Source organism: Anabrus simplex, chromosome 3, assembly GCF_040414725.1.
Source record: "Anabrus simplex isolate iqAnaSimp1 chromosome 3, ASM4041472v1, whole genome shotgun sequence".
NCBI lineage: Eukaryota > Metazoa > Arthropoda > Insecta > Orthoptera > Tettigoniidae > Anabrus > Anabrus simplex.
Window position 1 is genome coordinate 103,480,802 of NC_090267.1, and position 284,857 is coordinate 103,765,658.

A 284,857-nucleotide genomic window follows, 5' to 3' on the forward strand; every position below is an offset into this window, starting at 1 on the left:
TACCGTATAAAAGAATCGAGTGGATCTGTGGGGGCGAAATTACTAACATGTTGATTTGTTTTCCTTTTTTATGATTCATGAGTGATGAAAGCGAAGAGACTTGAACCAAAGTCGGTCTGGTAAATATAGGATATTTGTCCAAAAAATAAAGAAACACAGAAGTTCTAAATCGCATATGCTTGCCCAGTTACAATTCGATCTCCTGGGAAGACACGATAACCGGCAGTAATTTGACTGTGCTTACAGACAGTCTGTGGAAAGAGACAACGACCAGGTACGGAAAAATCGTTATGTGCTGTGTAAAGTTCTGTGGCGCGTTTGAGATGGCATTGCGCGGGCATGACGAAACAAGTGAATCATCGAATCCTGGCATATTTCGAGGCCTCGTCAATTTTAGTTCTGAAATTGACGTTGCATTAAGAGACCATCTGTCCAAAGCTACTGTTTTCAAAGGTACCTCGAAAGACATTCAGAATGATTTGCTTTCGTGCATGTATGAAATCTGTCGTGAGGAAAAAAAAAAAGAAAGAAATCACCACAGCGCACTTCATTTCGGTAATCGCAGATGAGACAACCGATATATCAACTACAGCACAATTTGTTATCGTTCTTCCCAACGGTAAGCCAGTTGAAAGATTCTGGGATTTCCTCTACCCTCTAGTCATGATGCTAAGACAATAGCAGAGTGTTTAAATTTTTCTTTGAGCGAAATTGTGGATAATAGAGATAAGTTGATTCCACGCGGTTACGATGGAGCAAATGTAATGAATGGTCACCATTCAGGGTGCAAGTTCTCATCAGGAAAGATTTTAGGCATGCACATTATGTGTACCGTTTATGTCCATTCTCTGAACTTAGTCATGGCACAGGTGACAGGGGTGAGAGAAGATATTGAGGGGGGATTTTTCCTTCTGTTGAACCCCCAGTGACGAAAGTCACGCGCCGCCACTGATGTGAGTGTTATAGCGCGGTGAGACAAAATGAACACCTCGCCCAATGTTATAAGCGCTGGCCACGCCAGTAATCCCTTCGGGCCTCCCCTTTCTCAGACAAAGGGGCCATAAATACGTTAAGTAGTTCTACTCTGTGGGCTACTCTTACTTTCTCCAGCACTCTATGCAGCAATTTCTATTCTTATTATTTTCATCACAGAAAGAGTACATCTATTCCTTGATAATCGGGCTTTTATCAACCTCGATTTCATTATTCACGGTGCAGCATATTACTTCGCACTAACATATCTCCTTATCCACGGTGCGGCATACTACTTCGCATTAACATAATCCTTTGGAGACTCTCATTTCTGTATTCGATCCAGCCTTACGCACATTGACATACGAGATGAGCTCTCACCCTCACACCGGTATCTCAAACACATGCATATTTATTTAGAAGACTCTAAATTTAAATTAATCGTAACACTTGCGTACTAAATCAATCATGGTTCACACCCGTTCTCGTCTCCTCATATCATCTGGTCGCCGGCCTTAAAATTACAAACTGGGAGGTCACCTATATTACATATGAAGAATTAAATAAATAACCTTAAGACCTTTTTGATGACTCATAGCAATCTGTGAATTGGTGATAACTGAAAATAATCTAATGAATACTAACCCCCTTCATTACAATGCTTCACATTTAGTCAAATCTAGGATCTTATAAATACTTCATGCATTAACTTTCCCGGCGTCACAATAAACATGGTTATCCAACCATTGTAGACAAATTCCCTATAAAATATGATACTACTGAGAAAAAGTCCAATCCCTTCGAAACAGCTTATTAACATGCATAAAGTTATTTTATTTACATTTATGGGAGTGCGATATGAAAATCAGGCTTAGAATTTTGGAAATGTACTTATCGCTTCAGCTCTGTGATCAGTTGTCATCGAGTAGGTACATCTATAGTGCTTAAGCTGTCATCACAGCTGCTTCACAGATGGAGAGTCCAGGGTTCAACTGCTTCTCAGTCCCGTTCATGCTGTCTGGAATTTCAACTGCCGTCGGATGATCTGGAAGTTCTCTGGCAAACTGGGAGTGGATACAAGGTAAACAGCTCGTCGACTACTCCTGGATTTGACGATCTCGCTCGTTCATATACGCAAATGAGGAAATTATTCTGTTACTGCTATGTTAATTTTATGCAACATATTATAACTTGCTGCGACTAGGATCACTCATAGGCTCGAGTGTAATAGCCTAGTAACGATATTAGTCCTGTAGCTCGTTACCTATTCCCTCTTATTTGCCTATCACTGTTAATTATAATCAGCTCGGTATTGGAGCATCACACGTTCACCCGAACACTATCTCTGAGTACACATACGCTTCTGATGAGTCTAACACTTTGTGTATTATTGACACTACATTTTCCTGATACACGGCAGTTACTATTCGTAGGACATCTTACTCATTGGGTTTATGGTATTTAGCAGACGCTGCTCGTTCTATCAGTAGCACGCACATAAGCAGCTATTTCTTCTAGCCACTTTTCACTTTACTTTCTTTGTCTGACCCATGTAATAATTAAATAAAATACATATCAATTCGAACATAAGAAAACGTCTCCAAATTACGACATGGTTCAATATAAATGAATAGCACTCGCTTCACTAGACTTTACGTTGTTTCACTTGTGACAGTAAAGTTTCAAATGAATGAATAAATTCGCACCTTCGTCTACTCGGGCAAGTAGTTGCACATGTCAGTAATTGATACCGTGTTTATAGATCACTGGGTAGCAAAGTACATGCGAACCTCACAAGATGATGAATACACTGCATACGTACTCCACTGCATACCCGCACAAGATGTAGAATATATTGAGTAAATTACTTCAAATATCTCTTTCTTATATAGAGGAGCTGACCAGGCACTAGTGGAGGTGGAAACCCACGCCTACTTTCAAAACATCTGTCCGCTAATATTTGCTTCTCAACGTCGATTGAAGTATCAAATGGAAGCTCAAATATTCTTCTTTTCACTGATTAAATTTCACCCCGATCGCATCGAAGGGTCACTCGCAGTCTCTAAAGAGTTACTTGATAATTTTCAGCTTTTAGACGTCATGCCGTGGGGATTCCTGTATTTCTCTCTCACGGCCAAGACCCAAACATCTGTTTGCAATTAACTACACCCGCAAAAAAGTGTGTCATCAGTGATACGTGAATTATGTAAGACATATCTTGATACCATAAATCAGTATAAAATCTCCTGATTCATATGACTCCTTAATCATAAATATCCATCAGGTATCTCTGAATATTCTTTATTATTATGAAAAACAACTGAAGGATGCAGGTTGGCATCACTTTATTTGTAGGGGAAATCACAGAGAGTTACGATTTCATGCGTTGACACGCCGTAATAAGTCCCTCCTCTTGACCTGAATCTACTCTCTCGAGTAGCGTGGGTTCTGGTATCTCACTCGGCGGAGTGAGAGCGCTTTTTCAATTACCTGCATGTACGACATCCTCTTTCTCTCGTTCCGCGCAACTAGACCCCAGCTCTTCCAGCCAGCAGAGAGCCACTCGTGTCCCAGTCTGGGCAAACCATGCTGATTATGGCACTATTTATCATAGAATGCCGCGGAACACTGCATATTGTATTAGCAGGATATTATGACGTGCTCATTACGGTACAATGAACGGTTTCAGTACTGTAAGGCAGAAAACAGGTTTCAAGAAGACATTCCAGGAAGTATTAATGAACAATGAGAGTGTGTATAGGAGAATATTCAAAAGACAGAATTATTTAGTCAGCAGTATGTAAACATTGTTTATTACAAGGATAATGTCCAAATACAGGAGGTGACTAATGCTAAAGAAGTATTAAAATTTTCCTATGACAGCAGTGACATTTACAATAAGATACAAAAGTTGAAAACTAGAAAGGCGGCTAGAATTTATAAGATTTCTGGGGATATAATAAAGACAATGGGTTCGGATAGAGTACCACATGTGAGGTACTTATTTGATTATTGTTTGCATGAAGGAGCTATACCAAATGAATGGAGAGTTGCAATAGTAGCCCCTGTGTATAAAGGAAAGATTGACAGACATAAAGCTGAAAATTAATGGCCAGTCAGTTTGACATGTATTGCATGTAAGCATTGGGAGAGCATTCTTTCTAATTATATTAAACATGTTTGCGAAATTAATAACTGGTTCGATAGAAGGCAGTTCGGGTTTAGGAAAGGTTATTCAACTGAGGCTCAACTTGCAGGATTCCAACAAGATATAGCAGATATCTCGGTTTCAGGAGGTCAAATAGACTGTATCGCGATTGACCCGTTTAAGGCATTTGATAGGGTGGATCATGGGAGACTAGTGACAAAATGAGTGCAATTGGACTAAACAAAATAGTGACAGAATGAGTTGCTATATTTCTAGAAAATAGATCTCAGAGAATTAGAGTAAGTGAAGCTTTATCTGACCCTGTAATAATTAAGAGGGGAATTCCTCAAGGCAGTATTATTGGACCTTTATATTTTCTTATATATATTGTGCCCTACAGGACCCTATGGTTCCGGCCTGGCGAATGCCGGTCACGAACCCAGAGTACAGTAGTGAAAGAACTCTCACAAACGTGAGCTTGTGCACATAGTCTTACCTGAACACATATCCACGCTCGGCCGCACAATCGCGCACTTCTCAGGGATAACATGGGTGAACAAAGGGCAATATTAAGATAAAACACTAGGATATGTGACTAATCAGGTAAGAATCAGCTAAAATAAAATTTAAAAAAATATCTAACAGAAAATATCGCTGCATTCAAAGTTTTACAATCAGGGATTTATTACATATATACTAATTACAAATATAAGAGCTTTCAAATATGATTGGGATAAAGATAATGTTGAGCCGATGACAACTAGTTCACTGCCTTCACGAAACAGGTGTGCTGTAACAAGCATGTTACAATTGTGTAAGTAATGAACTCTAGAAAAATGGATATCTGCTGAAATACATATCTAACAGTAATTTCCATAAAATTTACTATGCCTCGTACCATCGAACCCCGGTGCAAACAAATATAAACACATAATGTACAGTGTCCTGACTCGGTCTCGAACCCTGGTCCCATGAAGAGTAAGGCGTAGAATATTCATATACAAACAATATAAAAAGGAACACAACCACCATGTCCAAGGGGTCAATATCAAACGGGCCAGTGTTGAAATTAAAGTAGAACAAACAGAACAAAAATCTCTCCCTGCGTTCAAAACATCAAGGTCGTCTTCTCCCCCTTACACACTCGACAAGCTGCAGACAGCCATATAACCAAGTTTCAAGACTGTGACGTCAGGCCCAGTAACCCTCACCAATCGTGCACTCGACAAGCGGCAGCCCACACAATTTATGAGCCCAGCTGACTGCGTGCTAAGAAACCTCGCCTTTCAAAGTACCTCACATAATCTGGCTGCTAAAAGCACTCTTTTAAATACACACGGGCTATCCGCCCTCATCTCAATATCACCAGCAATATAACACATCTTATTTCCGCCTCCCATGGGCTCAACCTTGATAATACAAAGGCACAAATCAGTAAGCTATAGTCACATGGCCATAATAAGGCATCTCAAATGCATCCAATACACTCTCAAACTGTGCTGGGGCTCCCTCATATCAATTCATACAGTCAGCTACATGCCTAATGCCCACATCTCTCAAACATTCGGACTTGCTTGCCCTGTCAGTAAAGCTAGGTGAATTACGGGGTAAATCCTGGTCTCAACTATCCAGCCTACGTCTGCAGAGACAAATGCCTAAACGCGACACAATAAATAGTGCCTGCCTGTTAGACTAACCTACCATGACCAAGGGAGTTCGACCTGACCCATGAAGATAACACGTACGCTAATATAATACTATCGAAATGAAATATAAACACACCAACAAGGAATCTACAAACTATCATCTACCCTAATGTACGGGGTTCGAGCTTGAGGCCTAGCTCTTTATTACCAAGAATTTTCCTACCATAAACTAACCTGTTGGCTGACGGCCCCCCTATTCCTATCTAAATTTAAATGACATGCTTGAAACAGAATTGGAAAGCTCTGACCTTATATGATTGATGACATGACGGAGCGGCCCTTCCTGTGGACCACTGAATTTACCACATCATGACAAACTGCGACGCTTGCAGCAGATACTGGTGAACAATTGGAGACATTCTATCTTGCGTGAGTCCTTCGTACAGCTCCTTAGATGGTTGGAAGATGTCCCCTTCGACGTCGCGCTGATCAGGTACGCCCAGCGTTCCTGGATCGATTCCCGATGTCGTGCCGGCTTCAGCTCCCGTTGTGGCTTCCTCGCAATGATGATGTAGAAGCTCGTTCTGGCTTGATGCAGGGGTAACTGAAAACGAATTCATTTATTACAGACTGTCCAGACTCGATGCCTGTTTCCACTACTATTGTGCCTCACACGTTACATTGACCAAGTCTTGTTCTGAATTTTAAACCTGGTACACTATAGTTTCTTCACCACTCTTCGTAACACTGTTATTTCATCCTTTCACTCGGACAACATGTAGTGCTATAAGAACTACCCTGAGCCTACATTTATTCTAGCATTACGTCAGTTACAACTTGACCTCACAGAAATATGAAGCTACTAGTTCATCAGTCTATTATAGGCAGTACCTCATCTCACCATAGCATATCAACACAGGTAATATCAAGAATTTAGCTGAATATGCAAGTTGATTACTTACTTGCTCGCAGATTCAGTAGTACTAGTTGTATGTGCAGCTCGAAGATAAAACGTTGTTCGCGGTGCCGACTTGTAGCATGACGACTTCGTTCAAGCAGCCTTACGGTCAGAGAATGAGGCTGATGTGCCAGGCGGCCTTGCATTTATAATCAGGTTGACGTAGCCACGCCGCTTGATCGCGTGCAGGATACGCGCGCCGGCGACTCGAAGTTTTCCCGCACAAAGCACGTCAAGTACCCTACTTAACGAATGCATTTATGATTGCAGCCCTAATGCATATCAAAATTAAGCAGAAATTATGCAGGTTGCAATTCTTTTATCAGATCCAATGCATCTCTTCCGTAACCAAAGATATTAATTTAATTCTTTCTTCCCTCCGAAGGTAAGTTTTGCCGGGATCCGGGAAGCGTCCCCAATCTTCATTAAGAGGCTTGGCTTGGGACATAACTCCCTTTAATGAGGTTCTGGAGATTTTCATAATGACGCTCTAGTTCTCTTCACACGAGAACGCTTCTTCTGGAATCTTTTATGAAATAGACTATAAGACAATGTCTTCATGGGTGGTCTTATGTAATCCCAATATCCAATACTAAAATCTATACTATTGGTCCATGAACAGAATGGTTCAATATATATATATATAAAATGATATGAGTAAAGAAGTGGAATCGGAGATAAGGCTTCAGCGGATGATGTTATTATGTATAGAGTAATAAATAAGTTACAAGTTAGTGAGCAACTGCAAAATGACCTCGATAATGTTGTGAGATGGAGAGCAGGCAATGGTATGGTGATAAACGGGGTTAAAAGTCAAGTTCTCAGTTTCACGAAGCGGAAAAGTTCTCTCAGTTTTAATGATTGTGTTGATGGGGTTAAAGTTCCTTATAGGGATCATTGTAAGTACCTAGGTGATAATATAAGGAAAGATCTTCATTGGGGTAATCACATAAATGGGATTGTAAATAAAGGGTATACATTTCTGCACATTGTTATGAGGGTGTTTAGAGGTTGTAGTACGGGTGTACAGGAGAGGGCATATAAGTCTAAGACCCCAATAGAGTATGGTTCCAGTGAATGGGATCTTCACCAGAATTACTTGATTCAAGAACTGGAAAAAATCCAAAGAAAAGCAGCTCAATTTGTTCTCGACGAATTCCCACAAAAGAGTAGCGTTACGAAAATGTTGCAAAGTTTGCGCGGGGAAGACTCGGGAGAAAGAAGATGAGTTGCTAAACTTAGTGGTATGTTCCGAGCTGTCAGTGGAGAGATGGCGTGGAATGACTTTAGTAGATGATAAGTCTGCGTGGTATCTTCAAAAGTAGGAAAGATCACAATATGAAGATAAATTTGGAATCCAAGAGGACAAATTGGGGAAAATATTCGTTTATAGGAAGCGGAGTTGGGGATTGGAGTTACTTACCAAGGGAGCTGTTCAATAAATATACAATTTCTTTGAAATCATTTAAGTAACGACTAGGAAAACAACAGATAGGGAATCCGCCACCTGGGCGACTGCCCTAAATGCAGATCAGTATTGATTGATTGATTGATTGATTGATTGATTGATTGATTGATTGATTGATTGATTGATTGATTGATTGATTGATTGATTGATTGATTGATTGATTGATTGATTGATTGATTGATTGATTGATTGATTGATTGATTAAATACTTCACCATTAGAAAAATGAAGTTATTTCTTTCCAGATGATTAGCCGAACGGTCGATCCAGGGAGCAGACCATTAAATCAAAAGTGGAGCAAGTTGACGAAATTGCGTATCCAGAGCCTTTAACAGCATAATACTTTACTATGGCAATACTGGACAGCTTGTGGTTTTCAACGAGAAATGCGATAACGCTGCTCACTATGACGAACTCTGCGATAGCATGTTGCCACTTGCGTGTAGTTTATTATTTATCAGTGTATGACAGTAAATAGTCTTGCATTGCGGTGATATTCCAAGGACAAAGTATGCACTGGGAAAATTACCCATCAAGACATGTCCGCCTCTGTGGTGTAGTGGTTAGTGTGATTAGGTGCCACCCCCGGAGGCCCAGGTTCGATTCCCGGCTCTGCCACGAAATTTGTAAAGTGGTACGAGGGCTGGAAGGGGGACCACTCAGCCTCGGGAGGTCAACTGAGTAGAGGTGGGTTCGATTCCCACCTCAGCCATCCTGGAAGTGGTTTTCCGTGGTTTCCCTCATCTCCTCCAGGCAAATGCCGGGGTGGTACCTAACTTAAGGCCACGGCCGCTTCCTTCCCTCTTCCTTGTCTATCCCTTCCAATCTTTCCATCCCCCACCAAGGCCCCGGTTCAGCATAGCTGGTGAGGCCGCCTGGGCGAGGTACTGGTCATCCTCCCCCGTTGTATCCCACCGACCCAGAGTCTGAAGCTCCAGGACACTGCCCTTGAGGCAGTAGAGGTGGGATCTCTCGCTGAGTCCGAGGGAAAAACCGACTCTGGAGGGTAAACAGATAAAGAAGATAATAACATGGAAACTGAAAAAAGACCGCAAGAATGATGACCTCACATCTATGTTACCTTCTGATTAACAATGCCCCTTATTATTAAGAAGTCGATCAAATACTGAGCTGTTGATGGGACGTAAAACCAAGAGTATTAACAAATACTGAACTCTAAATGCACTCAAACTCTCTGTGGATTGTGGGCCTATAGCATAGCGAGTAGAAGGAAGAAGTGTGATCACTCCCCTAGTTCATCGCTTCCTCCGCTAGGCCGCTCTCCCAGCAGTATTTGAGCTTGAGCTTACAAGTCAGCATACGAATAAAAGACAATTATTACATGCAAAATATTATGCTTTTGCTTACCATTCCACAAGTCAGTTGTCAGATAGTTTAGATAACTTCCGGGTAGACTTTCTGGTCTTAGAAGATTTAAGGTCCTTTCTCATTTGTCTTGTTACAAAATAAAATCGACATTTCATGTAATGTACGCAACATGGTCATCGCAGCATCCTAATTCTTTCGAATTAATAGTGATACTGTGCAAACTGTCCAAACACTCGTAAAATATATCGCCCCATAGACTATGTTCACAGGAGAGTTTTGTTCCACTACACTTTCAACTTGCACGAACACATTATAAACTGCTCTGAAGGATGGTTGAGGAAAGTGCTTTCAGTGCTGTATTTATTGCTATAGTCCCTAATAAATGTGAGGGTTGCGGCAAGTATTTCTTCTGTAGGCTTTCCGTGAAGCAGGCTGACACATTTATGACACTTTGTGGCCTTGGATACATTGCGTACTATATAACCTCTTAGATAATAAATCAAACACTCCTTTGCAAGACTGCGGCTATCACTGTTAATTAGACCTAAATTGTTCTCCCAGTCCGGTAGGAGCTCATCCATGTTCTCAGTGAAGGCTAGTGCTTGTATTATTTTATTTTGTGCGTTTTCTAGTACAGCCTTATTGGTCTCTTCTGTCTTCTTAGCCATTGTTCTCATTTGATTGACGAAAGATTCAATGTCAGTTCAAATTTGGGCTCACAATTACTACCAAGTGACAGGGCAAGTTTAGTTGGGACATAAATAGACTGCAACATGTGTAAATTCAGAAAATCTATTGTTGAAGGGTGGTCGTCACATCTTAATAAGCGTAATGTCCCAAAGTGCCATTCAAGTGGATCTTGATTAAATTTAGCTGTGAGCACATATCGGAATCCGTTATTCCATAAATACTCGGACACCTGTATGGTGCTCTCAATTGTTACTCTTAGGGATTCATGAGTTTTTTCTGAAGCAAAAGTATTAGTCTTCCCACTGAGGTTATCTCTCCATCTTATTAAGGTTTCCTGCCCTATTGAATCTTTATAAAGAGCCCCAGCTGCTGTAGAAGTATTTAATACATCTATTAGGATGTTTAATTCCCTTGTGAACGTTTCTGTCGGTTCGTTGTCTTCAAATCCCTCCGAGTTTATCTGTCTAAAGAACTTTATGCCATTTGCAACTGAATTAATAAATAACTGAAAAACAAGTCTCGCGTTCAGGCACTGAAATGAAGTGGGGTCTATATGTGCAGGCGTTAGCTTGTGGCAAACTTTCAAACCTGCAAATTTATGGTAGTTATCCATTTCAAAATTTTGTCGATAGAATTTAAAGTACACAACTTCATTATTGTAATAGACTTGCCTTTTGTCGTTAAAGTTATTTCTGATGCACTTAATTATATTACAGAATCTGAAAAGGCCGAAAGTCTCCTACTAAAATCAAAAGGATTAGAAATAGAGCACACGACCTCCCCTTCTTTTCCATTTATTCCTAAACATTTCCACACCTTTTATTAGACTGACTTCCATCTGAGGTGAAACCTATAATTCTGGCGCCAATTTACTCCAGTTGTAAGACCATCTGGATTAAAATTCGTGACAAAATATCACCAGGTGTGGAATTTCCGGTTGAACCGGTTGAACCCAATTATGCAATAGGGGCACGAGCATGAACACTAACGCATGATTTGAGAGTTTATTTTTCCCGTGTTCTTGGATGTGTTCTCCTAAATTTACGAATCCGTCAACTTTTAATGAGTTGGTGTTAAACTGAACCTCTTCTCTCAGTTTTACTTCGTCATGTATGAGAATTCCCGTGCGATTGTTTTCACTCTTCTCATCGCAGAAATAGTTCTCAGTAAGACCAATGGCATGGGTGTTTACCCCGTATGGGCACTTAAGACCTTTAATTAATTTTCGCAGGTGAGCCTCCGAAGGAAGGGGAAGCATGTCATGCCTTAAACAGTGTCTATAGCCCTTAGGTGATTTAATTTTAAATAAGAGACTATCTAAAAGGAATTCATTATCATAACTCATCCCTTTCTTACTTTCTAGCTGACGTTTTTTGCATGGTGTCAATAATCACGTTTTGCTTTCTGCTTAATGTCGGCTCACTTGAATAAATTGGCTGTAATTTGGAATCTCTTAGTTGTTTTTTTTTGCAACAAAATCTTAGCATTAGCTATTTTCAATTTATTACGGATTGTCATTACATTACGTCCCTGTCTCTTTAGTTTGTTTTTAAGTGAACTTATTGTCTTTTCAGCTGTGTATGAATCTATTTCATTTCTTTTAGCACTCTCAGAAAAAGCATCGAAATTTAATTGGCGGTAAGGCCCGTGTGATTTGTTTCTTGAACTTTCCTCCGTCTTCGGAGGCTGTCTTTTACGGGGTGATTTTCGTTTGTTTAATTGTTTCGTGAGATATTGTGGCAAATAGGGGAATGTATAAGGGACAACGCCAGTTTTCAGTTTCCATCCATCTCTAGAAATTTCTACCTTTTCGCCTTGTATTACAAATGAATCTGATTTAACAATAAATTCATCAGAAAAATGGGAATCGCACACATAACACTTATCAGAAAGCTTTTTGTCCTTTCTGGGAATCGCCTTTTCCCATTTTGGAAATTCTGCTTCATTTTTAGGTGGTTTGAAAAAGTGTTTACTTTTCGTAGTTTAGTAGCCAGACTTACATTCTGGAACCAAGCAAGTAGGCATTTTTCCTCGTCGGTATTTTTGTAAGTTTTATAAATTCAGCACTATATTTACACTAAATAAAATAATTCATAACCAAATCACACGCTCTTCACTTTCACTTAACAATAATGCACGACAATTAAGTTTTGCCTTTACAGAACAAAACTACCGAACATAACCATATTACAACTACAGATACCAACCATCAGATAGCAACGGTGCTGACCCTAGTGGACGATTCATCACAGTCCCTACACTCGCCAACAGGGAACAACTTAGAGCTCACACTTTCTCTTCTACTCGTTATGCGTATAGTGTAGGTCACCTACAAGTTGAAAGAGATGAGTTCAAATGCAGTCGGCTTCAATTTTTGTACTGTAAGAAAATTATTTTAATATATTATTGGCATAGAACTGAATACCAGTCCAGCAATTTTAATACGTAAGTATGAGAATTCTTCATGTATAAAATTGTTAAATAAACCTTATGAAATCCGTAACACTTCTTCCTTCTCTGGAACATCGTAGTTCACTTCGTGCCAATATCCTCACGCAACTCTTATAATGTATAAGTACACAAATTATTATGTATTTCTGTCTTCAGAGGTAATACGGAAAACTCCAACTACAGCAAAAGCGAGATAACAGAGTGAGGTGAGTTTCCCTGTACATTCTGGGCAGATCGTCCGTACCGAAGGATAAATGAGGAGGAGGAGGAAGAAGAAGAAGAAGAAGACGAAGCAGCAGCAGAAAAAGAAGAATAATAATAAAAAGTGAATGGTGGTGGTGGTAGTTATTAAAGTAAAACTTTGCAACCATCCTTTTTTAACACCAATAGGGGAGAAAATGGAAGGGATCCGACGCTTCGAAAAATGAAAGTATCGGCCGAAGGAAGACAAGCGCCACCAAGAGCGAGAAAATGAAAGACTCCCTCGGACTCCATATATAATACCGTCGGGGACGGAAACGAATAAGATTTGATCAAGGGAGGTCTGATAAGATAGATGTAAGTGAGGAGCCTGGCACAAGGAAGTGGAAGCAATGCCAGAACTCAGCCAACGACCCCGTGGTCGCCACCCCCACATCTCCCAAGTTAAGAGCCCCTGGGGCCCTTCTTAGTCGCCTTTTACGACAGGCAGATGATATTGTGGGTGTTATTCTATCGCCCCTACCCACAAGAAGATAGAAGAAGTGGACAAAATAATGTACCAAAATTCCTATTGCTTAATTACAACTTTTCTTTTCCGAAACCTTAATAAAACAAGTATGTTGTTATTTTTCCCGTCCGGTGCTTTGGTTGAATGGTCAGCGTACTGGCCTTCGGTTGAATGAGCCCCGGGTCATCAAAGTACATATTCTAGGTAACTGCAATAAGGCCAGATAGAAGAGAAGAGTGTCCGGCCGAAGACTAGGTGGATCCTCAAACAAATTCTGCATTTCAATTTTAACAAATAACGAAAGGCACGGCTAGTATAATGTTAGTTTGGAGGTTTATGAAGGAGGTATTGTATATTTTAAAATGTCATTCTTAATTATTTTGACCGGGCGAGTTGGCCGTGCGGTTTAGGGGCGCCCAGCTGTGAGCTTGCATTCGGGAGATAGTGGGTCCGAACACACTGTCGGCAGCCCTGAAGATAGTTTGCCGTGGTTCCCCATTTTCATACCAGGTAATTAAGGCCACGACCGCTTCCTTCCCACTTCTACACCTTTCCTATCCCATCGTCGCCTTAAGACCTATCTGTGTCGGTGCGACGTAAAGCAAATTGTAAATAACAATTAGCCCGCATAGTGGCCATAATCGTTAAGGCGTAAAGTCCATATCGTCTAACATCATGGTTTGCCGAATCGAGTCCCGTTGGTCGAAAAAATTTTCACCATCAGAATGTCGGCCGGCAGGGTGCGAGAGGTGGTGGTATACAAATTCTAATCACAAGATTGCGTGCCAAAAGCCTGGATTCAGTTCCAAACCTCTCTGCAGTGCTCATATGAAGTGAGGCCATATGGCGCTGTTGATTGCGATTCATCCGTCGGATAGGGTCGTAGAGCCTTGACCAACCCCTTGATGCTTTTCGACAGGAGTAGGTTATGTTGTGCCCTATAGACACCGGTCCCTCTCAAGCAAATGTTGAGAACGGACTGGAAGTGCTATAATTCGTAAAATACTCACCTATCTGGTTCATAAACCTTTCCAACATAGCTTACTTTAATTCCTGATTTCCTCTTCTACAGCTCCAGACTACTCAGCCGGCGAGTACAGTGGGTTAAATAAGGGCGTCGACAAATTAAATTGAAGAGGAACAGAATATTTCAAGGTTAACTATTTTAAAATGACTGTCGTGATGTGAGTTGCCAACCAAAATATCATAATCAAATAACAAATTTATTTAACAGAAAAAGAGATGTGAAGTGCAAGTAATATCTTGAATGGTTAATGAGTTCAATAAATTCACATGAAACTTTTACAAATTACACCGCCAAGGCCTGGTATCATTAATTGTCGTCGGATTTCCAGCAGGGAAGTTCTGTTCATTCTTCATTGTCGTGCTTTTCTGAGCGATCTTTCGAACTGCTATTTCACGGTGCAGACAGATTCTACGCATAACGACGTTTTGCTTAAAAACAAACATTGAGGTAGAGTTAGATATTAATAACTTCACTTGATTTAACCTACTAATTTCCCTAGATCGGGAGATATTTACATTACACTACATTTTGCGAAGCTATCCTAACTCTATTTCATGCTTAAATGTTAGAATATGTCTGACCTTAAAAGTTGCTCATCTTAGCTGTCCTCCATGGCGCACTCCAGCTTTTAGCACGTCATGGTACTGCCGTTGACACAGGGCAGCACTCCTAAGTTCGACTCCAACAATGGTCTTCTCTCTTCTTAACTGGAACACCTGGAACTGATGTCTCGTTCAGACCGATATGACTCAACGCCGCACAATGAAAGATCTTCTTCTCTCAGCAGCAACTGATGTCTCGATCGACACGTGATGACCATACGCCGCTCAATAATAGATCTTCTTCTCCCTGCAGCAGCTGATGTCTCCCGTCGCCTTCTTGTACAGCTGGGCACGAGCCGTGATATATTAGCACTTACGGGCGAGCGTTTGTGCAGTCTAATGCAACTGAAAGGAAATAAAGTGTTAACATTTGTATCTGGTCAGATGCAAATTTCCTTATTTGGCATATCAGTTCACTCCTGACGTTTATTTGATTTAAGTTTGAAATGGCACTAATGTGAAACTGCACACGGACTTCTCTTCTAATACCACGTACAATCAAGTTCTGTGCTACTTCATTCTTCCGCGTAACCTACACTAATTACTGTATTTACAATTTATGGCCTTTCTTCTAGCTTATCACCTAATATTTCGGCAGATTAAATTCTGTCCATGTAGAACTGACCAATATAAGACTGTTAGACTATACAGTTCATTTCGAGCCTACACCGACTTAAGAACATGTTAGCGTTCAGACTACACTGGATTTCTGCTTATTCGAAGAGTAATTGTAGTAAATAAGAATTGCTTCTAACTCGTATCATCTTAATCGGCTTTCCGCTCCGTTTATAACACACGTTTACTGTATTTGCTGTTAGCTAAAATACACAGGCAAACGAAAAGTTCTCCAACTTCAAATCACAGTTCTAAAATGCTTTGTCCTATCTTAGCGCGATCGACACGCGACACATACCTCACGGTCAGAGTTGAGTATGGAGAACGATCTCCGAGTCCCCTGAGCTCAGTATTTATTTGAGTGACTATCCAAGCCACGCTAAGTTTTTCCCCGCTTTTTCCACGCTTGGGCCACTTGAGTTCCTTGTTTGGAGCTGGTTTGGTTCCCACGGTACTAGAGATGAAGATCAATTAATTCGAGGAGATGATAATTAGCTTAATGAAGCATATCAAATCACTCATAAAACTATTCTCAATATTCCTATCGTTTTACCTCCTCTAGATTCCGTCTGTGGAAGGAGATACTTCTTAAGTTTTATTTCTGTTAGGGCTGGATTCTCCCGCTTTTTCTCGCTCACATCTTGGCATCAGAAAATCCCCGAGGTGAAGTGGTTGGCTTGCCTTATCTTCTTCCCTATTGTGCAGAGAACCGCACCCCAACTGAAGCTATGATGATCACAAAAACGCGCACTATTGCGTCACATTGCACAATATTACACCACCCATTTGTGGTCTAATCTGCGTATACTAAATGCATTAATATTACTTCCAGTGGGCCATGAACAGAACAGTTCAATGTGCCAGCACCGGGTTTCACCCACTCCCTTCCTACTGTCATATATCACATCATTAATTTCATCTCATTAAATCCTCTGATGTAATTGACGTCAGAAAGGACATTAGGTCTTAAAAACTCGCAACGAAAATTCATCTCATTTCATACCCGACCCCGTAGAAAAACGGGACAATTGTTGGACGTACATAGTGAGCCGTATCGTTCATGGCAAGAGAAATTGATATTCAACGCACCAATAATGTAGCAATAATAATATCATTTGCTTTACGTCCCACTAACTACTCTTTTACGGTTTTCGGAGACGCCGAGGTGCCGGGATTTTGTCCCGCAGGAGTTCTTTTACGTGCCAGTAAAGCTACCGACACGAGGCTGACGTATTTGAGCATCTTCAAATACCACCGGACTGAGCCAGGATCGAACCTGCCAAGTTGGGGTCAGAAGGCCAGCGCCTCAACCGTCTGAGCCACTCAGCCCGGCCAATAATGTAGCGACAGAGGACTGAAGTCACAAAAGGCGCGAACTCGAGCTGAATGTTTTAGGTGGGTGCAGCTCGCAGAGACGGATTCGGCACAGGGAGTGAGCGAGAAAGAATATAGCAGATAAAGGATGGCGATACTCGGATGCTATTTGGTGAACTATATCTACCACCTTGCTAATAATTAAGCGGCAAGAATCAGGCTTGAGGCGTCTGGAAATCAGGTTATATCTACTCTCCTGGAAGGATATAGAGAAATTAAAACTACAGTTATATTCATCATAATTTACTGAATGACATGATGTGTCTTGAGACGTTAATAAGCAGTGTTTTTCGTAATACAACATTCGCGTGAACACCGTGTGAACCCAAACAACTCGCCACATAGCAATCTCGAGTGTGTATTCGGGTGAAGTCTCTGGCGTGCCGTCACGTACTGTTCCTTATTAATAGTGAGAGATGTGTGGGGAGGCACTTCTTTCCACTCTAATATTTTCTTCTGTGCGGTCCGCGACTGTGTCAGTCCGGCTGATGATTGCGCCGTGAACTTGCCATAGAACAAAGACATTGTCCTAGAAGCTGAGTAGGTGAACTGAGTGTAATTCGAGTTAGGAGTGCAGCTAGAGCCTGAACTAGAACGTAAAGGTCAGACTTCTAACAAGAATTCGTGTGCGGTTCAGCACGAGGCATTAACTATGTACATTTCGGCTAGCTAGGCCACAATCTTTACCAAAAAGTAAAAGTCAGATTTATAACATGAGATCGCGTGCGTTTGAGCATTAGGCATTTAATAAGTATATTTGGCCTGATACGCTGCCATTTTCTGCCCTAACGTAAATAAGAAGGAGTAGGAGAGTCCGGAGTGCATCGCAGACGATTGACTGGGTGTTTGATTGCAGTTAGCACCGTGGAAATTACGACAAGGGCTGCCTATAGCACGAGACCTTCCAACACTCATTTTAAAGAAGACGGCATCACGATGAGGCCATTCCAGGAGCTGAGACTAGGACTGTCAACCCAGGATGACGACGGTCTATTGATGTGCTAGATGCAACTTCCGAGTCCTCCAAGGAGGAGCCATGAGATCAACAGCATTAAGATAAGTTGAACAGGTGTTTTGGCATGAATTAGGGACAGCAATTTTCGCAGATAATTTTCTTTCAATTTAATTAAGTCTTTTTAAGCCCTTTGGCAACCTATTTTAATATCAGGACTAATGCATGTATAGCCAGTGTTTTAGCTTTGTTTTATTATTGGTAACGGGGGAGATAGGTCCAATCTAGGTTTGTTGTCATGTAAATATTTTATTTTATTCCTTTGTGTCTGATAATGTAGTTAGTTGTAAAGCCAGGGTCTTTAATACATAAGGAGATGCCGCCTTATGGTGTTGAATGGGAACTCATTATGATGTACTAGGGCTACTTAAAGTCATAATCTGCATGTTTATCTGTGTGCGTGAATTTCACAGGAAGGGGCGAAACAGAGGAGCATGTGACCACAACGTCGAAACAGCGAGGGTTATCATAATTTTGCCGACAGGGTTTTCCCACAACTGTACACTCGATATGAACCGGGGACTCAGGGACAAAGAGATGTAATGTGCGGATGACACTCCGTGGATTTTGATAGAGATACGATATACGGAAGAGTTTCCATTGGATGAAATTGACCTGATATGAGGTCCGGCACGTATGCCTTGATGCGAATCAGAAGGGAATGATCCCCATGTGTATTACAAAGAGGCCCAGAGAGCCGAAAGAATGCCCGCTTTGAGGGAAACGAAATGTTTAAAGGTCCCATTATCTCGAGACAGTTACCTGCTGTGTGTAAACCCTACCGAACTAAGAAGGTGCCAGTTGACGTTTGTTTTGAATGGCTGGAAGTGCAGACGACCTTGCCCAACCCCTCGCCACGAACGCTCATTTCCACAGCCTAGCACGCAGGGTAGAGGGAGAAATCCATCCATTACGAAGACAGCAGCATGAGTGAAGTGTTTTATTTCCTTTGGCTTGTAATTATTTTCAAGTGCTGCAGAGTTTGTTGTTTCATTATGTGTCATTTGTGGTGTTCTTACTTGTTGAGTTGTCATGTGTTTTTGTTAGAATGTGCAGTAGCACGTACGCTACATAGGGGTCGCGGGTTCAAATCCCATCTGTGCTAGTGAGATTCGGGCTTACACTTCTGTGTTATTTTGGGGCAACCAATGGTCCTGCATTTATGTTTATGTGTAGTTACATCCCTTATGTGTGGGAATTGATGTTAGGTTTAATATACAAATCGGCGAAATATTTCTGTTCCTAACATCATAAGTTTCAAACGTTTTGCCAAGGCGATTTCGAGAAAAACCTGTTCAAATTTATTTGAAATTCAATACTAAAACAATTACCACGCAGACGTCGTAAAATTTAATTGTTTCGTTGCCATTTCATGGCCAACGACTTGAGTTTGTAATTATGTACCGTACGTATTTGTGCTATCTGTGGGTCTTCTAATTTTTCGTTTATGCTTTCTTTCATTAAATCTATTTTAATTTATCTCGTTCCTCATTTACTCACACAAGAACGTTTCCTGTCCTGTTAGATCTTTAAGATCCTCTTTAGTTATACTTAATCCAGTCACCGAACCATACACGCGCTCTCCGATTACTTAGCCAGGTGAAGAAAGGACAGGAACGATAAGTACCCGCCCAACTAGATTTATTTTTCCACGTGTCTTTAGGGTACAATACATTCATAATTATTTTGATTGTTCAATTATTTTAACAAATAGGGAGTGGAGAGGCATTTTTCTCAACTGTAGCGAGGACGAGTATGCATTTCCTGGGTTTGCCACATCGTACCGCTACATGCCAATACCGTCGCTGTTCGCACCCCACTCAATGCGCTGGAGCACAGTTGGCCTTGGCCGTGGCTAGACGATACGGCATTTCGCTGTACGGTATTGTCATAGTGAAATATTTGTCAACAGTCAATACGCTGATTTAACTATTCATAGATAAAACATTCAAGCTCTTTAGACCTAATTTTTGTTATTCGTAGATGCATCAAGATTATATGGGTAACATTTGTAGCTCTTTAATGAAATCTACCAACGAAAAAACAAAAGTCCGCGACAGAGAAAATATTTGTCTACAACAAGTAACTCGCAGTAAGCAATATGTTTACTCAGTTTACGGTTCATCAGACAGCAAAATGGATGATCCAGTATCATATAAAAGGAACCTTTTAAGATCTTGTGAAAATGATTATTTTTTATAATTTACTTTACATTGCACCGACACAGATAAGATCTTATGGAGACGATATGAAAATGAACCTCACGATAAGCGAGAGAATAACGATCGAAAAATGTGCTTCAATACGTATTTTCAGTCGCTAGTATCCATAAGAAGTGTTTCATAAATAACATCCTACACGCAATTTGCCACCTACGCTCAGCCCCAGGGGCTCTTAACTTGGGAACGTGTGTTGGTGACCGCGGGGGCCTTAGCTGAGTCCTGACATTGCTTCCACTTACTTCTCTAAGGCTCCTCACTTTCATCTATATTATCCGACCTCCCTTGGTCAACTCTTGTTCTCTTCCGGCCCCGATGTTATTACGTATGGAGATAACATAGCCCTTGTCTTTCTTTGGCTAATACCTTCATTTCTGAAGTGTTGGATCCCTTCCATTTTCCCCCTCTTATTAATGGTAATAGAGAATGGTTGCCCAGTTGTACTTGCTCTTAACAACCACCATCACCAACACCTACGCTCAAACAAGCAAGCTTCACATAACGTTCGCTTGGAGCGCTGATGCGCTGCATTTTCCTGACTGTAAGCTCGGAACGAGCTGCTATTGGTTTAAATACATATCCTCTTGGATCTTTCCGGCCAACGACTGCCCCGTCATCACGCGTCTACACACGCTGCTATGCGCTTCTTTCTTAAGCCTGTACTTTATGACTACCTTTTTAGTTAATAATTTTATTTGAATTCTATTGTAGACCTGCAGCTCATAGCGGCTATCACTCCTAAGCTTCCATTCAATTCTATTTTTTTGTTTCGCCCTGACACAGTCAAGCAAGCCTACAAAGATCTTAAAGAGGTGGTGGTGATTATTGTTTTAAGAGGAAGTACAACTAGGTAACCATCCTCTATTAACACTAATCAGAGGGGAAAAAATGAGAAAATGAAGACATCGGCCAAAGAAAGGCAAGGGCCACGAAGGGCGCGAAAATGAAAGACTCCCTAGCCCTCGTTACCTAATAGCGTCAGGGTCGGAAAAGAACAAGGATTGACCGAGAGAGGTCAGACAGGATAGGTGTAAGTGAGGAGCCTGGCACAAGTAACTGGAAACAATGCCAGGACTCAGCTAAGTGCCCCGTGGTTGCCAACCCACGCTCCAATGTTCAAAGCTCCTGGGGTATCTTAAAGATTACCTACTCGATGGTTACACACAACTGATATAGTGTATTGTGTTGTTTATTTACAGTATTATTATCATTTGTGACGTAGCTACCGATGAAAGAAACATGCCGGAGACCGCACAAGCAAAATATTTCCATAGGCGCAATATGCACACACACACACACACACACACACACGGACAGACACAAAACACAGAATCACTGACATTTCTACTATTTCATAGTACTTGTACTAAACGTATTAAATACATAATTTATACATAATGTACAACAAAACTTGGCAGCGTGAGAAAACACGTCTGCTCATACGAAGAGCCATCTTGAATCCCACAAGATACAGCGGGGGTGCATTGTCAACTGCAATCTTTAAAATGTCAAAGAGTTCTTGTGTGGTTATAAATCAGTGCTGCCAACACATCATATTCCAAACATTATTATTATTGTTTTACAGTTTGCTTTACGTCGCACCGACACAGATAGCTTTATGGCGACAGTAGGGTAGGAAGGGCTGATGTGAAAATGGGAAACCACGGAAAACCATCTTTATTGATATTGTACGTAGGTATTCATACGGTTGTCCTATGCAGACAATATCGTTTTCAATGATTACTTTTAAATAGATCCTTATATATTGTTTGTTATTGTTGTCTAGTGTTGTCTACGTAGTGTTGAAACTCATCACAGTTACATTGTTTCTACGTTGAGTGGGTTGTATGTTTAGTTACCGTATGCCTATTAGTGCCAAGAGGATACGAAGACTTGTTCGGCTCGCTTGGTGCAAGTCTCTGGAAAAAAAAATCACCATCAGAATGTTGGCCGGCAGAGTAGTAGATTTGGTGGTATACTATTTCTCAAATCCTGCGGTCTGGTATTTTGAAGCTTTATAAAAGGTGTAGCGAGTATGATATGAACATTAGCACTTCCAAGACTAAAGTGGTGTCAATAGGGAAACCTAAGAGGAATGAATGTCAGGTAAGGAATACAAAACTGGAACAGGTGGACCATTTAAAGTATTTAGGTTGAAACTGAATCATGTTGCAGCAAAGCTAGTGTAGTGAGCTGGCAGTTTACATTTATCAAAAGTAGGAGGCTATGTGCCGACCCCGGGTTTCATCCTCTCCCTTACTACTGTCGTCCATCACGTCATTCATTTCATCTCCTCTGATGAGGTTGACGTCAGGAAGGTCATCCAGTCGTAAAAAACCGCTAGGAAGATTCGTCTTACTTCATACACGAACCCGTAGAGAAATGGGACAAGCGTTCGACATATACATACTCAAGTTCCAATTTAGTTATAATTTCCACAATTTCCATAAATCTCCCTCAAGAATATATAACAATCCCCAACAAACTCCGTTGGCATCAATATTTAAAAACACGAGTGAAAAAATCAACCTTCATAAGAACTTGCCGCTGCACAAAGGCGACATTCAATTTGCAATTGTAATTCAAAAATGCAATAATATTAATTGCAAAATGTGTGTATATCATAATGGTTGTACAAATCTGTATGAAGTGAACAGTAGTAGTTCGAGTGGTCACTATGGACTGTGTACTTAGGGCTGCCAGATTTCACCTTCGAATAAAGAGGTAATATCTAAGAGGAAATTTTATGTATTTAAATAAAGTGCCGATATATAATACATACAAAATACATAATATCCTAACTCCTGTACGCCATTGTATTTAATCTTAATGTTTTACTTCCGCACTATTAGTGCCTATCCTTACTAATATCTTTCAATAGAACTTATTTCATTTACACATTCGTTTTGGCATATTTATTTATTTATTTATTTATTTATTTATTTATTTATTTATTTATTTATTTATTTATTTATTTATTTATTTATTTATTTATTACCTCCAACAGAGATTTCTCCAATTACAGGTGGCTTAGTCACCACACATTAATTATTAAACATAGCACATGTTAGGAAAATCTTAATATGATGGACAGCAGACAATGGTATGTTGATAAACGGGCCTAAAAGTCAGGTTGTGAGTTTCACAAATAGGAAAAGTCCTCTCAGTTTTAATTACTGCATTGATGGGGTGAAAGTTCCTTTTGGGGATCGTTGTAAGTATCTAGGTGTTAATATAAGGAAAGATCTTCACTGGGGTAATCACATAAATGGGATTGTAAATAAAGGGTACCGATCTCTGCACATGGTTATGAGGGTGTTCAGGGGTTGTAGTAAGGATGTAAAGGAGAGTGCATATAAGTCTCTGGTAAGACCCCAACTAGAGTATGGTTCCAGTGTATGGGACCCTCACCAGGATTACCTGATTCAAGAACTGGAAAAAATCCAAAGAAAAGCAGCTCGATTTGTTCTGAGTGATTTCCGACAAAAGAGTAGCGTTACAAAAATGTTGCAATGTTTGGGTTGGGAAGAATTGAGAGAAAGAAGAAGAGCTGCTCGACTAAGTGGTATGTTCCGAGCTGTCAGCGGAGAGATGGCGTGGAATGACATTAGTAGACGAATAGGTTTGAATGGCGTTTATAAAAGTAGGAAAGATCACAATATGAAGATAAAGTTGGAATTCAAGAGGACAAACTGGGGCAAATATTCATTTATAGGAAGGGGAGTTAGGGATTGGAATAACTTACCAAGGGAGATGTTCAATAAATTTCCAATTTCTTTGAAATCATTTCGGAAAGGGCTAGGAAAGCAACAGATAGGGAATCTGCCACCTGGGCGACTGCCCTAAATGCAGATCAGTATTGATTGACTGATTGATTGAAAGAACAAACCCCCAACACTATTAAGAATTAAAGCAGCAATCGGAATTTACAGTACATTAATACTTTTTCAAATTCGAATGGAATATCGCCTAAAATAGTCGTTTGGTCGCAGCTTCGACTCGCCTTAAATATACCATTGTTCACAGAAATGCAAAGAAGTTACTTTTAACATTACAAAGAGGAAATCTGTTACAAAACACAAACTGGATGTGGGAAGCTAATGAAAGTGGCCGATACACAGAGCATTCCTGTGGGTTGTAGTCATGGAGGTGCTATCGGAAAACAGATAATGTAACTAACCCACACCAGAGTCAGAGCATAGCATGGCTTGGCAAGCGTAATGGAGAAAACAAAGCAACTCCAGATACAGTGAGGTGGCAGTTTCAGGTGATTCGGAACTGAGGACGGGAGTATTCCGTTCTATAGTGATATCCGTCACGCAAGTAACATTTAACCTATAAGCTGTAGAATTCAGCGTGTATGAAAAATGCCGTCCAATAATAACAGGCCGTGGAAGTCTTTCATTTTCATGCCTTTCGTGCCCCTTCCCTTTCTTTTGCCGATACTTTCATTTCTCGTAGGGTCCGATCCATTCCATTCTTCTTCCTCTGGTTAGTATTAATAGAGGATGGTTACCCACTTGTACTTCCTGTTAAAACAATAATCACCACCACCTGGGGTGGTAGCAGTAGAATAACATTCACGGTATCCCCTGGCTGTCGTAAGAGGCGACTAAAAGGCCCCCCAGGGCTTCTTAACTTCGGAGCGTGGGTGGGCGACCATGGGGCACTTAGCTGAGTCCTGGCAATACTTCCACTTACTTGTGCCAAGCTCTTCACTTTCATCTATCCTATCCGACCTCCCTTGGTCAGCTCTTGCTTTTATCCGACCCCGACGGTATTAGAGCATTCGATGCCTACGGCGTCTTTCATTATTAGACTGTACCTCAACGGACTTACTTATCCCTATGAAAACATGGACATTATTTTGGAGGAAACTAAATTTGGCTTGTTCTAAGACATGTTTTATAAATTTCAACCATCGTACCGCCAGAAAGAAGATCCCCTGCTATTTTATCCTGAAGAATTTAAAAATAAAGCACCAGTTGTGTTTTCTGACAGCTTTTATCATGTCTATAAAAGAATCTTCTGTCAATATTCATGTAAAATTTGAAACATTTGAAAATATTCCTGCTAACACTACAACCTGTTGGCTTATTATTCACATGACTGATGTAACTTACCTAGTATCAGTTGCCCACTGATAAGAGAGAAAGCCTTGGATGTTGCTGCAGAAGTCGGGGTTGGCTGGCGTCAACGAATACTGTCACTGATGAGTCGGGTGATGCAAATTATTCGGTTCGCATGGAATGGAAAGATCGCATCTCTTTCTGTTATCGAAGTGTATAACCTCAAGGACTACAGTATGAATGAAAATGGATTGCTTTATCCATCGTTCCCATCAAACTCCATGATGATGAAAGATGAACAATGCACTGGCAGGAAAGTAACGAAATTGGTACTAATGATTTATTTCGGTGTTAATAGTGTAGCTGAAAGAGAACCGCCTCTGATGATTCGCAAATCCCTCCGTCCAAGGTGCTTCAACATTATAAATCTTTCCTGTGCAAGTTGATCTTTCGTGACGTGTGAATAGGAAAGCTTGGATTACGAAACCAGTTTTTAAAGAATGGCTCACACATTTTGACTAGGAAAATGAGAATCCATTTGATTGCACAATCTTCCTGGGGACTCGTCTGCCGAACAGGCCATGTAAAGTGCAGCCTCTGGACGACGTCACAAGTTGCCGGAATCGTGTCTGCTATATGTTTGATCGACCATAGGCATGAATTTTCTCTAGCATTAGATTTAATAAATAAAGTAATTGCCAGTGATAGTGTTTCATAGATAAAGTCATCGTACAGGAGTTCTTCGTTAACGATTACGAATTGTTTCGAGTCCTGCGTTTTCCAGGAATCGTTACCTCCAGAAGACACACATGACGTGAGTATTCTTATTCAGCTGGCTGCGATAAGTGAATTTGTCGTCGCTGATGCACAGGTGAATTACGCTCTGAAATACTATGATGATCCAAGAGAAAACTGGGAAGAGGGCTTTTTTAATAAGCTGCTTTACGTCGCACCGACACAGATAGGTCTTATGGTGATACTAGGATTGGAAAGAGCTAGGAGTGGGAAGGAAGCGTCCGTGGCCTTAATTGAGGTACAGCCCCAGCATTTCCCTGGTTTGAAAATGGGAAACCACGGAAAATTATCTTCAGAGCTGCCGAGAGTGGGGTTCGAACCCACTATCTCCTGAATACTGGATACTGGCCGCACTTAAGCGACTGCAGCTATCGAGCTCGGTACTGGGAAGAGTGAAACGTGCACTAATTCGTGGAAGGTGAGTTCATTTACACAGTATCGCACTACATTATTTCTTTGTTTTACGTATGGAAAACTAAGGTCTAATCCATTTTTTCCTTTCTCCAATCAGTTTGAAAAAGTCTGGATCACCTGATGGAAATAATTATGATGGGGAGGAAGAGGGTGTACCGACGCATACTACCTATCCAGAACACTATGTCACTGGAGGAAGTGTCAATTAGCATAAAAATACAATAAAATCGGTTTCGCTGAAAGATTGTATGGATGCTAAAAGTGGCAACGGACTTGCCCATTCTGGAATAAGAAATTGTCAAAAAATGTTGTTATAAAAGAACCAGAACGCAATCTGTAATTTTTTAAGGCACTCATCACTAAACACTAAGTGCTTGAGCACTAAAAGTATAACATGCGAACCAATGTAAATTAACAACTCCTAAATAAATATATATATAATAAGAGTTTTGTCTGTACATTGCTCAGAATTTGAAAAGAATGGTATTTCTGTATCGATCATGTCCACAGTAACAAGAAAATGCAGTTTTTACTTTTCCGTAATGTCTGTCTGTCTGTCTGTCTGTCTGTCTGTCTGTCTGTCTGTCTGTCTGTCTGTCTGTCTGTCTGTATGTATGTATGTATGTATGTATGTATGTACACGCATCACGAGAAAACGGCTGAAGAGAATTTAATAAAAATCGGTATGTAGATTTGGGGCGTGAACCACTACAATCTAGGCTATAAATTATTTTATTCACGCTGAGTGAAATGGTAGTTTAGGGGAAGGACTAAAATTCAGTTCTCAAATATTTATGTTATTAGTGGTCATATCGATAAATACTACATAACTAAAGTTATATAGAATTAAATTTCTGATCATTTACGTCTTATGCATTTTTACCGTACCGGCTATGATAACACAGATATTCATGAATTTGGATTTTTGTTGCCAAGTCCATATCAACGCCGAGCCCCGACAGAATGGGTAAATTAATTGGTTGGTTGGTTGGTTGGTTGGTTGGTTGGTTGGTTGGTTGGTTGGTTGGTTGGTTGGTTGGTTGGTTGGTTGGTCGGTTGGTCGGTTGGTCGGTTGGTTGGTTGGTTGGTTGGTTGGTTGGTTGGTTGGTTGGTTGGTTGGTTGGTTGGTTGGTTGGTTGGTTGGTTGGTTGGTTGGTTGGTTGGTTGGTTGGTTGGTTGGTTGGTTGGTTGGTTGGTTGGTTGAAATGTATGCATTTATGTAACTTTTCTTATTCTCAACAAAAGAAACATCCGGCCGCAATAGGGATGTACTGAAAGACTACCGATAGATGTCTCACGTGTAGTACCCGGTATGCGCTTGTCGATCGTCATTTGTTTGTATGTGTTTTTAATGGAAGTTACCTCGTTGAATGCTGAAGTTAAAGATTTAATATATTGTTACGACAACAAAGACGACAAGAAAATTGTGATGCCTGACTATTGCTGTGTCCCAATACTCCAAAAATCAAGGTCGACCGTATTCATACCATCAATTTCCTAAGCAAGATGCTTTCCGTAAAAAGTGGTTGCATGCGATTCGTAGGCAGGACCTACGTAATAAAAATATGACTCCTAATATCAAAGTCTGCTCGAAACATTTTACAGTTGAAGATTATGTCATTACTGAAACTGGTAAGTAAGCCAATTAGTACTAATTAAGAAATAATTTTATAATAAGGTAGTACATTCTGAAAAGTTAATACCTATTTCAATAATTTTAGGCGAAAGACGAAGACTTAAAGAGAACGCTGTACCTTCGATATTTGCATGGTGTGGCACAGGTACCTTGGAAATAACTCAGAGAGCAAGATGATATAGAAGTGGGAAAACAGCCATAACACCGTGTGCGGTACGGTACCCTGAATCACACAGTGACCTATAATTTTACACTGGGGCACCATCAATTTCAGACTTCCTGAACAGGAAATAACTCATCACTTCCAAATTTGAAATTTTTATAATGGTATTTGTCTTATGGTCCGAAACAAGATCCTGAAACTCGTGCGCTACACGGAAATGAAGTTCAGTTGTACTGGATGTAGCCCCAGGCACTGCTGTCATACCAATGTCGTACCTTATGTACGCCTATAACCGGCAAAGAAAAGAAAAAATACCATATTAGGAATGTTTTCAAAATGCTATTTGTACTTTAAGAATTCAATCTTAACAAAAACGCTAAAAGAAGGAGTTGCTGCATTTATTCCTTACTGGTACCTTTCAATCAACTCTTGCATTTTTCCGGATATTTTTCGCCCCTTTTCTTCAATTCTGCTTCCAAATCCGCAATCGTCATTGCTCCTATACCATTTCCCGTCTTGTTGAAAACATTAGCAGAATATGGTAACTCCATTTTAATGCATTTAAAGCAAAAGTTTCATTTCTATCATCGCACATGTAGGAATACTCCATATAAGTCTCATGTAAAACAATCGAGCAGCGGAAAGCGCATACCGGGTATTACCACTACGCTGCCTAGCGGACAAGTTTTGCGTGATACATCCCTATTGCGGGTGACCACAGGATCCAAACAACAATACAACATGTTTAATGTATAATATAAATGTAATGAACCATTGTTATCTAATGGCAAGAATATAGATGGTGGTGTAATATTGTCAACAAATCCTTCAAAATATTTAATGAAAGATGTTGTACATTTGTCAACGTAAGACCCATCTTCTTGAGACTGGAACTCGTGTCTTAAACGAAGTTCCCCTAGCACTGAGACTGAAAAGAAGTTCCCTTACTTCCCAGGGTCTTTCACTCAAAGTGGGGCTGGCCAAGGCCGGGCTGGCCGGCCGGCGCAGCGTGGCCGATAGGTGCTAGCTATTTGTTTTACGTCGCACCGACACAGATAGGTCTTATGGCGACGATGGGATAGGGAAGGCTTAGGAATGGGAAGGAAGCGGCCGTGGCCTTAATTAAGGTACAGCCCCAGCATTTGCCTGGTGTGAAAATGGGAAACCACGGAAAACCATCTTCAGGGCTGCCGACAGTGGGGTTCAAACCCACTATCTCCCGAATACTGGATACTGGCCGCACTTCAGCGACTGCAGCTATCGAGCTGGGTTTAAATTACTTAATTCGATTCCTTTGTTTACAGTGCTTCTACAGTTGAGCACTAACATTTTTATGTCATCCCTACTTGATTTCCAGTTCCCTTAACACCTCTCCCTAGGCCACCCCGTTTCCCTGAATGTACCTGCCTATAACCCTTTTAAACAAATTTCCTAACATATGTACCACTGCGGTTTGAGTGAAGGCCATCTGAGCGCAGATCCCTGTCTCCTACCCACCCATTAGAATCTAGAAATCTCACTCCCAGTTTCCCACATACCCACTCCATAGTCTCATCTAAATCCCCAATCACCTTCCAGTCAGTATCCCTCCTATACAAGCCCTGCTGTCTTAACAGCTAATTCGTTCCTTTGTTTTCTTTAATTATTTAACAAACCTGTGTACTATTTCTTGTCGGTAAATTATTTGCCCCCTCCCCACCCCCACTTCTAATTCCAAATCACCACTACTGAGTGGGAGGGGAGGGGGGTGAATGTGAATTACTGCAAAACGGAGTCTTTCTCTGTGGATACAAATGCTGACGGGATGTTACAGATCGCAAATAATGAAATTAAGGTAGTTAGTAAATTCAAATATTTGGGGTCAGTCACCCTCGGATACTCGCGCGGGCTACAGGTGTAGCCCAGTCATTTATTTCGTTGTAGTACGGAGTATATTCGTTGCTAGGAATGTTGATACTCTATATAGCTGCCTGCCAATGCTACAATTAACTGGCGAGTGTGTTTTCAGCTTGACTAGACGCACCCTGTAGGTGCCAGACGGATTAGAAGTGGTCTGGGCTACAATAGTAGCCCGCGCGAGTATTGCTGTTTCAGTGCTGAAAATGACCGGACAAAGGAAACGTCGCTGCGCAGGCTGCCAAGTAGCTGACTTTCAAATCAGTCAGTGGTTAGATGAAAGTAATGATAGTATTGTTAGCGGTGATAGTGACGATAGTGAACAGGGTATACTTACACACGAAATACACCAAACTGAATCTGAAGAAGGTACAAGCAGTGAGGAAAAATACCCCGCTCGAGTGTCCAGTGACAAATGACGATGTAGGTACCGGCAGTAATAATTCCAGTGGGTTCATGGCCAAGGACAATTTCAAGTAGCTAAGGGATCATCCACGCTCCACTGTGCGTACAAGAGCCCATAATATTATCGTGCACTTTCATGACCCTAAGGGAATTACTCATACTGTGAAAACTGAACTTTAATGTTTAGAATTTTTTTATAGATACCAATATAGTAAAAGTGATAACCACAGCGACAAATATTTATATAGGTGAATTAAGAGACGAGTTTGAACGTGATCGTGATGCAAAATTTACCAAAACTACAGAAATACGTGCTTTGATAGAGTGGTAAAATTCCCTAAAATTCTCACAGAAACTCTAAAACAGTTTTTAACCTGATACTGTTTTTATTTATTTACTATGAAAGTATGTTCTAATGTAGGTATTTGGGTACATAAATAAATAAATAAATAAATAAATTTAAAAGCTATAAGTCTTTTATTTCTGTTTCCATGGCAGATTTCCCTTAATGTGAGATGCAATCAATTTTTTCTTCCAAGGGTTTTTATTTCCTCTTCTCAACAAAAAACTACTTATGGTCTTCAAATTTGGCTTAGAATATTTACATATACTACTATTTAAGATATTATTACCAAACAAACCTGAAAATAGCGCGTACGAGTCATTCAGACTGAATTTTAGTTTGGGCTACATACAGTATGTAGCCCGCGCGAGTAACGCTGCGTCTATTCCTAGCGCGTGTCCGAGGGTTCATTGAGGTTGATGGCACAAGTTCGTCTGAAGTTGAGAGAAGAGTGAGAGCAGGAAAAGGTCGGGAACACTAAATTCAGTCTTATCGAGTATAAACATTTTAAACAAAACATCATCATCATCATCATCATCTGTTTACCCTCCAGGTTCGGTTTTTCCCTCGGACTTAGCGAGGGATCCCACCTCTACCGCCTCAAGGGCAGTGTCCTGGAGCTTCAGACTCTTGGTCGGGGGATACAACTGGGGAGTATGACCAGTACTTCGCCCAGGCGGCCTCACCTGCTATGCTGAACAGGGGCCTTGTGGAGGGATGGGAAGATGGGAAGGGATAGGCAAGAAAGAGGGAAGGAAGCGGCCGTGGCCTTAAGTTAGGTACCATCCCGGCATTCGCCTGGAGGAGAAGTGGGAAACCACGGAAAACCACTTCCAGGATGGCTGAGATGGGAATCGAACCCACCTCTACTCAGTTGACCTCCCGAGGCTGAGTGGACCCCGTTCCAGCCCTCGTACCACTTTTCAAATTTCGTGGCAGAGCCGGGAATCGAACCCGGGCCTCCGGGGGTGGCAGCTAATCACGCTAACCACTACACCACAGAGGCGGACTTTAAACAAAACAAAGAAACGTAACTACAATTCCGTAGTGCAGAGTATTTTGCTGTATGGAGCAGAAACATGAATAATTACCAGACAACTTACTGTATTAGCCATAGAGACGGATTTTTGAAGGAGAGCGACTATAAAGTCAAGGTTAGCTAAAGTAGGGAACACTAAAATCAGAGAAATTGTGGAAGTAGATAGAAAAGAATATAATGAGCGTGACTAAAGGAAGAAGATTAAAATGGCTCGAACACGTGAGAAGGGTGACAAACGACAGAATTCCCAAAATGATGCTACCAACTGCAAAGATGAGAATAACAGGAAACGGAGAAATCCTGTCGGATAGTGGATAATGGTGTTCGAAGAAGCGCGGTTGAAAGAGGTTTAAGTGAGCAAGACGAAGAGGACAGAGAATTCTGGAGGTGGTGGTGGTGGTTATTTCAACTGAACAGCCATCCTCTATTAACACTAACTAGAGGGAAATATGAAAGAGGTACGACACTTCGAAAAATGAAGGTAACGGCCAAAGAAAAACAAGGGCCACGAAGGGCGTGAAAATGAAAGATTTCCTTGGTCTCTAATGCTCGAATACCGTCGGTGTCGGAAAAGAACAAGAGTTGACCAAGGGAGGTCGAATAGGATAGATGAAAATGAGAGGCTGGCACAACATTAACAGACTCCAGTCAGACAATCCCAGGGCTATCCCCTGTTTTAACCAAAACAAGCATCCGACTCCATGGCTAAATAGTTAGCGTGCTGGCCTTTGGTCACAGGAGTCCCGGGTTCGATTCCCGGCAGGGTCGAGAATTTTAACCATAATTAGTTAATTTCGCTGGCACGGGAGCTGGGTTTATGTGTCATCTTCATCCTCATCGCGACACGCATTAAGGGCAATTTTATTAGCGATGCTGAAATTTTGTTTAGCGATTTATCAAATAAACATTAATACAGTCTCGGCTTCGGCTTCTGCGAGATGAATCGAGAGGTGCATAACAGATATGGCTGAAAATGTAACGGTAAAACAATACAACCTGTTGTATTTAGTGTTGCTCTTGATGAAAGTGTCGATGTCAATTACGTAGCGCGCGTAGCTACTGTTGCGCAATGTTGTGACAATGTCCACATTTAGGCAGAGCTATTTGAAAACCAGAATATTGACGTGAATAAACTATTGTGTAATATTACTGACGGCGGACCTGCAATGGTCGGAAAGAACAAGAGATTTGTTAAACTTCCTAATGATCATGTATTGAGCTCCCATTGCCTTATAGGCCTATACACCAGAAGAGTTTCTGTGCCAAGATTTTGTCACAGTGTTTGGACTCTAATAAAAACTGTTGTAAAAATAGCTAACTTCATAGTTCCTCACGATTTATTGGACCATGGGGAGTTTAAGTCTCTGTATAGGTACTCTAAGGCAGAAACAGGTTCCATGAAGGATATTCCAGGAATCATTAATGAACAAGGGGAGTGTGTATGCGAGGATCTTCAAAAGACAGAAGTATTCAGTCAGCAGTATGTAAAATTTGTTGGTTACAAGGATAATGTCCAGACAGAGGAGATGACTAATACTAAAGAAGTATCAAAATTTACCTATACAGCAATAATATTTACACTAACATACAACAGTTGAAAACTAGAAAAGCAGCTGGAATTGATAAGGTTTCGGGAGATTTACTAAAGACAGTGGGTTGGGATATAGTACCATATCTGAAGTACTTGTTTGATTATTGTTTGCATGAAGGAACTATACCAGATGAATGGAGAGTTGATATAGTAGCCCCTGTGTATAAAAGAAAGGGTGATAGACATAAAGCTGAAAAATACAGGCCAGTCAGTTTGACATGCATTGCATGTAAGCTTTGGGAAAACATTCTTTCTGATTATATTAGACAGTTTTGCGAAATTAATAACTGGTTTGATAGAAGGCAGTTTTGGTTTAAGAAAGATTATTCCACTGAAGCTCAATTTGTAGGATTTCAGCAAGATATAGCAGATATCTTGGATTCAGGAGGCCAATTGGACTGTATCGCGATTAACCTGTCTAAGGCATTTGACAGGGTAGATCATGGGAGACTACTGGCAAAAATGAGTGCATTTGGACTTAACAAAAGAGTGACTGAATGGGTGGCTCTGTTTCTAGAAAACAGAACTCAGAGAATTAGAGTAGGCGAAGCTTTATCTGTCCCTGTAATAATTAAGAGGGGAATTCCTCAAGGCAGTATTATTGGACCTTTATGTTTTCTTATATATATATCAATGATATGTGTAAAGAAGTGGAATCAGAGATAAGGCCTTTTGCAGATGATGTTATTCTGTACAGAGTAATAAATAAGTTACAAGATTGTGAGCAACTGAAAAATTACCTCGATAACGTTGTGACGTGGACAGTAGGCAATGGCATGATGATAAACGGGGTTAAAGTCAGGTTGTGAGTTTCACAAATAGGAAAAGTCCTCTCAGTTTTAATTATTGCGTTGATGGGGTGAAAGTTCCTTTTGGGGATCATTGTAAATACCTAGGTATTAATATAAGGAAAGATCTTCATTGGGTAATCACATGAATATTATTGTAAATAAAGGGTACAGATCTCTGCACATGGTTATGAGGGTATTTAGGGGTTGTAGTAAGGATGTAAAGGAGAGGGCATATGAGTCCCTGGTAAGACCCCAACTAGAGTATGGTTCCAGTGTATGGGATCCTCACCAGGATTACTTGATTCAAGAACTGGAAAAAATCCAAAGAAAAGCAGCTCGATTTGTTCTGGGCGATTTCCGGAAAAAGAGTAGCGTTACAAAAATATTGCGAAGTTTGGGCTGGGAAGACTTGGAAGAAAGGAGACGGGCTGCTCGACTAAGTGGTACGTTCCGAGCTGTCAGTGGAGAGATGGCGTAGGAGGACATCAGCAGACGAATAAATCTGAGTGGTGTCTTTAAAAGTAGGAAAAATCACAATATGAAGATAAAGTTGGAATTCAAGAGGACAAATTGGGGCAAATACTCGTTTATAGTGTACCATTATATTGAGCGGTGAGAATGGATATTTAACGCAGTGATAATTTTGCAGTAGGGCGCCGTTTGTGAGGGCGTGATGCTATACAGAGCGCGGGAATCGAGAAGGTGATTTCCCGAGGCAAGGCGTGGTCAGGTGTGACGAAGAAAGAATATGTGAGGAAGAGAGAAAGAGAGATGGGATTTTGTCTGGGGGAGAGACCTGCCATCTTAACAGAGATTTTAGCGGGAGCAGACAGGCCCACCACATTACGGAAATTGAGCCGTAATTCCCGTAATTGAAGGTTTTTCAAGAAAATAAAAAGATGGAAATGGTTACTAGAATTTTACGAAGCGGTAGATACCTCTAGGTTTATTAACATATGATTAGGTCAATAAATATGTTCCAAGCAGAACCACCGTGGGAAGCTCTGTAGTGGCCACATTCCAGACTCAAGTTGTTTCTCGGGACTTCCCCTGGCGTCCTTTGGGGTGCTGCCCCATATAAAAGCTAAGTGATATGGGGGGAGATCATCCAGTTGACTATCATATTGCTGCCGGCACGCGTCGCACGTCTGCCTAGATTGCGCCAGAAATCCTTTGTTCAGAACAAAGACAGTGTGTAATTCTTACAGTGCGATAACTTTGATCCAGTGGATAAGAGACTTACGGAGTTACAGGTGGTGGATTTGTAAGTGGCGCGATGTTCAGATACCTATCAATGAGATCCCGTGTGCTTAATGGTATCAGTAACAATAGAAAGCCGTACCTGTAGACTCGGATAAATAGCGGTAGGGGCGAAGCTCCCGAGGTGCCGAAGAAGTGTGGATAATAGGCTAAGGAGGTCTATATTTATCCTCTGATAGACTGTTGAATCCTAGTTAAGCGGGCATAAAAACACAATAACCGAGTGGATAGTTTATAGAGCAGGAAATAGTTTATGGCACAGTGCACAAGCTAGCGAGAATGCAGTTATACAAGAGTGGAGGACGAGGAGTGTGTATTGCAAAGTGTTAGCGATCTGTGCTAGCTCAATCTAAATATATATCCAGAATGTGGCGTTGTGTTTAAAGTGAATATTTCATTGTAGTAAGAAGTCGAGATATAGCCGAGGGGAGTGAAGTGCAAGGACTTCAGAACGTGGCTTCGAAGACGCTACCTTGAACGAGGCATCCCTCAAGAAGAAGGCGGCACCATGAACCAGCGGGGCTGGAAGACTGGACTCCAAGAATCGAACCTGGCTGAGACATCTATCATGATGGGCTAAATCATGCTAGCCTACCCGGAGGGAGAGACGAGGAGACTAATTAAGATAAGTGGACCAATGAATTATTAGACATATGGTAGAGTTAAGGTATCACGCAGAGATAGTAGAATTAAACGTGTAAATATTCATATAGGATTTGATGGTGGCCCATCAGGCTGCATATTAAGAGTGTTTGATATATCTAAGGGTAAGAGTAGTTAGATTTGTTTCTTGTATCTTTATGTAAAGCGGACAATGAGGTAATATTTGTTATCGAGGCAAGAGGTAGTGTGCCTAGTGATACATATTTGTTTGAGTACGATAGACCGGATATTTTTCCTTTGGGTCGGTCGCGAAATGCATTTTACTTGTAGGATTAGGCACTATGTGTAATTCCCATTATACTCCAGGGGAAGGGCAGATATACCTGCGTAATGTAAGGTATGCAGGCTGATGTATTTATTTAGTTAAGGGGCTCTATTTACGTGCCTTAGATGGGCGTAAACTATAGCGGAGGCGCAGGTTTTAACGCTATTCGACTCTGTGCTACTATGCCAAACGTTGGGTTTGAACCTCTGACTCCCAAGGTTACTGTTGTCGCGCCGCATATTGGCGGTGATGGTTTGATATGTTTGAATTGTAGAACGCTTTATGTGATTCAACTGCGACCCGAGTGGGTGGTTAATTGAAGTCAGGAGCGTGATGTGAGATGTGTTTTTCCTCACTTATTTTAGACCATTTGCTGCTATGTGTAGAAGCTTGAAAGTCCCTTGGTGAAAGAATGTAGGGTAAGACGTCTAGCGGTGGTTTGTTTACAAGTGTTTTTTTATGTGGGAGGGGCTCCTGACCCGACTGCAGGTCAATGTTCGCCTGCTCTGTATTGGGGTGAGCTCGGCCATTTTTAAATTGCTCTGGAGGTCGGTCATTCTCCTTTGGCAGGGAGTCTTTTGCAAAACTGTGCGTCATTTATTTTTATCCATTTTACCTCGTATTCCTTTCTTGTTTGATTCGCGTTCTTAGGGTTGTGTATTCTACTAATGTGATCTTGGCACTATGCCACTGGTATGATTGCCCTGTTGGCACAAGTTTCTGCCTGGTGGACGTGGGTTCACGTCCGTGTAAATATGTAATTGGGGGCGCTAGAGTAGGTTATCTTAGTTTATGTTTATTTACCTATTGTGCTGCTAATTTTTGTGTATATAAATATCCCGGTATGGGAGGAAACTTTCATAATAGCGGTAATCTCTGCAGGTATCCTTAATTCTACCATTATATCATTTTATGTCGCAGACATAGGGATGTAGTTTCCATGTGGGAGAACACATCCAGGTTTTATTTTCTTGGTTCACAGATCGACAAATTTCAGCATAACGTCATCATCCAGATTGTATTTGCTTTGTTGTCTTTTTAATTTGTAGATGTGAGCCTTCGGCGCACGTATTTTGGCACTACAGGTGCAATCCTTGTAATTAACTTGTGTTGTGAATACAAACTTATGCTCAAAATTCTGATCACAGCGAAAGTGTTCCTCATTTCGTACTTTAATGTAGTATTGAGTTCCCCATGATCCTCTCGTCATAAGAACCCAAATTATCGACCATTTCTGCCGACTGCAGCTGAGCTGGTGTCCGTATCCAAGAACAGAAGAGCAGGTAGGTATCATCCTGCAGTATTAATGTGCCCTGTAGGGTACATAATAATGGCGCCCGTACTTAGGGGCCAGTCTTGAGGATTATAGGGTATAGATAATAATGTCGCCCAATAGCGCGTGGCGAGAGTGTCCATGGGGAAGGATAATAATATCCACCATAAGGTAGTAATTTGCCTTTAATTGTGTATGACGAGAGTATAGATGCAGACGCTATGAATATCCAAGATAGGATACAAAAACGTGTCTGAATGAAGGTGGATTATTAGTTAAGAGTTTTCTTTGATAAATGAGGAACTGAAACAGAGAAGCCAGTAGTTTGGCATTGAATCTGTTCAAAGTTTAGTGCGTTATTTTAACAGTGAATATCGTACATGTCTTGGTGTCGATATTCTGTCTTATATTTCGTAATCATGGTGAGGATGATGTCTTTCAGGACTGTGATCTGGTAATTAACCATTGCTATGCAACACACTGTTATGTAGATTTAAACTATAGTGTGTTATGTCATTTTTTTCAAAATTTCTGACATTTGTGGTTCATAGATGGTCAGACAGAGCATAAGTGGATAGGTAGAAATTTAATGGAATCTAGGGTGATGACGGTGTGCGGGTAAGACCTCTAAGTCTCTCTTGGCGGGTTGGCGTATTCTCAGTGTAATAAAATGTCGTTGACATTAGAGGAGATAAGCGAGCTATTGAAGGCAGGACTAGAGACACAGATGTCCGAAATCAGGGCGCAGATAGCTGCTGTAAAATCACAGGTTAATGACGTAAGTGAAAAACAGATGAGTAAAATTGAGGAGCAGAAAGTCGAGTTAGAGACTCAGGTAGCTGCGATAAAATCACAGGTTACTGATGTAAGTGAAAAACAGATAAGTAAAACTGAGGAGCAGTTAATAGGACTAGAATCCAGTACGAAAGAACAATTAACGGCTTTAGAAGAGCACACGAATGCTAAATTAGACCGGTTAATGGCGGACAATCAGCAGACGCAGACGCGGCTCGGGGAATTAGATGAGAAAATAGAAAGCGTGCGCATTTGCTGCCTGGAAACCACAGAGGAATTGAGGAGGCAGGTGTCAAACATGGAAAACGTAACAGGGGACTAAATTGCTACATTGAAAGAAGTAGTGGGGACGCTAGAGGATAGGACCCTTAACAATGAAGTTCTGATAGAGAAGAAGTTGAAGGCATACACTGTGGTCATAGATGAAATAAAGAGGGAGATAGATGATACTAGCTCTGGCCTGGTATTGTTGGAAAAGAAGATGGACTCTAGGATAGGAGCAGTAAATGAGAAGGTAGCTGACAGGATGGAACGAATTGAAGAAAAGACGAAAGCAAAAATGATTAGTCTTGAAGCTCAAATAGAACAAACCGAGACGAAAATGACTGCCCGAATGTCGGGTTTAGAACTTCAAGTAGGATAAATGAAGCAGCAACTAGAACAGAAAAATTCTTATGAGTTTCAGGGAGGAAAAGGAGAAGGGGTGCTGATGTCATCAAATGAAATAAAGGTGCCGGTAGAAATTAAGGTAGAGGGCAATCCCTTAAGTGAGCCAGCGGCGGTTAACGAGTCTTTAAACGTAAAGAAGCCAATGATACGGAGCTCAATGCCGGAGAAGAGTAATATCATTCCCGTATATAATATAGTGAGGTCGAATGAGGACAAACCTAAGAAGTTCTTAGCTAATGGTGAATGCACTCCCCGTTCATTTCTCAGGGAGATTGAAGAATACATGGAAGATTGTCGGATACCTATGGAGAAAAGACTCAGAACAGTAGAGAGGTTTTTAGGAGGGACTGTGTCTCAGTGGATGACTGCTTTCAAGAACACCTTCCAGTCTTATGAGGACTTTAAGGAAGCCTTTCTCAGAAGATATTGGAGCCTCTCGGTCCAACAGAATTTAAGGCTGGAGCTATATGCTAGACGATATGCTAGCACGCTGCCCACGCGCTTTAACGATTTTTTCATTTCACAGCTAATTAAAATGCGGGAACTAGACCACCCACCTCCAGAGAAAGAAGTTATTACGACCATCATGAAACAGCTACCGGTCGAGGTGCAAAGAATTTTGATCGCCGCCAACGTCAATACGGCTAGTGAGGTTGAAACGATTTTAAGGCAATTGGACCAAACTTCGGTACAGAATCACCCTCGTATTCGGCATACTGAAGCGATAAACACGCTGGAGGTGATGCCAGAAGAACACCCACAGGGAAGAAATAGCCGGCAAGAAATTCAGGACTCGGGTACCCAGACATCAAGATGGATGAGAGAGGAAGGACAAAACCGGCAACAAAGGGGATCGAATGGAGGACCCTGGTATAGGAATAACCAGCAAAGGTATAGAAATTACAAAGAAAGGAGAGAGGTTTCGCCGGAAGGTCATAACCCTGGACCGCCAGGTAGACAATATCGCCCACGGTACGAGGGGAGGAACGTGGCGAGAAAACCTTACTCCAACTGGAACCAGAATCGAAGGCGGGACTACCAACAGCACAGAAATGATTACAGACCTTGTGAGTCGGAACATGAGAGAGAACATAGGCAGTATGTGAATAAGTTAGAACAAGAACGTAATAATTCAGAGAATTGGAGGAATGCCATCCAGCAGGCGAATCCGATACAGTGCGGTGCACAGAGTCTGGAACTGCAGCAACACATTAACGAAAACCGGGGGTGTAATTTGAACCCTCACGCGCCTGAGTATAGCAGGGGGAGTGCGGGAGCTAAAAAAACTACAAGGTCCACAAATGGAGATAGCCTAAACCCTGAAGGGGAGGGCAGTGAAGAAGGATGGATGACGGTGACAGTAGACAGTTGGGTAATAAGGCCTGAGGACTTATTAGACGACCACATTAAAATTGATGTCAAGACGGTTAAAGAATTACCAATAATATATGCACGTATACATGGTTTAAAGACACGTATACTGGTAGATACAGGCGCGTCCATCAGCGTTATTTCTCAAGCGTTGCTGTCAGAAATAAAGACTAGAGCACGAGTTCCTTCCATTCCTATCGCTAAACTGAAAGTCAGAGGGATCGTACCAGATAAGACAACTGTATGCAAGGAACAAGCCTTAGTGGACATTGAAATAGGCAGGTCAGTCATATCTCACCCGTGCGTAGTGCTCACGAAAATGGAGTATAACCTGATCTTAGGAGCAGATTTTCTTCGTGAACATCAGGCAAATATTGACATGGGTAACAATGTTATTAGATTACACCTAAGTCCGATACCCGAAGAAGTTAAGCTGAATCAGAATGAGGATTACCACCAGGACGAAAGAATCTGGCTAACTGCAGCAGAAGACGGGAACATGAGGGAATATGAGGACAGGCCAGCGTTCGAATTCGAGGATTATAAAGGGATTTTTCAGAAATGTGAGATTATGGTAGCCCACTTAGAGGACGAAGCAGAGAGAGAAAATTTCGAGGCGATAAAGCCACAGAAAATTGCGGAAGCTAAAATTGGGGAGGAAGACAAGAAGAGATTACAAGATATCTTGGAGCGGCATGCGACAGTTTTTGGTTCGAAGCCAGGAAGAATTCCTAACTTTCAATACCGTTTGAACGTAACAAATTGGAAACCATATAAGCAGAAACCATATCCCATACCGGAAAAATTCTTTTCCCAAGTCAAAGGTATAATAGAGGACATGGAGAGAAACGGCATAATATCAAAGGCGGCCGCGCCGTTCCTGAACCCCATCTGTACGGTTCCTAAGGCCAACGGTTCGATCCGTTTGTGTTTGGATGCGCGTGTATTAAATGGCCGCTTAGTGCCCGAATATGAGTGTGCCCCGGCCATAAAGGACTTATTGACAAAATTCGGTGATATGGAGTACTTTAGTACGTTCGATTTGACCTCTTCGTTCTTCCATATCGTCTTAGACCCTGCAACAAGCATGCTGACAGGATTCATGTTCGATAACCAGACGTATCGCTTTAATCGGCTTCCATTCGGGGTGAAAACCTCAAATTCTGCTCTTATCCGTGCTCTGGAAGCGAACCTAAGCCCTGAAGTAAAGGCGTTTACTCTCAAATATGTGGATGATTTAATAATAGGTTCAAAGACCCTGGATGAGCACTTAACGAAGGTAGACATGTTACTGGAAGACCTCAATAAGAGCAACTTTAAGATAAACTTCGAGAAGTCTCATTTCTGTCAGAGGAGCGTTTTATTCTTGGGCCATGTTGTGGATGGAACAGGTGTAAGGCCTAACCCTACGAAGATAGCCGCGATACAGAATTTTCCCACACCTAGTCGTGTGAAGCATATTAGACAGTTCCTGGGTTTATGTCTCTTTTTCGCGAATCATTGTCCAGGTTACACGGAAACGGTCGCTCCACTACAAGACCTATTGAAAGTAAATAATCGTTGGAAGTGGGATAAGATACATGAACAAGCATTTCAGAATACTAAACGACTGCTGGCAAAGTCTGTGAAGTTAGGATATCCCGATTACACTCGCAAGTTCGTAATACAGACAGATGCATCAGAAGTGGGGATAGGTGCTGTACTATACCAAGAAACCCCAGAGAAAGATAACCCAATAACGTATCTCTCCTTCATGAGCCGAAAATTACGGTCTCATGAAATGAAGTACACCACGACAGAGTTGGAGATGTTGTCAATAGTCACTGCTCTGAATTATTGGAGGAAATATGTTTATGGTTTTCCTGTCACAATCCGAACAGACCATAAGGCTCTCACGTTTGTATTAAAGACAAATATAGCGAGTGGGCGCGTTACTAGATGGGCGCTTTATGTCCAGCAATTTGACTTAACATTTGAGCACTGCCCGGGGAAAATGAATGTACTGGCAGATGCGTTGAGCCGTAATCCGAATCCGGAAGAGTCAATAAACTTGACAACACTGGGACAGGAGGATCGGAAGTCTTAGACCAGCTGCGAAACATAGGGCATGAGCAATTAGAAGACCCTGCCACTAGTCTCATGGTGAAGTATTTTAAGAAAGAACTGCAAAAAGGAACCCCAGAATACATTGAGGCAGAGAAGAAGGCTGCGTCCTACCATTTCCTTAATGGCATGTTACACAAATTTGTGGACGAAGAACACACCCGGTTACGGATAGTGGTACCTTCTAATTTACAGACAGGAGTAATTTGGCTTACACATCATGCCACAGGACATGCCGGTATTGATAAGGTTACTGCGACGCTACAAGAAACTTTCGTGTGGCCTAGGTTGAGAACTATGGTTCAGCAGTTACTTAAGACCTGCGATATATGCCAGCGGGTGAAACCAAACCCCTACCTATTAAAGCAAAAACCGAAACCGTTACTCCCTACAGAGCCAAGAAAACTTTTCGCAATAGATTGGTATGGGCCAATTCCCGCAGCGAGTAGAGGCTTGAAATACATATTAGTATGCATGGATGTGTTCAGTAAATATGTAACACTGTGTCCAGTACGGAAGGCGAATACCCGGACGGCGCTAAATCAGTTGAAAAACAAGATCATCCCGTCCATGGGAAAACCTGAGAATTTATTATCGGACCACGGTGCGCAGTTTACGTCTGAGGCCTTTAAAAGGGAACTGGAACGCCTGGGAATCAAACACGTGCTATCCAGCATGCGGCATCCTGAAGCAAACCCGAGTGAAAGAATAATGCGAGAGATCACTAAGTACTGTCGTATCTACTGTCCGCGAGAACATTATAAGTGGTTAAGTGTGATACCTATCATCACCGAGTCCATCAATTCAACACGACACGAATCCACGTCACAAATTCCTTCAGTTTTACATCACAACGTCTACCCCTGTCGCCCGTGGCAAAGTGTTATTCCGTGCCCCACCGACACAAGAATGTAACAAGAGATGTGTGTGAGGAGGGCGGCCGAACAGCTGAGGGCGCAGGCAGAACGTAGAATGAGGCGAACCAGAAAGAGGCGTTTCCACCGCCCATTACGAGTGAATGAATTAGTGCTCATTCGTCGCCCTGCTCCCAGTCAACCGACAGCTAGATTTTATCACAAGTTTGCCGAACTATATGTGGGACCTTATCGTATAGTTCAGTGCTATGATAACAATGCATACAGGGTACGAAGCTTGGACGGTAGGACTGAGAAGGTATTCAATGCAGCCAATCTTAAAATTTATGTTCCCAGAGGACAAATGCCAATCGAGGACAACATCGAGAATGAAGAGATGGAGGGAGAAAAGGACGATGGAGTAGAAGATGAAGAAGAAGAAGAAGACGTGGTAGGCGCAGACGAAGTACCGGAGACGCACGACGATGAAAGTGAAACACTTGACTACAATCCGAATGAAGTATCCCTAAATGTAGGAAAGGTAGAAGAAGTTTCGCCGCAGAGCAGCGCAATAATAGGAAGGGCTGCTGTGGAATGCAATGAATGTTCGGGGAATCATAGAAAATTCTTGGCTTTATTGGATGCCTACTATGGAATGAGGAAGGAGCGTGAGGAACTACTAGAGCAAGTTCCGGAAGAACCACAGGATGGATCGGAATGAAAGAAAAGGCCACGCGAGCGTTAAATACCAGACGCAAAGAAAAATACAAAAAAAATAAGATTTTTTCATATTTTTCTTTGGTGTGTAGGGAGGCAAATGTACCATTATATTGAGCGGTGAGAATGGATATTTAACGCAGTGATAATTTTGCAGTAGGGCGCCGTTTGTGAGGGCGTGATGCTATACAGAGCGCGGGAATCGAGAAGGTGATTTCCCGAGGCAAGGCGTGGTCAGGTGTGACGAAGAAAGAATATGTGAGGAAGAGAGAAAGAGAGATGGGATTTTGTCTGGGGGAGAGACCTGCCATCTTAACAGAGATTTTAGCGGGAGCAGACAGGCCCACCACATTACGGAAATTGAGCCGTAATTCCCGTAATTGAAGGTTTTTCAAGAAAATAAAAAGATGGAAATGGTTACTAGAATTTTACGAAGCGGTAGATACCTCTAGGTTTATTAACATATGATTAGGTCAATAAATATGTTCCAAGCAGAACCACCGTGGGAAGCTCTGTAGTGGCCACATTCCAGACTCAAGTTGTTTCTCGGGACTTCCCCTGGCGTCCTTTGGGGTGCTGCCCCATATAAAAGCTAAGTGATATGGGGGGAGATCATCCAGTTGACTATCTTATTGCTGCCGGCACGCGTCGCACGTCTGCCTAGATTGCGCCAGAAATCCTTTGTTCAGAACAAAGACAGTGTGTAATTCTTACAGTGCGATAACTTTGATCCAGTGGATAAGAGACTTACGGAGTTACAGGTGGTGGATTTGTAAGTGGCGCGATGTTCAGATACCTATCAATGAGATCCCGTGTGCTTAATGGTATCAGTAACAATAGAAAGCCGTACCTGTAGACTCGGATAAATAGCAGTAGGGGCGAAGCTCCCGAGGTGCCGAAGAAGTGTGGACAATAGGCTAAGGAGGTCTATATTTATCCTCTGATAGACTGTTGAATCCAAGTTAAGCGGGCATAAAAACACAATAACCGAGTGGATAGTTTATAGAGCAGGAAATAGTTTATGGCACAGTGCACAAGCTAGCGAGTATGCAGTTATACAAGAGTGGAGGACGAGGAGTGTGTATTGCAAAGTGTTAGCGATCTGTGCTAGCTCAATCTAAATATATATCCAGAATGTGGCGTTGTGTTTAAAGTGAATATTTCATTGTAGTAAGAAGTCGAGATATAGCCGAGGGGAGTGAGGTGCAAGGACTTCAGAACGTGGCTTCGAAGACGCTACCTTGAACGAGGCATCCCTCAAGAAGAAGGCGGCACCATGAACCAGCGGGGCTGGAAGACTGGACTCCAAGAATCGAACCTGGCTGAGACATCTATCATGATGGGCTAAATCATGCTAGCCTACCCGGAGGGAGAGACGAGGAGACTAATTAAGATAAGTGGACCAATGAATTATTAGACATATGGTAGAGTTAAGGTATCACGCAGAGATAGTAGAATTAAACGTGTAAATATTCATATAGGATTTGATGGTGGCCCATCAGGCTGCATATTAAGAGTGTTTGATATATCTAAGGGTAAGAGTAGTTAGATTTGTTTCTTGTATCTTTATGTAAAGCGGACAATGAGGTAATATTTGTTATCGAGGCAAGAGGTAGTGTGCCTAGTGATACATATTTGTTTGAGTACGATAGACCGGATATTTTTCCTTTGGGTCGGTCGCGAAATGCATTTTACTTGTAGGATTAGGCACTATGTGTAATTCCCATTATACTCCAGGGGAAGGGCAGATATACCTGCGTAATGTAAGGTATGCAGGCTGATGTATTTATTTAGTTAAGGGGCTCTATTTACGTGCCTTAGACGGGCGTAAACTATAGCGGAGGCGCAGGTTTTAACGCTATTCGACTCTGTGCTACTATGCCAAACGTTGGGTTTGAACCTCTGACTCCCAAGGTTACTGTTGTCGCGCCGCATATTGGCGGTGATGGTTTGATATGTTTGAATTGTAGAACACTTTATGTGATTCAACTGCGACCCGAGTGGGTGGTTAATTGAAGTCAGGAGCGTGATGTGAGATGTGTTTTTCCTCACTTATTTTAGACCATTTGCTGCTATGTGTAGAAGCTTGAAAGTCCCTTGGTGAAAGAATGTAGGGTAAGACGTCTAGCGGTGGTTTGTTTACAAGTGTTTTTTTATGTGGGAGGGGCTCCTGACCCGACTGCAGGTCAATGTTCGCCTGCTCTGTATTGGGGTGAGCTCGGCCATTTTTAAATTGCTCTGGAGGTCGGTCATTCTCCTTTGGCAGGGAGTCTTTTGCAAAACTGTGCGTCATTTATTTTTATCCATTTTACCTCGTATTCCTTTCTTGTTTGATTCGCGTTCTTAGGGTTGTGTATTCTACTAATGTGATCTTGGCACTATGCTACTGGTATGATTGCCCTGTTGGCACAAGTTTCTGCCTGGTGGACGTGGGTTCACGTCCGTGTAAATATGTAATTGGGGGCGCTAGAGTAGGTTATCTTAGTTTATGTTTATTTACCTATTGTGCTGCTAATTTTTGTGTATATAAATATCCCGGTATGGGAGGAAACTTTCATAATAGCGGTAATCTCTGCAGGTATCCTTAATTCTACCATTATATCATTTTATGTCGCAGACATAGGGATGTAGTTTCCATGTGGGAGAACACATCCAGGTTTTATTTTCTTGGTTCACAGATCGACAAATTTCAGCATAACGTCATCATCCAGATTGTATTTGCTTTGTTGTCTTTTTAATTTGTAGATGTGAGCCTTCGGCGCACGTATTTTGGCACTACAGGTGCAATCCTTGTAATTAACTTGTGTTGTGAATACAAACTTATGCTCAAAATTCTGATCACAGCGAAAGTGTTCCTCATTTCGTACTTTAATGTAGTATTGAGTTCCCCATGATCCTCTCGTCATAAGAACCCAAATTATCGACCATTTCTGCCGACTGCAGCTGAGCTGGTGTCCGTATCCAAGAACAGAAGAGCAGGTAGGTATCATCCTGCAGTATTAATGTGCCCTGTAGGGTACATAATAATGGCGCCCGTACTTAGGGGCCAGTCTTGAGGATTATAGGGTATAATAGGAAGGGGAGTTAAGGATTGGAATAACTTACCAAGGGAGATGTTCAATAAATTTCCAATTTATTTGCAATCATTTAAGAAAAGGCTAGGAAAACAACAGACAGGGAATCTGCCACCTGGGCGACTGCCCTAAATGCAGATCAGTAGTGACTGATTGATTGATTGATTGATTGATTGATTGATTGATTGATTGATTGATACCATTCTTATAGAAGAAATGGACAGCACATATGCAGACCTCTCGTGGTACAGTTATGCTCGTTGGCTTTGTCGAGGTACTGTTTTCAACAGATTTGTATCATGGCTAGAAGCGATCAGAGAATTCCTTAACGAAAAGGAGGGATATTTCTAGATATTGAATGACGTGGAATGTCCGTGCAAGCTTATGTGTCTGGCTGTTATGACTACCCATCTGAGTGAACCAAACGTAGGCCTACGTTTACAAGGGTAGGGCCAAACAGTATTTGAACATTTTGAGCAATGAAAAAGAATTTGTGTCAAAATTATACACACTTTCGGCGTGATATTACCAAAAACACAAGCGAGTACTTTCCAAATGTAAAGGCCCATTCAAATCGATTAGCTGACAACACAGATGAACTTCAGAAATACACTGAAGCGCTCAAAGCAGAGTTTGCGAAACGGGATCAAGACTTCCAAATTCACGGGCCCATATTTTCTTCCCTCTTCAAGCCCGACTAATTTGATCTAGCTATATTCGACCTATCTCTTTTCGAATGGATGGATGTTGACAATTTTGAAATGTGACGCATCGAATTCAGGGCATCCGAGTTATGGACATTAAAATTTGTAGAACTGCGAAAAGTTCTTGAAGGAAACTCTTTAGAAAAGTGAGCGACTATCTTCACCTGCTAAATATCCCTGCCTGAAGTTGCATTTGTTCTGCTTTCGGCTTCGGATCAACTTACATGTGTGAACACATTTTCTCACACATGAAAGATGTAAGTTCTCAGAGAAGTCACCTAACACCTGAACATTCAGAAGCCTGTATGAAGTTGAAAGTGACCAAATATACCCCTGTCACCGAACATTTAGCCAAAAGTGAAGTTGTGATTTATTTCCTTTGTTCCTCAAATTATTACTTTCTGTCTTAAAAATGCATAATTATGACATTCTAAAACACAGTTTCAAAATAATGTGTTTCGAATTTACAATTTGCATATTGGTACTAGTTTCTATTTATATTAAAGTGAAGTATTGAAAGACAATAACGAATATAATAGTTAAACAGGCAATATAAACCTATTTATTTCAATAGCGGTTGTATATGTGCGTGTATATAATCAATGTTGGACTTAACGCTGAGTGAGTTTTCGACATTACATCAGCACAACACTACTAAAACGATGCCGACCCTTGAAGTAGTGTATAAGTAGTCACACGCTCCGATACCCGTACACTGGCGTTAGGAAGGTAGGGAAATGATATCTCGATCAGTCCAATGAAGCAGCAGCGTCAGAACCGACAAATCTATATCTATAGCCTACTTTGTGGATTTGTTTGCATATGGGGGTATTTTCGGGAACCACTTAACCGATTTTGGTCATCAATCAATCAATCAATCAATCAATCAATCAATCAATTAATCAATCAATCAATCAACCAATCAATCAGTCAATACTGATCTGCATTTAGGGCAGTCACCCAGGTGGCAGATTCCCTATCTGTTGTTTTCCTAGCCTTTTCCTAAATGATTTCAAAGAAATTGGAAATTTATTGAACGTCTCCCTTGGTAAGTTATTCCAATCCCTACCTCCCCTTCCTATAAATGAATATTTGCCCCAGTTTGTCCTCTTGAATTTCAACTTTATATTCATATTGTGATCTTTCCTACTTTTATATACGTCACTCAAACTTATTCGTCTAGTAATGTCAATTCACGCCATCTCTCCGCTGACAGCAATTAGAAATCTCTTTCAAATTATCATAGGCTATATACAATTAATTAGTCTAGTTCTTGTGGGGAGCAGGCAGTTTTAAAGAAAGTAGAACAAGTCGGCAAAATTGTGCGTCTGCACTACTTACAAGTGAATACACTACCTGATTACTTAGTTCAGAGTACACCAAGTGTGCTTCAATTTTTACGACAAAGTTCTCATTAATTCTTTTCCTAATTCTACCAATTTTCCGAAAACAAAATGTTTTCTGTATTTTGGCGTTTGCTTTCTTTCTCCTTTATTTTTAGCGTTTTCTGCCGACGACCTCTAGGTTGTAGCCCCTCTTGGCTCCTGCATGTAAGACATTTCCAAGCCATCGAAACGGCTCGCGCGCATTTCCCTCTGAACTGTTGCAATGTCAAACAGTTTCCTGATGCTACCGCTGGAAACGCGATCTCATCTAGTGATGCCCGCAGTCCACCTCAGCATCTTTGTCTCCATTACGCTAAGCCGGCGCGGCGTGTGTCTCAGTCGTGCCGGGCGGAGAAGCTCGGACGGTAAAGCGCTGACCTTCTCAGCCCAACTTGGCAGGTTCGATCCTGGCTCAGTTCGGTGGTATATGAAGGTACTCAGATACGTCAGCCTCGTGTCGGTAGATTTACTGGCACGTTAAAGAACTCCTGCGGGACAATATTCCAGCACCTCGGCGTCTCCGAAAACCGTAAAAGTAGTCAGTAGGACGTAAAGTTATTATTATTATTATTATTATTATTATTATTATTATTATTATCATCATCTCAGTCGTAGTCAGCCGTAGAGTGCGACCGGACGGATGACAGTAGATAATCATTCATCCGGTGGTCGCAAGGGACTCAAGTTGTTGTTCGCCACGTCATCCAGGCTGTATTAATTTTCGTGGTGACCTCGACGAATCGGTCGTCGTCAGTTATCGTGGAACAAAGGGGTAATAACTCATTGGCAGCAGGTCGTCGCCGTCTACTTTGATGGTCCCCATTTCTTGTGCGTCTAACATCATGTACGGGACTTCGTTTTCTTTTTGTTGATGCAGAGGCCATGCTGTGCTAGTCGATCGCTCCATTCTTGAGTTTAGCGATGCATGGCCGGTGCAGGACAGCTGTCATGATGTCCATCACTAAGTTGTTTTGGCGCTTGCTTTATTCAATATAATCCAAAATAGTCGCGTAAACTGTTAATCTTAAAAGCAAATGGAGCATGCATGCATGATTTAGAATTACATTTCCTATAAAATATTCATAAGAATTGTCTTCGTAACGGTAAGTTAACGATTTCCCAGATTATGTGTGAAAGAAACATTTCAAGCGTGCAGCCCAGGGCACTCGCACGTCCTGCGCGGAGTCTGAAAAATAAAATCCATGGTCCAGTATTGTAAAAACCTCAAAGATCTTCAGGAATGGAACTACAGAGTAAGCAATAGAATTTAAGAATGCTCAATAGTTTATGGTACATTACATACAAGTATTTTCATACAGTAATATCGTTTTAGGATACGTTAAAAAAAACTCACATGCTTCTTCTATGCCAGATTCAGTTCGGTTGTGTTCGGATAATGAGGTGAGGAGATTAAGAAGGTTTAAGCCTACCCACATAGTTACGTGGAAAGGAAGACAAAGAGTAAGGTAACCTGCTACAATAACTTCCTCGCATTTCTCTCTGCGGTGTACTTTCACTGACAAGCTTCACATACTGTTCGCATGGAGCGCTGAAGTACTGCCGTTTTCTCACGAGAAACCAGACCCGAGTAACTATTGGTTGAAATTCATATCAGACTGGAAGGCATTCCACATGTGGGAAGTACCGAGCTCGATAGCTGCAGTCGCTTAAGTACGGCCAGTATCCAGTAATCGGGAGATAGTGGGTTCGAGCCCCACTGTCGGCAGCCCTGAAGATGGTTTTCCGTGGTTTCCCATTTTCACACCAGGCAAATGCCGGGGCTGTACCTTAATTAAGGTCACGGCCGCTTCTTTCCACTTCCTAGACCTTCCCTATCCCATCGTCGCCATAAGACATATGTGTGTCGGTGCGACGTAAAGCAAATAGCAAACAAAACAAAAAACATGTGGGAATTCGCAGGTAAATGCTATTTAGGGAAATAAAAATGCGGAAGCACGCAAAATATGGATTTATTCTTAAGAATTCTGTCCTTTTACATCAACTGAATTATTCACCTCTGTAACAAGTCCCGCTGGTTAATTTCATTTCCCTCCCCACAGTGGGCTCCATTAGCTAGGAGCTGTCATCAGATAGTCGGCTGTTAATTAGTACTGGGACACGCAATGAATTCCGACTTCAACAAAAGAAAGTTAATGAGTTTTTCTCATCGCGACCAAAATAGACTTTTATACTCTATGTAATTCTACTGATGAATACAAAATGCACCTAAGTTTGTTTTCCTCTTCTCAGTGATGTCTCCTAAAAGGGTTCCACGACACCCGATAAGAGTACCTCCTCGCTCCTTACTAACTATTCCTGCTTAAAGAGTTGTTCATAAATGAACGATCATCATGAAGAAACGAGTTTAACTTCCTGGTACCCAACATTTATTTTTGTATTTTCTACGGTCTCGGTATGCTGAATGGTCAGCGTAGTGGCCTACGGTTTATAGGGTCCGAGTTCGATTCTACCTCATTACTCTGGACATGGCCGTCAAAATAATACCAGTTCTTAAACATTCTGACTAAGGTACAGAAAAATATTATTTTGTTATATGTATCGATAGATGCTTCATACCATGCACGTATGACAGTGGAATATTCTTCAGTTGTCCGGCTTCATGGCTAAATGGTTAGCGTGCCGACCTTTGGTCACAGGGGTCCCGGGTTCGATTCCCGGCAGCGTCGGGAATTTTAACCATCATTGTTTAATTTCGCTGGCACAGGGGCTGGGTGTATGTGTCGTCCTCATCATCATTTCATCCTCATCACGACGCGCAGGTCGCCTACAGGAGTCAAATCAAAAGACCTGCACCTGGCGAACCGAACATGTCCTCGGACACTCCCGGCACTAAAAGCCATACGCCATTTCATTTCATTTCATTTCATCCTTCAGCTGTGTGCAGTATGTCGTGTAAAAGTCAGAAGATTATAACAACTGCCTCATGGTGAGGACTCGAATATTTATTAAAATACTTGCCTGAAATATGCAATGGTCGTTTCATAAGTCATAGCAAATCAGTTATGAGAGGTTTGTAGATAAAGTAGGGGCAATATTGATAGAACAGAACATTTAATGAACTAACAAGTACAATTGCATCATATTCCTTCAATGTAGTCACCTGCAAAGTCTGTTACCTTTTGTCGGGAAGCCGTAGAGGACCGTTGGCAAGGCGTTCTCTGTTGATGACAGCTGCGGAGCGCCCTACTCCGCGGAGTACAGATGCCACGTCAGGAAATCGGCGACCTCGGAGGGGTTCGTTCAGCTTCGGAAACAGGTCGAAGTCACAAGGACTCATGTCTGGTGAGTACGGAGGGTGTTCCAAGACCTCCCAACACAGCCGTTGCAATAAGAGCTTGACATTGTTTGCGACATGACAACGTGCGTTGCCATACAACACAGAAGGGCGATCGTCTCGCAATAAACGTGGAGATTTGCACTGCACAGCCGGACGAAGATGTCGCTCCAGAAATCGCTGTTTGTCTCTCAGGCACAGCTTGCGTAAGAATAGCACCCTCGTAGTCTAGGCCACAATCCAGTCAGCATAAGCTTCACCCAACTGGGTTCCTGTCGAAATTTCTGTGGACGTGACGAACCTGGGTGACGCCATTCATGCGACTGACACTTTAATTCAAGTTCGTAGGCCCGTATCCACTTCTCATCAACGGCGACAATACGCTGCAGAAATGAGTCTCCTTCGTTGCAGTATCTGTCCAGGTGGATGCCAGCCAGTGCACACCGGTGCCATTTCTATACATTGGTGGACACTAACGGGACGCAGTTTTCCTCATGTTAAGACAAGTCGTCAGTATGTGCCACACCGTTTGATCTGAGACCTACCTCTACGGACAGTCCATCGATATCTACATAAACGAGACAACTCACGACGTCAATCTGATCTTGAGGAATGGACGGTCGACCTGTGCGGTGTAAATACTCAGTCTCATTCCCACCCGCACGAAACGCCTTGACCCATCGTGCAACCGTCCTATACGGTAATACATTCTTGCCACAGGCTTCACGTATCCTCGATAAGATTCTTATGTATTTTTTCCACGGGCAACCTCGATTCTAATCCACAAACGCTGATCACCGTTTGAAAACATGATCTATGCTTTAGAGCGGTGAAATCGACACTCTTCACTTCAACGCCACACAGCAACAACACTCCCAACTGGATGCCCATATAATGCGCACTCTACATCGTCACAGCGCCATCTGACCGCTCCGATGCCCGAACTCCTGCGTGTGTCTGGACTACGTTGCCGCTACTTTATTTATAACCCTCGTGACTTCCTATAAAGCTATACCTTGTAAATCCTCTATATGCGTTTAAAAGCCTGTGGACTGTGATTCTCAATGCTAGCGTCAAATTGGTTTCACGTACAGGAGCTAAAGACAAGAAGCAATAAGTAAATACATGCCGTTGTTTCATAATGGACAAAATGAATACAAATCTCGCGAATCTCCAAGGCCTGTTGTAAAATTCAGAACACTGTCGATATATATACAAAGGGCACTAGGAAAGTTTTGCAATACGCAGAAACGGTTGGCTAGACACCCCTGTTATGGTGAGGGGTGAAAACCGGTCTAGAAGACAGCAGGAGCGATCTTCACACCAGTTGTTACCAAGCAGTGGGATTGAAAGCAAGTTAAGATGTCAGTGTGGTCTAAAGGTGGATATCGCGCAATTATCCGCTACAATTTTGCTCGTGGATTAACTGTTGACCAGTGCCTGGAGGAAATGACTCCTGTACTGGGGAAAGACTGTCCACATCGGACAACAATTTTCCGCTGGTACAAAGAGTTCCAGAGCGGAAATGTTGGGGTTGAAGACGATCCCCGTTCTGGGCGACCGTCTGAATCAGTGACTGAGGAAACCATTGAAGCTGTGAAGAAAATGTTGCAGCAAAAGAGGTGGTTGACGTATCTGCAGGTAGAAGAGACCCTCCATATCCCTGCACCAGCTTTTCATTCAGTTCTACACGACCATCTCCATGTCAGAAAGGTTTGTTCCCTTTAGGTGCCCCATTCACTTTCAGAGGACACACCGAGTGAAATGGTGCCGAAAAATGCTAAAACAGTTTGAAAATGGGACTTTGCGTAACGTCAATAGCATCGTTACAGGTGACGAAACTTGGCTTTATTATTACGATTCCCAACAAAATCCCAGAACAAGATGTAGCTGTTTGAAGATGAGGGTACTCCTGTGACTGTACGAAAGTCAAGGTCAGTGAAGAAAAGGATGATTGCAGTATTCTTCACTAAACGGGGCATCCTGACTCAGGTTGTGCTAGAAACACACAGGACAGTTACTGCGAAGTGGTACAGTGAGACTTGTCTGCCTCAGGTCATCCAGGCTCTCAAGCAGCTCCGTCCAAGGTCACGGCTCATCACTTGGCTCTTGCATCACGACAATGCTCTAGCACATCGTGCTTATGTAACAATGGATTTTCTTGCCAGATCAGGGTTGACTGTGCTTGATCACCCTCCATACAGCCCTGATCTTGCCCCATGCGACTTCGCACTCTTCCCAGAAGTGAAGATGAAGCTGAAAGGGCGGCGGTTTGCATTCGGCGAGGAGCTTCTGGCAGCATGGAATCAAGAGTGTGAAAATGTAACCGAAGAAAAGTGGCAGAGTTAGTTCAGTGACTGGTTTCGACGTATGGAGAAGTGTATTGTGTGTGGTGGAAATTATTTTGAAAAAGTCTAAAGTGTTCAATCACATTGCGAAACTTTCCTAGTGCCCTTTGTGTATGTAGTGTGGATAACTCCTGCACAGTCTTCTGTTAACACTTTTCGATAACGGCGGCTACTACCGCTGTGTGAGGAGACTCTGCGACAGTTCAACAGTTGCTAGGCGTCTACGTTTGAAGGCCTCCAATCACCGACCTATATTATACCAAACTAGCATGTGACCGCGGCTTCGCCTGCATTAGATACTATTAAACCGTAAAAGTTGCTTGCTGATAACGCTGACAGCCTCATTTCTTGAAGCAAAAATCGCTCTTTGACACAGCCATGAGTGATCGGTGAAATGCTATGCCCACGTATGTTAAACATTTCAGATCTCTACGTCCCGTAGATTTGGCTGGGCAGCGCACACATACAAACAATTCCGGATATCGCGGACAGGACGAAAATAGCTGTCTATGGCATGATCTTAAAATGGCACCTTGACTGGTATATGTATTACTATTCCTTTGTTTTTTTTTGTTTTTTTTGTTTTTTTTATTACAAAATCGGCTTTATGTCGCACAAACACATGTTGGTCTTACGGCGACTATGGGATAGGAAAGGGCTAGGAGTTCGAAGGAAGCGGCCGTGGACTTCCCAGCATTTGCCTGGTGTGAAAATGGGAAACCACGTTAAACCATTTTCAGGGCTGCCGACAGTGGGGTTCGAACCTACTATCTCCAGAATACTGGATACTGACCGCACTTAAGCGACTGCAGCTATCGAGCTCGGTACGGTAGAGTTCGAGTCCACTATCTCCCGAATGCAAGCTCACAGATGCGCGCCCCAAACCACCTGGCCAGCTCACTCGGTTTACTATGACTTGTTTATCTGTCTTATGTTTCCTCTGAATCAAATATAAGATTGAGTTAGTTGAAAGAAAATACAGTTCACGTTTTAATTGCACACGTACACACAGACAAACACTTCCGGATATTACGGACTGAATTTGGCTCTTCGTGTCTGGGGACCGAAAATGGCTTCCTACACCATGGATTTAAAATGGCTCCTTAACTTGTGTTCTCTACCTATCTTAGTACGTTGCCCAGCGACAGTGAATCTATGCATATAATCTCAGTGACAGCACGTTGGATTGTATATCCCAACACATGTCTTCCGACGATTTTCCGTTCATAACTCACCAACGAAACAGAAAATGGACATTTCGACTTCGAGGTGCAATCAGACCCCCTTCCATCTACTTATGTCCAAATTTTCAGGTCTCTGCATGCCGTAGATTTGGCTGGGTATCGCGCACACATACACACACAGCCAAACACTTCCTTTTATTATTATATAAGATTATACTACGTAGACCGGCTGGACAAGGCCATACAGCGCTCCTGGCTGAGAAAATTCGCAATATCGCCTACCATGTTTTCTAAAGGATTATATGAGCTGCCAACAAGCAAATACTACAAGATTACCTGCCTCTTGCTCTGCGTTTAATTGCACGAATAGAGAGGAAAAAGCGAGAAGCATATACAGCAGGGCCTCTCAAACGCCCAAAATCGCATGCGTGCAAACAGCAGCGCAAAGTTCCTGTGCACAGTGCATCGGTTCCAATCGGCTCGGACCAACGCTTCATCTCTGGGCTACTCGGCTAAGCTCGGCTCGGATTTGGAGCGCTACGGAGCAAGTGAGGAAGAGGGAGACAGAGGGAGTGAGCGAGACAGGCGTGGGGACAGAGAGAGACAGCGCTATTGCTCCAAATCGAGGAGTGGCGGTCTGCACTCTGGGCAACCAAGCGAAGTCGTCTTTTGCACCGTGCACAGTGCATGCACCCTGAGAGGCCCTGTATAATATACATTATAAGTGAGTATTGTGGAAATGCTCCATATTCAAAAATGAAACCAAGTTAATGGACCATGCAAATCAACAAATGACTAAAGGCGCTTGGGTGATGCAGTCTCATAAGTGACCTGTCACCTGATGTTAAATATAATATTTAGCCACAGAACAGTACCTTGAAAACTAAGAAACTTCTGGAATGGAAACAGTCGCAGTGGTTTGTGAGGGAACAGCCACTAATAGTGCAGGTTTGAAAACATTGGGGATTAAGACTTCCCATAGGAAATCAGTGCTGGTTTTCTCATCCTTGCGGCAATGATAGTGAAGTACTTCGTACGCTTGAGGCTGCCCATATACTGAAACTTGTTCGGAAAATGTTAGGAGAAAAGAAAGTTCTACTAGATGGCACAGCTTCCTTCTTTAGTGAAATGGGAATATCTTAGTAAACGTATTAATTTGCAAGAGATGGAAGACTTCATTCTCCAAACTTAGGAAACAACATCAAGCATTTTAATACAAGAAAATGAAAGTAGTTTTAGCTCCACAGATTCATAATATTTTTGTGGACCTCTAGATTTGGAAGAATTTTCTGGTTGTGATCTATAATTTTCTTAAATAAATCATTAATGCACTTCATCTTCTCAATTCTTGTCATACTATGAGCAAGGGACCTAAATCAGTAATTTCAAAGGATAACTCAGCTATCTACTGTTAACAAATTATTGAAGAATATGCTAACTATTTGAATATCTTAAAGCTTAACGATGGGTACGTATTTATATACCACCTAGAAGAATAGGTGTGTCTAGCTTAATTTTAAATCTGGTAAGTGTGCAGGTATGCATAGCAAGAAAGTCCAATATTGAAATTTTACATTAACGCATATGAGTCAAAGTCTCCTACAACTTTTTTCTAGAATTAGGAGTATGGGCCACACATAAACAACCCTTACGAACAACAGCTTAGAGTAACATACAGGAAAATGCTTAATTGACCAAATACGTATAGAATCTCTTTCACAGTTCAAACCATGGTGACACTGACATTCTTAGACCTGACACCATTCATAGCATTCATTCAGTACATTTCAGGATAAATTTAAGTGATCATAATTAAGTTCTTCAATTCCCGTCATTGACTCTACTGTATTTACTGAGAGTGTACTGCAGTGTTGTACATCAGGTGTTAAGAAAACTTATATGTATCAGCTGTCTTGAAAGTCTGCTTGCCCCTAAAGATTCAGAAAAGACAGGTCTTATTAAAGTGAAAGATTTGAAGGACAGTCTCCTCAATTTATCAACTGATTTGGTTTAAATTATTTAAACTTGTTGAAAAAACATCAAGGCAGATTGAGCAGTTACTGACTACGTCATTCAAATGGGTTGTGTTGAAACTTCAAACAGATGTTCTGCGTATGTTGCCATATAATTTATTTGGGAATAACGACCACTCGTTCACATCAGTTGAAGTAGGTGAGGAACCCCATTATGTTTTCCTAATAAGCATCATTTTAAAACATTTGTTCAACTGGAGAATTCACCATGGTACTGTATGTGTGAGTCAAGATCTCTTGAAATGGGAGAGTAAAATCAGGCTAAAGTTCACCAAATTAATATAATTTAAAGGTCAGTAAACCTATAATTAGTTAGATGCTTTTCCTCTTCATGAATTTGAAGGCAATGATCCATTATACAGTCTGTAGGCCTGCGTCCACCCTAACCTACTTAGTACTAATTTGTCAATGTATATAAATTGTAAATAAGCCTCATACCGTAAATGAACTGTTAAAATAATAATATTTGAAACTGCAGATTCGATATTTCCTCTCCGTATTTGTAATAATAGCGTGCAGGCATTGAGTTGAAGAGTGAATAGAATTTGCTTCTACTACGATCATTCTTTTAAAATACTGTTATTGTTTTTACGTCCCACTAACTATTTTTGACGGTTTTTGGAGACGTCGAGGTCCCGGATTTTGTTCCGCGGAGTTCTTTTACGTCACCCCTAGGAGTGCTAGGGGTGGCTTACCCCCAAAGCGCTTTTCTCCGGACAGTAAGTCATATATATATACCAATTTATGAGTTTAAAATATTTAAACAATCTCTTGCAAATAGCGAAAATACCACTTAGGTGCTATTCACAATCATTTAGTATGGAAATGTGGAGTCAGTACAATAATTATGCTGATAAGAATATGGAAATGTGGTTCCAGAAACAATAAGTATCTCAGCACATTAACGCTAACTATGAGTTTAAAATGTTTAAGCAGAATCACTCGTTGGCCTTGCCCACATTCACGCACTTGCCTACTTCAAACATCAGGTCTGTATTCCCCTGTAGAATCTTTGAGCTGACATTCACGTACGTGTCTACTTCAAACATTAGGTCTGTATTCTCCTGTAGAATCTTTGAACTGACATTCACGCACGTGCCTACTTCAAACATCAGGTCTGTATTCTCCTGTATAATCTTTGATCTGGCATTCACGCACGTGTCTACATCAATCACCATGCCTGTATTCTCCTGCAGAATCTTTGAGCTGACATTCACGCACGTGCCTACTTCAAACATCAGGCCTGTATTCTCCTGCAGAATCTTTGAGCTGACATTCACGCACGTGCCTACTTCAAACATCAGGCCTGCATTCTCCTGCAGAATCTTTCAGCTGACATCCACGCACTTGCCTACTTCAAACATCAGGCCTGTATTCTCCTGTAGAATCTTTGAGGTGACATTCACGCACGTGCCTACTTCAAACACCAGGTCTGTATTCTCCTGCAGAATCTTCGAGCTGATGTTACCATGGTTACGACCGGTCATTTCTGCATCCGGTTCCTGAAATGGAGTATTGCGGTGCCAATATCTCCATAATGGTTGGTTTTATGGCCTTAAAACAGGGTTTACCGGGCGAGATGGCCGTGCGGCAGTGAGGTCGCATCCGGGAGATAGTGGGTTCGAATCCCACTGTCGGCAGCCCTGCAGGCTGTACCTTAATTAAGGCCACGTCCGCTGCCTTCCCATTCCTAGGCCGTTCCTGTCCCATCTTCGCCATAAGACCTACCTGTGTCGGTGCGACGTAAAGCAAAAAAAACCAGGGTTTTCGGCCCCGTCGGAATTTACCGAGTTTTTTCTTCGCGGTATGAGGCTTAAAATGAGCTATCTCTCGTCCTTGTACGTCAAATTCTATATTTCAGCTATATTAGCCTATATTAATGTGCCGAAGTTACATAGTCTGTGATAATTCGAGCACCAATATTGCCAGCCTCTTTCAAAAATTCAGTCACACTGTTGTCAGAAACAGGTGCTTTGTGTGATCGCATTGATGTGATTGCCTTTTTTTCTCTTGAAGTAAGATGTCTGGTTCTCTTTCAAAGTCTCACAATTCAGTCAACATAGGCTATACTGTCTCTTTTTTGTACAACTCTTCACAGTAATGTCTTAGATTTTAAATACGAAGTAGTCTTAAAATAGAACACACCTAAGGGGGTTTGACTAGGGGGTGAGGTCTGATAACAAAAACATTCATTTCTCTGAAACCGTCTTACATACAAGTTGTGAAATTTCACATGAAGGTTGTTACTCTGTGTCTTAGAAATTAAATAAAAAGTGTAATAATAATGTTATTTGCTTTACGACCCACTAACTACTTTTACGGTTTTTGAAGACACCGAGGTGCCGGAATTTTGTCCCGCAGGAGTTCTTTTACGTGCCAGTAAATCTACCGACACGAGGCTGACGTATTTGAGCACCTCCAAATACTACCGTACTAAGCCAGGATCGAACCTGTCAAGTTGGGGTCAGAAGGCCAGCGCCTCAACCGTCTGAGCCACTCAACCCAGCAAATAAAACGTGTTCTTAACCCAATAATGTCTAGGGTTACATATCTGTCACACAAATTATTAGCAGTTACTGGATGCCCTAGTCATGGCCTGTTACTATGAGACCCCGTATTTTTTCTTGGCTTTTTTTTTTTTCGCCAATGGTTTAACGTTGCACTAATGCATCCAAGGATTTTGGCGACAGTAATATGGGAAAGGGCTAGAACTGGTAAAGTACATCCCTAGAATTTGCGTGATGTGAAAATCGAAAACCACAGAAAACCATCTTCAGGGCTGCCGACGGTGAGATTCGAAGTCAACATTTCTCGAATGCAAGCTCACGACTACGCGACCCTACCGCGCAGCCAAGTAGCTCGCTTACTATGAGACAGGTTTGTCACATAATCGTATGGAGTTCCTGGTGGGAAGTTTCCATAATTTCACTCTTAGGTAATTCGCATCAATATCTTTATGGTAACCAATAGTGCTAAAAAGAATGTGACGTATTTCTGCACTATTATTTCAGAACTTTTACACATAGCTTCATATACCCGTAGTTGTTCCACTCCTTAGCTTAATGGTCAGAGTAGTCGCCTTCAGTACAGAGGGCCCCGGGTTCAATTCCCGGCCGGGTCGGAGAATTTAAATTTAAATAGTTAATTCTCCTGGTTCAGGGACTGGGTGCTTGTACTGTCCCCAACATCCCTGCAACTTACACACCACATAACACTATCCTCCAATAAAATAACATGCAGCTCTCACACATGGCAGATGCCGCCGACACTGGTTTACAAGGGCTGAACCACACGAAATTATTTTATACCCGTAGATAGGCCGTGTAATTTATAATTTACGGTGACGCAGGACCAAATCGTGCCCAAGTCTGTGATAGGCCGTACTCTTCACAAATCCATCAGTCTTCATGCACAATACCGGAATAGACTTTGCTTTGCTTGAAGTGATATTTTTCTAGCTGGGAGATTCCACAAAAAACATACGAAATTATGTGCATGTCAGGCACTTTATGTCCCTTGTCGATGGCTCGATTGTACATCGCTGTGTACACGACAAACAGAACAGAGGATATTGATTGAGTGAAGATAAGACAGACTATGAATAATTTAGTAGAAAAGACCGCTGCAGACAGGGACTGCCAACACTGACAATGGAACATCAGCAAATACAGAGTAACACAAAGATCAGGACGCTACACATCTCCGAAACCACTTATATGTCCCAATTAATTGATAATAAAAAGTATCATGTTAATGGTTACAATGAAGTTACGGGATCAGTTTGGTACTACAGTACTTTTTCTCTTCTACAATTCATCAGTATAGGGAGACCAGCTCTAATTTTATGAATGAGGCCTACCATCTCGATATTAAAACATCAGTCATCATCATCATCATCAGCAATGCCGGGCTGAGTGGCTCAAATGGTAAAGTGCTGGCTTTCAGAATCCAAGTTGGTTGGTTTGATCCCGATTCAGGTTCGAACCCCACTGTCAGCAGCCCTAAAAATGGTTTTCCGTGGTTTCCCATTTTCACACCAGGCGAATGCTGGGGCTGTACCTTAATTACGGCCACGGCCGCTTCCTTCCCACTCCTAGCCCATTCCTGCCCCATAGTCGCCATAAGACCTATCTGTGTCGGTGCGACGTAAAGCAACTACAAAAAAATCCCGGTTCAGTACGGTGGTATTCGAAAGTGCTCAAATACGACAGCCTCATGTCGGTAGACTCACCGGCACTAAGTCCAGTTCCTTAGCTGAATGGTCAGAGTAGTCGCCTTCGGATCAGAGGGTCAAGGGTTCGATTCTCGGCCGGTCCAGTGATTTTAATCTTAAATGTTAATTACATTGTTTCGGAGGCTGGGTGTTTTTAATGCTATTTTTTCGGGGCGTCGATCTAGAAAGACCTTTTGCCCCTACTTGCACCATATGGTATGAACCTGCGTGTATTTGAAAATTGCCACTCAACTCCGATAGATGGGATGGGATTACTGTTGCGTACCGAGTGTAACAGCCTGAATGAATATTGGCGGGAAATAGCTGGGGAATTAGAAACTTCCTTCTTTAGCATGCCATTCCCCTGGTTCAGTACATTTTCTGATACTGCTGGTACGTAACACACGGTTCATCATACTATTCCAGCTATTCGATCCCTACTCTGACGCGCTGTTTTGAATGAGCAGTGCGCACACTTAGGCCATGTAATGCAGAGGTTTAAAATTTTACCGGATATTGGTTGGCCGGTAAAATGGGAAATCTAAGATAATAGCCTTCCAAGATGGCTGATCGTAGACGGCTGGAATATCTAATTGCTACAGAACATCACAGCGACGAAAAATATGTTCAAGATTATGCAATTAATAAACGTTGTTAATGCCTTCTGCCACCAAATTCAATAACAATTCACTCTCTTGGAAAGTCATATTAGGCTTCTTTCTTCGTTTCTGCTCAATGGCCAACATAATTTATGAAAATTATTTGCAAACTTCGAACAGAATAAACACTTGTTTACATTTCGATATGGAGGCAGCTCATGGCCATTTGCTTTCCGTGCGTCAGTGTGAAAAATTTGCGGCTCAAACTCAGATTGAAACGAAAACTTAGTTTTGGTAAACCGAGATAATAAATTCTTTGGTGAATACGGAAGTGAGCGTTATGCGATAACGCTCACAACCGCAAATTTTTAAATGTTAAAAAAATATGAACGTTGAAAATAGTTGCAGTTGATCGGAAACAGTATGTTACGTAGTACTTTTCCATAGGACCAATAACATAGGTATATAAAAATTAAATTTGACACCTTCCCCTAAACTACAATTTTATCCACGGTGAATAAAATTGTTTATAGCTTAGGCTGTAGTTTATTATTCCCCGACTCTATATACCGATTGTCATTAAAATCTGCTTACATTTTCTCGAGGCTCGGCGTTGATAGGGCCCATGGACTTAGCAACAAAAACACAAATACATGAATATCTGTGTTATCATAGCCCGTACGTTAAAATTGTATAGGACATAAATGATCGGAAATGTAATTGTATATAACTTTTAGTTATGTAGTATTTATCGATAGGACCACTAATAACATAAATATTTGAGAATCAAATTTTAAGCCTTTCCCTAAACTAGGTACCATTTAACTCAGCGTGAATACAATGATTTATAGCCCAAGATTGTAGTGGCTCATTCCGCGACCTTACACATCGTTTTCCATTAAATCCTTCTCGGCCGTTTTTTCGTGATGCGTGTAGCCTACATACATACAGACAAACAGACAGAAATTACGGAAGAGTAAAACGTGCGTTTTCTTGTTATTGTGGCCATGACCGATACATAAATACCATTCTTTTCAAATTCTAAGCAACGTACAGAAAAACTCTTATTATATATAGGTAAATTCGTCTAAATCATGCACGGTAATAACATTTTATAAAAATCGTGTTGGGCCGATGACCTAGATGTTAGGCCCCTTTAAACAACATCATCAAGCAAAATCGTGTTCGGAACACTTGATTGCACAAAATATATTGTTTATACCTTCTTTTTAGTTAGTGCACATGTTTTGTGTGAGGGGAGGAGATTAGGATAAATGGGATACAACTTTTTTTTTGCTATTGCTTTACGTCGCACCGACACAGATGGGTCTTATGGCGATGATGGGGTAGGAAAGGCCTAGGAATGGGAAGGAAGCGGCCGTGGCCTTAATTAAGGTACAGCCCTAGTATTTGCCTGGTGTGAAAATGGGAAACCACGGAAAGCCATCTACAGGGCTGCCGACAGTGGGCTTCGAACCCACTGTCTCCCGATTACTGGATACTGGCCGCGCTTAAGCGACTGCAGCTATCGAGCTCGATGGGATACAACTAATGTTACTTGTTTTGTAACAAATAGAGTATTTAATAACATTAATTGAAATCGGCATATGTACAGGTAAAACGTCAATATAGGCTATGTGTACAGTATTTAAAAATACAATCCATTGAAATAAATAAATAAATAAATAAATGGCGTGTGGCCTCCGGAGAGGCCTGGTGCAGGTCTTTCGATTTGACGCCTGATAGGCGACCTGCGCGACTGCGAAAATGGAGCCCTACCTGTCATGAATTCTAATGCTCAAGACGGCACACTCCCCAGACCTCGAACAATCGGAGTTAACCAATGAAGGTGAAAATCCCCGACCCGACCGGCAATCGAACCCGGGACCCCTTTAATGCCAGATGAACAGTTTATTGTTTTAAGAGGAAGTACAACTACCTCTAGTATCACTAATCAGAGGGATAAACAAATGGAAGGACCCGGGCTGAGTGGCTCAGACGGTTGAGGCGCTGGCCTTCTGACCCCAACTTGGCAGGTTTGATCCTGCCTCAGTCCGGTGTTATTTGAAGGTGCTCAAATATATCAGCCTCGTGTCGGTAGATTTACTGGTGCGTAAAGAACTCTTGCGGGACTAAATTCCCGCACCTCGGCGTCTCCGAAAACCGTAGTTAGTGGGGAGTAAAGACAATATTATTATTATTATTATTATTATTATTATTATTATTATTATTTAAAACTGGAAGAGATCTGACACCTTGCAAAATTAAGGTATCGGTCAAAGAAAGACATGGGCCACGAAGGGCGTGAACACGAAAGAATCCCCAGGCTTCGAACATAATACAGTCCGGGTTGGAAAAGAACAAGAGTTGACCAATGGAGGTCAGATACGATAGAGACCGAGCTCGGTAGCTGCAGTCGCTTAAGTGCGGCCAGTATCCACTATTCGGGAGATAGTGGGTTCGAACCCCACTGTCGGCAGTTCTGTAAATGGTTTTCCGTGGTTTCTGTGGCTTCCTTCCCACTCCTAACCCTTTCCTATCCCATCGACGCCATAAGACATAGGCCTATTTTTGTCGATGCGACGTAAAGCAACTTGTAAAAAAGTACGATAGATGAAAGTGAGGAGCCTGAGACTAGTGGGTGGAATCAATGCCAGGATTCAGCTAAGGGGCCCGTGGTCGCCAACCCAGGCTCCTAAGTTAAGAGCCACTGGTGCCCCCTTGAGTGGCCTCTTACGACAGGCAGGAGATACCGTGAGTGTTATTCTACCACCCCCACCCACAGGGGGTATTTTCCCGCACTGTGTGATTATTTCAATAAATGTTATTAAACACTGTACATCTAGCTTTCAAGGGGTCCCGGGTTCGATTCCCGGTCGGGTCGGGTTTTTAACCTTCATTGGTTAATTCCGATAGTTTGAGGCCTGGGTGTGTGCCGCCTTGAGCACTAGAATTCATGATGGGTAGGGCTCCATTCTCACAGACACGCAGGTCGCCTATCAGGCGTCAAATCGAAAGACCTGCACCAGGCCTCTCCGGAGGCCACACGCCATTTATTTATTTCAATGGATTGTATTTTTAAATACTGTACCTCTAGCTTACATGGACGTCTTTCTGTAGTCTACGGTGTTCTCATTTTAATGAATGTTATTAAATAATAATAACTAGGGTTTTTATCTACTAGATAGGCCTATAAGCTTTAAATTTCATTCTACATATAATATTTTATTGTTATATTTGTTTTGCTAGTGGCTTTATGTCGCACCGACACAAATAGATATTATGGCGACGATGGGATAGGAAAGGGCTAGGAGTTGGAACGAAGCGGCCGTAGCCTTACTTTGGGTACAGTCCCAGCATTTGCCTGGTGTGAAAATGGGAAACCACGGAAAACCATCTTCAGGGCTGTCAACAGCGGGGTTCGAACCCACTATCTCCCGAATAGTGGATACTGGCCGCAATTAATGCAGCTTTCGAGCTCGGTGAGCATAATCATTTGATTGTTGGTGCTTGAGATAAGTGAAAGTTTCTCTAAAAAGGAGCAAGTCAAACCGATTTTTTTTTTTACATGTTTGTATCGTTCCATTGTTATATAAAGTCCGGCTGTATGGTTAAATGGCTAGCGTGCTGGCCTTTGGCTTCGATTCTCGGTCGAGTCATTTTAACGTGCATTGGTTAATTCCGATGGCTCGGAGATTGTGTGTGTGTGTGTCGTCTTCGGCATTAGAATTCATCACAGGTAAGGACTCGTTCTCACAGGTTGTATATACGGCGTCACCTCAAAAGACCTCCACTAGGTCTCTACGGAGGCAACAAGCCATTATTATTAATATAAGAAAAGATCATTGGGGTAATCATATAAACAGGATTGTAAATAAGGGTTACAGATCTCTTTACTTGGTTATGAGGGTATTTAGGGGTTGTAGTAAGGAAGTAAAGGAGAGGGCGCGTTAGTCACCGGTAAGCACGGGACCCTCACTATGATTACTTGATACGAGAACTGAAAAGGTTCAAAGGAAAGCGGCACAATTTTCCGTTGCCTTTAGTATATCCCAAGAAATCTTGTCAGTTCCATATGCTTTTCTAGTCTTTGTTATCGTTGATAATTTTCAATACTTACCTTTGTTAGTTCAAGCCATTTACTCTACCTGGACGGACATTATCCTTGTTACAAATAATCTTTACATGCTGCTGACTGAATATTTCTGCCTTGTATAAATCCTTGTCCGCCTCTGTGGTGTAGTGCTTAGTGTGATTAGCTGCCACCCCTGAAGGCCCTGGTTCGATTCCCGGCTCTGCCACGAAATTTGGAAAGTGGTATGAGGGCTGGAACGGGGTCCACTCAGCCTCGGGAGGTCAACTGAGTAGAGGTGGGTTCGATTCCCACCTCAGCCATCCTGGAAGTGGTTTTCCGTAGTTTCCCACTTTTCCTCCAGGCAAATGTCGGGATGGTACCTAACTTAAGGCCACGGCCGCTCCCTTCCCTCTTCCTTGTCTATCCCTTCCAATTTTCCCATCCCCCGCAAGGCCCCTGTTTAGCTTAGCAGGTCAGGCCGCCTGGGCGAGGTACTGGTCATTCTCCCCAGTTGTATCCCCGACCCAGAGTCTGAAGCTCCAGGACACTGCCCTTGAGGCGGTAGAGGTGGGATCCCTCGCTGAGTCCGAGGAGAAAACCGACCTTGGAGGGTAAACAGATAAAGAAGTGTAAATCCTCACATATGCACTCTTCGGACGCCACATATTATTATTATTATTATTATTATTATTATAAAAACGTATTGTAAGCATATCTCCATAAAAACTTTTTTTAAATATTTTGTTTCCCAGGATGAAAGTGTTATTTTAGCACCCCAGAGGCAACGATTTATACTAAACTTAACAATGCAAAAGATAATAATTTAAACCTTTCAGCATTTCATAATGGTCGAAGTTAACCTCTGGAGGAGTAATGTCCACGTGAAACACCAATATTTCCAGGAAACTGTCCTTCAGGCCCAAATATCAGTGGTTATTGATATCAGTATCTGATAATATGCATGATAGGATGTAAAATCACAGGATTTACTGTGATCTATCCGTGGAAGGCAGCTACCCAAGGAGAACTTAAAGCTTGTCGATATGTATGTGAACGCGCGTGCTCTCCCGTAAATGGTATCGATCTCCCAGCACGCAACAAGTGGGACGCCCGCCCCGTTCGCGTGCTGAATACGACAAGAAGCTTCCATTTATAATACTTGATGCTCGCGTGTCGTGTGAACTATTCTTGTCCAGAATCGCCTGTACGACTACGTTCCATACAGCAATCACTTGTTGACCCCACAGGTCATGCATAAAACGTGCATATTTCAACCGATAATCATAGGAATTACCCTTGATCAGTCAAAGCTTCCTACATGGCAGGTACACGAGCGTCCCATTAAACACTCACCTGTTGATTCAACAACTCATGTATGATACTTGTATCGCAAAACAAAAACAAACAAAAAATACCATCGCAGTTGGAAGAGAACAAGACTTGACCAAGAGAGGCCGGATAGAAAATGTGAAAGTGAGGAGACTAGCACAAGTAAACAGAATGCTAGACTCAATTAGGGGAGTCCTGGTGTTGCCAAACCACACTTCCAAGCTTAAAGGCCCTCAGAGTTTCTCTTTCAATCACCTCTTACGACAGGCAGGAGATATCGTGGATGTATTCTATCATCCCCACTCACAAAGGGATGTGGTGCTGATTGATTTAAGAGAAAGTACAACTGGACGAAGATCCTCTCTAAACACTAATCAGAGGAGAAAAATCAAACGTTCTGAGGTAGAATACTATCTTTTCGTGTGACAGAAAGTCGAAATAATTTAAATTACAGTAGTAACTACAGTAGTCGGTATCCGTTTGAAATGTTATTGTTGACATTTTATTATTTAGAGCTAATTCTCAACAAACGTGCACATCTTGAACAGAAAGTCGATCAGGCCATGTAAGGTGGTGATTACTGTTTTAAGAGGAAGTACAACTAGGCAACCATCCTCTAACACTAATCAGAGGGGAAAATGGAAGAAGCCGACCCTTCGGAAAATGAAGATATAGGCCAAAGAAATATAAAGACCACGAAGGGCGTGAAAATGTAAGGCCTCCAATGTTCCAATTACGCCCGGGTCAGAAAAGAACAAGAGTTGACTTGACCAAGAGAGGTCGGATAGGATAGACGACTCAGCTAAGGGTCCCGTGGTCGCCAACCCACGCTCCCAGGTTATGAGCCCCTGGGGTCTGTTTTAGTCGCCTCGTACGACAGGCAGGGGTTACCATGGGTGTTCCTCTACCATCGCTACCCACAGGTGGACAGGCTGTGGTGGTCACTGATCGGTATCCACATCCACGATTTCCGAACCGTTTTCCACCATTGAGGCAGTTGATGTAGGGGCTGCCTGGCCGAGACGGTCAAGGCAGGCTCGGTTCGCCCGGAAGGACGTGGGTTCGATTCCCCGTCAGGAAGTCGAAAAATTTAAGAAACGCACTTACGGAGGTGTACATGGCCCTGAGGTTCCCTCGGTCTGCACCAAAACGGAGTACCAGGTAACCACTCTACCCCACCAAGTGCCGAGGTTACGGATAGTGGAAGCCTTTACCTTCCGCCCCTCCAAGGGCTTCATTGCCTTGCTTTGGAAGTAGATGTGCTTGGCTGGGGTTCCAGCAGCGCAGAACTCGCCTCACACGATATTCGGCCACTTTAACTTCGAGACGCTCCTAATAACCTGCCTGAGCTCGATGCTTATTTTGGACTTTCTGGATTTTGCATTTTCGATAATTTGGAAGCTATTTATTGTCCGTGTCACGACATTTCGCAAAACAGAAATTCCCGCGCTTGACGACGTCTCACATGACGAGCTTACATTCCGGAGTCCAGAGCTATGCTGTCAGCTGCGTGGCGCTGCGATGTCTAATTTCTAAGATGGCGGCGCTATTTACCTCACTGACGTCATACCGAGGTCAAAGACTACAGTAGGCCTAAGTAGCCTACAGTTCCGAAACTATCGAAGTATTCTGTTAAAAGAAGAAAGAGTTCCGACCCTTGAAATAATAAGAATATTGTCAAAAGAAAGGGAAGGATCATGAGGGGCGTGAAAATGAAATACTTCGTTTCTTGTTTCTTACAACTTGCTTTACGTCGCACCGACACAGATAGGTCTTATTGTGACGATGTGATAGGAAAGGCCTAGGAGTGGGATGAAAGCGGCCGTGGCCTTAATTCAGGTACAGCCCCAGCATTTGTCTGGTGTGAAAATGGAAAACAATTTTCAGGACTGCCGACAGTGGGGTTCGAACCCACTACCTCCCGGATGCAAGCTCACAGCTGCCCGATCCTAACCGCACGGCCAACTCGCCCGGTCCATAGATAAGTCTTATGGTGCCGATGGGATAAGAAAGGGCTAGGAGCGGGAAGGAAGCGACCATGCCTCGATAGGTACAGTCCCAACCAGTATTTGCCTCGTGTGAAAATAGGAAACCACGGAAAACCATCTTCAAGGCTAATGACAATGGGGTTCGACCCCACTATCTCCCGAATACAAGCTGACAGGTACGTGACATAAACAACGCAGCCACACGCTCAGTGTATGAAATACTCCCTAGGCATTATCAGATATTATTGATTACGCAATCAAGTCGGAGATTTGAATCGTTTAATATGGGCGGTGAAAGCATAGTAAAACAATGGTATCAAACACTATTTTTCATCACTTTCTTACAGCGAAAAGAAACAATTGATTGACAGTGGCTGATCATGCCCAGCCACTTTCAGGGCTACCGACGGTGGTTTGTTAATTTTCTGTACTTTAATTTTCAGTGGCGTGCGGTGAATACATTCGTTACCCAAGCTGCATTTTTGTTAAAACAATCGCAGCTCACCACTCTCTCTAAAACCAACATTAATATTTTATAAACTCACTCTATAACTAAGTGAAAATATAACAAGCAAACAGATCAGGCAATAAATAAATAAATAAATAAATAAAACAATTTATACATTAAAAAACTTACGAAATTATATATATCTTGCTTGAATAAGAATATTTTCAACCACATATTCGCACATATTTCGAAACTGGTATTCACGGCAGTGACGGCACCATCATAACTTAAGCTACAGCAGATTTTAAACAATGCACTTACAGTTTCTTCCGCTGACGCTTCGTAATAGTACAGTCATTGTTTTAACAGAAATATACTGGGACGAACTTTTTGTTTATTTAACTTGAAAAGCCTCATTTAAACAGAATGAACAAAATTTAGCAGGTAATTTACCGCCGCCGGTTTTACAGTTTCACTCGCTTACTGAGCGTAGATACAAGCAACGACAAACTAAGGAAAATATTCCTCATATAAAGAAACGCTCTAAGGAATAATAAGAAATTGTAAATACAACATTATTTGCCCCAGCAGCGATGGGGTAGCTGGGATTCAGTGCACGCCACTGTTAATTTTGCAATACGATATGATACCTACATAAAATGTTACAATGATGAAGCGGCGGAAATGGCCATAGTACGTATTTCACCTTCGAAAGAAAATCCTAATTCTCTGCATACTTTCCCTTTTTTTTTCTCCATGCCTTTCTATTACGGGTACATTAATTTATTTCGTGATCTGAATAATCTGACAAAAGAAATAGGAGCGGGGGTTGAGGCGAAATGCGCGGGTTTATATTCCATCCATTAATTTCATCTATAACAACGTCTGAACTTCTGGCCTAGGAATATGTTCATTACGAAGGTTAAGTACACACCTTACAGCACCCAAAAAAAGACTGACTTTTATAGCAAAGTATCATAAATTGTGCGACATTTTTCATGCCAACTGTGTCAGCAACCACTGACATTAGCTGAAATGTATAGGTAAATAGAATGGCCCCACTCTCAGAATTCAACACAGATATATTAAGTACGATTACCAGTCATGACAAATACTAAGGCCCTTATTGAAATCACGGGGCGCTCACTACCTGTCACTAACAGGCTATTGAACAAAATTCTCACTTGACAAGAATTTTAACCCCACATGCAGTGTCCTAGCCATGAATAACAAGATCCTAACCTATCAAATCTAATTAGTTCAAATTAACGAAATTAAATTCTAAACCATTATCATTAGTGTGTTTAATTATAATATACGTAGCCTTGAAATACTACAAGTAAGAATTATGCTAGAAAGGCGATCATAAGAATAGTTAGTAGTATTTGTTGACCACATCACATTACGTACGATACTAGCCGAACCTCAGTCCCTTAAAACAGGGGAAAGCAACAACAAATGCCATGGGCATTAAAACAGATTATAATTTTAACATCCAATAAATGAACTTTGGAATACAAGTGATATATAAACAACGTGCAAGAATGTCAAACAGAAGGCTAACAGTGAGTTCATAAAAAATTAAACAAGGTCAGTAATTCAAATATCTCCAAAATATCTCCCAACACAGATTCAAGAATATAATAAAAATTTCAATACAAGATTAATTCAAACATTGCTGTTATAATACTGTTTAAAAAAGTCACAATTCGCGGCACAGAGAAAAACAAATTGGCACACCACTTACAATGACATTACAGGCTCAAGTTGCTACTATTTCAGCTGTTCATCTGCAATCACTAAAATAATATTTCACTGCAGGGATAACGAACTTGATAAATTTTCCTGTAACTCGTATCAATGAGGTCTACTTTCTTCGTGATCCTTGTCAAACATATTTGATCGTTGGTCTTGTTCTGAAACAGCGCTTTGTCGAATCAGCTGCTCGAGAACCGCCGCCACTCGAAGGCATTCTTCTTGAGCACTAAACCAAATGCCAATTATCCGACCCAAAGCATTGCGATATAGGAGATACGGAGCTTCTACATGAAGTTCTAGAGTGGCAACGACAGGTTCAATCAAATTATGTTCATTAAGCCGATTAGCAACCAAGATGCAATAATATGGATAAGACGTGCGACTATACACAAATAATGTACCTTCAATATCAGCTAACTCCCATTTTTCAGCTTCTACACTGAATGTATACAACGTAACAAGAGCTGGATTTCCTATAACATCTTTTATGCGAGAGTCGATCGTAGATATTAACGATGTTGTCACAAACTTCTTATAACACGCCATATTTCGGTACGATGCTCCAAGTTATAACATTCAGCTTGCTTATAAACAATGTAGGAATTAGTAAATAAAATAGTCATGCTCAGACCATATACAAGGCTCCGATTGTTGCTTACTAATTCCACTAGAGTCGCAACAATATCAACTGCTCCACTGATAAAAAGTTTTGTTTCACTAGACTGTTCCTTTAAGGCACGTAATTCATATTTTCGCTATCACTGACACTTTGAGGAAGATGTTCAGTGAACACCAAAAACTAGATGGTGTATTCGGATAGGCTGTAAACACGGTAGACTCTCGTAAAAGGTCGGAAGGCTGAGACTTGTCTGTGTGTCCATCAATCATACGCTTGCCACTGTATCAGGCAGGAACGCGAAGTGAATTTTCAGTCTTCCGGTGTTCTTGTTTATTTCACAGCATTGTTCACTTTCTATTGTGCTTTTTTTAATGCTTGGTACGTTTGAACAAAGCCTATAGTAGCGTTTATATTACCCTTACAGGTGAGTTTAAATTGAGGAGTGTGTTCGAAAAGTGCTATTTCAACTTCCAAAATATAAATCAGTATTTCATCCACATGGATTACAGTAGTTAGCCGGCCCCGTGGTGTAGGGGTAGCGTGCCTGCCTCTTACCCGGAGGCCCCGGGTTCGATTCCCGGCCAGGTCAGAAATTCTTACCTGGACCTGAGGGTTGGTTCGAGGTCCACTCAGCCTACGTGATTGCAATTGCGGAACTATCCGACGGTGAGATGGCGGCCCCGGTCTAGAAAGCCAAGAATAACGGCCGAGAGGATTCGTCGTGCTGACCACTTCGTAATCTGCAGGCCTCGGGCTGAGCAGCGGTCACTTGGTAGGCCCCTTCAAGGGCTATAGTGCCATGGGGAGGGGGGGGGGGGGGAATTACAGTAGTCGGATATCTACTGCCATAAGCACTCCTAAAAAGCTGTACCGAACCCAATCATAGGTAGGCCCTACGTTCCATGAACCTTACTCGTATATTTTACGTTTCTTGCGCTTTCCCCATAACTTTCTTAAAGTGGTATAATTTCGTGTGGCTATTTATAGCCAAGTGCAGCCCTTGTAAGGCACGCCCTCCGATGAGGGCGAGCGGCATCTGCCATGTGTAGGTAACTGCGTGTAATTGTGGTGGAGGATAGTGTTATATGTGGTGTGTAAGTTGCAAGGATGTTGGGGACAGCAAAAATACCCAGCCCCCGGGCCATTGGAATTAACCAATGAAGGTTAAAAATCCCCGACCCGGCCGGGAATCGAACTCGGAACCCTCTGAACGGAAGGCCAGTACACTGACCATTCAGCCAACGAGTCGGACTCTTAAAGTGGTAATAACCTTTTGAAAGGACACTCCTCATTTGTGATATGAAATAGAATCACATTCTCTCATCGAGAACACACTGAGGAGTGTGGTTTTTATATGGGTTCGTCACATGTCGTTCATGTTTTAAACCTTGATTTTTCAGGAACAGACAGTTATTGGCTGGAAAGTACAATGTTGTATTTCTTAAAGTTTTAGAGGCAGAAAAGACACTTTGAAGTCTCTCTAAAGGCCGGTCTCCACTCACTAACATTCAGCAACAACATGTTAAACGTTAAAACTGCTAAATGTTAACTGGTGACACCATCAACATGTTAAATGTTAAATACTGTGTTTCAATTAACATTGTGTCCATGCTTAAACGTGTTAAACTTGACTTCGGCGGGTTGAGTGGCTCAGACGGTTGAGGCGCTGGCCTTCTGACCCCGACTTGGCAGGTTCGATCCTGGTCCAGACTGGTGTTATTTGAAGGTGCTCATATAGGCCTACGTCAGCCTCGTGTCGGTAAATTTACTGACACGTAAACGAACTCCTGCGGGACAAAATTCCGGCACCTCACGTCTCCGAAGACCGTAATAGTAGTTAGTGAGACGTAAAGCAAATAACAATATTATAAAACTTGACTTCCTTTGTTTATATACAGGCAGTTCATCATATCAGTTTGTGGTAATATATTCAGGTGGTGTCTTGTATTTTCAAACAAGGACAATAGACTCAGATGAAGAGGATTTGGCCTTTGTTAATGCCACTGTTGCTTCTTACAAGATCTTGAGAAGGAAAGGAGAATGTGGGTACGACAAAATCTCAATATAAGGCACAATGTGGATGCCATTCTGAATGAGCTAAAAGTAGAAGACAGGTTTGGATTTAAAAACTTTCTGAGAATGTCTGAGCATGATTTTAATGTAGTTTTGAAAAGAAAACTTCCTACCACAAGAAACGAGGACACGCAGTTACGAGCAGCTATCCCACCTCACCTTTGTCTTGGGATAACTCTGCGTTTCCGCTCAGTATCAACTTCATCCACTCCCGTCCCCGACTTCAGATTTTTCTGAACTTTTTGCAATTCTCGACTGTACTGGGAGCGGAGGGAGGCTAGTTTATTTTCAATGCACTCACGGGAGCAATCTATATATATAAAATAAGAGTTTTGTCTGTACATTGCTCAGAATTTGAAAATAATGGTATTTCTGTATCGGTCATGTCCATAGTAACAAGAAAATGCACTTTTTACTTTTTACTTTTCCGTAATTTCTGTCTGTCTGTCTGTCTGTCTGTCTGTCTGTCTGTCTGTCTGTCTGTCTGTCTGTCTGTCTGTCTGTCTGTCTGTCTGTCTGTCTGTCTGTCTGTCTGTATGTATGTATGTATGTATGTATGTATGTACACGCATCACGAGAAAACGGTTGAAGAGAATTTAATGAAAATCGGTATGTGAAGTCAGGGGATGAGCCTCTACAATCTAGGCTATAAATCATTTTACTCACGCTGAGTGAAATGGTAGTTTAGGGGAAGGCCTAAAATTGAATTCTCAACTATTTATGTTATTAGTGGTCGTATTTTAAAGAAAATGGGTATACAAAGTTGGGGAATAAATTGCTACAATCTAGGCTATCAATAATTGTATTAACGCTGAGAAAAAAGGTAGTTTAGGGGAAGGCCTAAAATTTAACTTCTCAAATATTGTTGTTATTAGTAGTCTTATCTTGATGATAATCGGTATGCAAAGTCAGGAAATAAGTCGCTATAGTCTAGGCTGTAAATTATTTTATTCACGCTGAGTGAAATGGTAGTTTAAGGGAAGGCCTAAAATGTAATTCTCAAATATTTCTTATTAGAAGTGTAGTCAATGAATGCTAGACAATTAAGGTTAGTATTAAATTTCCTATTATTCATGTCTTATACATTGTTACCGTACTGGCTATGATCACCAAGATATTAATGCATTTGGATTTTTGTTGCTAAGTCCATATCAGCGGCGAGTAACGAGAAAATCGGTAAACAGTATTTAATGAAAATCGGTATGTAAAGTCGGAGAATAAGAAACTACAGTTTACGGTATAAAATATTTTACAAATCACAGAGTCGAAAGAAAACTAAATGTGTAGGCCTACAATATAGAAAGCTCATAACATTGATCAACAATAACATTACATTCACCATTGTTTGTCGTGATGTGCTTTGTCCCTCATCTCCGGTAGATAGGATTACTGCTTCGTACAGAGTATTTTTCATTTGATTTCCGTCGCACCGACATAGATAGGTTTTAGGCGACGATGGGATAGGAAAGGGCTAGGAGTGCCTTAGGCCTTAATTAAGGTACAGGCCCAGCATTTGACTGGTGTGAATGTGGGAAACCACGGAATACCATCTTCAGCGCTGCCGACAATGGGGTTCGAATCTACTATCTCTCGGATGCAAGCTCACAGCTGCGCACCGCTAACCACACGGTCAACTCGCCCAGTCGGACAGAGTGTAACAGCCTGCCTGAATAATGATGGGAAGTAGCTGGGGAGTTAAGATAACTTTCTTCTTTAGCATGCCATTCCCCTGGTTTGTAAATTTTCTGATACTACTGGTACGTAACACACTGGATCAGCATAGCATTGGAGGTATTCAATCCCTACTCTGAGGCATTGATTGGAATGAACAGTGTGCATATTTAACGGAATAATGACAGATGAGTGTTCATGGCAATCTGCGGCCTGGTCATTCCAGCTCTGGAACTTTGGACTATTAGATTGGCACCGCAATCTAACCGCAGCACTGTTCGTTAAAAGTGATAAAACGAGCGGCTTTCCATTTGATCAAGTATTTTATATGATAGCATTGCTTTCAATCGCTATATTCATACTTACGTTTTTGTAATGACCTATGTTGATTTCAGTTGGGAAAACCACACAGTCAGTCTTTCTGAGAATCCCGTAGCGAAGCACGGGTACAGCAGCTAGTTATAGATAATTTCGATTTCCTGGAAACTGTCGGCTTTCCTCGCTTTATCTCGGTATTCCTTCGATGAGACCAGTAGTGGCGATTGGGGGAGGGGGCGAGGGGGAGGGGAAGTCGCCCTGTTGTCTTATCAATTACATTTTTCTTACATTTTTTATCATTAACAAAATGATTAGCGGAAATACAAAAATGTCGTTCGTCCCGTTTGACCTATTTGTATAGCGCCACAGCAAGTAGTGGAGACTTTGCATGTGCTGTGAGGAAGGGCAGCAGGCGTATACTTTTTTGCCAAGGTCATGGACACTGAGTTCTGATTCACACGCTTACCGCGCGATTCGTCAGTCTGGCAGTCTTTGTAGTGTCTGTTAATTTCTTAGTGTGTAGTCAAATACTAAATTATTTTAATTGTATAATCACGCCGTAGTTCTTTTTAAGTGTAATATTGCTCCTTTGTCAGAAAGTTTTATTGTATAGTATTGCGTCAAAATCTTAAAAAAAACTATTAGGGCTTATCACCACAGTTGTCCGACTCGTTGGCTGAATGGTCAGCGTACTGGCCTTCGGTTCAGAGGGTCCCGGGTTCGATTCCCGGCCGGGTCGGAGATTTTAACCTTAATTGGTTAATTCCAATGGCACGGGGGCTGGGTGTATGTGTTGTCTTCATCATCATTTCATCCTCATCATGACGCGCAGGTCGCCTACGGGAGTCAAATAGAAAGACCTGCACCTGGCGAGCCGAACCCGTCCTGGGATATCCCGGCACTAAAAGCCATACGACATTTCATTTCACCACAGTTAAATTGGTAAACTGTCAACTTTTACCTCTTTGGCGAAATTAGCTCAGAGGGCATTAAAAACTTACCATTTTGTAAAATTGTCTTCAGTTTTAAATAATAATAATAATAATAATAATAATAATATTGGCTTTACATCCCGTTAACTACTTTTACCGTTTTCGAAGACGCCGAGGTGCCAGAATTTAGTCCTGCAGGAGTTCTTTTACGTGACAGTAAATCTACCGACACAAGGCTGACGTGTATGAGCACCTTGAAATACCACCTGACTGAGCCAGGATCGAACCTGCTAAATAATTATTGAGGTCAGCCTCAACCGTCTCATCCCGGCTTCAGTTTTGATGTTTATACCCGCATCCCCCTCATAAGCTATATCGCACAACCCACAAAGAAAGCCTTTCTATTATATAATTAAGTCGAGAGTGATCTCCTTGCTCCACTCCATTTCTGCCTATAAATTTTAGTATAGTGCAGACAGAACGACACACGTGCGTGTACTGTACTGTACCGTATTTATAGCTTGTAACTACTATATAACCCTACTTTTTTTTCACGAGAAGCATGTCGTTTAAGCTATCTGTTGGCATGGAAACAGCAAGGAAGTTGCCGAAGCTGTGCCGACATCTCACGAAAAACGAATTGACAAGTTTTCCACCTGGAGCGGAAAACATGCCAACATGTTATAAGTGTTAACCTCAACATTCTGAGTTAACATGGAAAGACAATTGGAAGACACAATGGCAACATACATGTCAATTCTAACATGTTCGATTTAACATGTTGGTGTTAAATGTTAATCAGTGGAGACCGGCCTTTAAGGCATAAAATCTGCCAAGTATGGTGTTCTGAAATGTTCCATTGACACTGATGAAGACTAAAAGAAGTAAATACAGAGGAGACTTAAAATATGTAAATACATAAAGTACAGGTTCTGTACATGTAGCCCCATTTTTAAGCATTCAAAAAACAAATAATGTTTTACTTTCAAGTTGATTCTTTCTGTCTTCTGTATATATCGGGTTAAGCATCAATTCAGATTTCCACAAAGCTAGAATGTTCACTTGTGTTGACAATTTTGTAGAAGAAGCGTCTACTAACGTCACTTACTTTGGCACTGTTCCACTGGTTCACGGTTCCACCGGACCGAGTGTACTTTATTGCTGACACTCCTAGCTGTGTCCTTAGTGCATTGATTTCCAATAATGTTAATGAAGACATGTTTTTAAAGTGTCATGATCAAGAGAGGGAATGAGAGGGTATTCGTAATAATTATTTCGTGTGTCTATTTCTTTTATTTTCTTTTCTTTCTTTTTTTTTTTTTTTTGCAATTGGCTTTACGTCGCACCGACACAGATAGTTCTTATGGCGACGATGGAATAGGAAAAGCCTAGGAGTGGGAAGTAAGCGTCCGTGGCCTTAATTAAGGTACAGCCGCAGTATTTGCCTGGTGTGAAAATGGGAAACCACGGAAAACCATCTTCAGGGCTGCCGACAGTGGGGTTCGAACCCACTATCTCCCGAATGCAAGCTCACAGCTGCGCGCCGCTAACCGCACGGCCAACTCGTTCGGTGTGGCTATTTCTAGCCGCGTGCAGCCCTTGTAAGGCAGACTCTCCGATGAGGGTGGGCGGCATCTGCCATGTGTAGGTAACTGCGTGTCATTGTGAGAGTTGCAGGGGTTTTGGGGACAGCACAAACACCCAGCCCCCAAGCCAAGCGAATTAACTACTTAAGGTCAAAATCTCCGACCCGGCCGGGAATCGAACACGGGACCCTATGAACCAAAGGCCAGCACGCTAACCATTTAGCCACGGAGCCGGACAGTGGATTAGTTGTGTGTAATACAGTACGCTGTTGCTTGGGGATAGAGATTTCCCAAATGATGCGTGCCTGTGTGACGTGAAAATTAGTATATTATGTCAAAAAAAATACTTTCAGTTATTGCTAATGTTTTGCTAAATAATTATTCGAAAGTAAGGTATGATGTGTTGAAATCAGCAAACTTTTTTGTGCTAAGACATTTTAGCAAGGTCACAAGAGAAGTCCTGATTTTTATTAAGGGATACGAGTAACAAGAGAGAACTGTTATACTGGTAGTAAATTTGCAGCCTATGTGTGATGACTGAGGGACTATAGGCCTACACTGTAACGATAATCTGGAAGTGTTCTGCACTTCTGCATCACATAACCCTCTTATGATTGGACCTATTCACATCATATTGATATTGCACCCATAACCCTAATTCAAAAGGGTGCAATATGCTACCCATTTTTATTACTCGACAGTGGCAATATAATTATGAAACAGAAACAACAAAGGTTACTTATTAAGGTATATTAAACTAGTGCGAAATATTAATTCTGTAATATCATTGTTACTTGTTCACTTTACAGTTGTGTGTGTGTATGGTTGGGTGGGCCGGTTTCTTCGTCTTTTTCTACCGCTTTTCCCACCCCTGTGCGGTCGCGGGTGCGATCTGTGTCGCACGTGTGGATTTGGCCCTGTTTTGCGGCCGGATGCCCTTCCTGGCACCAACCCTGTATGGAGGGATGTAATCACTATTGCGTGTTCTTGTGGTGGTTGGTAGTGTAGTGTGTTGTCTGAATGTGAAGAGGTAAGTGTTGGAACAAACACAAATACCCAGTCCCCGGGCCAGAAGAATTAATCAGAGGCGATTAAAATCCCCGACCCGGTCGGGAAACGAACCCGGAACCCTGTGAACCGAAGGCCTCAGCGCTGACCATTCAGCCAATGAGTCGGACAGTTGGGTGGACCGGTTTATTATTTATTTAACCACCAGTCTTCATTACTTGAGAGTAGTAAATTATGGAATGATTTTTTCTTTATTTTGCTAAACATGTTTATGTTGGTGAAATATCCTTTCCATGTTACTCACTCCATGGCTAAATGGTTAGCGTGCTGGCCTTTGGTCACAGGGTTCCCGGGTTCGATTCCCGGCAGGATCGAGACTTTTAACCATCATTGGTTAATTTCGTTGGCAGGGGGCTGGGTGTATGTGTCGTCGTCATCATCATCATCATCATTTCACCCTCATCACGACGCGCAGGTCGCCTCCAGGAGTCAAATCAAAATACCTGCACCTGGCGAGCCGAACATGTCCTCGGACACTCCCGGCACTAAAAGCCATTCACTTTTTTTATTGGATGTATCATTTCAATAACATATTCTTTTCAGTTTTATTATACCGGCAGTGCTATGATATTTCTTCTTCTTCGTTTAGGCCTACGATGGACCACGTGGTTCTTAACTCTGGTGAGCTCTTTTCTTCCTCTTAGCCCAGTATTCCTTCATTCTAGCGCTATGGATGTCTTTTCTTTCTTGAGTCCATTTCACTCTTACTCCTGGACGCAGTGATTTAGTTGTTAGTGACTGGAGAGAGTCAGATGTCTTGACTAATTTTCTGAACTTATCACGGTTGTAAATGTCAATGTGATCAATGTTTAGGTATTGTAGGTCTTTCCGCACTAAATTCGGCCATTTGGCATTTGTTCCTTTACCTCAAGATACAGTTTGAAGATCCTTGAAGTGAGTCTCTGGCTGTCCATCCTGACTACGTGACCATAGAACATTAGTCTTCTCTTCCTCATAGCTTTTGTAATGCTCTCTATTTTACTGCACAGTTCCTTGTTGTGCCTGATTCTGTAACCATCTCCTTCTTTAATGGGACCCATTATCCTTCTGAGGATCTTTCGCTTTTTCAGTTCCAGTTTTCTGAGTTGTCCTTTCCGGGTCATGTTTAGGCATTCTGAGGCGTACAGTACGGATGGTCTTACTTCGGTGTTGTAGTGTCTAAGTTTAAGATTCAAGGAGAGGATTTAGACTTTTATATGTTCTTACAAGGATGATAGGCTCTTTCTAATTTAGTGCATCTACTCTTCATTGCAAGGTCCTCGTTAACGTTTGGGGTTATCCATTCTCCAAGATATTTGAATTAGTTGGCCTTGTGTATTATTTTGTCCCCCAAAGAAATGAAGTTGGGTGCTTCTCTGATATTTACTGTTTCTCCTTTTGTTCAATTTGCTTTACGTCGCACCGACACAGATAGGTCTCATGGCGACGATGGAATAGGAAAGGCCTGGGAGCGGGAAGGAAGCGGTCGTAGCGTTAATTAAGGTACAGTGCCAACATTTTCCTGCGGAAACCGCGGAAAACCATCTTCAGGGCTGCCGACATTGGGGTTCGAACACACTATCTCCCGGATGCAAGCTCACAGCTGCGCGCCCCTAACTGCGCGGCCAACTCGTCCGGTACTATTTATCCTACACGAATACCGTTAGTATGGGACCTTCGGTATTTAGTTTGTATCCTTTCAATTTATAGGCCTAATTATTTTTCTGCTGTATATGCTAATTAGAAAAAGGAGAGGAAGAAAGAATTGAACAAAACTGAATTCCTGAGTTCAAGAGGATACAACTGAATTTCAATCAATCAATCAATCACTACTGATCTGCATTTAGGGCAGTCACCCAGGTGGCAGATTCCCTACCTGTTTTCCTAGCCTTTTCTTAAATGATCGCAAAGAAATTGGAAAATGATTGAACATTTCCCTTGGTAAGTTATTCCAATCCCTAACTCCCCTTCCTATATACGAATATTTGCCCCAATTTGTCCTCTTGAATTCCAAATTTATCTTCATATTGTGATCATTCCTACTTTTAAAGACACCACTCAAACTTATTCGTCTACTGATGTCCTCCCACGCCATCTCTCCTCTGACAGCTCGGAACATACCATTTAATCGAGCAGCTCGTCTCCTTTCTCCCAAATCTTCCCAGCCCAAACTTTGCAACGTTTTTTGTAACGCTACTCTTTTGTCGGAAATCACCCAGAACAAATCAAGCTGCTTTTCTTTGGATTTTTTCCAGTTCTTGAATCAAGTAATCCTGGTGAGGGTCCCATACACTGGAACCATACTCTAGTTGGGGTCTTACCAGAGACCTCTCCTTTACATCCTTACTACAACCCCTAAATACCCTCATAACCATGTGCAGAGATCTGTACCCTATATTAACAATCATATTTATGTGATTCCCTCAATGAAGGTCTTTTCTTATATTAACACCTAGGTACTTACAATGATCCCCAAAAGGAATTTTCACCCCATCAACGCAGTAATTAAAACTCAGAGGACTTTTCCTATTTGTGAAACTCACAACCTGACTTTTAACCCCGCTTATCATCATACCATTGTCCACCGTCCATCTCACAACACTATCGAGGTCACCCTGCAGCCGCTCACAATCTTGTAACTTATTTATTACTCTGTACAGAATAACATCATCTGCAAACAGCCTTATCTCTGATTCCACTTCTTTACGCATATCATTGATATATGTAAGAAAACATAAAGGTCCGATAATACTGCCTTGAGGAATTCCCCTCTTAATTATTACATGGTCAGAGAAAGCTTTGCCTACTCTAATTCTTTGAGTTCTACTTTCTAGAAATATAGCCACCCACTCAGTCACTCTTTTTTCTAGTCCAATTGCACTCATTTTTGCCAGTAGTCTTCCATGATCTACCCTATCAAATGCCTTAGATAGGTCAACCGCAATACAGTCCATTTGGCCTCCTGAATCCAGGTTATCTGCTATATCTTGCTGGAATCCTACAAGTTTAGCTTCAGTGGAATAATCTTTCTTAAACCAAAACTGCCTTCTATCAAACCAGTTATTAATTTCGCAAACATATCTACTATAATCAGAAAGAATGCTTTCCCAAAGCTTACATACAATGCATGTCAAACTGACTGACCTGTATTTTTCAGCTTTATGTCTATCACCCTTTCCTTTATACACAGGGGCTACTATAGCAACTCTCCATTAATCCGGTATAGCTCCTTCAACCAAACAATAATCAAATAAGTATTTCAGATATGGTACTATATCCCAACCCATTGCCTTTAGTATATCCCCAGAAATCTTATCAATTCCAGCTTCTTTTCTAGTTTTCAACTTTTGTATCTTACTGTAAATGTCATTGTTATCATAGGTAAATTTTAATACTTCTTTAGTGTTACTTGTAACCAACAATCTTTACATACTGCTGACTGAATACTTCTGCCCTTTGAAGATCCTCGCATACACACTCACCTTGTCCATTAATGATTCCTAGAATGTCCTTCTTGGAACCTGTTTCTGCCTTAAAGTACCTATACCTACTCTTCCATTTTTCACTAAAATTTGTATGACCACCAATTATGCTTGCCATCATGTTATCCTTAGCTGACTTCTTTGCTAGATTCAATTTCCTAGTAAGTTCCTTCAATTTCTCCTTACTTCCACAACCATTTCTAACTCTATTTCTTTCCAGTCTGCACCTCCTTCTTAGTCTCTTTACTTCTCTGTTATAATATGGTGGATCCTTACAATTCCTTACCACCTTTAAAGGAACAAACCTATTTTCACATTCCTCAACAATTGCTTTAAACCCATCCCACAGTCTGTTTACATTTTTATTTACCATTTTCCAGCGATCATAGTTACTTGTTAAAAACTCCCTCATGCCTGTTTTATCAGCCATATGGTACTGCCTAATAATCCTAATTTTAATACCTTTCTTTCACATTTATTTTAACTATGACAAAAACAGCTTCGTGATCAGTAATACCATCTATTACTTCGGTTTCTCTATAGAGCTCATCTGGTTTTATCAGCACCACATCCAAAATATTCTTCCCTCTAGTTGGTTCCATCACTTTCTGAATCAGCTGCCCTTCCCATATTAACTTATTTGCCATTTATTGGCCATGCTTCCTGTCATTCGCATTACCTTCCCAATTGACATTTGGTAAATTGAGATCACCTGCTACTATCACATTCCTTTCCATATCACTTCCAACATAGCTGATTATCTTATCAAATAATTCTGAATCAGCGTCAGCGCTACCCTTTCCCGGTGTGTACACTCTAAAGACATCAAGTTGCCTATTATCTTTAGAGAAGAGCCTTACACCCAGAATTTCATGTTTTTCATCCTTAACTTTTTCGTATCTTACAAATTCTTCTTTCACCAGAACGGATACTCCCCCTCCTACCATTCCTATCCTATCTCTACAATACGCACTCCAGTTCCGTGAGAATATCTCTGCATCCATTATATCATTTCTCAGCCATGATTCAACTCCTATTACAATATCTGGTAAGTATATATCTATTAAATTACTTAAATCGATTCCTTTGTTTACAATGCTTCTACAGTTGAGCACTAACATTTTTATGTCATCCGTACTTGATTTCCAGTTCCCTGTTCGCTTAACACTGCTCCCTAGGCCACCCCGTTACCCTGAATGTACCTGTCTATAACCCTTCTAAACAAGTTTCCTAACTTATATGTACCACTGCAGTTTAAGTGGAGGCCATCTGGGCGCAGATCCCTGTCTCCTACCCACCCATTAGGTTCTAGAAATCTCACACCCAGTTTCCTACATACCCACTCCATAGTCTCATTTAAATCCCCAATCACCTTCCAGTCAGTATCCCTCCTACAGAGTATTCCACTGATAACAATCTCCGCTTCCTTAAACTTCATCCGTGCTGCATTTACCAGATCCCACACATCCCCCACTATGTTGGTACTTATACATGCTTGCCTTACGTTGTTAGTACCAACGTGAAACACTACCACCTTCTCTTTTCCCTCTTCCTTCTCTTCTACTTTCCTCAACATCTGCCTCAACCTAATTCCTGGATAACACTCTACCCTGGTTCCCTTTCCTCCACACACTTTCCCCACATATCTAACAATGGAATCCCCCATGACCAGAGCCTCAACCCTACCCACCTCATTTGATCCCCTCCCCTCCTGGTCAGCCCTAATCTTATCTTCTCTCACTGCTGCAGAAGCTACTTCCAGATCCAAGGCGGACAATCCAGATGACACAAGTATTAGGTTTGATTAGTTACTACTGGAATAAATGACACTAAGTTGTAACTACAATGAAGAAATTAATGTAATTATTTCAGAAAGGCTGTACAGATGATTTTCTTTGTCATTTTAGTTCAATACAAATATTATAACCAATCGGTAAAATTATTTTATAATAGCCTAATAATTGTATACTCCTACCGATTTTCTATCGTAAGGCCCAATCAGTAGAATACGAGATTTTCAGCATATGTGCGCAATCTGAGATAAACTTTCGATGCTCTACTATTATAATTCTTCTCATTATAAATATTACCATATTTCTCCGAATCCAAGCCGATCCCCACCTTTCCTTCAAAAAATTAATAATAATAATAATAATAATAATAATAATAATAATAATAATAATAATAATAATAATAATAACGTTATTTTTTTACGTCTCACCAACTACTTTTTACGGTTTTCGGAGACGCTGAGGTGTCGGAATTTAGTCCCGCAGGAGTACTTTTCGTGCCAGTAAATCTACCGACACGAGGCTGACGTATTTGAGCACTTTCAAATACCACCAGACTGAGCCAGGATCGAACCTGCCAAGTTGGGGTCAGAAGGCCAGCGCCTCAACCGTCTGAGCCACTCAGCCCGGCCTTCAAAAAATTAAATCAGGCTTCAAAAGTACTTCGTGAAATCAACTTTATTTATAACAAATTTCAAGTTTAATTTGAGAAATAAAATAAACACACACAAGTATCATGTAAATCCTACCTACTTCCTTAATCATTTTCATTAAAAGTATCTGATACTACTGCCTTTGAAAGTTCAGGGAATTCCTATTTGCGAGTCCGCTTTCGTATCGCATCTCGTGGTATGGCCATTCCGTCCTTGCTTTTTTCGAGCACATAACTCTCAATTTCATGTTCGACTTTAAAGCGCCCTTGTTGCGGACCACTGAATACCTTTCTTGTACAGTACTTATTTTTAGACTACCCTTGTCTTCACGCCAACGCCGTACATTGGCTTTAGTTATGCCGTATTTTCTTGCGGCTGGGTTCCGTCTCGTTTAGAAAGCCAAGAATAACGGCCGAGAGGATTCGTCGTGCTGACCACACGGCATCTCGTAATCTGCAGGCCTTCGGGCTGAGCAGCGGTCGCTTGGTAGGTCAAGGCCCTTCAAGAGCTGTAGTGCCATGGGGTTTGGTTTGATTTTGGGTTCCGTCTCACGAGTTCCATTCCCGCGAGTTCCGAAAACAAATTGCTTAGGAAAAACGTCCCGTGAGTTCCTACAGCGTATTCACGCCTGAGTAAATAAACTAATGAGTCCCACTAGTTCCGAATGTCTCTGGAAAACCCAGCTGTCAGTTCTGAGGTTTGACTGGCTAACAATAATACGACGCGACCTTGAAGAGTTAATGGCCTTACCACCTGGTACCTAAGGACTATTTTCAAGTCATTTGTGTTTGTGTCTTTGAGTGGAGCAGGTAATGGTTATCATTTTTTATAAGAAACGAGTTCACAACTAGCATTAAAAAAAACAATTTTGATATTTAATGGTTACCATTTTTATAAGAAGTGAAATGTGGATTTGTGCTGCAAAACCATGTGCCGGAAAAATTATTTTTAAAAATCGGGAATTGATTAAAGAAGTGGACTCTGATTGCATCCCTGATGTGGCCAGCGTTGAAGTGTTCAAAGCAGCTTCCATGGCCAGGAAAAGAGCTCGCGAGGAGAATAACACTTCAGTCTCACAGGTACGGATGATTCATATTTCTTATTGCTTCTCTTTATTTATTTTTAAAAGTTATTTTATTAACCAAATACAGAAAATGAACATAGGGTTGTTGGACTTTTGAGCCACTTTAAATTATTATATTAAATATAAGGCTAAGATTAAAACATGAATGATTAAATAATATAAAATTTATCTTCATGTAATATGCTTAGGAATAATATCATCATGCTTAGGGATCTAATATGATTCATGTGATATGCTTACTTATTTAACAATTATTGTAATTTGGCAATGTTGCAATAATTAATTACATAATTACAGGCGGTAAAGTGAACCATTCTAACGCCATGTATTTTTTTTTCTTCAGATATACGACGAAGAATTCGGACACTTGCATCAGACAGGATACGAGTTAGTGACTCGAATGACTCAGTTTCAAAGATTAAAGAGTTCATTATACTGACAGCGGAGTAAAGCACAAGGAGTGCAGAAAGAACCAATTCATCGAGATGAAGTAAATTTAGCTGAAGAAACTCTATGTAGGCTATGCCCGATGGCACAAACTTCTTATTGGCTGACGTCTGTGAAGGTAACAGATTATTGATATTTGCGAGCCCTAGAAGCAAAGAAATATTGAAACATTAAAAATAAAAAAAAGACACTTCTTAATGGACTGGACATTTAAGAGTGCCAGTAAGCAGTTCTGTCAAGTGTACACCATTCATGTAGACTTCGGAAGCAACAAAGAGGAGATAAATGTAACGCCTGCTGTTTTCGCACTACTTCCAAACAAGAACAAAGCCACTTATGTTCGCCTATTCAAAAAAATCCTTGATGTAATACCTGAATGGTTACCTGAAATAGTAAACATGGATTTTGAAGTTGGAGCTATCAAAGCAATAGAAGAAATATTTCCGAGAGTCCAAGTGCAAGGTTGTTTTTTCCACTTAAGCCAAAGTATTTGGAGAAAAGTGCAAGAAATTGGGCTTTCGGGTATGTATAAAACTACCCAGGAAATCAGAAACACCATCAGGCAGTGTGCTCAAACCAGAAAAAGTAGAAGACGGTTGGCTACACATTCATAGCAATCCCCGGACAATAAAAAGTTAATCAAGTTTTTGATTATTTTGTCGAGCAATGGCTTGAAAACGTGCATATGCCGATTGAAATGTGGAACTGCTATGGGAAGAGGCATAGAACGAATAACTCTAAAATCAAATCAAAATCTCTTTATTTGCAAATGAGGTGTTTACCTCGGTGGCAAATGGTACACTAAAATACATTATTGTCAAGCACTACGTATTAAATTAACAAGGGAATAAAATTTTCCTATAATACAATATTATATAATTTACGCTAACAATTTTTTCTATTAAACACACAGCTCATCCTTAATAAATTTACCTTGTTTACAAAATTCTACTTATATCTCCTGTACTGGTACTACTTACAAATACAGTCATCTGATATACAGTACGTGGAATTACTTCAAATGATACTGTACAACTGGTATAAGATTAAAATTTACATTGCATTTATTTACTTTTTCTTTTCTTTACCCATTCTGGAACCTAAGTAGCATAACGACCTGCTGCGTCTTAACCAGAGCCCCTTTTGCCACCACTTTTCAGAGTTCCTGAAGGGCCTTCACAGCTACCATAGCGGTCCCAGGGCCCTCGAAGTCCCCACTGTACTTCACCCCTACAGGCAGTCCCCTACTTTGGCTGTCCAAACTCCTTAGACCAGGGGATGGAATTAATTTATTCACACACATTTTTTATTTACATTAACCTGCACTGGTCGCATGCCCTCTAACATTTCATTTATTTTCTCTGTTGCTGTTTATTCTCTTCTTGAATATCTGTACAGATTTTGGAAAAAGATCAAACACTACCCCTGGTAAACTGTTCCACTCCTTCACACCCTTCCCAATGAATGAAAATTTACCCCAATCGCTTCTGCTAAAATTCCTTCTAATTTTATATTTGTGGTCAGTCCTGCCGATATAATTATTTTCCAACTGAAGCCTCTCACGGATATCTCCCCATGCTGCTTCTCCTGTATAGGCTCTATATAAACCTATAAGTCTAGTTTTCTCCCTTCTCTTACTTAAAGTTTCCCACCCTAGTTTCTTTAACATTTCTGACACACTACTCTTTCTCCTGAAATCTCCTATTACAAATCTTGCTGCTTTCCTCTGCACACTATCTATTTCTTTTATTAGGTATTCTTGGTGAGGATCCCAAACACTGTTTGCATATTCCAATAATGGACGAACCATACTTAAGTAACTTTTCTCTTTTAATTCTTTGTTGCATCCTTTAAGTAGCCTCATTATGACATGTAACGATCTGTATGCTTTCCCAACAATGTCATCCACATGACCCTTCCAGTGCAAATTACTTTCAAATCTTACACCTAAGTATTTGCACTTGCCATCTTTTGGGATAACTACCCCATCCAAAGTATATTCAAATTCAGTTTTAAAACTCCTGTTTGTAAATGTTGTAACAGTTGATTTGCCTCCATTAACCTTCATATTATTCTCTTCAACCCATTGTTGGATACTCTCAAGGTCCCTTTGTAATTCTGAACAATCCTCAATGTTGTTTATTTCCCTATAAACAATTATGTCATCTGCATACAATCTTATTTTTGATGATATATTGTTCCCTAAATCATTTACGTATATTAAGAAAAGTAACGGACCGATTATACTACCCTGTGCAATTCCTGTTTACTATTCTACATTTTCTTTTTAATTTTCTTATTTCCCTTGTATAATAAACAGGGTCTGAGGTCATTTTACCCTTCTTAACACGTACAAATCTCTTCTCTCCTTCCCAAACAATTCCTTTGAATTTAGCCCAAAGTGTATCCACATTACTCCCTTCACTTATCCAATAACTGAATTGTGATTTAAGGTAAGTCCCAAATTCATCAACTTTAGTTTTTCTGTATAATTTCTTGCCTTGTGTGACCCTCTTATTAAGCCTTTTTGGTACCAGTCCTACATCCATTATGACAGTCTTATGGTCACCTATTCCTTCAATTACCTAAGTTTTATCAACAATTTCCCATGGTTTAACCAAGAATACATCTAGTAAGTTATTGAGACGAGTCGGTTCTTGTACTACTCCTCCCTCCCAAATTAACTTATTTGTCAGTTTCTGTTCATGGGCTTCACTTGCAGCTCCATTCCATTCAACCTCAGGCAAGTTTAGATCTCCCCCAATTATTACCATATCATTATTATTGTTTTTATGAGTATAATCTATTATTTTCTCAAAGATTTCCATGTCTCTTTCCTCTCTTCCAGGCCTGTATGTTCCTATAATTCCCACCTCCTTCATATTATCACAAATTAATTTTATCCCTAATATTTCATCCCTTTTATCGGTAAACCATTCATGTGAACAATATGTTTCCTTCACTAGAATAAACACCCCCCCTCCCTTTTTATCTCCTCGGTCTCTACGATAGACTGTGTACCCTTCTGGAAATACTTCTCTATTACCCACCCCTTCTCTCAACCACGATTCCACTCCTATCACCACATCAGTCTCATAAGATTCCATCAATGTACTGAATTTTAATTGTTTATTTACTACACTCTGACAGTTTACCAAGAGCAATCTCAGACCCCCTTCCTCCCTAAAAATTGACTGTTGCAATTGGGTAACTTGAAATTTCTTAATTTTCTGAGTTTCATTTTCTAGTTGGCTGAGCCAGCTTGAAGTACAGCTGGCTCTTTCTACTAGTTTTCCTGGTCAGTATTATAACTCAAGGGAGTTGCCGTTTTTACAGTACATATCTTATGATTAATAAAATCTAGAACAATATTTACTATCTTTCGTTTACCTGAATTGTTTAGATGAAGGCCATGCTTTGTGTAACAGTGTCTCTCGAAACTGCTGCTATCAATTACCTGTGTATTACGAAAATGTTTACAAATTTTAACCATATCTGTATTAACTTTGTCCACTTCAATGTTCACACATGAGTCTCTAATCAAATCATGCCTGTGGGGCACGTTCACTACAAAGATGTTAGTGTGAGTCAGCTTACCTAGTGTACATTTAAGTTCAGAAATAACATTCTTAGCGTCGTTGTGAGCTACGTCGTTCGTCCCGCCGATGATCACTACTGCATCACGACTTCCGAGATTTCTTGCCGCCTGCTCCGTGTTTTCCAATACCTTCTTCATTGGGGCCCCAGGATAGATGACTGCCGATGCTGCAATATCGTCATTGACCATTTTCTCCGCAATTCCCCTCGCCTGGCTATCACCAAATATAAGAATATTCGACACTTTCTCCGGTGCACTGTGTGGGATTTTAGGCCTAACTTTGCCGCTTCTCGTAACGGATTTTGCGCTATACGCTTGACTGCTTCCTTGCGTATCGCTTACTTCCCTCAGGGCTGAAAATCTATTTTTGGTGTCAATTACAAAGTTGTCCTTATTAAACTGTACACTTTTCCTCCTAGAATCTGAAGCAACTTGACACCACGCGCTAGAATTCTCGGAGCCGCCTGTGTTCTGAGTGTTTACTGGTACCGGTACTTTCGATTCCAGTAAACGTACCTTTTCCTTTAAAATCTCATTCTCCGCTTTTAATGCTTGTAAATCCTGTTGCAATAAAGAGAGAATTACAAGTACATTATCATTACCTCCATCCTGCAAGTAATGAGACGCCAGTGATTCGTTGACCGTTGTAGGCCTAGGTTTGCTACCGCTATTCAAATTGCTCTCGCCACAATTAACACAAGTCCAAGTATCTGCATTTTTAGCAAAACCAGCACTACATATACACTCAAAATGGTACCAAATTAGACACTTTTCACACTGGATACCATTCTTCACTCGCTTCTTGTTTACACCACATTTATTCCCGATTATTTCGCAAGAGAACCGGGAGCTATCTTCACTTATATCCTTCGCTGACGCCATCTTGTATTCCCTCTTAGAGGGTTGGAACCATAATCTGAATTTGAAATGCGGAAAACCACATCCCCGTGTAAGAGACTTGGTGTTGTGTTTGAAGAAGAAGTCTCAAAATTCAGATGAACAGAATATGCGGGCAAAGTTAAATTTGCAAGCCACAACAAGGCAAAAGACAATATGTTGCAATGGATGACAGAATCCAAAGAGCAACTCAACAGTCTGAAGAGACCGGTGATTTAACAGTATTTTTAAGAAATGTTTCTTTTGCTGTACTTATTGATTAGAGTATAAAGAGAAGAATGTTTCAGTTAAAAGATCAATTTGACGAAGCTCGGAACTGACGGGACTCGCTCAGTTAGGGCCTAATTGGCAGATAGCTAATTCGCGAAAGGAGTCGGAACTGTGGGAATCGGAACTCATGGGAGGACACGTTGCGGATGCACAATTCTTTATTTCCGTGTGCTTACAACCATTAAGTTAAAATTGGCCTCATAATATCGAAGAGAACCCATTGAAAATTTGTCTCTACAATACGATGATCCATCATGAAAGTATTCCTGTTGTCTATAAAACTCTTGCTAAGCGTCAGGTACAACCGGCTGCCGTAAGACGCACGTCTCGCTTGCCTGCTTCAGTGGCGTTTATGGCGCACATACCTCAAAATTTTATCTTCGACTTCTCTAAAACGGCCTTGTTGCGGGCCACTGAATGCATTTTTTAAATTGTCTTTGGCTGCATTTTCTTGAGGCTACACAATTACCGTATTCTTTATTTCCGGGTGTTTAATAACCATTTACTTAAAACTGGCATCGTAATATCGACGAGAACCCGTTGAAAATTTTCCGGCAATACCTGTTCCACATGTCTCTACAATACAATACATCGCGAAAATATTTCTGCTATTTATAAAACGATTAGGTACGTACTTTTACTAAGTGACAGGTACAGTAGACGCGTTATTACTCTGTCACTGCATAACCGTGGCCTTTCTAAGAATTCTGAGGGTCGCATCCTTGCTATTCCATTTCAAATGACATTTCCTGCACAGCTGGGGCTCGGAAATACGGTACATTAAGTTCGACCTTGCAATTAGTTAAAGAAAGTAGGCCTAATGTTTTGATTCCATTCTGTGGATTTGAGAAATGTTTTTGTAGAGGCTAGTAGAATGTCATTTTCTTCACGTTACACACCGAGGCACCGTACAATCGACTGCCGCGGCTAGCGATGTATAATGAAGAAAATGACGTCGAATTTTATGCGCGCGCGGGGGATGAAGGGAAAAAGCGTGGTTACCGCGGTAGCTGCCAGTGGTGTTCATTACTGGATTCTTGGATTCGGAGGAAGACTGTACCTGTATACCTTTGCTAGCAAGACCTAGCGTTAGTGCATGATGTCTTCTGGTATGGGCTAGAGCAATTTTGTTACTTTCTTTCATTGATCTATCTGTCTGTCTGTCTTAGTCTTATCCTTGACTTTGACAATATAGAAGTGACTAAGGTATGAGCGATGCTAGTAATGCCACTTCCTGCTATGAATGGTGTGAAAATGTTGCTCATGGGGTCGGTTGGTGCATGCATTTCAGTGGGCTTGGCAGGTGAATATGTAATAGCAACTTCTGGCTGGGGCATCACTCAAGAGGCTTACAAGGGAAATGAGGAGTGATGTAGTTTCCTGTTGCTTTTTTCACTGAGCACCTTCAGGCAAAACATATACATCAATATTATACAAATTTGGAAATACTCGGGTGGCCTCTGGCACCCACTTACAAGGATTCCCAGAATTTTATTGTTATTAATAAATTAAAACAGTAAAATTATAATTGGAGCCAAATTTATGGGGCTAATAACATTAATAGTGAATATAGAAATAATTATACCATTGAGCCAGACTCTATCAAATGCCTAGGTAATATCAAGAAATGTTCCTGCATCTCACATCTATGAATGACAAACTAAGTTAATCTTAGGTGTTGGTAAGTTGTGGAATGGAGGGTTCTGAACCCAGACTAATCAGAAGGGATTGCTGAGGTACCCATTGCATAACTTGAAAAATTCTTATTCTGAAAGCAGATATTGGTAATGCAATACTGAAAACTTTCAAACCTCAAGATTTTTGATCTAATGTGTCTTGCTTGTAAACCCATTCGCAGTTGCTAGAGCAAATCATCTTCACTTGAGATTCCTGTTCTCTTGAAACTCTTTTCAGTTATCTCCAAAGAGATCATGTCACAAGCACACAGTATACACTGGCAAAAATGTTCTACACATAGTTTCCGTATCTTGCCTCCTGGAGTAAGTTCATGCACACTTTCCGCCATCCAGCCCTGATAAAACTTCCATACACAGTCCTTGAAAGGTTTATTTACTAAAACGTCCAAGGGTTGAAGTACAGATGTCAGTCCACCATCGTACATCAAGTAGCCTTGCAGGCTTCCTAACAAAAGAAGAGCTGGAGAGCCGCACGCTGAAGGAGAGATCCAGGTCGTTTCCCAAACCGTTCGTGTCCAATCGCTTATGAGTGACATACATGTCTATCCACCATTTTTCTTTACGTTATCGTTGATCTCCTGTGAAAATTTATATTTTGGATTTTTTTCTTTTCATTTTAAACCACATATGGCAGACATTTTCTAACGTTAGCTGATACTGCAAGCATTACCATGCACATACATTTCTCACATACAGTCGTTTGTACACCTCCCAATGGTATCACCTTGACGAAGGCAAAATACATTTTGGCAGGTGTTTTGGAGGTTTGCGTGTTCAAATGATCCTTAGGGCTATGCCAACAGGGTCATCCAAGCTGGACTGGTCTAAGGTGATGATTCAGACTAAGAGTGATACCCTGGTCCTCCAGGTTGGGGGTTGGGCCTGAGGTTACCTCTTCCCGTAAAAAAAAACTAAGTTATGAAAATCCAAAGAGCAGAAGCCGGACGGATTAACAGACAATGAAATGGCATGTATCCTGGAATGTTCAATCTCTATATAACCAAGGGTCCCTTAAGAAATTATTAGACCAGCATGGGAAGCTCAATAAGAGTACCAACGCCATCCATGAAATTCAATGGATAGGGAGTGGTGTATTGGAAAAGAAAGAGGGTACTATGTTCTATAGTTGTGATGATAGCAAACATGAGTTTGGTACAGGCTTTCTTGTTCATAAAGATCTGAAACACTTTGTGATTAACTTCACGCCTATAAAACCCAAGGCTGTCAGTAATTAGAATTAAAGGAAGATTCTTTAATTACAGTATAATTAATGGACATGCACCAACAGAAGAATCTAGTGAAGACCTAAAAGATGAGTTCTATGATGCCCTTGAAAAAGGTTTAATGACCAAGAAATGATATCAAGATCGTACTTGGTGAGTTTAACGCACAACTTGGAAGAGAAGCCATGTTCCAGCCTATAATTGGAGCCCATAGTAAGCATGAATCTTCTAATGACAATGGAATAAGATTGGTCTGTTTTGCAGCCTCCCAGAATATGGTAGTGGGGTCTACCAGATTTCCTCACGAGATACATAAGTGCACATGGAAGTCACCTGATGGCATAACTATCAATGAAATTGATCATGTACTGATAGACCAGAGGCATAAATCAAACTTGATGGATGTACAAACTATTTGTGGATCTAATGTGGATTCAGACAATTCAGGAGAGAAAGGTACAAGATTGCAGCCTTGAAATCAACAGAAACTTGCAAATTGTACTGCCAGAAAGTCTCTCAGGCCCTAGAACTAGAACAAAAAAAAAAGACAGAACAAAGAGCAGAGATGGTTAACTACAGTATAAAAACAGCTATAGACTAATCAGGGATGTACTAGGAATGGAAAGACAATTTAAAAGACCTACAGGGTCAGAACAATTTCCTGTAACTCGAATGCAGCTTCTTACATCAGACATCATTTTTACCATTCTCAACAGCTTTCCATGTATCCCCATCTCCTGTAGAGCACATTATAGATGGTCTATGCTATCATATGCAGCCTTGAAGTCAATAAAGAGGTGATGGGTTCCAATTCTGTATTCGACAGCCTTCTCCAAGATTTGGTGCAAGTTAAATATTCAATCTATCGTTGACTTTCCTAGTCAGAATCCACTTTGATACGCTCCAATCTCTCTATTCACCTATGGGAGTAACCGATCAAAAATGATGTTAGATAGCACCTTGTACCCCAGATTCAAAAGGGCGATTCCACGGTAGTTTCTGCACTCCATTTGGTCGCCTTTTCGTATGTACGGGGCATATTATTTCTTCATTCCACTTGTCTGGTATCTTCTCCTGTTCCCAAATGAGAGTATTAAGATCAAACAAGGACTGCTCTAATGTTGTTCCTCCACATTTTAGCAATTCTGCTAGGATGCTATCAGTGCCATGAGCCTTCAGCTTCTAAAAGTTTAGGCTACTTCATGTTGATTAACACTGAATGCCTCGAGTTGAGTGCATTAAATTATGTTTGCTAACTGTTGTTATCCATTCATGCGGTAAATTGTTTGGGTTCCAAAGCAAAAATACTCTTCACATATATACCAAGAGTAATGTTCTTAGCTACTCTAAAACCCATGGAGCTAAATAGTACAAAGTGCTGGTGGTGGAGGTAATAGCTTTAAGAGGAAGTACAACTTGGTAACCATCCGCTATTAACGCTAATCAGAAGGAAAATACTGAAGGGATAATGCTAATCAGAAGGAAAATACTGAAGGGATCCGACACTTCGAAAAATGAAGGTATCAGCCAAAGAAAGATAAAGGCCATGAAGTTCATGAATATGAAAGACTCCCTAGGCTCAACCACTCTAAAACTATCGGGGTCAGACGCGAACAAGAATTGACCAAGGGGGGGTCTGGTAGAATAGGAAAAAGTGAGGAGCCTGGCACAAGTAAGTGGAAGCAATGACAGGACTTGGCTAAGGGTGCCGTGGTTGCCAACCCACGCTCCTAAGTGAAGAATCCCTTGGGGCCCCTTTTAGTTGCCTCTTACGACAGGCAGGGAATACAATGGATGTATTCTACTGCCCCCACAAAATGGATTATGCTTTTGCCAACATCATTTGAAAACTGGTTATTATAATTTGTAGCGCTACAGTCTTCAGTTGGCTTTTGACAAGAAAAAATTCAAGGTACTACTCATCATCATCTTAAGAAGACCGAGCAAGTGGCTGTGCGGTTTGGGTCACGTAGCTATCAACTTGCATTCAGGAGATAGTGGGTTCAAACCAGATTGTTGGCAGCCCTGAAGATAGTTTTCCATGCTTTCCCCATTGTTCACACAAGGCAAATGCTGGGGCTGTTCCTTAATTAGGGGGCCACGGTCGTTTCCTTCCTACTCCTATCCCATTGTCACCATAAGACCTATCTGTGTCAGTACAATGTAAAGGAAATTGTAAAAAAAAAGAAGAGGAAGAATACTTAGGCCTTATGTGAATACTGGACTACACTTCTCATTCAAATCACATGTGTCACTTTTATAGGAGTGGTACAACACTTGTGGTAGATAACTACAAATCTGTTTGTATAGGCTTTCACAATCTTTATCCCCTGTGGGTGAGGGTAGTGGAATAACACTCACGCTATCCCATGGCTTTCGTAAGAGGTGACTAAAAGGGGCCCCAGGATCTCTTACCTTGGAAGCGCAGGTTGGCAACTATGAGGCCCTTAGCTGAGTCCTGGCATTTTATTTTATTTTTTTCCTGCTTAGCCTACTTGTGCCAAGCTCCTTACTTCGATTTTTCCTAAGCGACCTGCGTTGCATAGTTAACTTGAAAAAGAAAACATGAATAATATTATTATGCAGTTCCTATTACCTTTATTTTGAAGCTTTCCTAAAACATTTTAAAGATTTGGGTGGATTAGGAACATTTTTAGGATGGAATTCCACTAGTGTTTCTGTCCATCTACCCTCTTCTGTTCAAACTGTGATGAATCAAAATGATATCAGCAGAAAATACTAATGGAACCCACAAATACAAAAACCGTTCATATAAACACGTGATTCTTCAGGAATAATTTCATTGCAATAACTTATTAACATTGAACAAGACTGAATTATAAGTGGGTTGCCATTTATCATGCCTGTAATTCTGTACCGTATCCACTGAGCTTGCCATTGCTTATCACTGGAAAGCGAAACACTCTAATCCCGCCAGTTAACTTACTCCGACAATTTGGTGTAGCGCACTACACTATTTCTCTTAAAAATACAAATATATTTCATATTATCACATCGGGCTCGCCCACATCGAAATGATGCTTAAGACTCAGCATCACCGTCACCGCAAAGGATTGTGGTAGCGTGTCCAGACCTTCCTAGACTGACCTTGGATGGGGGCGGTAAAATAATAACCACTGGTAACCCCTGCCCACGGTAGCTAGAGACAATAGGTGCGACGCGCAGCCGACCAGGAACGCGTGACGTCAGCAGACTCTAGTCTGCCAGGCTCTGCTACTTACTGCAAATCAGTGTGCCGAGCGCCCCGCTTATCTTCTTTATCACAAATACGTTTACGTTGTAATAAAATATTTTCACACGAAAATCACTAAGATATTGCATAAAACTATTCTTTTTATTATTTGTTTGTGTGCTTTCGTAAATATTGCAGACCTAGGGTACTTTGAAAGCCAGAATAGTGATACCTTTTGCTAATATGTTTAAAAATCATTTCTAAATGTTCCAATACTATAAATTTTAGTATTTAAAGTTCCCAATTACTTGAAAGAATTTAAAATAAGTACCCCATACATGTACATATTAAATAAATTAAAGCTTAATAATCAAGAAATAATATTTTTTTGCTAGCGGCTTTACGTCGCACCGACACAGGTAGGTCTTATGGCGACGATGGGATAGGAAAGGCCTAGGAGTTGGAAGGAAGCGGCCGTGGCCTTAATTAAGGTACAGCCCCAGCATTTGCCTGGTGTGAAAATGGGAAACCACGGAAAACCATCTTCAGGGCTGCCGATAGTGGGATTCGAACCTACTATCTCCCGGATGCAAGCTCACAGCCGCGCGCCTCTACGCGCACGGCCAACTCGCCCAGTAGAAATAATATTAACCAATAAAGTCTAAAGTAAAATACACAAGATTAAATACTGCATGTTGTTACTTTTCTTGAAAATAGTAAGTACTGTACTAACATTATTGCTTGTTTTAACTTATTACTAACAACAATATATAATCTATAATAGTAACATTAATAATAATAATAATTCTATATAACAAAGATATCATTGCTAATCATTTAGGCCTACCTTTCAGGACTTAATTTTGTCCAGTTTCTTTCATATTTTCTGTGCAGCATCAGCATGCACATTCGTAGTCCAACTTTCATTCACTGACCTCTTAAGTGCTCTCTTTTTATTCAGTTTATTCTAATAAATGAATGAGTTCTCACAAAACACATAATAGCAAAGTCATCGACTTCACTAGACTTACAAAGGAACTGTCCATACTATCATACTGAAATCGTATCAGATGTAAGGCTTTTCAGGCGTTTGCTCTATTAACCAGCGTTTCGTCTTAGGTCTAACACTAGACTCGTCAGAGTGGAAATTTATCTCCCGTATGCAGTTATCAGACTGTGCCTCATATATAGGCTTCTGATAAGCTCACCTGCATACACCCAGCGTCAGTGGGTAGGGTCTGACACATGTTTTTGACATGCTCTATTGGTGAAAAATATCTAATTCCCTCCATGGGAATTTAGAATTTTCCATATTGAAATCGACAATGAAATTTCGCAGAGACCATGAGGAGACACGCAAAATAGTGATGTACAAAAATTTAGCTGCCATTTTGAACGGGAAGGTTTCAAAATCTTGATACAAAATCCGTGTGACAACGCAGCTTACTGGACAACCCTCGCTTCTTGCTTGCTCGTGTTGCGCGGCGCACAGCGGACTTCAGTTCAGTTCAGTTCAGTTGTGTGTGTGTGAGTGAGAGAGAGAGAGAGAGAGATAGAGAACGAACTGGCAGGCTGCCACGCGCCAAGGTCACTTTATTGTTACGGAAAATATGTGAAACATAAATGAGGTGCGTTAATCGCATGAGAAAAACACAAATACTTTTGGCACCATTCACAACAAATATGTACTTTGAGGCCACACTGTTCTTCACAGTTTTCTTTACTTGTTTGAAGGCAACATTTTGCAGGCACTTCGAAATCGGGAGGTCTCTCCGTTGTATAATTGGTTGCAAACCACGAATATTTAATCATGTCCTTAAACCATGGGGAGGAAGATTGAAAATGAATGAAAGACTGCATTTTCAGTATGCTGTTTCTCTGATAAACATCAAACTGAAAGTCTTCACAAGTCGGCAAAATTACTGTTAAGCGGTGATACAAACCCTTCCACAGCCGGAAGAAAAACTTGTCCAAGGGCTGTATTTGCCCTGTAGTGCTGGGAGGAATCGGAAGAATTTCTATACTGTTACCTGGAGGAATGTCATCAAGACAGCTCTTAACATTACAAGTAGTCCAGGAATCTAGCAGTAGCAATCACTTCTCTTCCACAAATGGGAAGAAGGATTCTTTAAACCAATACTTTAATTCCTTTTTCCCCCATTTTCCCTGATTCTGTGGCTGTTACAATTATATTTCTGGCATGAAACATTTCTTTGGAAACTTTCGGACCAAAAGTTCCAGTTACCTCCTGTAGTACAATGAATGATTTCAGGAAAAAAGAGTATCAGCCAATCTAATTGTAGGCATAATTTTGTACGAATGAATGAGTACACAAACTGATTGAGCAACCGTTTCTGTTCAAAAAATGAGTCCCTTTCGCTTTCATTTCACGCATGAAACCACTCTGATCAGTATTGTATATTGAAGAAGGGATGTAATCTAAAAATCGCTCTGTAGCTGCTTCCACAAATTTCTTTGCGACTTTATATTTTTCGTCTTCTTGCAGATACGTACGGGATACAAATTTTGTAATTTTTTTACTTTTTCTTAAAACGACTCAACGAACTAGCACATGCGTTGAAATTAGTTCACCCCATTGAAATCTCTCTTGAAATTTGCATGGCCCATAGTCGCAGGTCTTCATCACATACATTCTGCTTCAGTCTTCCTACTTCTGTAAAGCGAGAAAATAATTTTGTATGCATCAATTTCTTGTGTTCAATGGGGCTTCCTGATGTAGAGTCTAATTGGTTCTTCCACCTGTACAACTGTTGTAGTGACGTCACCTTACGACAACTTTTGTGAACAGTGGTTAATGAAAGCCGCTTGTTACCCCCTTATTTAACCATAAATTTACAGCTTTTCTCTTGTACACAACATCTACAGTTTGTTTCACTTTCTTCTGTGGACTGGAAGCATAGCTTGAACTAGTAGATTTGTTAGGTGACGGGTGTCTCTTCACTGGATTGACGGGAATCATACCCGGGGCTCGAAATTGGATCCGTGACACATCTTGTTCCTGGCAATGGTGTGCTGCGTCTCTTTCAGATAAAGCGGATGAGGTGTCGCTGCTTCCACTATCTCTTTCACTGTCACTATTTCTCTCCAGACATGACTCCGAGACGATGTTGGGAATGATTTTCAATTAGTTCGAAATCCATCTCCCTTTCCTCCAAAGTTATTTCACGGGAAGAGAAGAAACCTTTTTCACAGAAATAAACTAAAACATACTCTAGAACATTAGCCGGTTTTATGACTGCCCTTTCAAAGGAACGTGTCAACTGGCTAGCGCAGGAAGTTCAACGTAATCCGCTCGCTTCAGCTGGTCACCAGGGCTGTCTACGTCGAGCTATACGCTAACGAGTGCAATTCTATTAGACATTTCCGTATCGACTTCAGGACCTTTCAGATCGAAATGGCAGCTGAATTTTTGTACATTGTTTTCTTATGGACCCCTCATCCTCTCTACCAAATTTCATTGTAGATTTCAGTATGAGAGTATGGACTGTTCTCTTGTTAGCTCCGATGATATCAGTTCCTTCATCACGGTTGGGCACTTCCTTAGACCATTTCCGTGGAACCTCGGAAAATCTTTCTAGTTCGCAAACAATGTGGAACCGCTGGGGAGATGGATCCAATAGGCCTCCTCTAGACAGAGCCACGATCCATTCAAAATTTCTAATACTAACGCATTTTCCAGTTTTTCCTTCATAGACGAAGCTAGGCTTGCTTAAAATGTTCTGAGCTCAGTAAATTCATGAAGCAGGACGCTACCCTACTTGCACATAGTCCAAGTGAAGATCTCTCCTCTTACGGGTTATGGACCACCGGTGAATTGTATAGTCCTAGCCGCCTGAGCACAAGGAGGGCCATGACTCAGAATATGTCCGAGATGCCCACTCCCATTATAGCAACTGGTATTCCGACTCTCAGGACCACTTGCTAGGCCACTCAGCCGTTGCCCATGGTTCACGAACTAGGACGTCACTACAGTAACCCAAACAACGTGGCAAACGAAATGGAATTCGATGGGCAGCTATCAATATTAATGGGGCTTATGGAAGAAAGAAAGTAGAACTGGCTGAGTCAGCAAAGAGGATGCATCTGGATGTGCTACGAGTAAGTGATATTCCGGTAAGGGGAGATAACGAGGAAAAGATAGGAGATTATAAAGTGTACTTGATGGGTGTTAGAAAGGGAAGGGCAGAGTCTGGGGTAGTGCTCTTTATCAGGAATACCATTACACGCAACATAGTTTCTGTTGGGCACGTAAATGAGCGAATGATGTGGGTAGATTTGTCAGTTGGAGGAATTAGGACTAGAATTGTCTCCATGTTTTCACCATGTGAGGGTGCAGATGAGGATGAAGTTGACAAGTTTTATGAAGCAGAGTGACATCATGGTCAGGGTCAACAGCAAGGACAGAATAGTGCTAATGGGCAATTTCAATGCGAGAGTTGGGTATAGAACTGAAGGATACGAAAGGGTGATTGGTAAATGTGGGGAAGATATGGAAGCTAATGGGAATGGGAAGCGTTTGCTGGACTTCTGTGCCAGTATGGGTTTAGCAGTTACAAATACATTTTTCAAGCATAAGGCTATTCACTGCTACACATGGGAGGCTAGGGGTACTCGATCCATAATAGACTATATCTTAACCGACTTCGAATTCAGGAAATCTGTTAGGAATGTACAAGTTTTCTGGAGATTTTTCGATGATACAGACCACTATCTGATCTGTAGTGAACTAAATATCTCTAGGCCTAGGGTAGAGAAAGTGAAATCTGTCTGCAAACGAATAAGGGTAGAAAATCTCCAGGACGAGGAAATTAGAAGTACATGGATATGATTACAGAGAAGTTTTGAACAGTAGACAGTAAGCAGGTTCAGGATATAGAAAGTGAATGGGTGGCATACAGGGATGCTGTAGTAGAAACAGCAAGGAAATGCCTAAGAACAACTGTGTGTAAAGATGGGAAAAGGAGAACATCTTGGTGGAATGATGACGTGAGAGCAGCTTGTAAACGTAAAAAGAAGGCTTATCAGAAATGGTTCCAAACAAGGGCCGAGGCAGACAGAGATTTGTACATAGATGAATGAAACAGAGGGAAACAAATAGTTGACTCCAAAAATAAGTCATGGGAAGATTTTGGTAATAACCTGGAAAGGCTGGGTCTAGCAGCAGGGAAACCTTTCTGGACAGTAATAAAGAATCTTAGGAAGGGAGGGAAAAATAAATGAACAGTGTTTTGAGTAATTCAGGTGAACTCATAATAGATCCCAGGGAATCACTGGAGAGGTGGAGGGAATATTTTGAACACCTTCTCAATGTAAAAGGAAATCATCCTGGTGGTGTTGCGAACAGCCAAGCTCATGGGGAGGAGGAAAAGTATGGTGAAATTACGCTTGAGGAAGTGGAAAGGATGGTAAATAAACTCAATAAATGAAATTAGACCTAAAATGGTGAAGTATAGTGGGAAGGCAGAGATGAAATGACTTCATAGAGTAGTAAGATTAGCATGGAGTGTTGGTAAGGTACCTTCACATTGGACAAAGGCAGTAATTGCACCTATCAATAAGCAAGGGAACAGGAAGGATTGCTACAACTATCGAGGTATCTCATTGATTAGTATACCAGGCAAAGTATTCACTGGCATCTTGGAAGGGAGGGTGCGATCAGTCGTTGAGAGGAAGTTGGATGAAAACCAGTGTGGTTTCAGACCACAGAGAGGCTGTCAGGATCAGATTTTCAGTATGTGCCAGGTAATTGAAAAATGCTACGAGAGGAATAGGCAGTTGTGTTTATGTTTCGTAGATCTAGAGAAAGCATATGACAGGGTACCGAGGGAAAAGATGTTTGCTATACTGGGGGACTATGGAATTAAAGGTAGATTATTAAAATCAATCAAAGGCATTTATGTTGACAATTGGGATTTAGTGAGAATTGATGGTGGAATGAGTTCTTGGTTCAGGGTAGTTACAGGGGTTAGACAAGGCTGCAATCTTTCACCTGTGCTGTTCGTAGTTTACATGGATCATCTGCTGAAAGGTATAAAATGGCAGGGAGGGATTCAGTTAGGTGGAAATGTAGTAAGCAGTCTGGCCTATGCTGACGACCTGGTCTTAATGGCAGATTGTGCCGAAAGCCTGCAGTCTTGGAACTTGAAAATAGGTTCAATGAGTATGGTATAAAAATTAGCTTCTCGAAGACTAAATTGATGTCATGATGTCAGTAGGTAAGAAATTCAACAGAATTGAATGTCAGATTGGTGATACAAAGCTAGAACAGGTCGATAATTTCAAGTATTTAGGTTGTGTGTTCTCCCAGGATGGTAATATAATAAGTGAGATTGAATCAAGGTGTCGTAAAGCTAATGCAGTGAGCTCGCAGTTGCAATCAACAGTGTTCTGTAAGAAGGAAGTCAGCTCCCAGACGAAACTATCTTTACATCAGTCTGTTTTCAGACCAACTTTGTTTTACAGGAGCGGAAGCTGAGTGGACTCAGGATATCTTATTCATAAGTTAGAAGTAAAAGACATGAAAGTAGCAGGAATGATTGCTGGTACAAGCAGGTGGGAATAATGGCAGGAGGGTACTTGGAATGAGGAGATAAAGGCTAATTTAGGAATGAACTTGATGGATAGAGCTGTACGGCTTCGGTGGTGGGGTCATGTGAGGCGAATGGAGGAGGATATGTTACCTAGGAGAATAATGGACTCTGTTATGGAGGGTAAGAGAAGTAGAGGTAGACCAAGATGACGATGGTTAGACTCAGTTTCTAACGATTTAAAGATAAGAGGTATAGAACTAAATGAGGCCACAACACTAGTTGCAAATTGAGAATTGTAGCAACATTTAGTAAATTCACAGAGGCTTGCAGACTGAATGCTGAAAGGCATAACAGTCTATAGTGCTAATGTATGTATGATGAAGCTAGGGGTGATTTTATTTTATTTATTTTTTTTTTTTTCGATTCGGTATGCAATACACCTTGCCAACATTTTCGTAAGTCCTTATCTTCATTATGTAAGCAATCTTTGAGATTGTGCTGCTCAGTAAATTGCTCTATTAATGAGTCAACTATACAATTAAAGTCTTCATACTCTGAATCAAAGTTAGTTTCAACTGATTCTATGGTGCTATAATACTATAATCTATCAGCTTCATGGTCCGTATTGATAGTTTGAGCACACAAGTATGAAGGATGAGAGTTTTCCACCAAATCAATACTTTATTTACAAAGTGTCTAAAATTTTAATTACATTAAAAGACGGCACCAGTTTCCCAGAGATCCAAGAGGGGGACTAGTTTACCTCCCCTGCGAACCATGAGACCTTGCCACGGTGGGGAGGCTTGCGTGTCCCAATGAAGCAGATAGCCGAGCCGGAGGTGCAACCATACCGGATGGGTATCTGTTGAGAGACCAGACTAACGAATGGTTCATCGAAAGGGGGGTAGCAGCCTTTCAGAAGTTGCAAGGGCGGCAGTCTGGATGATTGACTGATATGGCCTTGTAATAATACTCAACGTGGCTTAGCTGTGTTAATACTGCTACACGGCTGAAAGCAACGGGAAACTACAGCCGTAACTAACTCCCGAGGACATGCAGCTCTCTCTGTATGAATGATGTACTGATGATGGTTTCCTCCCGGGTAAAATATTCCAGAGGTAAACTAATCCGTCATTCGGATCTGCGTCATCGTCAGCTGTTGATGAACCTGCTTATTCAATAGCAAAACATTTTATTAGAATATTGGCATTCATGTTTAATCTTAGTAATGTTTTATTCTGTACAGTCGCTATTGAATAAGCAGATTCATCAACAGCTGACGATGACCCATTTAACGGGTCGAAACCGGTACTATCTTTTAATGTAATCAAAATTTTAGACACTTTGCAAATATTGATTAGGTGGAAAACTCTCATCCTTCATACTTGTGATTCTATGGTGTCATTAGTAACAGCACAGTCTACCCTGTCAAGGACATCTACAGTTAATGTTTCACACTTTACCCTTGTTCCGTAAGCACTTTTAAAATTGTTTGTTAGATGATGAGGCATTCTGTTAGTAAGAACCTCAAATCCATCATTAACAGTTTTAAAAAGAACTGTACTACATGTTCATTCCCAGGAAAAATATACAATATAGCATTAGCCACAGTGCCAGAGAGAAGTTAAGTGGCTTTTCTTATGTTTTGTTGTTCACTACCGGTTACTAGCAAATGTTGTTTGGTTATTTTGTGAGTGAATTTTCAGTCCCCAATTTTCTGGTACTGTACCAAGTCTACAAAGATGCCTTTTGTAACAGTTTTTCCAGGTGCAGGCATGTATCCTCGGTCTAAAAGATAGTTTCTTATTCACTTACAGATGTGATGAATGTCACAAAATGCCCAAATCACATGGTCATCAATATATGGATTTTTTACGGAAGACTTCTCTGGACTTATTCCCAGATCTATGCTTAACTTTCGGTTGGAACCACCCATATCATTCACAAAAGCCCTTAGGCAAAATCCTGTTTCCTCAAGTTTTATGGTTTCATAAAATAAATCATTAGTGACGGTCTGGTCAAACTGATAATAAACTGGCTATTTCAATTTACCAGTTAGACTTCTTATTATTTATTTACATATCTTACGCTCACATTGGAGCACTTAAGTTAATTTCTTCTTTTTCTTCTCCCAGATCTTTCTCATCCTCTCCGACCTGGAAACCCTTCGTGTGTCCGATATAGTATATTGTTTCCGTTCAACTGTTTTTAGTTTGAGACTTATGCTTTTGTTCTTCAAAATCCTCTTCTCTTTTCTGTCTTTGATTTGTTGCCGAGTTATACCCAATTCTTCCAAATCATCCTGACCTTCTTTGAACCAATTATTATTGATTTTATTTTTCAAAAAGTAATCAAATAGTTGTTTCAATATCCTGGTGTCTGGTAATCTTGATATGTGACAGAAAAAGGAAATTCTTCTTTTACGCATTGTAGATATTATTGATTCACATTCACGATAGACAATGTTGTTAGGAAACAATCTCCACTGTCCATCAACTTTGTGTTTTTTATTAATAATTGTTCTAAGAATTCTTCTGTCAGTTTTCTGTAATTTGTCTGTTGTAGATTTTACATTTAATTTGAATAAAGTTTCACTAGCATATGTTGCCTCTGGTTTAACTATGGAATGTTTTTTTTAATACGTTGGCCAGGTAAGTCTTTGTGCTTGTTTACATTTAGTTGTTCTGTGTTCTATTGCTTAGACATTTTATTATAATAACCTGCAAATTTACATGGGGCCCTCCGAATCTTCGACAATGTCCTAGTACATATCAGATTTAACTTGCATCTCATCAAAGCTCATCACTACATCTCAATTATCATTCATAATATTTGCTCGACACTTTCGTGGGTTAAAACCGATATCCAAAAACCCAGCTGAGTTGAAAATTGTGACAACCACTGTGTTATTGTTGTTTCACTAGGGAGGGGGTATTTTAGAGTTTCCCTAACATTTAACAAAGCTTTTTTGGAGATACACCAAATTGTAACTGCTTTGACTACATCTTCAGGTGACACTTTCCCTTTAGTAAAAATCGTTTCTGACATTTAAAAAAAATTCCTCATACTTTTTAAAAATTTCCTCTAAATTTATTTTGTTTTGGGCTCTTTTTACATGTTCATTAAGTAATTGGATTCATTATTTTAATTCTTCATTTTCGACCATCACACCAACTAGTTCACACTTCAAGGGCAAATTGTCTTTATTTTGGTTTGACGTAACTGTTCGTTAATTTTTCCTTCCTGATAAAGGTCATCAAGCTCACTTGATTTCTCTATAGATTTGCTTATTAGCGATTCTAGAACTTTTTTACAATCCCATCTTTTGGCGCTTGTATTTCTCTCTGAATTGTCTGTTGATGCAGCAGAAAACGTGGGAATGTTTTGAGAAGAAACTGTTCCTTTTTTCAACAAGCGCTTAAGGAGAAGGCCTAACAATTCAGATTGTAAATCTTTCAAAATCATAGGACAGAAAATGTTCGGAACATATACATGCAATTTTAGATTTAAAAGCGTATTTCCTTTTACAAAAATGTACTCATTGTTTGCGCAGAGTTGGGTCTTTTGGGGATCTACAAAGGACAACTTACGTTTCTTTGTCTTGTTGGGATGGTTTGTACAGCCTGCAACTGCACAGCACAGCATTTTAACAGCACAAACACAATATATACAATGGAATTCACTTAACTTATGAAAGATATGCAAAAGTTCACAACTTTTTAAAACATTCACAAGCCTCAAAGTAATGAAACAATTAAAGAAACAATGTGCAGACCGTAGACAAACAGCAATGCACCAAACTTTAATGCTTAGAATGGAAACACAGACAGTGAAGAGTACAGACTGATATTAACGCACCAAACAATGCGTATTTGATGGGAGCGAGAGTCCTGTGACGTCATGACCATGGCAGTCTACTGCGCATCCGTCTCATGACACCTACCGTCTCTCTCTTTGGCTACTACCGTGCCCGTGCCTGTCATAAAAGGCGACTAAAGGGGACCCCAGGGGCTCCGGGGTCGTGGGTCGCGACCATGGGGCCCTTCACTGAATCCTGGTATTGCTTCCACTTACCTGTGCAGGCTTCTCACTTTCATCTATCACATTCGACCCCCCTTGGTCAACTCTTGTTCTTTTTTGACCCCGACTGTATTAGGTTGAAAGGCCTAGAAAATCTTTCATTTTCACGCCCTTCGTGGCACTTGTCTTCCTTTGGGCAATATCTTTATTTTTTGCAGTGCCGGATCCCTTCCATTTTTTCTCTCTGATCAGTGTTATAGAGAGGATGTTTGCCTAGTTGTACTTCCTCTTAAAACAATCACCACCACCACTCTCATATGCTATAGGAGAAACTGCGCACACACTGTTATGCAACGATATCAAGTATTCCACAACAATATAGTATACCAGTACTCCAGAAACTTGTTCCTTACAATGCACCATTGAGAACCTGGTGCGGGCAACATCAAATGAACGTAACCTCGCACTAAATAGGATCAGGTGAGAGTTATGAAACTTTCTTATCTCTATATGTACATTTTTAAACTATTTGTATGCATTATCCTTTATAAATGTTTATCTGGGCACCTTCTGTTTTTCTTTAACAACATAAACCCTTGTAACCTTGCCTGGTGGCCATGACTATTAAGGCGTGAAGTCTATATGATTGACACCATAGTTAACTGGTTCGAGTCCCGTTAGTTGAAAAAAAAATTCACCATCGGAATGTTGGCTGGCAGGGTAGCAGAGGTGGTAGTATACAATTTCTAATCACCAGATTGTGTGTCAAAAGTCTGGATTCAATTTCAAACCTCTCCGGTGTGCTCATATAGAGTGAGGGCATATGACTCTGCTGATGGCGATTCGCCTGTCGGATGGGGGCGCAAAGCCTCGAGCAGACCCCTTGGTGCTATTCGACAGGAGTAGGCTATGTGCCGGCACCAGGTTTCACCCTTTCCCTTCCTATCATATGTCATTCATTTCATCTCATTAGCTCCTCTGATGAGGTTAATACCAGGAAGAGAAACCAGTCGTAAAAAACTCACTTCATACCTAACCTTGTAGGGAAACGAGACACGGGTTGGACATATATACAACATAATCCCTTGTAAACATTTGTACTAATTACCAAGTTGCTCCTGACATAAACAAAATGAATAAATTTGGCTCTTCTTCTGGACTGAATTTGTGTTGTTGCTTTTTTTTTTTTTACCTAAGAGTAAGGATTCAGTTCAATAAAACAATATAAAAAAATGTAGATATTTCATTTATTTTATATAAACAACTTTAACATGATGACAATAATCTGCCACGACAATTCGCGGCTAGAATAAGAAATCTTCACGTCAAGCCAAAATAAAAGCGTCAAACTGCACAGAACCATTTAGCACACCATAAAGAAAATTAAAAAAAAAAAAGTAATAATAATCACTTACTAAATGATTTCAAGAAACTAAATTTGTTGATATCAAATGCAGGTACTTTTAATGTATCTGTATACTTCTTTTAAAACAAGATTTTAAAACACTATTAATAAATAGGAAAAAAAAAAATCTCCTCTGCCTATGAATTAATAATTTCATTCTTAGATTAAATGGAAAAATTTATACTGTATATTGGAAACTGATTTGACTATCCATGATTTAGAGGCTTCACATCCAGGAAACCAGTCTAAGAGAAAAGTAAAAGGGCTTCAATGATTATTCAAAGAACGAAGATATAAGGGTACAAAAGCAGGAATATGAAAAAACAGTTTAGTGATCATGAAATCTAATACTGTTCTAGAGGATAAATAGAATAAGGGTTGACAAAAGAAAAGATACATGACAAACATAATGTAAACATGGATTCAGCTTGAATTACCATATTCATCTCTGAAACTTTCTGAAGATAATTTGATCTGACAAATGAAACCCTTGGCCTATTATAATGCAGAAGAAAATAATACATTTTAGAACAGAGAAATAAAAAATACAAAGGCAGAAACATGCAAACAAACTGGAAAGAAAGGAGGAATGCACATTGACCGAGAGAAGTCAGACTTTGAACAGATACAGCAAATAGTTGATAATACCAATTTGTCCCTCCCTGATCTATTTTACTATTCCTAGACTTTTCACCATTAACAGGAAAAATTATCCTTGATATATCAGAATATAGAAATATGGTGTAAATATTTTCTGACTTACTAATAAGGATGGATCAGATCAGTTTTCTTTTACAATGTGCAAGGAAAACACAAGACAGAAAAAAATTAATTCGCAGATTTTATACATGTATGCAGCAATGTTAGTAATCACACGGCTTTGAATATAACTTATTTCTGAAAAAATATTCAGTACAAACAGCCATGAGTATAAAAACACTAGAGCATGTAAATACATGGACATTCATAAAAATAACAAAGGATAAGATGGTAAATAGAAGAAATGACTTAAACAAGTTATCTCAAAAAGGAATCCTGATCCCAGAAAATACTGTTTAATGACAAGGTCTTTTTTTAATAATACACTACATATTGAAAAATCAATTTTAATACCAAAGTAGTTTCTCAGTTTGTCAAACAATGTAAAAAATAAAACTGCATATTTACCATGATGTAGGCAGTTTTTCTGATCATGCAAATCAATCCCCAACTTCAAAGGACTTTAAATTCCCTTTATTATTTTCAACTTTTCCAGGTTTTGTGTGAGCATGCCCAAAAAGTCGCCTATCTCTGAAATTCTCTCTTTGGACGTGCAAGAATAAATTCTAATGTCTGTATTTCAAGTCTCTACTGTTTGAATCATGTGACTCAAAGACAGTGTTCATATTACTGACCTACACCTCTGAAGGTGATAAAATGAACAGAAAACCTTGTTTTTCAAATAAACATAATCAGAAAGAACGCTTTCCCGAAGCTTACAGGTAACATATATCAAGCTGATTGGCGTATAATTATCCACTTTCCTTCATGCACTGGGACTACAATTGGACTGTGTTATGCATCACTTGACCAAGCGCCAATTCTCAATTTTCCAGATATCTACACCACCTGGTAGCCGAGGCTTCAAACTACATGAAAAAAAAATATTCGTACTCTCCAACATCGTTTATATCGAAAATAAATCGATTAGGACCATGTGCCAATCTAAATATCGCCTGAAGATATTTTTGCATCACCTGACTAAACGACATTTGGCGGTCGCTTGGTCATGTTATGCATATTTGCTCTTTCCCGCCTTTTTATTCCTGTGACAACAGTGAAGTTTCTAAGTGATTGTCTACCGTCTTCATATCAACATAATTATTTAGTGAGTGCCTATTAACACTATTCACATCTGTTTTGGCATGGATCACTTTAGGTCTTCCTCAAGAGCTCAAATGCATTTTACTTATGGATTGTTTTTCAAATAGATTCACCATTCTATATTCTCTTCTCATTATGCAGGAAGATGAGCCGGATTTTCATCCACAGACACCAGCTATTGCGACACCCGTTCACGAATCCCCAAAAGATGTAATTTTTTCCAGCAGTCTGATAGACCTGAGTCCAATGAAATGCTGTCATGCTAACCAAAGTACTGTTCTGAGGTGTGATACAGCCACGACTAGCAATCTTCAGAATGATTATTCAGATTTAGATCTGAGATGATCTAGTGATTCAAACTTTGTTGAGGGCAGAATGGATGCAACAACATTGTTGAAGGTAAGTACAATTTAGTTAATGGAAAAGAAACACCATCATATCCTATAGCATTGCCAGACAGATACTGTAGATCAGAATCGGGTAAGGTTTTTCTAGAAAGAAATACATTCTTACTCCACAATATAATATTTCTGTTTTACAGGAAAATTCACAGTCTGACGATCAGCAGCAGTCCATTCCTGTATTACTGGACGAACATCACTTCTCTCATTCCCATACAGACGTTTGTTCCGGTGATAGTAATGCTACTAATGAACGTGTTGTTTTAGGCTCCAGCATCTCTAATTATGCAGCTAGCCAGACCCATTGTTCAACTCCTCAGACGATGAATGAAGCATCTCAGATATTGGAAGCTCAAAACAATGATTCTCTGGGAGAAGGGAGACCAAGAAAAGGTCAGAGAAGAAAATATATCCGTTTCAGAATCGAAGAATTAGGAAGATGAAATTTGTTCAAAATGAAACCTACATCACACAGTGGGGAAATCTTAAAGAACCCAAAGAATTTAGATAATATATTTGTTCATGTAAATGTCTGAACAAGATAGGAATTGATGCATTGAAAGAAGAGTTTAAAAACTTCTATAGAACTACATCACACGATGCACAAACAGCTCTTATTTGTGCCATGGTAACAATAAAAGATGTCAAAAGGAAGAGAGTGAAGGACTCCAACAAAAGAACAGCCACAAGAACTTACACCATCCGCGGTGTCAAAGTATGCAAAAGTTTCTTCCTGCAAACATTTAGGATCTCCAGTGGAAAGGTTCATCTGGCAATTAAGAAGATACAATCACCAAGGGGCGTTGTAGATCATCATGGATTGGCTGGTGGAAGGAATAAACTCCCTGAAAATAAACTGAATGAAGTCATAGACCACATAAAGAAGTTTCCACGTTACAAATCTCACTATAGGAGAAGCGAGACACAAGCAGAATTTCTTGCCCCTGAAATAATGGTCAAGTCATGTATGATATGTGCAAGGACGAGGTTTCAAATCCTGTATCAAAAGCAAGTTATAAGAAGATATTCCTCACGAAGTTCAACATCAAAAGGAAACCACTGGAAAAAGACACATGTAAGGTTAGTGACATCTTGGAAGTTCAGATCCAAAACACAACTGGATACGAAGCCGAGAATTTAAAAACCAAAAAGGAAAATAATCTTGAACAAGCCAAAATTGCGCAGGATATGAGATCATCGGACATATCGAAGGCAAAACAAGATGGCACCCTGGAAGTTCTTTGCTTTGCCTTAGAGAAAACCTTGCCATTGCCTAGAATTCCTACAAATGCAGTCTTTTATAAAAGGCAGTTATGGCTTTATAACTTAGGAATATGCAGAGGTAAGGATGAATGAGGACACTGCTATGTTTGGTTAGAGGCTCACCGAGGGTCACAGGAGGTATCCTCATGGCTGATGAAATATTTAATAAAACAGCTACCAGCTGTTGAAGAAATCATCTTGTGGTCAGATTCCTGTGGAGGACAGAACCGAAACATAAAAATGGTTTTGATGTTAAAAGCTATCTTAGAACAGTATCCCACAGTGAAAAAAATCACTCAACGTTTCCTTGTTCCAGGACAAAGCTTTCTTCCCAATGACAGTGATTTCGGGGACATAAAGTGTACACTGAAACATCAGCAAAGGTTGTATACAGCAGAGGACTACATCAATGTGATGAAATTGTGTAGGAAGAGGAATCCCTTAGTTGTTCACAGAATGAAGTCTAAGGTTTTTAAAAGTACAGATTTACTTGAGAAACAAATCGTGAATCGGAAGACAAATAATTTGAGAGAGAAGATAAACTGGCTGAAAGTAAAAGAGATAGAGCTACATAAAGACAAACAATTTAGCATCTTCCCCAAGCAGGAATATAAAGGACAGCCAGTTGAAATAAACATTCAGAAGAATGTGTTAACACCTCTGTGGCCGAATGGAAAACCAATTTCAGAAGCGAAGCTCAGCGGCATACGCTCTTTGATGTCACTTATTCCAAAAGATGCCACCGATTTTTATCATAAATTCTGCAGTCATCCGGGTATTGAAGTCGATATTGATGGATTCGATTGCCAGCAACTTGATTTCATTGTTGAAGATGGAACTTAGATGAAGCTGATGATACTTCCCATTCCTGTGTCAGATTGAACATTCTGAAGTTTATTCCAATTTCTATTAGTGATATCAAGTAGATACACCGGCATAAGTGACCCCCATCTGTAAAATGTCAGTATGGATAATATGTTTCTTTGTATGCATGGTAATGGTATTGTAGAATAATAAACAGAAATTTTGTTCAACATTACTCATAAAACTGTTTATACGTCTGTTTACCTAGATTATTACCCTTTAGTAGTAACAATCCCCAATGTAAAACATAAATAAAAGCATAACATTAAGATGCATCACATGACCAAGAGATAAAATTGTCACTTGGTCAGTTGATGCGAAATAGAAAGAATGAATTACCTCAGAAAGTTAAAATTGACTAAGCGACATTTTATGGATAATCAGACACTTAATTACTTGCTATGCAGTTGGTAATTGGTCTATAAATAGAACTGACCTTAGTCCTTCTTATGGTGAAAGAAATCTGCCAATTCATTCAAAACTCAAATTTATATGTTAACAAACGCGTTCACGTCAATATCTCGAAATGTCAATTTGGCACTTGGTCAAGTAATGCATAACACCGTCCAATTGTAACTCTCCATTCACTTGGTATAGCTCCTTCATGCAAACAGTAATCAAATATTTCAGGTATGGCACCAATGTATATCCCAACCCATTGCCTTTAGCATTTCCCCAGAAATCTTCAATCCCAACTGATATTCTTGGCGAGTCAAAAATGTCTGGCCAATCATACACAAAAAAAACATATGTAAGTAAATACTCTGAGCATATTTTTTTCCAAATTTAGTGAAGAAACACTGGGATATGCAATTTATTTGAAATAAGGCTGGTTCTTCTTCACCTCAAAATATGACCCCCTTATACTATAGGCTGGGTAAGCAACCTGTCTGATCCTATGTGTCATGCAGTTTGCTTACCTTCCTCTGATATTTGTTATCAGCTAGTTTCGCCAAATACAGTAGAGACAATACGCGACACTTACGGATTTAGCCTTGATAAAATGGGAGACAATTCGAAGGTGGCGCTCCTAGTGACTTGACCTGAAAAGTCGCGCTAAACTCAAATATCAATGGAAATGCATATACGAAAATGGATAAATAAATTACGACTAGAAAGAAAGTATTATTGAGATATTAACTTCGAAGTTGCTAAAGCAATTCTGGATAAAAGAATGAAGAATTATTTAAAAGGTTATTATTTAAAGACTGAAATTAGACATATAAACAAGATGTGAAATGGACTGCTGTGAAATGGGTTGATCTTTCATTTATGCATTACTTTTTTTGCTTTAGCATTCCTGCCTGAACTTTTACGGTTAGATTTGTCTTTTTTCTCATTTAAAAACATTGTATCATCCCATTAAGACAGTTGTCAATAAAAATATCGGCACATTCCTTACACACGTGATGCAATGAATTAACATTTAAAAGCTGGACAATTTTCCTCTTAACATGAAGCCTACCAACAGAAATAAAATCTATAAAATCCCAGCTTTAATCTGAGAAGAGCGATAAAAGAAAGAAAAGTATGAAACTGTTGTCGATAGTGATGCTTTGAGGAATATTTACGTACAATTAGAGTAGATAGATAGATAAGAAATGGGTGAGCCCTGTTTTCGCAGAGCTCCACACGTAGGTCTATGAAGACCCTTTGTGCCCCTTGAACGGGTTTGCCTAGTCCAGCCCTAGTGCTCCTATAAAAGATACCAGTGTCCGGATTTTGGCATTCCTGATGTCCTCCAGGCTCACAAAGTGTGAGCCCAGGTATCGATGTCTAGTGCTTGCAAAAGCCTCGCACTGACATAACACATGCGCGGAGGTCTCCTCCTCCTTACCGCATCTTCTACACATCGGATCCTGGGTGATTTTCATTATGTGTAGATGTCTCTGTAAGGTATTGTGGCCTGTTAACAGTCCAACTACCATTCTCATTCTGGTCCTATTCAAATTCATTAGGACCTTTTTATAGCTTTGACTAGGCCCTTTGATAAGTTCACGTGCCTGTCTTGCTATGGTTAACCTCTTCCAAATATCTAGGTGAGACTGGTTTATCCATTGGGATATTGCCAGTCTCACACTTCGGAGTGACACTCCCAGGAAGGGCTCTGGTCCTGTGAAGGAACCCATTGAGCCCTGTTTCGCTAGTTTGTCAGCTTCTTCATTTCCACTGATTCCTGTGTGCCCAGGAACCCATAATAAGGTAACTGAGCTAAGCTCACACAGCTGATCTAACATCCTTTGGCATTCCCATACCAGTTTTGATGTTGTTGTAACTGCACATAGTGCTTTTAGCGCTGCCACAATTAGAGTAAAAATGTAACATACCCTTGGCTGTATAGTCAAGGATTTTTAAAGTCGCTGGCCTGGAAATGATCTGAACAGATCTTATAATTCTTATATAAGTGTAACGTCCCTTCTTTCTCATACACCTTATCCAAATCACTTCTGTGACATTTCAAAACCTACAGATCACACCTACAACAACACATCGGGATCGAAGGTTAACTTCTGCACTATACATTAAAATATGCGTATTATATTTTAAGCCAGTTAAAATATGGGTCGAGAAGGTCAGAAGATTATGAAGTACTATAAAAATCTCGTTGTCACTGGAAGAATATATATACAAACACAATATTACTTACATTTTCTTGTCACGAGGGTAGCGAAAGAAAGACAGCGCATTCTTCTCTACTTCATAGTTACTGCAGCCAAGCACAGCACATACCTTTCCCCTCGTGTTGAGAGGAGATATCAAGGAATGACACACACTACTATTTAATTATGTCAACTCACTGAAAACGTATGAATAACACCAAAAACTTCACACAAAAATACACGTGCTCTTATGAGAGAATCAGTACTGTTCAGGTCTATCCGCTAGAGTGAGCTCCAATAGATGTCCCTCAATATCTCGCTCAGTGTCGCGTATTGTCTCTACTGTATTTGGTTTCGCCTATGTGTTGGGGCCACACAGACCGAGGCCGGACAACGCTATTCACTTGATGGAACTGAGGACGATGCTCTCTATGGGAAGATAGCGATGATAAATATGATTCTTCCAATAATGATGATGATGAAAAGAAGTATAGGAGCATGCACTTACTGTACTGACTTTAATATTTTATTGCACACATTAACATTAAATTGATAAAAATTTTACAAAACTTTTTTTTGCCACTGTAGGTAGAGTTCCAGATGCTTTGCAACAAATGTATATTTAACCTAAAATTTTGAAGTACATGTTTGATTAATTTCTTGTAAATAAGACACAAATTAGGCCAATTTTTTTTTTTTTTTTTTTTGCTTTTAATTTCTCTCTCCTAAAACTAGGGTGTGCAGATTATTTCCATATATACTGTATTAAGTAAAAACAGTGGTTTGCAACATAATCTATAATCTTCATAAGCAGAGGTATTATTTATTTTTGATTAAATCTTGTATTTAAAGAATAACCAGATACAAATCAACATGATCTTCAAATAAAAACCACATGTATTCCAAAAACATACCAAATTAAGAAAACCTGGGACCAGGCTATGACAGCAATACTAAAATTATCAATAAGGCAGACCGATGCAGGGAAACATCAGAAATATTTTACAATTTTTAACACTTTCAGAATTATACACTGTCAGACCACAGAATGGATCAATTACTTTTAACATAGCACAGGTACTGACTTCATTATCCCATTCTTTCAAAATAAAATGATGTTGAATTTGAATTTCACATTAAATATAAACACAAAAAGTTACATCACATGACATTCATTAATCCTCTACCATCACCGTCCAGTAAAACTGGAAAAAGAAAACTGTCAAGCAGACTTCAAATTGTTATCAACTTATCAGCTCATTTTTCTATTGGCTTTTGTTGGTATATGAGGAGATATGTTTGAAAGAGACTTTTGTGATTGTGCTCTGGTTAGTAATACAAAAATCTAGGAGAGCATACTGTTCATAAATAGCAGGTATACCTATGTATTAGTCTCTTTCTAGTAAATAATTAGAAAAAAATCAATGGTTTTATTGCAGTTTTACAGGTATAGTACTGGCAATTGTAATACAATTTATGTGGATGGACTGGTATCAATATTTCGAATTAAAATTAAACAAAAGTTCCTGGGTGACCTGTGCATTATTTAGATCAGTCAAAAGAGAAGTTGGGCAAGGGGGACAGATGTACAAATTTATTTCTAAATAATATATCTGAAACAGAAAGAATTCATTCCTAACTTAAACTAAGAAATCCAACAGATATTTCCACAAATCTAGAATAATACCAAGCACCAGTAGTTAATAACTTTGCACTGAAATTACCATTTTTAGTTAGAATTTCAGAACAATATAATTAAGTTTTACATTAGGTAAAATACAGTATTAAAACCTGTTTATCATTCATGAGTACCAATTTCAGATTGAGTATCAGAAAGAAACAATTCTCGAAATTTTAGAAACCTGTTTATCATTCATGAGTACCGATTTCAGATTATCAGAAAGAAACAATTCTCGAAATTTTAGAAAGAGTCCCATTTACTTAATATAGACATGACAGTTTTCACAAACATTACCAACACAGACCTGATGGTAGAATGGTCAAGAAAGGAGTTATGGAAGAAGATTTTACATAGAAATGCTTACAATTACTGTATGAGACAATCTGAAGTGATGAGTTTCCCCTTCTCTCCTACACATCAACAACTGTCTTTCAATTCAAACTTCGTACTCTCAAAAAGTCAATTCCTCACATTAGGAGGGAGCTCATACCACTGGAATGGGATGCCCTTGAGCAGCAGACACCAAGTGAGCTCCTCATTCACTTGAGCTTATAATACTAAGATCAGTGCCTTTACGTCTGTCTTCAAGATGAGCCTAAAGCACAAAACAAGAATTTTCCTTAAACACTGCAAAATAATATAAATATACAGTTCAAAAAATTAAGGGAACATGTTTTTGAACGTATGCCATATTCCAAAAAACAATACCCCACACCCAGGTATATTACCAACTAAACCTTATTCTTCACCGTTGGAAGTATACAAAAGAACATCGATGGATTCGCGTTCATTTTCAGAAAACAAACGGAAATGTCCAAATAGGAGCAAAAACAAAGTGATAACAGTCCTCCAAGGTGGATTTTTATCACAGAGAGCTTCAGTATGGTGTATGTCCTCCATGGGCATTTATCACAGCTTGGCACCTATATGGCATACTCTGTATAAGTTGACGGAGGTCATGTTGCGGTATCAGGTCCCATTCTTCAATGAGAGCCTGTTCGAGGTCTTTGGAGATTCTGTGGTGGAATAGGACACCCATGAACACTTCTGTCAAGCCTATCCCACACATGCTCGATGGAATTAAGGTTGGGACTCACTGCTGGTCATTCCATCTCTTGAATGTCCAGTTCTCACAAGACAGCTCTGGTGATGCGCGCTACATAAGCCCTGGCATTGTCGTGCATGAGTACAAATTCAGGCCCAACACCGTATTCAGCAACCAACACATGCTGTATCAGTATCTGCTCGATGTACCCCGCAGCGGTAAGATTACAACAGGCGACGACAAGATCCGTAAAGCCATCAATACTGATGCCAACCTACACCATCACAGAATCTTGTCCAAATTGGTCGCCTACCTGGACAACATTTGGCACACACTGCTCACCATGGCATCTCCATACACGTTGACGTCCATCACGCTGTGTCAGGGAAAATCTGGACTCGCCTGTGAATAACATGGGTCTCCATTGGCGAAGTTGCCAGTTGACGTGGGTACGGGCAAACAGAAGGCGAGCTGCGCGATGTTGCTGCATTAAAAGGGGCACTCGAACATGATATCTGGATCGTAAGGACGCTTCTCTTAACCTGTTCTTTATTGTCTGTTCTATTTGTACTAATGTACCAAGTCTAAAGATTAAATTATGTCTTGGCACCGCTGAAGAAGAGAGTAATTGGCTCTCGAAACATGTATGGTAATTAAGTATAATAAAATATGTAAAGTAATGACAAGGTGGAAAAGTGTTCTATAGAGATGTGAATATAAGTCACATGGTGAAAATAATCAACTCCAGTCACCCTCATAAGCGGTGAATAACTGACGGAGAAACAGTGAGATCCACAGCAACATGACGAAAAGTCCATCCTTCCTGGATCAAAGTGACGGCCCTTGAGACTTGAACCTCGTTAAGATGTCTCATTGTATGTGCTGGTTGACATACAACATGCTTAAATAACCGCAGTAGTCTGTGTACCTCACAACGAGACACAGACGCACTGCTATTCACTTTGTTTTGAGGGGTTACCTGACAGTTTAATGCATAGCTATGCCTACAGATGGAGTATAACTTCGATTTGACATACTCTGAGTAGCTAAGGCCTCAAGGTATGCTGTATAACCATTGGAACCCCATCTACCAAATTAATGTTCACGTACCAGACGTTACAAAACATATTCCCCTAATTTTTTTGAACTGTGTATAAAACATTCTTTCCGAAATAATTCTAAAAAATTAATGGTTAAAATTTATTATGGCCTAGAAAACAAAAGATTAATGGTCAACTTATGTTCGCAATTAGAAATAGGAAAGTATTTCCACCTATCAATACTTATTGCACTTATTATGCTACAGGACCGGTTACGACCCTTTACATAAGGTCATCCTCAGCTGAACTATGCATACATACCTATGTGATGAAGCTATGATTAAAATAGTATTGTCAACGGAATGCCACACGATAATAAACATTAGGTCACATCCAAATGGGGCATGCATTAAATAACATAAACCATATCATCATGGAAACATCATAGGGATTAGTTTTGACCTTACGAGGTCCTCCTCAACCATTACATTAACCATAAATTGAATTGCACTGAATAGGTGGACCCTTTCCTATCTAATTATATGTTCATTAATCAGGAGCGAGTCCTTCAGACGACTACATGGAGTTCAATGAGACATGCAATTCAGAATGACAATGTGCTGTGAGAACAAGAATTCGGTGCCCAAGTGCTTTTTGCGATTGAGTAAAGCCCTACCGAGTGTAAAACTGAAAGGCAACTTCACTTGTGTTCTAACCTTAGTTGGTGTGGTTTGTATGGTTTCATTCTTATCTCGTCCCTCCTTGTTTTACTCATGATCCCTCGTATAAAGCGCATCTCTGTCGCTTGTAATCTGAAATTAAATACAGAGTTTCACAAATTCATATGCCATTGCATTCCCGTATTGCTATGAAAACTAGAATAAGCCCTCACTAATCCCCTGCCCCCATTGATTTAATAAAAATAATATGCAGCAAAGTTTATTCCCCCTTTTATCTTGAAACTAAATACCGAGTTTCACAAATTGTTCCCGGTATACTGTGAAAACCAAAATGAGCCCTCTAAAACCCCTGTCCCCTTTAAGCCCATAAAAATATTTTGCAACTCAGTTTCTTCCTGCCTTTATTTTGAAATTAAATACCAAGTTTTAAAATTTTATGTGCCACCATTTTCCTGCATTGCTGCGAAAACCAAAACGAGCCCCCACTAAACGCCCATCCCCTTGATTTAATAAAAATTTGCAGGTTTGTTTCTTCATCCTTTTACAACGAACTTAATACAAAGTTTCAAAAATGTTCGTGCCGCTGTTTTCCCATATTGTTATGAAAAACAAAACAACCCCCCTTCTAAAGCCCCTGTCCCCTTGAGTACCTAAAAACAATTTTCAGCTCAGTTGCTTCCTTCCTTCATCTTGAACTTAAGTACCGAGTTTCACAAATTTATGTTCCACCGTTTTCCCGTATTGCTGTGAAAACCAAAATGAGACCCCTCTTAAACCCCCTTGAGTTACTAAAATAAAACTGAGCTGAGTTTCTTCCCTCTTTTATTAAATACTGAGCTTCATCAATATAAGTGCTGCCTTTTTCCCATGTCATAAGAGCAACACTATAGTAGTTCCCACTGCAATATCATTCTGGATTGCTAGTTCATTGTTAATCAGCTTCCTACTTTTTATACGAGTTTCCTCAAAGCTAGCCTAAACAATACAGCAGCAATATAGTTTTTGCTCGCTGCTGGCCCACGTTGCCCCGACTGCGCTGCGATTACTGTGTCTCACTGATATTATTGCTGGCCACCCCACACTCTGTCTTCATTGTCACATTATTCATTTTTTATTTTTTAAAGAATTGTAGAATTACTTTCATAAGTTTTGACAGCTTCTTTAGGACTGAAAAGCTTTATTCTATCTATATACAAATGGGCTTCTCCAAAAAAAATTTGTAGGACAAACTGTACGAACCATTGCATCTCTGACAGAATGATTACCACATTTGGAGAAGAAAGTGGCCTCTATTTTCTTGTCCAATATTTGGACTCACATAATTATTGTTGGTGGATTTCTACAGCGAAAGAGTCACATTTTCAACTGACATTTAATCTGCCAATCCAGCTGATGACTCCAGGAACACCAGAAATAATGTGAGAAGCATATCTAGTCCGGCCCGGCGGTGTAGGGGGCCTTGGGTTTTTAATTGTAAATGATTAATATCCCTGGCCTGGGGACTGGGTGTTTGTGTCGTCCTTAATGTTCCTTTCCTCACATTCAACACTTTGCACTTCCGCAATTTCCAAATACATGCAGGTTCCTAACATATGGTGTAAGTAGGAGCAAAAGATCTTTCTATTTCGACGCCTCAAACAAATAGCATTTTTATATTAAAAAATTTTAAAAGCATACCTAGAGTTGCCATTGTCAAAACTGGCCAGAATTTCTTTGCACTAGACAGACATCTGCCCCCATCAGACAGTTTGTTAAGTATGTACACTGACTGACAGAGCAAATGCAACACCAAGAAGGAGTGGCTCGAAAGGGATGAAAGTTGGGCAAAAAACAGAGACGGCACGGACAAATAATTGATGTTTATTTCAAACCGATATGCAGGTTACACAATGCGCACGGCATCGACTCAGTAGGATGTAGGACCACCGCGAGCGGCGATGCACGCAGAAACACGTCGAGGTACAGAGTCAATAAGAGTGCGGATGGTGTCCTGAGGGATGGTTCTCCATTCTCTGTCAACCATTTGCCACAGTTGGTCGTCCGTACGAGGCTGGGGCAGAGTTTGCAAACGGCGTCCAATGAGATCCCACACGTGTTCGATTGGTGAGAGATCCGGAGAGTATGCTGGCCACGGAAGTATCTGTACACCTCGTAGAGCCTGTTGGGAGATGCGAGCAGTGTGTGGGCGGGCATTATCCTGCTGAAACAGAGCATTGGGCAGCCCCTGAAGGTACGGGAGTGCCACCGGCCGCAGCACATGCTGCACGTAGCGGTGGGCATTTAACGTGCCTTGAATACGCACTAGAGGTGACGTGGAATCATACGCAATAGCGCCCCAAACCATGATGCCGCGTTGTCTAGCGGTAGGGCGCTCCACAGTTACTGCCGGATTTGACCTTTCTCCACGCCGACGCCACACTCGTCTGCGGTGACTATCACTGACAGAACAGAAGCGTGACTCATCGGAGAACACGACGTTCTGCCATTCCCTCATCCAAGTCGCTCTAGCCCAGCACCATGCCAGGCGTGCACGTCTATGCTGTGGAGTCAATGGTAGTCTTCTGAGCGGACGCCGGGAGTGCAGGCCTCCTTCAACCAATCGACGGGAAATTGTTCTGGTCGATATTGGAACAGCCAGGGTGTCTTGCACATGCTGAAGAATGGCGGTTGACGTGGCGTGCGGGGCTGCCACTGCTTGGCGGCGGATGCGCCGATCCTCGCGTGCTGACGTCATTCGGGCTGCGCCTGGACCCCTCGCACGTGCCACATGTCCCTGCGCCAACCATCTTCGCCACAGGCGCTGCACCGTGGACACATCCCTATGGGTATCGGCTGCGATTTGACGAAGCGACCAACCTGCCCTTCTCAGCCCGATCACCTTACCCCTCGTAAAGTCGTCTGTCTGCTGGAAATGCCTCCGTTGACGGCGGCCTGGCATTCTTAGCTATACACGTGTCCTGTGGCACACGACAACACGTTCTACAATGACTGTCGGCTGAGAAATCACGGTACGAAGTGGGCCATTCGCCAACGCCGTGTCCCATTTATTGTTCGCTACGTGCGCAGCACAGCGGCGCATTTCATATCATGAGCATACCTCAGTGACGTCAGTCTACCCTGCAATTGGCATAAAGTTCTGACCACTCCTTCTTGGTGTTGCATTTGCTCTGTCAGTCAGTGTATTAGGATGAAACCTTCCTGATGTGAAGATCATCATTCAGGTTTTAGGATTCTGCGTTTGACCTAAACTGCAAGGCAACTGCAATATCTTCAGATGTGAAAAGATGCACAAGATTTTTTTTTTTTTTTTTCAAACCAGTGTCTTGCACATGCTGAAGAATGGCCGTTGAGGTAGCGTGCGGGGCTGCCACCGCTTGGCGGCGGATGCGCCGATCCTCGCGTGCTGACGTCACTCGAGCTGCGCCTGGACCCCTCGCACATGCCACATGTCCCTGCGCCAACCATCTTCCCCACAGGCGCTGCACCGTGGACACATCCCAGACACCCACTCTTCAGCTAGTCTTACACTGAAGTTAGATATCTGTCATATTTATTCCAATGTGTGTTCCTATCTCAGTTCTTGTCTGTGTGTGACCCTCATTGTCATTTATGGGTTCCTTTACATCTCTCTTCCTCCTCCTGCATTTGTGCTGTATTCCTAATCTTTTATCACCTGTACTCTCCTTTATCTTTTTTAGTCATATTGTTTTATCTATGTTTACCAACCTTCCTTTTTATCCCACATTTCTCACGTTAATATTAAAGATCTGTCATGATAGCCCACTATGAGCATCAATGCTTGCCTCCAGATGAAGCTGGAAAACGGGAACAAGCTTGTGAGAAGCTGAGAAGAAATGAATATAGAAGAACTGGGATTGATGAGGAGAGAGCCCATCTATAAGATGACGTAAAGAAGTGGAGATAGTCCTTGTCCTTTCGTATTTTCATATTTGTTCTCTCTTCTTTCTGTTGCATCTTCTTCTCGAACTTACCTACAGTAATTTATTCATATCCAAGTTCTTATCTTTTATGACCCTATTAGTCACTTATTTGTTTTTTCATTTACTTATAACCCTCAAATATAAGTTACTTTTAAAAGCAAAAAATTATCATGAACTAAAAATTGTGTTTGTATGCATCCACCATTGCAATATATGACTTTGGGCGGGGCAATTAACCAACGCTTGTGAAGTCATCCGCATGGCCCGCCCGCTTCCTCCTCAGCAGCACCACTTAGGGACCAGCCTAGCGTAAGGCCAACCCCTCACCGCGGCAGCATGAGGCTCTTATGGAAATTACGAGAGCGATGAACCGGGTGCTCTATCTTGCGAGGTTTCCAGATGTTGCATATGTAGCTTCCAGACCATTCTGGAAACAGTGGTCTCCTTATATAAAGGCAGGCGATCCAGTGCGAGGGAGTTCAGAGTGTGAGTTCAGTCAGTCAGGGGTTGAGAGCAAGCAGTGCAGCGAGAATAGCGCAGAGGAGTGAGTGCTTCAGAGCACTGAAAAGCTGCATGGATAATGGCAAGGATAACAGTGTGGAGGAGCGACGAGGAGTGAAACGAGTCTCCCGGGTGTGACTGCGCACGTGAACTGTGTCCGGCTGCTACTTCACCTAATTTATTTGTGAAATACCCTAGGGTACAAGTGACAGTGTACAGTGCGTGTGTATGTGAACTGTGTAATGAAACCGTTTTAGCCAGTATTAGACTGATATACTAGTGTGACTGAAAAGTGAGAACAGAGAGAGAGAGAGAGAGCACTAACTAGTATAATTGTGTGCTGTGTGTAAGTAGTCTGTGATTATTAATAAATCATAAAGTAGAAGATACCAGTTGCGTATTTATTTTTCTACTACCATCATGTTACAGTATTTTAAAAATCTATATGATCTCAGGTTTCGTGAAAACAATTCTAGCACTGTCCATGAAACAAAAATATATCGTAACCCGAAATTGGGTTATGTGGATATAAACATCACCAGGGATAGAACACTTTGTTTTCCATGAAAATAAAATATTTCTTGAAGGGATATGGTATTTTTACAAAAGGAGTTAGCATAAATCACAAGCCTGAAAATGAAAAAAAAATATCAGTATCACACTGATTGAGGGTTGCAACATTTTGCTGTTTCATAGACAAATGGTGCTATATCACAAGATCTCTCTGTAAGACTTGTGGCACAAGCCTAAAGGCACTGGCTACCATTGTGGTCTTGCTTACTAAAGTAACATGAATCTTCTTCTTCCTGGACTTTTCCCCATTATATTAGAATTGGCACTTGATATGGATCTGGCTCAGTTTCACATCTGGATGTCCTTTGTTTGTGGTATTTGATGAGGACTAAAAGAAGAACCTCCATTTCAGAATTTTGTTTTGTGTTCTATAATGTTATTACTGTGTTATTTAATTTTGGAAATGGGAATTCTCGATATGAAACTTGAAGAAATTATGCGTATAAGATGGACATTGGACTTAAAGTTTACTAAATTTACACTGTTTAAAATATTATTTTGGATTTACTCTAGAAAACAAATAATGAACACGAATGGACAATTTTGAATTTTTTTTTAACTGTTAAGGTGAAATTTTGTGTTTGAAGAGATTTTGTATTGTGTAACAGGATGTTTTAATGGGGTAGGTTACTTGTGAAACACACTATTTTGCCACGTGTCATTTGTGGTGAAATCACAATTGCATCATTTTAGAACTTACTGGACTAAAAGCAGAGTGAGTTCTTATTTGCTAAAATGATAAAGTTCCTTACTGGTGAATGAGAGAGCCGGAAGTGTACTACCGTGCCCTAATTGGTTATCTCCTGATTGCCTCATTTCCGGCTTCTGGCGACTAGCCCAGAGCCGAGCGTGTTTCCCACGTCTTTAATTACTGACCAGCGAAGGGAGCAAACGTCTTCTCCGTCTGTCCCGTGACGGGATTACCGGCCCTCAGGGTGAGGACTGCTTTTGGTGATGTTTTTGGATTTTAACTTTAAATGTAAATTTTACCGCAAATTTTAATTTGTGCACCGGAGTTTGCCCGCGGTATTTTGCATTCACCAATTTTTAACTTCAACATGACTTAGCCCTTTCAGGTAGCAATACCTATTATATCTTTGGAGACAATTCCCTTTTCTTATTTTGAATAATCTAATTAAATGAAACGTTGGTTTAAGGTCTTATAAGTAATATGTAAAGTTCTAATTTCCTATGGAGTTGCCTCCAGTAGTTCCGTTTCAATTTAATGAATCAATTAGAATCAATAAATCAATACTGATCTGCATTTAGGGCAGTCGCCCGGGTGGCAGATTCCCTATCTGTTGTTTTCCTAGCCTTTTCCTAAATGATTTCAAAGAAATTGGAAATTTATTGAACATCTCCCTTGGTAAGTTATTCCAATCCCTAACTCCCCTTCCTATAAATGAATATTTGCCCCAGTTTGTCCTCTTGAATTCCAACTTTATCTTCATATTGTGATCTTTCCTACTTTTATAAACGCCACTCAAACTTATCCGTCTACAAATGTCATTCCACGCCATCTCTCCGCTGACAGTTCGGAACATACCACTGATCGTCATTTTCGTCAGAGTCTAATTATAACCGCCAATCGCTCATCTTAATTTCACAGCAATCTTACTACTTGTTCATCACAATCTGTTGCTTTGTCCATTTTACTTGTAATAGCAGCCTTTTAATGTCAATAATTTTATTACTTTTACCTTTGTAATTCTTCACATTGTAAAAAAAATATTTTAAAACCAACATTGTTATTTTTAATGTTAATTTTAGTTTAAGTCTCTTCAAGATTTTTAAAATTAATTTCATCTTATTATATGTTAATCAAGTGCTATTTTTATTCCGAGGTTAAGACAATGGCTGATAATGCCTTCATACTAGGCGAAACATGTACCATTTTTAGTTAATAGATCAATATAAACCATCGAAGACAATGACTTATTATATTGATTAGGTGGTCAATTTAATAAATAACTTACTGTTATTATTCTCATCACATACCACTTAGTCGAGCAGCTCTCCTTCTTTCTCTCAATTCTTCCCAGCCCAAACTTTGCAACATTTTTGTAACGCTACTCTTTTGTTGGAAATCACCCAGAACAAATCGAGCTGCTATTCTTTGGATTTTTTCCAGTTCTTGAATCAGGCAATCCTGGTGAGGGTCCCATACACTGGAACCATACTCTAGTTGGGGGTCTTACCAGAGACTTATATGCCATCTCTTTTACAACCTTATTACAACCCCTACAACACCCTCATAACCATGTGCAGAGATCTGTACCCTTTAATTACAATCCCATTTATGTGATTACCCCAATGAAGATCTTACCTTATATTAACACCTAGATACTTACAATGATCCCCAAAAGGAACTTTCACACCATCAACGCAGTAATTAAACCAGTTGAAGCTATACGCACTTCACTGAAGTGTTTTATGAAAAGCAGCAACTTAATTGGCTTCTGCGTTAAATTTTTTTATTCTTGCAACTATCTGTCTCTTAGTAAATGTTTCAATATGCCCCTTGCTTAATTTCATTTCTATAGGGGATTAGACCTTGGTAAACTGTATAATTTTTGTTAATTTCATTTTCCTTTAATGTAATTTCAAATGGCCATCATCTGTGATTTTGATAACTGACTGTCATGACTTATTATACACAATTGTAATGAGATATGCTTGTATTTAAGTTAAATATTGTTTCAAGAAGAAAGCAAAATAGAAATGTCTTTAGTAATGGATGTGCAGCACATACATTTGTCTTTGATTTAAATGTTATTGATATGAACCTCATGGTTTTTTTTTTTTTTGTTTTTTTTTTTGAACAATTTTTACCTGATTTTGATTTGCTATGTTATTTTGCTAATTAAGTGGTTTTGTACCTTAATCTTCTTTTGTTAATTCAGTAAAACTAAGTGTTCAGAAAGGAATCACCGTTGATATCTTTTTCAAAGCAACGCACAACTTTCTCATGGACCTCTTAGCGTTTCCAGCCTGTTCCTCGTTTCCTTTCTTATAGTTTTCATGTTGGTCACCCTGGTATTTATTTTTCTACGCTATTTCTGGAGTATTAGTCTGGTCTGTGTTTTATTTAATTTAAAGTGTTCAATTCTCGTGAAGTTTAAATTTCTTTATTATTATTATTATTATTATTATTATTATTATTATTATTCATGTTCTGGTGTCGTGTAATCCATAGCGGTTACACCAACCATATGTTGAGGGACGTATTCACTACTGTGTGTGTAACCTTACGAATGTAAGATCCCCAAATATTTAGGTTAGGAAATTTTCATAATATAGTTTGTAATATTGAAGTCATGTAAATCATGTAATTTTGTTTATTTATATGTAAAAACATAATATTATAAGAAGAATTTGTAGTAGGGAATTTTGTATATATGTAACTTTAATTTGTATAAGTGTCTGCACATGGCATGGCAGTGTAGGTTGCTCAAGAATTGTGCAACACGGAAAACAGTAGCTATATTGGGAAAGACGCTTGAAGTCAGTTGAATGTGTTGCAACAAAGTGGCTTGCAAACCCGGGGTACGGCAGGTAGTATAGGCTGAAGATTGGAGTGAATCAATGTGGATATACATGAGTGGACGTTCTATATCACATCTGACACTCGATAGCCAATACGAGGGCTTTGTTTTAAGAGAGGTTGGGTTGACTGAGTGACACGTCAAGAAGTGCCTGTGAGAGTGTTGCTACCAGTAAACTTTTCAGGACACTATAACCACGTGTAGCAAGCCTATATAAGTAGGTACGCGTGTGCGGCAAGTCATTCTGATTCTGATTCTGTGTTTTTCTCATTCGGACCGGTGCGCAGGAGCTACGTATTTTGCACAGTTTCCTATGCGATCTTCAATTGTTCACGAGTATCTTTTATGGAGTGAACATGGTATAATCACAGATGCCAATGAGTTTCTGACTTTGCGGTGGATGTTCTGTAAAAGACGCTACTAAGTGTTTGATACTCAAACTCTGTATAATAATTACGCCTATACTACAATTCTTCTATAAGATAATGTACAGTGGATGTGGTGGTGCATACTGAATCTACATTATAATTGTATGCCCTAGCAGAACATTTTGTAGAGCTTGAACAGTTCTACATTTCTTGATAAAAGAATTCGTCGGCCGAGCATGTTGTTTCAGTTGGAGAAACGTGAGGTGTCACACTAACCTGTGCAGCAATTGGGAAGGACTCAAGACGTCGATGAAGTGTGTAAATAAGGTTAGGGATGCTCTTCGTAAAGAAGGTTGCATCCGTACGTAGAGAAAGTCGTCATACTTTTCTTTACCAGACTAGGATTTTCTTCTGTAACAGTAGAGAGTGCAGTGGTACTCTTACCTGGAGGTATGTTAAGAAATGTATATAGTGAAAATAATGTTGTTGGTGGTTTTTAGTGGTTTGTATATTTGCCATTTTGTAAACGGCAAACATGAGTTGGTCTCGTCAAATGATGTTTTTTTGTTGTTGGTGGGGTTTTTTATATTTGCCCTTTGGTAAACGGCAAACACGAGTTGGTCTCGTCAAGTGATGTTTTTTTAGTTGTTGGTGGTTTTAGTGGTTTGTATAATTGCCCTTTTATAAATGGCAAACATGAGATGGTCTTGTCAACTGATGATTTTTTGCTGGTGGTAGTTGTTTGTAGTTTGCCTTTGTAAACGGCAAACACGAGTAGGTCTCATCAAGTAATGATTTTTTTGTTGGTGGTTTTTTAGTTGTCTGTATATCTGCCCTTTGTAAACGGCGAACAGGAGTTGGTTTCATCAAGTGATGATTATTGTGGTATTTGTCATATATTTTTATATATTTTGGGAGTAAAGTCATGGAATGAAACTTGCAGTAAATCTTTTATCAGTAGAGTAAGGATGAACCTGGCATGCTACCCAAATTTAATTTCAGGGAATAAACAGCAACAGGTAAGGTTGTAAAGTAAGTCTGGAGCTACGTCAGCCTGATGACCGTCGCCTTGGAAGAGGGAGTTGCTCGTTGCTCTACAGAGTTAATTATTCCTGCAATTGCTTTGCGGGTGGTGCCCAAACTTGTTATTTATACTTATTTTTGTCCCTGTTTATTCATTTGATAATTTCAATAGCTTGCAGAAGTTACATGTGTTACTGTGGTGGTTCACAGTGTGATGTGTTGTGTGGAAGGAAAATAAGTGCACTTAGACAAACATTAATATCCAGTCTCCAAACCAGAAGAATTAACCACACAGTTGAAATGCTAAGCCCAGCTGGAAATCGAACCCAGGGCCCTACGAATTAAGGACCAGAAAGCTGACCATTCAGCCAAGGACCTGAATGCAGAAGTATGACAAATATATGGCATAAATGACTGTGGACTGATAATATTCTATATTAATTGACAAGTCCCAATGTGTTTGACCACCACGTTCAAATGTAAGTGGCTCACAGCAGCACACAAATCCACATTGTTTTGTGGACAGACATCTTCAGAATTGTGGGCTATATGTCTTTTCAGGAGACTTTAATCCTGATGTAAACATGGTTATGTCCACGCCTCCGCCAAAGAAAGAGTTGTAATTCGCTGAGCATGTAGTACCGACCTCCACTCCGTCAATGTCTCGTGTTCGGACGTACAGGGCTGCACATCACATGACAACAGTGCGAAGATCTGAACTTCTAAATAAACGACTAAACCTGGATTCTGTTCACGTAGTTTATTGAACACATTCACAATGCACTGCCTATGGTCACTTCTGAGTGGTTTTCCTCTTTGTGCTTCAGTACACGCGATGGCGCTACCTCTTGCTCCATTTCTCTCACAATGAATACTGACACTGACTACTGCTGCAAGATGCAACACCGTATCTCCACGCTGTACAGCTTGGGACTTTCCCCCACTACGAGAAGACTTCCTGTATTACACCACGCCTTGTGCCTTCATTTCTCGTATTTAATAACTATTTTACTGAAACAAAACCATATATATACCGGTATATATGACCACCATATTTTAATTTGATTACGTACTCTTCCAAACTCTCTAAATGTAATAAAGTAAAATAAAATAAAATAAAATAAAACGTACCACTTTTCTTCGAGCTCACAAGCAGTCGAGTGAGTGCAACAGTTGCTTCTCCAATCAACTACGTCCATGTCCACGTGCACAGACAAGGTGCTCCGCCTATTTGTTTACATCAGGATTAAACTCTTGTGAAAAGCGGTATAGTGCTGTGACATGATTCACAGTGTGCACTGATAGTGAACTAGGGAGTATGTTCTGACCATAATATAACTGCAAGCACTTTCCCTTCATGGAGTGATAACAAAAACCATTTTGCAAAACAATGTCTGCTCACATACAGAACAAGTTTCACTTGACTGCTTCAGTAGCTAGGTCTATCTGTACACTTGTTGACTAATGACAATGATGGACAATTATAGAAGTAAATCATCCTGCCTTAATAGAATATTCATAAATTCATAATAAATGACTGAAATATCAATTTGTTAACATCTCTTATATGAGAATAATTATATTATTTGTGAACTGATGATGTATCAGTATCTCCCTCAGACAATTTATAGCACCAATATACTAAAAAATGGTAATGCAGAAAACAGCAGTCAAAAAAGTGTGCTTCAGAAAAACCTCTGCTAATTATGTTAAGTGTTACAGGGTGGCTGGGTAAATGGTATTTTACAATGAACAAATATTAAATAAGATTCTTCCATTTCTGCAGCAATAATGAATTCCTGAAATTCTCAACTTGGTCACGATTAATCTATACAACCCATCTGCTTCATTTCCTTAATACAGCCAGAATGTCTTAAAAATATACAAGTATATAACAACTTATAAATATTATATAACAACTTATAAATATTATATAATAACTAAAGAGAATTATAATAAATACATAATTATTTGCCAAAATATAAGAGTTAACCTTACTTTTAGAATCTGAGCAAATTCATTCCTCTGTAAAAGAGTGTAAGCTGTACACAGCAGCTGCTGGCTCATCCGATGGAAAATTTCTCCTCCAAAAGAGAACAGGTCAATACCCAGCTCCAGGCTTGTCCCAAAGTCACATTCATCATTGGCAATGTTCGCAGCTGTTATAACTTCCTGTAGCTTATCCATCAATTTCCTCCTTTCAGTCTCATCTGTACTGTCAGCACAGTTCTGCAATATTCGTTTCAACTGAGCTACAACAAAGAAGAAAATATTTGTAAGGTCAAAGAAGCTACCAAAAAATATGCACCACTGCCAAGATTTTATTTTCTAGTGGTTTAACATCGCACTAACACATCATAGGTTTTCGGCGACACAATTCAAGGATAGGGTTAGGATTGGGAAGAAAACTGTCATGGCTTACATTAAGGTACAGCTCCAGCATTTGTCTGGTGTGAAAATGGGAAACCATCTTCAGGGCTGCCGACAGTGGGATTCTAACCCACCATCTCCCGAATGCAAACTTACAGCTACGCAACCCAGCAGGGTGCAGAACTTAATTTGTGGGCAGGCCAGATGGCAGATTTTTCAATGAACTCGTCCCCCCTCTCCCAACTAACACACAAATACACCATTATACCCAGCTGACCCCCAGGGGCTCACAAACTGAGAGGCTGGGAAAGCGTCATGAGCCCGTGCAAGTCCTTCTTCCCATCTCAGGGTATGGGCCTCTACACTCCTACCAGTTTTTGACTCTGTTTGTTCTGTTTGTTTTGACCACTCTGTTTTCCCACATTGAAACCATCGGCTTTCAATATGAGGACATAGGGACATTAAGTCATGGTATTTAGACAGGGAACTGGAAATCAAGTAGGGATGACATAAAATTGTTAGTGTTGAACTGTAGAAGTATTGTAAAGAACGGAATAGAATTAATTTAATAGATATATATTTACCAGATATTGTAATAGGAGTTGAATCATGGCTGAGAAATGATATAATGGATGCAGAAATTTTCTCACGGCACTGGAGTGTGTATCGTAGAGATAGGATAGGAAAGGTGGGAGGGGGAGTTTTCATTCTGGTGAAAGAAGAATTTGTAAGCTACGAAAAAGTTAAAGATGAGACACATGAAATTCTAGGTGTAAGGTTCATTTCTAAAGATAATAGGCAGCTTGATATATTTGGAGTGTACAGATCGGGAAAGGGTAGCACTGATGCGGATTCGGAATTATTTGATAGGATAGTCAGCTATGTGGGAAACGACATGGAAAGAAATGTGATTGTAGCGGGAGATCTGAATTTGCCAGATGTCAATTGGGAAGGAAATGCGAACGACAGGAAGCATGACCAACAAATGGCAAATAAGTTAATATGGGAAGGACAGCTGATTCAGAAAGTGATGGAACCAACCAGAGGGAAAAATATTTTGGATGTGGTGCTGATAAAACCAGATGAGCTCTATAGGGAAACTGAAGTAATAGATGGTATTAGTGATCATAAAGCTGTTTTTGTGGTAGTTAAAAATAAATGTGATAGAAAGGAAGGTCTTAAAAGTAGGACTGTTAGGCAGTACCATATGGCTGATAAAGCAGGTATGAGGCAGTTTCTAAAAAGTAACTATGATCGGTGGAAAACGGTAAATAAAAATGTAAACAGACTCTGGGATGGGTTTAAAGAAATTGTTGAGGAATGCGAAAACAGGTTTGTACCTTTAAGGGTGGTAAGGAATGGTAAAGACCCACCTTATTATAATAGAGAAATAAAGAGACTAAGAAGGAGGTGCAGACTGGAAAGAAATAGAGTTAGAAATGGCTGTGGAAGTAAGGAGAAATTGAAGGAACTTACTAGAAAATTGAATCTAGCAAAGAAGGCAGCTAAGGATAACATGATGGCAAGCATAATTGGCAGTCATACAAATTTTAGTGAAAAATGGAAGGGTATGTATAGGTATTTTAAGGCAGAAACAGGTTCCAAGAAGGACATTCCAGGAATAATTAATGAACAAGGGGAGTGTGTATGTGAGGATCTTCAAAAGGCAGAAGTATTCAGTCAGCAGTATGTAAAGATTGTTGGTTACAAGGATAATGTCGAGATAGAGGAAGAGACTAAGGCCAAAGAAGTAATAAAATTTACGTATGATAACAATGACATTTACAATAAGATACAAAAGTTGAAAACTAGAAAAGCAGCTGGAATTGATCAGATTTCTGGGGATATACTAAAGACAATGGGTTGGGATATAGTACCATATCTGAGGTACTTATTTGATTATTGTTTGGCCGAAGGAGCTATACCAGATGAATGGAGAGTTGCTATAGTAGCCCCCGTGTATAAAGGAAAGGGTGATAGACATAAAGCTGAAAATTACAGGCCAGTAAGTTTGACATGCATTGTATGTAAGCTTTGGGAAGGCATTCTTTCTGATTATATTAGACATGTTTGTGAAATTAATAACTGGTTAGATAGAAGGCAATTCGGTTTTAGGAAAGGTTATTCCACTGAAGCTCAACTTGTAGGATTCCAGCAAGATATAGCAGATATCTTGGATTCTGGAGGTCAAATGGACTGTATCGCGATTGACATGTCTAAAGCATTTGATAGGGTGGACCATGGGAGACTACTGGCAAAAATGAGTGCAATTGGACTAGACTAAAGAATGACTGAATGGGTTGCTATATTTCTAGAAAATAGATCTCAGAGAGTTAGAGTAGATGAAGCTTTGTCTGACCCTGTAATAGTTGAGAGGGGAGTTCCTCAGGGCAGTGTTATCGGACCTTTATATTTTCTTATATATATAAATGATATGAGTAAAGGAGTGGAATCGGAGGTAAGGCTTTTTGCGGATGATGTTATTCTCTATAGAGTGATAAATAAGTCACAAGATTGTGAGCAACTGCAACGTGACCTCGAAAATATTGTGAGATGGACAGCAGGCAATGGTATGTTGATAAACGGGGCTAAAAGTCAGGTTGTGAGTTTTACAAATAGGAAAAGTCCTCTCAGTTTTAATTACTGCGTTGATGGGGTTAAAGTTACTTTTGGGGATCATTGTAAGTATCTAGGTGTTAATATAAGGAAAGATCTTCACTGGGGTAATCACATAAATGGGATTGTAAATAAAGGGTACCGATCTCTGCACATGGTTATGAGGGTGTTTAGGGGTTGTAGTAAGGATGTAAAGGAGAGTGCATATAAGTCTCTGGTAAGACCCCAACTAGAGTATGGTTCCAGTGTATGGGACCCTCACCAGGATTACCTGATTCAAGAACTGGAAAAAATCCAAAGAAAAGCAGCTCGATTTGTTCTGGGTGATTTCCGACAAAAGAGTAGCGTTACAAAAATGTTGCAATGTTTGGGTTGGGAAGAATTGAGAGAAAGAAGAAGAGCTGCTCGACTAAGTGGTATGTTATTACATGTAATAAATATCATTTTTGGTCCGTACTGATGATATTTGATTGAAATAATAACAAATCTTTGTAAATCATCCAAGACGATTTTGTATCGATTAGGTGGTCTAATAAATAACTTAAATGTTATTTTTTCAATTAAGTGGTATGTTCCGAGCTGTCAGCGGAGAGATGGCGTGGAATGACATTAGTAGACGAATAGGTTTGAATGGCGTCTATAAAAGTAGGAAAGATCACAATATGAAGATAAAGTTGGAATTCAAGAGTAAAACTGGGGCAAATATTCATTTATAGGAAGGGGAGTTAGGGATTGGAATAACTTACCAAGGGAGATGTTCAATAAATTTCCAATTTCTTTGAAATCATTTCGGAAAAGGCTAGGAAAGCAACAGATAGGGAATCTGCCACCTGGGCGACTGCCCTAAATGCAGATCAGTATTGATTGATTGATTGAAAGTCACTTTCTCTACTCCCCACTTCTTTGATCACCAACCAACCAACCAACCAACCAACCAACCAACCAACCAACCAACCAACCAACCAACCAACCAACCAACCAACCAACACACATGGCTATTTGACAACATGAACAATAACCTGACAAAAAAAAAACTGAGAAAAGTAAACAATACACAGTAACTTTGGATAAACTTAACAATAAGTGAGATGTGACAGTATTGAAATGTCTGGAGATAGATTTGACACAGCCAACCTCAAAATGAAATGCAGGTGTTAATTAGTGATGTGAGACATAATTCTGATTTTATAATTTTCATTCTTGAAAATGTTTGTTCACGAATGTAGGTATTTGCTAATACACACAAGTATTTTCTTGCAAATTTTAAGAAAGCTGGAAGCTTTTGTAAGAGTAAGGTTTCCTTACATGAACTTGTACTCTAATTGGGAACAATACTGAAGTTCAATTGTTTCAGCTAAAGTTGCTCAGGCGCATCACAGAAGTAACTGCAAATGGATTTTCAAACAAAACATCATTTTCTCCCACATTCAAAGAAAAGTCTTTAAATCTCTTCTCAAACTTGTTATTGAATAAGAATATCAACTTTATAAACTGATCATATGGCACTGGTCTCGTGGACTGAGTTCAGTTTTTCGAGCTCAGTACAACATTAAAAATGTAGGAACACACCTTTTTCTAATTGCTGTCAAAATAATTTCAATTTGTTTTCGAAACCAACTCAAAACTATACACTTCACTTAACTCGACCCCCTAAGATGACCAATGGTTTTAGGCGGAGGAGTTCTCTAAGGTGGGGTGATGGTCTCCTCAGTGTAGGTAATGACACTGGAACCCATCAAGCAGCGCCTGTCCCCAGACTGGCAACAGCTCTAAAATGCCTTTGGTAGAGGCGAACCCAATGTAATGAAAGCCTAAAATGAGTGCAAACCTGGTGTGGCCTTAGAAAAGGTATGGGCATCCCCTGCACAACACATAGTTCTTCAAGTAATGGGGGAGCTGTGAAAAGTGGACAACCAGTATCACAATATATCTGAATCGGGACAGTCAACATCCTAACCCTGACAGAAAAGACCAAAGAGCTGATAAGAGTTCATGAAAAAGAAGGACACAAAAACAGTAAACTAAGAAGGAATGATCATTAGAAAGGATATCCTGGAATATGTGGAAGAAGTGAAGAAGATCAATAACAGAATAATCATAGCAAGGATACAGTTTGAGACAGGAACACAAGATCTGTTTCAAGTATATGCTCTACAAACTGGAAATAAAGAAGAGAATACAGAACAATTCCTTGAAGGAAAAGAGAGAGATACTGAAAACAAGGAAAGCATTACATTGGGAGATCTGAGTGCACAAGTTGGAAGAGAGAACAAGTATGAGAGACTGGGAAAAGAGATTCTGGGGTCATACGGATATGAAACTAGAATCCAGAAGGGGATATGTTAATGGACTTTTGCCAGAGAAATCAATTAATAATAGGAAACACATTTTTCAGGAATAAAAATAGCCAGAAGATTACCAGATATGGATGGGGAGAGAACAAAGATTGATTACACATTAGTGGAAAAAGAACATCAGAAAGATCTTATGGATGTTACAGCCATGCCTGAGGAAGCCTTTGAGGACGACCACAGAGCAGTGATGGCGAAGTTGAAAGTAGGCAAGGACACAAAACTGCAAGAAAAAGGAGAAAGAAAGATTAGGGTCTGGAGACTGAAGAAAAAGGAGGATCAGTAAAAGTTTAGGAAAGAATTACAAAAACTGATAGCAAGAACAGATATTAGTTATGTTGAACAGGAATGGAATAATTTGAATAGTATGTTTGTAAGGTGTGCAGAGAAAACATATGGCATAACATCAGCAAAGGTAAGAGAGAATCAGACAACATGGTGGAATGATAAAGAGTGAAAGATAAAATACAGGAAAAGAAGAAAACTTGGAAGGAATGGAAAACACAAAAGACTGAAGAGAGTATGGCGAGATACAAAGAAGTGAAAAGAGTTCGGAAAAAAAATAATAATAAAAAAAAAAAAATTAGTTGTAGCCGAAGAAAAGTTGGGAAACATTCACTCAGGAAGTAAAGGAAGATTTGAACTGTGGGAAGAAAATATTATTTGCAATTATAAGAAAGTAGAAATGAAACAGTAAACACAGGGTGTGTGAAGAATAAAGAAGGAGCAATACTGATAAAACCAGAAGAGATAATAAACAAATGGAAACCATATTTCAATGAACTGCTGAGCGTGAGAAACCAGACATGTGGAAGAGGTATCCAGGCAGCAAGAATAAAGGAAGTAACAGAGAAGGAATCAGACATTGCATTGATAGAGGCAGAATGGGCAGTTAAAAAGATGAAGATGGGAAAAGCTGTGGAAATAAACAAAATAGCCATAGAAATGATCTAAGGCTGCAGGACTCCAGTGGACTCATAGAATATTCAAATACAGTATGTACAGAGAAAAAAATGCCTGAGGTTTGGGAAAATGGGGTTATAATACCAATATTCAAGAAAGGAAAATAGAAGAAGTGCAGTAACTACCGAGGAATCATCATCATCTCCCGTGTTGTCAAGATAAAGGTAAGGATATTGGAAAGAAGAATTACAGAAAAGGTAGAAAGTAGTTACAAGAGCAACAATTTGAATTCAGAAGTGGAAGATCAACAGTGGAACTTTTTATTCTGAGACATATCATGGAAAAGAGTTGGGAACATGACAGCATCCCCAGATCAAAAGTTTGGGAAAGCCTGACACACAGAGGCATTGGCAAGGAACTGATAACAATGATAAAAGCAATATAATTATGATAACTGTTGCAGCTGTGTGAAGAAACAGTGGGTAGATCAGAATAGTTTGGAATTGACAATGGGCCAAAACAAGCGAGTGTGCTGTCACCTTTACTGTTCATAATGGTGACGGATGACATCAAAACGGCAGCAAGAAAAGATAGTAGAGGGGGGGAAATGTTGGATGTTTGCAGATGATGATGTGATCTGGGTAAAAGGTTAGGAGGAGGTACAATAACAGGTGAATGTACTGAATGGAAATACTGAACACGGGGGATTGAAGATCAACATGGAGAAAAACAAGATGATGATGATGAATAGAGGAAGTAAAAAAGGAAAAGGAGGTATCAAAATTGGAGACAAGGAGCTGGAAATAGTAGAACACTTCAAATACTTGTGAACTTGTCAGTGTCGACTACAGTTTTGAATTTGTTGTGACAGTGACAACTATAACCTTGAAGGATACCCCCCCCCCTAATTAACGCCCTTATGGATGGATAGACTTACTTTCATAACACCAGGATATCCTTCATTTATTGTAACAAAAGAAAATTGTTCCTTCAGTGCTACGGCGGACAGCACATTAATAATTAATCAATTTTATTTTCATCAATACCGCGTGATATTTTCTTGTAATGCATATTTTATTATGATTCCATGAGGGACTACTAATAGACAATGACTTCTTACACCATCTTTTTGTCGACACAAGTGCAGTTTTGAAATCATCTTAAGTGTCAATCTTGTGACCAACTACTATTTATTCAAATCCACTTCACCATTTATCAAATGTCCAATGTGTGAATTTTAATGTGTACACTAGTATATTTCGTGTGTTTATATTTGTAGCCTTAACTCAGGACGTTTAACCTCCAACCCCATTCGTTTATGACGTCACTATGTCCTAATTCTACTTTTATGATTAACAGCATAGGCTGACCACTACAACGGTCAAAACTAGTACTGTTTGAGAGTAAACTGAATTGATTAGGTGGATAATAAACCAAAGTTTTTGTAAAAAGTAAGGTAAGGATCTTCATGCTGTTGTCTGAGTCATCAGTCCATAGACTTGTTTGATACAGCTCACCATGCCACCCTATCCTGTGCTAACCTTTTCATTTCTACTTAACTACTACATCTTATATCTGCTCTAATCTGCTTGTCATATTCATACCTTGGTCTACCCCTACTGTTCTTACCACCTACACTTCCCTCAAACACCAACTGTACAAGATCTGGGTGTCTTAAGATGTGCCCTATCTTTCTATCTCTTTTTCTGGTCAAATTTAGCCAAACTGATCTCCTCTCACCAATTTGATTCAGTATCTCTTCATTCGTGATTCGATCTACCCTCTCACCTTCAGTATTCTTCTGTAACAACACATTTCAAAAGCTCCTTTCTCTTTCTTTCTGAGCTAGTTATCGTCCATGTTTCACTTCCATACAATGCCACGCTCTAATTCTCATATCAATGTTCTAGGTGAACAAATTTCTTAAGAAAGGCTTTCCTTGCTTGTGCTAATCTGCATTTTATGTCCTCCTTATTCTGCCATCACTAGTTATTTTACTACCCAAGTAACAATAGTCAACTACTTCCTTTAAGACTTCATTTTGTTATATAATATTTCCTGCATCACCTGACTTTGTTTGACTGCACTCCATTACTTTTGTTTTGGACTTATTTATTTTCATCTTGTATTCCTTCCCCAAGGCTCTGTACATACCATTCAGCAATTTCTCCAGATCTTTTGCAGTCAGATAAAATAAAAGTATCATCAGCAAATCTCAGGGTTTTGATTTCCTCTCCTTGAACTTTGATACCCTTTCCAAATTCCTCTTTGATTTCCTTTATTGCCTGTTCTATGCAAACATTGAAAAGGAGAGGGGACAAACTGCAGACTTGCCCCACTCCTTTCTGAATTGCTGCCATGTTAAGTATTATTACAAGACCTTATTAGTCAATCATCTAGACTGCCGCCCTTGTAACCTCCGAAAGGATGCTACCCCCTTTCGATGAACCATTCGTTAATCTGGTCTCTCGACAGATACCCATCCAACATGACTGCACCTACGGCTCGGCTACCTGCTTCATTGGGACACTCAAGCCTCCCCACCGCGGCAAGGTCACATGGTTCACAGGGGAGTACAAATCACTGGCAGACATAGGTCCAGTGACAAGGCCGTTTTGTTTTTTGGTGACATTAACACACCAAAGGTTTTCAGTTACAGAAGGATGGAAAAGGGCTAGGATCGGGAAGGTAACAGCCATGACCTTAATTATAGTACAGTCCCAGTCTGGTGTGAAAATGGGAAACCAGAGAAAACCATCATCAAGGCTGCCAACGGTGGGATACGAACCCACTACCACCTGAAAGCAAGCTCACAGCTGCACGACCCTAACTGCACAGCCAACTTTCTTGGCACAAGGCCCTTCCTTGAAAAGGGGAGGAATAATAATAATAATAATAATAATAATAATAATAATAATAACAAGATATGGGTAGGTATAAAAATGAAAATAGATAAGAATTTATGTTGTACACAACTGAAGATTAATATCATCAACATTGGTGACATTATGAAGATGACATTGATTTATTATAATGTGACCCAGTAACTGCAGTGAATGAAATGTGAAAATAAATTTTTGGGAGGGTTAGGAGATCATATCAGAAAAAGTAGAGCTGTATGAAAATAGGTAAAGAGGGGAGATAGTGGTTCAGATAGACCAGAGAATGGCCTCAGACAAGGGAGTGTTCTTGCATGAATATTCTTCATTCTAGTAAACTACTACAGTACTCTGTGGTAGGCAAAGAGGATAAAAAGTTTTGGTTCCCCTTGTAGTTTCAGTCCACAATCAGAGATTGTGCCGCAATGACATTGTGTGCAATACCTTACTGTTATTATCAACAGATAGCGCAAAGAGGTGACCCTGCTGTAGTGACGCACATCCGGTTATCCTCACCACCCCTCCCGCCATCCACAATCCTATTTCCCCCTCCCCTTCTATGACAATGACTCTTTCTACTATTTCCAGTCCCAATACATTATAATTCCTATACTGTATTTTTATTTTGAAGTACTTGCTATGTCCTAGTAATGATCTCATACCCCCTAGTTTGTACAGCATACTATGTTATTGACAGCATAACCTCACACCACAAAGTACCTTTACCTTGAAATGAATGACTGACACATTACCACAAAGCTAATATTATGAGGATTTCAGGAGGACTGATGAAGATATATTTCTAATAAACAAGCACAAGGAACAAAGATTTACAGCACAAGCACATGGGCACTTGGAATTCAAACAACACAAATACTGTAGCATCATGGGAACTATCGCTTAAAATCGATATTAGTTGCTTAACGTCGCACCGACACAGATAGGTCTTATGGCAACGATGGGACAGGAAAGGTCTAGCTAGGAGTGGGAAGGAAGCGGCCGTGACCTTAAGGTACAGCCCCAGCATTTGCCTGGTGTGAAAATGGGAAACTATGGAAAACCATCTTCAGGGCTGCCGACAGTGGGGTTCGAACCTACTGTCTCCCGAATACATCTTTAAAAAAAAAATTAGGACTGGAACTACCTCAAGCTAGCTACATACTGGAACCATAAGCCCCATTAGACTTTCACCAGGGTGGTGATAGGAATGATCTGATGCATGACAGAATATACTGTAGTTACACCATGTGGAATTAAGTTCCTTGTAGTTAAGAGTGAAATTACTATCACACCACACAGGAAGAACTGGCCAGATATTGGAGTACCAGGTCCATGGGAAATGTGCACGTCACAATATTCAGAGCGCTCTAACAAACTTCCCTGAGTGACCATGCAGCCTAGTGCTGTGAGTTGCAAATGTAAATAGTGAGCAATGAGCGATCATCAAGGGATATTTTCATTTACAATGGATTTAATACCATGAATTTTATACCAAAAAGGGAATCATAATACCACAAAAGGGCACGCTATTTCAAATGATAGCATAAATATTAAATAACATAAGGTTTGACATTTTTCCCCTACAATTTGCTTTATGTTGCACCGACAAAGATAGGCCTTATGGCAACGATGGGATAGGAAAGATCTACGATCAGGAAGGAAGCAACCATGGCCGTAATTAAGGTACAACCCCGGAATTTGCCTGGTGTGAAAAAAGGGGTGTTAAAATGGGGTTAAGACCCAAAAATAAAAATACTCATTACTCCAAAATCACTTAACTTATGAAAACAAAATTCCAAATGGCAGCATATAATTTTAAATCCCAGATGTGAAATGGGAAATATTTTAAAACATTCTACTCTTAAGGGATTTTATGAGGTTAGCTCAAGAACAAAATTATTCATCCCTCCAAAACCATCTGATGTACGGCATTGTCATTTTTCAAGAAGGTTATTCTTTTAAGTTCTAGGTGTCAAATTTGATGAACCTCAAAATGTTTTAATAATAATGATAATGATATTGGTTTTACATCCCAGTAACTACTTTTATGGTTATCGGATATGCCAAAGTGCCGGAATTTTGTCCTGCAGGAGTTCTTTTACGTGCTGGTAAATCTTGCAACACAGGGCTGATGTATTAAAGCACTTTCAAATACCACTGGATTGAACCAGGATCAAACCTGTCAACTTGGGCTCAGAAAGCCAGCACGTTCACCATCTGAGGTAGAAAACATAACCTGGATTGAAGGTGATATGGAAGAGCTGAGCAAACCTTTCCTGGAACCTAGTTACCAGAGATATGAGGGCATGACCAATTTGGAAATATATGAGCGTTTTGTGGACAATGCTCTTTTTTGTAATGATCCTGATCCCAATGTTTCTATTAAAGAAATTAAATGTGTTATTACCATTCTTATTGTGTCAGGATATAATCAACTACCAGGTAAAGACTTTTACTGGGATTCTCAAAAGGATATGGGGAATTCTAAGATTATGTGTTCCATGAGGAGACAGATTTAGGCAAATTTTGAGGTATCTGCACTGTGCAGACAACACGCAACCTGATCTAACAGATAAAATGTGGAAACTGCATCCAATAATGGACAGGCTCAAATAAAACTTTCTGAAAAACTGGGTCCCTGAACAGGACTTGGATTATGATGAGTCAATGGTGAAGTACTACGGATGTCACTCACGCAAGCAATTTATCAGGGGCAAACCCATTAGGTTCGGAAACAAAATGTAGTGTCTCAATTCAGTTTCAGGTTATTTAGTAAATTTTGATATGTACCAAGGCAAAAACCCTAGGGGAAGACAAGAATATGAACAAGATTTTTGTAAATGTGCAGCTCCTCTGATAAAAATGATAGACAATTTTCCTGATACCATAAAAAATCTGCCTTTCAAATTTTATTTTGGTAAATTATTCACAGGGTTCAATCTCTTATATTACCTAAAACAAAATGGATATGATGGAACTGGAACAATTCCAAAGACCTGTTCTTTGCCGCAGAAAGGAGCAATGTCCAAGACACAGAAGAGAGGAGACATTGTGTCATCCATTGACAAAGAAGATGGTATAATTTTAGTCACGTGGATGGACAATAACGTCGTTTCGGCTGCTTCTACATGCCATGGAGTCAATTCAGTGTCCCAAGTAAAGAGATATTCTCAAGCTGAAAAGAAGATAATTCAAGTATCACAGCCTCGCATTATTTGCAAATACAATCGTTGCATGGGAGGCACCGACATGGTGAACCAACACCAATGTAGGTACGGAATCTCCATACGTAAAAAGAAATGGTGGTGGTCAATTTCACCTAGTTGCTGGATGCTGCCATTGTGAATACGTGGATTGTTAGCAAAATCACCACGGGAAAAGCAGGTGTCAGGCAGTTACAATTTAGGCGGGAATTTGCACAAACCTACCTTACCATGTTCGGCATTGCACCAAAAGTGCTGGACGACCGCCGACAGCAAGGTCAAGCATCACTGACAATAGGGTGTCAGATAACATATGCTATGACAGACTAGACCATCTCTTAGTTCCAACCCAGGAAAAGAAGAGACGCAGGTGTGCTGGAGAAGGTTGTTCGTCAAGTGTCCGCACGTGGTTAAGTGAAATTTTGAATTTATTTTTGGAACAGAGAAAGTAGGAGAAGGTTATATGTCAATTAGACTGTAAATACCAGAGTAAAGGTACTCGTCCACTTTGCAACAAAACTTGCATGTCACTTTTGTGTTGCGCAAGAAAAATGGCACACACTGTTTACACACAGCACACACGTTTGCCTTTTATCTTGTTGCGCAACACGAAAACTTTCGCGCCTTAAGTAATGTTGCACCGAGTGTTTACACCACGCTACTTAAGTGGCGCAAATTTTCTCGTATGCAACTTTCCTAGTCAGCTGTTCTGGCGGATGTGAGTGTTGACAGTAGCAAGCATATCTTCTGGCGAGGTGTTATCGGCGGCTTGCTTATCGCTGATTTTATTATGGCGACAAAGAGAAAGACGAGAAAGAGCGAAACGGAAATGTTGGGTGAGGGAATGGATTTTAGGTCGTGAACATTGTTGAGTTGTTAATAACTTACTACAGGAATTGTACATGGAAGACCAAGTCTTCTACAAGAATTTCCTGCGAATATCAGCGACAGATTTTTAATATCTTTTGAGAAGAGTAGTGCCGTTGATACGAAAGAAAGACATGCTATGAGAAAATCAGTATCACCAACGGAACGCCTAGTGTCAACACTGAGATATTTAGCAACAGGTAAGCCAATTTTTTTTTAAATATGGGTTTTATACAGTAGACATAAGGAATAATTTCTTGCAGCTTATTGTAATTTCGTACATTTTGTTTTGTTACAGATGGCAGCTAAAAATCATTGATACCGACAGGCACTATTTGATGATGATGATGATGCTTGTTGTTTAAAGGGGCCTAACATCGAGGTCATCGGCCCCTAATGGTATGAAATGAAACGACAAAGTAAAAGTTCAAAATTATCCACTGACCAAAATAAAAAATGCCATGAAGAATGAATGAACGAACGAATGAATGAATGAATGAATGAATGAACATGAATTTAAAACAATCAATGGATCCGACTCAAAAAACTATCATAGTTAATAGTATTACTGACCAAGGGACCACTTCCAAGGCAAATCGAGGATGCTTGGTGTCTAAATGGGTCCAAAATACAAGTCAAAGGCCCCTCAGAATGGTACTTATCGCTAGTAACGTAGAACCATGGTATCTGTCCTGTTGCGGTACTAATCAATGGTAGCAGAGACTTGCGGTATTCCACACATTATTGTACTACTCAAAGCTTATGAAATTCGACATTAATACAGACCTATGTTTTTCTCACTCTGCGGTGCCATTCACAGGCAACGCAAACCTATGATGTTCATCACTTAAGAGTACTAACCACAGGGACCTCTCCCTATCCCGTGGTGTTCCTCATATAGTGGGTACTAATCACAGGTAAGGCAGGTCCATGGTAGCTATCATCCCATGGTCCCGCTCATATGGTGGTACTAATCATAGGTACTGCAAAAGCCGACCGCGCGGTGCTCCTGTGTGCTACTAATCACAAACCTATTTCGTACCTAATATAGTGGTACTACGCACAAGTAAAAGCGACCCTTGGTGTTCTCCGCGTGGTGGTACTAATCACATGTAGTTGCATGGTTCGAATACAACCATCCCTTGGTCGCCCCTTTTAGTCGGCTCTCACGACAGGCAGGGGATACCGTGGGTGTATTATTCGTCTGCCTCCCCCACCCACAGGGGGTGTGTGTTTGGTCCGCGAGAGGTATTTTATTTCCCTCAAGTCCGCCGGCAAGCCGGTTAGGACCCCCCTATCCGCCACCTGGGACGCGCCACGTGGGAGTATCACCTCTCCCCCTGCTACGCCTGCGTAGCAGGTTTGTGGACAGGCACTATTTCACGTGTAATACCTGATGTTTGTGATGTTATTTACAGCGTGCCTTTTTTGTTTATTTCTATAGTCCATTGCCTCAACCTTCCATAAACATTCTTGTGTTTCAACTAAATATATCAGCTTTCTCGTCATCTCCCTTGTCCATTTTGTGTTCTGAGATATTGTAACCTGTAAATGAACCTATGTAAATTATGCAATTATTACTAAGATGGGTATCTATTTTGAGGCATGTTATATTTCATTTACAATAAAGAATATACAGGTACATACTTACGTTAATTTATTTCCAAGTGTGAACCTCTCAAACATCAGTATAATGTCACAGCAGACGACCACGTGAGAAAGTTGTGCCACAAAAATGATCTAAACTTTCCACGCAACTTTCAGATGGTGCAACTTTCTCTCTTCCGCTGTGTACACGATGTCACTTTTGACATTGCACGCAACTTGGAAGTTGCGCAGAATTCGAGTGGCATGTGCAAGTTTTCAAATTGCATGACTGTTTACACGAAGCCCCTCAACTTTTCATGTTCAAATCAAAGCTGCATGCCACTGCAGTTGCACTGTGGATGAGTAGTTTAAGTCAGGAAAAGGTTCATCCTCATTTAATTTTTTATTTTGAAACCACTGAAGGCCTAATTTTTAGTTTGTTATCTTTTCAGAGCATAACCTTTTGCCCATGCAGATAAAGAATTAAATCAGTTTTGTTTGTACGGTCAGATCATAATGTCAACACCGTTAAATGTTCATTCTGAAAAGCAGCAAGAATATTTTGTGACTTGTTTTCTTATGAATGCTTATGGAATAAATGTCAAAAGTTGTGTTTTGAATTTGTTCTTTTGTATGGTCGCAAAACCTGACCCCCCCCCCCCCTTGGGATCTCTTGTACACTGGCTGAGCTATGCCGGGGAAAAAGGGGGGCAGTACAAAACTCAAGTTTACTTTGCTCACAATTTTTTGATTGATACAATAATTTTGCACTTGACTCTTGGCACAGGGCAGAGAAAAATGTAGCTTTCACTGTAGTCTCTCTCATTGGTAAAATATGTGTTTATTTGTACCTAAATGTGAAATTTACATTTGGTAAAAACAGAACCAAAACCAAAGAAGTATGGTATTACACTCAACTCTCGATTTACTGTAACACGTTGCGGCTTAACTGCGATATCAAAAACACTAAAAATGCACGTGTTAGGAAAATGAATGAAATGCTATGGCTTTTAGTGCTGGGAGTGTCCAAGGACATGTTCGGCTCGCCAGGTGCAGGTCTTTTAATTTGGCGCCTGTAGGCAGCCTGCACATCGTGATGAGGATGAAATAATGATTCAGACGACACATACACCCAGCCCTCGTGCTAGCGAAATTAACCAATGATAGTTAAAATTCCCGACCCTGCCGGGAATTGAACCCAGGACCCCTGTGACCAAAGGCCAGCATGCTAACCATTTAGCAATGGAGCCGGACACGAGTGTTAGGAGTCACAGTATTACAAGCACAACAAACAGTTATGCATAGGGCTGCCTTAGCAAATGTCAAGTCCTTGCTGGAGTACATAGAGGGCCAGAATGATGCTCCCATCACCACAAAACTCGTTTTGAGAAACTAGAGAAGCAAACTAAGAAAAAGGGTTTCTCGGCACAAAAGCAGAAAACCATGACTGATTATTTTCAGGAACAGTAAAGTTAGGTAGTCTGAATTTTTTTTTTTGACATCAGTTTCAATGAAAAGGGCTGTTTCTTTTTCCATTTATTAATTGTGCTAAGTGCTACTTTTACTGCAATGTATTGGCTAAGTTAATAAAAATCAATACAGTAGTATCATATATCATCATTTTAATTGTACTTTCAGTACGTCTGTTTTATTTTTAAATTTTTGTAGGTTAACTGCGATTTTACTTATCTGGGAAGCCTTAACCCTACATTATCCTGGTGAACCCATTAGTGCATACAGTTATTTTTTGTGTTTTATTTCAATTTATCTACACTTTTTTTACTCTTAATAACTACAGAAACACGTTCCAACTATCAGAATGTTCGTACAATTATTAGTTTTATTTACACAGTCCGTCCGATATATCGGACGCTATGCACTCAGGTCAGTACAAGACTAGTTACTTAGCATTACATTGCACAATGATGTTGCAAGCTATCCAGCTTATCCAGTTTACACTGTAAAGTGGACCAACAATTTCCACTACAGACTTATCACAATACTGTATATGCTATTTGCGTTTATATATCCACAGAAGCATTTAGGGTGAACTCCAAACTGGTCAAGCTGATCCATTCTTCGGATGCCAGTATATGACTTGAATAGTTTTCATTGCAGTACAGATACCTTGCATATATATATATATATATATATATATATTTATTTTTTTTTTTTTTTTTTTCCACTGGACCGTCTCTGTCTGGTTTTCTTGAGATGTCCCTGTTGCACTCATTCCCTCTGAAGCCAGATGTCTTACCAATTACAGGGATGTAGAGTGGTTGTCAAAGAATATTGTACAAGATTGTTACAAGATTGTGAGCAACTGCAATGTGACCTCGAAAATGTTGTGAGATGGACAGCAGGCAATGGTATGTTGATAAACGGGGTTAAAAGTCAGGTTGTGAGTTTCACAAATAGGAAAAGTCCTCTCAGTTTTAATTACTGCGTTGATGGGGTGAAAGTTACTTTTGGGGATCATTGTAAGTATCTAGGTGTTAATATAAGGAAAGATCTTCATTGGGGTAATCACATAAATGGGATTGTAAATAAAGGATACCGATCTCTGCACATGGTTATGAGGGTGTTTAGGGGTTGTAGTAAGGATGTAAAGGAGAGTGCATATAAGTCTCTGGTAAGACCCCAACTAGAGTATGGTTCCAGTGTATGGGACCCTCACCAGGATTACCTGATTCAAGAACTGGAAAAAATCCAAAAAAAAGCAGCTCGATTTGTTCTGAGTGATTTCTGACAAAAGAGTAGCATTACAAAAATGTTGCAATGTTTGGATTGGGAAGAACTGAGAGAAAGAAGAAGAGCTGCTCGACTAAGTGGTATGTAATACCAATGTAAATGGTCCGTTATTGGAAATTATAAATTTTCCAGCTAACTCATTCCTGGTTGCCAGCGTTTCGCCCCCGTGTGCTAGGCTGGACTCTTCAGTTGGTACCTAGCACACCTACCAAGACGCTGGCTAGTGCATACCGTGGAGGCCACTGCGTAGGCTAATTTCAGCCACCGGCAGTACCAATGCACTATGAGAAAATCTGTCCCTTTACCAAAAATTGATGCCTGCTTGGCCATCAGATGATAGGGAATCAGAAATATTTGTTCCGAATGAGTAAATTTATAATACCAATGTAAACGGTCCGTTATTGGAAATTATAATTTTTCCTCGAAAATTTCCATGGAAAATTTATAATTTCCAATAACGGACCATTTACATTGGTATTATAAATTTACTCATTCGGAACAAATATTTCCGATTCCCTATGGCAATCGACATCTATATCATCTGATGGCCAAGCAGGCACCAATTTTTGGTAAAGGGACAGATTTTCTCATAGTGCATTGGTACTGCCGGTGGCTGAAATAAGCCTACGCAGTGGCCTCCACGGTATGCACTAGCCAGCATCTTGGTAGGTGTGCTAGGTACCAACTGAAGAGCACACGGGGGCGAAACGCTGGCAACCAGGAATGAGTTAGCTGGAAAATTTATAATTTCCAATAACGGACCATTTACATTGGTATTATAAATTTACTCATTCGGAACAAATATTTCCGATTCCCTATGGCAATCGACATCTATATCATAAGTGGTATGTTCCGAGCTGTCAGCGGAGAGATGGTGTGGAATGACATTAGTAGACGAATAAGTTTAAATGGCGTTTATAAAAGTAGGAAAGATCACAATATGAAGATAAAGTTGGAATTCAAGAGGACAAACTGGGGCAAATATTCATTTATAGGAAGGGGAGTTAGGGATTGGAATAACTTACCAAGGGAGATGTTCAATAAATTTCCAATTTCTTTGAAATCATTTAGGAAAAAGCTAGGAAAGCAATAGATAGGGAATCTGCCACCTGGGTGACTGCCCTAAATGCAGATCAGTATTGATTGATTGATTGATTGATTGATTGTATGCACCGGTTTGATTCAGTTCCACCTGCATCAATGAGAGGTATAACTACCCTTCCACGAAGTCCAAATTCTTTAAGACTTTCATTTTATATTGCTGTATACACTTAGAAAGGTGGAAAGGTATCCTATAGCCACTGGCAGAAAAAGAAGTCTACCAGAATTTCACAATTTTGCGCATCATCTGTTGTGTGTGTCGGGGGGGAGAGGGGACAGGACTATAGTCAGTCACTAAATGAGATGCAGATTGTGATCTTGTGCATTTTGGGGTTGCGAGTTCCATCTGTAGAACTTTCAGTAATATTTTGACTTCCACAGGACCTAGCCTTCACTTTGTCATATTCTGTTGAAGCAATTTGCCCTTCACATTTTCTCAGAAGTAGGTTCCTACGAGGTAATTTAGATTACCCTCATACTCATCTGTCATCATCAACAACAACCACCACCACCGCTTGATGTGCTGCTCCTCTCAAAATGTCTGTTCTTCCTCCAAAACTTCCAGTATTTCACTCACCATCAAACTTGTAAGGGAGTAAAAATGTTTGAGACAATAGGACTCCCTGAGCATAGAGTCCGATTTTCAGGACAGCAATATTTACAAGCCTCCGTCACGTCAATGATAAGACATAGTCGACATCTTTGTGTGTGGGTAAATTCATAGGAGTGTCAACAATATGAACCGTCCCAAAGTTCACAATTATTGGAAATATTTGTTAATTCATAAATAAAAATCTGGCCTCTTGCTCAAAACTCTGTACTATCTTGCTCCCATGCTTCCAATAAGTGTGATTTAACAATGAATGGTAAGAATAAAGAATGATGTATTCTTGATTCTTGTTAGCCACAGCCTTTCTGAAACACAAGGAAGTATCGTGGGCTTAAAACCATGCATAAATATCAGACATTTTAGTTCTTTATGACGTCCGATTTTTCAGACCCTATGCACTAATGGATTAATCAAGAGTTGAGTGTATGGAAGCTGCTGAGGTATGCACGGAGTTTTGCAATGGCATCTAGGACACAGATACTGGACATGGAAGCTACAAAACGCATTCATTACTCATTCAACATAAATATTAATATGAACTTTTCCTCGGACATTCCCAGCAATAAAAGCCATACGCCATTTCAATAATAATATAAGATTTTTTTTTTCTTTTTTCTTTTTTCGTTTACGGCCATTAGAGACCACGGCAGGTAAAAGTTACATGTTTCTGGAAGCCTCCTTCACAGCCCAAAACTTTAGCATCCTTTCTCTAGCAGCCTGTACTCTTTCTTTCGTCCACCCATGGTTAAGTTTTGGTTCGTCATGGAATTCCTGGAATTTGTCGATCACTGAGCTAAACTTTGTTTGATTTGAGATTTTATGTAATGATAATTTTCATAATATTTCACTAATGTTTGTTTATTCATTGATGTGGTTAATTTGATATAATACTACTGTACTTTAAATTTTGGGCTAAACAAAAGAAAGTGTCATATTGTTTTTATTCTTTGATTGGACTTCACTAATGAAGGGAATGTACTACGTTCCAGAAACATGAATAAATAATTTTCAATTATAGAAAGTGTATCGACAAGGTGGACCAAACGCATACTATTTTAAATAGTTTTTAATAACTCATTACTCATAGAGTCATTGTGCTGCAATAACACTTTCCAACTTGGTGAGGGAAACAATGGCAAAGTACCTTGCTTTTCATTGTGTCTAGTACACCTCATTAATTTTAACAGTTTGCCTATAATCACACAACCTTCAGTGGTTTTACTTAAGGATTCAACAATACAGGAAGAAGCAGCTAGAAGCATGGTTAAACACTACAAGGATTCTGCACCCTGACAATAGTCCTGCACATTTCACACTCTTTTATTTAACAATTTTTGGCAAAGAGACATGTAACTGTAGTAGACCAGCCCACTATTTGCTTAATCTGGGATGTGCAGTTCTCTCTTTGATAAGTAGAAAGCTTGAAAGGGCATCTTCTCCATATGACTTGAGATTTAAAAAAATTTACTACATGAATTGCAAGCCACTCGACAAATTGTGTTCCAGAACATGTTTCAATAACAGAAGAAAATCTAGGAGCTCTGTTACAGCAGTGAAGGACAGTGCCTTGTACGTGATGTCTATGGTTAAAATGTAGCCTATAATGATGAAAGATCATTTAGATGAAGTTTGATTTCTCTTTGGACAGACCTTATGTGATAGAGGAATTTCTACATTAAACATATTATAATAAAATACAATAACCACACTTTTAAAATGCATTCTCACCATCAGTTTCCAGAAGGGGCCGGTATCCAGTATCATTCTGTTTGTTCACAGGTACAACAATACCAGCTGAATGGAAGGTTTTGGCCACAACTTTCCTAGAACGAGTTTTCATTTCTGGTGAGGGTGTCTCGAGGTCTATTTTTTCTTTCTCTGCCCAGGCTATGAGGTGCCTCTTCAAACTAGCTACTTTCATACTTTGGAATGGGCTGCACTTACTGCTATAATTTTTCAAGTATGCCCTGAAACAGAAGTGCACCATGACAGAAAATCCCAGCAGAAAGAAAATTTAAAAAACCACAAGCTAAACTAACCTATTTGAGAACAATCAGAAGAACACTCGTAAGAGAAGAAAATCCCCTAAATATGATGGACAGGAAAACAAAAGGAATAATGACTCATCCCCTCATCAGCCCTCTGATGACACAGGTTTGTTTAAATACCACCCATTCTTCTCTACCCCTCCTTTCTAATTCTTTAGTAATGGAAATGCATAAAAGTGTACACTAATCTTATAAATTTTCATGCAAAAACTTGCTTTAGAATACTTACTCCAGCCACAATTACTTAATTTACAGAAGACATGCATTTTACCACGTAAAAACAGAGTTTGAAGTTCCTTCATGTTCTCTTTAGATGTTTTTGATTCAAGTTCTTAACATTCGCACCATTTACTTCAAGACTCTGTGAATGTACATCAAGAAGACTTTCTTACAAATATTCTCATGAAAAATGAAATATGGTGTTAAGACTTTTAAGATAGTGATAAATTTATTGTCCTTGGCTCATTGTTAATTAAGTCACACACCATTCAAAGTTTTTAAGACTCAGTGAACTCTTGTTAAGAGGATGTTTACACACAACTTTAAGATAATTGGTGCTATATTATTAGAAAAGACGACTTTTAGGTTATAATGTTAGAGCTCATTTTTTTAATCAAGTCATTCATCCTATCATTTATAACACTAGTGTACACTTTTGTGCATTGTTTTTGCAACTTTAAATCGTCATTGTATGTTTTTCTAATTTTGTGGCTGAAGATGAAGCACACCAGCATCGAAACCAGTCCCATAATAATAAAATGTTATAATTCATCTTATAACATTGTATTGAATAGGTGGACCCCATTCTTTTGTTCCCGTTTGACATTGTGTTTCTCCTGTTGTGTGTTTCTATCTTTCTATATATGACTTGATTTCTGATTCTTGGGTAATTTAGGCATGATCTTTGCTAAACATCTGCTAGGGATAACTTGACACATTCACAATGAACTGACTAGTTTTTTTTTGGTCAACTGTTATATAATCAGTATAATCCTAACTGTATTAGACAATCAGTTTTCTGAAACCATGGATTTTGCACTCTCAGGTCATTATACAGAAGTCAATTAGGTGTTCTTCCTCAAAGTTTTGAACCCCAAAGCCACGGTATCTAGCGAACTGTGCCTTTCTCTGTTGACCTGAAAATTCAGGTCATCCCTGAAGTAAGTATCTGCTGATACTTTGAAACTGCAAATCTAAAAGGAACTATACAGCATTTTACTTGTGGTGCATACACAAAAATATATAGAAAGCAACGAACATGTGATAACAGTCATATTTAGAAAGGATTTCAGATAGCAACATACAAAAATATCCTGTTCTCATGTCAGATTACAGAAAAACTAGGATCGATGAGGAGAAAGACCATCTACGTATTGAGCCCTGCACGGATATGCGAAGTATTGTCTCCATCCACAAATGGTTATCTGCGGATATTGTAAATATTTAACTACAGTATTTTACACCCAAGCTATTCAAACGAATATACCTGTTAACATAATACAATGGGCCTGATACCTGGCATCAGAACCCCTAAACTCACAGGCTTATGAGGGATTTTCTCTTGCTACAACTACCGACGTATTGACTTTCGTTTCTTCCATTAATTGCAGGCAGGAGCCAGTTAGGCTTAGGTCAGATTTACGACGGCTTTGTCAATATCCGCATCCATGGAGAGCTCTATCTATGTAAAGATGGTAATGAAGATCTATAGATTGTCCCTACTCATTTTATTTTAATATTATCCTTGTCTCTTCTTTCTGTTGCTTCCTCTTTCCACATTGACTTATCACTGTGTTCATTCTGCGTTCTTATCTTTCCCTATACTTTGTCACCAACTTTTTCCTTACCTTTATTTGCACAGAGTGTATCAATAAGATACAGTCAAACTTCCAGGACACATTCCTCACATGTAGAAGAAAATGTGTTATGTAGACATGGGTCCAGAAACACTATTTCCATGTTAGAACTCATTTTATATAACTTTACACAGTACATTAATCATGGGAAACACACATGAACAGAATGTACCAGCATATCACATGAAACTTTTTCTTATATGAAACGTTCAAAATGCCCTCCAATGACAATGATACATGCATCAACCTGCCGTAGTATTAAATCCCGGATGGTCCCTTCATCCTTTTATTGTTTGTGTGTTCCCAGTCATTTATCAGGTGTCTTTACCTATATTGCTCTGTGCATTCCTTTCTTTCTGTATTCAACTGACTTCCCTGTTTATCCTGCTATTCCTGCATCAAGACTGAAGATCTGTCAAGATGGACCCCTCAATAAGTGTTGAAGCCCACCCTATAGATGAAGCTGGAAAGTACCAATATAAATGGTCCATTAGTGGACAGCTTGAAAGCACAAACAAACTCATCACAAGCTAAGAATAATGGAAAAGACTGATGAGCCAAGAGCCCATCTATGTGAAGACGGCAACATGAAGAGGTAGAGATTATCCTTGTCTTTTGTGTTTTCATGTTTGTCCTTATCTCTTTTTTTGCTCCCCCTTCTTATACTGAACTGTCACTGTGTTGTTTATTATTTTTATTATTGAAAGGAAATATAATGAACCTGATGAAGAGGCAGCTTCATTTTGATGATGCAGTCGGTCACTAAGGTGATATCTATCAGTCTCTCTTGATGCGAGAAAATGTAACTCGATTAATTGCTTCTTTTTACATTCCCACTCCACTACAATAAACAACAATTTCTCAGGCATTTCCTCCCAGAACCTTTCCACTAGGTCTCACCAGGTCTGAATAACCCAACATTGCATCTATCAAGGTCTACAAGTTGTTCTAGTAAGGATTTACAAGGACAGTTTACCATACCCAGTGTTCTGTTTGTTTTTCCATTCAGCACGTGTTTGGATTTTGAAAACACAAATAATCCACCACTGGCCACCTACACCTAATATGGTTTCACCAGCCATTTTCTTTGAGGGTTATTACAGAATCTTCACAGTTACCTAGCAGTCACAAGATACACTAAGTCCCCACTGTACATCACTCCTATAGCCAGTCCCTTATTTCATACCACTTCCTATTCCCCATGAAATGGATGAAGAGTTGAATTTATATGACATACAAATATGCATACAAATCAGTTAGGAATATTACCCCTTCATCATTAAGATATAATCGCTGATGGAACTAAAACTACTGCTACCACATTCACCCCCAATTTGTCTGCTGACCTTGCTGTTTACTTCGTAATGCATGACTCAACAAGGAACATCTTAATTGGAGCTAAGGCAGTGTCGTCACCTCCCATTAGGAAAGCTAGCACACAGTGAGCCATCTGGTAATGAACAAGAGTACACTCACAATAGACTAATGCTTAAGTATTCTTAATTTCAAACCTTCATTATTAAAGGTGTCCTCCATATCAACAAACAAGATTTTCTTCTGAAGACGCAGAGCAAAGTTCCCTGTGAAACGTACGGAATTTCACCTCGTTTTCTTGACACAGCCAAAGCCCAAAAGCTTATTACTTATTATCATGTCTACAATTATGGGCCGTGAAAGTATAAAGCTAAATATAAATGAAACTCTTATTAATCAGTCATCATACTTCTCTATTTATTTAGATCATGTCAGAAGCAGAATTACAAATATTATAAAGATGTACAAAAAATACCTATAAAAAAGAAATAAAAATAAACTGCACCAATGGTTCATATTGTGGTGCACCAGAAATTATCAACGTCGAGTGTATTCCTTGTCGCCTCAAGCAGCTCTTTCTCAGTACATGGGCCAGGAGAAAGATGACATTTTACAGTTGCAGGTGGGCTGTAGTCTGCACTTCACCACAGCCACACAAAACTGAATCCACACTCTTCTCTATGAGAATTACCCCTAATTTTCACCACAGATCCCCCCACCCCTTATTCCTCATGCCAGATAATCTACCAGAATTAACCCCACATCAGTGCTCATGTCCATGTGATACCATCAAATGATCATGAAAACTATGCCACACAGGTAGGGGTAACAGGTGATGCAGAGCACTGGGTCATTGACCTAAACCATGCATACCCACACCTGCACCATACCAGCAACCATTCATACCTTCTCCTATATACAAATCTGAATCAAATGGCAGGTTCAATCCTCACTCAGTCCAGTGGTATTTGAGGTGCTCAAATACGCCAGCCTCGTCTAGCACATTAAAGAACTCCTGCGGGACTAAATCCCAGCACCTCGGCGTCTCCAAAAACCATAAAAGTAGTAACTGAGATGCAAAGCCAATAATAGTATTATTATTATTATTATTAAATCTGAATCACTGTAGGAAACCCTTGTTAAACTCCAGTTCCAGTAACATTTTCTTTTAAAAATGACACAGAATAGTACATTTCTCAAATCTACAACGGTTAACACTGCCACGTATTGCTTTGCCTGAGACTGTGGCATGTAATAGCACACTGAGGGGCAAAATATTCAATATGCATTACCAACTTGTAAGAAGATTATCATGATTTTTACATATGGGAAAGTAAAGCTGTCTATGGTTCAGTTTTGTGTGTTGCTCATTATTCAAGTACATGACTATTAAAATAATTGTTTTGTACTTAACAAGGAAAAAAAATAGTCTGAGACAGAACACAAATCATATAAATCATTTCTGCTGTATCCATGGATAGCTCGCAAGAAAACATGTTGCTTCACCAGTGTCATTCAACCTGTATATTGCTAACATGTCTGACCTGATCTGTTGAAAACTTCAGTACATAAACAATCTTGCAATCTCGTTCTAGAGCACACATCTTCTTGGAAGGGCAGCTGACAGCCAGCATAACTAAATGACAATGCATATTAAGATCTACACTGTTTACCCTGAACAGGAACAGGGCTAGTGACAGTACTGTCACGGAATAACATTAGTAACAGTGAAGAAATCTGTAAGCTTTTAGTGGCAGATTCGAATTACAAATTGTCCTAAACATGGACAGAGAAACTGGTGATGACAGTGATGATGTGCCAAATGATAGTTCAGTAGAAAATACCAGCAATGATCATCAATAAAACGTTAGGACTTCCCACAGCAGCTCAATGTGCCATAAATGGATTGGGTGCTCATTGAAAAATATTTAGACAACGGTAGCTCTATGGGATTGTGCCATAAATCAGTAATGTAGGCATATTTTTCCAAAAAACATTGGCATACTAGGTCAAGCAAAGAAGTTTCAATGAGCCAAGAACCACTGGTTGGATCACAAGGGCAATAAATAGAAGGGTTTTGTTTCATGTTGTTTGCCAAGCTGCCTTCGAAAACCTGGGAAGGAAAGAGAAATGGAGCAAAAAAAGGCTGCAACAATGGAAGGAAGACATCAGGCAAATCATTGATGATAGAGAACAAATATCAGAAATATCTATCCACTAAGAGATTAGAAGACAAAATTGAATACCACTGTAAAAGGGCCACAGCCAAGTGTGAAGTCAGGAAACTACAAACCTCATGGAATTATTTGAATTCATACTTTGCCTGGAAACAGACACTGTATCTACAAGGCCACAATATCAATATAGATTGTCCATTACTGAGAACGCTGGCAACCAGGAATGAGTTAGCTGGAAAATTTATTATGTCCAATAATGGACCAACTATACTGGTATTATAAATTTACTCATTCGGAACAAATATATCAGGTTTCCTATGGGAATCAATATTTTTATCATCTACAGGCCACGGCCGCAAACATACAAAATTCGAATGCACCTGAAAGACACCAAAGAAACTATTCGAATACATCCAATCCCAGAGGACACATAGCTCCACTTTTTCCAAGACCTCTGGACATCACACAAAATAGCCCCACATCAAGCGAGTTGGCCATGCGGTTAGGATTGCAAAGCTGTGAGCTTGCATTCAGGAGATAGTGGGTTCGAGGGTTCGAACCTCACTGTCGGCAGCCCTGAAGATGGTTTCCTGTGGTTTCCCATTTTCACACCAGCAAATATTGAGGCTGTACCTTAATTAAGGCCAAGGCCGCTTCCTTCCCACACCTAGGCCTTTCCTATCCCACTGTCGCTATAAGACCCATCTGTGTCGAAGCGGCATAGAACAACTTGTAAAAATAAAAAAAATAGCCACATCCCAAACATCAGAGAATAAAACTACAGAAGACATTACATCATGTCAGGCTGAGTGGCTCAGATGGTTGAGGTGCTGTTCTTCTGACCCCAACTTGGCAGGTTCGATCCTGGCTCAGACCGGTGGTATTTGAAGATGTTCATTACGTCAGCCTCGTGTCACTAGATTTACTGACATGTAAAAGAACTCATGTAGGACAAAATTCCAGCACCTTGGTCTCTCCGAAAACCATCAGAAAGTACTTAGTGGGATGTAAAAACCATATCATTATCGATTACATTACACCGGAAGAACTAGATGCAATTCTCAAGCAGCTGAAACAAAATAAATCACCAGGAAAAGACAGTCTGAACCTAGAATTATTCCAATATGCAGAGAATAGCTTTAAATGTAATTTTCCTCAGTTTTTAAACAGGATTTGGAAAAGTAGACAACCACTTGCAAGCTGGCATAGAGCATTTGTATTACCCATTCGTTAAAAGGCAATCTGAAAAACATGGAAATTATAGAGGAAGAAGTCTCCTTAACTCAGGCTACAAGATATTCACTAACATCATCAAAAATAAACTGTATAAACAAGAACAAGGAACAACATACTTCAGACTTGCTGGCTATACATGGGGAGACTCTGCTTCCACACTTCATACTTTAGCTATAGGGCTGGTTTATTCAGCAGTGGAATACTGTTATACAGACATGAACAGACATATTCGGAAGATTGATGTTGTCCTGAACTCATCCGTGCAGGTTTTCACTGGCAGCCCTCTCTTCTGGCTGGCTGTACTCAGTCACAGGGAATCTCCTAGACTGAGCAGAATGAACTAATAATAATAGGCCTACTGTTATTGGCTATACATCCCACTAAATATTCCTATGGGTTTTGGAGCCCCTGAGGTGCTGGAAGTTAATCCCACAGTTCTTTCCTGTGCCAGTAAACATACCATCACAAGGCTGACATACTTGAGCACCTTCAACTACCACTGGACTGAGCCAGGATCAAACCTGCCAAGTTGGCGTCAAAAGGCCAGCGCCTCAACCAGCTGAGCCACTCAGCCTGGCAAAAATGAACTACTTGGTCTGAGCATAGTAAAAAATTACAATGATTCAGTCTCTTCCTATCCACGGTGACACAGCTGGTGGAGATTTCAATGTCATAAGTCTAGGTCCACACTGATTCAAACAGCAGCTCAATCACCGAGCTCGATAACTGCAGTTGCTTAAGTGCGGCCAGTAGCCAGTATTCTGGAGATAGTGGGTTCGAATCCCACTGTTGGCGGCCCTGAAGATGGTTTTCCGTTGTTTCCCATTTTCACACCAGGCAAATGCTGGGGCTGTACCTTAATTAAGGCCACGGCCGCTCCCTTCCCACTCCTAGCCCTTTCTGCCCTATCATCACCATAAGACCCATCGGTATCGGTACAACATAAAGCAACTTCTAAAAAAATCGAAATTAAAATAAATTTTTAAAAAACTTAAAAGCTCTTTCCAAACGACTTCAATGCTGCAAATGAATGGCGCAGCGATTGGTGCAGAAAAGCTTCTTATGAGTGGTAGCCTTTATTTAATGTACACCATCCCCATCCTGGTTTTTATCTGCCACAGAAAACTTGGGACGCTCTCAACAGGGTTTGAAAAGGCCATGAACGATGTGCTTCACCGCTTCACAAGTGGGGCCTGCGATCTTTCATTAGATGTTATTGTGGTGAGGTGGAGCACACAATCCATCACATTGTCACTGAGTGTGAAAGAAGAGTATTCTCCAGACATGTGCAACAATTCAAGAAAGCTTCTCTGCAGAGAATGCTGGACAATCAGGGCATTATTTTGTGAAATCCTCTTTTGAATAGTTGATTGTCCGTGTTTCATCATTATTTTATCTGTCTAGGTCTTATGGTTATGTTTGAAGTACTTGTGTAATATGTGTGAAGTACCATATGATGATGATAACAACAATAATAATCAAACCTGATTGGTGAAGAACAGAATGGTTTTCGGAAAGAAAGATCATGTGCAGATGGCTACTTCTAACAAAGTTTTTATAGAGAAGCATACAGAATTGAACATGTCCACACATATAGCATTTGCAGACTGCAAAAAGGTGTTCCAATAGGGTAAACAAAGCAAAACTAATAAATATTCTACATAACAATGAAATACCACAACACTTGATTGAAGCCTTATCAAAATTATACTTCAGTTATTATGAGTTTCGACTTGACGTTTGAGCGCTGCCTTTTGGCGGAGGGTAAGTGAATTAATCAACAGCCAATAGCTCCGATATAGCGCATTAGACTCCAGTTGAGGTTAGCAGTGTTGTCGATTTGTTGTTTACTGTAACCACGTGCTGTCAACTGTGTGTTGTATTGTGCTCAGTTCTTTTCGTGGCCTTTGTGTGTCTTTGTTCTAGGTTGTTGTTCGTTTATATTTCGCAGTTTAAAGTTTATAAATGTATTGTTTAGTATTTTTAATAGTATAGGCGCGTTATATTGTAGTAAATAGTGTGTAACAGGTGATCTATTTTATATACTAGCTTAGTTTAACATTTCGTTCGGTACTTATATAGTAGGTTAATTTTAGGCCCATGTGTGAATTTGATGTTCTGTCATGTCGACGCCTACGTTTAAGGATGAAGCTCCCAAGAGAAGAAAGCCCTTCGGATGCGATACTCCACTAAGGAGCCGGGCCCGGGAAATTGTTTGTAATGTTAGAAAGTCATTCTTGACAAAGCACCAACAATGGCGGCTAGAAAGAATGAGTTGATTAAGTGGTTGAAGGAGCACAATATTTTGGTTCGCGATGGCATAGGGAAGGGGGATCTTATGCATCTCTTGAAACAAAACAAGCCCCAGTACCCAGTTTATGTGGTGGATAGCCAGAAGGAACGGGCATAAAGTAGTTCAGACGATTATGTTGAAAACTTTATTATCTCTTTAGGGTCAAGCGAGAGTGAAACCTCAACAGACGATGACAATGCCGATGGTGACTGAGAAATGAGTGGTATATTCGCTTTGTAGGATTATTTCCTTCGTTACGGGAAACTGAATCTAACAGCAACGCGAGATCTTCTACATGGTGAGTAGAAATTTAATTTTCTTACGGTTTATCTGTTCGAGCATTGACATATTTTTATCTTGTAGCCTTATCCTAAATGTGTTGTGCATTCTTGATCTTACGTGAATCATGTATGTTGCTACAGAGAATAACCGATTATGGACTTATATTCCAGTATTTACATTTCTGTTCGTGTTGTGTATCGTAAATCAGCTGTTTGTATTCATGGCAATTTGGCACCACCGGTTGACTTCCGGCTAACTGTCAAATCAAAACTCATAAAAACAGAACTATATATGCAGACAACTTGATTGCAGTCAAGGTTAATGATACAATTTCATCAAGGAAACCAATCAACGGAGGAGTGCAAAAAGGTTGCGGCCTAAACCCCTGCTTTTTATCACATATACGAATACCTTTACAGAAGACTGGAGACGTCTCCACCACAAAGTATCACAATCGACAGACACCTGAAATTAGACACGCTTCTATTTGCTGATGACCAAGTACTATTTTCTCAATAGCCACCAAATAGGAAATGAAAATATCTACAGAAAAGCACTTGCTTTAAAGGGGTTAAAAATAAATACAAGAATAAGATCTCTCTCAATATCAAACTGTTACAAAGAGTTAATGCCTTTAATTACCTCAGTTACTCCTTATCTTTCGACAATGATTTACATATTACTAATAAGATAGTCTAGTTTAACACAGCCATAAGCACAGTGAACACAAAAATGAAACCATCCTTAGTGCAGAGAGAGACAAGACTATGAGTCTACAAAACACTAGCTAGACAAATTCTCACATATGGAAGTGAAGCATGAACAATTAGGAGACAAGATGAAGCCAGAATTACTGCTGCCAAGATGAAATTTATGAAACAACAGAAGGATATTAATGATGGGACCAAAATTAAGACACGATGAAAGAACTAAAGACAAAATCTGTGTTAATTTACTTAAAAATTTATGGGAAGTACTGGAGACATAACGGCAATAGAATGCCTCATGAACGAGTCTGAAAGGAGATTGTAAAATACAAACCTAGGGGGCAAGAAGTATACGACAACTAGCTAAAACATGGACTGAGATTGTAACAAGCCTAATACTTGACTGGCTGATGATTGCTATGACAGAAAATATACACATAACCAATTTTTATATTTCTTGATTTAATTATGCAGCAAAGGGTTCTTGTGTTTTAAGAAATGCTTCAGTGAAATAGCAATAATGCAGTCGCACTCTCTGAAATCCAGCATGCAGATAAATAGCTCAAAGAAATAAGCGAGAGCTACACTTTGTTTTGGTAAAGGAAACCCTCAGAAAAGCCTCACTTACATGGCGTTGGATTTGACATTAAGAAACATACATACATACATACATACATACATACATACATACATACATACATACATAATCATTATAGACTGTTATGCCTTTCAGCGTTCAGTCTGCAAGCCTCTGAGAATTTACTAAACGTCGCCACAATCCTCCATTTGCAACTAGTGTTGTGGCCTCATTTAGTTCTATACCTCTTATTTTTAAATCATTAGAAACAGAGTCTAACCATCGTCGTCTTGGTCTATCTCTACTTCTCTTACCCTCCATAGCAGAGTCCATTATTCTCCTAGATAACCTATTCTCCTCCATTCGCCTCACATGACCCCCACCACCGAAGCTGGTTTATGCGTACAGCTTCATCCATCGAGTTCATTCCTAAATTAGCCTTTATCTCCTCATTCCGAGTACCCTCCTACTATTGTTTCCACCGGTTTGTACCAGCAATCATTCTTACTACTTTCATGTCTGTTAGTTCTAACTTATGAATAAGATATCCTGAGTCCACCCAGCTATCGCTCCCATAAAGCAAAGTTGGTCTGAAAACAGACCGATGTAAAGATAGTTTCGTCTGGGAGCTGACTTCCTTCTTACAAAATACTGTCGATCACAACTGCGAGCTCACTGCATTAGCTTTACTACACCTTGATTCAATCTCACTTACTATATTTCCATCCTGGGAGAACACACAACCTAAATAGTTGAAATTATTGACCTGTTCTAGTTTTGTATCACCAATCTGACATTCAATTCTGTTGAATTTCTTACCTACTGACATCAATTTAGTCTTCGAAAGGCTAATTTTCATACCATACTCATTGCACCTGTTTTCAAGTTCCAAGATATTAGACTGTGGGCTTTCGACACAATCTGCCATTAAGACCAAGTCGTCAACATAGGCCAGACTGCTTACTACATTTCCACTTAACTGAATCCCTCCCTGCCATTTTATACCTTTCAGCAGATGATCCATGTAAACTACGAACAGCAAAGGTGACAGATTACAGCCTTGTCTAACCCCTATAAGTACCCTGAACCAAGAACTAATTCTACCAACAATTCTCACTGAAGCCCAGTTGTCAACATAAATGCCTTTGATTGATTTTAATAATCTACCTTTAATTCCATAGTCCCCCAGTATAGTGAACATCTTTTCCCTCGATACCCTGTCATATGCTTTCTCTAGATGTACGAAACAAACACAACTGCCTATTCCTCTCGTAGCATTTTTCAAATACCTGGCGCATACTGAAAATCTGATCCTGACAGCCTCTCTGTGGTCTGAAACCACACTGGTTTTCATCCAACTTCTTTATTACTGTCCAGAAAGGTTTCCCTGCTGCTTGACCTAGCCTTTCCAGGTTATTACCAAAATCTTCCCATGACTTCTTTTTGTATTCAACAACTATTTGTTTCGCTCTTTTTCTTTCATCTACGTACAAATCCCTATCTGCCTCGGCCCTTGTTTGGAGCCACTTCTGATAAGCCTTCTTTTTACGTTTACAGGCTGCTCTCACTTCATCATTCCACCAAGATGTTTGCCTTTTCCCATCTTTACACACAGTTGTTCCTAGGCATTCCCTTGCTGTTTCTACTACAGCATCCCTGTATGCCACCCATTCACTTTCTATATCCTGAACCTGCTTACTGTCTACTGTTTGAAACTTCTCACTAATCATATCCATGTACTTCTGTCTAATTTCCTCGTCCTGGAGATTTTATACCCTTATTCGTTTGCAGACAGATTTCACATTCTCTACCCTAGGCCTAGAGATACTTAGTTCACTACAGATCAGATAGTGGTCTGTATCATCGAAAAATCTGCAAAAAACTCATACATTCCTAACAGATTTCCTGAATTCAAAGTCTGTTAAGATATAGTATATTATGGATCTGGTACCCCTAGCCTCCCATGTGTAGCGGTGAATAGCCTTATGCTTGAAGAATGTATTCGTAACAGCTAAACCTATACTAGCACAGAAGTCCACCAAACGCTTCCCATTCCCATTAGCTTCCATATCTTCCCCACATTTACCAATCACCCTTTCGTATCCTTCAGTTCTATTCCCAACTCTCGCATTGAAATCGCCCATTAGCACTATTCTATCCTTGCTGTTGACCCTGACCACGATGTCACTCAATGCTTCATAAAACTTGTCAACTTCATCCTCATCTGCACCCTCACATGGTGAATACACGGACACAATTCTTGTCCTAATTCCTCCAACTGACAAATCTACTCACATCATTCGCTCATTTACGTGCCTAACAGAAACTATGTTGCGTGCAATGGTATTCCTGATAAAGAGCCCTACCCCAGACTCTGCCCTTCCCTTTCTAACACTCGTCAGGTACACTTTATAATCTCCTATCTCTTCCTCATTATCTCCCCTTACCCGAATATCACTAACTCCTAGCACATCCAGATGCATCCTCTTTGCTGACTCAGCCAGTTCTACCTTCTTTCTTCCATAAGCCCCATTAATATTGATAGCTCCCCATCGAATTCCATTTTGTTTGCCAAGTTGTTTCCAAGAAGTCAAATGGGAGTGGGACTCCATTACTCCCATAGGTCCGAGGCTTGCTTAAAATGTTCTGAGCTCGGTAAATTCATGAAGCAGGATGCTACCCTACTTGCAGATAGTCCAAGTAAGGATCTCTCCTCTAATGGGTTATGGACCACCGGTGAATTGTATAGTCCTAGCCGCCTGAGCACAACGAGGGCCAGGACTCAGGATATGTCCGAGATGCCCACTCCCATTCCATAGCAACTGGTATCCCGACTCTCAGGACCACTTACTAGGCCACTCAGCCATTGCCCATGGTTCACGAACTAGGATGCGACTACAGTAACCTACAAACATGAACCATCGAAATTCCTACAGCATTCCCAAGTACATTAAAATAATCTTCCAAGGGGACTTGAATCCCAGAGTGGGTTAAGATTAACAGCTTTGGGAGGGAACAATTAGGAGAAATGGCATTGGTGCACAAAACCCAAACTAAGTGTGTGAAGCATGATTTAGTGATCCCTTGTTGCCTACTACTACTTCTTCACCCATTCCCTTTTCCAGATTCTCTTTGGGTAGGGTAGTGTACCAAAGCCCTCCATTTTATTCAATCTTTCCACCATTCCTCTTCTAGTAATTTACTGCTATCGACTCCTCTATTTGCAATACAGTCCACAACAGAGCACCTCCATCTCATTCTTTTTCTTCTTCTTTTTTTTTTTTTTTGCTAGTTGCTTTACGTCGCACTGACACAGATATGTCTTATGGTGACGACGGGATAGGAAAGGCCTGGGAGTGGGAAGGAAGCGGCCATAGCCTTAATTAAGGTACAGCCCCAGCATTTTCCTGATGTGAAAATGGGAAACCACGGAAAACCATCTTCAGGGCTGCCGACGGTGGAATTCTAACCCAGTATCTACCGGATGCAAGCTCACAGCCTTGCGCCCCTAACTGCATGGCCAACTTGCCTGGTCCATTTCATTCTAGGCCGTTCCCTAGGCCTCTTTCCAGTCTCTGTATCCATGAATGTTCTCTTTGGTATTCTCTCTCCTGGCATTCTCATCATGTGTCCAAACCATTTTAGCTTTGCTATATCAATCTCTTCTTGAAGTTCACACACTCCCACGCTTCTCCTTATTTCCTCATTTCGTATTCTATCTTGTCTTGTCTTTCCCTGTGTGCTCCTCAAGAACCTCATTTGAGCTGCTTGTATCTTATTTTGGTTCCGCTTAGTCTACGTCCAGGTTGCTGAAGTCAATATAGGTTTATAATAGAACGAGTATAAAACCTTCTTGCACTTCATTGGCACATCTTTGTTCCATACAATGTCTCTCACACACTGGTAGAAACTTGCAGACTGCTGTATTCTTAAATCAATTTCTCCATGCAAATTTCCATCTTGTGACATTATGCTGCCCAACTATGTATTCTACTATGTCAGAAAAAATGCTATAAAACATTGTGGAGCATCGTAGATCCAAGCAATGGCATCTGATCAATTATGTAGCCAGGGTGATTACAATGTCGTCAGCATACCTAGGACAATGACTGGGGCTGATGACTGCTGGACAGACCACATACTTACATGATCAGTAATAAATAAATCTACCAGGGTCAAGAGAATACAACAAAAGACAATCAGACAAATATTTGACACTGATAAATTAATTAACCCTGAAACAAAACAGGTACTTGAGTAGGCTTTGGCTGTGAATTTCTCAATCATTTTTTAAACCTGAAACACTCGGAAGAACTGAAGGATGCAACTCATGCCATCTGGGAGCAAATGATTAGATACAAGCTAAAGAAACATCAGGATTGGCTTAATGAAAATTATAAAAGCATCCAGCTTCTTACTGATAATATAAGAAGTTAATTTACAACCTGGAAAAGAGACAAATAATTTTGCGTGGCTATTACAGCTGGATCCAGGATTGTAAGGGACACCCTCTGGACAGAAAAGAGATAAAATCTACACAAAAGAAACGTGTATTTCAGGAACTCAAGGCAGAAGTGCAAAGAAAAACAAGCATGCTTACAAATGACTAGTGGAAGTCCAAGGTGAAAGAAAAACAGCTCTCTGTGGACACGAACATTCACAAATTCTTTTAGGTCCACTAAGATTATGTGAGCCTTACCTCCAACTCTCACAGATGTTCAGAAGGCCATTAAGGAGTCCAAGACACACAAAGCAACTGGTTCAGATGGCATACCTGCAGAAATCTTCAAGGAAGGTGGCAACATATTAACCAGTTCGTTGCATAACTTCATATTCAAGATCTGGAACACGGAGCAGATCCCACCAGATTTACGAAACTCGCAGCTGGTTGTCATCTTCACAAGAGTGACAAAGTAGACGGAGGAAACTAACGTGGAATCTCACGTTATCGACTGCTACAAAGATTAGAGCCCAGATACCAGCCAATCATGTTACCAATGGCGGAAGAAATTTCACATGAAACTCAAGTGTGGATTCAGATCAAGCATAGACATTTAACACATGAGAAGTCACATACCATTTGCTAGCCAAGAAGTCATGAATGGTCAAAAGATCACAGCTACTTAGATCTCCAATAAGTAGGTTATACATGATATTTGTGCCTTCATTAGCAGCAATTTTCATTCCTTCTTGTTAGTTTCCTTTGCTTGCAGTTTTGAAGAAAATCATGAAAAAACCTTAATTTACACATTTTCAAACCAGAACTATTTTACAAAAAGTTTATTTCCTGTTAATTATTTTGAAAAGTTATTCACTTTAAAAAACCTACAGTATACGCAAAATTATTTAACCAACAGTCCAGGTTACTGCAGTGCAGTATGCTATTGTTACATATTAAACTACATCATGAACAAGGATTGAAATAAAAATGAAATGCATGTTCTTATTCAAATGTGTGTGTGGTTTACAATTTCCTCCAAGATGGTGTTGTTGAGGGGAAAAAAAAAAAAAAGCTCCCAAGGTTCCAGAGAAGTAGTGACAATGGGTGGTGTGAATAAAAATTAGCATGCACTCTTTACTCGCAAATTTAGAGCAAGCACTCGCAACGAGGTGAATAAAAACCACCTGTCAGAAGCAGTCGCTCACAGCAGACCTGTGACCTTGAGCACACACTCCAGTCGCTCGAGTAGCAGAGTGGGCGCTACAGATTTCTGGTAAAGATAAACCAGGCACTCTCTCCGGTAAGCGCCTGCTCATGTTTCCTTGAGCTAACTCGGTAGGTGACTCCAAATGATAGTGTCAAGTTCAATAGCATGGCAGAGGTAATGATGGTGGTTAATCAGAAAAGAAAATTATATAAATTTCACAGAGAATCATCTCAACTTGATTACAGAGTGTTATAAAGGTCCAGTAAGGAGCATACTGAAGAGCCTCTGTGGCTCAGATGGCAGCGCGCCGGCCTTTCACCTTGGGGTTCCGTGGTTCAAATCTCGGCCACTCCATGTGGGATTTGTGCTGGACAAAGTGGAGGCGGGACAGGTTTTTCTCTGGGTACTCCAGTTTTTCCTGTCACCTTTCATTCCAGCAGCACTCTCCAATATCATTATATTTCGTCTGTCAGTCATTAATCATTGCCCCAGAGGAGTGCGACAGGCTTTGGCAGCCGGCACGATCCCTATCCTCGCCGCTTCATTCATTCATTCATTCCATTCCTGACCCGGTCAGATGACTAGAAACAGGCTGTGGATTTTCAAGGAGCATGCTGAATGGTTAGTGAAGCATTTCCTTGGGCACTCCAAAGAAACAAGAGGGGGTGCACTAACAAATGAAGAAAAAAATGTAAATCTTCTTGCATTATGTTGGTGACCCTGGGTTTTCAGAGTGTAGTTGGTAAAGACATCTCGGAGAACTGTGTCAAAAACATTTTTGCAGGTTTTGACATGAACAGAAATGAAAGCAGATTATTAGATAAAATTCCAACAAACGTTGCTTGGATGCAGGAAGCACGGGCTAAGTGGCAAGAACATTTGAGCTTCCCTTATGCTGTCGGAACTGTAGACTGTACTCGTGTACAAATTTAGAAGACACATGTTCATGGGAATGACTACATTTAAAGAAAACGCGTCCCTACCATTAATGTACAGGCCACTTGCAATGGAAAGGAAGAATTCAACCCGTGTGGATGTATCACGGCCCGACTCTGTCTATGACTCCCGACTTTGGAGAAACTCCGATGTTCGCAGAGTTATGACGCTTCTGTAGGAAGTCAAAGGGATGACAACTTCTGCAGATCTTACAACTTGCTTACATCACGCCGACACAGATAGGTCTTATGGCGACGATGGGGTAGGAATGGCGTGGGAGTAGGAAGGGAGTGCCGTGGCCTTAAGGTACAACCCCAGCATTTGCCTAGTGTAAAAATGGGAAACCATGGAAAACCATCGAACCAACTATCTCCCGGATGCAAGCTCACAGCTGCGTGCCCTTAACCGCATGGCCAACTCATCCAGTCCTGCAGATCTGGCAACTTAGAATTTCATTCAATTGTCAATATATTATTTTCATCATAATTAATGTTTGTTATTTATGTTAATAGGCCTACCATTTTCCTCAATTTATTAATTTAAAGATAAAAATTTCATTGTTCCGTATTGAAATTAATTAATTTATTAATGTCGTAATATTCAGGCTATGTTTTCCTACCTTTCAGACGGCCGATGGTAGGGTTATTCTCCCCCTGCATCAGATTCATCAGCCGCTTCTCCCATTATTCAAATGATATGCATATGTTTCCTGTACGCTTTAATTCTACTTTATATTTCAGCCTTGTTTTCATGTTTTGTAATTTTTTACCAACAGTTGTTGGACGAAAATTCTTCTTCTCCTTCTACTGCTTTTCCCACCTCTGTGGGGTCCTGGGTGCGAATTGTGTCACACTGTAGATTTGGCCCTGTTTTACGGTCGGGCTCTTCCTGACGCCAACCCTAGCTGGAGGGATGTAATCACTATTGCGTGCTTCTGTGATGGTTGGTAGCGTAGTGTGTTGTTCGAATATGAAGAGGAAAGTGATGGGACAAACACAAACACCCAGTCTCTGGGCCAGAAGCTGCCTCTGTGAATCAGTGGTAGAGTGTCGGCCTCCGGATCCCAAGATAGCGGGTTCAAACCTGGCAGAAGTAGTCGGATTTTTGAAGGGCGGAAAAAAATCCATTCGACACTCCATGTCACACGATGTCGGCATGTAAAAGATCTCTGGTGACACATTTGGTGTTTACCCGACAAAATTCATTAAATCTCAGCCATAGACGCCCAAGAGAGTTTCGGTTTACTCGGTCTGCCATCTAGCGGGCCTAGAGTAAAACGGAATGTCGAAATTGACGAGCAGACAGCCAGATGGCGTCAAATTGAAATGTCTGCACAAGGTAGCTGAGGCCAAACGATTATTATTATTTTGGGCCAGAAGAATTAATCAGAGGCGATTTAAATCCCTGACCCAGCCGGGACCCTCTGAACCGAAGGCCTCAATACTGACCATTCAGCCAATCAGACAGTTGTTGGACAGAAATGCTTAAGTTAAATTTAGCGAGTAGTTCACACTGAACTGCATTAATTACACTTGTTTTCTTGTGCTTCTTATCCGGTAACTGTGACTTTGAAAAGATAATTGTATGTTCCCTTAAAATGGAGATAAAAGCGGACTGGAATTCCACACTGTCGTCTGCCATGTTAAGCATTGAACTACCCGGAAGTCATCAAAGTGTTATCACAGTGTAAAGTGTTATACATGGCACGTGCACGACCTTGATCAGTGACACTGAGTGGCTACTCCAGACACTCGAGTGTACGCTGTGCTTCCGCTCTATATTTTTATTCACTGCAAATGCGGAGTGGAAACTCATCGGCAGGGAGACAATCAGGCACTCAGCGAGCACACGCTCACTCAGACTCATTTTTAATCACACCACCCAATGGTTCCTTGTGAAGCGGTACAATGTCTTTTCTACTTGCCTTTCCTCAGTCGGCAACAGGATGTCATCTTATTTCACTATTTTCACCCTATACATAAGTAGCGATTGATTTTACCTGGGACATACTCTAGAATCTTTATCTTCCAATTGTCATGTTGAATGGCTCACATGGTAGAACATAGGTTATCTAAACTCAGGATTTTATTTTGTTATACTGGAAGCCGGTTTCAATTTAACTTACGTTCTTCAGTCTGTCGAAACAAATTCAGGATAAGATGAAATTTTTAAAATACTTGAAAAAGAAAACCTACATACAATTTAATTAAATAATCTAAATAGGTAATCTGTTGTTAAATGTTTTATTTTTAAGGTTTTTTAACACTAGAACCGCCGGAGCGGTCATTTTGACCGCTGTATTGATTATCATAATAAAATGTGTTAGAACATGTGCTTATTCCTCTGGTTGAGATAAAATTTGTTTATAATTATTCTCCCTGCAATAATGTAAGCACAAGAATGAAACTCTGATAGTCTATGCATGGTCATTGTTCAATTTCCTCTTCATTCATTTATTGAAAGGCGGCTACGAGGGCTAATGGTTCACTCTCCTCTGAGAGTAGCGAACATTCTTCCGCTCTCACAATCCCCTTCAAGGCCTCCCTCACCCCTACTCTTACGGTGAGCCAATCACAACCTTGGGACAACTGTCCACTAATCTCTCTCGGCAGTCTGGAGCCACAGCTTCGTCAGCTTGTCACAGACCATGGCTCGTAGACCACCGACCCTTACCGATGAAGAATTACTCACTCTACTGCATGACATTCCAGATGATATGTCTGAAGTTGAATGTGACCCAGATGTAGAGGACCTACAAGAAGAAGCTGCGGATGAAGATTACTACTAACCAAGTGTCCATTCTGAAAGCAGTGATTCGGATGATGCCGAATACCAAATTGTTGAACCAGGTAAGTTACAGTAATGATATACGTTATCTTGATGTCAACATATCAACTTTGCTACTGAAATTCTACATTTAGACTGCAATTATGCCTGGTATAGGCCGAGAACTGAAAGCTATCAATTGTTCTATTACAGCAGCAGAAAATGTAGTACGAAAAGCTGGAAATAAGAGGGGACGAATCAACACAAGCCTCCCAGGAACAAGTAATACGTTACTAGGTACAGACGGCATCACGGAGTGGACTGTAGGAGAGTTTGGGAAGACTACACCTGGCAGGATGGCTTGTCACAACATCTTGAAAGAAAATCCAGGACCTACTCCATATTCAAAGCGGCATGTTTCTGACGACAGTGTAGCAAGTGCATGGCGTCTTGTTATTGATGAGTCTATATTGAAACACATCAAACACTGTACGGAAACGGAAGCAAATCGTGTTCTAGATAATGAATTGTGGAGTGTAAGTTTAGAAAAACTGGAGGCATTCATTGCCTTAGTGTATGCTCATGGTGTTCTTGGAGCCAGTAACATTGAACTTGATGAACTCTGGTCTAAAAAGTGGGGGCCACCATTCTTCAGTGAAACAATGGGGAGGAATTGTTTTCAAGAAATTCAAAGATTTTTGCGTTTCGACGTCAGAACTACAGGATCAGAACGTTTGAAGACTGATAAATTTGTGTTAGTATCAAAAGTATGGAACAAATTCATTGAAAATTGTCAATTGACTTATATTCCAGGTGAAAATCTGACGGCTGATGAGCAGCTTTTCCCAAGCAAGCAAGGTGTCCATTCTTACAGTACATGCCGAACAAACCAGATAAATTTGGAATTAAGTTTCGGCTTCTTGTGGACGTTGACTCAAAGTTTCTGTGCAATGGGTTTCCTTACCTAGGAAAATACGATCTCAGAGGACGTGACGAGAATCTTCCCGAAAGTGTAGTAATGAAGTTGATGGAACCATTTCAAAAGAAGGGGCGAAACGTGACTACAGACAATTTTTTACAACAGTGAAACTTGATAAGAAGTTGAAAAGTAATGGTACGAGTATTGTTGGAACCATTAGACGATCAAGGAGAGAAAGCTGTGAAGGCTATGAAAGCTAGTCTTTATGACTCAACTCTCCTGAAACATTCCAATGACACACTTACTGTTTATCAAGGTAAACGAAACAAGAACGTCCTTCTATACAGTACTTTGCACTCAGAATTTGAAATTCAAGCTCATCCCAAAAGGATTCCCGAAACAGTAGACTTCCACAACAATACAAAATATGGTGTGGACGTGGTGGATCAAATGGTAAGAAAATATACTGTTCGATCCGCTACCCGAAGATGGCCTGTTCATGTATTTCATAATATTCTTGACTTGGCAGCTATCAATTCCTGGATCATTTTCAAAAAAGTGACCGGGAAGAAGATCAGTCGCCAAAATTACATCCTGAAGCTAGCAGAGGAGCTTCGTATGGGGTACATAGAATCGAAACCTAAGTATGTGGAAAGAGAACCCGAATTTAGGGAGCCTGTGGAAGGAAATGTAGAGAGGAGGCAATGCAAAATGAAGAAATGCAGGAATAAGACAAACTTTACCTGAAGAAAGTGCAAACAGCGAGTGTGTGGTTCTCGTTCAAAGGACATAACTAAGGTCGTGGTATGTAGTTCCTGCTTCTAAAGACGCAGAATTGCATCAGCGTATGCAAATACACTAAAGGAAAAGAAAGATAGTGTTTCAAAAATATGGTGTGGTACGTGGATTTGGCAAACATATTTCAGGTCATAAATTACACCAAAATAAAATGTTACAGTAATTTTCTTTTCTGTTAATGTGTAATAACTATTTTACAGTTTAGACTAAAAGAATTTGAAGTAAAAGCAATGTTTGTTTATTAGATAAGTGTGTTTTAGAGAAACATATCTGTGTTTATAATAAATTAGGAAAATATTACATTTGCAATACAATGAAATAATTTGTTTCTTTTCTGCTTTAGATCCCATAATTAATGTTTTATAAACTTAGTAACACATATTTGAAAGTATGACAATGAGTTACTATACGTATTTAGAATAAAAATTATAATTCCAATACAGCGGTCAAAATGACCGCATCGGCGGTTCTAGGTATACAATATGTTCCGGCGGTTCTAGTGTTAAATGTTTATTTTATTCTGGATCAGTTTTGACAGACTGAAGAACATAACAGTTATAAAAAGAACTCAGGAAAACAATAGACCAATACACTAATCCTAACTACAATCTTAAAATAACTGAAAAACAAATGCTTTATACAATGCAATCATTCCCCTAATTAAAAACTTTCATTCTGATCAAACTGTCAACACGGAAAGCACGTGCTCCGGTCCCTTCAGACCACAACCCCTCCCTCCCCCTCTACCATCCCTTCACACACTTCCAGCAATAGCTCGCTATAACAGAGACAGTATACAGTGCATCACCAACAGGGCTGTGAGAAGCAGGCCCACGAGGACTCGAGGGAGTTAAGTCTCGAAACAAGTATTTTTTTTTCATTCACGTTCACATTTAACAAGGTATCGTCTCAAACTTTTTAGGAGACCGCTAGTGCTTCCCCTTTTCCTCTTTGTGTTTTGGACTTTGGTAGGAGTGCTGGAAGTCTTTCCCCCTGTCCTGGTAGAGGAGGACTTCCGAACCGAACGTGCCTGGGAAGCAGCCTTTCCCAGACGTCGCTGGCAATAACGTACATGGTTTTTCCAGAAGGTACCCATACCTTCTTGGAACTGTCACTAATCTGCATAGCTGATAATTGCTGGTGGCTACTAATCGATGTTACAGTTCTGGAAGTGCTTGCTGCAGGTACAAAACGCTTTGGCGAGATCTGCAACTACACAACCTTTTCATCGACAGAGCAGTAGAACCTTGCACGGATGCGGATATCCGCGAAGTTACTGTCTTGGCGGATACAAATTGTATGGCAGTGCAGATAATTTTGCTGATAATTTCTAAAATAATAGTGGAATAATTTCATCCAACATTCATCTTTTTATCCAATGTACAATTAAATGATATTGAAAATTCACTTTTAGCTAAAGTCCCTAAACATAATTGGCCCAACATTAATGTACTCAATGTTGCCACTACTTTAAATACAGAATCTGAATTAGCCATTAATAAAGCCGCTATTGACATACAAGATGAATTAAAAATAGAAATAAAAAGAAAATGAACCACATTCTTCTACAAGAAAACAAATCTATTTACCCCTTTTCTCATAAAACGTCTAAAGTGTTTTCCGTTGAACATCATCATTTATTTGCTCTTAAAAAGAAAATTAAAGACAATAATCTTATCACCAAAGCTGACAAGGGTAATACTACCATTATAATGGATAACACTGATTACATAAATAAAACAAAATAGTTTCTTTTCTGATACTTCCCTTTCATAGTAAAAAAAAAAAAAACACCCATAAAATTCAGAGATTACTAAAACAAACCTTAACGAACACCCCTTTCCTTTTCATAGACCAAGAGAAAAATAAATTAATAAGCATGAATCCAAGTCTCCCTGGTGCTAAAGCTCTTCCAAAAATACATAAAGCTGAAGTACCCATTCGTCCTATAATTAATTTTAGGCCAAGTCCTTTATATAAAATTTCCCAGAAAGAATTATCACTTTATGTCCAACAAATCCATCAAAAACATCATCATCACCATCACTTCAGATCTAATTAATAAATTAAGTCATTTCAATATTCGACCTCATCACTCACTTCACTCTTTTGATATTATTAATATGTACCCTAATATACAAACATCCAATCTCTACCCCATTATTGAAAATAATTTAAATCAACACAGTCATTTAAGTAAATTAGAAATCAAAGATTTCATTTCACTTTTGAAATTAGTTCTGGATAACAATTTCTTCACCTTTGATAATATCATCTATAAACAAAAAGGTTTGGACATGGGCTCACCCGCTTCAGGCATACTAGCTGATATTTACCTAGATTTCATAGAACACAACAAGATTGAAAATAACCAAAATTTTAACAATATCCTCCTTTTGGGTTAGATATGTTGATGATGTCGTAGTTATTTTAGATGAAAAAATTTCTAGTGCCAAGTCCACTCTTCTAAATCTTAAATAATATTGACCCCCATATTAAATTTACACCTGAATCCAAACTAGAACAAAAAAATTAACTATTTACACCTAACCATCACTAGAAACCCAACCCCTTTAGGTTATAAAATCTTCCGAAGACCTACTCAAACTATTTCCACAATCCATCATGATTCAACTCACCCTATAACCCACAAACGGGCCACTTACAACAATTTAGTTCTTAGAGCTTTCACTATCCCTATGTCCAAACAAGATCTAAAAAGTGAATTAAATACCATTTGTTTCAATGCTAAATCAAACGGATACTACATTTTTTTCATTGATAGAATAATTGATAAGTACAGACATCGCCCTTCAACTACTTTATTAAAAGATAAACCTCAATAATTTCAACCTTTACTTTTAACAAGGACATTTACAAAATCACTAACACCTTTAAAAATACAATATAAATATAGCATTCAAAACTAATAATAAGAATTCAGACATCTTATACGACTCCACATCTATTAATAAATTTAAGTGTTTCTCTAAATCAAGTGTTCATAGATTCAAATGTCATGATTGCAATTTTTCTTATATCGGACAAACAGGGAGAAACTTCATCACTAGATACTCAGAACATAAGAATGCCATTGAATACAATAAATTTTCGGCTGTAGTTCAGCATATGCATGACTATAACTATAATTTTACCGATATTCAACAAGACCCAAAAATTCTTAAAACATTACACAAAGGTCCAACAGAATTTTCTCATACATTTAAATCAATATTTTAACTTTAATTACAACCAAAACGAAATATGTGGAAAAAAAAAACAGCATTCTTTTTTTACCTTTTTATCATTATTCTTAAAAATTTTAATTTAACCGATCTAAATTCAATCTTCCATTCTATTCATTCCACCTCTCCTCAGCATTTACCCCCATTCCCTCATTTTTCAGCCCCACCTTAAGTTTTTTTTACCTCCATTCATTATAACTATAGATTTATTCAACTTTTAAACCTTAGTATTTTTCTTTTTTCATGTCTTTTGCTTCCAAGCACATTAGTTTATTAATATGTCCAACACTTGGTTACGTAAGATGAGCCACATTTTGGCTTATTTCCTTTCTTTCTTTCAATGTTTTACATCCCTTAAATTTCATTAATATTTCCTACTTTTTCTAATTTTATTTATTTTTCCTTTCTTTTATATCAGCATTAGTTGAGAATTCATTCCACCATTTTAATACAAAGAATATAACATTTTTAACTTAATTCATATATTCAAGTGCCTTTTCACTTTGATTTTTGAAGTCATTAATCTCTGTCGATAACTTCAACATTTTTTACATTGTTTTCTTTATACACAACTATATAGAATTTCCTTTCCACTGCAGTAATATATTTGTTCAATTCACATTTTATTAAGGCAATACTTTGCATACATGCTCAATTCTATATCTCATCCCGATTATGAATGATTTCACAGTGTATCTGCACTTCGCAGTGATAAGAATACCATAAGACTCCTCCTCCTCTACTACAACAACACTACGCATTTCCACATCTCATCAAGACTGTGAATTTTGAATTGTATCGACGTTCTTGAATATTACAAAGAATATTTTAAGACTTCTTCTTCTTCGTCTTCTTCTTCTTCTCCTCCTCCTCGTATATTCCTACAGCTAAGTGAACTAATTTCTTACAACAAACATGTTTTCAGGAAATTTTATAAACAATTTTTCATAGTGTCAAACTTATAGGTTTTAAGACCATCTTTAAAACAACTGTGTTTCAAATACTCGGTTCTACACGCAATATGGCTGAAGATGACCTTTAAATAGGTCGAAACTAGTCCCATTAAATGTGTATTTAATAAACACTATTTAATTTGTACTGAAAAGGTGGAATAACTCACTTATTATTTTACTCTAGCTAACTTCCTCCAGGCATCTGGACAGGCTATTTAATCCATTGTTTTGATCTCCTGGATCTTGTTCTCTTTCCTGAAAGTGGGGCAGTCCTTGGATATTTGAGCAAGCATGCCAGTGCAGTTGACACACGCAGGCGGTGGTGTGCACTCGACACTAGCATACTCCAATTTTCCATAACGCCCATAGGTCAACGAACCTTGACAACGCAATGTGGCGTGGCCAAATTTTTGGCAGGTATAACACCTCATTGGTACCGGAATATAAGGTCAGTCTGTCAGACGGTACATAGCAACTTTGATTCCTTCAGGCAATGATTGGGCGTCGAAAGTTAAGATGAAAATGCCTGTATCAAGCAACTAATCACCAACACGCCTTTTTAACCTTCGCACATCGGTAACGCCCCAACGTGCATTTATTATTCATTTCATTTATTTTGACTTTCTCCAACTGGAGATTGCCCCCGAAGACAAAATACTGTATTTACCCCCAAATAATCCCTGCATATTTTTAAAAAAATTGAGGCACGAAATTAGCGTGCAGGTTTTATTTGTGTCAAGGTTGGCAAAGTGCTCCTAGCTCACCTAGTTTTTTGTGTTGGGTGTACAGTTATGCTTTATGTAACTGCAGATGGAATAAAGCTGACCCCCATGTCATATTTAAATGGAAAAGCATTTAAAATTGTAATTCTAAACATTTTTAAAAAATAGTATTTTACAGAGTAATTTAAATTCAAAATTTCTCCGCGTTACGGTAGAACGCGTCTTCCAGAAAGTGCAGGGGTAGTTTTCCACACTTTCACTCACATTGGTGTGTGTCTATAGTGTGTTTCATAGTTGCTAAGTTTGAGTGAAATCTTAATTCTTTTCTATTGTACCTTTTCAATACAATATATTAAGTAAATAATATTACGTCAGTCATGGGACTAGTTTCAGACACTTAGCAGCCACCTTCAGCCAAATAATTTTTTTTTTTTTGCAAGTTGCCTCACGTCGCACCGACACAGATAGGTCTTATGGCGACGATGGGACAGGAAAGGGCTAGAAGTGGGAAGGAAGCAGCCGTGGCCTTATTTAAGTACAGCCCCAGCATTTACCTGGTGTGAGAATGGGAAAAAACGGAAAACATCTTCAGGGCTGCCAACATGCGCTCGAACCCAATATCTCCCGAATACTGAATATTGGCCACACTTAAGCGACTGCAGCTATCGAGCTCGGTGAAAATAAAAAATAAACAAATTATGTGATAACTGAAACATGTACACCACATACCACACAATCTGTTCAATTTTTATTTGGTTGAAGATGGCCACTAAGTGGCTGAAACTAATCCCAAGACTGATGTAATATTATTTACTTGATATATTGTATTGAAAAGGTGGACCCTCTCGTCAATTTATTTCATATAATTGCACTTCAATACAGAACAAAAATGAAATTTATAGCTTATCCGTCTTACTAATAAAATGTTCTTATACAGTTGTTTAACTCTTGTATAGTTATACAGTGAATAAACCCTGTATAAGTGTTTTACATTTTTCTTACTAATAAACGATGTATTATTGTTGTTTGAGTCATCAGTCCATAGACTGGTTTGATGCAGCTCTCCATGCCACCCTATCCTGTGCTAACCTTTTCATTTCTACGTAACTATTGCATCCTACATCTGCTCTAATCTGCTTGTCATATTCATATCTTGGTCTACCCCTACCGTTCTTACCCCTTACACTTCCTTCAAAAACCAACTGAACAAGTCCTGGGTGTCTTAAGATGTGTCCTATTATTCTATCTCTTCTTCTCGTCAAATTTAGCCAAATCGATCTCCTCTCACCAATTCGATTCAGTATCTCTTCATTCGTGATTCGATCTATCCATCTCACCTTCAGCATTCTTCTGTAACACCACATTTCAAAAGCTTCTATTCTCTTTCTTTCTGAGCCAGTTATCGTCCATGTTTCACTTCCATACAATGCCACGCTCCACACGAAAGTCTTCAAAAACATCTTTCTAATTCCGATATCAATGTTTGAAGTGAGCAAATTTCTTTTCTTAAGAAAGCTCTTCCTTGCTTGTGCTAGTCTGCATTTTATGTCCTCCTTACTTCTGCCATCGTTAGTTATTTTACTACCCAAGTAACAATATTCATCTACTTCCTTTAAGACTTCATTTCCTAATCTAATATTTCCTGCATCACCTGCCTTCGTTCGACTGCACTCCATTACTTTTGTTTTGGACTTATTTATTTTCATCTTGTACTCCTTACCCAAGACTTCATCCATACCATTCAGCAACTTCGAGATCTTCTGCAGTCTCAGATAAAATAACAATATCATCGGCAAATCTCAAGGTTTTGATTTCCTCTCCTTGGACTGTGATTCCCTTTCCAAATTTCTCTTTGATTTCCTTTACTGCCTGTTCTATGTAAACATTGAAAAGGAGAGGGGACAAACTGCAGCCTTGCCTCACTCCTTTCTGGATTGCTGCTTCTTTTTCAAAGCCCTCGATTCTTATCACTGCAGACTGATTTTTATACAGATTGTAGATTATTCTTCGTTCTCGGTATCTGATCCCTATCATCTTCAGAATCATAAATAGCTTGGTCCAATCAACATTATCGAATGCCTTTTCTAGATCTACGAATGCCATGTACGTGGGCGTGTCCTTCTTGATTCGATCCTCTAAGATCAGACATAAAGTCAGGATAGCTTCACGTGTTCCTACATTTCTTCTGAAGCCAAATTGATCTTCTCCCAGCTCAGCTTCAACTTGTTTTTCCATTCTTCTGTAAATAATACGTGTTAAAATTTTGCAGGCATGAGATACTAAACTAATGGTGCGATAGTTTTCACACCTGTCAGCACCGGCTTTCTTGGGAATAGGTATAACCACATTCTGCTGAAAATCGGATGGGACTTCTCCTGTCTCATACATCTTGCAGACTAAATGAAATAACCTTGCCATGCTGGTTTCTCCTAAGGCAGTCAGTAATTCAGAGGGAATGTCATCAATTCCAGGTGCCTTGTTCCTATTGAGGTCACTCACAGCTCTGTCAAACTCTGACCTCAAAATTGGGTCTCCCTTTTCATCAACATCAACAGCCTCTTAATGTTCCAGAACCAAATTATCTACATCTTTACCTTGATACAACTGTTGGATATGCTCCTGCCATCTTTCTGCTTTGTCTTCTTTCCCTAAAAGTGGTTTTCCATCTGAGCTCTTAATATTCATACACCTAGATTTCCTTTCTCCAAAGGTTTCCTTGATTTTCCTGTATGCAGCATCTACCTTTCCCAGGACCATACAGCCTTCGACATCCTTGCATTTTTCCTTCAGCCATTCTTCCTTAGCTGCCTTGCACTTTCTATCCACTTCATTCTTTAATCGCCTGTATTCTTTTCTGCCCTCTTCATTTCTAGCATTCTTGTATTTTCGTCGTTCATCAATCAGGTCTAGTATCTCCTGAGTTATCCACTGATTCTTAGTTGATCTTTTCTTCCTTCCTAACATTTCTTCAGCAGCCCTACTGACTTCATTTTTCATGACTCTCCACTCTTCCTCTATAGTGTTTCCTTCAGCCTTTTCATTTAGTCCTTGTGCAACATGTTCCTTGAAACAATCCCTCACAATCTTTTCTTTCAACTTGTCTAGATCCCATCTTTTTGCATTCTTTCCTTTCTTCAATTTCTTCAACTTCAGATGGCATTTCATTACCAACAAGTTGTGGTCAGAGTCCACGTCTGCTCCTGGGAAAGTTTTGCAATCCAACACCTGGTTTCTGAATCTCTGCCTAATCATAATGAAGTCTATTTGATACCTTCCAGTGTCTCCAGGTCTCGTCCACGTATACAACCGTCGTTTGTAGTGTTTGAACCAAGTATTGGCAAGGACTAAATTATGATCAGTGCAGAATTCAACCAGACGACTTCCTCTTTCGTTCCTTCGTCCCAATCCAAATTCTCCTACTGTACTACCTTCTCTTCCTTGGCCTACCACTGCATTCCTGTCTCCCATCACAATTAGATTCTCGTCACCTTTTACATATTGTATTAAATCTTCTATCTCCTCATATATTCTTTCGATTTCTTCATCATCCGCTGAACTAGTAGGCATATAGACCTGCACTATTGTGGTGGGCATTGGTTTGGTGTCTATCTTGACGACAATAATTCTTTCACTATGCTGGTCGTAGTAGCTTACCCGCTGCCCTATTTTCTTATTCATTATTAAACCAACTTTTGCATTTCCTCTGTTTGATTTTGTATTGATAATTCGGTAGTCGCCTGACCAAAAATCTTGTTCTTCCTGCCAACGTACTTCACTTATGCCAACTACATCTAACTTTAGCCTATCCATCTCCCTTTTCAGATTCTCTAACCTACCACAACGATTCAAACTTCTAACATTCCACGCTCCGACTCGCAGAATGTCAGTATCCATCTTCCTGATGATCGCCCCCTCTCGTGTAGTCCCCACCCGGAGATCCGAATGGGGGACTAGTTTACCTCCGGAATATTTTACCCGGGAGGAAGCCATCATCAGTACATCATTCATACAGAGAGAGCTGCATGTCCTCGGGAGTTAGTTACGGCTGTAGTTTCCCGTTGCTTTCAGCCGTGTCGTATCAACACAGCTAAGCCATGTTGAGTATTATTACAAGGCCGTATCAGTCAATCATCCAGACTGCCGCCCTTGCAACTACCAAAAGGCTGCTACCGCCCTTTCGATGAACCATTCGTTAGTCTGGTCTCTCAACAGATACCCATCCGATATGGTTGCACCTGTGGCTCGGCTATCTGCATCATTGGGACACGCAAGCCTCCCCACCGCGGCAAGGTCACATGGTTCGCAGAGGAGGATACGCATTGTATTACCATAGCGCATCGAAGAGGAAGTGCGACATCTTCTCTGTTCGCCCGTAAGAGAGCTCAAGAGGTTGGTGGGACACCTGCTTGGTGGCAGCACAGGCGATTGCGATGTCAACAGAGACCCTTGGCCATTAGCCCGCGTTATATTTGCCTTCAGATCTAGTAATTTTTATTGCTCATTATTATCGCTGTCAGAGATGTTTCGACAGTTTACATTATTAGTGTATTCACGACTGAGTTGTGTGAGAAGTGTTATGTTTTTAAATACCTCGGTCTTTGTCGCTATTGTGCTATAAGGCAACGTATATCAGTGCGGGGGGGAAACTATCACATCATGCCCTCGTGTTTTGTACCCGGCTGCAGATCTGGATATGACCGATCGTCTTTAGGTAGGCATTTCATTAGGCCCCCTAAAGAGAGTGGTGTTTTACTGAAATGGGAGTAGGCTATCCATAGAAAAGACCGAAAATTAACTCATAACTGTTTTGTTTGTGACATTCATTTTTGCGATGACTTTCTAGTGAAAGTAGACTCGTTTACGGTGAATGGTGAAAGAGTAGAGATACCAAGACAGCGCTGGAAATTAAAACCAGAAGCATTTCCTCGCATATTTCCTAATCTACCCAAGTATATTTCTAAGGCAGTTAAGAAACGCAACTCCCCCACAAACAGGCAATCCACAAGAAGAGATTTCTCTAATAAAAGCCCTGAACAGATCATAAATATCAGTGATAGTGATCAACCTGTATGCTCAGTAGTTGAAGATAGCTTTAATGTCGCAGATGCTAGGAAAACAATTGCACTATTAAAGAGGAGATTGAAGAATCAGAAAAGTAATTTCATCAGAACGCAAAATCAACTCAATGTCGCTAAAGCTAAGATACATTTGCTTGAAAAAGACATTTCTGATATAAAATCAAAGAGAAATTTCACTGAGTCAAAACAATTCGGTTCTCTCAGGAAAAAACAGAAAATTATAGTCGATACAATGTTAAAGAAATGTCAAACGAAAAGTAAAAAAGGAATGAGATATAGTGATGAATATCTTCTTGATGCACTTCTTTTAAAAATAAAGTCTCCCAAGGGTTATCGGCACTGTTTAAATCATGACTTGCTGCCTTTGCCTTCTGAATCCCACTTGAGAAATTTAGTGAAGGGCCTAAAATGTTCGTACGGCATAAATGAACATGCTACCGCTGCCATAGCAGATTTTTTTTAATGGAAAGGAGGAACATGAACGCTTAGGGATGTTGATATTTGACGAGGTGAAGTAACGAGAAGAAATTTGCTTTAACTCGGAATCGTTGCAAGTGAATGGTTTTGTTGATTTGGGGAAATTTAGTGAAGATAAAAGCAAGGGTCAGTTGGCAAATCATGCTCTAGTTTTTATGTTTGTTCCTTTTCTATATAACTGGATACAACCCATAGCGATATATGCTAGCCGGAACGCCACCCTTGGTGATATAATTGCAAACATTCTCATTCAAGTCATCATACAATTAGAGCAAGTAGGTGTCCGAATCATTGGTTTCACATCGGATGGTAGCCAGTCGAATAAAAAGTTGTGGAAAAGCTTAGGAATATCTGGTAACATAAAAAATCTGAAGTGTTATATTTCCAATCCAGCTGACTCCAACAGAAAATTATGGGCATTTTCAGACACACCACATAGATTTAAATGTGTAAGAAATCATTTTCATGACAAAGGACAGGTTAATTATAATGGCAATATTGTTGATTATTCAGATTTTGAAGTAGTCCCAATAATGCCTCTGTTATCCTCTCACTCAGACATCACTGTGGATGGCAGTGCCATCTCTGCGGCGGTCCACGGTAACTCGTGAAGACGTCGCACTTCCTCTTCGATACGTTATGGTATTACTACCAGTAAATATGTTGGAAGATGGTCCGCCTAGTCAATACGTATTGACTAGGCGGACCATCTTCCAACATATTTACTGTTACTAAGTCAATACGGATCCAATCCCGACCATCATGGTCAAGATTATTAATGGTATTACTATACAGCACATATACACTCGTTCCAAGGCGTAGGAATCTCTTCCTGCAATTCACTGACGTATTTCGCACGTTCACCGCGTTTACGATCACTTGTAGTGATTATCTACGAGCAAAACTTTCCGGAAAGTCGCACAGTGGCACGGCATATCGGAAAGGTAGTGGCAACACTAAGTGAGACAGCTGGAAATTGGCTTATACTGATATCAACATTTCTTCAGCTTGCTTGTGTAATGAACGCCAAAAAAGAAATGGAAATGCTTAAGAAAAGATCAATAGCTCCTAACAGGGATAGTACAGAAAATGTAAGCAATTGTAATTGAATCGGCGAGTTGAAAAGTGTACACATTCCAAAATCCTTACTTTTCAGGAGAAAGGAAAAACTGTTTAGTAGCTTAAAAGAAAGGTTTGATCAAAAAAGTTTCTATTAGGCATTTATACATCATATTTCTGCGTATTCAACTACAAAGTATGGAAATCATATGTATGGTTTTCAAGTTATGCCATTTTTTTATCTCGAGGAATATTTCCCCTTTTATACGGTAGGTACTCAATTGAGAAAGATATTTGTAGGGGCAGATAGTGTATAATAAACTCGCAATATCAAAGGTCTATTAAGCTGTAATACATTATTACACAAAAATACGCCCAACCATCATTTCTTTTATAGTTATTCATTGTTATTCCATCTCTTTAAAGTGTTTTACTTTATGAAGATGTCTAGCTTCCATAACCTCTGAATGGTGTATGTCTTCTATGTTTAAAATATCGTGAAGATCATCAACATTATCGTCCATTCTTTCAACGTGTGTTCAATGTTAAATGGATAAGTCGAATATTTCACAATGATTATATAACTGTAGACAATAAATACCACGAAAATAAACTGCTCACTCGTTTCTTTTTTCCACTACTCGCTGCTATACAATGCTTATACAAGGGTCCTGGACTGTATAAGCAATTCAGTGAATAACTATAACAGATGTATACACAGGAGGCTTATACACGGATTATTAGTAAGACGGTATAACAATATCATGTAACAGGCAGTGTGCAGAGAAACACAATTCGTGAACAATGGTAATAGTACAATTTACGAACTTCATCGTGTAGATCCGTATTGATACATTTAAAACTAAGAAACAATGTTAGGTTTTAGTCCACCCAATCAATGCACATCACTTTACAAGTGAAAAACTATTTAATTAAAAAACATATTAAATATTAGGGACATGTTTTGTCTCTATTTGAGACTTCATCAGCTATAAAAAAGCACATGGTAGATTACAAAACACGTTGTTCAAAAATCGAAACAATTGCAAGAAACCAATGCCTTTTTAAGGATTATTTGAGAAACACAAAAGATATATAAAATATATATACATTATTTACACGAAGTGACCTCACTTCTTGCAAACACTTTTGCTGTCTTCATGTTAAAATTGAAATATAACTTGAAATGTGACATGCCTGCCATAACATCTCGTACGGAATATAATGTCCATTGTTGCTGTCATAACATGCGCAGTAGCGTGGCAAGAAGCAAGTCGTAAACCAGCTGTAGGGAGTTTTATCCAATTTGATGACCTTGCCTTTTTTTAAAAAGGAATATTCTTAAGGTTTAAGCCACGAATATGGTGGTCATGCAGCTGCCCAGTCAACACACTGAAACTACCAGATTAGGTTGCCTAAAGGCGTCAAATCAAAAGACGAGCCAAACTTGTCCTCGGACACTCCCGACACTAAAAGCCATACGCCATTTCATTTCATAGAGGAACTTCCATTTTAAATACGGTCAGCAACAATGCATATTTTATTCCGTACAAGACGTTATGGCAGGCATGTCACATTTCATGTTATATTTCATATTTAACATGAAGACAACAAACGTGTTTGCAAGAAGTGAGGTCACTTCTTGTAAATAATGTATATATATTTTATATATCTTTTGCGTTTCTCAAATAATCCTTAAAAAGGCATTGGTTTCTTGCAATTATTTCGATTTTTGAACAATGTGTTTTGTAATCTACCATCTGCTTTTATGGCTGATGAAGTCTCAAATAGAGACAAAACATGTTCCTAATATTTAATATGTTTTTTAATGAAATAGTTTTTCATTTGTAAAGTGATGTGTATTGATTGGGTGGACTAAAACCTAACACTGTTTCTTAGTTTTAACACTGGCAATGCCAACAGTCGAGAAAGAGAGTGGTTCATAATTATGACCAATTCGTACACACCGAACAATATTGTCAATGCCGATGAAACTGCATTGTTTTTATTTTACTGCCGAGCACAGACGGACTTATGGTTTTAGAGGAGATGGGTCACTGTACTGTGTCACAATGCAGACGGAAGCGAAAGACTTCCTCCCTTCGTCATAAGGAAGTTTGATAAGCCTTGATGTTTTAAGGGCGTCGGGCACTTTCCGTACAAGTACAGTACAAGGCATCTAAAAATGCAAACAGCACAATAAACCAAAATATAAAGCACTTGCACACAGGAGCCAGCATAAATTGTCCTCGTCTTTGAATCATGGGGTTTTTTTTTCTTTCATTGCGTGAGGTTATATTTCCCAGAGATGTATCCAAGTGCATTATTTGAATAATGTAACTGCACCTTGTTGGATACATTTTGTAAATAGTTCCTTTCCATGGCATTTAAAAGGTTTAAACTGCGAATCAAGGTGATTACATGCATTAATGGGTCTTAGAATACCTAAAATGCATACAGTACAGGAATCCAATGACTAACGCACTTGCACAGGGGAGCCAGCATAGATTTCGCCTCACCTTTGACACATTTTTCTTTTTTCTTTCGTTGCTTGAGGTTATGTTTGCCAGTGAGTTATCCAAGTTCATTATTTGAATACTGTAAATACACCTTGTTGGATACATTTTGGAAATCGTATTTTCCATGACATTTAAAAGGTTTAAACTGCGAACCAACATTAATTGCATGCAGTAGTGGGTATTAGAATATTTTGTGACGCAGCAAGGGTTGGCATTTCTGAATTACGAGCTGGCGGTTAATTTGAAATCACATAATAACGTGGTTTTACTGTATCGCAAAATTAACATCCGAGTTCGGTGTGTCTGTTTCAAGCGTTTACATTGAACAAAAAGAATTATCCACCACCGGTTGTGTTACTGTCTGAGTAAAAAGAGACCGTATGTGAGAAATGTTTTAGACGTGGAGTGTGATTTCGTGATTGAGGGTATGAATAGGACTGGAAGTTAATCTACTATCCTTTATTCCCTTAATAACTGATACAAAAAATACTATATCAACATAAGCCTCCCTAACAAATTTGAAGGTAATTTAGGAGAGGATTCTAGTGATGCAAGAGACAATGAATCTTCCGATCTACAGGGAACCGAGCCTACTGCAAGTTCAGATTAATGAAATGCCTGTCACGCAAGTAGACCTACTTGCTAATTTTCATGGCATTTTATAGCAGTGATAATGTATTTTTATCGTCTCAAGAAAAGCAGCGTTAACCGTAAATTTATATGTTCATATTCGTATAAAGACCACGTGGACCTTGCGGAGTGATATGAAATGTTTGTTAATATCTACGTTACTCTTTCGATGGAAGGAATTTTAGTTAATTTCATTTTTTCGAATGAGCCTTCCTAAAATTAGGGTGCGGGGATTATTCGGCAGCAGGGATTATTCACGTAAATACGGTATTAAAAAAAAAAGGAGATAGATTTTAAAAGTAATTGTGAATTAATTAGATAATGGATTGTAAGCACATTCAACATATGTTGTTGCATTAAAACGTGTGGATGTGGATCGAATATTTCAAAGCAGTCACTGCAACTCCTCTTATAATGCCTGATCCAAGGTTAAAAGATTGGCAGAACAAAAAAAAAGGAGAGGAATGGTTCCTTTAGCGCAAACCATTAATCCGATGACTTTGATATCATCCAACTGGCTTGTTGATAGAATGGGATGATTGGTTCAAATGATGTTTTCTTTTCCGCGTTGTACCTCACTGGGTTGTGTTTTAGGTGTTTCAAACGTGATCGCTGGATCTATTATAAAACCCAATTGGTGGTCTTTGAAGGCTATCATGTTAATTCGACAGGTGCTGCCTATACCAGATAAACCGTGAACCTCCTCGAAGACAGTAAAGTCTGAACCCCTTAATGCTTGAGCAATGGCAGATTGTATTTTATGATGCCTTGTATTTTGTAGAGTTTCTCCATGCAAGCTATAACTAACGACGTGAGCAAGAGTTTGTAACTCGCTGTGGCAGCGCCAACAACGGTTAATGTCCGTGGTCCTGCCTGGAATAACTCGTACGGTCGGTACATTGCCTGTCATTTTCAACCCATCACGCCATTCACTACAAGATAATCCTTGAAGGCAACTAACCCACTGATGGCTGGAGGGTGTTGACGAAAAGGACGACGCCTTTCCCTTTCTCTGGGAGGTCACAACACTTACTAAATTCAACTTCTCTCAACTTGATTCTTATTTTCCGCAGGTCTAAAAAACCACCCTTTTTATTCAACACATCATCTGGTATTGGACAAAGCCTTTGCAAACAGTTGAGGCTTTTTTCCCTTAGTTCCCTTGTACTTAGTATGTAACGATCTCTGAAATTAAAGAGTATTCTAAGGACATAAACGCATCGAAGAATAGTCTCCCAACATGAATGGAACAGTCCTAGTCTCTTGAATTTCCTAGAACTGTACAACGTGGTGTCCAGCATATCAGCGAGAACTTGCAAGATTGTCAATGTGCATCTGATCATTTTATCTGAATCTTCATGGAATTTTACAGGAATATGCTTGGAAGGAATTGTTCAGAACTGATAAACAAGAGATGGACAAATTGAGGTATTTAGAATACAGCACTTGTTATTAGTTTGCAAACGAGGTGAGGATGACAGATTCTAACTTGTTTCCCAGATTAATCATTGAAGCTAGAGAGTTGAATGTGATAATACTCTCAAAATTCACTCCCAAATATTTGATTGATTCTTCCAGAGAGACCTCCTCCATATATTGAAATATCTTCAACAATGAGCTGTCCTTGAAAAATATTTATACATACTGACTTGAATAGATAATATTCAAACCAATCTCACTGAATCCTTAAACTGCCATTCGTGCAAGTTTGAGAGCAGATTATTTATCTATGCCGATGACAGTATCATGCACGGAACCTAAGACTGTTAACAGCATAAGTTTGGGTGTTACGGGAAATCCATATTCTGTTGCAACAGGTTCCTTGTTGAGTTCTTCCAAAGTTTGATCCTTTGCAAAATTGTATAATACTGGAGATAAAGGAGATCCCTGTAGAATGCCACTTCTAAGCAGTTCTGGCTTGGTTTTGAAGTGGTTACATTCAATTTGTGTTTGATTTCTTTCTTGTAATGAGACAACCAGAGAAGATAGCATTGAGGGAGCAGCAGAATTTTCCAGTTTTCTTTTAGGATGTTCGTGGCCTATGTTGTTGGAGGCTTTATAAATTTCAAGAAAAATTTTAGTAGCAATGCTGCAATTCTTCTTCGCACAATGTAATATCAACTGCAATATGATGTATTCAGTATTGTGCCAGGTGAATTTGTGAAACCTCTTTGGTGCTCATTAAACACTAAGAATTCCCTTAACCTCCGGTCGAGGACTCGCTCGATCACTCTTCTGAGGACTGAAACAATTGTGACTGGCAGCCAATTTGAGCTTGACATCTGATCTCCAGATTTAAATCTCAATACAGTTCTTGCTTTGTTGAAGCAAGGTGGTACATGTGATGTCTCTTAACATACGGGTAGCTGTAAGTGCAATTACATTCGCAACCATGTCCTCTCTGACAACTCTCATTAACATGTGGTCAGGTCTGGGTGACATATCTACTGCTATTTTCTGAATTGCTAATATAATTACGCCTTTTGAAATGATGTACTAGTATGTATCATCTAGAATAATTCTAAGGACCAGGTAATTGATATGTATAGAAACTTATGATACAGTCGTTACTGACAGAAAAAACTGGGAAAAATTATTTTCTATATCCTGAATAGAAATTCTGCATTGTGATCCTCTATTACCAAGAACACGGCAAACTGTTTTTCCTCCTCTGATTATAATATCGATATTGTGTTAGCGGGTACTCGTATCTTGCTTCTCTCTTGGTTATATTGTGCTTTGTTTGCCTTTCAGGGTTTGATGATGTGGAAATTTCCTCTGAATATTTAGATCATTTCTGTTTTCCCTCAGTTCATAATACCTGCAAGCAGAGTGCTTAGGTCCAGGAAGAATATCAAGAATTGTGTGAATTCATGTACTCTTTATGAAAACTGATTGTCATCCACATTTTCCTTGAATTTCCTTTTCTATTCAGCAATTTCTGATTTTAATAGATTAACATTTGAGTTAGAATAGGGAGGATGATCTTTAATCGTCAAGGAAGAGGGAGAGGACGTTGATGATTCAGAAGTGTTGGCAGAACTGTTCATTTGACGAGATACCAGTCTCAGTCGCTGAACATCAGAATGAGTTTTGCTTATGTGAATGCTAACCCTCCCCCCAACTTTTTTTTTTTTCCCCCATAGAAATTTCTTCCACAAAACTGACACTGAATTGAGACATTGTGCAACTGCTTATAAGAAAAAATGGTACAGATTCTACTCAAAAGTTATAAAAAATGACTGCATTTCATTTGTCGGCACCTCAGACAGATTCTGTGCAGACTAATGGTTCACTGATGTATAACCTCTGTGCTATAACAGATCTGACAATTGTATTTACTGTGTTAGTTGAGAGCTTTGGATCTAGGAAGGGAAAATGGCAGCCTCCTAATGGAATGGTTCAATGATGTATAACGTCTATGCTAAACTGATCTGGTTAATTATATTAACTGTTTAAGTTAGGCGTTTTTGGATCTACAAAGGGAAAATGGGAGCCTCCTAAATATCCTCTTCAATAATATTGTAAGCAGAGGTTTCCTTACTTTCTGTAGTTGAGTACGATGGACAACACTCCATTAGCTGTTGGGGAACTTTATATCAGCTCTTATTTGTAGCTTTCATGTTTTAACTGGTGGAATCCTTGCCTTCATATTTTAAAAACACGCACCCAGCATTCAACCAACTTAATGTGATTTCAATTGTTTCAAATACCTCCATTGTCACAAGCTTTAACTAAATCCTTGTGAAAAACAACTCCTTGGCAGGAGTTCAGGGATTTGTGCTTCTCGATCTTGACTGCCACACTCCCGAACATCGTAGCTGCAAGCAATAGTCTACTCTGCTCTGCGGTTGATGTTTTGATTAGCACAGATCTGTCTCGCAACTTCAGCATTTCTTCAACTTCCCCACCAACGATATCTTCAATAGAATTACTTACTATGAACAGACTTTCGTTTAAAACGCTCTGACCATCGACCCAGGAAACTACCATGACTTGAGGGAGCCGATCATCTTCACTAACAAGAGCTACAACTCCTCTTCTTACCTTTAAAAGATGCCATTTGAGGGCTGGCAGCCTTTAGTGAGTTAACACCAAAGAGACCAGATTCCATGCATGGTCCCACAAGTAGCTAGGTAAATATTCAGTCAACCCTCAGCAGAGCCCTGCATGCCAAGGTAAGGCTTTATACTCCACACGGCACCTAATATCTGGAGGGGGTCGCTAACGACTACTCTTCCAGGAGCCATGCATCACCTCTCCACGACCCAAAAATTGTGACTGAGGGAGGACGAAACCTCTATACCTACAAACTTATTCTACTCAAGGCAGAGAGGTTGGCTAGACAGTAAGAGAAATTAAATTTAAGAAGGTTAGGATAGGAAGGTAAAAAATAGAAATGAAGAGAAAAGAGCATACACCTCTCATGAAACTTGGGGGACACCTTGTTAGTCTGGCAATACACCAAGGCCAATCCAGCATGGGCAATCCTAAGTGGGCACAGCTCTCGGGATCAACACACACACAAGCCCCCCCACACTGACGTCAAGTCATGGTGTCTCTAGAGGGGGACTAGCTCGGTAAAGAGATACTAGTAGGAAGAGTATCGTACTCACTGAGTGGTTGCCAATGATGATCTTATCCCCTAATTTTAACAATGCTGAATCCATTGCCAAACATTCATTATAAACAGATTTATTATTCAAGGTTCAATGCACCTATAATTACTGTCCATATTCACCATACGTTTTGTGAATAGTACTGTATATTTTGTTATAATCTACTGAATGTAAAGAAGAATTCTGGGTAAATTATTCAGAGTTAACTTTGAAGAAGCTACTATTTTTTGTTTTACATCAAAAATGAGGAGTTTTGCCAATGTACATTCCGTTTCTTAGACTCTTTACATACAAGTTCTAAACCTAAGAATAAATGATCGTGTTACACCTCGTATTCAAAGATAATAGAATTGTTCTTTATTTCAAATTTTCCATTTGAACCGTGTTTTTATTTGGTGCCAACTGTTATCTAAAGAGTATATTCCTGATCTGAGTATTGTTCTGTGTATGGTAGAGATATGATATAAAACGTACGTATTTACACATCAATATACTTGAAACTAAGAAAATTAATCTAAAAACCCTCTACAGTATTGTGATACTGCTGTTTGCTGATTTACAATAGTTCTTTCTCTGTGTGTATACTGATTAATTAGATTAGTAAGTGAACATACCTGACAGCACTGAAGATATTTCCTCCCATAGGGTGGATCTTGCAATTCTCAGCTGCAGCATTACTGGCCACAAATACTGGCAGCTCTTTGGGATCATCTCGGAAGTAGCCCATATGGAACTGAGTCTTATCATCACCTCTCAGTACTGTCTGTGGGGTAGTAACATTACAAAAGTTGAAACATGATCTTTGCCAGATACAAATCTTACAAGGATGTGCTCCAAACAAATTAGAAATTACCTGAAATTCTGGAGGATCATAATAGTATCGCCAATGTCTCAGGTATTCTGATTCTTTCTTGGGCTTTGTATTTTTAAATCTTCCCGCAAGGACATCGAATGGCCCAACAAGATGAAGACCAATGTCACTCAGTGCCTCTAGAAAATAAAACATAATTAAGTACATTCATATGCTATAGTTATTCATGGATGAAAGTGACAAAGCTACTGTAACTGTACATAACTGTCGTAATCACACAAGGAATTATAATACACACGCAACGAATATTTGGCATTACAAAGTCATGAAGTTGTAAATGATACTCATGCAACCATTTTCTTTATTGCAGACTAGCTGATGTAAACGTGCTTCGCTACGGGATTCTCAGAAAAACTGACTTTGTGGTTTTCCTAACTGAAGTCAACATAGGTCATTACAAAAACGTCAGCAGGAATGTAGCGATTAAGAGCAATATTATCATATAAAATACTCGATCAAATGAAAAACCACACATTTTCTCACTTTTAACGAACAGTACTGCGGTGTCAATCTAACAGTCCAAAGTTCCAGTGCTGAAATGACCAAGCCGCAGACAGCCGTGAACACTCCTCTGCTATTATTCTGTTAAATATGCACTCTGCTCATTCCAACCAATGCCTCAGAGTAGGGATTGAATAGCTCAAATGCTATGATGAACCACTGTGTTAGGTACCAGTAGTATCAACAAATTTATGAACCAGAGGAATGGCATACTAAAGAAGAAGGCTGTTACACTCGGTACGACCGGGCGAGTTGGCCGTGTGATTAGGGGCGCGCAGTTGTGAGCTAGCATCCGGAAGATAGTGGATTCGTACCCCACTGTCGGCAACCCTGAAGATGGTAATCCGTGGTTTCCCATTTTCATACCAGGCAATTAAGGCCAAGGCCGCTTCCTTCACACTCCTAGCTCTTTCCTATGCCATCGTCGCCATAATGCCTGTCTGTGTCAGTGCAATGTAAAGCAAATTTTAAAAAAATGTCGGTACACAGCAGTAATCCTATCTATCGGAGATGAGTAGCAACAGAAGACACAGAGCACATCTCAACAAACAATGGTCAATGTATTGTTATTGTTGATCAATTTTATGAACTTCCTATGTAGGCCTTCACATTTGGTTATCTTTCGACTCTGTGATATTAGAGCGTCTCATAAAATGATTTATAGCATAGAATGTATTCTCCGACTTTACATACTGACTTTCATTAAATTCTGTTTACCCATTTTCTCGTGGCTCAGCGCTGATATGGACTTAGTAACAAAAATCCAAATTCATGAATCTCTCTGTGATCATACCCGGTAAGGCAACAATGTATAAGACATAAATTATCGGAAATTTAATACTATATAACGAACTATTTATTGATACGACCACTAACAACATAAATATTTGAGAATTAAATCTTAGGCCATCCCCTAAACTCCCATTTCACTCAGCGTGAATAAAATTATTTATGGCCTAGATTACAGCGCCTTATTCTCCGACTTTGAATACCGATTTTCATTAAGATAGGACCACCAATAACAAATATTTGAAAATTAAATTTTAGGCCTTCCCCTAAACTACCATTTTTCTGAAAGTGAATACAATCATGTATGGCCTAGATTGTAGCGATTTATTCCCCGACTTTGCCTACATGTTTTCGTTAAGATCCAACCACTAATAATATATATATTTGATCATTCAATTTTAGGCCTTCCCCTAAACTACCATTTTATTCAGCGTGAATACAATTATTTGCATACCGATTTTCATTAAATTTTCTTCAGCCATTTTCTCGTGATGCGTGCACATAAATACATACATACATACAGAAATTACGGAAAATTAAAAAGTGCATTTCCTTGTTACTGTGGGCATGACATACAGAAATACCATCCTTTTTAAATTCTGAGCAATGTACAGACAAAACTCTTATTTTATATATATATAGATACCAGTCCGGTTAGAAAATGGGACATATACAGATAAAAGGACGAGGTGGGAACTATATGCGTGGACATTGAAGAACATGCGAACATTGTGCCTCGCATATTTATTGCGGTAGTGTCCAGGATGATACCGGTTCCATGGTGCAAAATAATTACAGCACAGCATACATACAGCTGACATGACAAAACTGAGTCTAAAGGTCCTCAAAGTAGTCCCGTGCAACATTCACCACACACTGCCAACAATGTGGGAGGCACTGAATTTCACTCACTGTGAATCAGGCCATCTATTGTCGCACAGCATTGGCAATGTCCTCTCGTGTCACAAACTGCCTACCACATAGTGGTTCCTTTATCTTTCATATGAGATGTATCTCGAGATACACTAGCCACAAAGGAGGTGGCAAATAGAGTGCAGAAGAGCTCTCACTTTTACCAGCAAGTACAAACACTCCTCTGGGATCGCAAAGTACCAACAAAATCAAAGCTGGTGATGTTCAATCAGTACTTCATACCAATCTTAACCTGTGGTTTTGAAACCTGCACCCTCACTAAGAAAGACTCATCAAGGTTGCAGGCATCCGAGATGAAGTTCCTTAGGTCCACATTTCAAAAAACCAAACTGGACAAGTTGAGAAATAATGTGGTTAGGAAGGAAGCTGGAATTGCTACATCATTGTTAGATCGGATCATCATGTCCACACTGAGGTGGTTTGGGCATGTAATGAGGATGGAGCCAACAAGGACACCATGTGTTAACTTGGAGCAACATGTGGCAGGGAAACGGATGGTGAGAAGACCAAGAACCCACTGGATTGACATCGTAAAGATGGACATTCCAGATCGGGGAAGGACAATGGAGGACGTCATTAACAACAGAACGTATCTCAATAAGACAGAAGGGAAGAGGCTCGCCAACAGTACCCGGAAAACTGGAACTGTAAAATGACGATGATGATGATGATGATATGAAAGTCACAGTGCGAAATGTCAGGAGAGGACTACAGGTGCTTCAATTCTTCCCATCCCCAGCATCGCAGTTGCCGTGGTTTTGCGATGCCGTGCAGTATGATTGCATTGTCCACAAAATCTGGACGTTTCTCCTGAACACCACGTCATACCTGTAGTATTCAAAGATAAAAATTTCATGATGTTCCGTATTGAACTGTATCACAAATTGAAATAACAAATAACGTAGTTCAACCTATTCAATACAAGTAAATAAGAAATGTAGTGTTATATTCTTATTTTATTATAAGCGGAAGCGGTACCGGTTTCGACCCCAATCTGGGTCATCATCAGCCGAATAAAAATACAAAAACAATGCATAGGAAAACAAGAATTTAAAGGATGAGTCTATCACAAAAACAGTTGAAGAAGCAATATAAGATAATGGGGATTAGCACTGCGCGATTTTAAATCGTAAAATCTAGAAGAAGTAGAAGGTCAGTCACTTATATGAAGTAAGGCGCAATCTTCTGAAGAGTAGCACAACACACGCAAAGTTCGGCACTGTGTCTCAAAATGTTTACGAGAAGTGGAGAACAGTTAAGTGAGCCAGCCTGCATATACTATCAGGTGCGAAGTCACAACACAATTTAATAAATATGAAGTCCCAAAATTGTGTAGAAGTCGAAGACGAGTCGCTTGACTGAAGCAAAATACCAGCTCCTGAAGATCAGCGCAACACACTCAATGTCCGGCACTGTGCTTTCAAATGCCGGTGAAACTCGGTGAATAGCTTAATGATCCAGCCTGTAATTGTTTTGGTTGCGAAAATGTATATAATACAATTTAATATAATTGAAGTATGTAACTAGGATCTCGTAGATTCTTTAGAACAGTTGACGTCAACTGGATCAGGCTGGATCATTAAGCTATTCACCAAGTTTCCTCGGCATTTGAAAGCACAGTACCGGACATTGAGTTTGTTGCACTGATTTTCAGGAGCTAGCATTTTGCTTCAATCAAGCGACTCTTCTTCGACTTCTACACAATTTTGGGACTTCATATTTATTAAACTGTGTTGTGACTTTGTGCCTGATAGTATATGCAGGCTGGCTCACTTAACTGTTCACCTCTTCTCGTAAACATTTTGAGACACAGTGCCGAACTTTGCGTGTGTTGTGCTACTCTTCAGAAGATTGCGCCTTACTTCATGAAAGTGACCGACCTATTTCTTCTAGATTTTACGATTTAAAATCACGCAGTGCTAATCTCCATTTTCTTATATTGCTTCTTCAACCAGTTTTGTGAAAGACTCATCCTTTAATTTCTTGTTTTCCTATGCAATGTTTTTGTATTTTTATTCGGCTGATGATGACCCAGATTGGGGTCGAAACCGGTACCCCTTCTGCTTATAATTATATAAGAATGTAACACTACATTTCTTATTTACTTGTATTGAATAGGTTGAACTACGTTATTTGTTATTTCAATTTAATTGTGATACCTGTAGTACTCTGTGCTCATTGTTCTGCCATGTGGAACAAAGTGGCACGCAATAACACCCCTGACGTAATATACAATCACCATCAATTTCACGGGGGGGGGGGGGGAAGGGTTCTGACGGAACTTCTGCCGCCTTGGCGATTGAGCATGTCGCTACTCCACGGACTGATGTTTGAGTTCCAATTCATATGCTTTGGTCCAAAATTCTTTGATGGCAATTATTTGTAACAGGAAGTGGTTGCCGTCCTGTTGCTAGCATGCTAGGTGGTTGGACCATGTTCCATATCGCATCCACCGCTGAACTTCGGTTAGTGCATGCGGTACCCACCGCAATATGATTTTGCGCAGTTGCAGCTCTGTCTGCAATATCCTGTGGATGGTACGTTTCTCGATGCCACTTGCCCTCTCTAACTCTCGTAGCATACACCATCTGTATTCTTCCAGGAGCTACTTACTGGATGAAGGCACGTACCAGGTCGGTCCGCACACTGACAGGTCGTCCTGAGTGTTGCTGATCACCGGTTACCAAACATCCCTGCTGAAATTTTCCTACCCACCATGCTACTGTATGGTACGGGAGGGCATTATTCCCAAGGGCTTTCACCAATTCACCGTAACATTTTCTCACATTTCTCTCCCGGAGAATGGCTATTTTAATGTATGCGTGCTGCTGAACATGGGTTACTTCCATCTCGCATGATGTTCGCCACACAACTGATTTCACAGCAGAGTGTACTCTGTGCTACCACAGCTGAGTTCTACTACTGCTTAAACAGTATCGATGAATGATATACTAATAATAATTTTTACAGAGAAAATATAACAAATGAGCTGGTCAGATGTAGACCAAAAAACACTGAGACCATGTTATACATGAGTTTTATTAACAGTCAAAGTGAACAATCCTCAATTTGAGAGCAAATGGATAAAAATTATGCAGGTCAAATTAAATTTATACAGCAGGTCAACTTGCAATTTATAGAGTAGGACATGGGCAACAAAGACCTTAAAACTACCTCATTTATACCACTCTCCATCATAATGAAATGAAACAGAACATATCAATAGTAATTTTAAAACCTTTCTATGATTGAATGAACCTCATTTTTTGTACAAGACTAATCTCATTCTAACAGTACAATATTGTATTAAAGTTAATATAACACTAGGAACCCTTTGAAATTCCCCCTGACCTAATTCACCAAGATATCATCTACCTTGGCTGAGCCAAGACTCCTCTGGCCAACAACCCCACAGCATGGCTGAGAACAAATCTCTCCTCCAAATGAAGAGGATTCACAGTACCAGCTTACATAAGTCAAATGGGAAACTTAAGTTGAATCGACGGGATGGAAAGCAAGAAGTCCCTCTATCAGCAAAATGCAGGAATTACTGGGCGAATTAGCCATGTGGTTAGAGGCGTGCGGCTGTGAGCTTGCATCCGGGAGATCGTGGGTTTGAATCCCACTGTCGGCAGCCCTGAAGATGGTTTTCAGTGGTTTCCCATTTTCACACCAGGCAAATGCTGGGGCTGTACCTTAATTAAGGCCATGGCCGCTTCCTTCCAACGCCTAGCCCTTTCCTATCCAATCGTCACCATAAGACCTATCTGTGTCGGTGCAATGTAAAGCCACTAGCAAAAAATAAAATAATAAAATAAAATTGGGGAATTAGGATTACGGAAAGCGATCCCACCAAATGATGCTAAGAGTTGCAAGAAAACTTTACCATTCACAGTAAAGAGCAAAATGTCAGATCTATTAACAGCACTCATGTTAGTAGTAAGTCGATTTAGAAGAATTCACCAAAATTGTTGCTACCAGGTCACACCAATTTGTTCACTGCTATGGTCAGCACTCATTGTACTGAAACTTAAAAATTCTACGCAAAATACACAGACGACAGGCAAAATTGTCTAAAGTAGATGCAAGATGTATACACCAGGGTTCTTTTAGCTTTATTTGAGCTTGCTGAGAAAGCTCACTAACCACTCAACCATTAATACTGATAACCTACATAATAATCAACTCATTGTAAATAAACACTTATTTAAAAAAAAGTACAATCATGTTCAACTCTAAAAACAATCACGTATATTGATGTTGCCACACATTGTAGTTTGACATTCAATTAAATCTAGCGTGGTTATATAAATCACAAACCAAACAAAATAATATTCTGTGCCTTCACTACTAAAGAATATGGGCAGTTAATACAAAACTAGCTGTAGTACCCGACACTGCCGGGGTACATTTTTTAATGTTTATTTTTTTAATTTATATTACCTGTTAATTATGTGTGAAGTGAATTTTTGAATGTTTACTTTTAGAGTTTCTATTACCTGTTAATTATGTGTGAAGTAAATTTTTGCGATTTATTTACTGTCAATCCCGGTCACTCCATGTGAGATTTGTGCTGGACAGGTTTTTCTCTGGATACTCCGGGTTTCCCTGTCATCTTTCATTTCAGCAACACTCTCCAATATAATTTCATTTCATCTGTCATTCCTTAATCATTACCCCAGAGGAATGTGACAGGCTTCGGCAGCGGCACAATTCCTATTCCTATCCTCGCCACTAGATGGGAGGGTTCGTTCATTCCATTCCTGACCTATTGACTGGAAACAAGCTGTGGATTTTCATATTTATTGTGATGATTGATATTTTAGAACTATTTTATAGTTATTTGTTATTTTTAAGTTTTAGATTATTCTGATTCACATTAAACTTTCTCCTTGTGGTAGCCAAGACTGTGTGGGAAGTAGGCAATCCTTTCAAATAAATGACCGTATGTATTTAAGCGTCTTGCTATAGCTATGATGTACAAGATTCCAACTGTCATTGCGACTGTCACTGATCAGACTAGCAACTAGTCTTGGTCATTCTGAACATTTCCACCCCTTCTCACCCTTCATGCCAATGGGGCCCGAACGTGGACTTAAACAGTATCCAGAATGTCATAATTCATCTCGGCGATCCCGAAAACTATGGATTCGATAATAACATCGGTAGTTTTTTATTTTTTTACATGTCAACCCTCCCCATTCCCTAGGATGACTTACCCTCACAGTATTTTTTTCCATACTGTAAGCCAGACATGTACCAAGTTTGGTTAAGAGCTCTGTTGGAAGATGTACACATACATCAGACATTTACTTTTTTTCAATCCTTCTCATTCCCCGTGCAGATAGGGTCTGAAATTGGACTTAAACAGTATCCAGGGTGTCACTATTCATATTAAAGACTCCGAAAACCGTGGATTTGACAACAATATTGATCGTTTTTTATTATTTTTTTACACCCCCCCCCCCCCCTCCTGGATGTCTTACCTGTACGGTATCCTTTTCCCGATTATTTACTCATACATGTACCAAGCTTAGTTGAAATTGTTCCATGCTATGTTGGAATATACACACATACATCCATTTTTAAATATATAGATATATGCATATGGTGAGCCCGAAGTCTGGTAGATCTTCAACAGCTTTATGACTAACTGTCATACACGGCCTAGGCATTACTGAATAGGCATACTAGGGAAATGAGAAGTCAGGTAGTTTCCTGTTGCTTTCTTCACTGTGCTTCCCTCATCGCACGACCAGTGGTGTGACTATCTTCTTGCTTCAACATTTTATGCCAAATGTATAATTTATATTAATATTTTATATATAAAAGTTTACACAATGAGTCATGCAAGAAAAAATCTTAAATTAGCCCAAGTGGAACAAAACACTAGTAAGTTCATAATTAGTTTTAACATTTTACAATAATTGACGAATATTCATTGTGCAGTATCCAACAAAACAAATGACACAAATTACTGCTAATCTGCTGTGAACGTTTCCCAAGCAACAAAGTATTTATTTACTGCATTGTTATGTGCTCATAAGATTGCCAGCCCTCCGGAAGCTTTCTTCAGTATTTCCTGGAAGGGATGAGTGAGTCAGTCCAGAGATCTCCCAGTTCGACTGAGGGCACATGTCAGTCCCTCCTTTCATTGCGTCTTTCGTCTGGTATCTACATGGATTTCCTGGAAGGCGAAACTCGAACATTCTCATCCTGACCGCTCCCCAAAGATACCAGTACTTTATCATCAGGCATAATAATAATAATTTCGTGTGGCTATTTCTAGCCGAGTGCAGCCCTTGTAAGGCAGACCCTCCGATGAGGGTGGGCGGCATCTGCCATGTGTAGGTAACTGCGTGTTATTGTGGTGGAGGATAGTGTTATGTGTGGTGTGTGAGTTGCAGGAATGTTGGGGACATCACGAACACCCAGCCCCCGAGCCATTGGAATTAACCAATGAAGGTTAAAATCCCCGACTCGACCGGGAATCGAACCCGGGACCCTCTGAATCGAAGGCCAGTACGCTGACCATTCAGCCAACGAGTCGGACATCATCAGGCATATAGAGAGAAAGACTTTCAGCAGACGTGTGAGTTGCTGGATTGTAGTAGTGTTGTTAGAGCAGAGATGCGAGTGTTGAGAGATTGACGTCATGGTGAAGTGTTGCAACTGTTGTGGCTGTGTCATCATTGAGTGTATTGGAGAAGTATGTCAAAGAATAATGTTTAAGTGTTGTTATAGTTCATCATGCTGTATTATTGTCTAGTAATGTGTGTTGAATAGTTCAGTGTGTGGAGCAGTCACTCTGGTTGGTAGTTAGCTGTGCACCAGACGAATTGGCTGTACGGTTAGGAGCGCGCAGCTGTGAGCTCGCATCCGGGAGATAGTGGGTTCGAACCCCACTGTCGGCAGCCCTGAAGATGGTTTTCTGTTGTTTCCCATTTCACACCAGACAAATGCTGGGGCTGTACCTTAATTAAGGCCACGGCCGCTTTCTTCCCATTCCTAGGCCTTTCCTGTCCCATCATCGCCATAAGACCTATCTGTGTCGGTGCGACTTAAAGCAACTAGCAAGTTAACTGTACATGTTATCCACCTTCTATGGATTTGAGTTGAGTGTACAGCAATCATGCGATTGTGTGGGTTATCAGACGTGTCTGAAGTTGAGCTAAGTGAATAGTCATCATGCTGCACGATAGTCAACAGACTTGTGTTCGAACCCAAATATACGGAACTGTTGAGTGAAGAGATTCGTGTGTTCGTAGTGGAGTAAAAGGAGCAGATGTCACTCAAAACTGCTCTGCTGAAGACCTGCAGTGAGAACTAGAAACTTTGTAACATACATATGTTCAATCTTCATTTAGGACTGTTATGCCTTTCAACGTACAGTCTGCAAGCCTTTCTGAATTTACAAACTGCTGCCACAATCCGCTATTTGTAACTACCTCTTATCTATGAATTGTTAGAAACTGAGTCTAACTATTCTTGTCTTGGTCACCCTCTACTTCTCCCTCCATAATAGAGTCACTTTTCTCATAGGTAACCTATCCTCTTCCATTCGCCTCAAAATCCCACCATCGAAGCCGGTTTATGTGTTCCCAACTTATCATTTCTCTCCTAATTCTAACTACCCTCTTGCCATTATTCCCATCTGTATCAGCAAACATTCTCCCTACTTTCATGTCTGTTATTTCTAACTTATTCATAAGATATTCTGAGTGAACGAAGCTTTCACTCTCCTGAAAAAGGACCAATGTAAAAATAGTTTCGTCCAGGAGCTGACTTCCTTCTTACAGAATAATGTTCACTGCAACTGTGAACTCACTGCATTAGCTTTGCTGCACTGCGATTCAATGTCACTTACTATACTATCATCATAGGCGTCCTAAATACTTCAAATTATCTACCTTTCCCAAATTTTTCAAAAAGCGCGGTAAATGCTGGAGTAGAGACAAAGGAGGGCATTCAGATAAACCTCACATTTAAAATTCCTAAGTATTAAACAGAAATAAACAAATATATGAGTGTGATTTGATAGAATCTGATGATGTTCTTTCAAGAACGAAACATGTCACTATTTTAATTGTTTCTTTTGAAGGTGTAATACTGTTACCATATGTTTTCTCTTTTAGGTAATTTAAACATCTATTTACTCAAAGTTAGTTTCAGCAGACTGAAGAGCCTAACAGTTAAAATTATTTTTATGTAAAAAAAGAAAACTCAATCTGACATTTAATTTTCTTGCATTTCTTACCTTCCGACATCAATTTAATACTGGAAAGGCTCATTTTCAGACCACACTCATTGCACCAATTTTCACGTTCCAAGATATTAGAATGCAGGCTTTCGGCACTATCTGCCATTAAGACCAAGTTGTAAGCATAGGCCAAACTGCTTACTAAATTTTCACCTAACTGAATCCCTACCTGCCACTTAAAACCTTTCAGCAGAGAATCCATGTAAACTATGAACAAAGATGAAAGATTACAGCCTTGTCTAATCCTTGTAAGTACGTTGAGCCAAGAACTCAAATTGACCACCGATTCGCACTGCAGTCCAATTGTCAACATAAACGCCTTTGATTTATTTTAATAATCTACCCTTAATCCCATAGTCTTCCTGTACAGCAAACATCTCTTCCTTCGATACTCTGTCATATACCTTCTCTAGATCCATGAAATATAAACAAAACTGTCTATTACTCTTGTAGCATTTCTCAATTACCTGGCACATTCCTAAAATCTGATCCTGACAACCACTTAGTGCTCTGAAATCACACTGGTTTTCAACCAACTTATTCTCAACCATTGATAGCACTCTCCCTTCCAAAATGCCAGTGAACTAGATCGTTGCTGCAATCCTTCCTGTTCTCTTGCTTATAGATAGGTGCAATTACTGTTTTTGTCCAATCAGAAGGTACCTTACTAACGCTCCATGCTAATATTATTCTATGAAGCCATTTAATCCCTGCCTTCCCACTATATTTCACCATTTCAGGTATATTTTCATCTATTCCTGCTGCTTTATGACAAATGAGTTTATTTACCATCCTTTCCACTTCCTCCAGCATAATTTCACCAACCTCATTGTCCTCCTCCTCATGACTCCGGTTGTTTGCGATGTGAGCAGGAAGATTTCCTTTTATATTGAGAAGATGTTCAAAATATTCCTTCCACTTGTCCAGAGATTCCCTGGGATCTATTATGAGTTGACTTGATTTACCCAAAACACTATTCATTTCCTTTTTCCCTCTCTTTCTAAGATTCTTTATTAGCATTTATAGGTTATTACAAAAATATTCCCACGACTTCTTGGATTCAACAACTATTTGTTTCGCTCCGTTTCTTTCATCTACTTACATTCCCTGTCGGCATTAATCTTTGTTTGGAGCCATTTTTTGTGTGTTCTTTCATGTTCAAAAGCTGCTCTCACTTCATCAATCCACCAAGATGTTTATCTTTTCACATGTTTACTCACAACTGTTCCAAGTCATTCCCTTGCTGTTTCTACTACAGCATCCTCGAATGCCATCCTTTCTCTTTCTATATCCTGAACCTGCTTACTGTCCACTGTTTGAAACCTTTCACTATTCATAAGCACGTACAGACAGCTTTCACTTTCTCTATCCTAGGCGTAGAGATCACATAGTGGTCTGTATCATCAAAAAAAGTCCCCAAAATCTACAAATTCCCAACAGATTTCCTGAATTCAAAGTCGGTTAAGATATAGTCTATTATGGATCTGGTGCCCCTACCCTCTTATGTGTAGCAGTGAATACCCTTACACTTGAATGTATTCATAACTGCTAACCTCATACTAGCACAGTAGTCCAGCAAACGCTTCCCATGCCTATTAGCTTCCATATCTTCCCCACATTTATCAAATCACCCTCTCGTAACCTTAGCTTGTATTTCCAACTCTCACACTGAAATCACCCATTAGCCCTAGCCCACATCTGTCCTTCCATTTTCAATGCCCATCTAGTGCACTTTTAATCCTTGCTGTTGACCCTGACTACAATGTCACAGCAATGTTTCATAAGACTTGTCAACTTCCTCCTCATCTGCACCCTCACATGGTAAATACACTGAGAAAATTCTCCTCCTAATTCCTCCAATTGTCAGATCTTCTCATATCATTCGCTCATTTACACATCAAACAAGAAACTACATTGCATGCAATAGCATTTCTAATGAACAGCCCTACCCCACATCTGTCCCTCCATTTTCAATGCCCATCTAGTGCACTTTTAATCTCCTGTCTCTTCCTCATTATCTTCCCTTACCCAAATATCATTAAGTTCTAACACATCCTTGCTGACTCGGTCAGTTCTACTTTCTTTCTTCCATAAGTCCCATTAATACTGATAGCTCCCCATCAAATTCCATTTTGTTTGCCAAGTTGTTTCCATGGAGTCCTTGCCTGTCAAATGGGAGTGGGATTCCATTACTCCCATAGGTCCGAGGCCTGGTTAAAACGTTTTGAGACTGTTTGGTGAAAATTCTGCAAAGCAGGTTGCTACTCTTACTAACACAGCCCCATTCAGAATCTCTAGTCTAACCACTGGCTGTGTATAGTCTAGCAGCCTGAGCACAAGGAGGACTACAATTCAGAAAATGTCCAAGATATGCAGCCCCATTCCATTAGTGTTGGCTACTGAGTGTATGATTCGAAGCAGTGTATCGATTCGTTCATCTGTCCGAGTGAAATGAATCGCAGCAACGGCAAGTTCACAGTACACGATTTAGCTGACTCGCAGCAGAAAATACTGAGTGGTTCACTCATGGATCATTGAGACATAACACACATACACAGTTCATTATCTAATACCGGACATTAACGGAGAACCGAATTTCCACTGCGAGGGAAACATTCAGAACCATCCATGAAAAAATCGTACCCTAAAACAGACTCTCGCTCTCAGCTAATTTGAAAATAGTACCCACTTGCATTCACTGTCCTCTTCTTACAGGGAGGTTTAAAATGATAGATTTATTTGCAGTGTTAAAAAGATAGTCAAAACATAATTCTAAAGTAGCTAGAAAGTAGGTAGTCTATTAGGTTATCCTATTTATTAGTTTAATGAATCTTAGTATTAAAACTAGTTGACATTCGACAATTAATTCAACCCAGCTCTCAGTGACTATGGGTCATGCTCATGACCACTCAAAATTATTTTTATATTGGGAAGAATCAGTCAGTATTCTCTCAGTCCATATGTTGCATCATTGCACAAGATATAAATCGAGACCACTGGTGTACGAGGACAGTAAGTGAGACGACTGAGGCAATAACAAGATGATGAATCAGAAAGCTGTGAACACAGTGACATTTCAAAGTTCTTTGAAATCATTAGGAAAAGAATATGCGAACAATTATTAATAGGCGACTTCAACGCTCAACTAGGCAGAGAAAGAAAATACCGTGACATCATCGGAAAATGGCCAGCACACAAGAAAACAAATAAAAATGGAGAGAGACTAGTTGACCTGTGTAGAAACCATAATTTAATCTCAAAATCTACATGTTTTAAGAGGAAACCTCAAAAACTCAAAACATGGAAACACCCTGACTACACTAAAGGAGAATGGCAACTGGACCACGTCTGCATGGACAAATACCACCACAAAGAGATCTATAACGTCAAAGTCCTCCGAGGAATAGACACAGGTTCAGATCACTACGTAGTTAAAATTAAAATTAAACTCACTCCCCAGAGGAGACAACAAAAGCAAGCCCTTAAAACTAAAAGAAAAATAGATCCTACCCAGCTAATCAACAACAAAAATTACCAGAAAGCAACTGAAAAAATAAAAATCACAGACAAACTTGAAGACTTAGTACACAACCTTAAACAAATTGCAGAAGACCTAGCTCCAATTAAACCACGTAAAAAACACCAATGGTGGAACAGTGAATGTGATGAAACAGTGGAGAAAAGACATCAGGCATGGCTATTACATCAGTCCCAAAAGACAGAAATATCCTATCAAAAGCTAGTAAAACAGAGAAAAGAAACTACCCAAGTCTTAAGAAGAATAAAAAGACAACATCATAAGGACACCCTGCAGTTAATTGAAGAACAGTTCAGTAAAACTAAATCAAGGGACTACTACAAAACCTTCAGAAAGCAGCTCCAAAAATATGAACCCCCGACCCTACTGATGAAGGATGAAGATGGTAAGCTGGCCCATAACAATAAAGACAATGCAGAAATTCTGGCTAAACATTTCAACAAGCTTTTAAATTGTGAGGAACCTACAGAACTCCTTCATTTGGACACCAACACCCCGATAAAAACATCACCAGAAAACATCAATCCCCCCACAATAAAGGAAGTCTACCAAGCTCTGAATAAATTAAAAAACTACAAAGCGCCAGGAGAAGATCAGACCTTTGCGGAAATCTGGAAATATGCAGGAACCTCAGCAAAAGTTGCCCTCCATCAACAACTTGTCTCTATCTGGATTAAAGAAGAACTACCAGAACACTGGACAACAGCCCTCATTCATCCTCTGCACAAAAAAGGGGACAAAACCGACCCTAATAACTACAGGGGAATCTCTCTCCTAGACATAACATACAAAATATTTTCAATAATCATCCTTAATAGGATAAGTTTACAACTTGAGAAAGAACTAGGAGAATATCAAGGAGGTTTCAGACCCTGGAGGAGCTGTCCTGATCAGATCATGAGTCTTAAGTTGATAATGGACTATAACAGGAGAAGAAGCAGAGATATGGTGATAACATTTGTAGATTTCAAGAAAGCTTATGATTGCATCCATAGAGAATCTCTGTTTAAAATTTTAAGGCACCTTGGACTACACCCCAAATTAATAAACATGATAAAATTGACTCTCACCAATACCAAGTCAAAAGTGAAGTTTAGGGGGGAAACATCAGAGACATTTGAAATTAAAACTGGACTACGGCAGGGAGATGGGCTCTCACCACTATTATTTAACTGTGCTCTAGAAATGGTAATGAGGGAATGGTTTAGAAAATGTCCCCCCAAAATAAAGATTGGCCGAAAAATCAAAACAAATTGCCTGGGTTTTGCTGACGATTTAGCATTACTAGCAGTGGACATAAAAGAAGCAAAAACCCAGATATCAGAACTTCAAAACATTGCAAATAAAATTGGCCTCAAAATATCATTTGAAAAAACAGAAATTATGCCCCAAAAACCAACACAGCTAAAAGAAGTCACCATAAATGGTAATAAAATCAAAATAGTAACTCAGTTTAAATATCTTGGAGAAGTAATAACACATAACTTAAATGAAAAAATCTCAATCCAAGTAAGAACAAATAGATTAGCTAAAGCACAAAAATTAACATGGGATATCTACAAAAAGAAATGTCTATCAATAAATACAAAAATAAAACACTACAACACAGTTATAAAACCGGAAGCTACATATGCAGCAGAAACACTCTTTTACCTGAATAAACAATCAAAGACTGACAGACTTCAGAAAATTGAAAGGAGGATTGGAAGAACCTGTATCAACAAAAAATATCAGAAAGATGGACAGTGGCGGTTAATACCTAACAAAGTCGTGTACAAAGAGCTAGAACCCATTACAGATACTATGCGTAAGAGGAGACTGGGATTCTTTGGACATATCATGAGGATGCAGGACTCGAGACTTCTGAAACAACTAGTACAACACAATCTCGTCTCAAAAAATACCACAACAGGATGTAAATGGATCAGAGAAGTAAGAGAGGATCTGAAGGAAATAGGCCTTACAACAGAAGACACCAAAAATAAGATAAAATTGAATACAAAACTCAAGAATACAAACCTCCGCTTTACCCTTACACAAAACAAACCAACAACACGCACATTTTCAACTGAGGAAAGGGCACGAAGATCGGAGCGTCTGAAGAAGTACTGGGAGGACCGCAAAGCCCGAACAATCCCTTCAAAGAGACCTGAACGACGGACTGACTAAAGTGATCCTATGTGGTCATAAAAGAAGAAGAAGAAGAAGAAGAAGAAGAAGAGAATCTGCCACCTGGAAGACAGCCTTAAATGCAGATCATTGATGACTGTGTGTGCAGATATTTTTTTCATCTAATTCTATATACAGTACTTATTTAATGGAGTTGTTACTGTGGATGGAAAGGCTTTGTAACATCAAAACTTGATGTGAAGAGATGGCTGCAGGAGAAACCTGAATCTGAAAGCTGGATGACACACAGGAAAGCAGTTCAGAGAATGAAGACCTGATGACAGCAGTGAGCATCGAATGCTGTCGCTGCTGTCTATCAGAACACATTACACAGTACTAATAGGAACGGTGACTCTAATGTGCCTTGAATTGGATTACTGTATCGATTCAATAATGTGAACGGAATCAAATGAATAGATTCAGTAAAATGAATCTAATATCCCATCACTACATTCTACAGCAACTGGTATCCCAACTCTCAGGACCACTTACTAGGCCACCCAGCTCTTGCTATGGTTCACAAACCACAGAAACTTTGTAAATAGCCACCAATAATTAGTAAACTGTTGTCTTCCATTTGTCAAGTATAACTGAATACGTGTATGTGTGTGTACTAATTGGGTCATCCTGAATTAAGTCAGATAAATAAAACAGACAGTGTTTTATTTGTAACAGTACCTATGGTAATAGTCTGACACTGTGAATTCTGTGTTGAATTGATTTCTGCAATTATGGTTCTCACAACAGAGCAGAAGGTATTTATCATGGAACATTATTTCCAGTCACACGAAGTGGGGCATTACAATGGGCCGAGTTTGCTTCTCATTAAAGAACAGTATGAGGAGCGATTTAATAAGAAGGCACCAGATAACAGAACAGTGTTAGCTGCCATTGACAAGTTCCATCATGTGGGACCAGTCACACGTCAACGAAAGGTGATAAAAGGCCACCCAAGAACCACAAACGAGAATCAGGGACAATTTCTCCAACAGGTATTACAGTCCACAAAGCGTAGTTTGCAACGAACTTCACTGAAACTCGGTTGAGTGATAGGTCTGGGTGGATTTGCATATTGCACTCAAGTTGCTCAGTGTCTAACAGAAAGGGATGAGCAAGCCCAATAACAGTACTGCAGCCAAGTGTTGTCCATCATGTATGAGGAACCAGATTTCTTCAACATATGGTTTTCAGATGAAAGTGATATTCACATCGATGGCTACTTCAACCAATGAACAATTTGCTTTTTAGGATTTGAACAACATGATGTGGTTATACAGAAACTACTAGATCACTGCAAAACATGTCATGGAGCTGCAATCACTCTACTCCTCCCCCATAGCTCATCATACACTCAGGTACGGCTTCAAGCAGCCCCTTGTTCACTCTCTCGCTATCACTTGGTGACCAATAGCCGATTGTGGTGCAACAGGCACATGGCCCTTTCACCCAGCTAACGGAAAATGACGTGATGCCTGGTTGAACTGCAGCATGCCCTGGGGGCTCGTTATGGGTGGAAATGCACATGAATTGAGACTTATTTTCAGAGACTGTCTCTGTGGGGGACACATATGTTTATTTTACAATTTGTTATGTCACACCGACACAGATATGTCTTATGGTAAAGATGGAATAGGAAAGGGCTAGGAGTGGGAGAAAGAGACTGTGGCCTTAAGGTACAGGCCCATTTTAAGTTCTCTTCCTCAGTTGCTCCAAAACTACCATGACACTGTCCGTTTAAAACATGTAAAAAACGTTTATACTAAATAACTCCAAATTAAAATATATGTCAATCAATAAACTCTCAACTACAATCTTCTACATACAATTTTCTTAAAATACCAGCCTAGTCTATCAATGTTCTCAAAACATGTACAGTGTTCAATGATGAAATAATTAAGAATTTTTAAGTATTGACAGGGCTGATTTAGAAATATAACAGTGATTTCATTGGTAGAGATTATCGGCCTAATGATTGGTGCTCGTGGCACAATACCTGCCTTGTTCGTAGAATTCTGGAAGAAGTACCAATATAAAATACCAATATAAATGGTCCGTTATTGGACATTATCTTCTGGAAGAAGTTCGACCTGCCTATGAACAGCATCGAAAGAATAGTTACCACCACCATACATGGATCTGTACACATCCTGAAATCTCACCTGTTCGGACCTCCATAACCTAAAAAATCCATATCATCGCTATATTTCTATGTGATAAAAACATTATCTATCCTGATGTGCTTTACTTTGTCCATTATGGCAACCCGCAATTGCGGGAAGTCATTGATTCGTTCAATATATATATATATATATAAAATGTGTATATGTCAGATGTAACAAAGCAGATCGATTAACACTGAGGAACATAACCTTTCATAATAATCTTTGAATTCATGGTGGAAAATACATGTTATTTTAATAACAAACAATCAAACCAAACCAAACTATGGTGTCTACAAGTTACATTCATTCAAGACTATTGCGTTTAGTGATATTCTGCTGGTAACTGTTAAAAGGATATGTGAACATCTGATGGCAAAATGCTCCATCTCCTTGCCAAATTTAAATGTCCATTCCTGCTGAAAATGCACTCTGATTGAGCACCTTGGGTAGGATTTTGCAGACAAAGTTTGCCAATTTGGGGTACTAATTTTCCTGCGTGATCAAATCATTCGTCTAAAATTAATTACATTTCTATGGTAAAGCTAAACTTACAATTTTGAAAGAGATCATAATTTCCTTCAACTGCCACCATTTAAGCACATTTTGGCCTTCATTTCAGAGGTAACTTGTGTTACATGTGCATTCACCTCTCTCTTTTAACTTTCACACCGATTCATTACGGTGGCTGAATTAAAGGCTCCTTATAATGTACAGAATCTTATTTTATGATTTTTCTAGTGCTTTCTTGATTTCTGTGTTTGATCTAAATATGCTTTTTATTGTTAGCGGTGTTTACGTTGGACCATAGTGGATTTTGGTTTAGTTTGTTTACTTGTGACACTAACCTCATTGGGTATAACACTGTTAATATTGGTTACTATGCCTCTCTTTGGTAACGGTTAGTTTTTTATTATACACAATTCATAGCAACTATTTTGGTCCTCATATTGAAACACTGTACCCCCATTTAAAGGTTTTTTGTGGTTTTATAAATCTATCCGGTGACTTTCATCTTTCACCAACGAGATATGAAGAGTGCTAATAACAACCATCAAAAATCTTTGGATGGAAAACAGATTTGCAGATTATGCGGAAAATCATATAAATCGATAAATATACACATTAGTAAGGCACATCCAGAAGAGCATAGGCAGATATTAACTAAACATTAAATAGCTCAAGATAGTGCTAACGATGACTTTTCCGACGTAGAGATTAATGCACGAACTGCACTGCTGCTGCTACTACTGCCGCGTAGTCAAATACTTGCGTTGATTTAATGAAACCGTGGGACGCTAGAATGCGTAAAGTAATAACAGACCAAACATCAGAACAAATAGATGATATCCTCTCGGAGGTTTGCTCTTTTTTTTTTTTCGCACTTTAATGAATATACTACCTGGACCACAACACCCAGTGGTGAAATACTTTAATCTACGTAAAAGAAAAAGGGATTGGTAATCGTGGTTTCACTCACTTTCAAAGCTCTAATCCTGCAAGAAGATCTAAAAGTAGAAAGAAAAGACAGAAATATGCATACGACATAGCACAGTATAATTATTATAATAACAGGAAAAAATGTGTATGATGCATAATGAATAACAAGTCACATCCTAAATGTCCAACACCTTTAAATGATGAGGGATATTTCTCAGAATTATTTGGACCTACCAATGATATCTTTGGACTCCTCTTTTCAAACAAACAATAGCGTTGCTAATGCACTAGTGTTACTGGAGGATGATGTAAACAGAGAGCCCTTTCTGATATGTGTTTGTATACTTCTCCCAGCCCTGATAAAATTTCAGTGAGAGGTTGTTTTTTTTTTTTTTTTTTTTCCTCTATGTCACACTGACACAGATAGGTCTTATGGCAACGATGGGATAGGAAAGGCCTGGGAGTTGGAAGGAAGCGGTCGTGGCCTTACAGCCCCAGCATTTGCCTGGTATGAAAATGGGAAACCACGGAAAACCATCTTCAGGGCTGCCGAAAGTGGGATTCGAACCCACTGTCTCCCGGATTCAAGCTCACAGCCATGTGCCTCTAACCGCCCAAGTGAGAGTTTTGAAGTATTTGAAAGCAGGAAAATGCATTGCATTATTATGGTGTGTGATGATCCATTTTGGAATAGTTCCTACAGAATTTGAAAAAGGGAAGAATTTTTCTTATTTTCAAAGGTGGTGACCCACTTGATCTAAAAAAAGAACTGGAGGTGTATAACCATTTTAGTTATTTTTTTAATTATTTTTTTTTTGCTATTGGCTTTACGTCGCACTGACACAGATAGGTCTTATGGCGACGATGGGACAGGAAAGGGCTAGGACTGGGAAAGAAGCGGCCGTAGCCTTAAGGTACAGCCCCAGCATTCGCCTGGTGTGAAAATGGTAAACCACGGAAAACCATCTTCAGGGCTGCCGACAGTGGGGTTTGAACCCACTAACTCCCGAATACTGGATACTGGCCGCACTTAAGCGGCTGCAGCTATCGAGCTCGGTTTTCTCAGTTAATAGAAGAATAATTGAACGTATGTTATATAACATGCTTCGTTGTCACATAAGCTTTTCTTGCCCTCAAAGAGGTTTAGTCTCTTCTCCAGGAACACACACAAATACTTCGCCTGCCTCAGAACGGCTCATGCAAAGAAACAGGACTGTTGTGTGGCATTCTTAGATGTAACAAAAGCCTCTGAGTCAGTAGGACATGAACATATTAGCAGGTCTTTAACTTCCTGTGATATGCCTGAGAATTTAAGAATTTTAATTGTGAAATTACTAATCGACAACCGTACCAAAATCAAAGTTAGGTCCTAACAAAACAAAGGCAATCCCATTAAATAGGCGAGTTACGCAGGACAGCTTTGTCGCCAACTCTTCTCAACCTAGCAACAGACGGAATAATTAAGGAGCTTACTGGCCACAAGATTTCTGATATATATGGGTTTTCAGTAGTAGATGGATTAAGCAAGCTATCGCGCCTTGCTTTTGCGGATGACCTAGCTCTGATAGGAGATAACAAAACCAGCATAAGCTACCTCATTCAATTTGTGGGAAGCTCTTTGGCATCCATTGGTCTAAAAACAAACCCAGCAAAAGAGTAAATTAATTTGTCACGAAAACAGTTATCTTGTACCAACCAAAATTAAAACTGCGGACGGTTCTATGATACACTGATAAATACTGACAAACGCATCAGACATCTTGGCATTAACTTTAATGATGAAATTTTATTTGAAGAAGCTGCGATCATAAAGGACCTGAATATAAACATCAACAAATTATGCAGTTCACCTTTGCTGAAACCTGACCAGAAACTCTCCATCATTAATCAGTATGTTGGGCCAAGTCTCATATATCCCCTGCAGTGTGCACTGTTAATAAAAATTAAAAATAGCTTTCTAGATGTTGTAGATAAGTTACTGAGAGGAGTTGTGAAAGAAATCATTAGGCTTCCTCACGACTTCCAGATAGAATGATATATGCTCCAAAAAGCCGACCGGGCGTTGTGAAAGCTAAATGGGAGGCTTCCTTACAACACTTCAACATCTGTAACAGTCTGCTTCAAGTAAAAGATAAGTCTTAAGGGAGAAAGCCTTTCATACATGGGCTTCTCACTCCTTGAGAGGAAAGTGTCTCAGTATACGCTGACCTACCCAAAGCCAACTTTTGGGTGAATAATCGTAGTGGTTTATAGTCTTCAGAGTGGACAAATGCACTTAAAATGATGTCCAACATCTTGGCGGTTCAACCAGTCCCTGGAAGGTGCACATGTACAACCCACTTCCGTCATCCTGACTGTGACGAGACAAACTTTAGGACATGTGTTTGGTATCTGTCCCAAGGGAGCACAGCAAAGGAATAATCGTCATCACAGGCTTAGATCCGCTCTAGCTTCAGCATTAAGCGAAATGAAGTGGCAAGTTTATGAAGAAGTTCACGGGGTCAAATAGAAGAGCAGACATCATTGCCATTCATCCAAAAAATCTCCCTGCTTTAATGTTGGATCCCACCCTTCGTTTTGAAAGAGACATTGAGCAGGCGATTGAGGTTGACAGAGAAAACAAAGATATTTATGAACCATGCCTCCCATATTTAAGCGAATGTTACAACATCTGACTTGAGCATTGGTCAGTTAAAGGATTGCTTTTTGGTAGCAGGGGAGGAACTACAAAATACACCTGGAATATCTTGAAAGGGTTAGGTATCCCCAGAAATATACTCAACATCATAATAGGCATTATCAAAGACTCGTTAAGCATCCTGCACCACCACCTTTATATTTCACAATTGTTAATCTAGGTCACTTTGTGTGATAATTCCCTATGAATGTGTTGAATTCTGTAAAGTCCAAGCAGTTTCTTATTTGTACATACAAATAGTTTATTTTTTCCAAGTTGCAACATTACGTCTACTAGCGTTTTTTTGTTGTTGTAAAATTCAGGATCCTTGTGATTACACACAGTAAGTGTACTGATGTTCTTGAAAAAATATATATATATAAAGCCATGTGGGGCTAGAGCCTTTTTTTTTAAGAATATTTTTATAAAAAAGGACAAAGCCATGTACTGTACTTTTTACTGCTTTTCTCGAACACCTCTCCAAGTTTGCTCCAACCCGCCCTAGTTATACTATTATCCGGTTTTGTTACCATCATCCGGCGAGTTGGCCGTGCGCGTAGAGGCGCACGGCTGTGTGCTTGCATCCGGGAGATAGTAGGTTCGAATCCCACTATCGGCAGCCCTGAAGATGGTTTTCCGTGGTTTCCCATTTTCACACCAAGCAAATGCTGGGGCTGTACCTTAATTAAGGCCACGGCCGCTTCCTTCCAACTCCTAGGCCTTTCCCATCCCATCGTCGCCATAAGACCTATCTGTGTCGGTGCAACGTAAAGCCCCTAGCAAAAAAAAAAAAAAAAAAAATGTTACCATCATCCTTTCAACGGGTGGAATCTTTACCCGGGGAATTTGATTCATGCACTCTTCTAAATAACTTTTTCTGCAACGGCCCTGCACCAGCGTCCTCTTCTTCTTGAGACATATTCCCCACCCTCCAAAATTACTAACTAGGCTGAGTAGTGAGTACAATAACCGAGATCATTCGTACAGCAGTAACAGCTGACCGGTACACATCACCACATGCCATCCATGAAGGGGAATAGGTGTGCAAGCTATAGCATGCAGGAACGAGAGAAGCAAGTAGCAGGCACACACTCGCTTCCCTCTGCAACCCTTGGGATCATGCACTGCACACGTATACGAAGGCAAGTGGCTGCTATGTGGCTTCACTCCGTAAGCAATCGGCTGTGCTAAGACGGCACAGGGTAACTTCTTGAACGTTTGTCAAGCTTTACTAAGAAGATCATTTCTATGGTCTTGAATGATGAATGATACTTGATCCACTGTTTTTGGATTCCCTGCAACATCCTCAATGAAATGACTGGAGACGGTGCACCAAACCGTAACCCACAGACTGTGTAGTATTCTCTAGTGGCCTGCTAGTGGTCTCTCTTGTACCACAGCCAAGTGAACTGCGTGCCCCTGAGCAATCACTAGCAAATAAATTAGGTATATTATTTTTTTTAAACATGTATTAACACTGCAATATAAAATTCAAGTGTATAAAATTAACTATAAAACATTGAATTATAATCAATACTACCATCCGTGCTCACCAATATTAATGCCTCGACTCCATGCGGAGTGACTGTCTTTTGTTTACTTCTCACTGGTTTCTCGCAGAGGAGGTGGTCAGGACGGTCAACAAGGCTGCCAACCACTCTAATTAAGAACTAAAAGAAAGGGGGTCTGGGGGCGTAAACCCTACAGGATAGAGCCACCGCAAAGCAGCATTAGGCCTCTTGTTTTCAGTGTAAGCACCACTGGCCTGGACAAGATCATTGGTCTGGACTGGTTAGGGTAGGGGTGGACAAAACTATTGATCTGGATAGGTTAGAGCAGAGTTGGACAGGACCATTGGTCTCCATATGTTAGCATAGGGGTTGACAATAGTGATGGGATATTCGATTCATTTGATACCGTTCACGTTACAGAATCGATACAGTGATCCGATTCACGGCACATTACAGTCACCGCTCCTACTGCATCTGTGTAGTATGTACTGGTAAGACAGCAGCAACAGCATTCAGTGCTCACTGCTGCCATCCGGTCTTCATACTATGAACTCCTTTCTTAGAAAAAAAAAATGCTAGTCACTCTAATACATCAAAGGTTTCCGGCGACACAGGATGGGAAAGGTCTGGGATAAGGAAGGTAGCAGCCATGGCCTTAATTAAGGTACAGTCCCAGCATTTCCTGGTGTTAAAATGGGGAAACTACGGAAAACCATCTTAACGGCTGCCGACGGTGGGATTCGAACCCACCATCTCCCGAATGCAAGCGCATAGCTACGCAATACTAACCGCACGGCCAACTCGCTCAGTCATTTTTGAAAATATGTATTTTTCTATCGGCAGAGGATTTTTTTAAATCGTCATATTTTGTATACGCTACCCGAGATGTCCAATGCCCACTGTTTTTTCTGATTCAACATACTGTTGGTTAAGTTACTGCGTCAGTCGGCTCACTTACTGTCCACATATTATTGAAGTCTTGTGCAACGATGTGACATACGAACTGAGATAATACTGGTCGTTCTTCCCTATATAAAAGGTACTTTTGAATGGTCATGAGCATGACTCATAATCATACAGCAGGCTAGAGTCGAGTTTACTTAATTGTCAAATGTCAACTAAGTTATAATACTAAGATTCATTAAACTAATAAATAGTATAACCTAATAGCCTACCTACTTACTAGCTACTTTAGAATTATGTTTTGACTACCTTTTTAATACAAATAAATCCATGTATTATTTAAACCTCCCTGTAAGAAGAGGACAGTGAATGCAACGAACTGCGTGTGTGTAGTGTCTCACTGATCCATGAATGTACACGATTCTTTCGGTGTGCCATGGCTCACTGTATGTCTCGCTGCAGCGGAAGCTCGGCTATTCGCCAGTGTCCAGTGTGCCGATAAGGAGCCTGTGTATCTTGTGTCTCACTGAGCTGTGCTATGCTCACGATTTTTTCGGTGTGCCATGATTCACTGTCTCGCTGCAGCGGTAGCTCGGCCCCCCGCCAACATCCAGTGTCCGCTAGTGAGCCGTGAGTGCGCCACTCAGCACTGTCCGCTGGAAGTAAACTGGATCGTGTGCCGTGAGCTCACCGTTCCTGTGAATTGATTCATTCAGACACTTGAATGAATCGATACACTGCTTCGAATCATGCATTCAGTAGCCAACACTAGTTGACAAGAAATGATTTGAAACAAGCAAAGGGGGTCTAGGTACGTGAGCCCCCAGGTTAGAGCCGCCACAAAGTGGCGTTGGGCCTTTAGTTTTCTGTGTGAACACCAATGGCCAGGAAAAGATCATTGGTCTGGATTGGTTAGGGTACGGGTGGACAAAACCATTGGTCTGGATAAGTTACAGTAGGGCTGGACAAGAGCATTGGTCTCGATGTCAAGGTAGGGGTGGACAAGACCAGTGATTTAGGGACAAGCAAAGGGGGTCTAAGGGCGTCAGATAGGCCTCTAGTTACCTGTTCAAGAGCTTATTCCCCCAAGAATAGACTGCGCATGAATTCCTTACTGCTGCTGCAGCACTGTATCCTCCTTTACATTAACACAATGCTGTACACTCATGTAGCAATTTGTGTCTCCAAGCACGGTGTACTGCAGTCGATCACGTATGAATACGTGTTGGTGCAACTCTGTCTTCTGATGCCATCTAACGGTTATTGAGGAACTACTTGCTGATTATCGTTGATGTACCTAAACGGTAGAAAATCTACGCTCCTTTTAGTACGAGAATGGCTTTTGTTTTCGCCTTCGAATATCTTCCGCGTATCCATCAATGCTAGTAAACACAAATGGCAGTGCCGGTAAACAGTGGATTGACTCCTGGTGATATTATACGTGAATTATTCGCTGATAATTTGTCAGATGTTCCCAGTGATTGTGAGGAGAGTGAAGATGAATTGTGTAATGATAATTCTAGTGCTAGTGTCATGCATTTATGTGGAAGTGATGCCGTGAATGACACTTTTATTGCACTATGCGAGCAATGACCTGTTGCTTCAGATAGCAAAGATGGTCTAGATGTAAGTACTGTTGACAGCATTCTCCCTATTTTTGGCAGTGATTGATCTAAACAGGATATTATACTGGTTTTGTAGTCTTTCTCGGGGACGCCTGGCGTTAAAATTTTGCCGAATGAACCTGAAAATATAGGTTGTGTCGTCAAGTTGTTCATTGGTGATGTTTTGTTGGAGTATATGGTAGAGGAATCAAACAGATATCATTACCAGAATGAACCGAAAAAAAAAAAATCTCACCAAAAACTTTAAAGTGGACAGATATAACTGTGAATGAACTCAAAATTATTAGATTATGATACCTTCCAACTCCATGTCTCTGCCAAAACCTTCGGGCCACAGGGGCCAGTCACACGTCAGATGAGCGGGACAGCAATGTGTTAAGGTAGGTTTGATATAAAATCATTCCTATTCTGTATTCAGCATTGTTTCCTTTATATGTCCTGTTTCTTTGTATTTTTATTCTGCTGGGGTTGGTAATACCATTGACGTAAATGACCTCGCATGCGACTTTACGTTAGCCAATGGGAATGATGCAAGTTTGTAGTTTAGTATTGGACAATGGTGAGTGCTCCTTTTGCTTAGGTTGTAAAAGTAAATGTAGTTTTGGGGGCGGAATGATGGATTTGGGATATTGCAATGAACATCTCTCCTCTGAAAGGAATTCCAAGTCAGCTTTACTTAAATTCTACTGCCTAATAATGCTACTAAGGTTGGTGAGCATGGGCAGTATTTCTACGGAATTATATTAATAAAAAGTACTTACAAACATTCAGATGTTCAATTTGTCGATCGATATGTTGTGCCGTTTTGATGCCCTGCTGCGACTTTGAGATGCATTCCTCTTTTAAGTACCTGCAATAATATGCTAACATGGCTTCATTGCACTTGCCCTTGTATCTTATTTCCATCACTTTAATATCTAGATGAAATTTTTTTTTTTTGCTAGGGGCTTTACGTCGCACCGACACATATAGGTCTTATGGCGACGATGGGAAGGGAAAGGCCAAGGAGTTGGAAGGAAGCGGCCGTGGCCTTAATTAAGGTACAGCCCCAGCATTTGCCTGGTGTGAAAATGGGAAACCACGGAAAACCATTTTCAGGGCTGCCGATAGTGGGATTCGAACCTACTATCTCCCGGATGCAAGCTCACAGCAGCACGCCTCTACGCGCACGGCCAACTCGCCCGGTGATGAAATCTTTCACCCTGCTCCTCACTCACTGCACCAAGATTTTTACAACCTAGAGATTCGAAGTTAGCTATCATTTCCTTGGTAATTTCCTAGTAATTTTCAGATTTCCTGTTACCTAGGAAGTTTTCAGTCAAGCTTTTAAATGAACACCATGTAGAATTTTCTGTCTCATTCAATGACTGAAAATGTGGATTCCTCATTAGATCGCATATCTATGGTCTATCAAATACAGCAGCTTTAATTTTTTGCTTTTTTGGAAATGTCAGTTTTAAATATGGAATTACATTGGTTTCGCTGCCAAGGCTGGCAATAAATTGGTTCAAAACCCCAAGCTTAATATCAAGTGGGGGCAAAAGTACTTTCTCTTTAAGGATAAGTGGCTCGTATAACACACTTCTTACCGCAAGTGTCCTTGCAATTAAGCCCAAAAAAAAAAAAATGATTATAGGATACTTTGTTCATAATTTTTAATTTCATTTGTTTAGAAGATTTTAGCGATTCCATTATGTTTAAATTACCAACTTTAATGCAATAATAATAGTATTATTGATGCAAATATTGATATTAATTTCAGTATTTAGACATTAAGATGAATTTCAAAAAAGTTGTTTTTATAAAAACTGGACATGATGAAACAAAATTACATATAGGCATTGCAACTACCCATAGGTGGGTACTGAAAAATATAAACAGTTTCTCTGTAGCAAAATGGTTGCATATCAGTGTTATACAAGGATGATAACGAATACACCCATTATTCTAGTGCAGGTAAGTCTTCATAGATATTTGGATGGTTGTTAATGGTGGTGTTCAAACTCACCATCTCTTGAAGTAAGCTTTATACTACAGAACCTATCTTCAGAGCTGCTGATGGTGTCGTTCAAACCCACCACCTCCTGAATGTGAGCTTACTACTACACAACCCATCTTCAGAAATGCTGATGATGTGATTCAAACCTACGATCTCTAAATATAAGCTTTAAGCTACACAACCCATTTTAAGTTCAGTTGATAGTGCAGTTCAAATCCACCCTCAACTGACTTCAAGCTTTTATCTACATAAATCATCTGAGTTGCTGATGTTATGGTCCAAACGTACCATCTCTTGTATGCAAGCTTACAACTATAAAATCCATCTTCAAAAGCAGCTGACAGTGTGGATCAAAATCAGAAAAAATGTCTTGATAATTGTACAAATATTAAAGTCTTACCTAAAGGTGCATGATGTCGCACAGAATGGCAAAAGGACCAAAAGCTATAGAAGTCCTCTGGCATTTCAACCAGAAATTTCTGTTTTATAGATTCTCTGACATCTTCAGGGGATGCTGGCTCAACTGAGTGATTTTCTTTATTATTGCTACCTCCTTCTCCTTTATTCTCATTTAGTGAAGTCTCTGGCTCCACATCGTCAATTTCAGAAGAGCCTTTCTCATTATCTTCTTTATCTAGTATATTTTCTACTTCCATTTTACCATCTTTGTACACTTCAGAACTTCTGGTCTGTTCTGGTTTATGTTTCTTATGGCTTTGTTTTTTACCATCATCCTGAAATGATTAAAAACATTTATAATAAATGGAATCTTTTCACTAGTTAATAGAATTAAACAATATATTTGTAAGAAAAGGAACAGTTCAATAAGCTACACAAAAAAAAAAAGTCTTAGGAGGAGGACCACTCAAAAAATCAAAAATTATTTCCTATTTCCCAGTGATGGTGAGAGTGATTGTTGTGAAGGAGAGCATATCATAAACTTGAAGAAAGAACATCACTGAAGAGTTCAAAAATGGGTTATAAAAGAGGAAAAATAATTTTAAAAAGGAAGCTTAGAGTTTTACACTACTATTAATCATAAGTTACAAGCTACGGGCCAATAGTTTGATAATTAAAACTACCCAAGACTCTCCCTAATCTGCACTGTTAAGCAAATAGAGAAGAGCTTTTATGATGTTATCAGTCTTTAAGACTGTGGCCCAGGAGGCTACTTAGTCTTTTCTTAAATGATTTCCGAGAAGTTAGAAACTTATTAAACATCTCTCTTGGTAAATAACCACAATTCCTAATTACTGTTCCCCTCTCTCTTTAGTGGTCTTCCACGTGGTCGTATTCCACCCGGGTCTAATTGGAGAGCTGTTTTTACAATTGACTAGTCCTTCCTTCTCATTACGTGACCATACCAGCAGAGAAGAGCTTCCCTTACTTTTTACTCAACTACAGCAATGCCGCTTCCTAATAATAATGTTACTGGCTTTACGTCCCATTAACTACTTTTTCGGTTTTCGGACATGCCGAGGTGTCAGAATTTAGTCCCACAGGAATTCTTTTATGTGCCAGTAAATCTACCGACATGAGGCTGATGTATTTGAGCACCTTCAAACACCACCGGACTGACCCAAAATCAAACCTGCCAGGCTGGGGTCAGAAGGCCAGTGCCTCAACCCTCTGAGCCACTCAGACTGGCATGCCTCTTCCTATAGATTAATGTGTGCCCCAATTTGTCCTCTCTCTCTCTCTCTCTCTCTCTCTCTCTCACTTCTCTGCTACTTTGGGTATCGATCACGTTACATCATTTTCATATGCTTTTACTGTTTCCAAAATAGAGGTATCAACAACCGAATCGCTACTGCCCAGTGGTGGCGGGAGTGAGGAAATACAAGTGGGAAACCTTGCTACCGCCCATGGAGTACCAGAAATCTATATCCACTAATTGCAACATCTTAACCAAAACAGCTGGGACTTCAACTCCTTTTAGCATTGAAGTTGGTGTTCACCACGACTCAGCTTTGTCACCATTTCTTTTTATTTTGTGTATGGACATGGCAAGAACAAATATCCAACCCAACATTCCTGGAATCTTTCATACACTGATATATTATTGACAAGCAGGGCACATCAAGGCTTGAGTAGTGAATACAAATCTGAAAGACCACCGTACTGTACAAGAAACGGAACTTGAACATTTCCAAAACTGAATACCTGGAGAACAGTGAACTATCAGATGACTCAATATCTGTCAAAAAACTCAACAAGGTCTGTGGATAGGACTTACATATAGCAAAAGGTGGAGACACGTTAAGAGAAGTGTGAATCAAAACAAACACAGCTTCGGCAAAATGGTAAGGTGATTAGAGTTCAAGATCCATAAATTTCCATATGGCTGAAATCCAAAATCTACTAGACTGCCATTTCATGCCAAAGTCGACAAATACATTTAAAAATAAATCTTCAAAATACTAGGTTTTAAATTTTTTTGTTAGTTAATAATATGCAAATAACAAGCATGTTATGAAATTTATATTTCTTACAGATGAGTTTTTGTTTAAATCTACCAACCAACCAACCAACCAACCAACCAACCAACCAACCAACCAAAAGTTGGCTGACAAATGAAAATTTTGCTAAAGCTGACTTATGGAAGGAAAAATATAACTCCTATTAGTCAACAGTATGGTTTCCTCAGAACGCAAAAGTAATATTTTACAGTAATATTAGACCTACTTCACTTTGTCCCATCCATAACAATAATGTGAGGAGGATTCGCTAACTTGTGTTATAAAAACTATATGAAATGTACATATAGTTAGATCAAATAATGTAATCTTAGTACAACCTCAAAAGTTGAATATGCTTGTAAAAACCATTTACTTAATTTTAACATGTTGCCCCATCTGTAACATGTTGCACAACTTCAAAAGCGTAGATTATTATTAATTTGGGAATTAAAAATATTTTCACTAAATCTTCATTTACATCTGAAACACAACTTAATATTCATGTTCAAGTGAGGGTTGCCTGATTATTTGCTTTTTATATAATCTAAGGCACACATATTCATACTTTCTTAGACATACAGTATACATTTATATTAATTATTCAGTCTGTTTCAAGTTTGTTGATTTTTCAAACAATTAGGCAATGGAGTGAAAGACTACTTGCTTTTCCTTTTTTTTTTTTTTACAAATTGCTTTACGTTCCACCGACACTGATAGGTCTAATGGCGACGATGGGATAGGAAATGGCTAGGAGTAGGAAGGAAGTAGCCATGGCTTCAAATAAGGTACAGCCCCAGCATTTGACTGGTGTGAAAATAGGAAACCACGTAAAACCATTTCAAGGACTGCTTACACTGGGGTTCGAACCCACCATCTCCCAAATGCAAGTTCACAGCTGCACGCCCCTAACCGCACAGCCAACTCGCTCGCTAAGACAACTTGTACAGGCTACTAGAAAGATGTCAACAAACTGGTGATAGGCTTACTGGCTCTGATTTTCTTGTTTTACCTTCATCTCAATCAATTTGGAGCCACTAATCCACATGGAAAATTGATATCGAGCTGTTAATGAAAGAAAAAAACCAGACTAAATGTACAGAAGCATAGAGAAAAACGAAAGCCAGACAAAAGGTTTGAAAATACATCAAGGGGTTGCAGAATGAAACAGAAAAAAATTAAGACAAAAGAGCATCTACAGTCAAACATTTCTACAGCTTCAGGTAAGATGTCAATATTTATAAAACAACAACAAGACTGAGACAGGAAAAGAGTTTATAGGATGACAAAAAAAAAAAAAAATGGGAAAATCACCAGTGACACCTGCTGTCATTCCTACTGTAGTTTAGATATGGGTATGTTTAAGTGAAAACAGTCTCGTAGATAAGCAGCACAAAGAGTGATTCATGATCTTCCAAAGAGCCCAAGAAAAAAAAACTTGCAGCTGTGAGAAACATTTTCTATAAAACAATGTCATCTGAATCATTACATTTGGTCAAAAAAAAAGTGCCTACAAAACAGCAATAACCTAATAAATTAAAAGAAAAAGTATAGGCATTTCATGCAGAGATGTCAGTTGTCAGGCTACAGGTACACGAGATTAGAAAACCATCAAGGACCAGAGTACAGGTAGGTAGAATGTTCATGAGTCATATGATAATGACTAGGGTTTTGATGTTTAGGGCTTAAAAATCAACCAAATATGCTCATAAAAATAGCTAAATATGACCCAAAAAATGGAAAATATGACCACACATATGTACTTCCAACAAATGATTTTTGCCACTAACTCTGTTATATTAAAGATGCAATTCATTACACAATCTTATTGCACTACATTTCGTTATTACAGTAATTCTTTTAACTTAATTCCACTAGTTTCTATCATAAATTCATTATTAATAATAATAATTAAACTATGGTCAGTACCGAATATATTTTTTATTATTTTTATTTACAAAAACTTCCCTCAGGTAAAGGTTTTCACAATGGACAAAGCATAATGAAACAAATTACAATATACTGTAATTTTGAATTACAATAATTTTGTTGATTACATTATTTTCATAATGCCTTTAAACTATATGAGTTACACCACGTAGCAATGATTTCTCAGTAATGAAATTGAACCCCGTAAAGCTAACAAAGACATAGTTCCGGAACCTCTATATTAAATTGCTTTCAAAAATTCACAATGAAACGAGGAATAGTCCCTCAAGCTCCTATCATTAATCTCATCACTTCAATACAAATTTATCTTTATAATACAGGGTATTTCAAAAAGAATATACGTATTACAAAGTATTATTTTGTCCAAATTATCGATCGCTGTACTCTGCTCGGCTATTGGAGAAACGAATACATAGTCTAGTTTATATTAATAGCCGCTAGATGTCAGTTGTCTTCTGTTTTGCTTGGTAACAGTCATATGTTTAAAATGGCTACTCCGTAGCAGAAATCATTTTGTGTTCTCGAGTTTACGAAGTGCAATTCCGCAATTGCAGTGCAAAGACGTTTCAGGTTGAGGTACCAAATTGATCCTCTGAATGAGTGGAACATTCACAGATGGTATCAACAATTTGTAGATATAGGAAAGAGTCCTGGCCGTCCTCGTGTTCCTGAAGAATATGTTACACGAATTGAAACTGCTTTCCAATGTAGTCCTTCAAAATTAACTCGGCGTGCCAGTCGGGAGTTACAACTGCCTATAACAACAATTTGGCGTTCTGAGACGTCGGTTGGTTATGAAGCCGTACAAGTTACAGCTGTTACAAACTCTGCGTCCTGATGACAAACGCAAGCGTGTGGCATTTTGTAATTAGATTCTTGATGCTATTGACAATGGTAACACTTTCGTACAACACACAGTGTTCAGTGATGAAGCAACTTTCCATGTTAGTGGTCAGGTGAACAAATACAATGTTTGAATTTGGGGCCTACAGAACCCACATGCAGTCATTGAACATGTACGAGATTCGCCCAAAGTCAATGTGTTTTGTGCGATATCCCGATCATCTGTTTATGGCCCACTCTTCTTTGATGGAAACTCCTAACGGTCAGCAGTATCTCGCCATGTTACAAAACTGGTTGTTTCCGAGGCTGCATTAAGACAACTTCATTTTCAACAAGACGGGGTACCCCTTCACTGGAGTCGCCAAGTGCGTGAATAGCTGAATGAAACTCTACCGAACCATTGGATTGGTCGTCAAGGAGCTGGCGACTTAGCACGTCTAAGCTGGGCTCCACGGTCACGGGATTTGACACCCTGTGACTTCTTCCTGTCGGGTTTCATTAAAGACGACGTTTATGTACCACCACTCCCACAGAACCTGGAAGAGTTGAAGAACCGGATCAGTACTGCCATAACATCAGTGACGAATAACATGCCTGCCCGAGCATAAGAGGAATTTGAGTATCGATGTGATATTGTGTCGCTGATGGAGGACACATTGAACATCTGTAATCTGAACTTGAGAGGTTCGTAAATATGTGTGTAAAGTTTCATATTCGTATGTCTTACAGTTTAATAAATATATGCATTTGAAATATGTATATTCTTTTTGAAACACCCTGTAAATTATGGTCAGTTCATAGATGAGCTTCTTTCCCTATCAACGTCTTCTGGCTGGTCTGCGGAGATTTCAAAACAAACTGTGGGGTCTATTATATATCCAACACCCTCCGATTCCTTGTAAGCTATGAGGTCAATTCCGCTACTGCTACAGTTATCGGCAAGTTCAGATACCTCTTTAGCAACCCAGGAAATTTGCTATAAAGGACTGAATCTTGTTATGCCCGGTGTTCCGCAATATTTCTCAAGAGGGCAAGGTCCCAAAATATGAGGAAGTGTTTCTATCTCTTTTCGGCAATGCCGACAGAGGTTTCCGTTCTGAGACCTACCAGGAAGACATCGAACAGTGCACACATTAGCAGCCATTTTTATTCCCTCACGCCATTCACTGACTGATGAAACAGTATGATTTCTAACCCAGTTCTTTGCGGGTTTATACTGTTCAAATAGGCCACACCTTTTCCTTTGAGAGGTAATTTACACCATCTCTTGAATTCGTAGTTTCTAAGCTCTACTCTGCTTTTGGAAGCAAAAAGTAAATGAGTATATCAAAAAAGGTGTTTTTGTTCCTCTAACCCCAGCTCTGTGAGACATTTGTTGCTTGCTTTAATGACATCTCTTGTTGCAGATATACAGGGCGAACTTTAATAAAACCGACAAACTGCAGGGACTTATTTCTGACTGAAAATGGGGGGGGAAAATGTCCTATGAACATGTGTCCGAAAATGCATCGTTGCAACGGTAGATGGCACTGACGAATGAAATTTTCTCTGACTACTTGCAGTGTGTTTCTTCTGTTGCAGATAGTGTGATTGAAGTGGCGTACTGTCGGAAGCAGAATGGTCCGGTATTCATGTCGGGAACAAGCCGAGATGGTGTTTGTGTACGGCCAAGCCAATGGAAACGGTCAAGAGGCAGCACGGCTGTACCAAAACAAGTACCCTCAGAGACACCAACCACATCACACAACGTTTCAAGCCATTTTTGCCGTTTGTGTGATCATGGGTCCTTTCAAACAGACGAGGCGGTGGACTGTGCGTACACCAGATCTGGAGGAACAGGTTCTACAGGACACTGCAACGAACCCTAGTACAAGCTTGAGGCAAGTGGCCCACCAACATGGTGTAAGCCAGACTACGATTATGTGTATCCTGCATGACAACCGCTATTATCCCTATCACCTGCAACGAGTGCAAGGATTATCAGCAGTGGATTTCCCTCTACTGGAAGGATTTTGTCAATGGTTTTTGCACCATGCCATCACAGTTATGGGATTTCTGTTGTCAGTCCTCTTTACCGATGAAGCAACCTTTGCCAGAAATTGCATCGTCAATCTGCATAATCTTCATCTGTGGGCTACAGAAATTCGCCGGGGAATGGTTCAAGTGTCTCACCAGCATCGGTTCAGCATCAATGTTTGGGCAGGGATTCTTGGCGACCACATACTTGGACAAGTTATTATTCCACAACGGCTCAACGGAGGAACATACCTGGACTTCCTGCAGAATACTCTGCCTGGTTTGCTTGAGAATGTGCCTTTGGCAATAAGACAGGTTATGTGGTTTCTGCATGATGGAGTACAACCTCACTTCCGCATTACAGTTCGCCAACACCTCAACATCATCTTCCCCAGGCACTGGATAGGACGCGGAGGCCCTGTTGCATGGCCTCCAAGATCACCGGACTTAAACCCCATGGATTTTTACCTCTGGGGACATCTGAAAAGCGTTGTGTATGCTGAACCAGTTCCTGATGTGCAGACCCTTCAACAGCATGTTCACAACGCCTGTGACGCTATTCGGCAAGAGGCTGGAACGTGCAAAAGAGTGAGGCAATCCATGATACGACGTCTGAACCCATGCACTGCAGCCCATGGAGGCCACTTTGAACATCTGCTGTGATGTGGATGGGATTCAGCTATGCACTGTGTTCAAGGACTATTTGTTGTTGCAAGCACACCGTCCATTTCCGGACACATGTTCGTAGGACTTTTTTTCCTCCCCTTCCAGTCAGGAATCAGTCCTTGCAGTTTGTCGGTTTTATTAAAGGTCACCCTGTATATGGGCTTCTTTACAGTTTTACTCAATGGTGACAGAGACCACATCACTGCTCCTGCGCACCAATGAAATTTGTATTATTTATCGGAATTAAAAATGCGCCAACAGTCTCACCGGACACTTAACTGAAGTAAAATATAGGGGGAAAAAAATACATACCTCTTGTTCCCCATTCATATCAGCATATTTGTATCTAGCAGTGTCGCAACGCTGCTGGCATTTAAGTGCTTCATAGCACTTTAACTTTACACACTCTGCAGAAGAGGATATTTCCTTTGGTAGAGAAGCATTCGCCCCTGAACTCTTTAACACAATTTCTTAATTTAACACTTTCTTTAGGTATCCTTAAGTCAGCTCTATCACTGTTAATGTAAATATGAAACCTTGAATATTGTCTTTCTTTAAATTTTTAAGAATGATGAGGGGAGGAAGGTAATTTAGATGCTACCTAAAGCCACAGGTGCCAAGACAGATAAGATAAGCCCTTGTATTTTCTTGTCTCTCAACAAGGGTGACATTCCAGTGCACGTAAATACCCGCACTGCAAGTCTTACTCTAAAGGAGGTTACTAAAACTAATGATGTAAACTCTGACGAGATACAATAAGCATCAACAATTCAGCATTGAGGCCCAAGCTCCAAGATTTGTCACAATCCCACAAACACATTTACATAAGCAACATTCGACATCACATTCAACCTAAAGTACATTTTCCTTGCAAAATATAACCCAAAATATTACTTTAAACAACTAAATGACCAAAATATGACCAAAACAATAACAAATTGTAAAATATAAATTTATATGCCCTATAAAATAGGGTTAAATATGCTCAGAAATATCCAAGCCATGTTTAATTCCAATAAATAGCCAAAAGAGAAGCCCGGGGCGAGGGGGGGCGATATTACTTCCTGAACATCCAAGCCCTAGTAATAACATAAGAGAAGGATGTTTCTTTTTCATAAGTGAAAATCCGAACCTTTAAAAAAAACCTAATTCTATGATATGAGGCCAAAAAATATACTACTTTCTTCTGACATGCCACAGCGAGAGGGAGAGTTGAACCCTTATTCAGTGTTCATGTAAATTAATATATGAATTTAATGGAAATATTATGAATATATTTATTGGGAATCTTTGTAATTTCATTCCTTTCTGTGGAATATATTGAAACACGAGCAAAAATCACGGCGCCAGTTGTCTGAGAGGATAAAACAACAAAGCATTGTCTCTGGGAAAAAGAAAGGAGCGGTATCCGTTGGCCGATGTTTAGGTGACCTCGGCAGAGTTCTATTTCGGGACAAGGAGAAACCCACTGAAACAACGGCCAGGATCAATGGCTACCATTTCGGAGGCCTGGTGTGAGGCTACAAGTAGGGTGATTGAAGATGATTGGTGCAATCGTCAGTTCTTAAAAATCTGAAGACAATGAAAGAGACGTGTGTTAGAAGCCCAATAGGAAAATAGCGTTAATTTAAATGCTTAGTGGTGACTGGTTGAAGTACAAATTGGGCCCCATCCACCATAATGAGGGAAGAACGGACTAAATAATAAAATGTACAAGAGAGCAGAGAAGCGCACCATTCGTTTGGAGTCTTTCGCCTAGAATCTTTCATAGAGTTTTTCATGAAAAGTCGTTCATCATTTATGGTCGTCAGTCGTGAGTTATTGTCAGGTGAAGTTAGACTTTATAAATTTTATAGGCTTGAATCCTATAGGTACCATAAATGTAATAAGAAATGGAACTGCTGTGCGCAAAATGTTTTAGAGGACGAGATGTCCAGGAACTATGGAAGTGTTAAAATTCTCTAGTTGAGATAGTGAGAGACTGGTTAAATACAGAACAAAAACTTTAATATGGGAGAGAATCTACAGCTACACATTTTGTAGCAGGGAACAGTAACACACAGACAGTTCACAATATTAAACTATCAGCAAAGTTAGATATTTTTATTAAATAGAAAAGCACACAATGTGCAAGAATATAAACTTATTCGCTACAAATTTCTGTCAGAGAACAAGACCTCTTTGGGCACTCCAGGGCTTGGTAATGACCACAAAATATTTCACACCTTCGGCGCACACAATCATGGTTCGGTTCGTGAAAATTAAGTACAACACATGCCTTATAATGGAAACCATGGACTGCTGCACGAGTCACTGTATGTCCGAGATCGAAGCAACTTTGGCACCAATATTGTCTGTTGTTATTGCATCCGTTTTATGAAAGTCGCTCCAAATTTCTGTCTTCTTCAATTTTAATTCATGTAACAGCTCTTGATATTCCTTTGTAGACTGGACAGATAGATATGGGAAGGAACTTAAAATCTACAAACTAAACTGAATAAACATTGTGGAGCGCAGACATGTTAGTTAAAGAGAGGGCAATTAGATGTGAACTTGAGCTTGTAGATAAGAAACGTAGCTGGACTTATGTAAGCAGTAGCCGTGTGAGGAAGGCGAGTGAAAAACGGTTTCAATAGGTCAAGGATAGCAGCACGTCAATGTTTATGTCACACAGGTTGTAAATTCCAGTGGTAGCTCTCAAAGTTGATGAAATTTATGTTGTACCAGTGTTGAGGTGCAAGAAAGAAGACGAGGATTGGAACCTAGACTGCTGAAATGGAGACTCGCAGGAACATCATCTTCTGGTTTGCTGATCCCAGTGACGATGTACGGTCACTAAATCAATGAGGGCTGTCTTGCTGAGGTGCCATGGTGAATTAACAAAAGACGAGTACTAGCTTTTGAATGAATTTATAAAATGTAAGACGTTATCTAATGGCTGAAGAGATAGGTTAAATATGTTAGGTTTTTTGTTTTTTGTTTTTTTTGCGTCGCACCGACACAGATATGTCTTATGGTGACGATGGGATAGGAAAGGCCTAGGAATGGGAAGCAAGCGGCCATGGTCTTAAGGTACAGCCCCAGCATTTGCCTGGTGTGAAAATGGGAAACCACGGAAAACCACTTTCAGGGCTGCCGACAGTGGGATTCGGACCCACTATCTCCCGATTACTGGATACTGGCCACACTTAAGCGACTGCAGCTATCGAGCTCGGTTAATGAAAGTTTGATAGGGTAATATTTTATAGGACGATGTCCTCATTTCACTTTCTTTAAAAATGTAGATTTATTTTTTTATATAACTTGTAAATATTGTATTGTAAATGATAACTAGTGCTTGGAGTCGTCGTTTTAATTCATTTCAAGCTGAACAGGTGAGCTTAGTTTATAATTATTTCATTCTTTTTATTGGTGTCTTCCTGTCATATTTTGATTTTTGAATGTAAGTATAAAGTTTAAGGGAAGTAACATTTAAATCATTAAAAGTTAATGTCAGTGAGATAAAGAGTTCTGAAGGGCAAACATCAGTCAAATTTTCCTTTGGACATGCATGCATGTTTGTGGAGCTTTTGTCCACACCTTTGATAGTTTTATTGCCTTACTTTCCACATGAAGATATGACTTATTTGTGTTGTATCATGATCATGTTGCCAGATTTCTATAAGGGATCATTCTTTCTAACCAGTAGGATTGAAATTTCATGTTAAAGGATTAATCAAACTTTATTCAGAGTTTAGAAGTCATTCAATTTTTTTTTACTCCTGAGGAATGTAATAAGAGATAGTTCAGTAACTTTCATGATTAATGTGTAAATTTGAGTACATTGTGGATATATTTTCAGTCTTCAACTTGAATTAAAGCACAATTATTTGCTTAAATTTAATTAATTAATTAATCGAACATACAAAAGTATGATTCTTGAGATGGTTCGACTGAACTTATAGATGGAACAATAGTCATCTATTGAATGTCAACCTAATTAAACTTAGGACATGGAACTATTTTATTGTTAAATTTATGGGAAGTGTGTTTCTCAGTAAAGGCCTGCGTTACTGAATTTATTAATATGACTTGCCTTGAGTAGACGTTGTGTATAGCGGGTGTTATGAGCCAGTGAGGCTAGTGTGTTCATGTTTCTTTGGGTGTTGGGAACCCAGACGATTTAGATGTATTAGAAGTGTGGATCTCCATTTGTTATTCTGTCGATATCCGGTGAGGGAAATTTATTTATTTTGCGGCTGATTTTGTATTATTGTCCACATTATTATCATTTCCTCTGAGATTTAATAGTGCGAGTTATCTATTTGAGCCATCAGTTTCGGTGTGAAATCAAGTGCGATTTATATTTGTGTCATGATTATTTTCAGGAACCCAACGTTCAATTAATCATTGATTTAAGGTCCGATGTGTTATTTGTGTCTTGTTTCATTTCAGGATATCAATGTTGAATAGGGATTGAGTTGTTTTAAATGTCTGATGAGTCTTGGGTCATGTGTGTTAATTACAAGGAATGTTATCTGATCTCCTTCCACTGGAAGTGAATGAACCAGCGTGAATGTTTAATTTGTATGTATACTTTATTTGATGTGATTGTAGTGTGTGGTTTCAATCCACAATTCCATTACTTTTCGTTTGTTACTCTGGCTAGAGTTGTATATAGTAAACACGCCTCCCCACTCAGGCATTTGTGTACAGATAGAGTAGGAATTTCCCTGAAGCAAATTAGATAATGTGTCAGGCTAGAATCTCCACTGTGATGTAAAAGTATGCAGGAACAAGATATGTACTCAATCTTAAGGTTGAATAAATAAACAAAGTAAGTCAGAAGTGTAGGGTAATCATGCAAGCCCAGTTAAAAACATTTTAAATGCATGTGTTGGAGCATAGTTGCCATTTTTTCTCTCATTTAATCTCAAGAAGAACTCTATTTCGAAATTTGGGAAATAATACCTTTATTATTGAAATTGACTTTCAACACCCATTAGGTCATGTTACATATATGTAGTAAGAGTTGAGATGTTAAGTACAGAACAAAAATGGCCAACTGGAAACCAGTGGGATCCGAAACCACAACCCCCCAATTTCGTGTCGGTTGCTCTACCAATTGAGCTATAGTGACCTAGGTCATCTTTGTTCTATTGGAAAGGATCTAAGATACTGCCATCACACTGCTGAGTGCATCCAAGTTGCCCGTTGTGGGCCAAGTCAATGAATATTGAATTTTCACGATCACATTGTAATCAAAATCGACTTTCAACCTATTCGATCATGTTACGTACATGTAGTACGTGTTAAAGAGATGTTAAGTACAGAACAAAAAATGGCCAACTGGACAGTGGGATTTCCTCCAGATTTCACGAAGGTTGTGGATTCAGATCCCACTGGTGTCCGGGCTTCCGACAGTGGGATTCGGAACCCACCATCTCCTGGATGCAAGCTCACAGCTCCGTGCCCCTGACCGCACGGCCAACTCGTGAGGTAGATCAACTTCTACAGTAGGACGTTTCACAAGGTGTAAAAAAAAAAAAAAATTATAGAATAAAGAGATATGAAAGTTGCGTGCCTTAATTTGGAAAAATGCTATTTACAAGAACAGACTATCAGTAGAGAAAAAGTCTTTCACATGTTTAAGCAGTATTATATCTTGCACACAATATTATAAGGCAAGATCACAGAATTTATTAATATTTCCATTCAGATAAAAACTTGAATGTGAAGTGATAAAGAAACAGACACTTAAGGAGGACATCATCACAGGCTTGCAGCTCTTAAAGACAGGAGGCCTGGTTTAATACATAAAAAATAAACGAGTTGAACATATCTGATGTGAAAGAGTACTACCATAATTAGTTCAGCATGCAAGACTTATAGAAGTGTGTTTTGATGATGATGTGTGTTGTTTAAAGGGGCCTAACAGCTAGGTCATTGCTCCTAATGATAAGAGGGGAATGAAACAAACAATAAAACTTCAAAATCTATCCAATGACTAGAATCTAAAACAAATGATGATGAAAAAAATGATAATGAAACAAAAAAATCCTTGGATCCAATTCATAAAGCCTAAATTACTGGGATGATGCATCATTATGTAAAGGGGTCCAAAATCCAGGTCGCCGGACATTTACAATGGTACTAATCACTAGGAGGTAGAACCATGGTGTTCCTCCTATAGTAGTACTAATCACAGGTAACGTAGACTCGTGGTGTTTCTCTAATGGTGGTACTGATCACAGGAAATGTAGACCTATCGTATGTCGCACACAATGGCATCACTCACAAGTAACACAAACCCATGGTGTTTTGCACATAAGGGTACAACTCACAAGCAACGCAGACCCGTGGTGCTCCGCACAGAGTGGGACTAACCACAAGCGCCGGTATTACCTTGGTGTCCCCTTACTAAGTGGAACTAATCACAGGCAACATGAACTCATGGTGTTGCTCACATAGTGCTACTAATCATAAGCAATATAGACCCACGGTGTATGACACATTATGGTAACAACCACAGGTAATACAAACCCATGGCATTCCTCAAATAATGGAACTACTCCCAGGTAACGCATACCCATGGTTTTCGCACATAGTGGTACTTACCACGGGCGTCAGCCAAACCCGTGGTGTTTCTCACATAGTGATACTAATCACACGCAACGTACACCCATGGTGTTTCTCCTAAAGTGGTGCTACTCATAGGTAGCGCAGAACCATTCTGAACCCACAGGAACTGACACATTCCAGCACAGCATTACAGCACATGCACATTAATTCACACAGCCAAATGCCCGCTCGCCCATTTCGGTGGAATACGCACAATCGTAGACCCTACTTACCACAGAATTGTGATGTTCCTCACATAAAGGCACTATTCATTGGTAACGTAGATCCAGGGTGTTCCTCACATGGTGGTACTAACTACAAGTAATGTTGACCCACGGTGTTCCTCACGTAATGGTACTATGGTACTAAACACATGTAGTTTCACGGTTCTAATGTCATCATCCCTTGGTCGCTCATTTTAGTTGCCCCTTACGACAGGCAGGTGATACCGCAGGTGTATTCTTCATCTGCATCCCCCACCCAAAGGGGGTTGTGTGTTTGGTCCGCGAGAGCTATTTTTTTTTGCACAAGTCCGCCGGCAAGCTGGTTAGGAACCCCCTATCAGCCACCTGGGACGCGCCACGTGGAAGTATCACCTCTTCCCCCTACTACGTCAGTATAGTAGGTTCGTGGGGAAGTGTGTTTCCATGTGTAGTCAAGCTTGCCAAAGCTCTTATTATGAAAAAGCATTAGCATATTTGCATGTTCAACCATTGTGGAGGTCAATGAGTTGTGCTGAATGAAGTACTCTGTTCAGGTGGTCTCAGGTTTGATTCAGTTTTACACATAATTTTCCTCAGTTAAGTTGGCCTTCGATGGGGTTTACTTCTTGTCAGATCAAACGAGAACTTTCCTGACAGGAGAGCTAGTGATCATCAACATAACACAAGTGGTGAATATTGTCCAAATAGAGCAACCATCGGTCAGTAAGCCAAAGCCACTAGAGCTAAAGTGCCACTGATTTGGTTATTCATATGTTTATTCCTGTAATTATTAGTATTTACCTAACTTACTTCCAATTCAAAGCTGCCAGGGAAAATGAGTATAAGGCAGAAAACGACTAACAAGTCCACAGCGTGAGTCCAGGAAACTATATCTATCTTTCATCTAAGTAGTGTAAGTCAAAACTAAACTACGTGTACAGTATTTCATTCAGTCGTAACAGTACTTGTTTAAGTAAACATATTAACATCCATCTAGGAGAGATGATATAAGTAACTTTCTTATACCCATTTTCCCTATCAGCCTAGAAATATATTTCACTAAACTGTGTGGAGACGAACAGCTGATGCAACTCAATCCTAACATATCAACTTTGAATCCTGTACACAGCAAACACATGCTTCAGAAAAGAAAGAAAGCAAATAAATTAAAAAAGCGAGGAATGCCAATGATTGTTATTTCTTCTACAGAACAGCACCTAGTGACAGGGAACAAATCTCCCTGTGATCCATCCTAAGTCGCCCCCGTCCGCTACGCAACACAAAATTGTTACTACAAATCCAAAAGGAGCAATTTTACGTTCCAGTTGAGTTGTTTATATTACCTACTTGTTTAAAAATCAGAGTGGACACAATTTCGTCTAATAAAAGTGATATCTTCTTTAATAATAAATCCTGTCCATAACAGCATTCCTAAATAACCTCCAATATCAAGAAGCTCTGAATAAAAGCTTCATCAAAAAGCATGTCACGAACACAACAATGCAATATAAGCACCATTACTTCAGTTGACAATGACACAACCTCACATCAATGTCCTCATCAAAGGCAATGAACAACTGTATGCAATTATTTATACCATATTTATTCCAGCCTACTAAGCGGTCAGAATAACACCGGTTGTTATAAAGTGGATAGTGCAGGCAAGACCATTAACTTACATTTGATTCGCGTTTCTGAGGATGCTTATACTTCTGTAGATGAGCAGGGTTTTTTTGATAGCATTTGGACCCATATTTACAAGGAGTTCGCTGATCATCTTCGGCAGAATTGTGTTCATCTTCACCATCAGTACCCGCCATTTTCAGAATTTTGAAGCGAGCCTTACCAGTGTCGCCACCAAACAAGAATGAAATTACCCGAACAAAATTTAATGTTACATTAAATAAAATAAGACTTTTTGAACATGGATTTTTAAAGTAGTTCAGATTATCTCAAACACATTTTATTAGTTAATGCTTTAATATTATGAACACAGTGATAAAATGTGAAAGTATATTTATCTGTAAGCCAAATGAAAGTAAAGTATTCATTTGTAGAATGAAGAGTACGGGATTGGAATAATTTATCAAGAGGAATGTTAGATAAATTCTTAAAGTACTTAGAAAACAATTCAAAAAAGTATAGGTAAACAACTGACAATTGACAGGGACGGTGAATCACTCTGTGGCTCGCATCACGACCGGAAGAAGTAATAAATGTCAAATGATAAAATATATAATTATTTAAAGAAAATGTGGCTCGAAGAGGCAGTACCGGTATTAGTGTTATATATGGTAGCAATAATTACAGACAGCAAAGTACATCAAAGTCATTCTACAGACTTCCGAAAAAGAAAACAATGTAAGTTCTGAAACAGTGCGTTGGCTACGTTCCATAGTTTCCCTTCCGAGTGCGGTTTAAGAGAGAAATGGAAGCAAACTATTTCAAGGCAAGGTTATATAGTAGGATATCTTTAGGTACCTAGCAATTCTTCTCATTAAACAGATTTCAGTGTAAGCACATCAATCAAACTTCCTTCTATTTTCATTGTACATCCTGTTCACAAACAGGAAAATGTCAAACGCAGGAAGTGTCCATCTCCCAAAATGATGTATTGCCAAGTTTTACGGTATCTGAACTGGATCAAAATGCAAACCATTCAAAAGTATGCTAAAATTGGTCATTTAGGAGCTTTATTCCTGTAAGAACGATTTTAATTTTCTTCTCCTTTCTTCATCCGTTTACCCCCCAGGGTCAGTTTTTCCCTCGGACGCAGCGAGAGATCCCACATCTACCGCCCCAAGTGTAGTGTCCTGGAGCGCCAGACTTTGGGTCGGAGGATACTGCTGGGGAGGATGACCAGTACCTCGCCCAGGCAGCCTCACTTGCTATGCTGAACAGGGGCCTTGTGGAGGGATGGGAAGATTGGAAAGGACAGGCAGGGAAGAGGCAAGGAATCGGCCGTGGCCATAAGTTAGGTACTATCCCGGCATTTGCCTGGAGGAGAAGAGGGAACCACGGAAAACCACTTCGAGGATGGCTGAGGTGGGAATCGAGCCCACCTCTATTCAGGTGACTTCTTGAGGTTGAGTGAACCCCGTTCCAGCCCTCGTAACACTTTTCAAATTTTGTTACAGGGCCGGGAATCGAATCCGGACCTCCGGGGGTGACAGCTAATCACACTAACTACTACACCACAGAGACGAAGACAAATTTAATTTTACGCGAAGAAAAAGAGAAATACGATGAAACGACGCTAAATATGTGCGTCCTCTGGCATAGAAAACCACTTACCAGTTACAGATTTCTGTGATCCTTGCACTGCCTAACTACCGTATGAGAAGACGCTAAAAAATTACATAGGATTTCCTAAGGGCGAAACGGGCATAACATCGCTCACCAAACAGCGGCTTCAATACGAATTTCAAAACGTCAGATGTGCGGAGAAAAAGATTGGATCGCTGATAATTGCTGAAAGGGCGATTAAATCCAAAGTTATTTATGACCGCAATCTCGATTCGCTTATCGGATACTCTGAGGCACAAATAACCCCTTAAGCGGGGAGCTCGGTTCACACTAGCTCACTCCCAAGTGGAGAGCGATTTCCCTGATTAAAGAAAATATTTAATTACTTGATTAGAAACAATCATAGACTAAAATGAACTATTGAAGGACCAAAAGAGATATATTTACTTCAATATAATGTATTTAATTGTTGAAAAATTCGATTATTTTAATTTTTCAATACTTTGTGCAAAAACGTACTAAGTGCTTTCACACTGTGAAATCGAGATTTCTTCTTCCTAACAGCAAAACTCTGGTTTTCGTTTATACAGTAACTTTCACTGGAATATTTTAGGCAGTTTACTATCAATCTCTGCCTGTAAATAAATGTTTCTGTAAATGTAAATTGTAGATTTATAAAGTTTACATGTACTTAAAAGATGTACAATGGAATAAATTATAATACTCACGAATTTTTCTGTTATGTTGGTTAGCGCTTTCGAGGGATCAAGTTTATATCGCCTCCCTACAATTCATAAGTGACATAAACGGACTATATTACAGTACAAGTAACATTTACAGTATTTACAGTCTTCAGAGTGTTGTGTCTTTTACAGCTGTTCATTATGATACAAACGGAAGCAGGTCATGTTATATAACCTGTCTCGCCTTCGCATAATTTATATAATTCCATTCCGAAACGCGATCGTTTTCTTGTTATGTAAACTTTCCACCCTAGCCACCCTTTCCATAGGAAGAGGTTGTCATCAATTGACATTTTGACATCAGGGATATAAGCTTCCGAAAATGTTGCTAACAGGTGGTCAAATACTGGATTTATTTCGTATACTTTGGGAGGAAGTTGTGCATTATTCACCTCATTGTCAGAAATATGTAAAAAGCTGTGGAGGAAAATCTAATAATAATAATAATAATAATAATAATAATAATAATAATAATAATAATAATAATAATAATAATAATAATAATAATAATAATAATTGTTACCGTGTTTTTGCGGTAGTTAGAGGTGAAAGAAGGTGCGGGTGTGAACGGGTCTCAAGCTACGAAATTAGAGTTCATGTAAAATTAACAAGGTTATATTTTCTTTTCAAAATAAAGAAATAACAAGCATGGCAGGTACAGAGTAGCAAGTCAACAAAATGTAGTTACAATATTTACCGGATTTGGGCTTCGCGCCCCGGCTTCACAATTCTTGGGCAATCAGCCCAACCTTACTCCAAAATAAGTTTTAACAGAGGGGCAGAAAACCCCATTCATGCTCAGGAGCACTTGCTCCAAATTACACAGAAAAGCCTCCTCGAGGCATACAACACTCAATTTTCAAGAAAGAGCCACTCGCTCTCAAACTTTAAGCCTCTCAAAGGCCACACCAAACTCCACCTTCAAGTTGTCCTCTCAGGACATAGACACAGGGGTAAAATACCCAACCTACTGAGGTCTATTAAATGAGAAAAAGATTAATTACATGACCTCTAAAATAACAATTTGAGAGGAGGCGAACTTGCGCTCCAAATACACTTTGTTTAAAACCTACTTGGCACTAGGCCGTTAATACAAGGGCTAATCCCATACTAAAGAGGTGACTTAAGAAAGAAACAATTTACATTACGTTAAAGAAGAATAGGTTGAGAAAAATAAGTTCACCTCAAAACAATATGAGTGGGAGCTCGAGAGGGTTAAGCACTCTCTATCCCGATATGCAGTTTAAAGATAGAATAGATACCAAGGGTCTTTACATTTTAAGGAAGGTTACATTATGGAAAAACTTCGGACCCGCCCCGAGAGTTAAACTGCTGAGCTAGCAAAGAAAGAAGTTATTAATCGGCCATTACCTTGTTGTTGACCGCTGCCGAAGAAAGAGGCGCATCCCGCCCCCTGCTATGAACTTTACACACTGAAAGATGGTACAGAAGTGGCGCAGAGACCCAAAAATCAGCAGTTTATATACTCTCGTGGAAAGTTCGAGGCGTTTCAGGGAAGAAAACACCCGCCCACAATCACTTTATTGGTTAGGGATAAGCAGCATATTCAAGTTGGGGGAAGATACATCAGATTGGTCAGAAATTAATTAAAGAAATTCGGGATTGGCTAAATACAAAACAAGGGGAAAGAGAGGGGTATACAGCCAACTTAAACAATAACAGAAAAAAAATTAACAAGAAACAAACTTTTGAAATAAAAATTTCTCCAAAAAATAGTTCTTTCACATCGCACTAGGGTGCACCATTGTAGTTTTTCAGTAGTGTCCTCTAGAAGAGAAAGTTCACACTTCTTACTACCGGTAAAACAAAAATACATCAAAAGTGGCACAGTTCAAAAACTCCAAACTTTCCACGTAGTGACATCTTCTGAGAAACTTGAAAATTAATACCGTCAATAAAGTTCAGACTTCCTCCAGCAGAGGAGTTTCAACTGGCGCACATTTTAAATTAGCGGCGTGGAGGTGTACCGTCCGGTACAATAATAATAATAATAATAATAATAATAATAATAATAATAATAATAATAATAATAATAATAATAATAATAATAATAATAATAATAATAATAATAATAATAATAATAATAATGTTATTGGCTTCACGTCCCACTAATTACTTTTACGGTTTTCGGAGACACTGCGGTGCCGGAATTTAGTCCCGCAAGAGTTCTTTTGCATGCCAGGAAATCTATTGACAAGAGGCCGACGTATTTGAGCACCTTCAAATACCACCGGTCTGAGCCAGAATCGAACCTGCCAAGTTGGGGTCAGGAGGCTGGCCAGGCCACTCAATCTGGCGAGAAAAAAGTCTCTTTTGTGTCATCAGTTCATAGAAAGAAGGCGTAGTGAACAAGCGATTGGGAGAAATAGTGTCCTAATTTAGGTTTCTCTACAATCCCTTGCGGCAACAGTATGGCCATAAGAAGCTTTATTTCGTCCTTATTTGTCCGGACACGGTCTTGATCTCGATTCCTTCCTTTTGTCTTACTAAACTGGGATTTATGTGCGATTTCCTGCTCGGCATCTTTTGTCTGTTCAGCTATGTTCTGGCATATCTCGTCATAAGAAAGGAATTACAATATTTCGCTCAGTTTTGTTTTCCCTAAAAACACTCTTTTTACATCACGATGGAAATTTGGATCAAAGCGGGAATTTCTTTGTCCATTTCCAGTATAAGTTGACGAAGAACTTGCAATGGTTGGATTGTAATTAGTGTTATCGTCACAACTGTCACTGTCATGATCGCTACTTGAACTGGAATCGAACACGTGTTATCTCTTTTGCGACTGCTGAACATTCGCATCAGCTACGCCCAAATCCTGTATATTCGAGCTTGCAGTACTTTTTCCAGGTAAATTCCTGTCACTTACGAATTCCCCTTCGGCAGAACTTACTTCATAATACCACAATTCTCCCCACTAAATTTCAACATTTTGTTTATCATGACCCGTAAATCGTCTTCCTCTAACAGTGGGGGCCGGTAATTCGTTATATATATTTTAGCGGAAAAAATGTAAGAAAACGGATCGAATAGAACCCTGGTCTCAGCAATTTGGCCGGAAATTATGAAATAGGACTGTATTACGTATGCGTACGATAATAAAATGCTGTGTAACTCGCGATAAACACACACTCCAGTCGTGAAGGATGAACTCAAGACTGGGGATAATAAATCAGTTCACAGTTCTATAATGTCATCAGAGAAGTCTGATCAGTGTCATAATCTCTAGAAATCCCTTCTACAGCAATATTATTACATCCAAGGGACGATTAGGCGATGAGCTAAAGCTTCAGCGCGGAGCTATTAGGCCTTAGGTCGTTCTTGCCCGGACACAGCTGCGTTCTTTATATTGCAACTCGTGGATGACACATTTGTATTGGGAGAACATGATTGAAAAAATCCACATCAGAGGGAAGACTCATCCAGAATACGCTGCTAAAAAGGAAATAAATTTCTGCAGGCAGGCAACTGAGAAAAAACAATATAATTCGAATCGGCGGATATATCCGCGTTCCCCACCGAGCAAGCGACTTGTAACCGCGGATCTCGCCGCTTCGCCCACCGAAGGGGTTAAAGGAATCGGTAAGAAGTGACAAACTCGCTATCAAATTTCTCTGCTTCTTTCGTGAATTCGTATTTCGTTTAAGCATATTGTAAGAAATACGTTGTAGAAAATAAGTCAAACAATTGCTCTTGGTCTATATTTGATCTCATATCTGTTTGCTGCCCTCTGATATGACTAGTTTTAATGATTTTTTTTATAGTTTTTCATATTCGAGTATGTTGCAATGAGCGGGAGAGACAGATTAGTAAAAAGAACTCTAGCGGCGATTGTCGAAAGTATTTCGAGGAAGAGTCTAGTGTGCTGTATTTCCAGGCCTTGTGTATCAAGTAGGCAACGGCCCATGCTGGCAAGCACATAAATATATATTGAGTAATGAGAATAGAATAATTGAAAAGAATATTTGATGCAATTCAAGTAGTGAGACCTCCTGGACATAGAAAGGCCAGACCAGGAGGGGCAAAGATAGAAGGTTGAAGCTTTGTCAGGCATTGACAACGAAGCTCTAAAACTTTACGGTCCGGACAGTACTTCTTTTGGAAAACGCTGGATTTAGCCGAGGGTGCACTCCACCAAAAAGACAATATTTTAGAAGTCCGGTAGAAAACATTTGCAGCCGAGAAAAAAAGGGGATGTATTGAAAGGAGTGTAGTTTTAGGAAGGGTTCCTTTAAGAAAATTAAGATAGGCCGGAAGAAGGATCGTAAAACTGCACTTTCCGAAAAATTATGCCATTCGACACACTCAAACCATGACGGAGGGGAGGCGATAAAAATAAGACGGGATTGGAAATACATGGTACAGCGGAACGAATATTAAGAAGAATATGGATACCATCGCCACAGAAACCAACCATACCGAGCTCGATAGCTGCAGTCGCTTAAGTGCGGCCAGTATCCAGTATTCAAAAGATAGTAGGTTCGAATCCCACAGTCGGCAGCCCTGAAAATGATTTTGCGTGGTTTTCCATTTTCACACCAGACAAATGCTGGGGCTGTACCTTAATTAAGGCCATGGCCGCTTCCTTCCCACTCCTAGCCCTTCCCTGTCCCATCGTCGCCATAAGACCTATCTGTGTCGGTGTGACGTAAAGCAATTAGCAAAAAAAACCAACCATTGAGACGGGATCAAAGGAACGAGAGTGGATGCGATTGGAGGACACGTAAAAGCCAAATAGGGGAGAAGTTATGGAAACAGCAGCTGAGAGAGTTTTTTAAAAACAGAAACTTGGTATTTTGGGCTTTCCGTTCGTATTCGTAAGAGCATTCCATTCGTATTCGTACTGGCATTCTGAAAGTAGTCACATTGGAAGTCTGATAGTCAATCTCATTTCTTGATTGTTGCAGTGTGAATTCATGCATGCGTAGCATTCACAGAGACAGCTACTGACTCAGTCTTAGCCGAATTCTGATTATTTTTGCAAGTTGCTTTACGTCGCACATACACAGATAGGTCTTCCGGCGACGATGAGACAGGAAATAGCTAGACGTGGGAAGGAAGCGACCGTGGCCTTATTTAAGGTACATCCTGGCATTTGTCCAGTGTAAAAATGGAAACTGCGGAAATCCATTTTCAGGGCTGCCGACAAAGTGGCTCGAAACCACTATCTCCCGAATATTGGATACTGGCCGAACTTAAGCGACTGCAGCTATCGAGCTCGATAGTCGAATTCTGAACTCATTCTCTAACTTATTTTCTGAAGCAGACTTAGTATTATTTTATGCTGTACGGAGAGTGTCATTCGGGAATCAGTTTAGTATGAAGACAATATTAAAGTATTAGCACAGCTCGTATGAAGATAATTCCGAAGGGACACGGTGTAACCGCGAAATATTCGAAGCAGTAAACAGGTGCAGAAGATATGATATCAGTATGTTGATATAAGCAAGGCATATTACGTGTGCGCTCGAGTATCGAAGACAATTGCTTTACAGAAACGAAACTAAAGTACGGGAGTTTCTGGCGGACTTACACGGAATGGTATTCGCGAGTGAAGATAAACATTAAAAAGACAGTAAGAAGTAGGGATAAAAACACAGTCCACAAAGAATAAATCGCGATAGCCAGTCATAATGATTAATAACTTATTACATCAAATGTTACTTAATTGAAGTCCGAGTGACGTTACAGACTGTCACGAGGTTACCAGGCTATTCGTGCAACCTGTACGAGTCCGGTCACATCAGCGAAGGACCACAGCAGTAGCAGAATGCCGTATCCTGAACAGGAGACGTCATGATCCAGCCCAGCATCCAAGGAGCAGTTGATTCAATGGGAACCAGTGAAGGAATCATGATGGAGTAGAAGCAGTAGGGGAAGATACCTTTCGCTGGAGAGGAAATGGAGGCGGAAGGATGAGTAGAACAAACTCTTAGCATGAAAAAACTCACGTATATGATTTAGAGGGAACATTTTATTTTGTATATGTTAGAAAATAGGATTTTTATTAATATAGAGATTTGGAAAACGGTAGTTTTTACGGTACAGAAAATGATTGTAATTTGTAAAAATAAAAGGAAACTAAGTGATTTCGTTTCATTACATCTTGTGTTATGATGGTAGCATTAGTTTAAATAAGTGGGAACCACATGAGATAAGTTATAAATGTAAATAGAGGGAAGTCAAGATTTCAATGTTATGTGAGTAAAGGGATGAAATCAGAGACATACCTAGGACAGAATATAATGTCAAGCCGTAGAGAATGTTGGTTCTAATGCATGCATACAGTGTAGTACCTAATACAGTAGAGACAATACGCGACACTTACGGATTTAGCCTTGTTAAAATGGGAGGCAATTCAACGGTGGTGCTCCTAGTGACTTGACCTGAAAAGTAGCGCTAAATTCAAATATCAATGGGAATGCATATACGAAAATGGATAAATAAATTACGTCTAGAGAGAAAGTGTCATTGAGATATTACGTGTGAAGCAATTCTGGATAAATTAATGAACAATTATTTAAAAGTTTATTATTCAAAGACTGAAATTAGATATATAAACAAGATAAGAAATGGACTGCTGTGAAATGGCTGGATGTTTCATTTATGCATTACTTTTTTTTGTTTTAGCATTCCTGCCTGAACTTTTACGGTTAGATTTGTCTTTTTTTCTCATTTAAAAACATTTTATCATCACATTAAGACCCTTATCAATGAAAATATCTACACATTCCTTACACACATGATGCAATGAATTAACATTTAAAACCTGAACAATTTCCCTCTAAACATGAAGCCTACTATCAGGAAGAAAATCTATAAAATTAGCCTCAAAAACATTCAAAACTTCCCTACAAGCAATACTCGTTATGATATTGGGGTAAAGCAAATTTGTATCATCATATTGTTTCAACAAAATGTGTACCTTTCTTAAGTCACCCATATTTTGTTCAGTGCTTGACAACGCATTACACCATTTCAAATGGGGTAACTTGTAACACAACCAGCCACACTCATATGCATACCGGTATGTATTTTCAAGAATTAAATCAAACCCACAGATCACACCTACAAGAACACATCGGTATTGAAGTTAACTGCTGCACTATATAATAAAATATGCGTATTATACTTTATGCCAGTTAAAATATGTGTCGAGTAGGTCAGAAGATTAGGAACTACTATCAAAATCCCTTTGTCACTGGAAGAATATATATGCAAACACAATATTACTTACATTTTCTTGTCACGAGTTAAACGGAAGAAAGACCACGCATTCTTCTCTATTTCATAGTTCTCTTCTCTTCTTCTTCTTCTTCTCCTTGAAAGGTGTGGTTGGACTCATGTGTTATCGTCCAGTCACGAAAACATTAATTACTTTAACACTGACACATGTATCACTCGTATTGTACTTTAAAATGTAATTGATAGAAAAAACATACCATAGGAGTCACACAAGAAACGATGATAACATATAGACAGAGGGTAAAGAGATTTATATCCTACCAAAATTATGACAAACATTTTGCAATGGAAGAGTGAGCATAAAGAGACTGTCAGAGGATTATAATATAATATGTGCATCATCAAGAAACTGATTTATGCTGTTCACAAGAGTAGGAGTTAGAGAGGATAAAAAACACGAAATACTTGTGGGGATGGGGATGCCCATGTTAAGCAAAGAGGATGGGAAACGCTGGCGGGGAACATCAAAAGCAGGACATTGTAACAGAAGGTGATTACTGTCAGTATCAGACAAGCCACAAGCACAGGAAGTTGGGGGAGGAAGATGAAAACGATTTTTATATTGGGGAGTAAGGGCATGATTAAAACGTAGACGTATAATAGATGTGATATGGCGCCGAGAGTACGTACCATAATAAAACCACGGTTTAAGAGGAATAACAGGTTGTAATTGATGATAAAAACATCCCTTTTCTCGTGACGTTTCATTCCAATCGGACAGCCAATGTCGATATGCTATTTCCCGCACTTCATGAATGAGATCAGAAGAGGGATCGCAAGAAAAAGAGGGGGGATTGTTGTGATGCTCGTTTAGCTGCCTGATCAGCAGTCTCATTCCCCATGATACCATAGTGACTGGGAACCCAAACTAGAGTTATATAAACACCAGAACGAGTAAGGATATATAAGAGATACTTAACGCTATATAGTTACTGCAGCCAAATACAGCACATACCTTTCCCCCCATAATGAGAGGAGATATCAAGGAATGACACACGCTACTAATTTATTATGTCAACTCACTGAAAACGCATAAATAACACCAAAAACTTCACACACAGGTACACGTACTCTCATGACAGAATCAGTAGTTCTCAGGACAATCCGCTAGAGAAAATTCTAATAGCAGTCCCTCGATATGTCGCTGAGTGTCGCGTATTGTCTGTACTCTATTTGGTAGTACGCATGAATGAATTTGTGTTAGAGCGAAAAAGTCGATTTAATCAAAGAGAAGTTAGTACTCTAGTTAATGCATGTATAATCGATAGGCAATGCGTACACGCTTTTAAAACATTGCTATTCTTACTGCTGCTGCTATGTTCACAAGATTTTTATACATCGCTATTCTTTATGCTTTAGGTTCATGCGTATACTAAGTTAGTAGCATACTTATAGGGTTGTCGCAAGCTCTAGTGGCAGAAGTTTAGTACAAAAGTCGATGCATGCAAGATCGATAGATGATGTGTACACGCTTTGAACATGGCTATTCTTTGTGCTTTAACTTCGTGCACATAGGTTATGTTAAGATCGCAGCACACACAAGCAATGATCGCACGCTCTAGTGGAAGAAGCTTAGTACAATAGTTAATGCGTGCAAAATTGACAGGGGATGTGTACACGCTATTCTTTGTACTTTAAGTTCACGCACATAGGTAGCAGTACACAATTGCGAACACTGTACACTCTAGCGGAAGAAGTTTAGTACGATTGTTAATGCATGCAAAATCGATAGGTGATGTGTTCGCGCTTTAGAACATAGCTCTTCTTTCTGCTTTAAGTTTATACACATAGGTTAGCAATACACATATGCAATCGTAAAACACTCTGGCGGTAAAAAGTGGTCGATGCATGCAAAATCAATATGTGATGTGTACACGCTGTTAAACGTTATTCTTTATGCCTTAAGTTCGTGCGTATAAGTTATGCTAAGATAGCAGTACAATCTAGCGGAAGAATTTCAGGGTGATGTGTACACGCTTTGAAACATGGCTATTCTTTGTACTTTAAGTTCATGCACATAGGTTATGCTAAGATAGCAGCATAATCTAGCGGAAGAAGATTTAGTACAAGAGTCGATGCATGCAAAATCGATAGGTGATGTGTACACGCTTTGAAACATGGCTATTCTTTGTACTTTAATTTTATAGGTATAGGTTATGCTAAGATAGCAGCACAATCTAGCGGAAGAAGATAGGTACTAGATTCGACGCATGCAAAATCAATAAGTAATGCGTACACGCTTTGAAACATGGTTATTCTTTGTACATTAAGTTCATGCGTAAAAGTTATGCTAAGATAGCAGCACAATCTAGCGGATGAAGTTTAGTGCGACAGTTGATGCATGCAAAATAGATGGGTGATGTGTACATGCCTTAAAACATGGCTATTCATACTGCTGCTCTGTTCCTAAGATTTTTAAACATAGCTAATCCTAATGCTGCTCTTAACGACGTAGAGCTAAGGATTGATTACGTGACCGTGACGTCACAGCCACGTGCTCTTGTTTGGTAAACATAGCCACGTGCTTTTTTGACAGCTGTCTTCTTGACGAACCCTAACCTCGCGTTGAAGGACAATAGAGCGTCGCTAACCTCACGTTGAAGGACAATAGAGCGTCGCTAACCTCACTGCTGCCATCTTTACGGCGGTAAGCCTCAAGGCTGCCACCTTATGCATGTTATAGCGCGGAATTTAAAATCCAACAACAGAACATTGCTAACCTCACTCTTGCCATCTTTACGGCGGTAAACCTCAAGACTGCCACCTTATGCATGTTGTAGCGTGGAATTTAAAATCCGACAACAGAACATTGCTAACCTATCTGCTATCATCTTGAAAAGTTCAGTTCCAAACACTAGTTAGAAAAACGTAACTCATCGCACATCGGGGATTTTATTAGGTAAGACGTAACCCCTCGGTTCCATTCCTTGTTCTGAACATAAAACCATTTACCAATAAAGATTAATTTTCTACACTTAACAAAGTACAAGCGTTCTTGCTGATAGCGATCGATGAGGTTGTTGCTCATTTAGCCCTTTAGCCCTTTAGCCTATTAGCTTTTTAGCCCTACAAGGAATGTGCGGTAAGGAGGAGGAATAGTCCTTCCATCCTTTTTGCCCTTCTGATAAGAGGTGACCCCTGGGATCCATACCCTATCACGATTTTTTTCAGCTCAGCATTTTGCATAGTAGCCCTCGCCTGCACAAACTACATGCTTGTAATCCATGTCAACAGATTGAAACAAAATGTTTCCGAACCGATATTTCATGTTACATATTTATGTAATAACTTGTTCAACAGCTAGGGACTTAAATGTAAGCAGAGTATTTCTTATAGCACTAACGTTCTGTTTAATTTTACTTCCCGCATAAGCTACATGCTTGTAACCCATGCAGACAGATTGACTGATATTTCGTGTTACATGTTTATGCGATAACTTGTTAGACTGATTTTCACACAAGACGAATGTTGGAAGGTAAATCATTTGAAGTTGTACTTTTGCTATATCGTTTACCGAGCGAGTTAGCTGCGCAGTATGTGTACAGTGTGTTTTTGATTTTTACACTAGGCAAATTATTGAAGTTGTAGTTTTGCAATATCGTTTACTGAGCGAGTTAGCTACGCGATATGTACACTGTGTGTTTCCATAGTTTTTGATTTTACACTAAGCAAATCATTAAAATTGTACTTTTGCTCTGAACACATCAAACAATGTTCTGATCATATGTTGAAGTTAACAACATCGATTACAGTGTTCGATTCTAGTTTTGTTATGTTTCATTCTGATCTTCTTAGAACAAGGGTACCCCCTAACATGTTCTAAACACATGTTGTATTGAGTACAGTGTTCGATTCTAGTCTTGATCACTTATTTTGTGTTCTGAAGACATCAGTCAATGTTCTGATCACATGTTGTATCGAGTACAGTGTTCGATTCTAGTCTTGATCTCTTATTTTGTGTTCTGAACACATCAATCAATGTTCTGCTCACGTGTTGAAGTTAACAAAATCGATTACAGTGTTCGATTCTAGTCTTGTTATGTTTCAATATGATCTTCTTAGAACAAGGGTATCCCCTGACATGTTCTAAACACATGATGTATTGAGTACGGTGTTCGATTCTAGTCTTGATTACTTATTTTGTGTTCTGAACACATCAATCAATGTTCTGATCACATGTTGTATCGAGTACAGCGTTTGATTCTACTCTTCTTATGTTTCGCAAGTCTAAACATGCACAATCATGTTATCGCTGCACACGTTTGCCTTCGCGATGCAGGTTCAAACTTTTTCGATATAAAGCTATGCCTTGACACAAGAGGCGGGGGAGGAGGAGGAGGAGGAGGAGGAGGAGGAGGAGGAGAATAATGATAAGGCCTTAGCAGCCTATGTATAGTCGCCATTGTTTAAAGATGGCAGCTGTCAAAACATTTTTCAAATTATCCGCCACCACATTTCAGCTAAAGAGGGCAGCAGGGTGCTCTGTTGATTAAGCACATAGAATTTCAAATTACCCTCCACCGCATGCATAACAGCAGCCATTATCTTGCCCAGTAGCCTCTAAGCTAGCTTTCCTCATAAGAGTAGCCGGCATCTTGTGCGAGCACCCCTAGGCTGTCTCATAAGGAACTATGTATAGTCACCGTTTTCTGTCCACCATCTTGCGTAAGCATCCCTAGGACGTCTCAAGCAATCTCGTGTCTCATAAGAGCAGCCACCATCTTGTAGAATTAGATAGCTGCCAATGCCAAAGGGCTTAAGTAGGAATCGAACCGTTGATCTCATCATAAGACTATGTTTTTCTTGTTCCTGATACTGCGAACGTGGGTATTAGGCGGGAAAATTTTGTCCGTTTTGCTCTACGATGCACCGTTTTCGAGATATTTAACATTTTGATTTAAGCCCCTAATTAAATTAATCGAACCAGCACGGTACGTCATACTCTCTAGCATAGCTAGACCTGATCATGTTACGAAGACTCGCTTCAATACAAGTTATAACAGAGCAAATGCCAAGGGACAGGAACCGATCCGTTGATCCCATCATTAGACTATGTTTTTCTTATGCTATCATATTCCTCATACTGCGAACGTAAGTATTGGGCACAAAAATTTTGTCCGTTTTGTTCTACGGTGCACCGTTTTCGAGATATTTAACATTTTACATTTAAGCCCTAAATATAATGAATCGAACTAGCACGACACGTTATCCTCTAAGCTAGCTTTCTTCATAATAGCGGCAGCCATCTTGCGCAAACACCCTTAAAGCGTCTCATAAGGAGTTGTGTATAGCCGCCATCTAGTGTCCGCCATCTTGCGCAAGCCTCCTTAGGACGTCTCAAGCTATCTTGTGCAAGGACCCTTAAGCCGTCCCATAAGAGCAGCCGCTATCTTGAGCAAGCATCTCTAGGGCATCTCATAAGGAGCCATGTATAACTGCCATCTTGCCCAAGCATCCCAAGGGCGTCTCATAACAACCTATGTATAGCAGCCATCTTGCGTAAGCACCTTTAAGGAGTCATGTATAGCCACCATCTTCTGCAATTAGCGTCGAGAGATGGCTGCTGTAGAATTTTTCTTTTTAAATTATCTGCCACCATATTTCAAAGGCATGTACCTAAAGAGCACAGCACTGAGGTTTGTGATGTAAGATGGCGGGTGACAGCTGTCAAAAAGCACGTGAGTTTGTTTCCAAACAAGAGCACGTGGAATTTTTCAATTTGCCGCCACTATATTTCAAAGGTACCTAGCTAAAGATGGCAGCACGGTGCTCTCTTGATTAAAGATGGCGGGTGATAGCTAACAGAACTTTTCAAATTGCCCGCTACTACCTGCTTAAGGTAGTAGCCATAAAGAGGGCAGCAGGGTGTTCTGTGGATTAAAGATGGCGGATGACAGCTGCGGAAATTGCCCGCATGATAGCAGCACGGTGCTCTGTTGATTAAAGGTGGCGGATGACAGCTGCGAAAATCACATGGCTCCGTTTCCAAACAAGAGCACGTGGAATTTGCCGCCACCACATTTCAAAGGTATCTAGCTAAAGAGGGCAGCACTGTGCTCTGTTGATTAAAGATGGCAGATGACGACTGTCAAAAAAGCGCTTGAGTTTGTTTCCAAACAAGAGCATGTAGAATTTTTCAAATTGCCGCCACCACATAGATGGCAGCACGGTGCTCTCTTGATTTAAGATGGCTGCTGTCACGTGGAATTGCCTGCCACCACATTTCAAAGATATCTAGCTAAAGAGGGCAGCACGGTGCTCTCTTGATTACAGATGGCTGCTGTCAAAAAGCATTTTACAAATTGTCCGCCACCACATTTCAAAGATAAGTAGCTAAAGAGGGCAGCACTGCGCTCTATGGATTAAAGATGGCGGATGGTAGCTGTCAAATAAGCATGTGGCATTGTTTAGAAACAAGAGCACGTGGAATTTTTCAAATTGACGCCACCACATTTCATCTAAAGAGTGCATCACGGTGCTCCCTTGATTAAAGATGGCGGATGGTAGCTGTCAAAAAAGCACGTGGTTTGTTTCCAAACAAGGGCACTTAGAAGTTTTCAAATTGCCGCCAGCACATAGAGTGCAGCACGGTGCTCTCTTGATTAAAGATGGCTGCTATAAAAAACATATTTCAAATTATCCGCCACCACATTTCGAAGATATAGAGGGAAGCATGGTGCTCTGTTGATTAAAGATGGCGGATGACAGCTGTCAAAAAAGCATGTAGATTTGTTTACCTATTCAAATTTCGCGCTAGTTAGGTTAAGTTGGTAGCACTAATGTTTAGGCCCGTTAAGATTGCAGCACTGTGGATGACAGGTGACGAATTTGCAGCTACTGCGATAAAGAGGGCAGCACGGTGCTCTGTAGTTCAAAGAAGGCGGATGACAGCTGTCAAAAAAGCACGTGGATTTGTTTACCGGTTCAAATCTCGCGCTTGTGAAGTTAAGTTGGTACCACTAAGGTTTGGGCCCGTCAAGGTGGTAGTACTGCGGTTAGCGATGCGTTGTTGTCTGTCAAAAAGCACGTGGATTTGTTTACCAATTCAAATCTCGCGCTCGTGAGGTTAAGTTGGTACCAGTAAGGTGTAGGCCCATTAAGATGGCAGCAGTGAGGTTAGCGATGCGTTGTTGTCGATGACAGCTGTCAAAAAGCACGTGGCTTTGTTTACCAATTCCAATTTCCCGCGGGAGGAGGAGGCCCCTGGGAAGATTCCCGGGAGGAGGAGGAGGAATGGGCCCCTGGGAAGGCCCCTCGGGAGGAGGAGGAGGCCCTGGGAGCAGGAGGAGGTGGCGGCGGCAGAACCATTCTATTATACTACTTGTGATAATTATTTCAGAGTCAACGTTGCTAAGAGAAAGCTGTTAGCAATGCATACTATCATGTAATCTAGTTAATTCATTAATCATGTGAAATATAATATAACGATTTTTGAGTTAATAAGGTAGGTTATTTCGAGAATTATCGTATGCAGTTGATGAGATGGAAATTTTATTATGAGTTGTGAGCTTAAATGTGGTTAGCATGGTGACTGGAAATTGCGTAGAAGTTTTGATAATTAAATACACGTCATCTGAAAGTAGGCAATGTTATTGAGAGTGCGCATTTGATAATTAATGTGATAAGATAAGTATTTCAGAGAGGCCATTGAGGTAAAATGGTATGAGAAGGACGACAAGACTTGGGACCACATTTGTGTTATTACGGAACGACGTTCTCAAGTGTATGTGCAGGCGAGTGTCATGTGAAGTGAATTTATTTGAATTCCCATCCGTGTAAATCGAAAAATATGTGTGATATTGGTCATAGTTGTCAGCTGATGTAATATGCCAGCTGAACTGCGGAGGTATTTATACGGATCCCAGGGTGTATTAGTATCTGCAGGGGCCTATATATATACTGCAAATGAAAACCTACAACCTGTATTCCAGTCCTAGACCGGATCAGGGATTTAATGAATGAACCAGATATAGGCTATTATTGCAATGGGTTCGCCACTCCCAAGATGATTATTAATGACCGATAAATGCTATGAAATGAGATTGGCGATTGTTGCTGGAATGAGAGGGAAAACCAGAGTACCCGGAGAAAAACCTGTCTCGCCTCCGCTTTGCCCAGCACAAATCTCACATGGAATGATTGGGTATTGAACCACGGTATCCAGCGGTGAGAGGCCGACGCGCTGCCGTCTGAGCCACGGAGGCTACATATACCAGGTGGCTCACGAACGCCGCACTTTCTACTTATAAATGTCCCGCATGCATAAGTGATGTGTGGGGTATCTAACAACTGATTTTAACAGGGGAACTAATGCCAGCGGGCAGGTTACATTAGAATATGAGGAGGTAAGAAACGGAGTAACATTCGCAGCATGTTACTCAGCGCTGCCGGTCGAATGCACCCCTTGCATTAGTAAACATCGTTTTCGACCGCATAGTTCTAGGCTGGTGTATGGTACAGCCGCACTATATTTGCTTGTCTGCATATCGGCAATGGCTAGTGTGATCAGCAGCGGTGAATACACAGACATTATTTTAATCTGGACAATCTGGTCGGAATACAACAGAAGCTCCAACAGACGTATGTCTTCCTATTTATGTCGGTGCGAAGTAAAGCCAATTGTAAAAACAATATTCAGTTGTAATCCTATTTCAATAGGGGCTAATACCAACGTTCTTAAGTTACTTCTTTGTGTTATGTTATTAAGTACACTCAGGTCGCCTACAGGAGTCAAATAGAAAGACCTGCACCTGGCGAGCCGAACCCGTCGTGGGATATCCCGGCACTAAAAGCCATAGTACATTTCATTTCATTTATTAAGTAAATGCCCCGTATTATGTTTGTGAGACCTGGTGAAAATTTTATTATACAACATTGAATCAAAATCTCTAAAAAAAACTATTATTACGAATAGGCCTAATACACGGGGCTGATTAATTACATTTACTCATACAATAACATAATACAAACGAAATAATTTAGTCCGGTGAATGCAAAGTTGGTATTCTCTCGTGTTGAAATTACAATTAAATATATCTGTCTTTACAATTGACATTACGTCGCACCGATACAGATAGAACTTATGGGAAGGAAGCGACCGTGGCCTTAATTAAGGTACAGCCTCAGCGTTTGCCTGGTATGAAAATGGGATACCACGGAAAACCATCTTCAGTGCTGTCGACAATGGGAGAAACCACTATATCCCGAGTGCAAGCTCACAACTGCGCGCCCGTAACCCCACGGCCAGATCGGCCTGTACAATTACGTAGATGTACGTCATGATTATGCAATTAATAATCATTTAGTATTTGAATACACACTTAGAAGCTAACAGACAATAAAGAGACTGCCAGACTGACGAATGCGCGCGGCAGGCGGGTGAATTATAACTCAGTGGCCACGACCTCGGCAAAAAATTTGTACCCCTACTACCCTTCCTCACAGCACATGCAACGTCTCCACTACTAGCCGTAGCGCTATACAACAAAGGAAAGATTTAGCATATAAGACAACAAGGCTTGTACAAATAGCTTTTTTTAATAATTCCCAGTTCCAGCTGGCTAAAATGGAATAAATGTCATATTTACTCAACAAAGTGCGGGTGGGAGCGACCCAGGTTTGTCATGTCAACTTTATGTATACAGCGTTTTCATTCTTTTGCACCGGGAAGCCTATATCGCCCTGCATAATACCGTAATAAATTACTGCGTTACGATATTTCAGGGCCATTCGCTGTCCACACATGTAGTTAACACCTAGTCATTTCGTCAGTATATGTCAAATTTTCCATTCGGACTTTTATCTTCAAGAAAAAATTGTTGCCATGACTTTTGCCCAACTCTCGTATGTACATTTCTATTCGTGTTTATGTTATATTTTTGTCGTTATGATTGTATGTTGTATTTGTCAAGGTAAGTTGAATTGGTTTTCTTTTGAATTAATCAAACTAGATTTTAAAAAATTGCCATTAATTTAGCATAGCTCCAACCTTTTTCATGTTGTCTGTGGAAGTATATGTTCTCCAAACTCTCAGCCTATTATACTGTAGTTATTTAAACACATGTAGGGAGGCGTGAACCGGTCACGCCTGTTATATTTGTCAAGTTAACTTTATTAGGTTTTCTTTTGAATTAATAAGAATAAATTTATAAAGTTTTACAATTATTTTAGCATAGCTCCTACCTTATTCATGTTGTCAGTGGAAGTATATGTTCCCCAAAATCTCAGCCGAGTATAGTTAGTTAAACACATGTAGGGAGGCGTGAAACGGTCACACCTGAGATACTGAGCAAAATTTGGAGCAAAGCCAGATTTTTGTGGCATGTGGGGACAGTATGCGTTGAAACGTTAGGTTAGGGTTATATATGTTTAAAAAATTTAAGTTTATTTATTTATTTATTTATTTATTTATTTATTTATTTATTTATTTATTTATTTATTTATTTATTTATTTATTTATTTATAGAATGTCCCAGTGAGCTAGTGGCTCAAGGAGGGACTGCCCTTTACAATCACAACTTGTCAGTTTTCAGTTTCAGTTAACAGATAAGATATATATAAGGAGGAATGTTTTACAAAAATTGATTGATTATTGATTATTTTACAAGGAAAATATGAAGGTATTCAAAATAAACTAAACTTAGATACAAAAATTGGTACACAGTGGTTATCGATTTATTCTCCAACATATTGTTCAAGGAAGTACCTGCGTACTTCTTTATTTAAATCTGTACAATTTATTGATTTATTTCAATTTTGGAGGCAGATTGTTAAAGGCAGTGCTTGCTGATTAAGAAATGTTTTAATACCATTTTTGGTAGTTATAGTGGAATCTTTGTAAAACTGGTTTGCTGATCTTGTGTTATGGGTGTGAATATCTTCGCTGTATTGTAGATCTGTATTAACAGACATTATATTATTTTTATACCTGAACATAAATAAAGCTTGAGAGTATTCAAACTGGCATTGTATTGGTAATATGTTTGTTTCCTGAAAATCTTCCACCGATGGATATAGAATACCATATCTATACATGATTTTTAAAGCGCGTTTTGGAGTACCATATTTCTAGTTCTTTACAACTTCCTGTGTATAATTTCTCCATATTATATTCATGTACATAAGATGTGATTGTTTGAGGAAGGTATATGTCTCTTAAGTGTTGGTTGTTTATTCCATAGTCCTTCAAGTTTTAGTACTCCAATTACACTAATAATTTTTTTCTTTACATTTGAGATATACTCATTCCAACTTAAGTTATTGTCCAAAGCCAGGCCTAAATATGAAAATAGCTTTACTCTTTCAATTTTACAATTTTCACTACGTTACACATACTGATAATTTGTATTGGTTTATGGAATATCATGTATTTTTTTGAAGTGCTTATTACTAGATTATTTTTGTTCAGTCATGATGTTAGTATTCCACATCTTTGTTCATATAATCCATAATCTTTTCTTCACAGCTGTTGTCATAAAATATACAGTAAATATATCATCTGCAAACAGGAAACTCAAGATAACCTATATTATTAATAAATATTAGAAAAATTAATGGTCCCAGCACTGACCTTTGTAGAACACCATGTTTAACAATGTAGATGGGCCCTTTAGTTTCATTTATATTAACATATTGCTTCCTGTCAGTTAAGCAACTTTTAAACCACTCAAAGGCTATTCCTATAATTCCTGCATTTGCTAGTTTATTAAGTAGTAGGATATGATCAACTGTGTCAAATGAATTTGCAAGATCTATAAAAAGTCCAGCTGTTATTTTATTAGTATCTGTATAAGGGACTCTATGTCAAAAGCAACTGAAGGTGTACTATGTTTGGGTAAGAAGCCGTACTGAAATTTGAAGAAGAAATGTGTTTTTGTTAGGAAGATCAAGACTTGTATTTTTATTACTACTCCAAGTACTTTTGCTAGTGAAGGTATTATACATGAAATGACTGGGGTTAGATTGTGTTCCTTTCTTAAGAACTGGTACCACTCTTGAAATTTTATATTTATTTGATATTACTCCTGTTTGCAATTACAAATTAATTATCTCAGTGAGCAAGGAGACCAGATGACTTTCACACTTCTTGAGGAGTATGTTATTTATTCCGTCATCTGTGTAGTTATTCTTGTTGGCTAGTGATTCTATGATTTGTGTAACTTCCATGACATCTCTTGGCCCAGGGAGTAAAGAATACAGGGAGATGCCTTGGAGCTCTGAGAGTGAAGCACAATGACAGTGGTCTACATAGGGGGCGTGGTCTAAATAGGCGTGAGAGTGGTGGTGGTGATTATTGTTTTAAGAGGAAGTACAACTAGGCAACCATCCTCTGTATAACACTAATCAGAGGGAAAAATGGAAGGGATCCGACACTTAGAAAAATGAAGATATCGGTCAAAGGAAGACTAGGGCCACGAAAGGCGTGAAAATGAAAGACTCCCTAGCCCTCGCAAACCTAATAGCGTCGGGATCGGAAAAGAACAAGAGTTGACCAAGGGAGGCCGGATAGGATAGATGAAAGTGAGGAGCCTGGCACAAGTAAGTGGAAGCAATGCCAGAACTCAGCTGAGGGCCTCGTGGTCGCCGACCCACACTCCAAAGTTAAGAGCCCCTGAGGCCCCTTTTAGTCGCCTCTTACGACAGGCAGGGGATACCGTGGGTGTTATTCTACCACCCCAACACACAGAGGGAATAGGCGTGAGAACGCATGCTATTTTTTGATAGTGAAATTTGTCACAGCTCACTGAAATGAATACAGTGAACGCAAATTGTAATTGCGGGAATTTTCAATTTCAAACACTGTACAACACGCTAAAAACGAAAAAGAGATACTAATATTAAGTTGATATTGTAACTATTACAATGTCACGTTGTGCATTCGGTTGCAAATATCGGAACAGGTAAGATCCTAAGTATGGCTTGTAATATGTAGTACAATATATTATATTAAATACATTGTTATTGTTGTAGAATTTCGGAGTCTCAGAAGCACCGTCCACTTATCGTAAGAATTTTTAGGTTAGACTTGTAGATTGTCGTCAATTATTCCTGAGGCTTCCTGTTCATGGGGAGTTATTCATTTTCACGCCCTTCGTGGCCCCTGTCTTCCTTCATTTTTCGAAGTGTCGGGCCCCTTCCATTTTTCCTCCTAATTAGAGTTAATGGAGGATGGTTGCCCAGTTGTCCTTCCTCGTGAAACAATAATCACTAATATCATCTCTAATATAGGTATCCCTCTATGGGTGACGACGGTAAAATAAGGACCTTGGTATCCCCTGCCTGTCATAATAGTCCCTGTGGTGGTGAGGGTAATAGAACAACACCCACGGTATCGCCTGCTTTTCGTAACAGGCGACTGAAAGGGGACCCAGGACCTCTCAATTTGGGAGCATGGGTTGTCAAATATCTGAGTAGCGGCATTACTTCCACTTAAATGTGCCACGCTAATTTTAATATCATCTCCGACCTCCGATGTTCAACGCTTGTTCTTTACGGACCCCGAGGCTACAAGAGGGCTAGGGAATCTTACATTATCTCGCCCTTCATGGCCCTTGTCTTTCTTTGACTGATGTCTTAATTTCTCTTTGATTACCGTTAATAGAGGTTGGTTGCCTAGTTGTACTCACTCTTAAACCAAAAATGTTTACCAAGTGTCGTAAAAGGCGATTAACTGGCCCTAAGGGGCACTTACAATCGTAGTGTGGTTTGGCGTCCACGTGCCAAAGGGGTTCTTAATTTTGGAGTGTGGGTTGCGTCCACAGAGAACTTAGCTGAGTCCTGAATTGTTTCCACTTGCGTCAGAGGACGGTTTACTTGATGGTTTTACTTCCTATTAAAACAATAATCACCACCACCATCACTCCAAAATACGTAGTAAGCAATGTTGTTATGCCCAATTTTGTAATTTATTGTACATTCCCCTGAAGTATTCAGATTGCGGTATGGCCTTATTAATAGCATAATCTTTATATTTACTAATATCTTGTGAAGTTTAGCATCTCCTGTTTTCAAAACACCCGGTTTATAGTGCCGATTGTCAACCAGCGGGAGAGTAGATTTAAGGCTGCCAGGTCATGAGAAACGCTTCTTTAGAGTTCAGTAAAAAGCATTAATTGATCTGCTTGACAGTTAGTTACAGATGTTCACCGTGTTGTTTTGAAAACCATTGTACTTAATTGAGCGATTCGATGTTCCCATACTCCCGAGAAAATATCTTACTTACTTACTTACTTACTTACTTACTTACTTACTTACTTACTTACTTACTTACTTACTTACTTACTTACTTACTTACTTACTTACTTACTTATTTACTCCATGTCTCTGCGGTCCTTTAGGACCTTGGCCTCCTTGACCACAGCTCTCCAGTCGTCCCGGTCTTCAGCACGCCTACGCCACCTCCTGACTCCAACGTTCCTCAAATCAGTCTCCACATCCTCCAGCCATCTCATCCGGGGCCGACCTTTCCTTCTCCTGCCCCCAGGGTGTCCTGACAGTGCTTTCCTTGGAAGTCTTCCCTCCTCCATCCATTGTACTCGTACATGCCCCAACCATCCAATTCGTCTCATTTTGATTGATGTCACCAAGTCCGGCTCCTTATACAATAATCTTATTTCTTCATTTGTTCTGATTCTCCATACATCTCCCTCCTTCACCGGTCCAAATATCTTCCTCAGTACTTTCCTTTCCCACACATTTTATCTCCTCTCTGTGGCCTCAGTCAATACCCATGCCTCACTCCCATACATCAGCACTGGTTTAATTATTGTTTTGTAGAGAGTCAGTTTTAATTTCCTACTTATTTTTTTCTTCTCAGAAGGGGACACAGTGCCCTGTAGGATCTGTTGGCAGCCTTAATTCGATTTACAATATATGTCTCAACTTTATTTTCAGATGTTATTACTGAGCCAAGATATGTGAAGCTATCTACTGCTTCAAAGGTGTAACCATCCACTTGGAGTTTTTCAGTGCTCTTTCCATTTCTCTCCGTTACCATATATTTAGATTTAGCCTCACTTATCTCCAAGCCCGAGGACCCAGCCGCATCTTTCAGCTCCCTCAAGGCAGTTGTAAGTGCCTCGTTACTTCTAGCAGATATCACCACATCATCTGCATAAGACAATCTGCATAAGCCAAAATTTGGATCAGTCTATTGTAAATATTACCACCCGGATTAGTAGTTACTGATCTTACAGCTTTCTCAAACACTAGATTAAATAAGACTGGTGATAAGGGGTCTCCCTGCCTTAGGCCTTCTTCGGTTCTGAAAGATCTTGACAGACTTCCCTGCACTTGTACCTGACTTCTGCTGTTCTCCACGGTCATCTTAGTCAATTTTATTAACTTCTGTGGGAATTTAAACTCCTTCATTGTTTCCCAAAATGTCGATCTCTTAACTTTGTCATAGGCTTGTTTAAAATCTATAAAAAGTTGCCCTAGTCGAACGTTGTATTCATATGTCTTTTCCAGAGTCATTCTCATGGTGAAAATATGGTCCATCGTCGATCTTCCAGGTCTGAAACCAGATTGGTACTCCCCTATAATTCCTTCTGCTCTACTACTAACTCTCTTTGTTATGGATGTAGAGAGGAGTTTGTATAATATACTCAGTAAAGATATACCTCGATAATTCTTGCATTGCATGCGTGACGCCTTCTTATGTATTGGACATATATTTGCTTGTGTCCAGTCCTCCGGCATTTACCTGTTTCCCATACCTTTTTAATTATCTCGTGTATTTTCTTCACCAACACTTCTCCTCCATGTTTTACCATTTCCGCTCTTATGAGGTCATTCCCTGTGGCTTTACTGTTATTCAATATTGTTTTATTATATCTCTTATTTCTTCAATCGATGGTGATCCCATATCGCCTTCATCCTCATCTCCATTCTCCCCATCCTTCTCTTCCTCCTCACACTCATCTCCATATTCACCCTCTTCATCTCTCTCTGAAGTTTCCATACGGTCTGATCCTACATTTTCTTCATTTATTGGTCTGACAGGAAGTAATGTTTAAAAATGTTTTGCCCATTTTTCCAGAATTCGTTCTTTCCCAACAATGAGTCTAACAGTCTCATCCTTAAGCATATTCACTCTGGGTTGATATCGCTTCTTTACTTGTCCAACCCCATGGAAGAATTTTCTGCCTTGTTTGTTTTCAAAATTCTTCTGCATTTCATCCACTCTCTCCCTTTCTTCTATTCTTTTCTTGTTCCTTATCAATGTCTTTGCTATTCTCCGTGTCTCTTGAAAAACTGCCATATTATTTCGAGTGGGTCTCTGTAGCATTCTTTGTCGGGCAAGATTTCTCTCTTCCGGAAACTTATCCACTTCGTCGTCATACCATTTATTTCTACTCTATATCCTTCCCTCTCCAAGAACTTCCTGCGCCGTTGTATTTATTGATAGCTTGGTTTCCTTCCACATTGTGTTGATGTCCACATCTCCGTTTCTGCCCATCTGTAGCTTTCTTTGCAGCCGGTCTCTATACTCTTCCTCCTTCTACTAATCCCTTAACAGTTCTACATTATAGATCTTGCTCTGCTCAGCTCTGTCCCTGGGTTTAATTGCCAGTCTTTCTCGGAACTTGATCCTCACCAGTATGTGATCTGAATCACTGTCTGCAGCACGCATGCTTCTCACATCCATTATGTTGGAGGCATGTCGCGCATCTATCAACACATGGTCTATCTGGTTCTTTGTCAGACCGTCCGGTGATATCCATGTCTCTTTATGGACCTCCTTATGGGGAAAACATGTGCTCTTAATCACCAGCTCTTTGCTAAAGGCAAAGTCAATCAATTTCCACCCGTTTTCATTTGATTCTTGGTGTTTACTATGATATCCTGCCACTGGGTGGTTTTCTTTCTCTTTGCCTACTTTGGCATTTATAATCCCCTAGGACAACTTTAACATCATACTTGGGCAACATGTCATATACTTGCTCCATTTTTTCATAGAAATGTTCTTTATCTTCCTGATCGGCATCCTCTATTGAGGCATGGACACTAATTAGTGATTGGCAAATCTCCCTCTCAATCTTAACCGGCATAGTCTGAGGCTTATTGCTTCATATTCAATCACATTATGACTGACCGATTTCTTGACCATAAACCATGTTCCTATTCTATTTTCTTCCTCCCCTCTATTGAACAAAATATAGTGCTGTAGATCTGTCACCTCGATTGTCTTCCATCTTATCTCCTGTAATGCTGCCACATCTATCTGATATTTAAGTAATTCCTCCTCCAATTTTCTACTAGCCCCGGCCTGAAAGATACTTCTCACATTCCATGTTCTAATATATCCGCACCGTTGCCATTTAGCGCGCTTTATTCGTCGTAAGTTTGGGACCGTCCGGTTATCTTGATTTGGTTTCTGAACAATATGTAGTTTTGTGGTAGTGGAGTTGTTAGCCCCACGTACCAACCCCCAACCTGGAGGACCAGGGTATCACATAGTCTGGATCATCACCTTAGACCTGTCCGGCTTGGGTGGCCCTACCAGGAGCATATGCTCCCGCCGGCATAGCTCTAAGGATCATTTGAACACGCAAGCCTCCAAAACACCCAGCAAAATGTATTTTGCCTTCGTCAAGGTGGTGATACCATCGGGAGAGAGAAAATATCTTAGTTTGTATATATCCACAACGTAAGAATTGCCATGTTTTGCTAACGATGGGGTGCGTGGCCGTTGGCTTCAAGCGATAGCCACAGAGACTAGTGTACCCTGTGTTGGCCTAAAGTATAGATAGTTGCAGATCGTATGATTAGATAGCAAAGATAGGTTACATGGACCAAGATCTTTAATCAAGTTTTCAACTACATTGACGAAAAATGTGTTCAAAGCTTTACAAATATCTTGACTAGAAGTCTGTCGAACATTTTCATACGCAAGTTCTATAACCTTTGGGTTATGAGTAGTTCTACCAATTGTCTGTTTTACTGCTTCCACATGTCTTTAATAGTATCCCGTTTTCTAATTACATGATTATAATATGACCTTTCTAGCAATCTTTTCTTTGTAATTAGGGCCTTGCAACATTTTGTGTAATCTCCAATTGTTTCAGTTGAAGGGTAGTTTCTTCATATAGGATACTTTTATTTTACCACTTCTAGGAATTTTTGCTTTACCCATGTCTCATGTGTATATTTTCTTGTCGGTTTTTTCCCAGAGTCCAGACTCCGAAGCTGGTCGTATGCTTCGTTCACGTCAGTAGATAGATTTGTATATGTATATTTTGTGGAAAAATCATTCAGCTTTGTGTTATTTAATTTGCGTCACTGCTGAATGGAGTACTCTCTCTAATTTGTGGTGTTACTTCTAGAATTAGAATATAATGATCACTAAAGTCACTTATTGCATTATATAAATTGTAATCAACATTGGCAAAGTTTGAGTGTATATGATCAATTAAAGTTGAGGATATGGGTGTTATTCTTGTTGGTAGCATTGTATTGCACGGGTAAAAATTGTAACAATTCAATAAATATGTATAAATCCTATAAATAGTGCTATCTTTAAAAAAATCTACGTTATCGTCTCCTATAAGCAATGAGTATGATTTCCTTGTATTGCACAAAATAAGTTCAAGGTCTAACATAAAGTTAGTAGTAGGTACTACTGTCCTTTGGGTTGTAATACGAAAACACGTTATATCGCCTGATTTTTTGTTAAATACTTCTATTTGGAGAATACTGTGATAACTGTTAATTTATATAGAATACTTGAGTTTACGGCAGTAGAAAGTGATATACTAATTGATATTACCGATTATATTACGTGCAAGCATTGAGTATGATTTCCTTGTATTGCACAAAATATGTTCAAGGTCTATTATAAAGTTAGTAGTAGGAGATCTGGATGGTATATTCAAAAGGGATGGACCAGAGCATTTCAACAAAAGTTACGTTGTATGTTAGCTTTATATTGTACAGAAAGATTTTAGAAACAAGAATTTATTAAGTCAGGTGAAAGTATTTCGAACACATTAGAATTTGAGAGTATGCACATGTATATGGTTGCCTTATTACATTGGTTTTCAACAGGTGGACCGTGGCGCTATGTGGCGAATTCAATGATCACTAGAGGCTCCGCAAAGATTTCCGTATTAGCGAAGAAGAAAGCAGCTGTAAAAAATTACAAAGAAAATTGTCAAAAATTTTCTCCTTTCATTTTTAATTTCTATCGTCGCCTGCTCTCAGAGAAATGCGTGTTTGTGTGAATTGGATCGCCCGTGAGCTTGCCTCGATAAATCTCGCAGACTTTCGGCATCGGTCGGGTTGACTCGGTTGTTCAACTCCGCTCTGGCGCATTACATAGCCTAGCTGAAGTAACGAACCGTATGGCAGGTCGATCTGTGACCGCGCAAGACCTCAGGGCGTGTAATACAAAAAACGCGCTTTCAACTACGTAATATTTAATAGACACATATATTTGCTGCCTCCCTGTACTATGCACTAGACGATACAAAGAGCCTAAGTCCGCCCTTTGCAGCGAGTCCCGAAATTAGTTTAAGCATTCGGGTGCCACATGGAGCCCCACAACGTCCACTAAACAACGCCGACTAAAATAATATCTGTCTTGGCGCAACGTTAAATTAGGCAAGACTTCCTTGTGGGTCATATACGGCGTAACGGCGTATTGTACCAGTAAAATAGCCCGACTTTATGAATCAATTTTAAAGTTACCACGTAGTAGATCTCAGGGCAATTTCCTTGATACAGGAGGCAGGGTCCTATCTACAAGAACAATTTTAAATAGATTAAATAATAGTTTTTTTATTCAGAAAAGGCATTTTAAAGTGCACATCACCTTACTGTTGATAGTTACTGTCTTCAACATCGCCTTTTGATGACCCGTGCTTCCCGTTCACCAGGCTGGACGGGACAGGAACACGTTCTGCAAGCTTCCAATATTACGTTGAGATAAAGCCGGAACACCCTGGTCGGTTTGATATGGGTTTGAGTCTCGGAGGACGTTCGACGTTCTGGACGATCTCCGACGTTCTACGACGTTCTCCGACGATCTCCGACGATGTTGCGGGGTAATCACTCGTCACATACATTATACGAGTGTCCAGAATTACACAGTCCGCCGACACTTTGGTTTAACAGCACTGTTTCATTTAATATGGTAGATAATCTTGTAGATAGAATTTATAAGTTAACTAAAGATGAAGATGCGGGTAGCATCGAGATTGGAAGAAATTAAAGCACAGTTCATGAATAGAAATAATGAAACTGAAAATTGTTCACGCACTTGGCACAGTTCGTGGTGATTTTCCACTAAAAAAGGAGCACTTGACATCGAAAGTAATATATGACTGCTCTAGAGTTTGTCAAAGACACTGCTGTCATTCATGAAATAATATTAAACACTTTGACGAAGAAATAAGATTGAAATGAAAAGCACAGTTCGTTGCTGGGTGCACTTGACATTAATAAAATAGGTGACTGTTCAAGAGTTTATCAAAGACACTGCTGTCAGTCACACACAAATAATTTACACACTCTTAAGAAGAAATAATACACAATACTGTTTGATTTGGATAAAGAACACAGTTTGCGTTCGGAAACACTGGTGTCGTAGCACACGATTATGGTAATCACTTGCATTAACATTCATGTGAAAGTTCGAACACTTTCATAAACACCCTTGTTTATTAATGAAATTATGCTGACTGAGATTTAACAAAAATGTCACAGTTAATTGTATAATGTAGTAGTGTCACATTGAAATTAATTATGTTTGTTCAGAGACGAAGTTGGCTGAATGGTGAGCGTCCTGACCTTCGGTTCAGAGGGTCCGGGGTTCGATTCCCGGCCGTGTCGGGGATTTTAACTATCATTGGTTAATACCAATGGCTCCGGGGGCTGGGTATTTGTGCTGTCCCCAACATCCCTGCAACTCACACAACACACATCACACTATCCTCCACCACAATAACACGCAGTTACCTACACATGGCAGATGCCGCCCACCCTCATCGGAGGGTCTGCCTTACAAGGGCTGCACTCGGCTAGAAATAGCCACACGAAATTATTATTATTACACATGCAACATGGTAATAAACTCAGTTCTACAAGAATAAAAGTAAGTTATATCGAGAAGTTACTACAAGCGCACAGAATATAAGTTCAATTCAACTGTTGTCACCTAAGTCCAAAACATGGCTTGTCATAATCAGAGTTCCAACATACGCAAAATGTATAAGTTCAACTTGACGGATATAATCCAAATCTACTCTATAAAGACCTTGAATAATTTGATCTTCATCACACTCAAAAATTACAAGAAGTTGACTGATATAATGGGCTTCTGATAAGTTCACCTGCATACACCCCAGCGTCAGTGGGTAGGGTCTGACACATCCCACTCTGATGAGTCTAGGGTCAGACCTAAGACGAAACGCTGGTTAATAGAGCAAACGCCTGGAAAGCCTTACATCTGGTCTGATTGACTGATAAACTCAATGTTCATTATAAAGACTTTGTTATACATTAGAGCTCACACGCGTACAATTTATCATTTCAACTCGACTGTCAGAGTTTTAGTCCCACACGAAGGCTTTGAATCATACGAAGTTAGACTCTGTCAGCACTTCGACGAACACTGCAGCGAGGAGAGTCAGGATGGACACCCAGCTATGACTGTCTGATCGGGTCTCTGAAGAGCAAGACCACGTGACCCCCCGAAGGGGGGTCGCGTGGTTATATTTTGAATCATTTGTGGGACCGCCGACCTTGCCTTAGGTCCTTTGTCCCATGCCAACTGGTTGGTGAGTTGCTTGTTTCAACTTGCTGTCCTCGTTCTTCCGTTGGTTCTTCTTTGCAGTTTTCGACTATGCCAACTTGTGGAATTGTAATTTCAGCCCTATTTTCCAGTATTTCAAAAGGGTAGGGCAGGTTCGATTTGGGAGTTTTATATCAAATTTGGCGGACGATGGGTGGTAGGGCATTTGCTTTAGAGACGATAGAGGTGTGTAGGAGTTTGTAGGCGTGCGACGGATTTGTATATCAGGAGCATACCGTATTTAAGGGGAAATGGGTTTGGACTCGGGAGATGATGGCTTTATGTTGCAGTGGTAAGGAGAGTTAGAAGGCATTTAAGAAGCTCTATAGCAGGTGGGTTGAGTTGTGGTGGTAGGTTGTAGGCGGGAGGTGGTGGGCTCTTTAGGCTGAGTAGTGATGGTTGTTGTGGTTGGTTGGCAGGTTGCTGTTGACGTAGGTGCTTATTTGCTATATACTGGGCCCTGAGTGCCTTTCTCAGGAAAGGACACCCAGGATAGGATGCGGCGTGGTTGCCCTTGCAGTTAGCGCATATGGCCTCTTTTCGAGGGACTGGGCAGGTGGAGTGATGATGGTGATCGCCGCACCTGTTACAGCGGACCTCGTTAGTACAGGTGGCAGCAGTGTGGTGTAGTTGGAGACAATTATAACACATGATTATACTAGAAGGCTTATGGCGGGGTGAGGTCCTCTTCCGAGTGGGGGTGGTAGAGTTTAAGGTTGCAGGAGGGGGTGCCTCCGGTTCTATTGCAGGTGTGATTGGAGTATTTTCAGTGCTTTCCGGGTCAGTCTGGACATGTGTGGTAGCTGAAGAGTGAGAAATTTCAGAATCAGCCTGGACGTGTGTGGTAGCTGAAGGGTAAGTGATTTTAGGGTCGGTTTGAGAGCAGGTGTCCGCAAGGGACGGAGGTGAATCAGTTTGAACGCCGCAGTCCCAGAAAGGAGGGTCTTCTATTGTGGTTTCTTCTTCTTCTTCAATGTCGTCTTCCTCCTCATGGTCGATTTCTTCAGGCTCAGGATCTTGGAGTGAGTCCGCTGGGTTAATGACTACAGGGCGGGGGACATCTTGGAGGGTACTGAGCCTTTGCAGAATGTCTTGCATGAGTATATCTCGGACAGGGGTAATCATTAGTAAATTGTTATGCGTCTCTTCTATTACAGCGACGTGGGTAGGTATGATGTCTGAGATGGCACCAATTATTGTGCTCCGGTTTAGAGGCACAGGTCCTTGGATACCAAGAGGGATTAGTGCTGTGCTGCACTTAGGTGAAACTGGAAAGATGGAATTATTCTTGACATAACGGACTGGATCTTCATAGCTTGCGCTTTCGAGATCATGGCGAGAGAGCGTAGTGGAAGTTGATTTATGTGATAGTGCGGGCGACGGCGATCGGGCGGTAGAGTGAGAGGGAGACGAGCTGGGGGGCTGTAATACTGGGTAACAGCCTCAACTAAGTCACGAATGGGGGAGGGGGGTGGGGGTGAGCTGTCCAGGAATGATCGGGTACGGGTCGTGTTGCTTCTGGTTTGATAATTTCTGGGAGGGTCCGGAACAGGGGTCCAGTTACTCGGTCCACCGGACTTGTTCTTTGATCTTGGCTTGTTGGGCATTATGGGGGTGGTTTTTGGCCGGAATTTATTGGTAGGGGCTGGGTGAGGAAGGGATGAAATACTGGAACGGTCAAACGCAATAGCGGACCGGGCTGGGTATCTCACTTGTTGCCTATGTCGTGTCAGGCTAGTTTTTTGTACGTGGATTACGCCACAGGCAAGACACGAGCACAGGACACCAAGCTGTTAAGACAAATAAGCTCTGTGGTCACTAGAGTGACCGGTGACTGCAGTATTCTTCTCGGCTGGGCGCAGCTAGCGAGCGCTAGCGGCGAGGCTGTCTACGTGGCGAGCTGCTTCTCGGCTGTACGGGGCTAGCAGGGGCTAGCGGCGATGTGTTCTTCTTGGCTGGCGGTGAGCTGGATATCTGGGTGACCACTACCAGGCTACGGGGCTAGTCTCTCCGAAGTGCACTCGATCGTGGCTGCACGGCGAAGGATGAGTCTGATCGGGTCGGGTCTAGGGGCTCCTACGTCATCAGATAACGTGATCTCTTCGAAGTTGTTTATCTCGCGAATCCCTCGACGGATTTTCTTGAGATTCACAATTTGAGACCATTATGTTTACATCTTCAAAATTACGTATATCGCCCAAGTCGTTGTGATTATTATCATAGAAGCTTTAAACTTTTTTACATCGAATGTTCGCGAAGGGGTGACGTTCATATACAGAACATAGCAGGTCATGCAGGCTACACGTGGCGTCGGGCGGGTAGTCTATATTGTCCCTGAAGCTACGTCACACACACAGCTGTCACCGGCTCGCCTGCTCCTCTTCCGAACGTAAAAAACCAAGTTCGCTTGAATGTCTTGCGTGATGATGGAATACAATTACTCTTAAGAAATACGGCATGTACAGGTCGTAACCGGTACAGTATCAAGTACGGCCGTGCGCTACCATTGCTAAACGAATTCACACGAATATTGTCAAGCCACTGTTTTCCCAGCACCATTTAATCACCGGTAACGATTACACTATTAACCGTTACAAGCACGAAACCGTTAAAGTATACTTATTACGTTAATTGTAAGCCGCCACTAGACGTTTACTGTAATTTTTGGTATGATTAATAACCTGAAAATCGAACTGTAATGACATTCAGAAGATCTAGTATTAATCTTAAGCTGTCAGTTGTCTTTATCGTGTTTTGAGTTTGATTGTAAACTATAGTAAGATTTCTTAAATTGGCAAGTACTAGTAAAAAGCGAAATTTTTTGAGGATAACAAGGAAAGCGCTAATGAGCACAGGAAACACAAGTATAGAAAATTGAATGATAGTTACCTAGATTTTGGTTTCACATGCACCCTTGTGAACAAAGAAGAGCGTCCACAGTGCGTTTTGCGTTTCATACAAGCTGACTAGCAAATTGAAGCGCCACTACGAAGAGTTCATATGGATGACGTGTGCTCACCAAGAAAATAATTCTGTAGGTGCTGAGTGAAATAAAAAACAAAACTTTGCATTTTCTAAGCAAGCGAGAATCTCTAACGAAAGCTCTTGTAGCGTCCTCTAAGTTAGCATACTTGGGTGTATATATGTATATCGTATGGATTTACAGGTACACAAAATATCTAATATCAAATGGAAATGTCCAAATTTGACAACCAGTCCAGAGCACTCGGAGTCACTTGGCGTAGAAGCCTCAGATCACCATAAAGGCTTGAAGCGGGCACTACTTAACAATGTGTCCCATTGTCTGCTCCTCCGCTCCGCAGTAGCTGTTAGGAGATGAACTTGAACGCCAATTCTTCGACATGTAAGCACACCTCCCTTGACCGGTTCCAATTCGGTTCAGCTTTGACCAGGTTTAATACTGCAGATGCATTCCTTCATCCTTCTTTGTTGGACCTTGAACCAAGTGGGCGTTGTTGGGTGGATGTTAATGCCAAAATTATCACCACTGAGAGGTCATGTCGAAAGAACTGATACATTTAAAATCAGTCCAGGATGGTTTGCGTGATTTCAGACGAATTGTTGGTGGGTCTTGACGGGCATCGTTCACAAGAGAGTTCTTATGAGAAGAGATTTTCTTGAGAAAGTTTACCTTAGCTTCTTTCCTCATATGTTCTTGAGTAAACTAAGACAGGTAACCACTGAATGAGAGTAGATATGACAGAATCAGTGTTAACTGTCGTGGATTTGTTAAAATGTCAGTGGGGTATGCTGGGATCAAGACGTGGGCTACCACTAGGTAGCCCTTTTTGATGGTTAGTTTAGTGAACGTCAAGCCTTTAGAGATTTGAGCTGCAACCAATTGCCAACGGAGTAGCCTGCTGTGTTACCAAGGCTACTTCACAAGCTATTGCCCTGGCCTCTGCAACTGTCAATGCTTAACCCCTGATCAGTGGAGGTGGTAGCCGAAGGTTAAGCAAATAAAAAATCTGGCTTTGTGGCTAAATATATAGAATGATTGCCTTCGATCCGTTGGTCCCAGTTCAATTTTCAGAATCAACTCCTTCATACTGTTAATTCCCCCGGCTTGAGAACTGAGTGTTTATGATGTCTTCACCATTCATTTATCCTCATTAGGTCACCACCAAGCCTATACAGAAGCCATGCACTATTATTAAATATAAAATGTGGAATTTTACAGCGGTCGTGCCCGTCGTTCTTCTTTCCTTTTCTTAAAATGTTCACCATCCAGGTTCGGTTTTCCCTTCGGACTCAGCGAGGGATTACACCTCTACCTCCTCAAGGGCAGTGTCCTAGATGGCCAGACCTTGGGTCGGGGATACAACTGGGAATAGAACCAGTACCTAATCGAGGCGTCCTCACCAGCTATGCTGAACAGGGGCCTTGTGGAGCGATGGGAAGAATGGTAGGGACTGGAAAGGGAGAGGGAAGGAAATGGGCGTGGCCTTAAGTTAGGAACCATCCCGGCATTTGTCTGGAGGAGAAGTGGGAAACCACGGAAAACCACTTTGAGAATGGCTGAGGTGGGAATCGAACCCACCTCTACTCAGTTGACCTCCCGAGGCTGATTGGACCCCGTTCCAGCCCTCGTACCACTTTTCAAATTCCGTGGCGGTGTGGTGGTGTCCGACCCATTATCACGGGTTCGAATCCAACCAACAAAATAGAGCACTAAAACTGAAAGATTGCATTGCATTTTCCCAGATCTATCATAAAAATATAACTATATAGCTCTTATATTGCAATTTTATTTTTATGGCAATTAAATAATAATTAACCAATAAAATTAAATTAAGTTAAATTAATGAATATGTTCAGTGAAGATCCGCCTCTGTAGTTTAGTGGGGATCACTGTGTTACAAAGAGAGCAAAGAAGCATCTGTCAACTAGCACTATCGTCTTACCGGCTAAACCACGAAATTTGCTAGGACTGGAACGAGGTCCACACAGTCCCAGTAGGTCAACTGAGTACTTGGAGGTTCGATTCCCACCTCAGTCATCCTCTAAGTACTTTCCTTTTTCCCCATTTCTCCTCCATGCATATGCTGGAATGGAACTTAACTTAAGGTTGCAGCCCCTTACTTCCCTCTTCCCATTCCCATACAAGGCACCTGCTCAGCATAACAGGTGAGTCCGCCTGTGTGAGGTACTGGTCCTCCTTCCCATTTGTCGCCGATACATATTCTCACGCTTCCGGACACTGCACTTGAGGCGATAGAAGTGGCATCCCACGCTGAATCAGGGTCGGAACCAGGGAGCAACTTTAGGGGGGACCGCCGACGTTCATCAGCCCAGGAGTGTATGAAATTTCGGCTAGAGGAGAGGTTCAGAGTAATCCAGAAATTATAATTAACACTACACTTTGAAACTGTGAAAGTAAAGTGCTTCTAGACACAGAAGGTAAATCATATAATTTATGCTTTATGTGCAAATAGATGTATTGGTTTTAGTGGAAATTTTCAAGTAAAATAGTAATTGAAAGACCCCAACCACCAGGAACCTGAATATTGATTTGACTCCACGTAAGCAGCCAGCGTGTCAATTTCGACATTCAGCTTTACTCCACCAGATCGCATGTTTTAATCAATTTTCGAGTAGATTCCAAATGTACCACCAGACATATTTAACAAGCCGATATCGTACCAAATGGAACGGCGAAAACTTTTTGTAGCCTTCAGCAATCCGAAGCCGCCCGATCGGTGTGAGAAATGTGTGAGCACTACATGCCCAAGGCCGGAGCAGGTTGAAGAAGCGAGGCAAATCAACCCAGTTTGTTACGATCGACATGTTCGGCTCCATGGCTAAATGGTTAGTGTGCTGACATTTGGTCACAGCGGCCCCGGGTTCGATTCCCGGGTGGGTAGGGAATTTTAACCATCGTTGGTTAATTTCGCTAGCATGGGAGCTGGGTGTATTTGTCGTCTTCATCATCATTTTATCCTCATCATGAAGCACAGGTCTCCAACGGGTGTCAAATCTAAAGACCTGCACCAGGCGAGCCGAACACCTTCTCAGACACTCCCGGCATTAAAAGCCATACTCCATTTCATTTAATTTCATTGAACAGTGAAGGGTGGTTATGGCGATTACTGTTATAAGAGCAAGAACAATTAGGCAACAATAATCTATTAACACTAATCAGAGGGAAAACATGCATGAAGTCAGACATTTCGAAAACTGATTATATCGGTAAAAGAAATAAAGAGAAATAGTGGGCGTGAAAGCCTTTGGTTGTGGCACCATACACAACCATTAACTCAGCTCAAGGGAGATAGGGTCACCTTCCCTATTCCTCCACTTGAGTAATTCCTGTCTGGCGCGTCCACGTCGCGGGGGTGGGCACCCTACACTTCAATAGGCCGGAGTGATAGGTTGGCTGAGTTCAGTCGGGGACACAGTCCTGTGGGGTATAACACAGAACCCATGCCCAGAGATACGGGTGAAGACCTCAACGGCAGTGAAGGTGGAAGTGAAAATCACTGGTACGGCGGATCTGGCGGAAGAGGCAATATCTGATCCCTGAGATCTGACTCAGGGCCTCTGCCTTGCAGGTTGATAGGGAACTATTAAAGGCTAAGGGAGATAACTCCGACAGAAAAATCTTCGGAAGTGATAGGCCAGCAAGCCAGCTTCTGAATAATTTTGAATTGCTTTCAAAACTAAACGAGGCCTCGGATGGAAATATTGTAATCACCAGAATAATGACTCTAGTTCCCTCATTGGTAATGATATTAATGACGGTTCAATACCCGATGCTCCATCACAACCAAAGAGGAGAACACATAAAACTCGATATGAGACTGAAATCAAAATTGCCACGCTGAACATTCTGACACTAACTGGAAAAATAGAGGAATGTGTAGACTTAATGAAAACAAGGAACATAAACATACTGGGACTCAGTGAAACCAAGTGGAAGGGAAAAGGATCAAAGGAACTCAGAGAGGGATATCATCTATTTTGGTCAGGTGGAGATCAAGCAAAAGATGGAGTTGGTGTTGTTATGGATCATCAAATGAATGATCATGTAGTAGAAGTAAAATATGTTTCTGATCGGATTCTTCACATAATGCTGAAATTGTATTCTTCCCAAAACATCAACATCATTCAGTGCTATGCACCACAGACTGGTTGTGAAGATGAATAAAAAGAACATTTTGAAGAAGACATAGAGGAAAGAATAAGAGGAGATGGAACAATTATCATAGCGGATATGAATGCTCAAGTAGGAACTGTGAGAGATGGATATGAAATTATTCTAGGAGCACCCACATGGATGGGGTCCACGAAACCCAGAAGGAACTAGACTACTTGACCTCTGCCTGAGGAACTCATGGTATCAAAAACAAAAAAGGCCATAAGGTCACAAGATATGGATGGGATGGAAAAAGTGAATCTCTTATAGATTACTTTTTGATCGAGAAACAACTACAAAATAGACTGTTAGATGTAAAAGTGATTCCTAGTGTCTCCTTGGAAAGTGATCATAGACTCCTCATCGGGTACTTAAAGTTTAACAAGTTAAAAGAAGTAAGAACCACACAGGTAAAGAAACTCAAGACCTGGAAGCTCAAGGACAATGATAGAATAATAGAGTTCCAAGAAAACATCAAATCAGTGATACAAAAGACAGGTGAAAGAACAGTTGAGGAGGAATGGAAGGATCTGAAAGAAAATCTAGTAATGATAACTGAGAAGTTTTGTGGACGAACCAGTGGCACAAGAAGATGGAAGGAAACTCCATGATGGAATAACAGAACAAGAACTGCTGTTCTGAACAAGAACAACATGTTCAGAAAATATTTCAAGAACCGGACTGATCATAATAAGGAACTATACAGGGTTGCTAAAAACAAGCAAACAAAGTTGTTACAGAAGAAGGAGAGAAATGGTTGAACAAGTGGAGTGATGAATTGAAAGTGGATGTTAATGGTAATTAGAAAATGTTATATGGGACGATGAAAAATAGAAAAAGAGATAAAGAACACTCCAAATACCTAAGAGATGATAATGAAAATCTGATCACTGAAGATGAGAAGATCAAAGAGAATTGGAGGACTTACTTTGATGAATTACTAAATGTGAATTGCATGCAGCCTACACAAAAAGACAGTTCCGGTACTACCTCCTGCAAGTCTGCCTCTGACAACAGGTTAGAATTATCATGGAATGATGTAGAATATGCCTGGAAATACATCAAAACTGGAAAATCAGCAGGGGCTGATGAAATTAATGGAGAAATGATCAAGGCAATGGGCATTTCTTGAAAACATTGGATCTACAGACTCTTTCGTAAGATCTGGAAAGAAGGGGACATACCAGTCGAGTGGAAAACAGGCATCATAATTCCAATCTTCAAGAAAGGAGACAGAAAGAAATGTTCCAACTATAGAGGCATCACTTTAACATCTCAAGTTGGTAAACATTATGAAAGAATTATAGAGCGAAAAATCAGACCCCTTATTGAAGAGAACCTCTTCCAAGAACAGTATGGATTCAGGAAGGGGAGATCAACAACTGATTTAATCTTTACAGTCCGTCGTGTGGGTGTAGCGAGGCATTGAGGGGTATGAGGGAGGAGTTGGAAAGTTTGAGGGAGATAATTAGGATTCTCACAGAAGACAGGAAGGAAGATAGGACTCCCTCAAACAATGTACAGGTTACAGTAGGTGTACAAGAGGGAGGGGAAGGAAAGGGAGGAGTTGTAGAAGACAGGTGGTCTAATGTTCTAAGGGGAAGGAGATTGCAGGCTAAGGGCTCTATTCAGGATCAGAATTCAGGACAGGTGTCTGTGGGAAATCGGTACGAGTCACTCCAGGTAGAACAACAGAGGGAAGATGAGGGACAGGGAACTGTTGCTGAGATGTGTGGAAGTAGGAGGAAGGGAAAAGGTAGGAAAGAAAAATGTAGAGTAGAGGATAGGAAAAGACAGGTGGAACAGGGTCATGGGAAGGAGAAAAGGGAGGAGGAAGTAGCTTCTGCAGCTATCAGGAAAGATAGGGCTGACCAGGAGGGGAGGGAATCAAATGAGGTGGGTAAGGTTTAGGCTCTGGTCATGGGGGAATCCATCGTTAGATATGTGAGGAAAGTGTGTGGGGGAAAGGGTACCAGGGTAGAGTGTTATCCAGGAATTATGTTGAGGCAGATGTTGAGGAAAGTAGAAGAGAGGGAGGAGGGGAATGAGAAGGTGGTGGTGTTTCACGTTGGTACCAACAACGTAAGGCAAGCTGATATAAGTACCAACATAGTTGGAGATGTGTGGGATCTGGTAAATGCAGCACGGGTGAAGTTTAAGAAAGCGGAGATTGTTATTAGTGGAATACTGTGTAGAAGGGATACTGACTGGAGGGTGATTGGGGATTTAAATGAGACTATGGAGTGGGTATATGGGAAACTGGGAGTGAAATTTCTAGATCCTAATGGGTGGGTAGGAGATGGGATCTGCGCTCAGATGGCCTTCATTTAAACCGCAGTGGTACATATAAGTTAGGAAATTTGTTTGGAAGGGTAATAGGGAGGTACATTCACGGAAACGGGATGGCCTAGGGAGCGGTGATAAGGGAAGAGGGAACTGGAAATCAAGTAGGGATGACATAAAATTGTAGAAGTAGAGTAGAGTTTTTAATAACTATGATCGATGGAAAACGGTAAATAAAAATGTAAACAGACTCTGGGATGGGTTTAAAGATATTGTTGAGGAATGCGAAAACAGGTTTGTACCATTAAGGGTGATAAGGAATAGTAAAGACCCACTTATTATTATAATGAAATAAAGAGGCTAAGAAGGAGGTGCAGACTGGAAAGAAATACAATTAGATATGGCTGTGGAAGTAAGGAGAAATTGAAGGAACTTACTAGAAAATTGAATCTAGCAAAGAAGGCAGCTAAGGATAACAGATAACAGATAACATGATGGCAAGCATAATTGGCAGTCATACGAATTTTAGTGAAAAATGGAAGGGTATGTATAGGTATTTTAAGGCAGAAACAGTTTCCAAGAAGGACATTCCAGGAATAATTAACGTACAAGGGGAGTGTGTATGTAAGGATCTTCAAAAGGCAGAAGTATTCAGTCAGCAGTATGTAAAGATTGTTGGTTACAAGGATAGGTAATGTCGAGATAGAGGAGGAGACTAAGGCCAAAGAAGTAATAAAATTTATATACGATAAAAATGACATTTTCAATAAGATACAAAAGTTGAAAACTAGAAAAGCCGCTGGAATTGATCAGATTTCTGGGGATATACTAAAGACATTGGGTTGGGATATAGTACCATATCTGAAGTACTTATTTGATTATTGTTTGGTCGGAGGAGCTATACCAGATGAATGGAGAGTTGCTATAGTAACCCCTGTGTATAAAGGAAAGGGTGATAGACATAAAGCTGAAAATTACAGGCCAGTAAGTTTGACATGCATTGTATGTAAGCTTTGGGAATGCATTCTTTCTGATTATATTAGACATGTTTGTGAAATTAACAACTGGTTCGATAGAAGGCAATTCGGTTTTAGGAAAGGTTATTCGACTGAAGCTCAACTTGTAGGATTCCGGCAAGATATAGCTGATAACTTGGATTCTGGAGGTCAAATGGACTTTATCGCGATTGACCTGTCTAAAGCATTTGATAGGGTGGATCATGAGAGACTACTGGCAAAAATGAGTGCAATTGGACTAGACAAAAGAGTGACTGAATGGGTTGCTGTATTTCTAGAAAATAGATAGAGAATTAGAGTAGGTGAAGCTTTATCTGACCCCGTAATAATTAAGGGGGGAATTCCTCAAAACAGTATTATCGGACCTTTATGTTTTCTTATATATATAAATGATATGAGAAAAGGAGTGGAATCGGAGGTAAGGCTTTTGCGGATGATGT

The 284,857-nt window shown here is 40.0% G+C and overlaps 1 protein-coding gene across 1 annotated transcript; it reads right to left on the bottom strand.

Moving 5' to 3' along the window:
* Positions 1-111,142: 111,142 nt before the first annotated feature.
* Positions 111,143-242,748, bottom strand: Hpf1 (Histone PARylation factor 1). The gene is made up of 7 exons (XM_067142662.2): positions 242,594-242,748; positions 226,581-226,914; positions 197,659-197,795; positions 197,420-197,568; positions 155,675-155,913; positions 134,707-134,960; positions 111,143-120,587 (listed from the first exon to the last, which is right to left on the bottom strand). The coding sequence occupies exons 1-7, from the start codon at positions 242,732-242,734 to the stop codon at positions 120,528-120,530; spliced, it is 1,314 nt and encodes a 437-aa protein (XP_066998763.2). The 5' UTR covers positions 242,735-242,748; the 3' UTR covers positions 111,143-120,527.
* Between the last annotated feature and the right edge of the window lie 42,109 nt (positions 242,749-284,857).

Coding starts and splice junctions, on each gene's coding strand:
- Hpf1 (XM_067142662.2), bottom strand. CDS start 242,734: ATGGCGGGTACTGATGGTGAAGATGAACACAATTCTGCCGAAGATGAT. Junction 197,569..197,658: donor ATGATCCTCCAGAATTTCAG/GTAATTTCTAAT, acceptor ACTACCCCACAG/ACAGTACTGAGAGGTGATGA. Junction 155,914..197,419: donor AATATCTTCAGTGCTGTCAG/GTATGTTCACTT, acceptor CTTCTGTTTCAG/GGCATACTTGAAAAATTATA.